Below are 260,808 nucleotides of genomic sequence, written 5' to 3' on the forward strand. Positions count from 1 at the left end.
GAGATGGCTGAGCCAATAAGTTCCTCTGGGGAACTTTTATAATGGTGGGTTGAGATGATTGACAAACACAGTCATTTTTTCTCATGTGAGATACAGGCTCAGTCCTTGTGGAGTATGCAGCCAACAAGGCCTCAAAGGAAAATGGCCACCGGAGAAATCTGAATAAATGTTCACTTTATAATTTGGGTATTTTGTTACGGTTCAAGTTCAAGTTTATTGTAATTAAACTATACACGTGTATACCGCCAAACATTCCTCTGTGCCAAGGTGCACAACACAGCCCATATAACTCACACACAACACATAAAGTAATATTATCACAAACACATTAACAAATAATATATTTCAGATGATTGGCATTTAGCATGAGGTACATTTACAACACAAGTTAAAAAGAAAACAGTATAAAGTTACAGGCACTCTATTAGTGATGAGACCTGGATGGTGGCAGTTGCCTCACAGTTTGGGGGAAGAAGCTGTTTCCCATCCTAACAGTCCTTGTCCTAATGCTAGGGTACCTCCTGCCTGATGGTAGAGGGTCAGAGAGATTGTGGGACAGATGGGAGATCCTTGACAATGCTAAGGGTCTTGCCCCGATAAACATCTTGGATGAGTGAAAGTGAGATCCTGATGACCCTCTCAGTAGTCCTCACAATCTTTTAGAGGGTCCTTGTGGTCAGATGCTTTGCAATTCACACACCGGACGGTGATGTATTTGGTCAGGACACTCTCAATGGTGCTCCTGTAAAAATTGGTTAGAATGGTGGTGAGGTGGAGAGGCCTGATCACCCCAATATCCTCAGGAAGAGGAGATCCTGCTGTGATTTCTTGACTAAGGAGGTGGTGTTGAGAGGCCAGCAGAGATTGTCCATTGTGTGCATTCCCAAAAACTTGGTGCTCCTAACTCTCTCCACGGAGGGGCCGTTTGCACCCACGTTGAGACTCAAGTTGCTGTGCTTGGACCATTCCTCCGGCCGCTCTGCCTCCCCTCTGTTTGCCATCTTGTCATCATTCATAAAGCCAACCACTGTTGTGTCATTATCAAACTTGATGATTCAGTTTGAGCTGCATCCAGAAGCATAGTTATGCTCCTGCAGCGTGAACAGCAGTGGGCCCAGCACGCAGTCCTGGCGGGGCACTAGTGCTCAGTGTGATGGAGATAGAGATGTTGCTGTCAACACAGACGGCCAAGAAGTTCACGATCCAGTTACAGGGAGAGGTGCTGAGACCCACGTGGTCAGCTCACCTACCAGCTTCTGAGGGATGATCATATTAAACACCAAGTTGAACAGCATCCAGGCATATGAAGCATCATTTTCCAGGTGGGACCAGATGGAGTGGAGAGAAGAGGCTAAGTCATCATCAATGGGCCGATTTGAGCAAAAAGCAAACTGGAAAGGGTCCAATGAAGCAGGAAGATGGGATTTAATGTGATCCGTAACCAGCCGCTCAAAGCACTTCATTATTGTTGAGGTCAGTGCCACTGGACGGTCGTCAGTGAGGCAGGTTACCATCGCCCTCTTGGGCACCGGGATGACAGTGACCGCCTTGAAGCCAGCGGGGTCAGCGGACCGTTCCAGAAAGTCGTTGAAGATGTTTGTTAGAACATCTGTTAACCGGGTAGCACAGTCTCGCAGCACCTTACCAGGTACGTATGTTATCAGGCCCCACAGCTTTACGTGGGTTGACTCTGGCTAGGGTCTTTTTGACATCAGCCGCGGCTAGACTGAAAGCCTGCTCCTTGTGGGGAGGGAGGCCTTCCTCGCTGGTACAGGTCATTGTTCCGTGTATCAAGCCCTGCATAAAACACATTCAGCCTCCTTGGAAGAGAGGCTTCACTGTCATTGACGCGCAAGGTGGACTTGTGGTCTGATAGCTCTGCCACACATGCTCGTGTCTCAAGTGTCACAGAAATGTCTGTAAATTTGCAATGAATAATCCCATTTTGTCTTCCTGATGGCAGGGGAAAATGCAGCTCTTGCTGACCTGAGAGTAGTGTCATCCCCCTATCCAAAGGCAGCATCCTGATCTCTTAGCAGTGTCAAAAACTCCTGCTGGCTTCTATTTGCTGTCAGAGTGTTTAGTAATGGTGACGTGCTCAATGCACTTCTCTATATAGCAAGTCACAGACCCTGCATTTTCATCAATTCTCCATAAATATTACACATATTTTGTAATACTGATACATCTGTACTTTAATTAACAGAGATTTTACGATTTTACATATATCTGAATGCATAAGTCTCTTCATATGGAAAACTGCTGAGTTACGGATTTAGGATTAGATCACACTCAAAGGTAAGTTTTCGCTATAACGTTAATACACAGTTTGTCTAAATTGTACTGGCATCAACATCAGTTAACAACACAGTGCACAATAACTTCCAACTTTTCACCAGTAAGATTTGGGAGAACTAAGATGGCTAGGTCTGGAGAAAGCCAGCTTATTAACATTGATATGTGGATCGGCTTTCTAACTTAAAGAGGGTTAACAAACAGAATCAGAGCAAATGTGGGCTGTAAAGGAGAAGTGAAAGAGGAAGAGATGAGTTATTAAAAGGAAGATAACAGTTGGAAAAACGGTTATGTCTGGTAAAGGCACATGGTTAACATTGGATTGCTAACATCATCAAATTAAGAAGTACCTTGCAGTCTGTTTGGGAGAGTGAAGTACAACAAATACTCTCACATTTATTTATTGAGATACAGCACAGAATAGGCCCTTCAAGTCCCGCTGCCTAGCAGCTCTCAATTTAACCCTAGGCTCATCATGAGACAATTTACAATGACCAATTGACCTACTAATTGGTCCATCTTTAGATTGTGGGAGGAAACCGGAGCACCCAGAGGAAACCCTCGCAGTCGCAGGTAGAACGTACAAACTCCTTACAGACAGCAGTGGGAATTGAACCTAGGTTGCTGGTACTGTAAAGCATTGTGCTAATCACTAAGCTACCGTGCCATGATAATATACCTCAACCTCAGCCCTGCATCACTTCTCCAGTGGACATAGGTTTAGCACAAATATAAATCGTTACATGGAACTACTCAAAGAAAACACTCATTTGCAACGTCTGCATAAATGTTTATCCCCAAATAACTTGAAAACTTTGCTGCATATATTTTTCATATCACATAAACTTTCAGTCTTCAAATAGAATGGATTCGACCAATTGTACTAAGACAAAAGACAGAAGACCACAAGACAAAGGAGCAGAATTAGGCCATTGAGCCCATTGAGCCTGCTCTGCCATTACATCACGGCTGATTCATTATCCCTCTCATCACATCCTCCCCAAGAATACAGATTAATATAGATTGCATGAGGATCAAAGTGTAGTTGACAAACCAAACACTGGACTGATGTGGAACAGTTCAACACACACTGCACCCCCCTCCACCACCCGGCATGGAATGAAGACCAGCATGACGACAAGGAACAGAAACCTTAGTGAGGAAGCTTGCACAGCAGGCGTGGCAAGAGTTGCACCTATTTTTTTTAACGCCAGAAGTTTGCTCACAGATGACCATTCTTCCATTAGTAAAGGTTGCCGACTTCAAACCAAACACCACTGGACAGACAGCGCTCAAGCTGCAAGTGGTTCTTTGACCCCAATCTTCTGCTATAAGGGGAAGATGGAGGAGCTTTGATTGTTTTCTCTGGAGGCTGAGGTGTGACCTGATAGTCTATAAAATGATGAAGGATATAGTTACGGTAGGTAGCCAAAGTCATTTTCCTCAGAATGGAAATGCAAAATACTTGAGGGCACAGCTTTAAGTTGAGGGGGCGGCGGAAGGTTAAAGATTTGGTAAGCAAGTGTTTACTTCAGTGAGTGGTAGACGCCTCAAACACACTGCTAGACGAAGTGATGGAAGCAGGGAGATAGAAAAGTTTAAGCAACACAAACAGATGCATGAACAGGCAAGAAATAATGGATATGGACAGTGTGCAGGCAGATGTGCATGATGGTTGGCATGGACATTATGGATCAAAGGAACTGGTCTTGTACTTTGCGGTTCTAAATTCTAGATCCATGACACATTATATTCATCACCTGGCCTTTATCCTCTCCCCATCCTTTCATCTTATGGTGTACTGTTCTACGCAACACGGCTCTGCAAAATGCCAGCATTTATTTATTTATTATTGAGATACAGTGTGGAAGGGCCGCACTGCCCAACAACCCCCAACTTAACCCTAGCCTAATAAGTTTACCGGAGCATCTTTGGACTGCGGGAGGAAACTAGACCACCTGGAGGAAACCCACACGGTCACAGGGAGAACGTTCAAACTCCTTACAGACAGCAACTGGTACTGTAAAGCGTTGTACTAACCACCACACTACTGTGCCGGCCAAAATATTTGTTTGAGAACATGAATTTTTATTAGATTGGATCCCATTTTTCACTCAAAGACAAGTCCAAATCTGACTCAAATTCTTTGAAAAACGTACGTGCATTCTTCTTGTGGGCATTAGAGGCCACTGAATTGGGCTCAGAACAAACATAACAGAAGCAATTAAAAAAAAAACAATGATTGGGATTATATGATTGGGAGTTTTACCATTTAAGTGTCAACTGGCTTTATAATTACTTATGCTAATTATAACAATATATTCCCAATAACTTTGTACCATTACCATGTTATGTTTATTTTTATGAAACTAATAAAAAGATTGAAAAAGAAAAAAAACAAAGTATAGAGCTTTTAGAAAGAGGCAGGAACCTGAGTTTTTTCCTGGTGGAGCAAACTTGTCTGCTCAGCTTCATCTTCCAATATGGAACACTCAAGCTTATTGTGTGACATTATACAAAGAATGTTAGCATTAATTTTCAACTGGGAAACTAATTTGGGGAGAGAGACTAAAACATCTCAAACTGCAAAAAGTCAAACAAAACAGAAAACTTCTTTCATGTTTACACAGCTGAGAAATTCATATCTGTGTTGCACCACTCATTCATGAAAGGAAAAAGGACTCTACGTTGATGGAATGAATTTCAGTGGTTGGTTCATCACCATTTCCTGACAAAGAGGAACTTGAGAAAGTGGGAAAATAAAACTTCAGCTGTTCACAGTGACAAGACAGGCACCTAATACCTCAGAACATAATGAAAATCTCCTCAAAGAAAGATCATCCCTTTGTGAGGTTGTTAGCCTTGCTAAGGATGGGAGCCAGGATATCAAACATGTATGTCGTGACAAGACACTGATACAGTGAACGTTGCTCACCTGTCAAATACATGCCTGTGTTTTACTGGGTGGCCTGATTGAATTCTGCAACATAGTTCTCAGTGATCTTAATTATTTATTGAGATATAGTGCAGAGTAGGCCCTTTCAGCCCTTCAAGCTGTGCTGCCCAGCAATCCCCCAATTTAATCCTAGCCTAATCATGGGACAATTTATAATAACCAATTAACCTACCAACCCGTAGGAAACCCATGCGGTCATGGGGAGGACGTACAAACTCCTTACAGGCAGCGGCGGGAATTGAACCCAAGTTGCCTGTAACGTAAAACTTTGTGCTAACCACTGTGCTACCGACTTTCACTTCCATGCCTTGCTCAGGTTATTGAGATGCAAGAAATCTGCTCTCAACTCAACAGGTACAACAAACGCTGCAAGCCAAACAGCTTGGAAGTTGGAAATGGGGTCACACAGCAGTACATATTAAAACCAACTAAGGGCAGCATGTAGTTAAAGCAGGGTATTTAACTTAATCGTTCTGATATTACCACATACCGAGTTTCCACATGGTAGGAGATACCTGTGGCCCCACAGCAGCTGGCAAATCCATGCTGCTAGCCTCCCAATGCTTGCTCGTACATAAAGAATGCTCACAACCTAGGGAAGACCTGTGCATCCCCAGTGATAGGGTTTGTGGAACTGAAGAGCTTAGGCCTCTACAGAACAGCTGCCTTCAGGATACGGCAGGAGAAAAGAACACCTTTGCATTAATAGTAATGAAATCAACTGAGCTGTTGCCAATCTCTGAGATCATTCTGCTGAAAAGCTGAATAGCCTTTTTCCCCGCTTGCACTGTAAATCTGCAAGACGGCTTTGACATTGGGCAGGTAATGAACAGACACAACTGTGCCTGGGCTCTTTCAGTGATTTGAATATGTACATTCCTGTACGACACGTTTCAGTCATTAGTCAGGCCAGCACACTACTATCAGTACAGAGATAAGAAAGTCAGTCTACTAATGTTGCATGCCTGTTGTTACTTAACACAAGTCTGGTCAAATTTGTGATCCAACAGCCAAATTAACCTCCACAAAGGCAAACAATAGAATTCAACGCCATAACCACTGTTGGGTCACAAATTTGACTAAAGACTCATGCTAAGTACAAGATGACGTGCAGATTTAAAAATATAATTCAGAGATATAAGATAGCCTAATTTAGAGGAAGGTTGCCCTATTCTCCTCCAAGTGCCACAATTTCAGGGGGAAATGTAAGCCTTGGATGGAACTAAGGAAGATAAAACGTGCCTGAGATTTGCCAGAACGTTGTTGAAATATGTTAGTTCTATTCCTGGAGTTTCTTTTATAGAGGATGAAACAATCGGGACTGCCAATTCTGTGACATCGCCAACAGAGTCTATTCTAGAGAATGGTGAGCGGGGGAGACACATCAATAACAACCTGCACATATGCAGCAACTCTACACAAAAAAAGCATTCCAGGACACTGTGCTAGAGTATTCCTGTAATGTGTGAATCTATTTCTTTTAGAGCAACGCTCGCCCACCCCACCAGGCACTGATCTGCTGTCTACACATGCAAATAGTTCTCTATCTCTCTCCAATGTCAATACAGCAGTTAAAGCCTTCTCCTGTGTGCATGTTTTTATTTAGTCGATACGTAGTTGTCTGCAGACACAACAATTCCAACAAAATTTGATACGGGTCTACAAAGAGATTTCTAAACAAGTGATGTATGCTTAGTCATAGGTGGTTTAAAAAGTGTGGGAAGAGAGGGAGGGAGAAATTGAGACACCTGAGGCAGAAACTCCATAACTTACAGCCTAGGCAACTGGAAGTACACCCAGCAAAGTCAAAGCAGCTAATCCAGAGGATGTATAGGAGCCAGAAGGTTTAGAGTCATAAAAAACTACAGCACAAAAAAAGGCCCTTCTGCTCACCTAGTCCATGCCGAACAATTTAAACTGACCTTGCACCGGAACCATAGCCCTCCATACCCCTCCCATCCATGTACCAATCTAAACTTCTCTTAAACGTTGAAATCGAAATCACAACCACCACTTGCGCTAGCAGTTTGTTCCATACTTTCGCCAATCTCTGAATATAGAAGTTTCCCCTCATGTTCCCCTTAAATTTTTCACCTTTCACCCTTAACCCATGACCTCTAGTTGTAGTTTCACCCAATCTCAGTGGGAAAAGCCTGCTTGCATTTACCCTATCTATACTCCTCATAATCTTGTATACCTCTATCAGACAGGCAGTCACAAAACAAGGAACCCGAAAGAACCCAATTACAAAAAATAAGACCAAACCTCCTTGCAGTGCCCACAGAGAAAGAGAAAAAAACACTAAACAAATCATATAAACAATAGAAGCGAGCAACAACAACAGGATTCCAAACCAATTTGAGTCCTTAGATGCAAATCCCCAGAGCAGCCTGGAGTAGGCCCAAACCCTCAGTATTCATCATATCAGCGGGGCAAGTCGCCGCAAAGTTCACAGACATGAAGCACTGCAGCCAGGGGCAGTCTCACGGACTCAGTGTCGCAGAGAGAGAAGCCCCCAGCCTATCTGGCCCAGCATGCAAGTTGTCCAAACCTTACACCTGCAGCCGGCAAATGGCTCTGGGCCTGGATTTCACTGCTGAAGGAACTGTACTCGACCTCTCCAAATCGGTTCTATAGCCAGCGTGATCCAACCACATCAGACTCTTGACAGCCAGCCTTTCCAGTCTATACAGGCCAGCATCTGGATTCTCCAAAACAGAGGATTGTAGCTCGCATTAGGACCAGGGCCTCACCATGGTGTGGTGAATCACTCGAGGCCTTGAACTCACTGCCCATCAATTTGCTCCGGGCCTGGAATTCGCTGCCGAAGAAGCCATTCTCGACCTCTCCAATTTGGCTCAGCACTTACAGCGATCCACCCTTGTACATGGGTTAGTTGGTCGGCATTGGAGCTCCTCAGTCCCATCTTCTCCCCTCCGAATCATTCACTCCAACCAGCGGTGCGTTGATTTTCTAGCACACCAGCAGGGTGCAACCCGCAAATCCGATTTGCCTTCGCTCGCTTCTTCATTGCTTGCAGTGATAGTTTATCACAATTTACTTCAAAAAATAGTTTTAATAATCAATTTAATTAAATTCCTTTGCTTTCAATCTACCAGTGACCTGTTGTATGTCTTCAGCAGGGCCATCTTAAAGTGGAAGTTTTAAACAAAAGGGATTGCTAATTACCATTAGAAGGGTTAACAAGATGTTGCATGTGGGGTCTGAATACAAAACAAGATGATTTCAGAGCCATTTAACTTAAAGAAATGCCACTGAATGGAAAGATCAGTGACAACAGTCTTTATGCAGCACTTGAGTTCAGTTAACTGCATCCATTATTCTTACTTTTAATAAAGGAAGAGAGTTTTGGACAAAAACTCAACATCTTTCATTCAGGCTGACATCACAACTGTGTCCGAAGATCAACATCTGCTGAATGTTATCTGAAGTGTTTCTCCTGAAGAAGTGAGGAGTATTGAAAATGGAACATTGAGAAATTGGGAAAGCTTCGTCAACGGATTCAAAGAGCTAACTCAACGACCACAGAAGAACTCACTGAAATGCACCTAATGGGCTCCTGGATCGGCTGCAGTGGACTCACTTTTGTGAACTTCGGTTCTGAATGTTATCCGCTTACTTTGTTTGCATGATTTGCTTTTTTTTGCACTTTGGGTGTTGGACGGACTTTTATTTAAAGGGCTCAATTGGCGTTCTTTGTTTTATTGCACCATATAAGGAGACAAAATTCAAGGTTTTAAAAGAGTACACGTAATTTGATACTAGATGTACTTTGAACTTTGAAAGCATCCTACCTGGATGCAAAACAACTTGGTCAGGCAACTGCTTAGGATGTGACTGCAAGAAGTTGCAGAGTTCTGGACACAAAGCTCGGCACATTACAGAAACCAGCCTCCCCTCCACTGACCCTGCCTGTACATCTCGCTTCCTCAGCACAGCAGCCAGCATAATCAAAGATCCCACACACCCTAGTCATTCTCTCTCTCTCTTCCATAGGGCAGAAGATGCTAAAGACTGAAAGCACCTGGCTTGAACAACAGATTCTATCCCATTGTTACAAGACTATCGAATGGATTTGCAGCAAAGTTTTTCACCATACCTCAGTAAATATGACAATAATAAATCAATTTAACAACCACTGAGCCTGGGATGTTCTGGTCAAAATGCCTCACAATGTCAGAGGGTTATGGTATTTGGTTTTGCATGAGTAGCTAGCCCAGATACAATGGACTGGGTGGTCTCCATTCTGAACAGCATGTGACCTGCGCACCACACACTGCACATCACGTGATGCAGCCGGGGGGGCAACGCGGAGGAGATGGCCGAGCCACTGCCTCACATCTCCTCCAAATCTGGGTTCAATCCTGACCTCCGGTTCTGCCTACGCAGAGCTTAAATATTATCAGCGCTCCAGTTCCCTTAACAACCCGAAGACCTTGAAGACTGTAAGTTCTGTCTCATTTGTAGGTAAATGGTAGAATTAGGGTGGAGTTGTTCAGAATTTGAGGATTAGAATCATTGGCGGCTTTATGGTCAGTATAAATCACGGGCTGAATGGCCTACTTCTGTGCTGAATGATAGTAAGCTCCAGCAGATATTTTAAAGCAACCCTACACTTAGATAAGTCCTTCAGGATTATTAACATTATGTGACACTTACAAGATCATTTAAACAGTATTTCAAATTCGACAATGACATAAATATGTCTTCAAGCTGATGCAAGGTTAAATTTGAGTTGTACCTGGAATTTATCCCCCACCCCCCCATACACACACACACACACATATACACACACACGCACGCAGTCAAATGCACTTTCAGATAAAGGGGCAGAATACCTGGAATCTTTCAAAGGCCAATGGATACTGTGGTTTTGGAGTTCGGCAGTTGGCAAGAAGACTCTGATCTGTGTAGATATTCTTATTTCTGTGTAGGTTTAATGTAGGGGTTCCCAACCTTTTCTATGCCACGGACCAATACCATTAAGCAAAGGGTCCATGGACCCTGGGTTAGGAACTCCTGCTTGAATACATTGCTGCTCATAATCTATCCAAGTGTAACGTAATTAGTTAGTAACTCTAATTTCTAACTATTAGAGGTCTAACACCATGTGAAAAAAAGCATCTGATAGACACTTTAAGGATCCTACCAATCACTTTAATGCCCCAAATATCCTCAGAACCACAAGGAAACGTACAAAAATAAAACCTTCAAAACAATCCCTGATTTATCATCAAGCCATGATTGAATCACCGAAGTGATTGCTCTCAGCTTAAATGACAACTGATTAAAAGCGCACATGTAATATATCACAGTATCATCTATTTTTTTGCATTAAAAAAATAGGAAAACATATTTGGTCTGGCAACACTTTACATCTGTCCGCTGACAAATATATTTAACACGAGTAACTTCCTGAGCAAAATGCAGGAGGTGCTCTGTGATGTCTGTGGGGGGCAAAGGGATAATCGGCATTCTGATGCAAAACAATGATTATCCTTTTGCCTCCACAGCTGTTGCTGAGTACCTCCAGCAGTTTGCTTTTTGCTTCAGATTCCAGCATCCACAGCTTCAGGTGTCTCTGAATGCATGAGCACTTCTTTATCCATCACAACATTACAACAGAGTCTCCAGACGAATCATCAGCAAATGGAATATCCCCAGAATGAGGCAATGTTGCTCTGTTGCTTTGACAGGCACTGTGCAACAAAGGCGTTGCTGCATCCCCTGCACTCTCCTCCTGATCAGGGACATCTGTGGTGATATACCTTTCTTCCAGGTTCAAGGTCCCATGGACTTCTACAGTAACAGTGGCCTCTGCACATTCCCGGCTGCATGAGGCAACTTCAGTGGGATCAGACAAGTCTATATCACAAAAAGCATCTTCAGTCAACTGTCCGTTCTCTGCTGAAATTCCTGTGTTAACATAGATGATGTCTTCCCTGTCCTGGATTTTGGGCAAACTGTCAAGAACTTTAGAGAGAACGGATTTCAAATCAGAAAATGTAGGCCTGTCTACAGGGTCCATCCGCCAACAGGAGTACATAATGTCATACCTATAAGTAAAAAGGTAAAAGTTAGTTAAAAGATTTTAACCAAATACTATCATCATCATTATCATCAAGTTATATGTCTTTTTGACCATGATTGCTCTTGGCAAATTTTTCAACAGAAGTGATTTGCCATTGCCTTCTTCCGGGCAATGTCTTTAGAAATCGGGTGACCCAGCCATTATCAATACTCTTCCGAGATTGCTGGCCTGGTGTCAGCAGTCGCGTAACCAGGATTGATGATATGCACCAGCTGCTCCCATGGCTTCACGTGACCCTGATCAGAGGTGGGGGGGGGGGAGGTGAGGGGCTAAGCAAGTGCTACACCTTACTCAAAGGTCACCTGCAGGCTAGCGGAGGGAAAGAGTACCTTACATCTCCTTTGGTAGAGACGTATCTCCACCCTGTCACCAAATACCAGCTATGGCAATTTCCAATTATCCAGTCTCACTGGAGGAAGATCCAGTCCAACAGGTGCAGACCTGTTCAGGATACCCTGGTTTTCACTGGGATTTTATCCAGAATGGACTGTAGATAAAGGAGCAATTGGTCAGGCTGGGCTTATCCTCCCTGGAGGCCGAGGAGGTGACTGTGGAGGGGCTTATAAAATTAAACGGGGGGCCATAGATATGATGGGTCGGCCAGTGGTGTAGTGGTATCAGCACTGGACTTCGAGGCGGATGGTCCTGAGTTCGAATCCGGCTGGGTCCCAACTTGGGTAGCGGCAGCATCTGCGTGAAAAAATGGCCTGGCAATCCTCTTCAGTATCTTGCCACAAAAACCCTCTGGATAACTACACCAGGGTCGCCATGAGTTGACGGCGACTCGACAGCACTCAGCAACAACACAGACAGGATATACAGAGAATAGATTCACAAGGACAGAGGCCCCTAGCACCAGAGGGCAGAGGATTAAGATTTAATGTGGAAAGGGAGAAATCCAAGAAAAGGTCTGAGAGGTGTTTTACACAGGGGGTGGTAAATATCTGGAACAAGCTGCCAGAGGTGGTGTTAGAGGCAGATACAATTACAACATTTAAAAGGCAATAGGACGGGTACTAGATAGAAAGGAGCAGGGCAATAAGGCCGAAGCATGCAAATAGAATTAGTGCTAGTAGTTATTACGGTCAGATGGACTAAACGGGCTGCAGGAGCTTCATTCTGTGCTGTATAATTCAATGATTCTACAACAGCCACAGTATTATTTTGTCCACATTAAAAAAATACCCATGCTTTATCAGAAAGGCGACTGGAATAATTGCATATGCCACCAGGTCCTCCAAGGGGATCAACATTCTGACACAACTCTCAAGTTAATTGGGAATTAGATTACTTAAAAAAAATTAATAAAAGGCAAAAAGATACTTGGGACACATTTGTGTGAGATCCTCACACTCACAGGAGCTGCCGTGGAGGTGCAGTTCAAATTTCTGCGATCGCTGTCAATGGTTCATTTGACTAATATGGTGCAGCTGATGGAAGATAATCTCGAAGGGAACGCTGGTGCTCAGTAAGGCAAGAGCACAGTGGTGATTGACAATATATCCACACTCTAGATATACTGGATGTCAAATACTCTTTATACTGTATTACCATATATAACATAGGAAAAGGCCCTTTGATCCACAATGCCTGTGCCCAAGCTGGTGTGGTCTTTCATTAATTCCATTTTGGCTGCTATTCTATTTTGTTGAGTATACCTACAAGAAAATGAATTTCAGGGTTGTATATGGTGACATATATGAACTTTGAATGTTGAAAGACCTAGACAGAGTGGATGTGGGGAGGATGTTTCCTTTGGTGGAGGAGTCCAGCACCAGAGGGCACAGCCTCAGAATAGAGGGAGATCCATTTTCAACGGAGGTGAGGAGGAATTTCTTTAACCAGAGGGAGGTGAATCTGTGGAATTTGTTGCCACAGGCGGCTGTGGAGGCCAGGTCGTTGGGTGTGTTTGAGACGGAAGTTGATAGGCTTTTGATGAGTCAGGGCGTGAAAGATTACAGGGAGAAGGCAGGAGAATGGGGAAAGGAGAAGGAAATAAATCAGCTATAATGAAATGGTGGAACAGTCTTGATGGGAGGAATGGCCTAGTTCTGCTCCTATGTCTTATGATGCCAAATTAAACTAAAACTTCCTGCTTACACATGATCTAGATTCCTCCATTCCAAGACACATAGTCATACATCTATCTACAAGTCACCTGAAGCTACTGTCACATCTGCTTTCACCAATATATTTGACAGCAGATTCTTGACAGCTACAACTCTGCAAAAAATAAACTTGCTTTGCACATCCCTGGGGTAAAAGATTCCGGCTGTCTACCCTAACTATCATTTTCTAAACTTTTATCTGATCTCTCCTCAGCCTCCAGTTCTCCACAGTAAACAATCCTAATTTGTCCAAACGCTCCTTACAGCAAACATATTCTAATCCGAAGAGCATCTTAGTACTTAGTAATCTTTTTCTCCACCCTCTCCATAGCCTCCACATCCTTCCTGTAATGGGGTGGCCAGTACTGCACGCAATACTCCATACACAACCTCATCAAAGTTTTGTACAAATGCATCATGACTTCTGATTCTTATACTGTATGGCCCTAGAAATTAAGGCAAGCCTGCCAAATGCCCTCTTACCTGTTGAGGGCCTTCATTGGTTGGGGTCAACCACGGAGGTTGTGTCTTGCTGTGTACGTAATACGCAAGCCAGGGTAGTATGAAATGGAGAATGAGTTGTCCATGTAGCAGGGTCTCCCTCTCCACGCAGCTGATGAATCCAAAGGAACGCCGCAGACCCATACAGTTGGCACCAGCGCTGCCGCAGAAGTTGTCAGTCAGTGCTGAACTCAACTTTACCAAGCAGCACACACAAAATGCTGGTGGAACGCAGCAGGCCAGGCAGCATCTATAGGAAGAGGTACAGTTGACTCGTGAGTCCTGACGATGGGTCTCGACCCAAAACGTCGACTGTACCTCTTCCTATAGATGTTGCCTGGCCTGCAGCGTTCCACCAGCATTTTGTGCGTTGCTTGAATTTTCAGCATCTGCAGATTTCCTTGTGTTCAACCTTACCACTTTATTTGCATTGCAATTTTCAGGGAGGTTAGGAATACCTTGGGTTAGGAGGTTACAGTATTCAAACAGAAATTGGGGACACGGTTGTGCAAGGTACTCACACTTCATCCAGACAGTCCGACGGCTGTTTTAGTCTGTGATTTGCTTGCAGGTACTCATAAATTTCGTGATTCTGAATGCCTGGGTAAGGAGTCATCCCCCGGGTAACTATCTCCCACATCGTAATGCCGAATGCCCACTAAAAGCATACAAAAAGTCATCATTAAAATTGTTTACCACGGTTCAGAAGATAAGGAAGATCTGCAGCTATGCTGAAAACCTAGAGGTACCCATAGTCAGAACAAGTTAACGCATGACGTGACACTTATAAAAGTAAGTGGAGACACAAGAGTCTAAAGATGATGGTACTAGAGCAATTATCTGATGGAAGAGCTCAGCAGGTCAAGTAGCAGTTGAGGAAAAGAACTGCTGACATCTTGAGTCAAAAACCCACATCAGGTCAAATGACAATATTAATGTTTCCAACAATGCTTGCACTTAGCAGTTTTCTTATTTCTTGTGTTTTAAATCTATTGGTATTTAAAATTCTTATCATTAGCTCTGAGATTTCCCTACAATTATGAAAATTTCATTTGGCACCATGGTGTCAGCAGAAAGCTGGAGGCACTCGGGTTCTTGCTGTAGAAATCAAGGCAACTGCAGTTGGAGGTAAAATTGGTGGAATTTTCTTTAAAAAGCACTGACATTGACTACAGCAGAAGGAATTTCCAACCAATCCACAGCAGCACTTCATAATAAAACAGTGACAATCCCACCTGCAAAATGTGGTGACAGCAGAATAGCTGTGTGATTCAAATTATGTGCATAATACAAGTTCCATCAGGAAATTTTGAGCAACACACGCAAAATGCTGGAGGAATGCAGCAGGTCAGTCAGCATCTATGGAGGGGAATGAGCAGTCGATGACTTGGGCTGAGACTCTTTATCAGAACTGAAAAGGAAGGGTGACTGGGGGACCACTCTGTCGAGCGCCTTTGCCTGACTGCCCTTAAGCATTAATTTGTACATGCTACATTAATCCCATTTTATTTTCCATGCGTTCCCATCAACTCCCTTCAGATTTTATTATGGACGTAAACACTGGAGACATTTTACAACGGCTAATTAACCAGGCAACCCATGCTTTTAGGGTGTGGAAGGAAACTCGAATATCCGGAGGAAATGCTTGCAGTCACAGAGGGAGCGTTCAAAAACCAAGCCAGAGATCAGGATTGAGCCACAGCGACTAGAGCTGTGAGAATGCAGCCGTTACTTCAAAATGGCTGGATGTTTCGTCCATAAAGAGAACAATGCCACCTGGTGACTCTTTTTTTGGTCCTTTGCTTGCAAATGTTTTGTCACCATATGAGAGGACATCTTCAGTACATGGTTAATTGTGGTGTCTTCTGAATGCTTGGCCTTTAAATACTTCTCAATCAGTTCATAGGTGGTCTTTACAAAAACTCGATTGTGATGTGGGAAGGAAGTCTCGTTGCTGATTGGTTGCGTGGCGAACTTTGTGTGCCGTGGTCTGGAATTTTGCCTCCATTGGCTCATAAATCGGATTGAGGTCTACAGGTCTGGTAACAGAACGTGCCTTCTCTTTGCTCAAGGAGAAAAACAGTGGCCAAAAAACTTCCCAGAAGCATGGGGAGAAATAAAAAGAAACAGAAATTGGATATCAAAGAAAATGCTGTGAGGGGGTAACTAAATACAAATCATACATGTAAGGGTTTCGTCTTTTATGTTACTGTGTAGGCTAATTAAAATGGCTTCTTTGTTATGTTAAACGCTGAGAAAGTCCTTCCCGCTAGCAGTTTGTTTTGTATTATCTATTGATATGAGGACGAATGAACCAATTGGGATAGTTGTTATGTTTTTGGTGTATTTGAAGATACTGTATGCGTTGGGTTTTGGGGTAGAAGGTGGGAGAGAAAGACAGAGGATGGACCAGGTGCTGTGAGTCCACTAACGGGGTCGGACCCCGAGAAGGGCGTTTGGTGAGGAGAGGAGACGGAGACGGACTCATGTGGAGCGTCTGGTCGACCACCATTGTTGGTCCCAAGTGACCGGTCGAGGTGGTCCGAAGGGTCGCAGGGTGAAGAAGAAGGGTCTTGAGCTCCAACTGTTTTGTGCACGAAGAGATTGAACTTTGATAAGTGTGGCGCCTTTTATTTTCCTTTTATATTTTATTCTTTGTTAATTATATAGTTCCAGTAATATCTATAAACTGTAAATCATTTAATTGTATCTGGTGTATTGTCTGTTATTTGGGCGGGGTGGGGTACATCACACAGCATCCACACAAACTAATTACCCAGTTTGGCAGGGCCGAGGGCTGTTTCTCTAGACAACAGTGAGCCGAGCGACCCTGAGGGTGGCTGGGGGGCTACATACAAATGGCAAGTAATGGATTTATGGAATTTCCTTTAGAAAGTTGATAGATTTGTTGGGGTACTTTTTGAGGAAGTAATTAGTATAAAAAGTAGGGGCAAAAGAGTCAGAGTATTTGGACCATAAGGTTTTCATCGTTGAACATAATTAGAGTACATGATTCGGGGCAATGTACTGACGTCCAATGGAAGAAAGGAGACAGAAGAAAGCAATTCCTATAGAATATAAGTCCTTAAATAAAAAAGTTAAAAGCTTATGTCAAAAAGCCAAAGAAGAGTGGTTAAATCAGGACTGTGAGCAAATAGAAAGAATCCCTATTACTGATTCGAAAAGGTTACATCAACAAATCAAGAATATCATTGGTAAAAAGCTCCTCTGTTCTTCAGGTGGATGTTTGAAAGCAAAGGATGGTACCATTATCATGGGAAAACATGAGATTATGAACAGATGGACTGAGTATATTCAGGAATTGTTTGAAGACAATCAAGGTGAAAAACCAGAAATTAAGAAAAACATTGAAGGTCCAAGTATTTTAAAATCTGAAGTTCGTAATGCAATAAATAAGATGGAGAAAGGAAAGGCAGCAGGTCCTGATGAATTAGTAATAGAACAAATTATTGCCCAGAACATCTTTAGGGAGCGGTATCTCAGAAGATGGGAGGCAATCAAGTGCAATATATCCTAAGTACAGCACGTTGATGATGCAGTTAGTCAGCAATGTTGAGGAAGGTATTTCGGGAGGATATAAGCAGGACCTTGAATGGACGAGGGAAGACAGATGAAGTAAAATATGGTAAAAATTGAGATAATCAAATTAGTATGAAAAGTAAAGGCATTAAAATAGTGAGAGATTAGTGGAAATGAAGGAACTTGGCCATTGTGTCAATTATATGGAGCTCTGCTATGATTACATCAGAATATTGTGTACAGGTCTGCTAAAACTTGTTACAGAGGGAACACAACAAAGGCTCAGCACACTAATTCCTGGAATGGCTACTTTGACATACAAGGGGAGGTTAGGCAGACCAGGCCTGTACTCGCAAATTTAGGAGAATGAGGGTGATCTCATTGACATATAGAAAATTGCTGGGGGGGTGGTGGGGGGTTTGTCAAGGTAGATGCAAGATTTGATGTTTCACTAGGATGGGGTTCTACTACCAGGTTTCACTGCTGCAAATGAAGGTTGGCTCTTCAGGACAGAAAATAAGCTTCTTCATGCAAACTCTCCAATACGTGGAATAGCTGCTCAGATCGTAGATCTAGAAATGGGCAACCTCCACTTATTGAAACAGAAACTGTCCTTGACAACCTGGGAGAATTACTGGTGCTGTCAGTGCTGGCTTTGCTCACACTCTCTGTGAGTGCGTGGGCTAAGGTGGGAATACTATAACTGGGTTCTTGGTGATTGGTAAGAGCCAGTGGGCAGAAGGTTCTTTTCTGTGCTGTATGGTGAAAGCTCACTGAATGCCAGAATAGGCTTGAATGGTCAAATGGCATTTCTCTCCCTACACTGTTGGCTGAACACTACCTCACTGTTCCTCTAGGTGAGGACAAGGAGAACCCTATTCCTAGTGGGGTGGTGGGAGGATGGAGTGAGAGCAGATGTGCATGAAATGGGGCAGATGCGTTTCAGAGCAGAGTTGATGGTGGAGGAAGAGAAGCCTCTTTCTTTAAAAAAGGAGGACATCTTCCTCGTCCTGGAATGAAAAGCCTCATCCTGAGAGCAGTTGCGGCAGACAGGAGGAATTACGAGAAGGGGATGGCATTTTTGCAAGAGACAGGGTGAGAAGAGGATTAGTCCAGATAGCTGTGAGAGTCAGTAGGCTTATAGTAGACATCAGTAGATAAGCTGTCTCCAGAGATAGAGACAGAAAGATCTAGAAAGGGGAGGGAGGTAACTTTATCCACTCAGGGGATCTCCCATCCACTGCTCCCAACCTTATAGCTCCCACACCCTGCACTTCCCGTTTCTACCTTCTACCCAAGATCCACAAACCTGCCTGTCCAGGTAGACCTATTGTCTCAGCTTGCTCCTGCCCCACCGAACTCATTTCTGCATACCTCAACACTGTTTTATCCCCGCTTGTTCAATCCCTTCCTACCGATGTTCCTGGCACTTCTCACGCTCTGAAACTTCTCGATGATTTTAAGTTCCCTGGCCCCCACCGCTTTATTTTCACCATGGACGTCCAGTCCCTATATACTTCCATCCCCCATCAGGAAGGTCTCAAAGCCCTCCGCTTCTTTTTGGATTCCAGACCTAACCAGTTCCCCTCTACCACCACTCTGCTCCGTCTAGCGGAATTAGTCCTTACTCTTAATAATTTCTCCTTTGGCTCCTCTCACTTCCTCCAAACTAAAGGTGTAGCCATGGGCACCCGTATGGGTCCCAGCTATGCCTGCCTTTTTAAGCAACACACATCAAAGTTGCTGGTGAACTCAGCAGGCCAGGCAGCATCTCTAGGAAGAGGTACAGTCGACATTTCAGGCCGAGACCCTTCGTCAGGACTAACTGAAGGAAGAGTTAGTAAGAGATTTGAAAGTGGGAGGGGGAGGGGGAGATCCAAAATGATAGGAGAAGACAGGAGGGAGAGGGATGGAGCCAAGAGCTGGACAGGTGATTGGCAAAGGGGATATGAGAGGATCATGGGACAGGAGGCCTGGGGAGAAAGACAAGTGGCGGGGGGGGGGAACGCAGAGGATGGGCAAGGGGTATAGTCAGACGGACAGAGGGAGAAAAAGAAGAGTGAGAGAAATAATGTGTGTATAAAAATAAATAACGGATGGGGTACGAGGGGGAGGTGGGGCATTAGCGGAAGTTAGAGAAGTCAATGTTCATGCCATCAGGTTGAAGGCTACCCAGACGGAATATAAGGTGTTGTTCCTCCTGAGTGTGGCTTCATCTTTACAGTAGAGGAGGCCGTGGATAGACATGTCAGAATGGGAATGGGATGTGGAATTAAAATGTGTGCCCACTGGGAGATCCTGCTTTCTCTGGCGGACAGAGCGTAGGTGTTCAGTAAAGCGGTCTCCCAGTCTGCGTGGGGTCTCGCCAATATATAGAAGGCCACATCGGGAGCACCGGACGTAGTATATCACCCCAGCCGACTCACAGGTGAAGTGTCGCCTCACCTGGAAAGACTGTCTGGGGCCGTGAATGGTGGTAAGGGAGGAAGTGTAAGGGCATGTATAGCACTTGTTCCACTTTCAAGGATAAGTGCCAGGAGGAAGATCAGTGGGGAGGGATGGGGGGGACGAATGGACAAAGGAGTCGCGTAGGGAGCAATCCCTGTGGAAAGCGGGGGGGGGAGGGAGGAAAGACCTATTGTCTCAGCTTGCTCCTGCCCCACCGAACTCGTTTCTACATACCTCGACACGGTTTTATCCCTCCTTGTTCAATCCTTTCCTACCTATGTTCGTGACACTTCTCACACTCTTAAACTTTTTGATGATTTTAAGTTCCCTGGCCCCCACCGCTTTATTTTCACCATGGATGTCCAGTCCCTGTATACTTCCATCCCCCATCAGGAAGGTCTCAAAGCTCTCCGCTTCTTTTTGGATTCCAGACCTAATCAGTTCCCCTCTACCACCACTCTGCTCCATCTAGCAGAATTAGTCCTTACTCTTAATAATTTCTCCTTTGGCTCCTCCCACTTCCTCCAAACTAAAGGTGTAGCTATGGGCACCCGTATGGGTCCTAGCTATGCCTGCCTTTTTGTTGGCTTTGTGGAACAATCTATGTTTCATGCCTATTCTGGTATCTGCCCCCCACTTTTCCTTCACTACATCGACCACTGCATTGGCGCTGCTTCCTGCACGCATGCTGAGCTCGTTGACTTTATTAACTTTGCCTCCACTTTCACCCTGCCCTCAAGTTTACCTGGTCCATTTCCGACACCTCCCTCCCCTTTCTAGATCTTTCTGTCTCTGTCTCTGGAGACAGCTTATCCACTGATGTCTACTATAAGCCTACTGACTGACTCTCACAGCTATCTGGACTATTTCTCTTCTCACCGTCTCTTGCAAAAATGCCATCCCCTTCTCGCAATTCCTCCGTCTCCGCCACATCTGCTCTCAGGATGAGGCTTTTCATTCCAGGACGAGGGAGATGTCCTCCTTTTTTAAAGAAAGGGGCTTCCCTTCCTCCACTATCAACTCTGCTCTCAAATGCATCTCCCCCATTTCACGCATATCTGCTCTCACTCCATCCTCCCACCACCCCACTAGGAATAGGGTTCCCCTCGTCTTCATCTACCACCCCACCAGCCTCCGGGTCCAACATATTATTCTCCGTAACTTCCGCCACCTCCAACGGGATCCCACCACTAAGCACATCTTTCCCTCCCACCTTCTCTCTGCTTTCCGCAGGGATTGCTCCCTACGCAACTCCCTTGTCCATTCGTCCCCCCCATCCCTCCCCACTGATCTCCCTCCTGGCACTTATCCTTGTAAGCGGAACAAGTGCTACACATGCCCTTACACTTCCTCCCTTACCACCATTCAGGGCCCCAGACAGTCCTTCCAGATGAGGCGACACTTCACCTGTGAGTCGGCTGGGGTGATATACTGCGTCTGGTGCTCCCGATGTGGCCTTCTATATATTGGCGAGACCCGACGCAGACTGGGAGACCGCTTTACTGAACACCTACGCTCTGTCCGCCAGAGAAAGCAGGATCTCCCAGTGGCCACGCGTTTTAATTCCACATCCCATTCCCATTCTGACATGTCTATCCACGGCCTCCTCTACTGTAAAGATGAAGCCACACTCAGGTTGGAGGAACAACATTTTGTATTCTGTCTGGGTAGCCTCCAACCTGATGGCATGTACATTGACTTCTCAAACTTCCGCTAATGCCCCACCTCCCCCTCATACCCCATCCATTATTTATTTATCTACACACATTCTTTTTCTCTCTCTCTCTCTCTTCTTTTTCTCCCTCTGTCCCTCTCACTATACCCCTTGCCCATCCTCTGGGCATCCCCCCCCCGTTTTCTTTCTCCCGAGGCCTCCTGTCCCATGATCCTCTCATATCCCTTCTGCCAATCAACTATCCAGCTCTTGGCTCCATCCCTCCCCCTCCCACTTTCAAATCTCTTACTAGCTCTTCCTCCAGTTAGTCCTGATGAAGGGTCTCGGCCCGAAACGTCGACTGTACCTCTTCCTAGAGATGCTGCCTGGCCCGCTGCGTTCACCAGCAACTTTTGTGTGTGAAACAAGAAGTGAATGTTGCCACTGATTACTAAGATCCAGCAAACCCTGAGACTTGCAGCAAATAATGCTTCTGTCTCATAGCTCCCGTTGCATTAGCTCAGTCTTGATCTGTGGTGCTGCCAGTGTTGGCTCTGCTCACTCTCTGTGAGTGCATGTATTTCCATTGGATGCTCTGACTTCCTCCAGAACCCAACAGCATGTGGGTTGGCAGGTTAAATGGATACTGTAAGTTACCCCCTTTGGAGGAAAGTTGATGGGCATGAGAAAGATAATAGTTACAAGGAAATAAATGGAGAAATGATGGGATTGCTCTGATGGACTTGCAAAGCCTCAATAGGCTGAATAGCTTCTTTCTAAAGTTGCAATAAAATAAAGTAAATATACAAACATACCACATCACTTTTAACTGTGAAAACTCGATCAGCAAGACTCTCTACAGCAATCCATTTCACTGGCATCTTAGCAATCCGACCTTGCCTGTAGTAGTCCCCACTGTAGATTTTCTTGGATAAGCCGAAGTCTGCCACACATACTGTCATATCCGTCTGTAACCTGGGGGATCAAAACAGATACTTTGCATTTGTCTCCTGTGAAATGCACGAGAGGAACAATAACTTGATTTTCTGCTGAGTCCTTGTGCAGGGTTCCTTAAAAGTTAACTAGCAAGGTGAATCAGTAAGACCATGAGCTCCCATCCTGCTTAGTAGCCTCCTGTGGGGAACCTTGTCAAAAGCCTTCTGGAAATCCAAGTAAACAAAAATCCACTGATTTTGCTTTGTCTATCTTTCCTGTTAATCCCTCAAAGAATTCCAACAGATTTGTCAGGGAAGGTTTCCCATTTTTGGAAACCTTGTTGACTTTGGCCTAACCTATCATGCATCTCCAAGTGCCTCAAAACCTCAACCTTAATAATGGACTCTAACGTCTTCCCAGCCACTAAAGTCATGTTAACAGGCCCTATAATTTCCTATTGTTTGCATCCCCGACCAGTCCCCTTTCTTGAAGGGTGAGGATACATTTGTAACTTTCTATTCCCCCAAAACTCTTCCAGAATTTAGAGACTCTTGAAAGATCACTACACATGCCTTCACCGTCTCATCAGCTACCTTTTTCAGAACCCTAGGCTGTAGTCCAACTGGTCCAGGTGACTTTACCCTCAGACCTATCAGCATTCCACAAACTAATTTCCACAGGATACAAAATTCACAGGGAGAACATACAAACATCTTACAAGAATTGAACCTGCTTTGCCTGTACTGCAACGCACTGTGTTAACCAATACACAACCGGGCTGCCTATTGTGGGCCTTAGGGCCTGTTCCTGTGATGTATTGGTTCATATTCTGTGAGTCCCTCAGGGAAGTGTCCGAGGCCCAACCATCTTCAGCTCTGTCATTAATGACCTTCCTACCAGCATAAGTTTAGAAGTGGGAATGTTAACTGATGACTTCGCCATTAATTCCATTCATAACTCCACTGCAAATTAAAACAAACACAAAACATTTTAAATGAATGGGTAATTCCTTCTAATATCATCAACAGTGATGCTGCCTAACCTGCTGATTGCTCAGTTTTGCTGTTTTCATTTCGGATTTCTAGAGCCTACACACAGCTCGCACCAGACGTCAGGACTGAATCTGAAACACTGCAGCTGCATGACTTGCGGCACCCACTGTGAGGTCACGCCTCCTCTGGGCACTGGGTCTCCCCCAACTTCTCCAGGCTGCTGCGAGGCTCTCAGAGCACACTCGTACGGATCCTTGTGAGCTACTCCAGCCCCTCAGGCCAACTCCTCGTTTCACTGAGCACATATGCTCAATCACTGGCAACATCCCCAAGCAGCTGGAAGTGTGTTCAAAGTTCAAAGTAAACTTATTATCAAAGTACATATATGTCACCATATACAACCTTGAGATTCATTTTCTTGTGGGCATACTCAATAAGTCCATAACAGAATCATAAGAATCAATGAAAGACCACACCGGCTCGGGCGTTCAACCAATATGCAAAAGACAACAAACTGTGCAAATACAAAAAGAAATAAATAACAATTACAAATAAATAAGCAATAAATATTGACAACATGAGATGAAGAGTCCTTGAAAGTGAGTCTTTAGGTTCTGGGAACATTTCAATGACGTGGAAATTTTGAAGTTGAATGAAATTATTCCCTTTGGTTCAAGAGCCTGATGTTTGAGGGACAATGACTATTCCTGAACTTGGCTGTGTGAGCTTGGATTACAGTTCAGCGATGCTTCAATGACCCAGCATCTCTTGAACTTGGGTGGGGTCGGACTAACAGATTTACTCAGACTGTTGGATGTTACTCCAAAAACACGTTTTTCTTTCAGTTTAAAAAAAACCTGTTACATTAAGGTGTAAAAAGCATCTCAGCAAACCTGTGGATTTAAAGGCAGTGAAAAATGTACAAGTAATCCAGACTATTCCTGCAACTGCAAACCCACCCTCTGGTGTTCGAGACCTGACCCCAGCCCCTGGCTACATTCTGGGCCCCCAACTCTGGCTGCACTCTGGTAGACCAGCTCACACTCTGGATTTTTGAGTGCACCACATGCAGAACCATCAAGATTTCCGAACAACAGAATTCCAGAATTTTACTGCACATCCTTTCGAGAAGTGCCTGGAATGATGCACCTGCTGCAAAATGCCAGAACAACTGGGAGAACCTGAAATGTTGGCTTTCTCTGTCATGTTACACAGGGAAACCCAGCAATGACTTCCTGCAAATCATGTACTTGAAATCCTCACCCTTCATTTGACTTTCCCAAAGAATGTTAGGAAGACTCAGCAACAAGGGAAATCAGTGTGCAGCCATTTCCATGCCAAAGAGTTTAGAAGCACGATTTGGAGAGAATTTAAAGGTTTTTATATGTCAGGCACCCAAAATAAGAAAGAGCAGCAGAGGTGTCTTCAGCACTGGCATTAAAAAAAGACTGAAAGAGTTAATGAATGAAAAAGAGTAAAGTTTGTTTTATAAGCTTAGCTCTTGGAACAATACTGGGAGAAGTCAGACAGCCAAAAACTTGAAGGGATTCCTGCACTAAACACAATACTCACATGCAGTTTCTGGCTGCCAGATCCCGGTGTAGAAAGTTCCGATTACTCAGGTACTCCATGCCACTGGCAATGTCGATCATGAACTTCAGCAGAGTCTGCAGTGGAATATACTGGAAAACAAAACAACATAGCAACCTGTTTTATTTACATAGAACGTAAAAAGGTACAGCACAAGACAGGCCCTTCAGCACACAATGCTTGGTTGTTCTCATAAAACCAATGACTCATAATTAATCACTATTCTGCGTAATTGACCACATTCCTCCCTTCCTTGTATATTGACGTCCCTATGTAAGATTTTCTAGAGCGCTCCTGTGCTATCTGCCTCTATCATCACCCCGGCAGCATGTTTCAAGCACCAACTACTCTCTGCAGAAGAAAAAATCTGTTTCACACTCCTCCTTTAAATCAGAATTAAAACCTTATGTCATGAAATCTCTTGTTTTCTGTTAACAATGCAGCATGATACACAAAAGCCACTATAAATTATAACCAGTTTATACAGTGGATTCTGGTTAATTGGGCCATTAACTTTTGTCACTCATACTGGGCAGGAAACAAACAGTGAGGCAATTCAGAAATGCTTTGTTGACGGCTGCACAAGCATTCTGGCTTGGAAATGACAGAAATGGCTGGGAGTGAAAATAAAAGGATTTCACTACTTCACCTAGTTAGGAACTATGAAGAATTTGGAAATTTTGACAATCACCTTGAAAATCACAATGAAAATGAAGATTTGGAGGATGCAATCGCCAAAAGCATTGTATGAAGGCAATTCATTATCTACACTATGTCTCTGTGCCAATTTTGTTTATTTACAGTCCATCAAAGGAACACATACACTGGACGAATTCTTCCATTGATAATTATTAGGAACTAATACACAGTTTTATAGTACTAAAGCAGTATCGGCAGTGATCTAATTTGTTCTGCATTTCATTTAAGTACACAACTGATTATTCAGTTAAACAGCAATTTGTCTTTTTTCAATAGCTTTTTAACTATTTCCATGAAACTTTGGCTAATTGGGGCAGCTGCTTAGTTGGGGCAAAGTGTACTGGCCCTAATTAACCAGAATTCACTATAGGAGAATCAGTTCCCTGGTCTTACTGATGCCGAGTGCAAGGTTATTGTTGCAACACCACTCAACCACACCGATCAACAGTACCTCAGTCCCCTACACCTCCTCGTCACCACTTGAGGTTCTACCAACAACAGTGGTGTCAGCGGCAAATTTATAGATGGTGCTTGAGCTGTGCGTCGACCTGGAGGTAGAGAGGGTAGAGTAGTGGGCTAAGCACACATCCTTGAAGTGCACCTATGTTGATCACTAGTGAGGAGGAGATGTTATACTAATTCACACCGACTGTGGCCTCCTGATGAGGAAGTCAAGGATCCAGATGCAGAGGGAGGTACAGAAGCCTAGGTTTTGGAGCTTGTTGATTAGAACTGAAGGTATGATTGTGTTGATCACTGAGCTGAAATCAAACAACAGCCTGACATAGGGTATTACTGTCGTTCAGATTGTTCAAGACCGAGTGGTGATTCAGGGAGATTGCATCCACTGTGAATCTGATGTGGTGATAGGCAGATTGCAGTGGGTCCAGGTCCTTAACTTAGGCAGGAGTTGATTCTGGCCATGACCAACCTCTCAAAGCACTTCATTGCAGTAGATGTGAATGCTACTGGACGACAGTCATTGACTGTCAGGTAGCATGGTCCTCTTGAGCCAGTATGATTGCTGCCCTTTTGAAGCTGGTGGGAACCTCAGAATTCAGCAATGAGAGGTTGAGGATCAGAATCAGATTTAATATCACCAGTATATGTTGTGAAATTTGTCAACTTTAAGACAGTTGTACGATGAAATACATAATATAGAGGAAATAAAAACTGAGTTACATTAAGAATATATATATATATATATATACACGTCTATTAAATAGTAAAGTTAAAATAACTAGTGCAAAAAAAAGGAATAAAAAGTAGTGAGGTAGTGTTCATGGGTTCAATGTCCATTTACAAATAAGATGGCAGAGAGGAAGAAGCTGTTCCTGAATTGCTGAGTGTGTGTCTTCAGGCTTCTGTATCTCTTTCCCTGTGGTAACAATGTGAAGATGGCATGTCCTGGGTGGTGGGGATCTATAAAGATGGACACCATCTTCCTAAGCTCCTTGAAGACCTTGGAGACTATGAAGGCTCCTTCCTATGATAGAGCTAACTAATTTTACAAGTTTCTGCAACTTACTTTGGTCTCGTGCAGTAGCACCCCCCCACCCCCATACAAGGTGGTGACGCAGCCAGTCAGAATGCTCTCCACAGTACTTCTGTAGAAGTTTTTGAGTGTTTTAGTTGATAAACCAAATCTCCTCAAACTCCTAATGAAATATAGCAACTGTCTTGCCTTCTTCATAGCTACGCCCTGGAACCTGAAATTGCTCACTCTCTCCATTTGTGATCCCTCTATGAGGATTGGTTCGTGTTCCCTCATCTTACCCTTCCTGAAGACCACAATCAGCTCTTTGGTCTTACTGACATTGAGTGCCAGGTTGTTGCCGCAACACCACTCAATTAACTGGTATATCTCACTCCAGTACGCCCTTTCATCACCAACTGAAATTCTGCCAACAACGGTGGTATCATCAGCAAATTTATAGATGGCATTTGAGCTATGCCTAGCCACACAGTCATGAGTGTAGAGAGAGTAAGATAGTGGGCTAAGCACACATCCCTGTGGTGCACTACTGTTGATTGTCAGCGAGGTGAAAATGTTATTTCTAATCTACACAGATTATGGTGTTCCAATTAGTTGTGGATCCAGTTGCTGAGGGGAGGTACAGGGGTCTCGGTTCTGTAGCTTTTTGATCAGGACTGTAGGAATGATGGTGTTAAATGCTGAGCTATAATCAATAAACAGCATCCTGAAATAGGTATTTGCATCGGCCAGGTGATCCAAGGCTGTGCGAGATTCATTGAGTTCATGTCTTCTGTAGCCCTATTGTGGCAAGGATCTAAGATGTCCTTGAACCCTCCAGACAGTTGGCTGGCACATTTTCAGTGCCCAGCCAGGTACACCATCAGGGTCTGATGCCTCATAAGGGTTCATCCACTTGAAAGATGTGACATCAGGCTCTGGGACAGTCTCATAGGGTTGTGTGATGCTGCGTGAATTCATACAGGTATAGTTATACTCCCCCTTTCAAAGTATGCATAGGGGAAAGAAGCATCATTGCCATTTATGATGTTTGGTTTTGCCTTGTAAGAAGTACTGGCCTGCAAACTGACAAAGCTGCCAGCCATCTGGTTTCATCCCCAACTTCACTCAAAATTGCTTTCTCGCTCTTAAGATTGCCTTCTTGTTGAGTTCTGGATCACCGATGTCGAATGCCACGAAGCTAGCACTCAGCAGACTGCAAATCTCTTAGCTTTCCCACAGTTCCTGGTTTGGGTATGTCCGAGAAGGCACACACTCATCCACACCAAGTGGGTGACAACTGCGGCGTATTCATTCAGATCTGAAGATGCATCCCCGAACTTACTCCGCCGATACAAAGCAATCCTGTAAGCACTCCTCCGCCTCCTGTGACCATACCTCCGCGTCTCACCGCTGGTACTGTGGCCCTCAGTCTCTGATCGTACACTGGAAGTAGAAGTACAGCCAGGTGATCGGACTTTCCAAAGTGAGGGCACAGTAAACGTTCTTAATAGTGGTGTAACAGTGGTCAGGTGTCTTGGCTCTTCTGGTTCCATAGGTGACGTTAGTGATCATTGGTCAGACACTTCTTCGAACTGGCCTGGTTGAAATCCCTTGCAGTGATCAGGAAGACATCAGTCAGCGTTGTCTCGTGACTGTTACGCTCCTCCAGTGCCAGCCTGATGTTGGCCAGTCGTAGAACGTATACCACGACCAGGAGAACTCCACCTGCAGATAGAATGGACAACAGCCAACCACCAGATCTTCCAGACAGCACCACCGTGATGAGTTAATCATGATGCAAATGCCGCTGCCTCTGCCTTTACCTGATGTCGCTGTCCAGTCCGTGCAGTGGAAGGTGAAGCTCTTGGGCTGGATTGCTGGGGGGCGGGGGTGGTGGGTGAGACACGTCTCTGTGAAGCAGAGTACACAGCACTCCCTGACGTCTCTCTGGTACTGCAATCTTGTTCTGAGGTCTTCAATTTTATTTTCCACAGACTGTACATTAGACGGGAGAATGCTAGGGAGTGGGGTGTCAGGGTCCCGAGTTTCAGTTCTACCTGCAGCCCAGTCTCGCAACCGCACTTTCTTAAATGGAATCTACACTTGCTACCTGGGCGGTCTGGAGTCTAAGCGATTTTGAATGTTAGACCTTTTAAGACATCTTGAAAAAATGTTGCCTATTGAAGTACCTGATTGTGACTGTAGATTTCAGCTGTAATATTCCTCAATGGGAATATATGATGATTCCATTCAGAGCTGCACCTAGAGTCACCAGTGTCTGGCGCCATCTTGAATTTTGAGAGATGATCTACCTCATTTTAAAAACATCCCCTCTATTGCTAGATATTCTCAATTCTGAGAAAAAAAATACTGGCTGTCTACCTATGCCTTGCATAATGTTATCAACTTCTAACAATTCTCTCCTCACCCTCTGTCACTTTAGAGAAAACAGTCCTAGCTTTTCTAAACTCTCCTCAGAGCATACATCTTGCAAACCAGGCAGTATCCTGGTAAATCTCTGCAACCTCTCCAAAGCCTTTACATTGTACCTATAACTGGGCACACAGAACTGAATGTAAGACTCTAAATTTCTAATCTGAATGAGAATCAGACACAGGTTTTGAATTACAAGTCCCGCTTCTCTTCCTCCAATTCCCCTGGTGCTTGGATGGTCAGTGCCCTCAACTACTCCGACTGCTTGCTTTCCCCAAACAATGGAGAGAAGCAATCCAAGAACAGGGTTTAAAAACAGCTTTTGTTCACACATGCCAAAACGATGTAATATCAACTTGAATTCTTGGGACTTTCCGAAAAGAAAAGAATTCTTGGAGCTTGTCCCATTGTTCCCATTCCACTGTCCTTTTCCAATAATCATGGCAGAGTAAGAATAACTCTTCAATATTTTCCTTCTCTACAAAGTTACCGTGCTGTACCTCTAAATAAAAGTAGAATTAAAAGGTATGACTTTCTGGCACCTCAAGAAAAAACCTACGTTACCAACTAAATCAGCAGACAACCAACCCCACTTCCCCATCGGATTGTGTCCCTCTTCTGCTAAGAGTGCACCCGTCATTGTTTGTTGCTCCACATTCCAGCATCTGCACTCTCCAGTCTCCATGTTCAGGACCTCATGACCTAGAACTCATCAAGTAATAACTGCCCAATTCAAGGAGTGATGCAAGGAGATTCAATGATTGCATTCTCAAGAAAATTGGCTGGGGGCGGAGAAGAAAAACTGCATGATTCCTGGAAAAGGGCAATGGAATGGGAATAATGGGAGTTGTTCTTTTCGGAAAGCTCCAAGAATTCAAGTTGATTTTACGCTAGTAATTTGAATAGACAGGGTGAAACCAAAAGGCTTCAAGGGTGCCATTTAGCCCATATGTTTGAATTGGGCAATATGAATGAAGGAGTGTTGTGGATGGCTTGTGGAAATAAAGAATGTATTGAAGACAGCAGCTAGTCAAGCCTGTTTCTTGCACTATCCATGCAAAATTATCCTTTCTCGCACGCCATTCATGTTATCTAGAAATCAGGCAGCAGCCTTAACAACCAGCACCAAACAACTTTTTACAGCCAGTATTTGAAGTTTATTGACTCTCGCGTTCACCTTCCCCAGTAACAATGTGGTCTACAGTAAGCAGATAACTGGCACTCTTTAAATAATCCAGGAGCTGACGGTGAATAATGTTAGAAATAACAGTACATTTTTCTACAGAGTTCCATAATTACCTCAGCATTTGGTTCAAGCCTGGAGCGCAGCAGGAAGCTGTGCAAGTCACCGTATTTCATGAAGGGAAGGATGACCATAGGCTTTGCAATCTGTTCTCTGGAGCCCAGTTCCAAACACACACCTGAAAAAAACACACAGCAAATGCACTTGCTACAGAGCTCATACATTCCCAACCATCTTAACTCAATTCTCCTTTTAAAAATAAGCTTTGCTCTATATTCGCCAAAATTGAACAATTATGTGTTTGTCCGTCCTCCATGTAACTTCAAGAGGCAGGTTATGATCGACAGTCTATCGTTCGAACACTAACATAGTTATGGCAATTAAGGTGCATTTTATTCAGGGGACAGCTGTGGAAGACATCAGAAAACTCTCAGCCATCAAGTTTTTCATCCAGTTCAGTGTCACAAAATATTCTCTTTACTGAGGCCTGACATGGTCATTCTGTCAGAAACCTTGATGCAGGTGGTCACAGCAGAACAAACAGTTCCTTGGGAAGACTGGATTGAGGAGGTGTTAGAGCATAAGAAAGCCAAATACAAGGAGCTGGTAGACCAGTGCCAGAGACAGGGTGAAGGACTCGATGTGGGGCTATAGAGGTTTTGCCGGCTGCTTGCTGTGCAGAACCTACTCTCTCCTTGGCATTACAGGAGCTGCAAATCAAAGAGCCATCAGGACTGTCACAGAGGCTGGTGAGCAAGCCTCCAGATATCTATGGATCAAGAAGTATGACCGGTGGACCAATGCTGCTGGGACACAAGCCTTGGCCTGATCAACCCTGGCTGGGTTGCCTGGGGAAGGGAGTCTGAAAGACCCGAAACACCCAATGAACCCGGGTTACATCACTGATGATGTTCTCCAGTATATCCTCGGATGTATCTGAACATCATTATACATTGCAATATCTGTAACTCCAGAACATCGCAAAGCAATTTGCAAGCTATTTCTGAAGTGTGGTCACTCTTGCAACACCCTTTGCTAACAAGGAAGCAAAATCTGAAAACAAAAATTATTGTTGTTGTGCTAGCTTGACATTTATTAGCAGAAATTTAACAGTCTGTTGGGACAGTCTAGCTAGTAGACCTTGCTATCTTACAGCTCCAGTGACTTCGCTTCAATCCTGACTCCTGGTGCTCCTTGGGTTTAGTCTGCATGAATTCCCTGTTATCACGTGTTTTCCCTAGTTTCCTCCCGCATACCAAGAATGTGAAGCTGCTAAGTTAATTGGTAAGCTGGAAATCACCTCCAGGTCTGTAGACGAGTGGCAGAATCTGGGAGGAATTGATGGGAATATGGGAAGAGTGAAAGGAGATCAGTATAGATCAATATATCTGGTGACCAGCACAGACTTTGTGGGCTGAAAACCTTGTTTCCAAACTGTAAGGCTCTGTGATTCCGGGAATAAATAATGGCCTTGCCAGAAACATTCTCCAAATAAATGATAGATTTAAAAAAAAAATCAACCTCAAGAGTTCAGCCACATAATATTGAGATATTATCTTATGCGTAATAATATGGCAGTACAGCAGCGTGGCGGTTAGCACAACGCTTTACAGTATCAGCGACTGGGTTCATTTCCCGTCGCTACCCCGGAGTTTGCTGCTTCTCCCCGTGAACGCGTGGGTTTCCTCCGGGTGCTCCAGTTTCCTCCCACAGTCCAACAGTGCTGCAGAGCATGAAACAAACTGCCAGCTTTGCGACACAAATTTACGATATATATGACATAATATTTAAGGGGTTCTGTTTGGCTCCTGCTGTTGCTGCATGACTGGCCAATACTCATTATTGAATATCCAACAGCAAGCAAGTTCAATCGGCAGGACCCAAGGACTGATCGCTTTCGTCTTGTCTGGGTTTAGGATCACGGGCCACCTGGAGCCGGGCTTAGGAGAGTTGGAGGTGGAGTTGAGGTAGAAGTTAAGGTTATGGATTAAATTGCTCAGGGCAAAGTCATATGAGGTGTGGGAGGGTATCTCCTTCTTGCTGCTAACATTGGGAAGGAGATACAAGGGCCTTTGGTCTCACACCAACATGTTCAGGAAATGATTACCCTGAGGCTCCTGAACCAGTGTGAATAACTATAATACCATCAATACAATTATTAAATATATAGTACAATACCCAAAAGTCTAATGACATTTGGATGATCAAAATCTTTCATGCAAGCTGCTTCGCTCAGGAATTCTTCGATTTCCCTCAGTGAGAAGTCATCCACTGGAACAAAAAAAAAGATAAATCTTATCCTCAGAACCAAGTATAATTGCTCTTCTAATAGAATCTCAATGCTACTGCAAAAACAATAAAATATTTGGTTGGGTTTAATAGTGAGAATAATAACATGTCTGAGTCTCAGTTGAATTAACATCTCTCAGTTAAAAGCTTAACATTTGGAATCATATAACAGGTTGAAACTTGAACTGCTTCTTTACTACAACACTGTGGACAGCTCCAATATTCCAGACGGCGTTCCACATGTTGAAACTTGAACTGCTTCTTTACTACAACACTGTGGACAGCTCCAATATTCCAGACGGCGTTCCACATGTGTCAGAACATTTTACCAGCTTACTGCATCCAGGAGCTCACTGTGCACAGAAACATTATGAGAAACTGTTCAGCCCCAATCGCTACATTACAAAATGGTGTCCTAACACTCAAAGCAAATATGACACGAAGCTGTAATTTTAAAGTTGGTTGCAAACATGCACAGGATTTATGCACAGCGATCCTTTTTACCGGCAAATCCGAAGTTTGTCAGCTTTCCTTTTCTATTACTAATGGCAGAACCTTCATCCTTCTCTAAATCATATCATCTGAAACCATCTTCCCAATCATATCATTTGACAGTCGCCTCACCATCTTAAAAAGGCTTGATTTTTCAACCTCTGAGTGACTTGGGATACTGCAATGTCACAGGCATTGGATACAAATGCAGGCAACTGATTTTCCCTAACTTAATAAACCAAGGAACTCTACCGTGGACAGTCCCAAGCCCGGCTGCAAGAGGAGGAGGGTTGGACATGAGGCTAGCAACGCCATCCCGTAAAAACACAATGCTACAGAATCGCCAACGGAAGCTCCAAAGACCTCATCCCTGGGAGAGGTAGGATTCACCAAGATGATGGTCTACACCTGGGGACAACTTAAAGACTGGCCCAGGACAGAGGACTCTCGTGTGCTACCGTTGGCGGCCTATGCCCGAGTAGGTGTGAAAAGTAATTAAATCAAGGGTAGCCTTACATTTCATGGTTTTAACAGCAACTTTCCGGCTACTGCCATCAGCCTGTTTAAGGTGTCCCTCCATTACAGACCCAAATTCCCCTGTAGAACAATGAGAATATAAAGATCAGTCAAGTTAACAGTTTACACATACAAAATGTAAAACAATGCAGTATACTGTCAACGAGAGCACAGAGAAAAATGAACTGAACAGTGTACTGTACAAAATGAACCTTTCTTGGCTCTGTTTATTGAAGCCATTTCTTGTCACTTTAAATCTCCCTTCAGATTTGTCCCTGTGTTACTATTTGTAGGTGTTAAGAGTTACAGGCTGTTTTGTGCATAAAACTGTCTGATTATCATTGTAACCTGGGTAATTTTGATATTAGCCAGGAGGAGCAGAATTAGGTCAGCTGCAATGACTGTCAGATGAATGACATTAGCCAATAAAACACGGATCGATTTGAAGATATCCACAGGAACGGGAAACTAAAAATGAGAAGCAGGTATTACTTAAATGGCATCAGATGGGGAAGTGCTGATTGACAGAGATTTGGATGTTCTTATACACCACTCAAAGCAGCATTCAGGTCCTGCAAACAATTGAAGTGAACGATATGTTGGCCTTCACTGAGACGTTTGAATACAGTGCCTTGGTGTGACCACTCAGGAATATTGTGTACAGTTTTGGTCTCTGTACCCAAGAGATGCTTGCCGTGAGGAACAAAGTTTCACTGGACTGATTCCCGGATGACAGGACTGCTGTATAGGGAGAGGTGATGACAATCAGGTTTGCAATGACATCGTAAACAAGAGCGGATCAAATACAAACATGTAATGTTCTAACTGGTCAAGATAAGAAAGGATTGGGTGATGTTATTTCCTTGCTGAGATGTCTCAATCCATGGGGTAAGAGGTTTAGTACTAAAAGGAGACATTCCTTCATTCAGAGAGTGGTGAACCTGTGGAGTTTGCTATCTCAAAAGTTTGTAGAGGCCGCGTCAGTATATGTGTTAAGGAGACAGATGAACTTCTAGGTACCAAAGGGTATGGGAAGAAAGCAGTCATATGGTAATGAGACCAAGGCTCAGTCATAATTCCACTGTGTGTAAGAGTAGATTTGAAGGGCCAGTTAGCCCTCTCCTGCTCCAAGTTTCCATGTAAAAGAATCTCTCCATTAAGTTAATTGTTAAATTTTGTCCTGGGAGTTTGGATCTGCAGAGTGTTTTAATATGATAAAATAATTATCTGGTGCATTCATAATTGAATACATGTTATAGAAGAGTTACGTCCTCTTTAATCTGGGCCGAAGTATGGCATACCCTGGTACAGAACACAACGAGCATTTCAGCCTGGTATAGTCTTGGAGTCCCCTAATATTTGGTAAGATGGTGGCGAACTTGGTCACAGCGGCCTCTCTGGGTCCAAATAAGGGTGCAATTGTTTGTCATTTATGTCTTTCTTATGATCGCAAGATGCAAACATCGAGTAAGGTAGGTCTACCTCACTAGAAAGTTGCTAGACAGATTCAGCAACAGGTTTAATATCACTGGTCTATGTCATGAAATCTGTTATGTTTGCGGGAGCAGTACAATGCAAAACATGGTAATACAGGGAAAAAATCTGTGAATTAAAGTATGTATGCGCATATATATCTCAAGTAGTTAAATTAAATAAGTTGTGCAAAACCTAAATAAAGAAAGCACTGAGAGTGGTCGTGGGTTCAATGTCCATTCAGAAATCGGATGGCAGAGGGGAAGAAGCTGTTCCTGAATTGCTGAGTGTGAGTCTTCAGGCTTCTGTACCTCCTTCCTGGTGGTAACAACAAGAAGAGGGCACGGTCTGGGTGGTGGGGGTTCTAAATGATGGATGCCGCCTTTTTGAAGCACTGCTCCTTGAAGATAGCTTGGATGCTATGGAGGATAGTACCCATGATGGAGCTGACTAATTTTACCATTCTCTGCTGCTTGCTTTGATCATTCGCAGCCCGCCCCCCCCCATACTAGATGGCAGTGCAGCCAGTCAGAATGCTCTCCATAGTACATCTGTAGAAATTTTCCAGTCTTTTAGGTGACTTTCAAATCTCCTCATATTCCTAATGAAATATAGCTGCTGTTTTGCCTTCTTTATAGCTACATCAATATGCTGGGACCAGGTTAGGTCCTCAGAGATATTAACACCAAGGAACTTGAAATTCCTCGCTCTCCACTTCTTTTCCCTCGATAAGGATTGCTGTGCATTCCCTCATCTTACCCTTTCTGAAGTCCACAATCAGCTCTTTGGTCTTACTGACATTGAGTGTAAGGTTGTTGCTGTGACACAATTCAACTAGCTGGTCTATCTCACTCCTGTATGCCCTCCCATCACCATCTGAGATTCTGCCAAAAATGGTTGTATCATCACCAAATTTATAGATGGCACGAGCTGTGCTGAGCTACACAGTCATGGGTGTAGAGACAGTAGAGCACTGGGCTCAGCACACATCCCTGAGGTGCACCAGTATTGATTGTCAGCGAGGAGGAGATGTTATTACCAATCCACAGAGAGTGTGGTCTTCTGGTTAGGAAGTTGAGGATCCAATTGCAGAGAGAGGTATAGAGGTCCAGGTTTTGTAGCTTGCAATCAGTACTGTAGGAATAATGGTGTTAAATGCTGACCTATAGTCAATGAACAGCATCCTGACATAGGCATTTGCATTGTCCAGGTGATCCAAGGTACCGTGGAGACCCAATGGGATTGTGCCTGTCATAGACCTATTGTGATGATAAGCCAATCGCAATGGGTCCAGGTCCTTGCTGAGGCAGAAGTTAATCCTAGCCATGGCCAACCTCTCAAATCATTTCATCACCATCCGACGTGAGTGCTTTTGGATGATAGCCATTAAGGCAGCTCATACTACTCTTCTTGTGGATAATTGTTGCCCTTTTGAAGTATGTGGGAACTTCCAACTGTAGCAGTAAGAGATTAAAAATGTCTTTGAACTTCCGCCAGTCAGTTGGCACAAGGTTTCAAAGCCTTACCAGGTACTCCATCAGGGCCTGCTGCCTTGCGAGGATTCACCCTCCTGAAAGACAGACTGGCATCAGTCTCTAAGATAGAGATCACAGAGTCACCGGGTGCAGCAGGGATCTTCACAGCTGTAGTTATATGCTCCCTTCCAAAGTGGGCATAAAAGCCGTTGAGCTCGTCTGGTAGTGAAGCATCGCTGCCAATCATGATGCTGGGTTTCGCTTTGTAGGTAGCAAACCCTATCAGAGATGTCGTGCATCTGATGTCGCCTCCAACCTCTCTCGGAATTGTCTCTTTACTCTTGAAATAGCCATCTGTAAGTCATTCCTAGTTTTCTTGTACAGACCAAATGCCACAGAGCTAGTCCTCAGCAGACGACAAACCTCCTGGTTCATCCACGGCTTTTGATTTGGGTATATACAGTATGCTGTCATCCACACAGGCTTCAATAAAGTCAGTGGCAGTTGTGGCGTATTCATCCAGACTCGAAAATGAATCCCCCTATACACAAAGCAGTCTTGTAAGTGCTGCTATACCTCCCTTGTCCATACCTTCTTGGTCCTCACTACTGGTGCTGGTATAGAAGTATAGCCAGGTGAGCAGATTTTCCGAAGTGTGTGCATGGGAGAGCACGGTAAGCACTCTTGATTGTGGTGTAACAGCGGTCCAGTGTGTTGTTTGCTCTGGTACTACAAGTGGCTTGTTGATAACAATTATTTAGAGACTTTTTCAAGCTGACCTAGTTAAAATCCCCCAGAATGATGGGGAAGGCATCAGGATGTGCTGTTTTATGCCACGTCGCTCAGATAGTCTAGAACTGTTTGACATTGGCCTGTAACGCACATCAAAGTTGCTGGTGAACGCAGCAGGCCAGGCAGCATCTCTAGGAAGAGGTACAGTCGACGCTTCAGGCCGAGACCCTTCGTCAGGACCAGCATCTGCAGAATTCCTGTTGTTGACATTGGCCTGTGGTGGGATGTGCTTCACTACCAAAATTATCGCTGAAATCTCCTGCGGCAGGTAAAATGGATGGCACTTGATCACGAGGTGTTCCAGGTCTGGTGAACAGGACAGCACCACCACGTCTACACACCACGAGGAACTGATCATGAAGCAAACCATCTCACCCCCGCCCTGTCTTTGGCTTTAAAAGACTCAACAGTGCTATCTTTGTGGTGTATTACGAACCTGTCAATCTGAATTACTATGCCCAGAATATGAGGGGTTAACCAAGATTCTGTGCAACAACAGATGCAAGTGTTCCAAATATGCCACTGATACAGAACCCTAGCTCTGAGATCTTCAATTTTATTTACCAGAGGCTGTGCATTTGCCAGCAAGATAGTTGGTATTGGGAGTTGAAAACCATGTGTTTTTTTTAAACGTACCATTAGCCCAGTGCAACATCTTCATTTCCGCCGACACCTGAAGGGGACAGTCCCCTGACCACAGTCCGATCTATTTCCATCGGTTTTGAGCAACAATAGATTGCTTAATTGCATTAAAATGTCATTACTGACTGAACACACCTTAGATGTAGCTGTGGTCCTCAGCTGCAGCAGGCTGAAATCGGAGTATTTGATCATTTCCATCAAAGCAGCCTTTAATTTGGCACCCCGGAAGTGAACAAACAGCGATGGAGCTGGACTTGTTGTGCACCGTGTTGAAGCCTCTATCTGCCACCCAGGCAGGGCATGATCCAATGAACGGTGGAAATGATTGGCTTGGACGTTTTTCTGGTGATCACAACACCCTGTTGGACATTGGTAATGTAGAACACTGCGAGTCTGATTCACCTGTTCATTGGAGAGACTGATAACGGGGGAGCTGCGTTGCCTCGGTTAATGGGTGGACAAGGCCTCATGCCTCCGGGTTGCCTGCTGCAGTCACAGGTGGAGGAGACACGGGAGCCAGTTGTGTGCCGCTGGTTTGGAGGCTGGCCCTCCCATTGGTACTGCTCTCCAGTGTTGGCCCAGTGGAAGACAAGCTGGATTCTATTCATCTCCAGCTGCACATGCTGAAATGAGGAAATGATTTGGCTTGCATGCACCATCAATCTACAGGCCATGACACCAAGGGACTTGGGCCTATATTATTATTTTTTATGCATATATTTTGAAACTGTTTTTCTGCTGTCATAATTTTATGTGCAATATGTGCTGTGAGTGACTATCTGTTCTGTGTTTTTCACTTTGGCTCTGGAGGATTACTATTTTCTTTGGATGTATTCTGAATGACAATTAAAATTGAAATATTCAAGACTGAAATAATATGCCACATCCTATGTCTTAATCTACACTGCATTACACAAAACATTCCCATTCCAGAATGGGATTTGTGGCCTTCCCATTTCTACAGTTTTAATACTGCTTGTAAATTACGTACAATAAAACTTTGATCATTATTACCCTTGGGCTTTCAGTGGTGCTGGTCTAGCAGAGAGGACCCTCAACACACATACTTTGTGCTTCTTTTCCTCTGCCATCAGATTTCTGAATGTCCATGAACCCACAAACAGCACCTTATTGTTTGTCTTCTGCACTACCTATTTTTGTAATCAATAATTTTATGTCTCGCACTGTACTGCTGCCGCAAAATAACAAATTCCACTACATATGCCAGTGAAAGTAAAATTGGTTCTGACTTTCCACAATTAGATGTTTCATTTATAATATCCCAAAACATCTTTTCTTTTCACTTTAATACATTTTTTTAAAAGTTACATGATAGTTTATTTTTGGGTGAATCTAAAGGGAATGGGAAACAGAACCCTGTGAACTTCCGCCCGTATGCTTCAGCTTGTCAAAGCGTGCCATGATATCAGACCCTATTTCCCACTGCAAATCTATGCTCATTCCTGACCCTCAAAATTCCAGATCCCAATCCTGGAATTGCATTGTGCAACAGCCCAGAGTCCAGTCCTCCAACTCCAGCCATACATCTTGCTTTTTCTCGGGAAAGCTGGCTCACACTAGAGAGTTAGACCCCAATACATCAGGATTTCTCAACGATTAGGTATTGGAGTCTTACTGTTCACCTTCATCCTGAATGGTGTGGATCAAATATTTAATTCTTCATCCTAATTAGTTACAATACAGATACACAAATCTATAAAAATGCATATACAGCTTAAAAAATGATTTTTAGTTCAAAAGACAACAGTATTGTATCTACTTCAGCTCATCTATTAAGCTGTGCATGATGTCATGTCTCCCACAGAACTTGTGCTCTGCCAATTTCATTATTCAAAGTACTTTGAAATAAACAGGTAAATAAATATTTGTAAGGAAGTAGCACAAGAATAGTATTAGATGTAGCATCACGATTGCCTGACCTATCACGTCAATACACAGTCCTATATGTTCTGAAGCCAACGAAACACTAAGTTGCTGGCACAAGTCAGATGTCAACTGTACAGATAATGTGTGTAACTGCTAAATTGAAGTTGGGGAAAAGGGGGAAAGGAATCCATATAGTAATACACTAACCTGCTCTCAGAGCCCTATTGTGTGGGGGCAGTGTGGGAGTTAGGGTACACAGGGAGGGATGGAGTTTCAAAGTTCAAAGCAATTTCAGAACCAGGTTTAATATCACCAGCATGAAATTTATTCACTTCAGGGAAACCATACAATGCAATACATAATAATAGAAAAGAAAACTGTGAATTGCAGTAATATATATAGTTAAATTAAATAAATAGTGCAAAATAGAAATAAAACAAAAAGCAGCAAGGTAGTGTTCATAGGTCAATGTCCATTCAGAAATTGGATGGTAGAGGGGAAGAAGCTGTTCCTGAATTGTTGAGTCTAAGTCTTTGGGCTCCTGTACCCCTTTCCTGATGGTAGCAATGAGAAAAGGGCATGACCTGGGTAATGGGGAGTCCTTAATGATGGACGCCACCTTTTTGAGGCATCGCTCCTTGAAGGTGTCCTGCATGCTGCGTCTAGTGCCCATGATGGAGCTGTCTAAGTTTACAACTCTCTGCAGCTTACTTCAATCCTGTGCAGTAGCCTCCCCCCAAGCCCCAAACCAGACACTAATGCAGCCAGTCAGAATACTCCCCATGGTACATCTCTTGACACTTGCAATTGTTTTAGGTGAAATACCAAATCTCCTCTAACTCTGAATGAAATATATGAATTAAGTTTATTATCAAAGTACCATATACAGCCCTGAGATTCACTGCCTTGCATGCATACTTGATAAATCCACAGAAGGATAACCATAACTGAATCAATGAAAGACCATGCCAACTTGGGTGTTCAACCAGCGCGCAACAGACAACAAACTGTGCAAATAGAGGCCTTGCGAGCTTCTTCTCGTTCCTTACCCTCTCCCAGAGCTTTGCCCAGAGTCAGAAGGCTCCTGTCTGTCATTACATCCTGTAGCTTCTCTTTCAACTCCTCCCGGACTCCCAGGTGATCCACTGTGGGAAGAATGTTAAAGAATTAAAATCCACTTAATTAAATCATATAATGCCGCAGCATTGAATTAGGTCTTTCTGACTGTTGAGTCTCTGGAGATTTTCTTCACATGAGCAACCTCCCCCATTTTATATTATGCGATTCATGCACCAGCAGACCAGCTCAATGGGTGCTCAAAGGGCCTTTAATGATTAGGTTGCTTCTGTGCTTTCAGCTGAGCAATCGGAGCCTTGCTGTATTTGGACGGAGCTTTGTTGAGACCACATTTGGAACCTTTTGTGTTGTTTCTGTGTATTTGTCTTCAGGGCTACTGCAGGGTACTTTGACAAACCGATTCTAAGATGAAAGGATATTCCCATGATATTATCAGGGTGAGCCAGCTCCTGAAGTTATTACAATAGACAAGGCCATTTCAGCCTCTTGGGTCTTCGTCAGCTGAATGCAACCCAAGGCCCGATTAATTGTCTCTGTTCTCTATTCTTCCCTCTTCCTAAGTTCAAGTTCATTGTCACAGTATAGAAAGCCAAGAAAATTTTTTTTTGCAGCAGCAGCAGCACAGTACAAGTATGAAAAAAGTGAACTACATAAACATAACATAAATTATGCAAAGCTTACGTGACAAAATAAATAAATATAAGCATTACATTAGTGCAAATTACTGGAACTATAGGAGGAGGTAGAATTTGGGTTTTCCAGGTCAATTCAAGGATCTGATAGCAGTGGGAAAGAAGCTGTTGTTGAACCTTGAGGTGCAGACCTTCAGGTTCCGGTGCCTCCTGTTTGATGCCAGCATCGAGAAGAGGGCTTACTCCAGATAGTGGATGATGGGTGATGGGTGATGGGCGATGGATGATGGATGCCACCTTCCTGAAACATCGGCACATCAAGGCCCTACAGATTCTATTGCTCACCTACACACGCGGCACAATTTGCTATGCCAATTATCTACCAACCTCCACATCTAGGAAATGTGGGAGGGGCAACGGAATACCCACTGGGGATTCCACATGATCACAGGGAGAACAGGGAAAACAGCACGAGAGGTCAGGATGAAACTCTGGCTCCTGGATCTGTGCTGCACCACTGTGCCACACAATATTTAACAGAGTTCAGGGGAACAAGCAGTACCCTCACTGAAACCAAATTCCAAGGGGATGTTTGCCAGACTGCAGAGTCTAGCTCTGTGGACCATGGTATCAGAATGCAGGACCAACTATTGAAATGAGGAGTAAAGCCTTTGTATAGAGAACTGTAAATTTTTGGAGTTCTCTCCCACAAATGCCAGTGGATTCAAGGCTGAAGATATTCAGGGCCAAGAGTAATGGATCTTAAGACAACAAGAAAATTCTAGTCAGCCTATTACAAGAAGATTGTGGAAGCTTTGGAAAGATGCATAAGTGATTTGCCAGGATGCTGCCTGTATTAGAGGGAGTGAGCTACATTGGACAAACTTGGGTTGGTTTCTCTGATGGGAGACTTGATAGAAGATTATGAGATTCCAACTTTTACCCCAGGGTGGAAACATCAGATATGAGAGAACGTGTATTTAAGCTGAAGGGGGAAAAGTTTAAAGGAGATGTGTGCGGAAAGTTTCTTTTTATTAAATATGAGCTCAGTAGGAACCTGGAATTTCCAGGGGCATTGGTGGAAGCAGACACAAATAGTGGCACTTCAGGGGCTGGTAGATATAGACACATGAATATGCAGGAAATGGAGGGATATAGATTACATACAGGAAGAAGAAAATTAGTTCAACATCATGTTCGGTGCAAATATTGTGGGACACGGGGCCCATTCCTTTACTGGTTCATGAAATCAGTGCAGTAGAGGTTTAGCCAAGATATCATGATTGAAAAGCTGAACAGCTCCTTCTATTTCTAATTCTTTGCTTTACAACCACAAAATGTCAGACAGGATGGGAAATACAAGTCTTACATGAAAGCTCAACTGTCCGTCGTAAGTAGGTTTTCTTCACTGTGTAATGAACAGTTGACTCAGTGTCTTCTCCATCGCTGAATGCATTCCTTAATAAGCAACAAAATACACAGAATACACTTAAGTAACGCCAGCAAATATGTTCTACGACATGGTTCACACATCCAGTCTGCTGACATAAAAAATGCTATTGTATATGTTAAGAAAATTGCAAAATTTAAACTCTTACTAAAACAAATTTTGTAATCTGTTTCTCAAGAAAACTAAGGTGAAAACACTTGATTTGCTATCTTTAACACACACACACACACACACACAATGATGAGGCTGAGACCAGAAGATGTCATATTGGGGAATTGCATGTTTCTGCAACATACAAGGCTGTTTGGCCATCAAGTCCAAACCAGTTGTTGAAGTACACCTATCTGTCTCAATTCACTGCACATCTCCTTGCATCCTATTCTCCTACACATTCTCCATAAATCCTCTCACAATTCTCCTGAGGTCACGCAAGCTAGGAGCAACCTACAGCGGCCAATTACACCCCTCCGCCTATCTTTGGAAATGGGAGAAAAACTAAATTAAACGGGGAAATCTCCAGATTGCATGCAGACAACACCAGAGATGTGGTTGCAGCCTGGTTGGTGGAGCTGTAAGGAAGCTACACCACAGCTACACCAATGTGCTGGTTAACTTTCTCAAGCACAAATCTTGCAGTGTTATTATCTGGGGTCTGATTGTAAGTCTGCTCCAAGTCAAGTGAAGTAAACCCTGACTTTGCATGGAAGCATGATCAGGGTTACAGCAAGGCAGTCACCAATATTTTATTTCCTTTGAATATATCCAAGAGAACAAATATCAAAATTATTTTCATGAATATTAGGTTCACAGTGTGGTATCCTTACTACAAAGAAGCTCTCTAGCCAGCTTCATCTGGTACGCCTGTTTTATCTCCACATAGCAAAAAAGGCCCAGCAGCGTCTCTACTTTCTGCGAAGGCAGAAATAAATTCCATCTCTCACCCTCCATCCTCACCACATTTTACAGAGATTGTATTGAGAGCATCCTGAGCAGCTGCATCACTGCCTGGTTCAGAAATTGCACCATCTCGGATCGCAAAACCCTGCACTGGATAGTGAGGTTATCGGGTCTCTCTTCCCACCATTAGAGACATTTACACCACACGCTGCATCCGTAAAGCAAACAGCATTATGAAGGACCCCACACACCCCTCGTATAAACTCTTCTCCCTCCTGCCATCTGGCAAAAGGCACCGAAGTATTTGGGCTCTCATGACCAGACTATGTAACAGTTTCTTCCCCCAAGTCATCAGACTCCTCAATACCCAGAGCCTGGTCTGACACCAACCTACTGCCCTCTACTGTGTCTATTGTCTTGTTTATTATTTATTGTAATACCTGCACTGTTTTGTGCACTTTATGCAGTTCTGGATCGGTCTGTAGTCTAGTGTAGTTTTGTGTTGTTTTACGTAGTTCAGTGTAGTTTCTGTATTGTTCATGTAGCACCATGGTCCTGAAAAACGTTGTCTTGTTTTTACTGTGTACTGTACCAGCAGTTATGGTCAAAATGACAATAAAAAGTGACTTGATTTGACTTGATTTGATCTTACCACAGCAGTGACAGTGGCATGAGAGGATATCTTCAAAGGGTGCATTCCTCAGAAAGGCAGCATTCATCATTAAGGATAGCCACCACCCAAATCAAGCCCTCTTCTACCATCAGGGACAAGATACAGGAGACTGAAGACACACATTCAACATTTTAGGAGTATTGTCTTCCTTCCCATGGTCCATCAGTTTTCATGTCCATGAGCCATGAACAATACCTCACTATATTGCTTTCTTTGTACGCTACTTCTTTAAATACTTCTCAATGGACCTCATAGTAATTATTTAAGTATTGCATTGTACTGGTGCCACAAAACAACAAACTTTACGACGTACACTACGTCAGTGATAATAAAGCCAAACCTAGACATGAAGCTGACCTCAATCAAGTACTGATACCCCCCATGACTCATATGCATTTACAGGAGCCCCCCTCAGGAAAAGGTTAAGATGGCAGCGCCTCTACTTCCTTAGGACTGTGCGAAGATTTGGCATGACATCTGAAACTTTGTGTATTGACCAGTTGCTTCACAGCCTGGTATGGAAATGCCAATGCCCTTGAACGGAAAACCCTACTAAAAGCAGTGGATACAGCCCGGTGCACCATGGGTGAAATCCTCCCCACCACCGAGGTTATCTGAATGGAGTGTTGTCACAGGAAAGCAGCATCCATCATCAGGGACCCCCACCACCCAGGTCATGATGTCTTTTTGCTGCTGCCGTCAGGAAGGAGCTACGGGATACTCAGGACCCATATCACCAGATTCAGGAACAGTTATTACCTCTCAACCATCAGACTCTTGAACCAAAGAGGAAACTTCTCTTGCCCCATCATTGAGATGTTCCCACAACCTATGGACTCTTCATCTCGTGTTCTTGGTATTTATTTATCATTATTATTTCTTTCTTTTTGTATTTGCACAGTTGGTTGTCCTTTACACACTGGTTGAATACTCAAGTTGGAGCGGTCTTTCATTGATTCTATTATGGCTATTATTCTATTATTGATTTATTGAGTATGCCTGCAAGAAAATGAATCTCACTATTGCATATGGTGACATATATGTACTTTCATAATAAATTTATTTGAACCTTGAGCTTTTACAATAGACAGTAGGTGCAGGAGTAGGCCATTCGGCCCTTTGAGCCAGCACCGCCATCCACTGTGATCATGGCTGATCATCCACAATCAGTATCCAGTTCCTGCCTTATCCCCATAACCCCTGATTCCGCTATCTTTAAGAGCTCTATCCATCTCTTTCTTAAAAGCATCCAGAGACTTGGCCTCCACAGCCTTCTGGGGCAGAGCATTCCATACATCCACCACTCTCTGGGTGAAAAAGATTTTCCTCAACTCCGTTCTAAATGGCCTACCCCTTATTCTTAAACTGTGGCCTCTGGTTCTGGACTCACCCATCAGCAGGAACATGCTTCCTGCCTCCAGCATGTCCAATCCCTTAATAATCTTATATGTTTCAATAAGATCCCCTCTCAGCCTTCTAAATTCCAGAGTATACAAGCCCAGTCGCTCCAATCTTTCGACGTATGACAGTCTCGCCATCCCGGGAATTAACCTTGTGAACCTACGCTGCACTCCCCCAATAGCAAGAATGTCCTTTTAAAGCTCTTAAAGCCTTATTGGAGACCACTCTTTGGTGCTCGGTTACAGTGGGTAATAATAGCAGAACTCCAAATAATTCTTTTAAAAATCTAAGTCAAAGACTTGGAAATGAATCTCAGGGTTGTATATGGTGACATGTATGTACATTAATAATAAAATTTATAGTGAACTTTGAACTTCCAATGACTGTTAGCTCAATATTAAGCTCATTGAATTGCTGCTGCAATTGTCTAAAAATAATTAAACGCTGGCAACAAAAATAAGATTTTGGGGAATTATCTTAACTGAAGAAAGCAAAGTTTGCTACATGCTACATCGAAGGCCATTGTACCTATGCCAGCTTTTTGCTTGCTCCATCGATTTAGTCCTGCTCCATAGTCCTACAATCACCGCCATTACAGTTTCATTTCTAAAGAAGAAAATAAATTGCAACACTCCGCCACAAAAAAATTGGTTTCCTTTGTACTCTCTCAGTTTCCTGATGTGAGGAAATGATCTGTCTGGTTGGCATGCAAAATAAAGTTTTCCCACTGCACCTCACCCCACGTGACAAAAAATGTTTGCACTGTTCACATATTTACAGTTGTCCAACACTCAGAAAACCAGCCAGCAAAGTGGAGAGGGGCAAACTCTGAGAGGAAAAACATCTGGGGCAATCACAGTACATACATGTTCTGTTTTCACAAACAAACTCTGAGCTGCTTGTTTAATTACTCCAGAAACAAACAGCTGTGTATTATCCAGACATGATTAGCTATAGTCCTTAGAAAGATAAACATTACCAATTCACCAGTAGTTCTGTTGGCCTTTCTTTGTACTTAGAACAACATTTGGAAGCCCATCAAATATTTAGTCGACTCACAAAATGCACAAAAATATCCTTCCTCTGTTTTCTTTCCAGCAAAAAGACTTTGCAGATAAGCTATTAAAATTAATTCACTCTTAGCCGTATGTTCAATTCACTTCAACGAGATGGGAAATTCAGTGCACACAGTGGCATTTGTTATAAAAAATAATTTGGTGTAAAAGTAAAAAATAACGAGGAATAAAATGAAACAGCAACATTGGTTAGAACAAGCCTAATGATTTCTTTTTGCCAGCAATCCTCTGAGATTTGTACAATAGAGGCCCATGCAAACTACAATTGAACAGATCAGCACACCCACTTGTCAGTCATGAACTTGGGTCTCAACTTGTTTCAAGTTGTCTCTCATCCAGAGCATACATCCCAAGAGTTGGTCCAGCATCAGCTTGAGATTTTCCTTATGTTCATATTATAAAGAAAACCTTGGCCAAACTCAAAATTAGGAAAGCGTCAATTCTAATCAACTAGGGGCAATAATAATAAATAATACAGGCAGAACGATATTGTAGCAGCTAGCGTAGTCACTTTACAGTGCGCTCACTGCTGTCAAGTAAGCAGTTTGTACGTTCTCCCCACAACCGCATTGGTTTACTCTGGGTGCTCTGGTTTCCTCCCACATTCCAAAGACGTAGTGCGGTGTGGACATGGGCGGTGGAAACGTGGTGACACTCGCGGCTGCCCAGTACATTTGATAACGAGCAAATGACACATTTCACGGTATACTTCGATGCACGTCTGACAAATAAAGCTAACCCTTATAGAAGTTGTTCAGGCAATCAGCATCTGTGTTTTGAAATTGAAAAACTTACCCAACTTCAACCTTTCAAATGTATTTTAAGTTCCAGGTGGTGGTGGGGGGGGGGGGGGGGTTGTGGGGAAGGACAGTGACAATGTCTATGATTGGATGGAGACCAAAGGTGTCAAAGTAAAGATTACGGTAAGATTAAAGTAAGGAGGCAGGAGGAGAAGATGGCAGCACGACGCAGCGTGCGCAGCTCTCTGGTGAAATGATATTGTATCTGTTAAATAGGGGCTGTGGACAATTCTGATTTGATGGAGACAGACGTGAAAGCACAGAGGAACATCTGGAGAAATTTCTGAAATGCCGGTTCGCTGCCGCTGTTATTGGGTGATCGAGAATCTTCCGGAGGGAAGGCCCCAAAATCCCCGGCTTTGCCTGCTGCTGGCGACTGAGGCTGAGGTCGAAGCGTTCAGATAAAGATGGTGCTCGGTACTCGGTGTCGGAGGGCTGATCGGAGGCTAAAGTTTTCAGATGACTCAGAGTCGGACTGCGGTCGGGCATGGCAGGGAGAGTTTTCTTCCTTCTCCCGTCTGCTTGAGATGTGGGACATTCGAGAGACTTTGAACTTTTTTTTTACTGTGCCATGGCCTGTTCTTCATCAAGTTATGGTATTGTTGCACTGTTGTAACTATATGTTATAATTATGTGGTTTTTGTTAGTTTTTCAGTCTTGGTCTGTCCTGTGTTTCTGTGATATCACACTGGAGGAATATTGTATCATTTCTTAATGCATGCATTACTAAATGACAATAAAAGAGGACTGCATGTCCTCATAATCTAATCTAATCTACTTTAAAAACTATCGGTTGGAACCGAATAGTTTGTAACATTACAAATTCACATAGAAAAGGAGGGAAGAAGTGGAAGAGTGGTTTAAGCACAAGTTAATAAGTTTCAAGGGTTATAATGTGCCTAGTCTGAAGATGAGGTAGTGTTCCTCAAGCTTATGCTGTGCATTGTTGAAGCAGGATAGGACTCAATATACACGGGGATTAGAATGGGATTAGGACAAAGAATTAAAGATACAAGGCAACTGGATGTCTAGGAACAAGAGAAAATCTGCAGATGCTGGAAATCCGAGCAACACACGCAAAGTGCTGGAGGAACTCAGCAGGCCAGGCAGAATCTATGGAAAAGAGTAAAGTCGACGTTTCAGGCTGAGACCCTTCGACAGGACTGGAGAAAAAAAGCTGAGGAGTAGATTTGAAAGATGGGGGGAGAAACACTGGGCGATAAATGAAACTGGGAGGGAGAGGGATGAAGCAAAGAGCTGGGAAGTTGATTGGTGAAAGAGACAGAAGGCCATGGAAGAAAGAAAGGAGGGGGAGGAGCCCCAGAGGGAGGCGATGGGCAGGCAAGGAGATAACATGAGAGAGGGAAGAGGGGATGGGAAATGGTGAAAGAGGGGTAGGGGAGGCAATCCTGGAAGTCTGAGAAATCGATGTTCATGCCATCAGGTTGAAGGTTAAGGTGTTGTTCCTCCAACCTACGTGTGGCCTTGTCACAACAGTGAGGAGGCCATGGATGGGAATGGGAAGTGGAATTAAAATGGGTAGCCACTCGGAGATCCCGCTTGTTCTGGTGGACGGAGCATGGATGCTCGGCGAAGCGGTCTCCCAATCAAATGCTTAGGAGTTCCCGTTACAGACTGAACAAATTTGTACATACATACATAAGTACATTGAAGGAATATAAAAAGAATAAGAAAACAGAATGCAGAATATAGAGTTACAATTACGGATCAAGTGCAGGGCAGGGAGACAAGAGCCAGAATGAGATACAGCAGATTAAAGGGTCTTTGACCTGAAATACTAACTTTCCCTTTCTCTCCATTTGGTGCTGCCTGGGCTGCTGAGTGCTTCCAATATTTTCTGTTCTTGTCTCAGATTTTCAGAACCTGCAGTTTTATGTTCTGAAGTTTCAAATGTTAGTAGGCTTCTCGAAAATGTGTACACTAAACACAGGGAGCGGGCAACAGTCAGAAGGTCCAGTGTCAACAGGATACAGCAATCTCTTACTCTGGCAAGAACCTTAAAAAGGAATAAACTCTGAGGCATACTGCTGCCTTAGATCTCCAGCGAGCCAGGTTCAATGCTGATCTCTGAACCTGTCAGTCTGGAGTTTGCACACTCTCCCTGTGACTGGGTTTCCTCTAGGTCCTCTGGTTCCCTCCCATATCCCAATGACGTTGAGGGTTAGTAGCTTAATTGGCCGAGGTAAATTACTCTTGGTGAAGGGAGGTGAGTGGTAGGATCTGTGGGAGAGTTAGTGAGAATGTGGGAGGAAAATGGGCTATGTTCACATTGGGTATTTGTTAAATTAAAACTGATAAATTGGTTCATTATTGCCACATCTACCGAGGTACAATGAAAAACATGGTCTTAGATCACAAGATTATTTTATCACATCAGTACATTGAAGTAGTCCAGGGAAAACAACAACAGAATGCAGAATATAATGTTACAATTACAGAGAAAATGCAGATCAGGTAGGCAGTAAGGTACAAGGCCAAAACAAATTAGAGAGTGGGGTCAGGAATCTATTTTGTGTGAGAGGATTGCTCAATAGTGGGATAGAGGCTGTCCTTGAGCCTGGCCATCTGAGCTTTCAGGCTTTTTTCTCTTCTGCCTGACTGGGGTGTGGAGAAGGAACAATGTCCAGAATGGATTGGGATCTTTGATTATATTAGCTGCTTGCAGAGCTAGCAAGCAGTGTGGACAGAGTCCATGGAGGGAAGGCTGGTTTCCAGGATGTGCTCAGCTGTGTCCACAACTCTCTGCAGTTTCTTGCGATCACAGGCAGGGCACTTGCCATATCAAATTGTGATGCATATGGATAGAATGCTTTCTATGGTGCATCAATAAAACTGTAAGTGTCAAAGTAGATATGCCAAACTTCTTTAGCCTCCTGAGGAAGCAGAGGCGTTGCGTGCTGTCTTGGCCACGGTGTCTATGTGGTCATCAGTTTGGTGTTTGGCGGGGAATTGGTGGGCACAAGTGACTTTTTCAGTGCTGTATCTCAATGTAATTCCATACACATCAGGGGTTATGGTAGGTAGCACTTCTTTATGCAATGGTCAGTGGAAAAATAACATTTTTCCCCTCAATAAAACCTTTAGAAACTCAATAGAAAACTTTCTTTTAAGAAAGAAAAAAGTTTCAAGGATTATGTAACCAAGTCGCATGCATGGAGGTTATATATAGTTCAGTCATAAGCTAAGTGGATAATTGCTATTCCGGTGCTTAATGTGCAGCTTATCAAGAATCAAGCAGCAGATTCAGTAACAATTTCAGCTACTGTAATATCCTGCTGTGCGATTATTACACAGAGAGATGGGATGTTCCCCGGAGTTATTAGCAGCTCAAGAGTTAACTGAAGCTTCAAAATAGGAGCTTGATTTCTTGTGAAGGATTTCCCAAAATCTTGGCAAGGAGAGAACCAAAAGGTGTAACAGAATGGAAAGAGATCCTGATCATAGTATCCTGCTGAAACTCAGATCAACAGCAGTAGTAAATAAAGGACCATGTTGTCTCTTGAAGCTTCTTGTGGTAACTTCTGCTGTTAGCTGGATTTAGACCTGCAACCTTCAGTGTGTTTTTGCTTAGAAAGTGCAAGTGGAAGGAAAAAGCCAAAATAATTAAAGACACCATCCACCCCATACATTCTCTCTTCTGTCCCCTCCTCCCCCGCACCATTCGGCAGAAGGTACAAATGCTTGAAAGCACGTACCTCCAGGCTAAAGGAGACCTTCTATCACACTGTTTGAAGATTATTGAATAAAATGGACTCTTGATCGCAAACATAGCCTTTCACCTTATGGTATGCTTGTATTGCCCTGTCTCTAACTGTAACAGTATATTCTGCATTCTGTTCTTGCTTTTCCCTTGTGCTACCTCAATCCACTTCTGTGATACGGTGTGTACGGGCGGTCAGCAACAAAAACTTTTCCACTGTATCTCTGTACATGTGATAATAACCAATTACCACACAATGGCTGTGTGAACAGTACTAGAAGGTGATATTTTTGTAAAATAGATTGACGGATTACCAGATAGATTAAAATACAGCAAGAATTGAGAAGAAGAATTAAACAAGAGACCAGGTCAGAAATTCAGTGCAAAGTGGAAGTGGCGATATATACACAGGCTCAGCTTGCCAGGGCTCTCTCTACACATCCACAATTCACAGGAGGAAATGCTTTTGATCTATGACTATATACTTCAACATTGTCTTGGACCTATGTTCACTGGCCTCAGTTTCTACAACTTCCTCAAAAACATTTAATCCAATCAGATAAACAACGAGTGTGACTAAACACAAGAAAATCTGCAGATGCTGGAAATCCAAAGCAACACACACAAAATGCTGGAGGAATTCAGCAGGTCAGGCAGCACCTACGGAAATGAATAAACAGTCGACGTTTCGGGCCGAGACCCTTCGTCAGCCCAACCAGTCCATTCTGACAAAAATGCCCATCTGAGTTAGTCTTATTTGCCTTTACTTGGCTCATTTACATCTAATCCCTTTCCTATCGCTGTACCTATCCAAGTGTCTTTTGGATACTACTAATGCACCTGCCTCAATTACTTCCACTGGTAATTCATTCCATACACTGACCACCCTCTGGGTGAAAACGTTCCCCCTCAGGTTTCTATTAAATCTCTTTCCTCTCATCTTAAACATGACCTGATCGCCCAACCTTGGGAAAAAGACTGTGCACACGCACCCTATCTTTTCCCCTCATGATTTTACAGTATGTACCTCCGTATAAGTGTTCCAATGTTAACTTCTCTTTTGGCACTGACAAGAGGGGAAGAATGGCCCAAGAGCAGGAAATTTTGAGTGAATGTTTCAGACATTTATTCAAAGAATTTTAGAACTTTACGGCAACAGACTAGTCCATTCTGCCCATCACAGTGATGTTGGCTCAAGAATAGAACTTCCATTAACTTCTACATCAAACATTTATCAAAGATTCCCAAACAAGGGTGATATTTTAAACCAATGGAAAATTTGCCAGGCATGGCTAAAAAAAAACTATCAGATACTTAAGTCTGGTCCATGATATCTTCTCCTGTTTTTAGCAAACCTGGATATCTAGCTAATAGATTTTTCTTGCACAAGCAATACTCAGAAATTAACTGAAGGGAAAAGTGGAACATTTAACTAAAAGATACCTACCCAAAGCTCGTCTCTTTCACTCGCTTCTTGACAGCTGTGAACATTATGGCTGCCATGACAATGATACCGCAGATACAAATAACTCCAATCGGGACCATCAGTAAGTGACCATCTTTACTACTGGCAGCTGGAGCAGTCGAGACTGGTGAAAAGACCTCATCTGTGAGAAGAATAGGTACAAGGAAATTAGCTCTGGATTCAATGGTAAACGAACAGCAGGTGTTAGAGCTATGCATTACTATAGAAGCTACTTCCAATTTATTCTAACTGTAAGACTACAAGACCAAAATTAGGATACTCGGCACATTGAGTTTACTCAAGCAGGGCTGATTTTCTTTCTCAACCTCATTCTCCCACCTTCTCCAAGTAACACTTAAACCCCTTACCGAACCAAAACCTATCAAACTTGTCTTAAATATACCCAATACGTTCACCTCCACAGCTATCTAAGGGAATGAATTCCACAAATGGAAACATTCTCCTATGTCCATTATATCCAGGTCTTTCAGGTGGTTTCAATGAGATTCCCTCCTCTCATCTTTCTGAACTCCATAAAGTATAGACCGAGAGACATTAAATACTCATATGTTAACGCTGGATTTTTTTCCTTAAGACTGCAATGCAGCGATAATTTTCTTTTTTTCTCCCCCACAGGTTTATTGCATCTTTCAACTAGTTTATCAAAGGGTAAAGACACTCCAAGACACTTCAAAGCAGGAGTAACTAAATCAGGGGTTCCTAACCTGGGGTCCATAGACCCCTTGGTTAATGGTAGGGTCCATGGCATTAGAAGGTTGGGAAGGACTGAACTAAAGAAATGTTGAAGAAATGAGTCAAAGTGTCTTTACGAAAATAAAGCAACAAGACAAATCATTACAGAATGCAAGTTCTCTTAATTGTGGCAATCAACACATTGCGTTCCAATTGCTGGACCAGTATATAAAGGCCAGCAATATTGATTGGATCGGTGCTTGAAAACAACCATGGCAGCTGAAATGTCTAAACAGAAGAAATTAAATAAATTTGGGAAAAGAAGAATATTTTAAAAATATGTATGGTTCCCTTGTGTCTTCAGAAGAGGAAGACTGACATCCTTATCAGATCTGGCCACATGTGATATCATACTTACCAATGAGGTTGTCTCATGACTTCAGTTATAAAGGCAAGTCACAACATTCATTTTTATGAATGAATTGAAAAAGGTACTGAAGCATTAGTATTAGATGCCAATGTCAAACAAGGAGGAACTGAAACAGACAAATCACCATCTCTCAACAATGAATAAAATGATAGTGCTTTGAGGCATAAATTCAAGATTGCCTATTGTTACGTACCCCGTAACTGGGTTGCCAAACCAGCAGAAATGGATCACTCAGTTCGAGTCTGGATTACTAGAACTAAGAAAGTTTTATTAAAGAAACAAGCAACACAGTACTCTAATCAAAAGGATAATGAATGCAACAGTTCAGCAATGATAAACACACATGTACACAGAATTACAATAACAGGATCAATCAAGCTTTATCGTTGTCTAGGGGTAAATGACCAGTTTCAAAGTGACACAAAGTTCAGTTCAATTTAGTTCAGTTCAGTTCGCAGTAATCGCTGCCGTGGCGATGGACAGTGGGGGGAAGGAGAGAGAGAGCAAAACGAATGAATATTCAAAACGACTTCCACACAGACCTTCGCAGTCAGCTTTCGGGCGAGTCCTTTGTGGTGTCATCTGAGGTCACCGACCGTGACCCCCTCCGTTTCCAGATACAATCATTTCTCTGCGGTGAACCCGGCACCCAGGCAAGGGTGGACACACACCAGGTTCCCACCGATCGTGCCTTTCCACCCTGAGCGTCTATGGCTTGATCCCGCGACCAGCCGTCCAAAAGCTTCCCACCAACTTGTGAGAAGAGCACCGCTTCCAGGGTCTCGTTACCTCGGGTGTCGTGTGTGTCCTGCCTTAGCGAATCTGTCCCTTTTTATCCCCCTGCTGGGGTATCGCCTGTCCATCACTTCAAACAGTTCGGGGTTCAAAGGGGGAGCCGATCTTGACAGCTCTCCTTCCCCTTCATTAACATCTCCAAATGCTGCTCCATTGTTTTCCTTATCTCTCTCTCTCCTGAAGACAGGTGGCAGACCAACTGCTGATCCCACTGGTGCCAGCACAGGACAGCTACATCTTAATCTATGTGTATTCTTGTCACACTATACATAGCTTATTTTCTGTTCAGGAAGTCATACCTGCTGCAACATTCATTTGCATTTTGAGATGTGAGTGTCACTGGCACGGCCCACCGTAAATTCCCCTCAAGAAGGTTGTGGTGAGTCACCTTCTTGCACTGCTCCAGCCCTTCTCGTGAAGATACTCATAGAGTGAGGATGGGCTGGAAATTCCAGGATTTAGTCCCAAAGGCTAGTGATATATCAGTATGGTGTGCAGCTTGGGAAAGGTCTCTGCTAGAGGTTAGTGTTTTCAAATGACTGCTGCTCTTGGTGGTAGATGTCAGGGATTTGGGAGGTGTTGTTAGTGTTATCCAAGTGAATATCTACAACCACATTGTACTGGTCAATGACACCTCCCATCACTGCTGGTGATGAGGGCAGACCAACCGGATGATTAATATCTGGATTAGGTACATCCTGATTCTTGTCAATGGGACATACCTGGACAGGCTTTCACTCTGTCTGCACCCTCTAACTGTACCGGAACAGCTTGGCTAGAGGAACAGACAGTTCTGGAGCATAGGTTTTTGATATTAAAGCTGGGAGAGTGTCTGGTCATCTTTATGGTATCTGATACTCTTCCAGTTCATTTCCTAATTTCACATGCAATAGACAATAGACAATAGGTGTAGGAGTAGGCCATTCGGCCCTTTGAGCCAGCACCACCATTCACTGTGATCATGGCTGATCATACACAATTAGTACCCTTTTCCTGCCTTCTCCCCATATCCCTTGACTCCGCTATCTTTAAGAGCTCTATCTAACTCTTTCTTGAAAGAATCCAGAGAATTGGTCTCCACTGCCTTCTGAGGCAGAGCATTCCACAGAACCACAACCCTCTGTGTGAAAAAGTTTTTTCTCAACTCAGTTCTAAATGGTCTACCCTTTATTCTTAAACTGTGGCCTCTGGTTCTGGACTCCTTCAACATCGGGAACATATTTCCTGCCTCTAGTGTGTCCAATCTCTTAATAATCTTATATGTTTCAATCAGATCCCCTCTCATCCTTCTAAGTTCCAGTGTATACAAGCCCAGTCACTCCAATCTTTCAACACATGACATTCCCGCCATCCCTGGAATTAAGCAAGTGAACCTACACTGCACTCCCTCCACAGCAAGAATGTCCTTCCTCAAATTTGGAGACGAAAACTGCACACAATACTCCTGCAGAAGGACCTCTTTGCTCCTATAATGAATCAAAAGACTGGCCTGACTTCAGGAGCAAACTGAGACAGACCATTTAGTCAGCACTTCTGAGAGAATATACTTGAGACTAGCGTGTCTTGAGCACGCATGTGATGAGCTTACTGCTGAATTCCCCCTCCCATTATCCGGTTAAATATCCACTCCCAATGGGGACCCGATGCGGTGGGGCTGCAGAGCTTTGATATTGTCCAGTGGTTGTGATTGTGAGGTTACTAAGCTTTATCATATTCTGTTTAGCATGCAGCCATTCCTGTGTTACAGCTTCACTAGGATGGCATCTCTTCATTTTTAGGCAGGCCTAGTATTGTTCCCTTCCACACAATTCATGGAACCAGGGCTGGTTCCTTGGGTTGGCAACAGAAGAGCAAGGGATATGGTGGACCAGGAGGTTGAAGTTTGTGCATCCATTACAGTGAGTCATGGATGCCCAGTTTACGGCTGCTAAATCTAGTCTGAGTCATGAGTCTACTTCTTCTAATGCCACACAACACAATGTAGAATGCCCTGGATGGGACAATGGGACTTTGCCTCCAGAAGACTCTTTGGTGGTCACCTTTACCAGTCCTGTGGCACTTACCTATAACAGAAGCTTCCATAGTCAAGTAGGTTTATCCCTTGTGTTGGCTACCACAGACCAAGTTTAGCAGCTTATGTTTAGGACTCAGGCAGCTCAATCAGTGATGGTGCCACCAAGACACTCCTGGTGATGGATAATCAAGTCCACCAGCACAGAGGACATTCGGTGCACTGTTACTTCCAAGTTTTGTTCAACATGGAGGAGCAATAATTCGTCAGCAGGTAGAGAAAGGTAGGTGATAAATCAGGAGGTGGTTTCTTTGCCTATGTTTAACTTGAGCTCCCTGGTCTAATTTCTAGGTTGAGGGCTGTTTCCTCCCAGATGGGATATCACCACACTGCCACCACCTCAGGTGGGTATGCCCTGCTGAGAGGCCAGTGATGGAGAAATATGATATTTTGTCCAATACATCAGGTTCTGTGAGTCTGACTTCGTCAGTCTGTGGGACAGTTCCCATAATGCTTTGGAAGAGGATGTTACTAGGTCAACTTAACTGGGAGCAACTTTCACATGTCCAAATTTAGTGCCTAGACTAGTGGCCTGTCCACTTTCACTCTTTGTCTGTTTGAATGTAGTGGTAATGGCACAAATAAGTGACTTGCTTAACCAATTTAGAAGGCACTTAAGAGCTAACTGCATGTTGAGGCCTTTGTATTTCAGGACAGTGATGTTTGATATCAGCAGGGTATAAAAACAAGGCCATGCACAAAATTACCAAAGATTATTTTAACAGCTGGCTAAGACTTGGCAAAGTTAAAAATGAATACTTCAAATGTATGAACTGTAAATGAGTAAGACAACATTTAAGAAACTGGATCTAATTCCAATTAATTAGAAGAACGTAAGGCACCCCACATTCAGTCCCTCACATACGTTCCTCTCCATGGAAATCTTTTCATCTAATTTGTCACACTGACGTTTTTTAATGAAACAAAGCAATAGTTACCAGTACTTGCAACAAACACATGCACAGGTTTGCTGTAAGGTCCAACTCCAACTTTAGTATATGCAGCCACTTGGATCTTGTACGTAACGTTTGTTGTCTCAACATCAATAGTGCTTCGATTAATGTTCTGACCAGCATCCAATGCAAGTGACTCTATAACCTAGAAATTAAACAAAACAAATAAAAATACTTTCACACGTGGTTACTATGCAATGAAATCCTATCATCAATATTTGCCCACAGGCATCCAAGTATCTCACCATCCACAAGAGAAACCGTCAAAACCATCTGCTAAAGTAAATCAAAAATTAGATGCTAGAAATGTGAAATAAGAAGAAAATTCTGGAATCACTTTGCAAGATTAGATTTTTTATATTAGATTATGAGGACGCTCAGTCCTTGTTTTATTGTCATTTAGAAATGCATGCATTAAAAAATCATACAATGTTCCTCTAGTATGATATCACAGAAACACAAGACAGATCAAGACTAAAACTGACAAAAACCACATAATTATAACATATAGTTACAACAGTGCAAAGCAATACCATAATTTGATAACAGCAGACCATGGGCACAGTAAAAAAAAGTCTTAAAGTCCCGATAGCCCCAACATCTCACGCAGATGGTGGAAGGGAGAAGCTCTCCCTGCCATGAGCTTCCAGCGTCGCAAACTTGCCGATGCAGCATCTTGGAAGCACCCGACCACAGTCCAACTCTGAGTCCATCCGAAAACTTTGAGCCTCCGACCAGCCCTCTGACACCAAGCACCATCTCTGTTGAGCGCTTTGACCTCGGCCCCAGCTGCCCAGCAACAGGCAAAGCCAAGGATTCGGGGCTTTCCCCTCCGGAGATTTTGGATCACACAGTAGCGGTGGCAGCGAAACAGGCATTTCAGAAGTTTCACCAGATGTTCCTCCGTGCTCTCACGTCTGCTTCCATCAAATCAGAATTGTGCACGGCACCCTACTTGACAGATTACAGATATCATTCACCAGAGAGGCCGCGCGTGCTGCATTGCGCTGCCATCTTCTCCTCCCACTGACAACATCCATGAAAAGAGGAACAGTTAATGTTTCAGGTCAAAGACTCTTCAAAAGTACTGAGAAAACCATTTTGGACATTCTCTCTTCTCCCTCCGTCTCTTATCAGGCAGGAGATACAAACACTGGAAAACCCTATCTTCTACCTGACTACTGAAGAAGACTACTGAATGGTAATTTTATATGATAAAATCTCGACCTGACAATCAATCTCATCATGGCTCTTACACTTTACTGTCTGCCTACACCACACTTTCTCTGCAACTGCAAAACTTCATCCAGTCCTGATGAAGGGTCTCAGCTTGAAACGTCAACTGTACATTTTTTCATAGATGCTGCCTGGCTTGCTGGGTTCTCTAGCATTTTGTGTGTGTTCCTGCATTCTGTTATTGTTTTTACCTTGTACTACCTCAATGTACTAGCATGATGAAATAATCTATATGGATAGCATGCAAAACAACAACTGTACCTCAGTACAAGTGACAATAATAAACCAATTTGGAATTGGAGTTGTACCAAGAAACATCTGCCTTGCAAACCATATCTTCTGATTAAGATGGGGCCAAGCTGCAGTCTCTGCTGAAGTTGTAGCACAGCCTTGTGTTTTTTTTGGGAGGGGGGGTGTATTTTTAGATTCATAAGGATGGTTTTGGGAACAGAGAAGGAAGTTAGAGGTCAGGTTAGGGTTTAGGGGCAGAGAGGTGGAGGAAATTAAAGGACATCCCAGAGTCTAGGCCTTCCCTCTGTGTTCAAAGGCCTACGACTTGGATGGTCGGATGCGGGCGGGCAGGCCACCACGGGTGAGGGCTGATGCCCCCCCCCCATTAGATCAGCGAGTCAAAGGTCTGTTCCGTGACCTGATTCCATGCAGGCAGAAGGCATTAAGAGCCAGTGACCCCCCAGACATGCGAATTGACAAGACCGGATTTTGAGGCCTAGTGTCTGGGTCCCATCCTCAGCGAGTCTGTTGTTCAGAGCCTTCTTCATCATTATCGAGTCCTGAGTTGACACCAAAGATCAAAGCCCCAAGGTCAATTGGAAGCCAGAAGCACGTGTCTGCAAGTCTCTGTGACCCTGCTGGGACATCGAAGGCACAATGTCTGTGAGTCCACAGTCCGCTGGAGGCTGGAAAAGACGGACTGCCTTGGGGTTAAAGGACTCTGTATGTGCAAAGGCGGCTGGGTGGTTGGGAGGGCGGAATGGGTCTTGTTTAGTTGTTGATGTTTTGGTGTTTGTCCATTGAGTTTTGTGCTGTTTTGCCGAGCATTGTGGGCATGCTACATTGGCACCAGAACATATGGTGTCACTTGTGGGTTGTCCCCAGCAAGTCCTTGGGTGTGTCAGCTGTTCACACAAACGTCACATTTCACTGTTTCGCTGTACATGTGATACATACATCTGAATCTATTCATACAGATCAAATCATTATACACAGTGCATTGAGGTATAACAAGAAGAAACAATGCAGAATAGAGTGTAACAGCTACAGGGAAAGTATAGTGCAGATGAACAATAAGGTGCAAGGTCACATTAATCATGTAAGACCAGAAACTTTGTTTTGCTGACACTGAGGGAAAGGTGGTTCTCATGGCATCATGTTATAAGCTCTCTATCTCCTTCCTGTAGCTCGACCTACTGTTTTTGAAATAATGTCCGCAACAGTGGTATTATCTGCAAACTTGCAGGTAGAGCAGAATTTGGCTGTGGAGTCATGAGTGTACAGGGAATAGAGTCAGGGCCTGAGGACACAACCTTGTGGAGCACCACGGTTTAGAATAATTGAGGCAGAGATGTTGCTGCCTACCCTTACTGACTGTGATCTGTTGGTCAAGGAGTCAGGGATCCAATTGCATAGCGAAGCATTGACTTCCAGCGTCCAGTGTGTCATGATGAGTTTGCCTGGAATTATATATTGGAGGCGGAGCTGTAGTCAATAAACAATAGTCTGATGTGGGAGTGTCGGGCCAGAGAGATGGTGTCCACCATAGACCCATTTCAGCAGAAGGCAAACTACAGTGGGTCAAGATTATCTAGAAAACTGGAGTTGATATGTGCCATTACCAGCTTCTCAAAGGACTTCATGATGGTGGCAGATTCTGCGATGACAGTGGTCATACTATTCTTGGACAGAAGGGAAAATCAAGGCATCATAAAGCTGTCTGGTCTCTTACTTTGAAATTATGATCTTGTTCCCATTAGCATTTTTATTTTTCCCCATTCAAGGCAGCACATTAACAAAAAGCTGGGTAACCCTCACCAGTCTTTAGAGGACAAGCCAAGGAAGGTATGGCCATCTGCTCAATCTGACTGTGTGGACAGTCTGATGTCGTGTGGACATCTCCCACACAATCTCTTGCTTGGAAAGATCAATGTCTGTTGATGTCATTGCCATTTACTGTCTCCTATAAAACCATTAAACAATAGGTATCCTCAATCTTCGGACTTCTGCTCTGAACTCTGCCATAGGTCTCCAAAGCAAACCTTTCTGCCACAGAGGCTGGCATTTGGGAGGCCACATTACTAATGCAACCAAGTTTAAAAGACAAGCTACCACAAAGAACTAGAAGCATCATTTAAAAATAAAAGGCACTGAACTCTCAATTTATAAATGTTCTTGACTTGATGTTGCCTGCATGTCAGATTAATCATGTGTCAGGTGCTCCAAATGAGATTTGACCTGATAACTTTCAATAAGTGTGTGCAAACAAACAAGACAGGAGTCAAGCACATTAAATTAAACAGGTATTCATATGTTGGACAGCAGGGATATTATAAAATAAGTAAACTAGCTTAGATTCCAATTCTATTTTCAGGATTCCTAATAAAAAGACACTTGTTGAAATATCTTGGCTCCAAGTTAGGTCGACATCTGAAGCAGGTCATATGCCAATGAGTACTGGAAATCACTGCAGAGAAATGTCGAGAAGAGTGGTTTGTAACCAAATGTGTGTTAGTCCAGTTGTTCTGAAGATTGCAAGTACAGTCATCGATTTAGCAGCTGCACTGACTCACCACATATTTCAATTACTCTGACATGCCACCAACTCAGTGATATTGTGTGGAATGCAGCTGGCAATACACAGGATATTAATGTCTGCTTTTGCCAGCAGATGTCTCATACCTTAGTGTGATAACTACTACAAATACTTTAAAACTTCTGAGTTTATAGAGTGTATGAAGATCAATTATAAACCATTATTGTCAACTGAACAATAATAAGGAAATCAGTCCATCTCGAGCTGTTTACCCTAAATGTCACTTGCTGATGAATCAACCTACACTATTCCATAAAGAGTGGTGGTGCGACACAATGCCATTAATCTAAGTCTTTACTGGAAACTAAACCTTCATAACAAGCAGCAAATCGCATTGAGTGCAGTATGACATTTAGTCACAAAGTTTAAGCCTGTGCAATGACATTTTGGCAAAATAAACACAACTTATTAAACTTACAAATTGCCATTCACAAGGCTTGCATTATGTCAGATTTTTATTCAATCTGAAACTTTGCAAGGTGACAGTGCCACTGGCTTTGAACTATTAAATTATCTGAAAGCCTAAATCTGAAGGAGTAAATCTGGGAGAAACTAATTTCCACAATCAAAACACAACAAAAAGAAGTTAGATACATTTCTGATCACTGTTTCTTCAGATCAGTTCTAAAAATAATTGTTACAAAATTATATATTAAAAAAGTTTTATGAACACAAGGAAGTCTGCAGATGCTAGAAATCCAAAGCAACATATAAAGACTTTTTCCCCCAGAGATATAGTTCTTGATGTTCTGTGTTTTTCACCAGATCTTTCTTGTTTTTTTTTGTGTGTGCAGGGGAGGGGAATTTGGGGACCGATGTGCCTATTCCATTTTTGCTCATTTTATTTGTGCAGGGTGGAGGGATTGGGGGTTGACGATTATGATACCATTCTCTCCCTTCTTTGTTTCGTGGCTATCCGGAGAAGAAGAATTTCAGAGTTGTATACTTTGATAATAAAATAACCTTTGAACAATATACTGGAGGAACTCAGGTCAGGTGACATCTATGGCAGAATTTCTCAACCCTTTTTTTTAATGCCATGGAGCCTTACCATTAACCAAGCAGTCTGAGGGCTCCAGGTTCGGAACCCCTGATCAATGGAGGGAACTAAACAGTCAAAGTTACAACTGTTTAAATGTTGACTGTTTATTCATTTCCATGGATGCTGCTTGACCTGCTGGTATCAAAGGTACATTTAATGTCAGAGAAATGTATATAACACACATCCTGAAATGCTTTTTCTTCCTCCAGCACTTTGTGTGTGTTGCTGAAGTTTTATGTAACTCCTTTGTTAAGCCACTTGGATTTAGATTTCATAACCTTCTTTAACTGTGGACTCCATCTCGTGGACTTTTACATAATGTAACTAAGCATCTTACAGTATTGCAGAATACAGAATATGAATCAGAAAATCACGAATGTAGCAGTCAATGCATACATTTTTTTCATTTTATTGAGATACAGCGTAGAATAGACCCTTCCAGCCCCTTGAGCCATCAATCCCCCAATTTAATCCTTGCCTAATCACAGGACAATTTACCAACCAACCAGTACATCTTTGAGCTGTGGGAGGAAACCCATGGGGTCAGAGAGAGAAAGAAAGCATACAAACTTCTTACGGGCAGCGACGGGTATCGAACCTAGGTGGCCTGTGCTGTACAGCCTCGTGCTAACCACTACACTACCATAGGTAACAGAATTCGGAAATGTGGTGTCTGACATTAATGAATAGTTAAGGATTAGTATGAAATGTCAAAGGGGAGCTAGTGAAAAAATTCTGACACCCCCTTGCAGAGACATTTACATCACTGATAGTCACAGGTAAGGTGCTGGATGACTGAAGGTGTTAATGTTATGCCGTTATTTAAGAAAGGCTGCAAGGAAAAGTCTGGAACTACTGACCTATGAGCTTAAATATCAGTGGTAAGCAATTTATTGGAGAGAATCAGAGAGGCAGGAAATACAATAACTGCATGTGGAAATGTGGAAATGAAAGGCTATGTGTGTGGGAAATTGTGCCTAAAATATTTGCTTGAGGTTTTCTGAAGAGGTGACCAAGAGGATAGATGAGAAAAGTGCAGTAGATATTGTCTGTATGTCCGACATGTCGATCCATGGCCTCCTCAACCACCACCATGAGGCCATTCTCAGGTTGGAAGAGCAAGACATATTCCGTCTGGGTAGCCTCCAACCTGATGGCATGAACATTGATTTCTCCTTCTGGTAACTTATTTTCCCCTCCATCTTGTGGCTTCTACCATTCCCCACTCTGGCTCCTTCTTATCCCTTCTCTTCTCTTCTCCTCACCTACCTATCACCTCCTCCTGATACCCCTCCTCCTCCTCTTTCTCCCATGGTCCACACTCCTCTTCAATTAGATTCCATCTCCTCTAGCCCTTTACTTTCTCCACCTATCACCTCCCAGCTTCTTTCTTCATTTCCCATCCCCCACACCAACCTGGCTTCACCTATCACCTTCAAGCTTGTACAACCTTCCCGTCCCCCAGCTTCTTATTCTGGTTTCTTCTCCTTTCCTTTCCAGCCCTGATGAAGGGTCTCAGCCTGAAATGTCAACTGTTTACTTATTTCCATAGATGCTGCCTGACCTGCTGAGTTCCTCCAGCATCTTGTACAAGTTATTGTAGATTTCCAGCATCTGCAGGAATCTCTTGTGCAGATACCGTCTACGTGGACTTCAGCTACACTTCTGACATGGTACCATATGTTAAGCTAATAAAGAAAATCAAATCAAAGTTCAAAGTAATTCAAAGTAATATATATATATATTACCTTATACAACCGTGAGATTCATTCATTTTCTTGTGGGGAATCACAGTAAATACAAGAAACACAATAGAAGCAATGAAAGACCACACCCAACTAGACAGACAAATGGCCACTTGGTCAGTCGGATGGATATATTGAGAATTTGAGATGAAGAGTGTTGAAAGTGAAAGCATTGGTTGTAAGAACAGTTCAATGATGGGGAAAGTGAAGTTGAGTGAAGTTCTCCCCTCTGGTTCAAGAGCCTGATGGTTGGAGGGTAATTACTGTTCCCGGTGTGAGTCCTGACAATGCTTCCTGTAGATGTGCTCGTTGCTGGGGAGGGCTTTGCTCATGATGGACTGGGCCTTATCCACTACTTTTCGTAGGATTTTCTGTTCAACGGAGTTGGTATTTCCATACCAGGCTCTGATGCAATAAGTCAATATACTCTCCATCACTCATCAAAGTTATGAATCGTCGCAATTCTAAGAAAGTAGAGGCGCTGCCGTGCTTTCTTTATAATTGCACTTGCGTGCTGAGCAAATCCTCTGAAAGGATAACACCGAGGAACTTAAAGTAGCTCACCCTCTCCATCACTGATCCCCTGATCAGGTCTGGCTCACGGACCTCCGGTTTCCTCCTCCTGAAGTCAACAATCAGCTCCTTGGTCTTGCTGATATTGAGTGAGAGGTTGTTGCTGTGGTACCCCTCAGCCAGATTTTCAATCTCCCTCCTACATGCTGAGTTGTCACCACCTTTGATTCGGCCAATCAACAAACTTAAATATGACATCGGAGCTGTGTCCGCAAATCTAAGATCCAGTTTTACGAAGAGGTATTGAGGCCTAGGTTTTGAAGTTTATTGACTGGTTTTTGAGGGGGGTGATGGTATTGAATGCTAAACTGTAGTCAATGAAATGTAGTCTGATGTATGCAGCTCTGCTGTCCACATTTTAGGGCTGAGTAAAGAGTCAATGAGATGGCATCTGGTGTGACGGTAGGCAAATTGGAATGGATCCGAGTCACTTCTCAGGCAGGGGTTGATATGTTTCATCAACAACTTCTCAAAACACTTCATCAGTGGGTGCAAGTGTTTCTGGACGACAGTCATCGAGGCAGGTTATCAAGTTCTGCTTAAGCACAGGTGTAATTGCAGCCTACTTGAAGCAGGTGGGTACCTCAGACTGCAGTAGCAGGAGGTTAAAGATATCAGTGAACACTCCAGCCAGTTGATCAACACAGTTCTTTAGGACACAGCCAGGCACCCCATCTGGGCTGGGTCATCCTCCTGAAGAACCTCTCTTGTTGATGGTTGATGGTCAAAGGCATTGACTGAACTCATCTGGGAGCAAGACCTTGTTGACGGTGATCAGGCCCTGCAATGCTTAAAGACCAGTATAATCTGACACATTAAGTGTGAGAATTAATCAATCAATCATTTAGGATATGGAGGGGCAGCCGTAACAGATAACTTGAGAAAAAATATTTTAGGACTCACTTGTACTTCAAAGCCACAAGCACTCAGGTTTGATCCTGACCTCTGTGTGGAGTTTGTATAATCTTCCCATAACTGTGTCAGTTTATCCTGGACGCTTCTGTTTCCTCCCACCTCCAAAGACGCACAAAAATTGGCCACTGTATGTTACCCTTTAGTATAGGTACATGTTGAAAAGAATCAGAGGGATCTTGATGGCCATGTGAAAAAGTTGGAGAGTTGCAGGGAAATGAGGGAGGAATGGGATCGAGGGGATTGCTCTGGCAGAAGCTGGTGAAGACCAGTGAGCCGAATGGCCTACATGGATGTCAGGACAAATACTTGCCACACTGTTCCCACCCCGCCTCAATAAAAGCCTCCATGGCTGGATCCCTTGTCCCGTCATAACCAGGCGCCTCAGGACCGTGGGTATCAAATCCAGCAGGGGGCCAGACTTTCAAAGTTCCAGCCCATCTCGAACCTGGCTTTATTCAAACAATGGAAAACTAGCTGCAGCCTTAATTTTGCAATGAACGAACGAATCAAATCCAATGAAATGAAACTAAAAGGATCAGAAATACATTCAGACTGGCTGAGAACACTACTGCTGAAGCAGCATTTCTGTTATCACTTGAGATAACATTAGCACAGATCGAAGTGAACTGAGAACTGAAAGAGATGACTCATAAATCAACTGGTTGAACAGATTAATCATTCCAATGTTAGAATCTTGTTGAAGCTGGCAGCTCAAAGACTTTGGAACTGTTAAGTCACTTCTAAATTTCACCCTGTTGTGTTCATCTCCCCCAGTTCTCACACACAAGTTCCGGCTTGAAAAGCCTAATCTCAGCTGTCAGCTCCACTCTACCCCTCTGCTAATAGATTTACAGAAACTGCATAACTGAGTTTGATGGGCAGAGTGAGGCAACTAATCTTTGGCACGTTGCAATTAACTCCCATTCCTGCCATCCCAGGGTTTGCCAAGTCAACTTGGATCAGGTTTCAGAAGTCTCAGGTAGTGAGGTGACTCGTTCAAGTATGGGTGATGGTAATGTGGATGCCTGAAACTGGTCTCTCAGCCCCCAAGGTAGAGAAATGCAAGGTGAACCAGTGTTTGCTGCCTGATCAGTACCCAGCAACAACTATCAATTCATAATAACAGGCGAGTGAGGGATAAGCCAAACTAATTAGGTAATCTTATTAACTTCATAAGTTACACACAACATCATGAACCAAAGAGGTTTTCTTTGTCCCTGTACTGTTCTAAACTGTACACTGAATTATATCCATTTTGCAAGACACTGGGACAGCAGAGAGGGTTCTGTCAAATCCCAATAAAATTCATACCTTCAGGTAAGCAAGATGTAAAACTGGTGTGAAAAATGAACTGCAAAACATTCACATCCTTTTGAAGTTTAGGATTTTGTTTTTCCCTGCTGGATGCTTCCAACCAATATTGGAATATAGGGCAGAGGAGGCATTCAGCCACTGTTTCATGCTGAGCAAAAATAAAAGACATCAGACAACAGGCAGACCAAGTAGAAATAGGTTCCACCCATCCGTTTTCCCAGAGATCCAATTTGTCATAGATTCACCCAGATTTCAAGCCCAGACATGATCAGGAACCACTCCTTCTAACGATCACCCATACACTCCCCCATTTGCCCTCTTCACCTTTCTTGCTCAATTCCACCTCCTGCTCCATTTCCCTCTGCTATTATGCTTCAACATTGTCAGTCCTTTAGAGATTGCGCACAGGCTGGAAATCTTGAGTAACACACACTAAATGCTAGAGGAACTCAGCAAGTCAGGCAGCATCTATGGAGGGAACAAACAGTCCAAGTTTCAGGTCTTGACCTGACGTTTTGAATGTTTATTCTCTTCCATAGGTGCTGCCTGACTTGATAAGTTCCATCCATACTGAGTGTGTGACCTTCAGTCCTTTGTCACCTCCATTTATCATCTCCCAACTTGTGTCACTATTTCTACTCTCCCCTCCTCCATCTACCCATCACTCATCTTCACCTGGAACCACCTATCACTTATTAGCTCTTACCCCAGTCCTGTCCTCCAACTTTTTCCGTGAAAGAACCCTCCACCATCCAGGCCATGCCATCTTCTCGCAGCTCCCATCGGGCAGGAGGTACATAAAAATGAGATCCCACACCACCAGGTTCAAGAACAGCTGCTTCCCTTCAACCATTCGGTTCTTGAACCATGCAGCAAAACTCTAATCACTACTGCAAGGCAACAGTGCAATTACATTGACTGCCTTGTACTAAAATGACATTAGTTATCTATGTTATAATTGTGTCTTCTTGTGAAAATTGTTAAAATTTAACTCATGTTTTCCTTCTGAACACTGCTGATGTCACACTACATTTACATTTTTCATTGCACCCATGCATATGACAATAAACTCAACCCTAACTTTATACTTGATCTTTCAGTTCAGCTGAAAGGTCTCACCTGACTATCCATTTCCCTCCATAGACACTGCCTGAGTGGCCGAGTTCCTCAAACATCTTGTGTGTTGCTACAGATGTTGGAGGAACTCAGCTGCAGTGTTTTCCACCTTGTGTTCATCTTCTGTTTAAAGATAATTTTCAAATAGGAAATTCACAACAGCCGATCCTTCAGACAAGTTAAGTACTTGAAGGAGCAATTGCACACATTCAATTGCACCTGCTAGGAGCATCACTTGTCATTGCTTCACTTTTATTAGAAGTTAGCAATGGCTTGTCAATGGCGGAAGCATCACAATAGATCTGCAAGGCTTTTTGCATCATCGACACACAAACAATCAAAGCACACAATGCTATAGTCTGAGAGCTCAATCTGTAATCTCATGTATTGGATCTTGGAATAGTGTCAGGGCTCAGCTCCTCTCATATCCCTTTTGCCAATCAACTGTCCAGCTCTTGGCTCCATCCCTCCCCCTCCTGTCTTCTCCTATCATTTTGGATCTCCCCCTCCCCTCCCACTTTCAAATCTCTTACTAGCTCTTCCTTCAGTTAGTCCTGACGAAGGGTCTCGGCCTGAAATGTGGACTGTACCTCTTCCTAAAGATGCTGCCTCGCCTGCTGCGTTCACCAGCAACTTTGATGTGTGTTGCATTATTTCTCTTTTTGTGTTTGCTCTGTTCATGACATCCTCGTTAGATATTCGTTTTGTCCATGATATTCTTTGCATCCTCCTCAAAAACCACATCTCTGCTGCTTCAATTCGTTTCCTCATGTTACTAGGTATTGTCCAACATTCTGAGCCATAACAGATGACATTACTGGATAAACGTAACATTTCGGTACTCTGAGGCGGGTTGTCATGCCTAGTTTAGTATTGGTCAGCATACTCTTCATTCTCGTAAAAGTGTCTTTTGCCATCCCTATTCTTTCGATGTCCAAGTCGCACCTGCCATCTGATGTCACCCAGCTTCCTGAGCAGCATAAGTTCTATACTTGTTTTATGTCTTCCCCGTGGATTCTCCTTCTTTCTGGATATCACCATACATTCTGCCTTTTTGCAATTGATAGATACACCCATTTTCTGAGATACCGCTCCCTAAAGATGTCCTGGGTACTTTGTAGGCTAGTGCCCAAGATGGAGCTGACTAGATTTACAACTTTCCGCAGCTTCTTTCAGTCCTGTGCAGTCGCCCCTCCATACCAGACAGTGATACAGCCTGTCAGTGTTCTCTCGGTACAACTATAGAAGTTCCAGTCCTGAAGAAGGATCTCAACCCGAAACGTTGACTGTTTATTCATTTCTACTGATGATGCCTGACCTGCTGAGTTCCTCCAGCATCTTGTGTGTGTGTGTGTGTGTGTGTGTGTGTGTTGCTTTGGAGTTCCAGCATCTGCAGACTTTCTTATGCTCGTAATATGCAGTTGCCAACAAACCGATAAGTCAGAAGGAAACCCAGGCCATCTCTGGGGAGACATGCAGACTACAGACAGTAGCTAAGGTCAGGACTAAAATTCTGACACACTACCATCCATCAGTCGTTTTCATTTCCTCAATTGCAACAATCCAATGGCACTTAACTAAATCCATGTTATGCTTTACTCTCAAATAAAGGGAAGTTTCCAATTGTGAAACTCAAACTGAAGGGAAAAAATAATTATTTCTACATGATTTCAATATGAGCTTACCAAATTCAAAGTGTATCATTTGAAAGTTGGTAAGCTCATTCTTGTAGTGAGGGAGTATGGGACCATAAGGCAGAGCACAAGAATAGAGGGATATACATTTAGAATGGAGATGAGGCGGGATTTCTTTAGCCTGAGGGTGGTGAGTCCATGAATTTCGTTGCCACAGGCAGCCGTGGAGGCCAAGCATTTGGTGTATTTAAGGGCAGAGGTTGATAGATCCTTGATCAGTCAGGGCATGAAAGGTTACAGGGTTGCTAGAGATCATACTCAGTAATGATGAAATAGTGAAGGAGACATGATGGGCCAAATGGCCTAATTCTGCTTCTATCTCTTATGGCATGGACAATGAAGGCAATTAGTAAAATGGATTCTTATTGCAAGGAGATCAAACAGTGCCTATAAAAGCATTCCCCCCCCCCCCGAAGTTTTCCTGTTTTATTGTTTTACAACATTGAATCACAGTGGATTTAATTTGGCTTTTTTTGAAACTGCAGAAAAGGACTCTTCCGTGTCAAACTGAATTCAGATCTCTACAAAGTGATCTAAATTAATTACAAATACAAAACACAAAATAATTGATTGCGTAAGTATTCACCCCCCCCCCCTTAATATGACACACCAAATCATCACTGGTGCAGCCAATTGGTTTTAGAAGTTACACACTTAGTTAAATGGAGATCTGCTTTTGTAAATTTGTGTACAGTCAAGTGTTTCAATTGACTATAGTGAAAATACACCTGTATCTGGAAGGTCCAGCTGCTGGTGAGTCAGTATCATGGCAAAAACTCCACCATGCAGACAAAAGAACATTCCCAGCAACTCCCTGAAAAGGTTATTGAAAAGCAGAAGTCAGGAGATGGATACAAGAAAATTTCCAAGTCACTGAATATCCCTTGGAGTACACTAAAGTCAATGATCAAGAAATGTAAAGAATATAGCACAGCTGCAACTCTGCCTAGAGGAGACCATCCTTGAAAACTGAGTGACTGTGCAAGAAGGGGGCGAGTGGGGCCACCACGAGACCAATGACAACTCTGGAGGAGTTACAAGCTTCAGTGGCTGAGATGGGAGAGACTGCACATACAACAACTGCTGCCCGGGTGCTTTACCAGTCGCAGCTTTATGGGAGAATGGCAAAGAGCCACTGTTGAAAAGAACTCACGTGAAATCTCCGCCAGTTTGCCAGAAGGCATGTGGGAGACTCTGAAGTCAACATGAGAAAGTTTTAAGGTCTGGTGAACCTAAAATTGAGCTCCTTACCAGACTAAACACTATGTTTGGCGTAAGCCAAACACCACACATCATCGAAAGTACACCCTCCCTACCGTGAAGTGTGGTGGTGGCTGCATCATGCTGTGGGGATGCTTCACTGCAGAAGGTCCTGGCAAGCTTGTGAGGGTAGAGGGTGAAATGAATGCAGCAAAATACAGGGAGATCCTGGAGGAAAACCTGATGCAGTCTGCAAGAGAACTGCTACTTGCAAAAAGATTTGTTTTCCAGCAAGACAGTGACCCCAAGCATAAAGCCAAAGCTACAAAGGAATGTCTTAAAAACAACAAAGTTAATATCCTGGAGTGGCCACATCAGAGTCCAGACCTCAATCCAATTGAAAATTTGTGGCTGGACTTAAAAAGAGCTGTTCACTCACAACCCCTTGCAATCTGACAGAGCTTGAGCAGTTTTGTGAAAAAGAATGGCGAGAAGTTGCAGTGTCTAGATGTGCAAAGCTGATAGAGATGTGTCTACACAGGCTCAAAGCTGTAATTGCTGCCAAAGCTGCATCTATTAAATGCTGACTTGAAGGGGGTGAATACTTACTCAATCAATTTTTTTGTGTGTTTCATATTTGTAATTAATTTCTGATTTCACTTCAACATGAAAGAGTATTTTTCTGTTGATCAGTGGCAACTTAAATCCATTGTGATTCAATGTTGTAAAACAATAAAACATGAAAACTTCCAAGGTGGGGTGAATACTTTTTATAGGGACCCTGTATACATAGGAACTAGCAACACTAATTATTACAGTCCTAGTACTGTGATTCATTTTTCCTCCCAACATGATCAGTTACAGCTGAAACACAGGTCACATTATTTCCACTGCAAAACATCAGCTGGCACAACAAATGAGTTCACTTTTTATTGACTTGAAATGACTTTAAATATACTTACAGGGGACCTACTACCTTTCCAGTCATAGCTCAACTTGTAGCCCAACAGGATGCCATTAACTTCCTCCTCCGGAGGTCCGATCCATTCAACAGTCAATGAAGCATCACTCACAAGGACGCTAATATTACGAGGAGGTGCCGTTGGGACTGCAATAGAGAGAGATGCATGAGTAATCTCCCCTTCCTACTCATGTGTTCCACCACTTAATATTTTAACCTGACACATTTTTCAAAGAAAAACAACTTTGCGAAGAAATACATCCTTCTTACCTCGGTACAGTCTGTCCCCGATTACAAATGCATGACTTACAGACACAGATACACACAAACTCCCATATTAAATTTAAAAGTGTGACACAAAATTCATTCCTATAAAAGACAAGTATAGTTTCCCCTCATTCCCCACTTTTAATAATGGTTTGTTTAATTGTCAGTCTTACATAATTTTGAAGCCATTCACTCCAGATGTTGCTTAGCCTGATGAGCACTTCACACAATCTCGTTATTTCAGATTTCCAGAGCTGTTTAATTTCTGCTTATGGACGGGGAATTAAATTAGCTTCATGGAGACTTCTGAAGATGGGAAAGATGCCACTGAATTATCTAACATCATAAACTGACCAGCTAAATTGACAACACACAGAGGTCAAACTTATTCTACAGTTAACAAAGGCAGGGGAAACATTTGATGAGATAATTGTAAAATATTTTATTTCAGGAAGCAACCAACTCTTTTTCTCGTTTGTTTTGACTTTACAGCAAATTGGGCGCACCAACTGGTGAAATCTGTTGGTGATATTCAAATGAAAACTGCAGTATATTTGGGAAGAGATGAAATTTCATTTTTGAAGAGACATACTTTCTATTTGCATGTTGTATTACAAAACAATTAGACAATTTAGAATACTGTTGTGAAATTCACTGAAAGTCACTTTATTATTTTCTGTTTCAGAATGTTATAGTGACTTCCGAGAACTGTTAGAACATGTTCCCACATGGAACCGCTGGAGGCAGCCCTCACGGCGCTAAATACTAGAACCTTAGACTAATGCTTTGGAAGAAAACTGTCTTTTGACAAATAATCTAGCAGTTGGATGTGTAATGAATGAAAGCAGGCTAAATAAATGTTCCTGAAAAAGAATAGATTACAGTCGAAAAGAGAAAAAAAAAGTTGCTGAAAATGCACAAGTACTCTATTTGCAGGTTGGCGGGATGAGATACTGTACGGCTCTACCAAAGGAGGTGAAAGGCACTCCTTCCCTCCGCTAGCCTGCAGGTCACCCTTGGGCAAGGTGTAGCACCTGCTTCACCGCCCTCCCATGATAAGTGTCACGTGAAGACACAGGAGCAGGTGGTGGATGCATATAACAAGTCCTGGTTATGCAACTATTGACACCAGGCAGATAATCTCTGAATAGTATTGATAATTGCTGGGGTCGTCCATCTGCCCAGACGGTGACAATGGCAAACCACTTCTGCAGAAAAAGTTGCCAAGAACAATCATGGTCTTTCCATGACCATGACTGCTTACATCATATGACAAATGAACAAACTCTATTTGCATCTGAAAGGTGAGCAAACAAGTTAGCATTACAAGATGCAGCTGGAACTGAAGTGTTTCCAACACCTTGTGGTTTGAGTGTATGGTTATGCACTTTGGCAGAAGAAACAAATGGGCAGACTATTATTTAAATGGGGGGAGAATTCAAAGTTCTAAGATGCAACAGGACTTGGGAGTCTTCGTGCAAGATACCCTTAAGGTTAACCTCCGGGTTGAGTCGGTGGTGAAGAAAACGAATGCATTGTTGGCATTCATTTCTAGAGGAATAGAGTGTAGGAGCAAGGATGTGATGTTGAGGCTCTGTAAGGCACTGGTGAGACCTCACTTGGAGTCCTGTGGGCAGTTTTGGGCTCCTTATTTAAGAGAGGATGTGCTGACATTGGAGAGGATTCAGAGAAGATTCACTGGAATGATTCCGGGAATGAGAGGGTTAACATATAAGGAACGTTTGTCTGCTCTTGGACTGTATTCCTTGGAGTTTAGAAGAACGATGGGGGACCTCATAGAAACATTTCGAATGTTGAAAGGCATGGACAGAGTGGATGTGGCAAAATTGTTTCCCATGGTGGTGGAGTCTAGTACGAGAGGGCATGACTTAAGAATTGAAGGGCGCCCATTCAGAATAGAGATGCAAAGAAATTTTTTTTAGCCAGAGGGTGGTGAATCTATGGAATTTGTTGCCACGGGCGGCAGTGGAGGCCAAGTCATTGGGTGTACTTAAGGCAGAGATTGATAGGTATCTGAGTAGCCAGGGCATCAAAGGTTGTGGTGAGAAGGCGGGGGAGTGGGACTAAATGGGAGAATGGATCAGCTCATGATAAAATGGCCGACTTCTGCTTCTGCTCCTTTGTCTTATGGTCTTAATATCTGTGTGACAGCCTAATTTTGAACACTAAAAAGAGAATTCTCCCAATCATTTCCCAGCAGATGTGTTTTGTGATCTTATTTATCCAAGGAAGAGGCATCAGCAGTTCTCATATTTTAAGTGGCAACAGCAAAGGAAGACAATCAATACTGAAGTCAGCATGGTATGTGATTCACTAGGAAATGTTTATTAAAAATACAAAACGGTGGAAATACAGGAGGTCTGGATTTTCACATGTGAATGCAGGCGTTGTGAATTTATTTTCCTCTTATATACTAGAACCTAGTTGTTTCCAGGAATATTTATCAAAATCGCGACTGGGAAATTATTCATCTGCAGACAACTGCAGCATAAGACGTCTAAGATGTGCTCCCACATGCCTGCTGCCCTTGTCCTACACAGCAGAGCTCTTGTGTTGCTATTGAAGAAGCCACTGTTGCTAATGCTGCACTTCAGACTGAACAGACTGCAGCCAAATTCAGCGTGCAGGGAGAGCCAATCAAGTGACTGTCATTCACCTTGCTGTCATCTGGGCAAGGTGAAGAGTATTTCAAACTTCTGATTTGTGACTTGTAGATGGTCAGTTGCTGGACTGCTCCTGTAGCCATGCTATTTACACTGAAGGTGAATGCGGACATTCAGGTTGTTGCTGAAGTGGAACTCAGTGATGGTTATGCCATTGAATATCATGGGCAGGAGCTCACATTCGCTTCTGAAGTCAAAGTAAATTTATTATCAGAGTATGTACAGTACTGTATAAAAGTCTTGGCACATATACATACATAGCTAGGGTGCCTAAGACCTTTGCACAGTACCAGAGTAATTTGACTGTACTGTAGCTGCAGAAAAAAAATTAAATCCCATGATATATGTCTGATGATACACTGTATTTTAAGATAGCTCTCTGTTGTGGACTGAGAGTGGGACGGGGGCAGGGATATTGGAACCATAATTGGGAAAAGGAGAGAGAGTGGGAAGCACCAGGGAGGCAGTCTGTAATGATCAATAAACCAATTGTTTGGATTCAAATAACTTTGCCTAGTGTCTCAGGACTGGGTGTGTCCACCCCCTGCCCCAGCACTCCTTCTCTGCCACCTGTCTGAAATCCCTCCCGCCTGTCTGAAATCCCTGCCACCTGTCTGAAATCCCTGCCACCTGTCTGAAATCTCTGCCACCTGTCTGAAATCCCTCCCACCTGTCTGAAATCTCTGCCACCTGTCTGAAATCCCTCCCACCTGTCTGAAATCCCTCCCATGCAGCTTCACCCTCACCATTCCCAATATCTTTTGCTCCCACCAGATTTGCAAACTTGCTCTTGGCTCCACATTGACAAATACAGTACTGTGCAAAAGTTTTAGGCACCCTAGCTATATATGTGTGCCTAAGTCTTTTGCACAGTACTGTATTTGTAGAAGTTGCAGGAAGGCAAGCATTAAGATAACATCCAGGCAAGGTCGTTTACAGATAGTGTGCAGTCAACACAGAGAGGTCTTTGAAAAGTATAGCGTCCCTTTGCACAGCAGGCGACCACGGCTGTTTGGCACAACAGGGCAAGATGCAAACAATGGATTCTCCAGTGACACTTACTGCTGGTCCATTACTTCACTAATTCTGAAGTATTATTGGCTTCTAATGTGAAGACTCTAATGCCTATTAATACCTGAATTATCATAGTGTAATTGGTGATTGATTATGCAAATAAGGAACATGAATATCCACTAGATCAGGGGTCCCCAACCTTTTGTGCACCGCGGACCGGTTTAATATTGACAATATTCTTGCGGTCGGGCTGATGGGGGTGGGGGGGGGGGGGTGGTGTTCAAGTTCAACAGGTTGGTAACAGGGAATGAGGAAAGGTGCAGCTGACTCATATCGTTTCATATCGATTCCGCGCAGCCCGGTGGTTGGGAACCACGGCGCTAGGTCACCAATTGGTCAACATCTGTATCCAACTGGTCAGTTTCTGTATAAAAATGTCACTTCTTTCTTCATAGTTTAGAACAGTTTGGTGACAGGGGCCCAAGCTGTTTTCCTTGTGCACTGGTAAAGAATGATTGACGAATCCGTGAAATGTTCTGAGTCCATTTAATCAGCGAGGACATATGTTACCTTGTACAAAATACTTATACAAAAGTACGCCCATGTTACCACGAGATTCATCTACTTGCAGGCACTTGGAGGGGAGAAAAAAGCAATACAACAGAATCTGCAAAAAGCATACATGAAGACTGAGAAACAAATGTGCAAAAGACCAACAGCAAATAAAGGAAATAATAATAATCATGGGAATGTAGGTTGTAAAAGAGTCCGAGAAAGTGAGTTTGTAAGTCATAGAATCAATTCGAAATTATCATCAGTGAAGTTATCCTCGTTGGTTTGGGAGTCTGATGGTCTTACAGCTGTTTATGAACCTGGTAGTGTGGGTCCTCCAGCTCTGTACCTCCTGCCTGACGGTAAGTACAAGAAGAGAGTATGGCCTGGACAGTGGTGGACTTTGACAATGGATGCTGCTATCTTGAAGCAGTGTTCCATGAAAATAAGGGGTTCCCAACTTCTTTTTTTGCCATGGACCAAAACCGTTAAGCAACAGGTCCATGGACCCCAGGTTAGGAATCCCTGATGTAAATGTACTCAGTGGTGGGGAGGGCTTTGTCTGCAATGGCTTGGGCTGTATCAGCCACTCTCTGTAGTCCTTTTCCATTCCTGGGCATTGGCATTTGCATACCCAGCCGTGATGCCACCAGTTAGAATACGCTCCACTGGGCATCTACGGAAGTTTGTCAAAGTTTTTGCTTACGTGCCAAATCTATGCATTCTTCTAAGAAAGTAGAGGCATTGCCATGTCTTCTCTATGATGATATTTGTATGCTAGTCCTAGGACAGATCTTTAGATACAGTCATTGCTTTGCATTGGTATGAATTGCTTCATTGCCAGAGAATTTGCAAATGGAATTGGACACCGTACAATCATCACTGAATGGGCCCATTTCTGACCTTTGATGGAGGGAAAGTCAAGGAGGCAGATCGCTGTGCCAGTACTGATTGGGCAGCCTGAGTTGAATCCCAAAAACAATGAAGATATTGTACAGATGAAGGAAGACAATGTGCCCGTCTTTCTAGAAGAATCTGTCATTTTCCATTTGTAGGCTTTAACTGTAGCCAAAGCAGCTCCAGAAATGCCACTTCTATGACCTCACTCGTATGACCAAACCCCGCCTCAGTCATTCTGGAGAAAACAACAACCCTAAACGTCTTTCCTAATTATTTAATATCCACATCACAGTACTCTGGAGGACTGTTTGTGATTCCACATTGTGCATTGTATCCGTCAACTAACAGAGTACAGAGTAATACTGAATGGAAACGAGTTTCTCAGCCCAACTCTTCCATGCCAACCTTGCTGCTAGTCCCAAATGTCAACATTTGGCACATACCCTTCTGAACCTTTCCTATCCATGGGCTTATCCAAGTGTTTTGTTTATAATTCAGTTACTTCCAGTTTAAAATGCTGCTGCTGAAAGCAAGCGAGAACTTTCTAGCGGTTACCAAAAACAAGGAATACAACTAAATACTTTATTAATAACACTTCTTCTGTTAAAAAAAAACTATGGTAAACGATCACTGCGATCAATGGAAAGGCGATGCTGGGTCGGGGGTCCAGGCGAGTTTGAGAAGTGCTCAAAGTGAAGATGGGGCGAGGTCAGGCACATTCGGGCCGAGGTCGGGGCAAGCAGAGCAAAGCTGGAGCGGAGAAGAGGCAGATTCGAGACCGGTCCAATTTGGAAAGGTCGGGTACAGGCTGAGATGTGGTGGCAGGGACCAGGCCCAGAGCGTATCGACATGACAGCTTCTGGGTCCCAGAGCAAGGAACGATCTGATGTTTGGAAGGTTTGAACGCCAGGCCAAATGGATTGAGAAGGCAGCGTGTCTGGACCAGAGGCAAGGGTCGTGGTGGTTCTGCTGGCTGCTCTGTATGACGTTTACTCCGCTATGCGCTGAACTGAGGCTGAGGCTGTTGCCTGCTCCGGGATCCACCACGTTTACTCCGCTAGGCGTTGAACTGAAGACGAGGCTGCGGCCGAGGCTGTGGCTTGCTTCAGCTGCTCCAAGCTTTGTGTCGAAGGACACATTTTCATTAAAAATGCTGTTTGCTTACTTTTATTGTTTGCACAATTTGTTTTTCTTTCTGTACATTGGGTGTTTCATCAAACTTTTTAAAAGGGGTTCTTTTGGGTTTCTTTGTTTTGTAGCTGACTGTAAGGAGACAAATCTTAAAGTTGTATAATGTATACGTTTTTTGATAATAAACCTAGTTTGAACTTACCTCAATCACTTCCTCTGGAAACTTGTTCCATATATACATTGTGCTCTATATGAGCAAGTTGTTTCCCCAGATCCCTCTTAAATCTTTCACTTCTCACCTTAAAGCTATGCCTTCTAAATTTTAGTTCCTCTTCCCTGAAAAAACTGTGTATTCACCCGACCTACATCCCTCAGGCTTTTACACACCTCTACACCCCTTAATCTCCTATATTCCAAGGACTGAAGGTAGATAAACCACCTGCACCAGATGGACTACACCCCACGGCCCTGAAAGAGGCAGCTGAAAAGACTGTGAAGGCATTACTAGTGATCTGTCAAAAATCACTAGATTCCGGAATAGTTCCAGAGGACAGAAAAATTTCACTCCACTCTAAGAAAAGAGGGAATCAAAAGAAAGCCAGTTAGCCTGACTTCAGTGGCTGGGAGATGTTGGAGTCCATTAATAAGGATGAGGTTTCGGGGCACTTGGAAAACACATGGTAAAATAGGACAAAGTCAGCATGGTCTCCTTAAGGAGAAATCTTCCCTGACAAGTCTGTAGGAGTTTTTTGAGGAAATAACAGGTAGGATAGACAAAGGAGGATCTGTGGATGATGTTCACTTGAATGTTCAGAAGGCCTTTAACAAGGTGCTGCACATTCGCTGTTGAGCAAGAGAAGAGTCCATGGTATAACAGTCAGGTACTAGCATGGATACAGCATTGGCTGACTGCCAGTAGTCTTAGAGTGAGAATAAAGGGGGCTTTTCTGGTTGGCTGCCAGTGATTAGTCATGTTCCAGAGAAGTCAGTGTTAAGACTGCAACTCAACCTAAATACACCGCCTTTCATCCTTGAAAATCTTTCCGCCACTGCTCCCTGGCTCAGACATTGCAACACATTGTTTCAACTCCACTACCAATGACATAATGGGTGCAAGATCCCTGGAAGGACACCTCAACAGGATTTCAATGAAAATTGCATCGTGGCTGAGAGGGGAATAGTGAGGGACAAAATTCATTCTTGTACACTTCATTCCCAATCCCACAGTCAATGAAGGTATGTAGGTTGGTATTGGAACAGATTTTCATGGAGGAAGGGCAGACACACAGCGATGAGGAAAAATGACTAGATCATTCGATTTGGCGAATGCTCTGCTACAATAAACCAATGTTAACTGTAAGAGGCATCCAAAAAGCAAATGCAGGAAATGTGAAACCTCAACAGGCCTGGGTCCATCTGTGGAGAGAGAAGCTTAATAAACCTCCATCAGAAAAGGAAAGCATTAGAGACAAAATTTTTAGACTGTGGTAGGAGACTGGGAGACACTGAATGACCTGTCGAAGTGTCACTCTTTCTTTCTTAATAGATGCTGCCTGACCTGCTAAGTACATCCAGTTTGTTTCATTTCATGAGGTAGAAATGTTTACATTGAACATTACAGCACAAAAACAGGCCCTTTGCCCTGCAATATCTGTACCAACCATTCACTGACTGTGAAGTGTACAGGGATGAATTTTGTCTCTCACTATTTCCCTCTCAGCCTTGATGTAATTTTCACTGAGATCTTGTTGAGGTGCCCTTCCAGGGACCTTGCATCCATGACGTCAAAAATTTCTGAAATAAAAGCAGGAAACGCCGGCAAAATTCATCAGATCAAGCAACGTCTGAGGAGTGAGAATAATAGTTAACCTTTCAGTTTTCCAGTATTTGTTTTGATTTATTTTCATCAACCTAGTTCTGGTCATGTCTAAGCATCAAATATTGCTGAAACCAGGGGCTCCCAATCTGGGCTCCACAGATCCCCTCGGTTACTGGTAGGGGTCTAAGGCATAAAAATGGTTGGGAACTCCTGGCTGAAACTTGCAGTCCTATGAAATCCATACTCCTCATATTAATTTGCACCATTAAAGAGCAGTAGGCTCTAGCTAGTTTAAAAACAGACTGAGGAACATCTGAAGGGGAGGGTTCTTGCTTATTAGATAGATACTTCATTAATCCCAAAGGAAATTACGTTGTCACAGTAGCATTACAAGTGCACAGGTACATAAATATCAGATGGAAATGTTTGTTTGATGATGAAATTCAATAGAAAATAAATTACCAAAAAAAAGAAGAGAAGCAAGAAAATAAATAAATAAAAATAAAATTATGTCATTAAACCACCATAAGAATGTATTTGCATGCAATGATAGAAACATCAAAGTGAAGGATTGATAGTTGGGCAATAATGCCATTAATTATGCTTCAATTATTTGAATTCATTACACAGCAAAATAAAAATCCTACCCCCTTCTGTTGTCTTGGCCTGGATCTTGGAAGAGTAGCTTGACCATCCTATTTCATTCCTACACGAAACTCTAATGATGTAGGAAGTCATTGCTTGTAGTTTAAGGATGCTGTAGTTGTATGGTGGAACTGCCGTGGTCACCAAACTTGTCACATTGTCTTCACCCTCTGCAACCTTCTTGACCTGATCATACAAGACAACAACAAACAGCCTTATACAACAAAAAAGCACCTCGGCTACATTGGTCCAAGTAACTGCATGAATTTCAGATATGCAGTAAAAATCCAAGTTGGCTTGGAGTTCACTTTCTTTGTCCCCCACTTCAAGATTTGGAATCCATGTTCTGAAAAGATTTGTGCAAACAGATATAATCGCAGTAACTTTCAAAAGGGAAACAGATATCTGACGAGAAAAAAATTGCTCTGCCATGTTGAAAGAATGAGCAAGTGGGACAAATTGAATAGCTTTTTACCAAGAAACGGTTCATCCTCACAACGTGCTAAATGGCTTGAATGATTCTATTGGATACAAGGAGGAGAACACACACAACACCAGTAACAAGCCACTTTGCCCCTGATGCCTGCACTGCCAATCAGTACAGTCAGTGTTTGATGACTTCCTCTACCAGTTCCTGATTACTCTTAATTTCCTGTCCATTCAAGGATTTACCTATCTCTCTTTATTTCCAAAAGTATAGCTTCTACAAACCCTCTGACGAATTCCAGAGAGTTAAGACTGCGGGAACAAATTTCTGCACACTTAACTTTTAAATAACCACCCCTCATCCAGAAACTAAGTTCCCTCATTTAACAGGGGCGACACGGTAGCATACAGCAGTGGTCCCCAACCTTTTTTGCATTGTGGACCGGTTTAATATTGACAATATTCTTGTGGACTGGCCGACCGGTGGTGGGGAGGAGGGGGGGGAGGTGTTCAAGTAGGGTTAAACTCATCTCAACATGTCTTTTACAGTTAGGGTTGCCAACTTCCTCACTCCCAAATAAGGGACAAAAGTAGCAGTCAAATATGGGACACTTGTGTTTACCCCAAGAAAGACTACCATGACCATGAACCCTTGTGCGGGCACCTGTGTGCGCATGCGTGTACGTGCTGATTTTTTTCCACAAATTGGTTTTGATTTAATCTTCCCGACTACATTGTACATACATTATTTCTACTTTATATAGGTTGTGTGTTTATCATATCATTTCTGCTTTTACTATATGTTAGTGTTATTTTAGGTTTTATGTGTTATTTGATATGAATTGGTAGGTTATTTCTTGGGTCTGGGAATGCTCAAAAAATTTTCTCATATAAATTAATGGTAATTGCTTCTTCGCTTTACGCCATTTCGGCATGAAAGGTTTCATAGGAACGCTCTACCTTAGCGAGGAAAATACAGGACAAGGGCAGCCCCGTATGGGACAAACCAATTTAGCCCAATATACGGGATGTCCCGGCAAATATGGGACAGTTGGCAACCCTATGTTCAAGTTCAACAGTGCGTGACAGGGAATGAGGAAAGGTGCAGCTGACTCGTATCGTTTCCTCACGGCCCAGTAGCACATGCTTTGCGGCCCGGTGGCTGGGGACTGCTGGCATAGAGGTTAGCACAGTACCAACAACCCGGGTTCAATTCCCACTGCTGCTTGTAAGGAGTCTGTACGTTCTTCCTGTGACCATGTGGGTATCCTCCAGGTGCCCAGTTTCCTCGCACAGTCCAAGGATGTACCAGTTCTTAGGTTAACTGGTCATTATAAATTATCCCGTGATTAGGCTCGGATTAAATCAGGGGATTGCTGAGTGGCATAGCTTGAAGGGCCAGAACAGCCTATTCTGAACTGTATCTCCATAAATAAAACTTTTAAAATTCATGAAAACATCTCAACATCTATCTCGTCATTCTTGCCAAGAACCTTATGCACTTCAATAAGTTTTCCCCTCATTCTTCTGAACTCGAAAGAATACAGCTTTAACTTTTTGTCTGTTCTTGATCAGAGAACACACTTATCCCAGGAATTAGCCCAGATAAAATTTCTTCTGGACTGCCTGAAATGCCAATGTATCCTTTGTTAAATAAACAGACTAGCATTGCTGCAGAAGTTTTCAGATGATGTAAACTTAACAAGGAGGCCTTTCATCATCAAGTTTTCAGAAGTTTTTCTTACAATTTGTCCCACTCTGCCTCTTTGCCTAGAGACTCATTTATTTTCTTTCCTGGAAAGTATTGATCCAATTCTGTTCAATAAAGTTAGCATAAAAAAAATATTGAACCACCTTTTCCGAGAATGCATTCCAAATCATAACTCAACACAATAAAAATAAATCGTCATCTCCCAGCAGGCTTTTGAAGCAATTTGATAAATTTACGTCCTCTGATTAGGGAATCTAATGCCAAAGGGAATAATTTTTTTCCCTAAGTACTTCAAGACTTTGAACTTGGCTGATCAAATCTCTGCTTACTTTTTTCCTGCTTTATGTAGAACAGCACAGTTTCTTCAGAAGAGACTTACTTAAAAGTTTAGATGGTAACGTTAGGACAACGCACATTGATCAATGCCAACAAGCTCAAAACACTACCACAATCATTATCATTGCCTTGTGTAAACTGAAGGAAATGGTGAGTAAACTCCAGAGTCCCCCTGCATCCCACTTCTACAGGGAAAATATTGGTCTTCCAGCCGTTCTGGGCAGCTTCAGTTGCCAGTTCAGAGTTCTTGGTCTTTTTCCTCTCATAAGCTTCTTTGACACCATCTTCCCATGGTATTGTCAATTCCAACACTAACAGCGACCGTAATACTGAACCTTCTACTGTATTTTGTCATTGATAAAAACAGGCAGCGGGAAGTAGAAGATCAGGAAGTGGCTGGGCAGAAAGTAATCCATCACAATGCCCGTTAGCAAGATAAAATAGTTCATTGCTGCCTGACACGAGAACTGAGATTATTTTTTGTAACCTTAATTGCTGCTACAGCAGACAAGGGGGAGGAAAGTAACTGAAGTGAATTCTGAATTTTTCAGCATATGGGTAACTCATGTAGCAGAGAAATGAGGGGGAAGGGATCTGAGGAAACAGTTTTGATTGTTTGGAAGGGATTAAGATTCGGGCATCTGAAATGCGTTCACACCTTCAGGATAGGAAAGCTTCAGAGGGATATGAACCAAATACAGGGAAATGGGATTAGCTCAAACAGACACCTTGACTAGCATGGATGAGTTGGGCTGAAGGGCCTGTTTCTTTGTTGTATTACTCCGACTCGATAATGCACAATTTACACAGATCACTGAGAGATCACCGATGAGAGGGGATAGCTGGAAGGCTGTACCAATGGTTTTCACATATTAGAAATGTGAGAATGATAGGACACCCAGCTCTCTCCCCTTGAGCGGTCATCATTTTTGAGCAAGTCTAGGAGAAATCCAACTTACGCAAATCAAGCACGGTAAATGTAGCCAAGGTTTCTTATCCATTCAGTTGTCAAATGCACCCTGTTCTATGAGGCACACCGGCTGCATGTTGTGGAAGCTCAGGATTGGTCTCAAATAAAAACAGCACACCAGCGGTGACAAAAGAGAATGGCCTTCTCCTTCCCACCCTCCCTCCACTTTTTTTATAGGGCCTCTGCCCCTTCCCTCCTACAGTCCTGACAAAGGGTTCCAGACCGAAACGTTGACTGATCGTTTCCACGGATGCTGCCTGACCTGCTGAGCTCCTCCAGTGTGTTATGAGTGTTGCTTTGACCCCAGCATCTGCAGATTATTTTGTGTTTATGGTCAAAAGGTTGACAGACCCTTTCAGGGGAGGGATGAGGAAACAAAGAAACTAGAAAAACTAAGCCAGCTCTACATTGCGGAAAATAATTGGGAACTCAGACAGGCGATTAAACATGATTCTGCCAGAACATTAGTGACTGAGTAATTATCTGCCAAAACTGTCAAATCTCATCACTATCAAATAAGCAGCATTGCTGCATGAAATGTCGTTCGCTCAGACTCATCCGGTGCCAACACCATGAGATGCCAACACATACTTCAAATCATTTCAATGACAGACAATAGATCAGCAACCTGATTAAAAATCTATTATTGATTGATTTACTTATACATAAATTCTGTAACATAACAGCCAGCAAACTGCAGCTCTTGGGAACCAGGTAGGAAGTGTTCCAAATTCCAGGAACACTGGAATGAACTGGCTTGAGACAGAACATTACTAAATCTGCATTAGCTCAACCTGCACCAAAATTGTATTTTGAAACAAGGGTGAATTTACCTGGATTTGGCAAGTGCTTAGAGGGGCATATCCATCAAAGCCAGGCTCCCATGAAACTCCGATAACGTGCGCCGTCTGGTTACGAATCCATAGGCCAACTGGTGGATCTGGGGCCTCTAACAAGGACAAAAAGCGAAAAGAAATCAAGCCCAAGGCATGTGTGGAACAACTTTCGGTTATAAAGGGACTATTAGCTAAGTAGGTTGCAAAACCCAAAACTGCTCCTCAATCACCGCTAACCCAGTGGGGAGTTTTACTTGCCAGTTACTTCAATTATCAGCACATTCATCACATTAGCAGGTCACAACGGCGTCTTTCTTTGGCCATGCAGATCTGATCACCTCATTCCCTGCCCTCTGTTCCTTCTTAAGCAACAATATTGTTGTAACGGTGGTGGGAGAGGGGGTATTATCAGAACTTTAGACAAATATTCCAATAACATGGCCGTGATAAACAGTAGATGATGTTGCAAAGCTACCCCATGTCCCCCCCCCACCCCGCGAGCAGTGGGATTTCCAACTAAGCAATCATACATTCTTCAAACATTCAGGTTACACCATGTAGCAGTAATCCTTGTGTTTGATCAGTTGCTGACACATCATCGAGACTCAAACACTGATCCGAGTTAGAACCCACATTTTCAGCAGTCCTCACTTTAGTAGTAGCTGCTACATTGTACTTATAACTAACTACCCACAACTTTAGCTTTTCTCAGTTTTCCCAATGCTCCTCTCATGGGACAGCTCACCACCGCCCTCCGTCAGCAAATTCATCCACATCTGTCCTCCACACCACCATCACCATTCCCTATCACGCTCCATCCAATGTCTAAACAGCCTTGCTCCACTTTACCTGGGAGATCTTCCCTCAGTCCATTGTCTAGCAACAAGCAATCTGCTGGAGGAACTAGGCAGGCCAAGCTGCATCAGTGGAGGGGTGTGGATAAAGGAATTATCAATGGATTGGGTTGTCGATCTACCAAGCCCTTCCAGCAGATTGTCTGTCCCTCCTGTGCCTCCATCTGAACCGGTACCCTTTTGGCTCCAGTCATTCTTATTTCATTTGAAAACTGAATCTTTCAAAGAGCACACCACTTCTCCCCAAATCAGGGGTTCCCAGCCTGGGTTCTGTGGACCCCTTGCTTAATGGTATTAGTCCATGGTATAAAAATGGTTGGGAGCCCCTGGTACTAAATCCTTCCAGCATTGAGTATGCTCCTTGAAACCTCCCTCAGTTTTTCAGAACCCTTTTAAATATTAATTATTTTAAACTCTTCGTAAGTGCCTCAACTTTAGCTCCAAGCTACCCTTTATGCCAGAGATTTTTGAGAACTTACATTTCAGCCATTGCCAAGATACCACAGAGCAATATTTATGAAACTGAACCCATACGGGTGCTCACTGCTTTTAGGGACTTGTGGGGAGGGGATCGTCATCATTATGTGCTGTGCTGTATGACATAGGTGATCATGGACCCAAGACTATCATTGTTCCTGGCAAATTAACTGGCTTGCCATTGCCTTCTTCTGGGAAGTGTCTTTACAAGACGGGTGACCCCAGCCATTATCGATACTCCTTAGAGATTGTCTGCCTGGCATCAGTGGTCGCATGACCAGGACTTGTGACATGCACCAGTCACTCATATGACCATCCACCACCTGCTCCCACGGCTTCAACTGACCACAATTGGGAGAGCTAAGCAGGGCGACCTGCAGGTTAGTCGGGGGGAGGGGGAGGATGAGAGGAAGGCCTTATATGTCCTTTGGTAGAGACATATCTCCACCCTGCCAGCCAACGAAGGAAAGGGCAATAAAACTATAGAGGAGTATTGGAGGTGTGCATCAGTGTGAAATTTTTAGGGAATCAATCCTGCTCTATTGGCATAGTTTTCTCAGTAAAAAGTTAGAACATTAGTGTCGAACCCAAGGTGGATTTACGTTACTGGAATCCAAGGTTAAGGCACCCTTAGGTGCTGAATTTAAATGGTGCACCTATCACAATGCGGCCGTCAGTAGCACATACCTTTGATGTTAACCTGGGCTTTCCTTGAAACTGTAACTCCTTTCTTATTGTGAGCTTCGCAACTATATCTTGTCTGTTTATCGACACCTGAACAGGTAAACAAGTTTTAAAAGTTAGAAAATGATTTGACATTGCATGCTATTATAATGTGAGCAGCCGAGACTTTCTAAGGGTTAGAATGCACGATAACTTGCAACAAAAACAGATTTTGGTAATTATGAATCAAGTAAATCTTTCAAACGCTCAGGCCTTGCGTTCTAGGAAACATACAAAACCGTCTGAAGAGGAAAATGGATAAAACATTCTCGACACAGTGGAAATTGTTTTTTTTAAATGACTATGGTGCTGAGAGACATCCACGGATGCGCTGGGACACATCATCAGTGATGTAACCTGGGGCCATCGCATGTTTCGGGTCTTTCCACACCAGACATTCGCACCCAGCCGAGTTGACCAGGCTCTAACTTGTCCCCCAGCACAGGTCACACCTCTTGATTCATAGCCCCTAAAGATCTGGGGGTAAAACACTTCCTTTCCATCCAACTCAGAATGGTTTGTGAACTCCAAACAATACCGGAAACCAAGTACAGTATTCTATTGTTCTTCCACTGATAAATGTGCACCGTTATTCACGGTTGTGAACTTAATGGATAACACCGAGTTATACAAGCCTTTGTCTGCAAACCTCATGGAAGATGATGGTTGATAGGCAAGATATGTTGTGCTGGAACTATTTGTAATCAGCGGTCAATCTTGTCAATGAAGAAATGAATGAGCAAAATAATGAATTGGTATAAAGGGTTTCATTTAATTTTCCCAATATGTTGTCCATTGTACAGAATCAGTTAAGTTTATAGAGTTGGATTCATAGAACGAAACAGACCCTTCAGCCCATCTGATCTGTGCTGAACTATTAATCTGCCTAGTCCCCAAACAGCACCCAAACCATAACCCTTTCTACCCCTCCCATCCACATACCTATCCAAATTTCTCTTAAGCATTGAAATCTGCTGGCAGCATGTTCCACACTCTCACCATCCTCTGAGTTAATTTCCCCCTCATGTTCCCCTTAAACAGCTCACCTTTCACCCTTAACCCAAGACTTCTAGTTCTATTCTCACCCAAGCTCCATGGAAAATGCCTGCTTGCATTTATCCTATCTATACCTCTCATCATATTGTAAACCTCTATCGAGTCTCCCCTCATTCTGCTATGCTCCAGGGAATAAAGTCTTAACCTATTCAATCTTTTCATATAACTTGGGTCCTCAAGTCCTTTCAACATCCCAATTAACTTTCTCTGCACTCTTTCAATCTTATTTACATTTTTTATGCACATAATACTCCAAATTAGGCCTCACTCACGTCTTATACAATTTCAATATAACATCCCAACTCCTGCGCTCAGTACATTGATTTACGACTCTATTTACCTCAGACACCACGTTCAAGGAGTTGGGTCTATATTCCCAGATCCTTCTGTTCTACTGCACTCCTCACTGCCCAACCACTCACCGTGTAAGCTCTACCCTGGATTTTCCTACCAAAGTGTAACACCTCACACTTGTCTGCATTAAATTCCGTCTGCCATTTTCTCAGTTCATTTTTCTGTAAATCGGACAAGGGGAAATCAAGAGATACAGGGAGAAAGTTGGAACAAGGTACTGAATTTAGACGACAGCACAGCTACAGTGGGTCAAATGGTCTACACCACTTCTCCACGTTTCTGCGCTAATCCACGAATCAAATGGTTACTGGCCGGACATTTAACAATGTTTACGTAGAGAGGAATCTTGGGACCCAAGTCCATAGCTCCTTGAAAGTGGCTCCACAATTTGATAGGGCAGTGAAAATTGCATATAGCATGTTTGCCTTCGTTAACCAAGGGACTGTGTTTAAGAGTCAGGTTAGTTAGTCACTTCATTACTAGTTTGATTAGTCTGGTACATCATGGGTTAAAGGGCCAGTTCCTGTTAAGTACTGTTCTAGGTTCTAAGTAAATCTGCTGAACCATCAGTGAAGCCACAGAAAACACTTCAATTGTAAAACATCAGCTTTAAAATCTATCGGTGACACTACATCAACCAACAGTGACCGGAAGTATTTCACAACAGTCCGCATGAATTCCCCATCTCAGAGAGAATTGTCTTTTTCGAGTAAAACAAAAGCACATCTTTTGAGTAAAGATTACACAGCAATTCCCAGAAACAACAAGGAGTTACAATGTAATGAGGACATCAGAAGTAGCAAGCTTAGACTAGGGAATCGCTCAAGTCTATCTCTTTGCTCCATAAGACATTGGGTCTAACTTAGCTGATTGCTTGACCTTTTGAAGATAGATCTCTGTCTGGGTGTCCCTGGAGAGAAGGTACAATGTCCACTGATGGGTTTCTGGTTGATGCGCAGCACAGAGGACAAGAGCGCACTCGAGACCCAGAAAGCATTTTAGTTCTTGTTGCCGCCGTTTTAATGAAAAAGAAGGAGCAGGCTATCCTGTCAACTTCCGAAGAGTACTGTTCACAATCCATTACTATGAGGACGCATGCTGCCAGTACTTCAGTCAATTCAGATAGTAGCTGCATCTATGACTAAAATGCTAGTGAAACTGAACTGTGATCTAACTCAATGAGAAAGAACTTCAAGGTATGTAAGACGCATGGGAGAGTATTTTGTAATGCTCCAGATTGTAAAATCAAAACTACTTTGGCATTTCAAAAAGAAACAGCTGATCTGGCCTTTGGCCTCAAATCCTTTCCAGTGCAAACTCCAGCACTCTCAGCTCCCCAAGACTGAAAATGTACATCTCAGCTTAGAATAAAAACAGTGACGTAATAGTTCTCAGCTTTTTGGGAAGTAGAGAACTGCAAGGACAGAAGATATTCTAGCAAAGTTCAACAGATGTACTAAGGAGAGCATTCTAACTGGCTACACCATCATCTGTACAGGATCAGGAAAAAGCTGCAGAGAATTGCAAACTCAGCCAGCTCCATCACGGGCACGAGCTCCCCAGCATGGAGAACATCTTCAAATCATGATCCCTCAGAAAGAAAACATCCATTATGAAGGACCCCGTCACTCAGGACGTGCTCTCGTTACCACCTGAGAGGTGGTACAGGAGCCCGAAGACTCACATTCTAACAATTTAGGAACAGCTTCTTCCCCTCCCTTATCAGATTTCTAGACAATTAACTAAGTGATGAACACATTCCCATTCCAACATGTCAGACCATGGCTCTTCTACTGTCATGATGAGACCACACTCAAGTCTGAGGAGTAACACCTTACTTTCCATCTTGGTAGCCTCCAAGCTGATAGTATGAACATCGATTTCTCAAATTTCTGGTAGTTGGCCCCACCCCAAGTTCACCATTCCCCATTTGTTTCCTCTCTCACCTTATCGCCGTACCTGCCCACCACCTCCCTCTGGTGCCTCTCCTTCTTCCCCTCCTTCCATGATCTTCTGTCCTCTCCTATCAAATTTCCCCTTCTCCAACCCTTTATCTCTTTCACCAAACTTACCAGCTCTTTACTTCACCCCTCCCCTTCTCCTGGTTTCTCCTATCACCTACCATCTTGTACTTCCTCCCCTCCCCCCACCACACACACACACACACACACACACACACACACACACACACACACACACACACCATTCTAGCAAAGGAAGTATCATCAAGTACTCTCGGAACCTTGCAGGTTTCAAGGAGATCACCTTTCACTTTTCTCAGCTTCAGAGTTTTTATTTGTAACTCCGCTATTTAAGAAGGGTGGGAGGCAGCAGAAAAGAAACTATACACCTGTTAGCCTGACATCAGTGGTTGGGAGGTTGTTGGAATCGATTATTAGGGATGAGATTATGGAATACCTGGAGGCACATGACAAGATAGGCCAAAGCCAGCATGGTTTCCTGAAAGGAAAATCCTGCCTGACTCACCTACTGCAATATTGTGAGGAAATTACAAGCAGGGTAGACAAAGGAGATGTAGTAGATGTGGTGTACTTAGATTTTCAGAAGGCCTTTGACAAGGTGCCGCACATGAGGCTGCTTAGCAAGGTAAGAGCCCATGGAATTACAGGGAAGTTACTAGCATGGGTGGAGCATTGGCTGATTGGCAGAAACCAGAGAGTGGGGAAAAAAAGGATCCTATTCTGGCTGGCTGTCAGTTACCGGTGGAGTTCCACAGGGGGTTGGTGTTGGGACCACTGCTTTTTACAATGTATGTCAATGATTTGGACTATGGGATTAATGGATTTGTGGCTAAATTTGTCAATTAAACAAAGATAGGTGGAGGATCGGGTAGCGTTGAGGAAACAGAGAGCCTGCAGAGAGACCGAGGTAGTTTAGGGGAATGGGCAAAGAAGTGGCAAATGAAATACAATGTTGGAAAATGTATGGTCATGCACTTTGGTGGAAGAAATAAACAAGCAGACTATTATTTAGATGAGGAGAGAATTCAAAATGCAGAGATACAAAGGGACTTGGGAGCCCTTGTGCAGGATACCCTAAAGGTAACCTCCAGGTTGAGTCAGTGGTGAAGAAGGTGAATACAATGTTGGCATTCATTTCTAGAGGTATAAAATATAAGAGCAGGGATGTGATGTTGAAGCTCTATAAGGCACTTGTGAGAGCACACTTGGAGTATCATGTGCAGTTTTGGGCTCCTTATTTCAGAAAGGATATACTGATCTTAGAGAGGGTTCAGAGAAGATTCACGAGAATGATTCCAGGAATGAAAGGGTTACTGTTTGAGGAATACTGGCAGCTCTTGGGCTGTATTCCCTGGAGTTCAGGAGAATGAGGGGGGATCTCAGAAACATTCCAAATGTTAAAAGGCCTGAACAGATTAGATATGGCAAAGTTATTTCCCATGGTAGGGGAGTCTAGGACAAGAGGGCACAACTTCAGGATTGAAGGACATCCATCTAGTACAGAGATGCGGAGAAATTACTTTAGTCAGAGGGTGGTAAATCTGTGGAATTTGTTACCACGAGCGGCTGTGGAAGCCAAGTCATTGGGTGTATTTAAGGCAGAGATAGATAGGTTCTTGATTAGCTAGGGCACCAAAGGGTATGGGGAGAAGGCAGGGGAGTGGGGTTGACTGGAAGAATTGGATCAAGCTCGTGACTGAATAGTGGAGCAGACCTGATGGGCTGAATGGCCTACTTCTGCTCCTATATCTTAATGTCTTATATGATTCAAAACTTAAAGCTTCAAAACTGCACTTCTATGAAAACAGTAATTTGGAATCTGTCAGTATGTATTTACTTTGAAAGATGGCAATGTTGGGGGGTGCCATTGTCCTCAGTCATTGCTACACAAAGTAAGTCAGATGATGAAGTTTTTTGTGGATCCTTCCTTTGGGTAGTATACCATTAGTTTACTTGTGCCAGGTTAACAAAATGAACTTATTTAAAAATCAAGCATGTACAAAACATCCTAGCAATTCTAAGAAAAGTGCAGAATCTTTTCAGAGCTGAAGGATGTTTTCCATCCCAAAAATTTATAAACAACACACACGTCACAAGCCCATTGGTCCATCCACTCTTTCTGGTCATAATCTCCAAATGCTCCATTTGCTGTGACTGCTGACCTGGGCTGCTTGAAGACCGAAGCAGATAGATAAAAAAGGTCCTAATTTGCAGCAAGCTTTCTCTTCAGGACCCTCTCAATAGAATCTTCCTGAACTCAAATTACATCAACTCCTATAATTACTATAGTTACTTCACTATTTTGAGTGAGACAAACATTCCTGTTGAATTACATGTTTGCAAAGGAGCACACTGTAACTGACAAGATAACTTTGAATATTAAAACATTTTTGCTACGACAAGGTTATTCATATGACTCAGAAGTCTGAAAGTTTCTACCTGATTCAAAATACTGCAGCGGCTGCTTTAGATTCTCAAGAGGGAGGGTGAAAATCCAGAAGTCGTGGTGCACATTGGCATCAATGACATAGGTAGAAAGGGGGAAAGAGTACATGGAGTTAGGAAAGAGGCTGAAGAGCAGGACCCCCAAGTTAGTTATCTCTGTGCTAGTCAGGGCAGGAATAGGATGAGAGTATAGATGAATGAATGGCTGAGTAAGTGGTGCAAGGGGCAGGGTTTCAGATTTCTGAATCATTGGGATCTCTTCTGGGAAAGAAATGGCACAGGACAGATACATCCCAAAGATGAAGACATATTCTAAAAGGGGAATGAAGCAACTCTGGCTGACAAGGGAAATCAAAAACAGCTTAAATGGAAAAGAGAAGGCATATAATATAGCGAAAATGAGTAGTAGTTAGAAGATTGGGAGGCATTTAAAAACCAACAGAAGGCAACTGAAAAAAGCCATAAGGAAAGAAAAGATGAAATATAAAGGTAAGTTAGCCATTAATATTAAAGAGGATACCAGAAGTTTTTTCAGCTATATAAAGAATATTAGGGAGACAAGACAAGAGCCCATAGTATTATGGGAAAGTTACTTGCATACATAGACGATTGACTGACTGGCAGGAGGCAAAGAGTGAGAATAAAGGGGGCCTCTTCTGATTGGCTGCTGATGACTAGGGGTGTTCCACAAGGGTCACAATTGAGACGGCTTCTTTTGACGTTACGTCAATGATTTGGATAATGGAACTGATGGCTTTGTGGCCATGTTTGCAGACGATACAAAGATAGGTGGAGAAGCATTTGTGTTAGAAAGCAGGGTATCTGCAGAAGGACTTTGACAGATTGGAAGAATGGACAAACAAGTAGTAGATGGAATATAGTGTAGAAAAGTATATGGTCATGAACTTTGGAGGCAAAGCATAAAGAAGTAGGCTATTTTCTAAATGGGGAGAAAATTCAAAAATCAGAGATGCAAATAAACTTTAGGGCATCTATGTGCAGGATTCTCTGAGGATTAGCTTGCAGGTTGAGTAGGTGGTAAGGAAGGTAAATACAATGGTAATGCCCTGATTAAGATTTTTATTGCTATGCTATAGGTATTTCATTTTAGCAATTCTGTAATAGCAGTCTGTCCTGCTTTTAGCATGTCTGGGTTTGAGCTAAAGATAAGTGGCCACGTTGTTCAACTTAGGAATATTGTGTCAGCCAATCAGGATGGTAGAATTGGGAGAAGGTTCTAAAGAACACTGGGTGTTGGCAAAAAGGTTTTTTTTTGTCTGGGTGTGGGCGCAGGTCTTTTTGGCGGGAGCTGGGAGAAGACAGGAGGGAAGGTGGCTGAGGATGCCATCCCTGTTGCACAAGGTGCTTTGTGCAGATGAATGGTTTCAAGGATGTCGGACCAATACTCCCATGGGGGAGCCCATTTGTTCAAAGTGGATTTTGAGTGACACTCAGAAAGTGGTATGTGCTTTCATGCAGACCGTGGGTCCAGCGTGTGAGTTAAAGACAACTACAAGATGATCTCCAACTTATGTGCACATTTGGACTGGGTTACCTGTAATGAGCCTTTTTGGTTTTTTCCTTTTCTTTCTAACTGTTCGATAAAGCTGACATTTGTAAATTTACTTTCTTTATATCTGTATGCAGTGTACGATCTATTATTTTTTGCCAATGGCCAATTACATGGGGGCAATATTTACACAGTATTCACACAGATCAGGGTTCGGTTGGTCAAGACATCCCAACTTCCTGGTTTTGGTTGGACCCAAATCAAATCGACCCTAGACATACCGAGACTGAGAAAGGTGGTTTTTTCATTGCTGAGTCCAGTGTCTGTTGGCGAAGGGCTAACAAGCTGCATCTCTAGAAACACCCGATATAAAAAGGGGTTTCACAATGTTATCATCCATTTTGAGAGGACTAGAATATAACAGCAATGATATAATACTGAGTCTTTAAGACACTAATGAGGCCTCACTTGGGAGTACTTTGAGCAGTTTTGGGCCCCTTATTTCGAAAAAGGATGCTCTGGTGTTGGGGAGGGTCCAGAGAAGGTACACAAGAATGATTCTGGGAATGAAAGGGTTAACATGAGGAGCATTTGATGGCTCTGGGCCGCACTCACTGGAGTTTAGAAGAATGAGAGGGGATCTTATTGAAAGGTGTAGAAAGAATGGACAAGGGGAAAATGTTTCATATGGTGGGGAAGTGCAGGATCGAGGGCACAGCTTCTGAATAGAGCGAAGTCCATTTAGAACAGAGATGAGAAGGAACTTCTTTAGCCGGAGGGTGTTGAATCTGTGGAATTTATTGCCCTGGAAGGTTGTGAAGGCCAAATCATTGAGTATATTTAAAGCAGAGGTTGACGGGTTCTTGGTTGGTCAGAGCATCAAAAGTTATGGGAAGATGGCAGGAGAATGGGGTTGAAATTGATAATAAATCAGTCAAGATGGAATGCTGGCACAGACTCGACGGGCTGAGTGGCCTATTTCTGCTATAGTGTCTTATGAACAGAGAACCCGGACACCCAAAATTAGTATTGTGAGAGTCTCTGAGTACACAAAAATCTCAACTATCGATGGGGAGCAAGTACACCTATAACAATGATCATATTTGATGCGTAACGTCACAAAATAGCTTAACTGACACGGAAGCTTCTTTGAACTCCGTCACAACGATGCAAAGTAATTTAGGATGAATATGTCAATTAACAGAATCCCATTATCTTGTGTTTGGCTGATGTGTGTACATTTCATAGTTATATCAGTTCTCTGACCATATCTCTTGAGTAGCCTGTACGCTGTAGACAGCACTGTTTGTTACACAGCTGGTTCTTTTCACTTCAGACTGGTAACGGCCCATGATTTGCATTAGGAACAGTTTCTGAAGACTGGTTGTCATTTGAATTGCCTGCTATAGTCACAAAATTCCACTGCCACTGACTGCCTCACGCCATCCACCCAAGTCACTCAGCAGCTAATCTAAACAAAATCTGTATCACTGATGAAGAGCAACAGTACTGCTGGAAGAACTATGTGAGTCAGGCAACATCTGTGGGAGGAGAGGTACCGTCAAAGTTTTGGATTAAAACACTGCATCAATCTTGGTATGACCCACTGAGTTCCTCCAGCAGATTGGGTGTTGGTCCAGATCCCAGTGTCTACAATCTCTTGTGTTATCATTTATGAAGACGTGAATATTATCTGGCAGTTAAAGTCCAGGTAGCTTCTGAAGGCAGAGGTATTGGGTCTTCTTTTTCCAGTTTAGTTTGTTAGGTTTGGTATGAAGAGCCAATAGTGTGAACTCTGCTTAAAGGAAAATAAATGAACTTTGACAAAGTATACATGACAAATGGGTTTTGTAATCGTTCTTTTTCTTGGCACAGCAAAGACAACAAGCTCACAACAACCCAGGATAAGAGTCCTTGGCAACAGAATGGCTACTTTTTAAAAAATAAACAAAAGCTTCATTTCCAAATTATCATTTTTACATGAAGACAGATTTCATCAAAATGAGTGCATAGGAAGTAGACTTTCTATCGGCCTGGGTCATACGGCACAGAAGTAGGAATTCAGCCCAGCAAATCTGAGCCAGCAGCAAGTATCTAATTACACCGTTTATTATTCGCCCCACATTACCCCTCAGCTCCACAATAGGGCCACTTTACAGTGGATAATTAACCTGCAATCCCTCATCTTTTGTCATGGTCCGGACCGTGAAGTCTGCTTTCTGGTTCACGGTCTGGTCCATGGACTCAGGACTCCAGGTCTTCCAGCTGTCCCTTGTTTCAGTTGGGTTAATCATAGGCACCTGATTCCCATTTTGGGGCTTGGAATGTAAGTAGCCTTGGGGTTGTGTGTGGGCTGCTGTTTTGTCTGGTCAAGATTCCCTGGGAGCAACCTGCCCGTGGAAGGCTAGAGCGGCCACTTGCCATCTTTAGGCCGCGTTGATGAACCATCGCTTCATGGAGCCTTGCTGTCGGTAGTCAGAGCTGTCTTTGCGGTATGGATTTGGCCGGTTCCCAGGCCAGCTGAGTGGCCGTCAGCCACTCAGAGCTAGGTAGGGATCCAGCTGCTTCCGTAGCCAACCGAGGTTGCTGCCCATAACTGCAACTCGGAGCTACCCCGATGCAGAGATGGAACTGTCTGTCATTCTTCGGTGTTTGTCTCTTCTTGTCCTTGCCTCCGTGGAGTAAGTCAGGCCGTTCTGCCCTTGCCCTATGGGGGGGGGGGGGGGAATCTGTCTTGTCTTGTCCTCACCTTTGTAGGGTAAGTCAGGCCATTCTGCCATTACCCTATGGTTGGATTTGTCCCCTCTTGTCTTCACCTCTGTTTGGGTAAGTCTGGCCATTCTGCCGTCACCCGACGGATGGACCTGTCCCACCTTGGTGTGGAGATAAAGTTGAGTCCTGGCTTGTCTAAGGATAAGTCCCAGTTCTATGTCTATGTATTGTCCAGTCTCATGTTAGTGTTGTGTTAAAGATGAGTCCTGGCTTTTCGAAGGATATGTCCCGGCTCCATGGTGATGTACAGTTTCCAGTCTGTCTTCCAGCTCCAGCCTCCGAGTTATCAGCCTGAAGCCTCAAGACCCCAGCTTCCTTGTCACGTGTAGTCCTGTTCCTAGAACTTCAGTGTCTGTGTCTCACATATGGGTCCACCTCCCAGCGTCCCCATTGTGACATCTTTAGAATAGGATGGGAAAGCAGTGGACCTAGGACAGGGGTTCCCAACTTTTTTTATGCCATGTATCCCTACTGTTAACTGAGGGGTCCGTGGACCCCAGGTTGGGAACTCCTAATCATGGAGAAACCAGCGAGTTTGACATTAGGACTGATCTTGGCTTTCTGGAGCTATGACACAGCTCACAGCCATTTGCAATTTGGTGATCAGCTGAGTCGGTCTATTGTTTGGTGTTGTCCATACCCTTGTGTTGGCAGAGAGCTGCTAAGAGGATTGAGAACAGAATACAAACATGGTGGCTTCTGCACTGACAGGATCATGGTTGATCTTCTCCCTCCGTACTTCACTGCACTATCCCACATCCCTCAAACTTTTGGTGCAACTTCAGCCTCAGTCTTGAACATACCAAGTGTCAGAACAATTTCTGACCTTCAGGGTGGAAAATAGCTAAGATTTGGGTAAGGAATTCTCATTTCTAGCCTCAACATTTGGCCTCTTACTTTGAGGCTGAAACACTTCAGTTCTAGACACCCAACTAATGGAAAAATCAAGTCCAAACCTACCTGATCAAGCACAGTGAGATTTTTCTCTCTGCGGGATCACTTATTTTTCTAAATGCAGGAGAATGTAAAGCAATGCATGAACTGCTGGAAGAACTCAGCAGGTCAGGCAATGTCTACAGATGAAAATGGACAGTGAACAAGATATTTCAGTCATTAAGATCGGAGGGAATAGCAAGTCTAAAAAAGTGGAGGGAAGGGGTAGAGCAAGACCCGTCAGGTGGATCCAGGTTCAGCGGAGTGATTTGCAGAATGGGGGAGGGGAGAGCAAGAATGATGTCAGAAGTTAGCGAGGTGGAAGTGCTAAAGGGCTGAAGATGACTCTATCGCCTAATGGAGAAAGGTGGTGCATGTGATAAAGGGAGGGAAGTGGGGAGAGAAACTGGTAGGAGAAGTGTGTGGGTGATGGGCAGATGAACTGGGGGCGAGGTAGGAAAAGAAAGGACAGAGGGGAGTAGTTAGTGGAAATCAAAAAATTCAAAGTTCACATTGTCGGGTGGGAGGCTACCCAGGCAGAATATGAGGTGCTGTCCCTCTAATCTGCAAACAGGAGGAAGCCTGCAGATGCTGGAAATTCAAGTAACACACACAAAATGCTGGTGGAATGCAGCAGGCCAGGCAGCATCTATTGGAAAAGATACAGTCAACGTTTCAGACCTGACGAAGGATCTCAGCCCAAAACGTCGACTGTACCTCTTCCAATAGATGCTGCCTGGCCTGCTACATTCCACCATCATTTTGTGTGTGTCCCTCTAATTTGTGATTAGTTCCTCAGTTGGGCAGTGCACGAGGCAGAGGACGGACATGTTGGTGTGGGATTGGGAAGAAGAATGAAAATGACTGACAATTAAGGAAACTGGAGGCCTTGAGTGCTTAATCTCTCAGGCCAGTGAATATTGTAACCATTTCCATTTAGAGTGGGGCACCAGATAAGGCATGGCTGCCTGGTGGTGTAGTGGCATCTGCACAGCACGCAGAGGCTAATGGTCCTGGGTTCAAATCTAGATGGCTCCTTGCACGCTTTCCATCTATGCCAGGTTGAGCACTGAGCTAGCAACTCGGCTCGTAAAAAAAAGACAAGTGCTAAAGAAATGGCAAGGTTACTGCCCGATCTACGTGGAGAGGAACAACAACCAGGTAAGGAAATAGTGAGCAAGTCTGAGTTTATAGTCATCTCAACAAATTTGATGGAACCCTTCAAGGTAAAGCCTTGCTGGAATTGGAGATCCTGTTAAGGTGTGCTACATTTGGGCAAACTTTTTATTACTATTCACTTAAACCAAGAAGCAGACCATCTCAGAAAAAGTCCAGAAAACTTGGGCTGCATTGATAACTTTATAAATCCATTGAAAACAAAGCAGATATATACATAACAAAAGACCACAAATAGGGCGACTTCGGGACGAATCTTGTTTATTGTAGGAGCCATGTATCTGTGCTCTATTTGCTTTGGATTCTGTGTTGCGTGTTCATTATGGAAACTAGTCTCATGAATGGGCCAGTGGTAAAAGTAAAGAGACTATATTGCGTATTCTTGCATATTTCATGGCAGTTTGTAGCTTGGGAGCGGTGGAGGTCAGACCTTTTGCTGACCGCTGATATATTGCTAAATATCGCTGAATAATGTCTAGCTTTTATTTGGGTACACTTAAGTTTCATTGCATCAAGATTGTATGTTTTGTTAATTGCGAAAAATGAACTGAATAAAGGATTTGACTTTTGGAGCAATCATTGGAGATGGGGGCATGTCATGCAAGTATAACAACTCAATAGTGGTCGCAGGCTAGTGGCAATTGCTTTGTTCTGGTTTTGGTCTAGTATTACCACTGCATTCTGTCAGCAAAAGTTTTTGGCAGTTATGAAAAACAAACATTAAGCATTTGAACATATCTATGCAATTAGGACCCTTACTGCCTGGAGCAGCTTGTGGCAAGTAGCAACCTTCTGTTAATTCATGCTGTGTGCTTGGGTTTGAAAAACAATTTTGAATGGTCAGCACTGCCATGTCCAACTGCCTTGGACTGCAAAGCAGTATAGTGGTATGTGTTTGAAGAACTTCAACCACTTGGATCTACTAAGAAGCTGAAGAATTGAATTACTTCCATTGTTGAAAGCTGAATTGAATGTGCCACTGTTCTGTCTGGTTTACACGGTCAGAAAACAACATGAGTTCAGCTAGAAGCAGTGACTTTGAAGTCAGGACCAAGAGAGAAGTTAATCAACCATATGATGTTGATAGTCAGTATTTTTTTTAAAAGAGGAAACGAAAATATTTACAAAGCCAAAGAACAGTCTGTGACTATGTATAAAGGCAATGAGTTTCAGGGTGATGTACACGCTGAAGACAGCACATTCTATTGCTAACAGCATGACTTGTGCATCTGGTACCTCACTGGCACGCATTAGAAAGGAAAGTGATTTAGCTGAGCTATATTGAGGAACAAATGTTAGGAAGGAAAAAATGGAAGAGCCTCCTAAGAGACCAGGAAGAACAGGCAGAACAACTTTGTAGAAACCAGGAAGGACAGGTGGAACATCTTCAGAAAAAGCAGGAACATCAGAGAAACCAGGAACAGATGGAAAAGCTACTTCAAAGGAGAATAGAGCAGCTTAAGTTGCAAGAAGAAATTGCTGCCAAGATGCTCAGAGTTAAAATGCTAAGGGCTTTAAGTGTTGTGAGTGCTAAACATACTGCAGCAGAGCAGTTCCATGGTGAAACATCCTACTTTGACATGGAACAAAGAAAATGCAGCATACTCGATGTCAATGTGGATACATTTGAGAACTGTCCGTGAGCCACAAGTCTGAACCCCAGGGGGCAGTTCAGGGTGTTCACTCTCAGCCTGCACCAAAGAGGCACTCTGGTTTCAGATGATAAAGGTCTAAATGCTGCGCTGGAGACCATAAGAATGTGAAAGGAACCAACAACATAAGACCATAAGAATGTGAAAGGATACAACAACAACACATAACGTCTCTGCCAAAAAAAAGGAAGATTCAAATCGTCGATGGTGGTCCATGCAGTATCATTCGTTTATGGGGGCTTTCAAGAACAGCACTGATAGCAAGACTGATAATTATGGTGACCGTCTTCATTTTCGTGAACAGTTCACTGAAGGATATCCCGGAGAGCTTGTCAAAAGTTGCCAGCCAGACAGCCCAGAGTAAGGATATCCAAAGGCCCAAGCTTTACTACAAGAACACTTTAGTCACGAGCAGAAATTTGCTGCAGCCTACATGGAAAAGGCTCTTTCCTGGCCACATATCAAAGCAGAAGACAAGAAAGCTCTTCAGGAGTAGTCTTTTGTTGCAATGCCATGGAAGACGTGCAGGACATGTGTGAGTTGGACATGCCTGCTAATATGAGGATTGTCGTAAATAAGTTACCCGATAATGAGGATTGTCGTAAATAAGTTACCCGATAAACTTAGAAGAAAACAGAGGTCGGCAGTCTATAAACTGCAAGAAAGGCACAGCCTTAAGGTTACTTCCACTGATGTTATTGATTGTATTGAAAGGCAAGTGAAGATTGCTGCACACCCAGCGTTTGGAAAAAAAAAGTCCAAGGTTACCTTGCTGACAGTGAGTAAACGTGTGAACAGTACAGGATCACAAACTTGTTCTCAAACTAAAGGAAGCAGCGTTACCACCACCGTGGAAAGAGAAGCTGAAACTGAGCCCTGAGCCGGTGAAAAGGATGCAGATTTGAAACAAGCCACAAGTGACGCAAATACAGCAGCTTGTACCACCCTGGGATCTACTGGTCTTGTGGTGATTGTAAACTTCCTATAGTTCCAGTTCAGGTGAAGGCTAAGAAGAGTAACAAGACAGTGGTTACTCATGCTTTCCTAGATAAAGAAAGTACCACAGGGTTCTGCACAGACAGCCTCAGGAACAAACTCAACCTGACAGGAAAAGAAATATGCATTCTCTTATGCACAACAGTTCAAGGCAAGATTCTGAGTAACTATGTCATTTTAGGATTGGAAGTGGCTGGCTTAGATAGTGAAAACTGTTGTGAACTGTCTAACATCTATACGCAGGAATGTACACCTGTCTACAAAGGGAATATTCCTCATCAGAGAGATCTTCAGGAATGGTCTCACCAGAAGCATTGGAAAAGGTGACAAAATCAAAAAGGGTGAATGCAGGACTAAGGGTGTTATATCTGAATGTGCAGTGTACAGAATAAGGTTGATGAATTTGTAGCAGTTACAGATTGGCATGTATGATGTTGTAGGCCTCGCTAAATCATGGCTGAAAGAAGATTATAGCTGGGAGCTTTATGCCCAAGGATAGGCAGGAAGGCAGAGGGGGTGGCTTGGCTCTTTTGGCAAAAAAGTGAAATTAAATCATTAGAAAGAGTTGACATAGAGTCAGAAGGTGTTGAATTGTTGTGGATAGATTCTACAAGGAACTGCAAGGTAAAAAAGATCCTGATGGGAATTATACACAGACCCCAAACAGTAGTAAAGAAGTGGTCTACAAATTACAACGGGAGAAAGAAAATGTATGCCAAAAGAGCAATGTTACAATAGTCATGGAGGATTTCAACATACAGGTAGATTGAGACAATCAGATTGGTGCAGAGTTCCAAGAGGCAGAGTTTCTTGAATGCCTGCGAGATGGCTTTTTAAGAGTAGCTCATGGTTGAGCTCACTAGGGGGCCAGCTATTCTGGATTGGGTATGTACAATAAACCAGAATTGATTAGAGAGCTTAAGGTAAAAATACCCGGGGGGGGGGGGGGGAGAGAACAAGTGATCATGATCAAATTCACCACAAAATTTGATAGGGAGAAGCAAAGTCAGATGTATCAGTATTACAGTAAAGGGAATTACAGAGGCATGAGAGAGTAGTTGACCAGAATTGATTGCAAAACACTGGCAAGGATGATGGCAGAGCAGCAATGGCTGGAATTTTAAGAAGCAATTTGGAAGGCACAGAATGTATACATTTCAAAGAGGAGGAAGTATTCTAAAGCAAAGGTGACACAACCATGGCGAGCAAGTCAAAGCCAACATAAAAGCCAGAGAGAGGGCATATAATAAAAGAAAAATTAGTAGAAAGATAGAGGATTAGGAAGCTTTCAAATACCAACAGAAGGCAACTAAACAGTCATTAAGAAGGTAAAGATGGAACACAAAAGTAAGCTAGTCAATAACATTAAAGAGGATACCAAAAGTTTCTTCAGATACAAAGTGTAAAAGAAAGGCAAGAGTGGATATCAGACTGCTGCAAAGCAATGCTGGAGAGGTAGGATTGGGGACAAGGAAATGGCAGATGAACTGAATAAGCATTTTGTATCAGTCTTCACTGTGGAACACTAGCAGTATGGTGGAAGTTCGAGGTGTCAGCGGTCATGAAGTGTGAGAAGCAGCCATTACTAGGGAGAAGGCTCTTGGGAAACTGAAAGGTCTGAAGGTAGATAAGTCACCTGGACCAGATGGTGTATATCCCAGGGTACTGAAAGACGTGGCTGAGGAGATTGTGGAGGCATTAGTAATTATCTTTCAAGAATCACTAGATTCTGGAATGGTTCCAGAAGATTGGAAAATTGCAAATGTCACTCCACTCTTCAAGAAGGATGTGAGGCAGAAGAAACTATAGGCCAGTTAGCCTGACCTCAGTGGTTGGGAAGATGTTGGATTATTAAGGATGAGGTCTCAGGGTACTTGGAGGCACATGATAAAATAGGCCATAGTCAGCATGGTTTCCTCAAGGGAAAATCTTGCCTGACAAATCTGGTGGAATTCTTTGAAGAAATAACAAGCAGTACAGACAAAGGAGAATCAGTTGATGTTATGTACTTGGATTTTCAGCAGGCCTTTGACAAGGTGCCACACATGAGGCTGCTTAACAAGCTATGAGCCATGGTATTACAGAAAAGATTTTAGCATGGATAAGGCAGTGGCTGATTGGCAGGAGACAAAGAGTGGGAATAAGGGAGCCTTTTCTGGTTTGCTGCTGGTGTTCCACAAGGATCTGTCTTGGGACCAATTCTATTTACATTGTATGTCACTGGTTTGGATGATATAATTAATGACTTAATTGCAAAGTCTGGAGCTGATATGAAGGTAAGTGGAGAGACAGGTAGTTTTGAAGAAATAGAGAGGCTACAGAGGACTTGGACAGATTAGGAGAATGGGCAAATAAGTGGCAGATGGAATACAGTGTCAGGAAGTGTTTGGCTATGCACTTTGGTAGAAGAAATGAAAGGGTTGACTATTTTCTAAATGAAGAGAAAATACAAAAATCTGAGATGCAAAAGGATTTGAGAGTCCTTGTGCAGGATTCCCTAAAGGTTAATTTACAGGTCAAGTCAGTGGTGAGGAAGGCAAATAATGTTTGCATTCATTTCAAGAGGACTAGAATATAAATGCAAGGATATAATGTTGAGTCTTTATAAAGCACAGGTGAGGCCTCACTTGGAGTATTGTGAACAGTTTTGGACCTCTTATCTTAGAAAGGATCTGCTGATACTGGAGAAGGTTCAAAGGAGGTTCAGGAAAATGATTCCAGGACTGAATGGCTTGTCTTATGAAAAGTGTTTGATGACTCTAGGCCTTTATTCACTGGAATTCAGAAGAATGAGGGGTGACCTAATTGAAGCCTCTCAAATGTTGAAAGGTCATGAGAGACTGGATGTTTCCTATGGTGGAAGAGTCTAAACTCAGAGGACGCAGGCTCAAAATAGAGGGGCATCCTTTTAGAATAGAGATGAGGAGGAATTTCTTTAGCCAAAGAGTGGTGAATCTGTGGAATTCATTGCCTCAGGCAGCTGTGGAGGCCAAGTCATTATGTACAGTATATTTAAGGCAGAGGTGGGGAAGGCACGAGTTCGGGGCTGAGAGGAAAAATGGATCAGCCATGATGAAATGCCAAGCAGACTCAATGGGCCAAATGGCCTAATTCTGCTCCTATATCTTCTGGTCTTTGGTATCTTTTGCTGACGGCTGAGAAGCACTAAATATCACTGAATAATGCTTAGGTTACACTTGGGTGTGCTTAAGTTTCATTGCTTCAAGATTGTATGTTTGCTAATTGCTAATAACAGTTCGAATAAAGGATCCGACTTGTGGAGCAATCATTAGTGCCGGGAGTGTGTCATGCAAGCATAACAAATCCGTCGGGTCGCAGGCTAGTGGCAATTGTTCTGTTGTGGTTTTGATTTGGTATTGCTGCTATATTTGCCATTACTGATTGCTTGTGCTTCACATGATTATCACGGGCCAATTAGCACTGTTGGACTTTGAACAAGTTCATTGTAATGGTAAAGATGCAACAGCCAATGAAACCAACCAAAGTTAACGGGATTGTAATAGTCTCAAAGGTTTCTGCTCTCCTTCAGAAGTTCCCTCAAAATTTCCACACATAAATGAGGTTCCATGCAGGAATTAGGACAACAGATCCAAGAAATGCAAGGTTGATGCTCTCAAAAATGTGCTGAGTGGTGGCAAATACAATCTGGCAGGTATCAGCTGGGTGCAGGACAAAGATGTTGCAGCTCAGATAGCCTCTGCTATTGAAACCAGCCCCAGGGCCTGACATGCAAAAGCAGTAAATGTCGTGTTTATTGTTGATATGATATAGATCTACTTCCCTCGAAAGCAAGGTCAGAGCAGGAACCTGAATGCATGAAAATAAAACGCGAAGTGAAGGAAATGTTTATTTTTCCAGTGGTTCACATTTTTCCCCACAAGTAATCAGAAACAGTGTCATGTGCTGCTGACAAATCTGTAGTAAAATTTGGTGCCAAGAACAAGGTTCAGCTCATAAATGTTAAGTTTAGTGCCACACTTCACTTAGGTTTTAGGTACAACACATACCAAGTCCCTGAAGAGTTTTTAAAAATATAGTTATGGCAAAATTTCAAAGCAATGATCAAGTCTTGTAAGTTACCCACATATTTGACGAAGTGTTCCATGCTCAGCTTTTGAGAAGAGATTTGGTGAAATATGGAAGAGTGAAATGGTTTAAATAAGATTTAGGCTCATAACAAAGTTTTAAAATGTTCAAGTTCAAAGTAAATTTATTATCAAAGTAAATATACATCACCATATACAACCCTTTTCTAGCAGACATACTTAGCAAATACAAGAAACATAACAGAATCAATGAAAGACCTCACCTAACAGGACAAACAACCAACATGCAAAAAACATTGTGCAAATGCAAAAGAAAAAAGAAAAAAAGAGATAAATAAGCAACAAATATTGTAAACGTGAGATGAAGACTCCTTGAATGTGAGTCCATGGGTTGTGGGAACAGTTCAATGATGGGGCAAGAGAAGTTATCCCCTTTGCCTGATGGCTGTGAGTTAGTAATTGTTCCTGAACCTCGTGGTGTGGGTCCTGAGGCTCCTGTACCTTCTTACTGATGCCAACAACAAGAAGAGGGCATGACCTAGGTGATGGACGTCCTTGATAATGGATGTTGTTTCCCTGCAACAACGCTCAGTGTAGATGTTCTCAATGGTAGGGAAGGCTTTACCCATGACCAACTGTGTATACCTACTACTTTTTGTAAGATTTTCATTTGGGCATTTCCACCCCAGGCCGTGATGCAATCTGTCAATACACTCTCCACCACACATCTATAAAAGTTTGTCAAAGTTCTAGATGTCACGCCAAATCTCTTTCAAACTTCCAACAAAGTAGAGGCACTGCTATGCTTTTGTCATAATTGCACTTGCATGCTGGGTCCAGGACAGATCTTCTGATACTATAACACTGAGGAATTTAAAGATGCTGACTTCTCCACCTCTGACCACCTCCCCACCCCCCCCCCACCCGATGTAGACTGGCTCACGGACCTTCGATTTATTCTCCTCCTGCAGTCAATACCACTCAGCCATATTTTCAATCTCCCTCCTATATGCTGATTCATCATCACCTTTGATTCCGCAAATGACAGGGGAATCTTTCAGTACGATGTTGAGGATGATGAGTTCAACATTAGATGCAGAGGGTCAGGCAATCTAGGCTGAATGGACTGTGAGAAACCAATCAAGAACAGAACAGCATGGATATCCTGCAGTGAAATCACAAGAATCAGTTTTACCTACCAATGCTGAGTACACCGTGGTGTTCGTCACATGGGTCAATTAATTGTTGGGATTTAAACAAATGCAGTGCAATGGGAAAAAACAAGACCCATCAATACAAAGCCATACATATAGTAATGAACTCAAAAGTGTTGGCTTTCTCTTAATATTTAAATGCCACGTGATAGTTCTGATGATGGCAGCGAAGAACCTTGAAGTCACAGCAAGCTTTTACCATACAAGTCTCGAAGAGCACACGGGCAATGCTCTTGTATCCATAGTAAATTTCTGCACAGGCGCCACGGACAGCATTCTAACTGGTTGCATCATTGCCTGGTACTGAGGGGCCACTGCACAGAATCGCAAAAAGCTTGAAACCCAGCCAGCTCCATCACAGACACTAATCTCCCCACCAGAGCACATCTTCAAAAGGTGATGCCTCAAGAAAAGACGACATCCATCATTAAAAGGACCTCCACGACTCAGGATGTGTCTGCTTCCCATTACTACCATCAGGGAGGTTGTACAGGAGACCGAGACACACGCAACACTTTAGGAACTGCTGCTTCCCCTCCACCATCAGATTTCTGATTGGTCAATGAAACGATGAAGACTGCATGGTTCCAATCCTGCTGAAGGGTTTCCACCCGAAGCGTCGACTGTACTTTTTTCCATAGATGCTGCCTGGCCTGCTGAGTTCCTCCAGCATTTTGTTTATGTTGCTTAGATTTCCAGCATCTGCAGATTTTCTCTTGTTCACGAGGACTGCATCACCATTTTTGCTCTCTTTTTGAACTACTTACATAATTGTTATATATATAGTATGCTTCTTATTTCACAACACATACCAGTGATAATAAACCTGATTCTGATTATTGTTATCTATCGCATACTTTGTGCATTCTATCGAATCCCATTCAGCTTCACTGCAGTCATTGAGTAGTACAGTGTATAAGCAAACCCTTTGGCCCAACTCAACTATATTGACCAGGATGCCCATTTAAGCTTGTCCAATTTGCTCAAATCACTCAATCATAAGACCATAAGACAAAGGAGCAGAAGTCAGCCATTCAGCCCATCGAGTCTGCTCCGCCATTTTATCATGAGCTGATCCATTCTCCCATTTAGTCCTACTCCCCCGCCTTCTCACCATAACCTTTGATGCCCTGGCTACTCAGATACCTATCAATCTCTGCCTTAAATACACCCAATGACCTGGCCTCCACTGCCGCCCATGGCAACAAATTCCTTAGATCCACCACCCTCTGGCTAAAAAAATTTCTTTGCATTTCTGTTCTGAATGGGCGCCCTTCAATCCTTAAGTCATGCCCTCTCGTACTAGACTCCCCCATCATGGGAAACAACTTTGCCACATCCACTCTGTCCATGCCTTTCAACATTCGAAATGTTTCTATGAGGTCACCCTTCATTCTTCTAAACTCCAAGGAATACAGTCCAAGAGTGGACAAACGTTCCTCATATGTTAACCCTCTCATTCCTGGAATCATTCTAGTGAATCTTCTCTGAACTCTCTCCAACGTCAGCACATCCTTATTAAATAAGGAGACCAAAACTGCCCACAGTACTCCCAGTGAGGTCTCATCAGCGCCTTATAGAGCCTCAACATCACATCCCTGCTCCTATACTCTATTCCTCTAGAAATGAATGCCAACAATGCATTTGCCTTCTTCACCACCGACTCAATCTGGAGGTTAACCTTAAGGGTATCCTGTACGAGGACTCCCAAGTCCCGTTGCACCTCAGAACTTTGAATTCTCTCCCTATTTAAATAATAGTCTGCCCATTTATTTCTTCTGCCAAAGTGCATTACCATACACTTTCCAACATTGTATCTCATTTGCCACTTCTATGCCCATTCTTCCAATCTATCCAAGTCTCTATGCAGACTCTCCGTTTCCTCAGCACTACCGGCCCCTCCACCTATCTTCGTATCGTCAGCAAACTTAGCCACAAAGCCATCTATTCCATAATCCAAATCGTTGATGTACAATGTAAAAAGAAGCGGCCCCAACACAGACCCTTGTGGAACACTACTGGTAACCGGCAGCCAACCAGAATAGGATCCCTTTATTCCCACTCTCTGTTTCCTGCCAATCAGCCAATGCTCTATCCACGTATATAACTTTCCCGTAATTCCATGGGCTCTTATCTTGTTAAGTAGCCTCATGTGTGGCACCTTGTCAAAGGCCTTCTGAAAATCCAAATATACAACATCCACTGCATCTCCCTTGTCTAGCCTACTTCTAATTTCCTCAAAAAATTGTAATAGGTTTGTCAGGCAGGATTTTCCTTTAAGGAATCCATGCTGAGTTCTGCCTATCTTGTCATATGCCTCCAGGTACTCTGTAACCTCATCCTTGACAATCGACTCCAACAACTTCCCAACCACCCATGTCAAGCTAACAGGTCTATAATTTCCTTTTTGCTTCCTCGCCCCCTTCTTAAATAGCGGAGTGACATTTACAATCTTCCAGTCCTCCGGAACCATGACAGAATCTATTGACTTTTGAAAGATAATCGCTAATGCCTCCGCAATCTCCACAGCTACTTCCTTCAGAACACGAGGGTGCATTCCACCTGGTCCGGGAGATTTATCTACCTTTAGACTATTGAGCTTCCTGAGTACTTTCTCTGTTGTAACCGTGACTGTGCACACTTCTCTTCCCTGCCACCCTTGAGTGTCCGGTATACTGCTGATGTCTTACTCAGTGAAGACTGATGCAAAATACTCGTTCAGTTCCTCTGCCATCTCCTTATCTCCCATTACAATTTCTCCAGCATCATTTTCTATCGGTCCTATATCTACTCTCACCTGTCTTTTACTCTTTCCTGTCTGTATACTTATTCAAAATATTGTTTAAACATCTTTATTGTACCCATTTCAAATACTTTCTCCGGCAGCCTGTTCCACATACATACCACCCTCTGCATGAATAAGTTATCTCTCAAGTTTGTTTTAAAGCTTTTCCCTCTCACCTTAAAATAATGCAACTCCAAATTTTGGTTCCCTTTGCCTTGTCAAAACAACATCCCCTCAATTTCCCTTCCTGAATTCATAATCTAAATTTTTATTTTCATTTCAACTTTGACCCGATTGAATCAAATTAATTTTCCCACACGTAAAGTATCGACCAATGGAAATTTCTTGCACTGTATACTGCTGTGAAAGCCTCTCACTTGGGGACAAATTTGTTTCAAATTGTACCTCAGTGCTGCGGATTTAAACAAGACTAAAAACAACACTAAGTACGTCTAAATAGGTACGCCATGTGCAAAGCGTGAATAGTGTTCATTGTCGCAGTTACTGCCAGTAATCAGCAGCTCACCACTCTCATTACAAAGTAAAAATATGACCTTTGCTATGGTGGAGTGAGGAACTAGAAAACAGATTTACAACAAAGGCACCAATGTTTTAAGTGTAGAGTTATACAGAGCTGGAAATCAAACAAGATGTCAGAGATTTCTGTGGGTTGAAAGAATTATGCTGAGCACAGATTTTTTTTAAAAAAACTCATCATGCTCTGTAAGTGGAGTACAAATTGCCTGGCAACTCAGTGTAAAAATTGGTAATGAGGAGAGGTCTGAACTCGAGCCTGGTACAAGAGATTTTTTTCTGGAAAAAATGCCTGTAAATAGTACTGGAGGCAATAGAATTGGCCAAATATGTCTTGGGATTCCCAAACTTGACTTTCTGTAACAAGAAAGCACCTGTCTCTACTTCCTTCTTTCGGTTTGGTTATTCAGTTTTATAGCTGAAGAGAAGTTAATGTTTATTGTCAGGTCCCATCACAAAACTACAAGATGAAACACAAAGAGAATGCAGACGCTGGAATCTGAAGCAACACTCAAAAAAACTGGAGGAATTCCACAGGACAGGCTGATTTTGAGGGATATAGACAGTTGATGCTTCAGGTTGAGACCTTTCGTCAATGAGTCTCAACACAAAATACTGACCATATTTCGCTCCACAGATGCTGCCTGATCTGCTGAATCATGGAACTAGTTTATACCCCTGCACTCAGTACATCACATGACAAATTCAAATTGCAAATTACAGCTCTTACAACTTCCATTTATTCTATTCAGGCTGATTTGACTTTTGAGTTTGACTCAACTCTAAAAGATCGCTGGAAATAACTTGCTGCGAGAGCTGCATTGCTTTAGTCTCTTTTCACATCCTTGTAATGGTCAGCTGGTCCCTCCCACTTTAGGAGATAGAGAGAAAACTCAGGAGAAAACAGGTGAGGTGGAGTTTGGGGAAGACAGATGATTCACTAAAGGAAACTCTTAATTTTGCGCACCTCTTTCACTGACAGGATTTTGCACAGTTCTAAAAACGTAATCCCTCTGTGCTCCAGTCTCCTGGATACAAAAGCTCACATTCCATTAGCCCCTTGATGCCGATGACTTTTAAACAACCAAGGCACCTGACCTTCGGACCAATCCCCACCATGTCTCTTCTCACTTTCCACCATTCAGAAAGGATAAAACAGATATATCCCAGGAACAGAGAAGATGACTTCACATTTGAATACTCATCACACTGACTGCTAAAATTTAATACCTGCATTTGGACTATTCACAGCATCACCTCATCTTCATGTTGATGGAAAAACTGAATACATGGCCTCCCTGTCTACCAATCAGATCTCAATTTCAACATTTTGTCTTACACAACTTCAGTTGTGCATGACCAACTGATTATAGAGTTTGGAAAGTTATGCAACACAGAAACAGCCGAACTGGGCCATGGTGCCCCATCCAGCAGCATTTGGCCATACCTTCTAAACTTTTCCAATCCATGTACATGTGCAACTGTCTTTTGAAAGTTATTACTGTTACTGCCTCAACACATCCTCCAGCAGCTTATTCCACATAAATGCCATCTTTTGAGTAAAAACATTGCCCCCCCAGTTCCTCATAAATCTTCCTCCTCTCATAGAGTCATAGAACACTCCAGCACAGAAACAGATCAAATTATTAGTCTGCTTAGTCCCACTGACCTGCCCTCCATATCCCTCCCATCCTATCCAAACTTCTCTTAAACATTGAAATCAAGCTTGTACGTGCTACTTACACTGGCAGCTCATTTCACTCTCACCACCCTCTGAGTAAAGAGGTTCCCCCTCATGCTCCCCATTTCACCTTTCACCCTTAACTCGACCTTAGTTGTAGCCTCAGCCAACCTTGGTAGAAAAAGCCTGCATTTACTCTATCTATACGCCTCATAATTTTGTATACCTCGATCAAATCTCTCCATCTTCTATGTTCCAAAGAATAAAGTTATAACCTATTCACTCTTTCCTTATGACTCAGGTCCTCCAGTCCCAGCAACATCCTTGGAAAGTTCCACTGTACTCTTTGAAATCTTATTAACATCCTCCCTGTAGGTAGGTGACGAAAACATCATGCAATACTCGAAATTAGATCTCACTAAAAAGTCTTATACAACTTCAACATAACATCCCAACTCCTGTACGCAATACTTGGATCTATGAAGCTTAAGTGCCAAAAGCTTTTATTACAACCCGATCTCCCTGTGCTGTCACTTTCAATGAATTATGGGTCTATATTCCCAGATCCCTACCCTGCCTGGTTGGTCCTCCCAAAGTGCAACACCTCATACCTGTCTGCAGGAAATTCCATCTGCCATTTTTCAGCCCATTTTTCCAGCTGATCCAGATCCCGCTGCAAGCTTTGATAGTTTTTCTCGCTGTCCACTACACCAGCAATCTTGCTGATATAGTTCAGCACACAGTCATCCAGATCACTGATATAGATGACAAACAATGGACCCAGCACTGATCCCCGCAGCACACCACTCGCCACAGGCCTAGAGAGGCAACCATCAACTACCACCCTCAAGCTTCTCTCACAAAGGTAATGTCTAATCCAATTAAGGACTCAGAGTTATATATGGATACAAGCTTTGATAATAAATGAACCTTTGCACTTTCTCAAAAAAATTTAGGATTGGTTTGACAAAACTTAGCACGCATAAAGCCAAGATGACTATCCCTAATCAGACCTTGCCTGTCCAAGTACTGGTTGAGTACCCCTCCTCCAAAAATCCAAACCTCCAAAAACAAATTGTGGTTGTTCTTTTTTTAAAAAAAGCGCTGACATGACATCACAAATGGAAAATTTCACAAAACACTGGGAAGGTTCGCAGGCGACGCACAGGTCTCAGCACACCACGGACAGTTCTGAGAAGCGACCTCACATATGCAATGAACAGAAGTTAATGAAAAATTTAAAAACACTTCATAAAGCAAAAAATTACTATCTCAATCACATATTGAATGAGTGGATTCATCATTGTCAGAGTGAACATGCACTGCTCAACAGTAGGCTGACCATAAAGCAAGTGTAATGCCCTCTTTAAGATTTTTATTGCTCTGCTGTAGGTTTGTCATTTTAGCAGTTCTGTAAAAGCAGTGTGTTCTGCTTTTAGGGTGTTTTGGTTTCAGCTAAAAGATAAGAGGCTACAATATTCAAGGTAGGAATGTTGTGTCAGCCAATTGGGATGGTGGAATTGGAGGTTCTAGGGAGCAGGGTGGAGTGAGATTTGTGACAGACAGTGTGGTTGGCGGGTCTTCTTGGCAGGAGCTGTGGAGAGGACAGGAGGGAGGATGGCTGAGGATGCCATGTGAAGGAGAGTCCCTGTTTGCTTTGAGCAGATGGATGGCTCTAAAGAGGAAGGATAAATACCCGAGAGAGCGTCTGTTTGTTCGAGATGGATTTCGAGCGACGTTTGGAATGTGGTGTGTGCCTTCATGAAGACCCTGGGTCCAGCGCACATGTAAAAAGACAACTTCAAGATGAGCTCCAACTTCACGTGCACGTCTGGATTGGGTTAACTTTAATGGACCCTTTTATTTCTTTTTCTTACTATCTGTCCGATAAAGCTGAAATTTGCAAATATATTTTCCTTATAATTTTACGTGGTGCAAGATCTGTTATTCCTTGTCGACTGACAATTGTGTATGAGCAGTATTTACACAGCATTCGCTCAAATCGAGGTTTCTGTCATTGGAACATCATGACATTCCTGTTTGGTTGAACCCCAAATCATACCAACCCTAGATGCCTATTGTTTATAAAAGGTGGTCTTCTCATCACTGAGTCCCGTGGCCGCTACCAGGGCTGGCTAACAAGCCAATGGCATGCAAGCCCACTGAGGGGGCTACACAAGCAAAGATCTATCACAACAAACTGAAAACTGAATCCCACGCATTTCAGATTAGGAGTACTCATATCGTATCTGATCCCTTAGAATACCTTAAACAATAATTTTCCCACTACTGATGTCAGGATCACCAGCCTATAACTTTCTGGCTTATTCTTAGAGTCCTTCTTACAATGGAGCGACATTCGCTATCCTCCAGTTTTCGGGCACCTCATCTGTGGCTAAAGACATTTTAAGTATAGAACATAGAATAGTACAGCACAGTACAGGCCCTTCGGCCCACATTGTTGTGCCGACCCTCAAACCCTGCCTCCCATATTACCCCCCACCTTAAATTCCTCCATATACATGTCTAGTGGTCTTTTAAATTTCACTAGTGTATCTGCCTCCACCACTGACTCAGGCAGTGTATTCCACGCACCAACCACTCTCTGAGTAAAAAACTTTCCTCTAATACCCCCCTTGAACTTCCCACCCCTTACCTTAAAGCCATGTCCTCTTGTATTGAGCAGTGGTGCCCTGGGGAAGAGGCAATGGCTATCCACTCTATCTATTCCTCGTAATATCTTATATACCTCTATCATATCTCTGCTATAGCCCTGGCAATTTCTGCACTTGCCTCCCACAGGGTCTGGGGAATCACCTTCTCAGGCCCTGGTGATTTATCCACCTTAATTTGCCTCAAGACAGCAAGCACGTCCTCCTCTGTAATCTGTACAGGGTCCATGACCTCACTGCTGTTTTGCCTCACTTCTGTTGACTTTGTGTCAGTCTCCCAAGCAAATGCAGATGAAAAAAAAAATCTATTTAAAAGCTTCCCCATCTCTCTTGTCTCCGCACATAGATTACCACTGATCTTCCAGAGGACCAATTTTGTCCCTTGCTATGCTTTTGCTCTGCAGAAATCCTTAGGATTCTCCTTCACCTCGTCTGCTAGAGCCACCTACTGTCTTCATTTATCCCTCCTGATTTCCGTCTCCAGTGTTTTCTTGCATTTCTTATACTCAAGAACCTCAATTTCCTTCTTTTCTGCATACACCTGGTATGCACCTCCTCCTTTTTCTCAACCAGGGCCTCAATATTTCCTAAAAACAAAGGTTCCCTAAACTTGTTGTCCTTTATTCTGAAAAGAACATACACGCTTTGGGCTCTCAAAATTTCACTTTTAAAGGCCTCCCACTTATAAAGTATACCTTTGCCAGAAAACATCTATGTGCATACGGATTTCAGCAAGGCATTTGATAAGGTACCCCATGCAAGGTTTATTGAGAAAGTAAGGGGACCTTGCTTTGTGGATCCAGAACTGGCTTGCCCACAGAAGGCAAAGAGTGGTTGTAGACAGGTCATATTCCGCATGGAGGTTGGTAACCTGTGGTGTGCCTCAGGGATCTGTTCTAGGACCCCTTCTCTTTGTGATTTTTGTAAATGACCTAGATGAGGAAGTGGAGAGATGGATTAGTAAATTTGCTGATGACACAAATGTTAGGGGTGTTGTGGATAGTGTGGAGGGCTGTCAGAGGTTACAGTGGGACATCGATAGGTTGCAAAATTGGGCTGAGAAGTGGCAGATGGAGTTCAACCCAGATAAGTGTGAGGTGGTTCATTTTGGTAGGTCAAATATGATGGCAGAATATAGTATTAATGGTAAGACTCCTGGCAGTGTGGAGGATCAGAAGGTTCTTGGGGTCCAAGTCCATGACTGTGTGGTTAAGAAGGCATACGGTGTATTGGCCTTCATCAACCATGGGATTGAGTTCAAGAGCCAAGAGGTAATGTTACAGCTGGTCAGATTCCACTTGGAGTACTGTGCTCAGTTCTGGTCGCCTCACTACAGGAAGGATATGGAAACCATAGAAAGGGTGCAGAGGAGATTTACCATGATGTTACCTGGATTGGGGAGCATGCCTCATGAAAACAGATTGAGGGAACTTGGCCTTTTCTCCTTGAGGCGATGGAGGATGAGAGGTGACCTGACAGAGGAGTATAAGATGATGAGAGGCATTGATCGTGTAGATATTCAGAGGCTTTCTCCCCAGGGCTGAGATGGCTAACACGAGAGGGCATGGTTTTAAGGATGCACAGTGCTTGGAAGTAGGTACAGAGGAGATGTCAGGGGTAAGCTTTTTTTTTTAAAAACGCAGAGTGGTGAGTGCGTGGAGTGGGCTGCCGGCGACAGTTGTGGAGGTGGATACAATAAGGTCATTTAAGAGACTCTTGATTAGGTACATGGAGCTTAGAGAAATAGAGGGCTATGGGTAACGCTAAGTAATTTCTAAAGTAAGCACATGTTCGGTACAGCATTGTGGGCCAAAGGGCCTATATTGTGCTGCAGGGTTTTTATGTTTCTGTGTTTGTAACTTATCCCAATCCACACTTGTCATATTCTTTCTGATACCATCAAAGTTGACCTTTTGCTTAATTAGAATCTCAACCCAAGAACCTGATCTATCCTTCTCCATAATTACCTCAAAACTAATGGCTTTATGATCACGAGATACAAAGTATTCCCCTTCACAAAGTTCTGTCACCTACCCTGTCTCATCCCCTAACAGGAGATCTAGTATCACACTCCCTCTAGTTGGAACCTCCATGTACTGATCAAGGAACTTTTCCTGAATATACTTGGCAAACTTTTTCCAATCCAGCCCTTTTATAGTATGTGGATCCCAGTGGATATGTGGAAAGTTAAAAATCACCTATGTAATGCCCTGGTTCACATGGTTCAAGTCTCACTAATGTCTACTATGTCATAATTCGCATGTGCTGATCCATGCCTTTCCTACAATACTCCTTGCATTAAAATGTGCATAGCTCAGAACATTAGTTCCACTATACTCAACCTTTTGATTCCTGACTTTGTACATAGGATTAAAAACATCTTTCTCCATAACCACTCCACTACCTGTTCTGGCACTCTGGTTCCCATATCCCTCCAACTTGAGTTTAAACCCCACCCACGCAGCACCAGCAAACCTTCCCGCAAGGATATTAGTCACCCTCCAGTTCAGGTGCAAACTGCCCCTTCTGTACACTTCCCATCTTCCCTGGAAGGGAGCCCAGTAATCCAAAAATCCGAAGCCCTCTCCCTGCACCTTCTCCTTAGCCATGTGTTAAACTGTACAACCTTCCTATTTCTGGCTTTACTAGCACGTGGCATGGGTAGCAATCCTGAGAGCGCAACCCTGGAGGCCCTGTCCTTTAACTTAGCACGTAACTTGCCAAACTCACTTTGTAGGAGCTCGTCACCCTTCCTACTCATGTCATTGGTACCAACGTAGACCATGATCTCTGGCAGCTCACCCTCCCACTTAAGAATGCCGTAGACTCGATCTGAGATATCCCTGATCTTGGTGCCAGGATGCAACATACTATCTGGGAACCTCTTTCGTATCCACAGACCCTCCCTTCTATTCCCCTAAGCATTATCACCACTGCTCACTTCTTCTCCCCCCTTCCCTTCTGAGCCACACAGCCAGACGCAGTTCCAGAAATCCAGCTACTGTGGCTTTCTGGCTTTCTTCTGCAAGGTCACTCCTCCCCCCACCCCAACAGTATCCAAAATGATATACCTGTTGTTGAAGGGAAGGACCAACAACTGGCCACCTACCCCCTTTCCCCCTCCTGACAGTCACCCAGTTGTGTGTGTCCTGCGTCTTGAGTGTAACCATCTCCCTGTATGTCTTGTCCATCAAGCCCTCAGCATCCTGAATGATCTGTAGTTCATCCTGTTCCAGCTCCAGCTCCTTAGCATGGCCTGTTGGAAGCTGCAGCTGTATGCACTTCTTACAGGTGTAGTTGTCAGTGACACTGGATGTCTCCCTGCCTTCTTCATACTGCATGAGGAGTTTTCCACTCTCCTGCCTGGCATACCCATTGCTCTAACTGTGCAATAAGAAAAAAAGAAAGAATAAATAACAAAATAAAATCTATGTATGGCCTATGCCTCTCCTTACTGAAGCCTTAATGAGCCAAAACCTCAACTCCCCACTCTAACATTGGCCCACTCACACAAAGGCCATTCTGCTTAAACCCAATTTCTCTTTATTGGACCTTGCCAAGTGTCTAATTTTGCGCAATCCAATGTTTCCTCGGGAACTGTGACGCACAAAATGTTCTGACTGCCCTTGCTCACTTCTTTTAAACTCTCTCCTCCTCTACGCAATCCAGTGTCTCCTCGGCAATAGTGACTTGTAAAATGCCAGTGTGGGAAGTGATTGAGGAGAGTCTGTGCTTCTCTGTTCAGAATGAGGAAGTGAGAATAACGGCGGGTGGGAAAAGTTTTAGTTTGAATCAGTGCTGAACACCAAATTCACAAAAAAATAATGCATTGTAACTAAAACCAAGAAGAGTTCACCTTTATATGGCAAAATTACAGCACAGCACAATGTTGTTCAGTCCCAACGAACATTCACATGTAATTCTAACAGCCTGATAACTGTAACTGAAGGATATTTGGCATGTCCTCAATGACACTTATCCATTTATTTTGGTGTAGGAGGAACCATGCGATGCATCAGAACTTGGTAAAGGCAACTGCTCTAACCAAGGCCATCATGCAAACCAGCCTCTCCTCCGCTGACTCCACCTACACTTCCTAACATAATCAAAGACCCCCACCCACACCACTCATTTTCTCTTCACCCTTGTCCACTGGGCAGAAGATAGAAAAGCCGGAAATCTCATACTGATAGGCTCAAGGACAGCTTCTATCCCACTGCTAAGACTATTGAATGGACCTCTCCTACACAAAACATGAATTCAGACAATAAATCTGCCTTGGCGCAAGCCTTGCACCTTATTTGTCTATCTGCACTGCACTTTCTCTGAAGATGACACAGGTATGATACCAATTCAACCAATGGCCAAATTCTGCCTCGTACTAGCTAGAAAAACAGTATTGGAAATAAATTGATTCAAAGGTTCATGTCATATCAAAGTATGCATCCAGTATACAGCCTGAAATTTGTACTCTTCACAGACATCCATGAAACAAGTAGCCCCAGAGAATAAATAATAAAAACACTGAAGCCCTCCCTTCCCACCTGCACCAGCAAAAGCACTGACCCCACCCACCCCCAACCATGCAAGCTACAGCAGAAGCCCCAGAGTCCATCAAAACTGCAGTCCACAGACCAGCACTTCAGTATCTCAGACAGGCTCTCTCCCCCAGCAATGGGGAGTTTCAGTACCCATTCAAAAACCCAGACAGCATCAAACCAGAGAGAGTCTCTGTAATGATACACACTCCCTCAGTACTGATGTGACAGGAAGTTAAATCAACTTCCATCTGTTTTTTAGGACTACAGGTTAAAAGCTCCTTGAACAAGCAGGGGAAAAAGAACTGTTGGAGTACAGAGGTTTGTTTATCGCCCTTGTGGTACGGTATCTTCTTTTGGGGGACAGGGAGTGCAGCAAATGTGTCACCAGAGTTACTAACTCATTTTTTTTTTTTAAAAAAGGGAACCACAGACATGCACAAATAATTGTCAACTCCTTGACTGAAGACAATGAAACTGTACAATATCCAAGGAAACTAAAATGAGAATTTTTTTTTTTTTTTTAAGGTCATTTGAAGTAAACCCTGACAAGGGGATGTGCATCAAAGTAAAAAATAGCTCCATTCTCCAAGTTGCAATTTTTTTAAATATTTTGGTAATTGGTTTATTAAGTTCTTTGAAGTAGCACAAAAATGGAGAAAAACAATATGCAGAAGACTGCTACTAATTCTTAAAGACATAAATTTGAGAATTTAAAAAGAAAGATAATAATTAATTTACAGGTGTGTGCTGCTTAACGTCCAATCGGACAACGTCCGTTCGCATACGTGTCAGTAGTCCCAATCGGAGAACATGATGTAGCGGACATAACCAATCTCGTATATCGCACGTCTCTTGAGTGTAGTAGCGTCATCTCTGTTTAATTTTCTTTCAAAAATATTACCATAAAGTGCATCATGGCTTCCAAATGCAGCAAAACCACTCCGAGTGATAGCAGCAGCAAGAAGCAAAGGAAAAGTATTGATTTGGAAGTGAAACAAAAGGTTATTAAACAATGTGAAGGTGGAAAACCAGTGAATGCGATTGCTCGGGATTTAGGCAGAAGAGATGGACCCAAACGCTGAACGCTTTTCACTGATAGGGAGGAATGCTCATACAGTGTTTGCTGCATATAGAGAAACTTACGGAAAGAAAAAGCAAACTAGGCAAACAACACTGGACATATTCCTGAAGACGCCAACACCTCCTGAAGAAGAGACTCAGCCAGGTCCTTCAGGCATTACAGGAGATGATACTATCATTGTTGGTGATAGTTCATCAATGCAGGGTATTCGACCTGAAACTCTTTCAGTGGAACACTGTGAGGATGTTGAGAACAGTGATGTGGATGATCCTGATCCTCTTTGATAAATTGTGTGTGATATAGACTAAGAAAGTGTTTACATAAAAGTTCAAACAGTGAAAAAAATTAAAAAGTTTAAAATGAAAAAAATTATAGTGTATGCATGTATTATAGTGTACACTGTACAGTTTTAGTGTAAGTTCTAGGCTATTTAGTCAATACCGGTACACTATAGTACTCCTTATAGGTTTGCCAAGTAAATAATATGGTGTTCGCACAACGTCCAAATCACATAACGTCCGATTTCACAGAATGTATTGTGGACATTAAGCAACACATACCTGTAATGTCTAGTTCTTCAGAGAACAGATTACAAAGAGTCAGCACACTGGCAATTAATGACAAGTTCTTCAAAACTAAACTTGTTATGAAGTTCTGAGACCAGCAATAGTCTACATTTTGCACACAATGCTTTTGGCTAGTGATTTCAATACAAGTTATGAAATGATTAGAGATTAAGGCAACTTTGTATGGAAACAATGACCCATTGATTGTGAACAATTCCAATGTTAATTGTAGCACCAGCTGAAGACTTTGTTGCCTGATGAAGACATGTTAAAGCTACCCACTAAATTGATATACAAAATGAGTCAGCAAGTACTGGTAAGGTTACATTCAAGGTTCATGACAGAAATGCTACTTCCTAAAATATATCCATTATTACAGCAGTGAAATAAGCCTATCAAAAAGACATTAGGAAATAAAAGACCATGGTTTACATAACATTCACAACTTGCAGCACATTGTGCATGGTCCAGTCTAATACTCCCCATTCTGTTCTCCACAAATTCACCTTGCAATATGTACCCATTTGCACTAGACTCTCATCAGGAGGCATTTCCACTACATCTCTGTTAACTGTATCGCACATCCCTCCCACCAGCCTCACCTCCACAGCGGCACAAACATTTGCAAGCAAAGAACAGTCAATGACTTCACCTGTAGGCATATACTAACGAGAACAGGAGAATGACCCAGAAGAATGCACGGCTGCAGATATAGTGCATGAGGGACACCTTCAGATTTCTGGATGACTGAGACAGCTTCTGGGGAAAGTGGGAACTCTACAAACCAGAAAGACGGCACCTGGACCAGAATAAGTCCGACATCTTTACTGGGGGAGGGAGAATGTAGGAGGTTAGTTATTCTCACAGAGTTACCCAGAATGGAATTAGGCCGTAAAAATCCATCTCAGCCATGCTACCTGAACAAGCCCCATCTCCCTGCACTTGACCCATATCCCTCGGCACCTTTCAAATCCACCACTAGGTTGCAGATGCCACTGGAAAAATTTAAAGCCAAATATGATTATATACTGTTGTTGGGAGGGTTTCATTCAGTATGGAAAAGGAATGGAACACAGAATGCCGATGGGACTGAACAGCAGCCCAATGCAGAAGGAAAACGAAGTCACCCCAGAGAGCAGAGCAATACATGATAAGAACTGAAACTACGAGTGGCCACAGGATGTAGGGTTAGGGGGTGGGGGGGGGGGGTTTACTTAAAACCTCAGAGGACCAAACAGGCATAGGCAAGATTACGAAAAATCCAAAGCATTTTAAGGGCACAAGGGTAATTAATCAGGGAAAGAATAATTAATGACCAAACAACCACTTTATTCGTGGATCAAAGGTTTTAAATAAATACCAGCTGGTGGCATTCATTATGGAGGTGATTGTAGCTGAAGATTTCAGGGAGTGAGAAAATGCAATTTTGGAACAATTTACTTCAAAAAGAAGAAAGGATCAGACTTCTCATGATTTTAAATGGATAAATCCCCAAGCCATGATAAAATGCATCGCCAGGAGGCAAAGATATCCAGGGATCGGAATGGGTTTTAATTTTTATTAGCCACAGCAAATGTGAGAGGATGACAGCAAATGTTTTGCCTCTATTCAAGGAGATGTGCAGAAATAAACCTGGATATTACAAGCCAACTAATCTAATGTCACTGGTAAGGAAGATATTGCAAAACGTTGAGGGAATCAAAATTAACTTGGACATGAGCCACAAAGATGGTGAACACAAAAAGTATCCAAATGAGCACTTTAAGTGCAGTGACACAGAAAGGGATTAGTTTGGATAACTACTTTATGGCTGCCACAATGTAGCAGTGGGTCAAATAGCAGCTCCCACAGGGATTATTACAGAGTATGACTATTTCCCTTGAGTTGTTGGTTCAAATCAAACACAATGAATCAGGTTTAAAATTACACAAAAAGAGCTATCTATTATCAAGTAAAACAATTTTCCCATTGGTTCACATTGTTTCAGAGAACGTTAACTACCAAGTATCTAATTTAATACATTAGAAAAGACTCCCATCATCAACTTACCGGCTATATTCAGAACAGAAAGAGTGGTGTTTGAAATTTTCTTTATCAGATTGCCATCGTGTAACCAGTGGATATCCACAGGATAAGGAGGGCCAACGGCTTCACAGGTGAGATTAAAGCTGGCATTTCTTGACACATTCTTTGACTCTGGCTGTTGAATAAAACTTGGCAAACCTGGAAGTATAACAGGATCATTTTGTTTTTTTTTAAAAAGTGGTACTCAGGTGCACATACTCTGCTTCATGTAGTCAAAAGTCTAAAGACATCCCAAGTACACACACCGGACTGACCATTCTACAACCATTTTCCTTGAGATACTCGTGCCAATTACCACTGGCTGTCTGATACAGAGAGCCTGGTATTTCAATAACATACCATGTACTCCTATGAATTCACTATTTTGTTTTCTCAGATTTTGAGAACATCCTTGACTTTTTTTCCCTTTCTCTTCCTGGCACTCTTTTTCTATGAAAGAAAGAGTGGCTATTTTGAGAGTCTGGGCTCAGGTGTGTGTATCATGTGGCAAGGAGTGACAGGAGCCTCAGTGCAGGGGATGTTGGCTGGGAGTAAACACCAACAGATCAGAGGTTCTGTGCTAAATCTAAGGTATTGACCTTCAAATAAACTATTCCTCAAATGGACAAGAGACATGCTGCAGTGTCCCGCCACGATCCGACAGGTTCTCCTGTAACCACGTGGGTTTCCTCCAGGTGCTCTGGTTTCCTCCCACATTCCAAAGACACACCTGTTAGTAGGTTAATTTGTCACTGGAAATTATCCTGTGCTTCAGCTAAGATTAGATCAGGGGATCGCTGGGCAGCACAGCTCGAAGGGCGGGAGGCCGCTAACCCGCGTTTTCGCTCAATAAATAAATAAATATAAATGTACTGAAGGTGGGGATGAATTTCATCATCAACCCAACTGCTCCACGTTTTGCCAGATGATAGTGCTGTGCGGTGTGGTTAAAGAACAGGGAAGGGAGGGCATTTCCTCTCATGCTTCAGGAAAAGGATCAGCACTGGCTTGAAGTTCAGTTTCCAAGCATGCACAACAACCATCATAGGCGTAAATGTAGTTAAGTTAGGAAGTCTGATGACTTTGGTTCTTAAGTTGAAGTTTGAACTATTTGCCGTTAAATTGGTCCATTATTCTCACAGGTACAGTGAAACGCTGTTTTGAATGAACTCCATAAAGGTAATTCCATCCCATCTGTACAGTGAGGACGTACAAGGGGAAAGCAACAACAGAATGCAGAGTAAAGTGCAACACTCACAGAGGAAATGCAGTCAGCCCAGACAATATGGTGCAAGGCCATTACCAGATAGATTGTGACACAAACAGCCCATTTTAGTTTCTCGGCACTCGCACAGGAAGCTTGAAGAGAGGTGCAGTACTGCAGTGAGAAAGACTGAACAAATGATCACGATGTACTTTCGGCTACGCCTCCCCCCCACTACCATTCAGGGCCCCAACCAGTCCTTCCAGGTGAGGTGACACTTCACCCGCGAGCCTGTTGGGGTCATCTACTGTATTCGGTGCTCCTGGTGTGGCCTCATGTATAATCGATGAGACCTGACACAGATTGGAAGACCACTTCGCCAAGCACCTACGCTCGACGGCCAGAAAACTGGGATCTCCCAGTGGCCACCCATTTTAATTCCACTTCCTATTCCCATTCCAACATGTCCATCCATAACCTCCTCTACTGTCACAATGAGGCCACACTCGGGAGCAACACCTGATACTCTGGGCAGCCTCCAACCTGATGGCATGAACATCGATTTCTTGACCTCCCGGTAATGGCACCCCGCCACCCCCGGCCTGCTCCTTCACCATTCCCCATCCATTTTCCCCTCTCCCACCTATCTCCTTGCCTGCCCATCACCTCCCCCCGGTGCTCCTCCCCCATTTTTTCTTTCATCCATGGCCTTCTGTCCTCTGCTATTAGATTCACTCTTCTCCGGCCCCGTATCTCTTTTGCCAATCAACTTCCCAGCTCTTTACTTCACCCATCACCTTGTGTTTCTTACTCCTCTCCTCTAACATTCTAGCTCTGGCTCCTCATCTTTTTAACTCTCCAGTCCTGCTGAAGGGTTTCAGCCTGAAATGTCATCGGCCCTTTCTACAGAGGCACAACTGAGAGCATCCTGACTGGCTGCATCACTGCCTGGTATGGAAACTGTACTTCCCTTAATCACAGGACTCTGCAGAGAGTGGTGCGGACAGCCCAGCACATCTGCAGATGTGAAATTCCCACTATTCAGGACATTTACTGCAACAGGTGTGTAAAAAAGGGCCCAAAGGATCATTGAGGATCCAAATCATCCCAACCACAAACCGTTCCAGCTGCTACCATCCGGGAAACGGTACCGCAGCATAAAAGCCAGGACTGACAGGCTCCGGATAGCTTCTTCCTCTAGGCCATCAGACTGATTAATTCACGTTGATACAATTATCTTTCTATGTTATATTGTGCATACTATTTATTACAAATAGTATGTATACATACTATTTGTTATAAATTACTATAAGTTGCACATTGCACATTTACACAGAGACGTAACATGAAGAGTTTTGCTCCTCATGTATGTGAAGGATGTAAGTAATAAAGTCGATTCAATTTCCATAGATGCTACCTAGCCTGCTGAGTTCCTCCACCATTTTATGTGCATTGCTTGGATTTCCAGCGTCTACAGATTTTCTGGTGTTTGCAGTTTTGTCTGACGCTGGTCTTCATGACGTAGTCACTGATGTAAATCCTTTGGTTAAATTCCTAGTGTGCAAACTGTTGAAGAGTCACCATAGGATGATGACTAATTTCTGCAGAGGTTTCCCACAGCCCCTCCTGACTGCAGCAGGTGGGACTGAAAAAGACCTGCAGTTTTCTTGAAGCTTGTCACGTGGTGGGAATAATCTGCACTGTGCCTCTTGGTGGGCAGAAACCACGGTGATTTAGGAAGTAGCTCTTCAGCAATGGGGAGGCAGCAGCTGAGAAGAACCTCGTTAACCATTGCCACATACAGTCCAGGAGCAGGAGCATGCACATCAATGCCTTTCCTTTAAGCCAGGGGTGGCCAACCTTTTACATCCCATGCATCAATTTTTTCACGCACGAGATCAAATATGCCATACAACTCTTGAACCCCAATTCGATTCTAGTAAAATTATGTTAATATAGAACTCGTGCATGAAAAAAAGTCACATCTGAACTCGTGCATCAAAAAATTGATGCATGGAATGTAAAAGGTTAAGCTGAACCATGGTGAGAATGAAAACGATAAATCAATTTACCCTCAGTCTAATTCTCAACCAATTGTACCAAAGCTCTTTAATGCCAGGTTATCAATGGCTACGATTCTCACTTCCAGAGCTTTGGCCTGTTTGGATCCAGAGCATAACGAGGACTGGGAAGAAGGGTCCGAGTTTCACATAAATGAAATGGTCTGGAGCAGAAATGTCAATTATCCATTACCACCTCCCCCCACCCCCCATGAATGCTGCCTGATACATCTCGTTCCTCCAGCAGAATGTTTATAGCTGTGAACTCAAATTGATCACTGGTATATAGCCTTTAGCAGCCCACATACCCCAGCCCCACCCTGATGTGGGTTATGACACAAGCAGGAGGATCCTGGGTTCAGGCATTGGCGATAAAGACAGAGGAAACATTCAGGGCTGAAACCCTTGGGTGTTCAAAACATCTTCTTCAGACCTTAACGTCTAAACTGGCTCATATCAGGCAAGATTCAACAAATAACAGACCTTCACATACAAAGCCTTTGGAAGAGGGGAAGGACAGACATATAGAACATGAGTGTAGGGTCCTTAAAAATGAGACCATATTGTGTCAAATCACTTTAATGTTGGAGTGAGTGAAGTACCTCCTCTGGCTCTCAAACCTGATGGTTTATTGGTAATAATTGTCCCCGACTCTGGCGGTGTGGGACCTGAGGCTCCTGTACCTCCTTCGTGATGGCAGCAGCGAGGAGACAGTACCACCTGGATGCATTCCTTTCAGATGTGCTCAATGGTGGGGAGGGCTTTACCATGATGGACTGGGCTGTATCCACTACTTTTGTAGGCTTTTCTGTTTCTGTACAAGGGCATTACTGTTTCCATACCAGGTCATGAAGCAACTGGTCAGTACACTCTCTGCTGTGCATCTACAGAAGTTTGTCAGACGACATACCGAATCTTCGCAAACTTCTAAGAGTGTCGAGGTGCTGCCTGCTTTTTTTGTCATGGCACTTATATGCTGGGCCCAGGACAGATACTAAGAAATGATGATGCCGAGGAATTTATATTTGCTGACCCTCCCCAATTCTGATCCCCTGATGAGGACTGGCTCATAACCTCTGGTTTCCTCTTCCTGCAGTCAATAACCAGCTCTTTGATTTTGCTGACGTTGAGTTAGAGGTTGTTGCTGGGGCACTATTCAGACAGATTTTCAATCTCCCTCCTGTACAATTCATCCAACAACAGTGGTGCCTCCAACCCACCTTCCATGAGAAACCGTACCAATTTAACAGGTGTGTATTTGCTGAAAAACTTCCAGCCGCCAATCTTTTATTTTTTAAACACTGCCAGTTACAGGATACTTTGCATCCTGTTACCAAAGGTGGCCCAAGCTGTGGTGGTGCAGCTAAACACATACCTTCTACTTCGAGGATTATCTTCTCCGACTCAAACAGCTCATCACCTACTTGTACCGAACAGTAATAAGCACCAGCATCAGAGCGGACTACATTTTCAATTCTGTGAAAACAAAAAGAGGTGACTCCCAACATGCAAAATCAATTAAAATAAAACAAAAGATTCCTAGTGCAACCTCACCCACTAAAAGAAACATTTTGCATTGGAGGCTATCAAGGAAAATCTTTTTACAAATATACAAACCCCAATTCACTCAAAACATTCAAGAGGTTATGCTAAGCCACTTCTATGCTTGAGCCAATTGATGAATATCTGTTTTGGGTAGTGCTTTTCAAAATCTATATTTCACTGCTGCAATGTTTGATGGTTCCATTTACTAGCAGAGAATGCATACAATATACAACCTGAAATTCTTACTCTTCACAGACAAACATGAAACAAAAGAAAAATCCCAAAGAATAGATGAGAAAACAAAAACGTAAGAACCCCAAAGCCCATTGCACCCTCCCACACACAATCAGCAGCAAGCAGTATTAACCATTTCCCTCTCTCCTTCCCCCCACTTATTCTAGCAGAAAGAATCAGCACTCCCACCACCCACCATGCAAGCAACAGCAAACAAGGCTGCCACACCTCGCTATCAGGTGTGGGTAAGCATGCCCAACAAGGGTCACCAGTTGGTAAAAAAAAATTATTGAAAGCCGCAGCAGCACATTAGTGCAAACGGGTCTTATTTAGTTCCAGGAAGAAGAAGTGCAAAAGCTGCCCAAAAGTTACAAAGAAAAAAAATATATATATTTACCAAGTAGACAAATGAAAAATAAACATACACGTACAAAAATTTACAAATATAGAGAAGCTTTCTCCACAACACACTTTGTCTTTAACTTTCCAGTATAACTATTCACCAATCATCAAATCCAACCTCCACACCTTTCCTGCAAAGCAATATTGAGGGTTTAAATCTGCCTCCATCTGGACTCGAAGGATCAAGAAATTCTACTGTTGGCTTGGGGGGGGTGGGGGGGAATCACGTGACAAGACAATAAATTTTTCAGATGCAAAATTGAAACATTTCATTGAATTGAATTGACTTTATATCTTATATCCTTCACATACATGAGGAGTAAAAATCTCTTTACATTACGACTCCATCTAAAGGTGCCATGTGCAATCATAATAATTTATAATAAATATAAAGTACACTCAAATCAGGGTGAGTTCATCATTCTGATGGCCTGGTGGAAGAAGCTGTCCCGGAGCCTGTCAGTCCTGGCTTTTATGCTGCGGTACCGCTTCCCGAATGGTAGCGGCTGGAATAGATTGTGGTTGGGATGACCTGAGTCCCCAGTGATCCTACGGGTCCTTTTTACACACCTATCTTTGTAATTGTCCTGAATCATGGGAAGTTCACAACTACAGATTCACTGGGCTGTCCGCACCACTCTCTGCAGAATCCTGCGATTAAGGCAGGTACAGTTCCCATACCAGGCAGTGATGCAGCCAGTCAGGATGCTCTCAATTGTGCTCCTGCAGAAAGTTCTTAGGATTTGGGGGCCCATACCAAACTTCCTCAACTGTCTGAGGTGAAAGAGGCACTGTTGTGCCTTTCTCACCACACAGCTGGTGTGTACAGATCACGTGAGGTCGTCTGTGATGTGGATGCCGAGGAACTTAAAGCTGTTCACCCTCTCAACTCCAGATCCATTGATGTCAGTAGGGGTTAACCTGTCTCGATTCCTCCTGTAGTCCACGACCAGCTCCTTTGTTTTTGTGACATTGAGGGAGAGGCTGTTTTCTTGACACCACTGTGTCAGAGAGATGACTTCTTCCCTGTAAGCCACCTCGTTATTATTTGAGATAAGGCCAGTCAACGTAGTGTCGTGGGTAAACTTAATTAGCAGATTGGAGCGGTGGGTGGCGATACAGTTATGGGTATACAGGGTGTAAAGGAGGGGACTCAGTACACAGCCCTGAGGGGCTCCTGTATTGAGAGTCAGAGGATTGGAGGTGAGGGAGCCCACTCTTACAACCTGCTGGCGATCTGACAGGAAGTCCAGGATCCAGCTGCACCAGGCAGGGTCAAGGCTGAGGTCTCTGAGCTTCTTGTCGAGCCTGGATGGAACCATGTTGTTGAATGCCAAACTGTAGACCAAGAACAGCATTCTCACATCAGCATCCTTCTTCTCCAGATGTGTAAGGGATTCTAACATCCTTCAGTTTTATTGCACAACAAATGCCTTAGTTAAACCTACAGATCAGTGTCCATATGCTCAGATAAATACAAGTTTGCCTCTCTACCCGTGGTGTCGCCTGGGCAGGGTGTAGTCCACCTGCTCCCACAAACACAGGCATTATTTTAGGACGCTCGAAACTGCCCTTCTTTTGGGCCATTCTGCTGTCTGCAAACTGAAGTAAAGGTGTGAGTGAAGATAAATGAAACTGTTTGGAATGTCTGTGTCTAGAATCTTTATTCTTATGAGTTATAAACCAGTAGAGCACGTTAAGGTTATTGTTTTGATTAGCCAAGCACGAGATAGTTTTACTGTTGGGGTGCATACATGACGAACTCCCAAGAACTGCAGAACGGGAGGGCAAAGTGAGTGAACTACTGGAGAAACTGGACCAGGGACAGAATGAGGAGGAGTGACTAACCGGGTAAGGGGGGCAAGGTTAGTGGGAGAATTAGCATTGCCAACCTGCTCTGTCACAGAGACCATGATCTACAGCCCTACAAAAAAAAAACTGTTCATCCTACAGTTTACCATTTCTATCTTTGTCTAGAGAGATGTAACATCTTCCACTTTTCCTTTTGCATAAATGATATCTATAATATTTATTATGAATAATAATTTTCCCCAATGTTCACTGTTATTTGGAGCAATTCATCGTCAGTACCAAATTTCTTTTCACAACAACACTGCCACTGTTTCCACATAACAAGATCTTTAAACTGCTTAACTTAAAACACCAAATGAATGCAGGAAACCTCTGGTGATGGAGAGCTCGTGACCAGCTACCAGAACATGAAACGTCTGCACAGCCAGCTCATTCAATAGATTCATCCAATCTTCAGTCAGCTCGCTTGCCAGCAGATGTCCAATGGCAAGTCTGTGAACAGAAGGCAGCAGGAAGAGGGCCAGATCGTGGCCAGAAGCTTCTCTGCTCCACATCCAAAACAATTTGTTTAAATAAGAAACTTTAGCCACTATAGCCACCAAGTAGGCTAAATCGCTGTTCCCAATGTCAAAATGAAATAGGCCCAAGCCAGCCTAATTTCTCACAATATCCCTCAAATAAGCTCCACACAAATATAAATAATGTGGCCAACCACATTTACCATGGCTACAATGCACTCACTGTGATAAAATGGCTTGCCAAATTGTAGGTTGTACCTTCAAGTGAACTTGGGCAACTCAAAATAGGTCTAACTTTTATTGTAAACAAAAACCTGAAATATGTCCCAACACAAACGGAGTGCAGTGGATATGGAGACACAGAGGTCTGAAGATGGTGAAATCTGGACCAGCAGAAAGTGCACCAGAGCAGGGGTTTCCAACCGAGAGTCTATGGACCCCTCGGTTAATGGTATATGTCCACGGCATAAAAAACAGCTGGGAACTTCTGCACTGGAGGAATGCAGTTCTGGCAGAATCTATGGAAGGAAATGGGCAGCTGCTGTTTTGGGTCAAACCCTTTCATCTGGAATGTCCATTTCCCTCCATAGATGCTGCCTGACACTGCTGAGCTCCTCCAGTGGTTCTTGGTGTTGCAGCAGGTATGCCTTCTCTAGCCAGAAGATTATTACTTTTATGCATTTTAATTGAATGAATTCATTGATCAGCTACATGGCCTTTTACGCTCCCATCAATCACTAGCAATGGTGACATGTCCGACAACAGCAATGCTACCAGAAGGCTTAATTACAACCACCTCTTGATCCATTTTGCAAATTAGGGTTAATCCTTAAACAGCCTGCAAGAGTTACTCATCACTACCTGAAACCTTCTGCTCTCCTCCTTAATCCCATTTGTCTTCATCTTAATATGACTGCAGCAGCAGGAACTTGTTTGTGAAGAAACTAAGGGGCAAAAGATGTCCCACACACTTGAACTACATTAACCAAGAACTTTTCTGGGGTGGGGGGGCAAGGGGGAGGAGAAAGAAAAAAAAAAGAGGACACATTCAGAGCAAATGTAAAACAACAATGGGGAGAATCCCAATGTAAACATTTGGGAATATCATTTTCTAAATCTTAAAACTGTAAGAATGAACACGCAGAACACAATGCTGTACCTGCAGGAGCTCATGATCGTGGTTCTGCCTTTACTGTCGCTAAAGGAGATACCTTTGAACGAACAGCGGTCACCATCAATTAGATGTTTGCCGTTCTTTAGCCATTTAATGTGCAGATCCTGTTGATATCCGGGTAGAACAATGGAACAATTGAAACTTGCAGGATTGCCTGGAGACACTGTAATCGTTGCGGCTGCAGGCTTGAATTGGATCTTTTCTCCAAATTCTGCTCCTCCTGAAGCCTCCCTTCTGCTTTTAGCAGTCTCTTGTGATCCTCCACCTGATACTGGCACATAGGCAAGGCCTGATGGGAAAACAAATTACATTCTTTAATTATTGTCCAAAGGGGGAAAAAAAACATGTGCCAGTCAAAGTCACTACATGGACATCACCATCTGAAGGATATTCAATCCAACTTGCTGTCAAATACAGAGTTCATTTAATAATGCAAAGTAACACACTCCATCTGTAGGGAAATCACTTATCTAAATCAAGGAGTTACAAGTTGGCAATATACATAGGCCACCAATGCTCTGGTTTCTTCCTACAGTATAAAGACATCCCGGTCAGCAGGTTAATGTGTCATTGTAAATTATCCTGTGATTAGGCTAGGATTAAATCAGGGGATTGCTGGGTGGTCCAAGGCCATTACCAGATAGATTGTGAAGTCAACAGCCCACTCGCACAGGAGGCTTGAAGTGAGGTGCAATACTGCACTGAGAAAGACTGAACAAAGGATCATGATGTTCTTTTCCCTGACACTGGTCTTCATGAGATAGTCCTTGATTTAAATCCTTTGGCTAAATTCTTAGCGTGCAAGCTGTTGCAGAGTCACCATAGGATGATGACTAATTTCTACAGAGATTTCCCACAGCCCCTCCTCACTGGAGCAGGCGGGACTGAAAAAGACCTGCAGTTTTCTTGAAGCTTGTCACATGGTGGGAATAATCTGCACTGTGCCTCTTGGTGGGTAGAAACCACGGTGATTTAGGAAGTAGCTCTTCAGCAATGGGGAGGCAGCAGCTGAGAAGAACCTTGATAACCATTGTCACATACAGTCCAGGAGCAGGTCCATCTGCCCACAATGAGACCATGATGCCACATTAAACTTAATCTAAACACAGAGATTCTGCAGGTTCTAGCTTCTCTCCCCATTCTTTTCCAACCCTGTTCAAGGGTCTCGGCCCGAAGTGCTGACTGTTTATGCCTCTCTATGGATGACCTGCTGGGTTCGTTCAGCAGTCTCCCTGTGTGAACTAAACCTACCTGCCTGCACGTGGTACATATCTCTCTATGTTCATGTGCCTGTCTGCATGCCTCTTAAAACACTAGAGGTTGTGGTGGTGGAGGAGCACAAATATTGGGTGTTCACCTTAACAACAGACTTGCTTGGAAAACCAACACCATGGCTGTGTTGCAGGATGTTGGAGATCTTTTTTCTGTCTAGTTCCCAGACATCGGACTTCAAATACATGATAGGAGCAAGTAATTTGGAGAAATTAGTCGCAATCTGGAATGGTGTCAAATGCCTCAGCAAGTTGCAAAAGGCAACTGGTGGTAGGAGAAGAAGGCAACGTACCTGCGCGTGTGCAGCCCTCCAGTGAAAAATGATATCATATCTGTTAAATAGGGGCCGTGGACAATTCTGATTTGATGGAGAATGGACATGAAAGCACAGAGGAACATCTGGAGAGATTTCGGAAACGCCCGTCCACTGCTGTCATTACTGTGTGGTCGGGAATCTTTCGGAGGGTAGGCCTCAAAATCCCCGGCCTTGCCTGCTTTTGGCGACCGAGAAGGAGGTTGAATCGTTTGGACAGAGATGGCGTTCAGTACTCGGTGCCGGAGAGCTGAGCAGAGCTCGAAGTTTTCGGATGACTCAAGAGTCGGATTGTGGTTGGCATGGCAGGGAGAGTTTTTCTCCCTTCTCCCATCTGTGTGAGATGTGGGACATTTGAGAGACTTTGAACTTTTACTGTGCTCACGGACTTCTTCATCAAGTTATGGTATTGTTACACTGTTTGTGACTATATGTTATAATTATGTGGTTTTGTCAGTTTTTTTTTCAGTCTCAGTTTGTCCTGTGTTTTGTGATATCACACCGGAGGAAATAATGTATCATTTCTTAATGCATGCATTACTAAATGACAATAAAAGAGGACTGCGCGTCCTCATAATCATAATTCCTAATTTCTTTGAGGGTGTTTTCTGCAGTTAAAAACCGGAAGATTTGCCTAATATCCTTTTGCTTCTAAGAGCTAATGTGAGCACAAAGAACAGAATGCTCTCATTAAGAACAGGCATGGCTATCTTTTGGATATTTTCATCATGGCTTTGCATTGAAAATTAAATGAGTAAATTAAATGTGGCTACTAGCTCTCGTTTGAAATTTGCCCTCAAGTCTTGCAGTTTAAGTGGGCTCAGTTACTATTGACTTGGACTCGTCACAAAGTACAAATCCACAGTGCACTAAGAATATGCACTGCACCTTATATGAAGTCATGGAGGCAAAGAGAATGCCAAGACATTCACACAGCTCTACCCCGAGGAAGACAATGAATATTTTTTGCTCATTGCCTTTTAAATATCACCTCATCCAATCTAAAGGCAAAGACTCAGACATGTGTAAGGGTTCATGGTTGTCATCTACTTCAAAGGCTACACCAAGTTCTGGTCTTTGCTGGAAGGAGAACAAGTGCAGCCTTGAGTGCTGGTGAGGGAGAAGGTGAATGGGCAGGTACAGTCCTTGTCCCAGTTGTAGGGAGAAGTGCCAGAGGGGAGTTCAGTGGAGAAGGTCATAGACCCTTGGCCTGAAACAGTGACTGTTTCTTTCCTCTCCAGAGACGCTGCCTGACCTGTGAGTTCCTCCAGCATTTTGTGTCTTATTCCAGGTTTCCAGCACCTGCAGAATCTCATGTTTAATATTGTTTATAATTTTAATATAGCTATCCAAAAGAAATTTAAAAATGAATAAAGTAAACTTAATGGAAAGGGGTGGAACAAGTTAGACCATTCTTTCAAAGAGTCAGTACTGACCTGATAGGCTCACTCTCAGCTCCAGGAACCTTTGATTGTGAATGGCCCCCTAATCTCTGCTAGCCTCACTGTTTTACTATTCTGCCTTTGCCAATTCAGGACGTTGAACTCTGCTTGAATAACAAAACTCATGACAGTTAGAAGTGAAACCAATATAATGCCTATAAGAAGTATTCACCGTTCTCCCCCCCCCCCCCCCGCGGAAGTTTTCATGTTTTATTGTTTTACAACATTGAGTCACAGTGGATTTAATATGGCTTTTTTTTGACACTGATCAACAGAAAAAGACTCTTTCATGTCAAAGTGAAAACAGATCTCAGTAAAGTTATCTAAATTAATTACAAATATAAAAGACACAAAATAATTGATTGCATAAGTATTAACCCCCTTTAATGTAACACACAAAATCATCACTGGTGCAGCCAATTGGTTTTATAAGTCACATAATTAGTTAAATTGAGGTCACTGGATGCAATCAAGGTGTTTCAAAAGATTGTAGTAAAATTACACCTGTATCTGGAAGGTCCAACTGCTGGTGAGTCAGTATCCTGGCAAAAACTGCACCATGAAGACAAAGGAACACTCCAATTAACTCCATGAAAAGGTTATTAAAAAGCGTAAGTTAGGAGATGAATGCAAGAAAATTTCCAAGTCACTGAATATCCCTTGGAGTACAGTTAAGTCAATCATCAAGGAATGGAAAGAATATGGCACAGTTGTGAATCTGCACAGAGCAGGCCATCCTCAAAAAGTGAGTGGCCGTGTAAGAAGGGACTAATAAGGGAGGTCGTCAAGAGACTCTAGAGGAGTTCGAATCTTCAGTGGCTGACATGGGAAAGACTGTGCATACAACAATTGTTACACGGGTGCTTCACCAGATGCAGCTTTATGGGAGAATGGCAAAGAGAAAGCCACTGCTGAAAAATACTCACGCAAAACTGGCTAGAGTTTTCCAGAAGGCACATGGGATAACCTGAAGTCAGCTGGAAGAAGGTTCTATGGTCTGATGAAACCAACATTGAGCTTTTTGGCCATCAGACAAAACACTATGTTTGGCATAAGCCAAACACTGCACATCATCAAAAACACACCATCCCTACCATGAAGCATGGTGGTGGCTGCATCATGTTGTGGGGATACTTCGCTGCAGCAGGCCCTGGAACGATTGTGAAGGTAGAAGGTAAAATGAATGCAGCAAAGTACAGGGAGATCCAGGTGCAGTCTGCAAGAGAACTGCAACTTGGCAGATTTTTTTTTTCCAGCAAGACAATGGTCCTAAGCATAAAGCCAAAGCTACACAGGAATGGCTGAAAAACAACAAAGTTAATGTCATGGAGTGGCCATGTCAGAGTCCAGACCTCAATGCAATTGAGAATTTGTGGCTGGATTGGAAGGGCTGTTCACTCACGATCCACATGCAATCTGACAGAACTTGAGCAGTTTTGTAAATAAGAATAGGGAAAAATTGCAGTTTCCAGGTGTGCAAAGCTGATAGAGACCTATCCACACAGACTCAAAGCTGTAATTGATGCAACGGTGCAACTGCTTGAAGAGAGTGAATACTTGTGCAATCAATTATTTTGTGTTTTATATACGTAATTAATTTTGATAACTTCGTAGAGATTTGTTTTCACATAAAGGAGTCTTTTTCTGCTGATCAGTGTCAAAAAAGCCAAATTAAATCCATTGTGATTCAATGTTGCAAAAACAATAAAACATGAAAACTTCCAAAGGCGGGGGGTGAATACTTTCTATATGCACTGTGTTTCAATGGCAGTGACTCAATGTTTCAACAAGATAGTTCCTCCAGTTTTCCCCTTCCTCCTTCTCCACAGAGAACATCTCTGTTAGAAGACTATTAACTAGACTTCTTACTCAATAAGATGGACGTTTGATCTCATAATCTAGCTTGTTATGACCTTGCACCTTACAGTCCACCTACACGGCACCTACTCTGTAACACTTTACTCTGCCTTCTGTTGTTGCTTTTCCATTGCACTAACTGAAACCGCACACGCGATGAAGCGAGCTGTGTGGATGGCACGCACTTCAATGCCTTTCTTTTAAGCCAGGGGTGGCCAACCTTTTACATTCCATGCGTCAATTTTTTCACGCACGAGTTCAGATGTGCTATACAACCCTTGTACCCCCATTCAATTCTAGTAAAATTATGTTAATATAGAACTCGTGCATGAAAAAAAGGCACATCTGAACTCATGCGTGAAAAAATTGACGCATGGAATGTAAAAGGTTAAGCTGAACCATGGTGAGAATGAAAACGATAAATCAATTTACCCTCAGTCTAATTCTCAACCAATTGTACCAAAGCTCTTTAATGCCAGGTTATCAATGGCTACGATTCTCACTTCCAGTGCTTTGGCCTGTTTGGATCCAGAGCATAACAAGGACTGGGAAGAAGGGTCCGAGTTTCACATAAATGAAATGGTCTGGAGCAGAAATGTCAATTATCCCTTACCCCTCCCATGAATGCTGCCTGATACATCTCGTTCCTCCAGCAGAATGTTTATAGCTGTGAACTCAAATTGATCACTGGTATATAGCCTTTAGGAGCCCACATACCCCAACCCCACCCTGATGTGGGTTATGACACAAGCAGGAGGATCCTGGGTTCAGGCATTGGCAATAAAGACAAAGCAAATATTCAGGGCTGAAACCCTTGGGTGTTCAAAACATCTTCTTCAGACCTTAAAGTCTAAATCGGCTCATATCAGGCAAGATTCAACAAATAACAGACCTTCACATACAAAGCCTTTGGAAGAGGGGAAGGACAGACATCAAGAACGTTTGTTGTAGGGTCCTTAAAAATGAGACCATATTGTGTCAAATCACTTTAATGTTGGGGTGAGTGAAGTATCCCCTCTGGCTCTCAAACCTGATGGTTTAGTGGTAATAATCGTCCCCGAATCTGGCGGTGTGGGACCTGAGGCTCCTGTACCCTCCTTCGTGATGGCAGCAGCGAGGAGACAGTACCACCTGGATGCATTCCTTTCAGATGTGCTCAATGGTGGGGAGGGCTTTACCATGATGGACTGGGCTGTATCCACTACTTTTGTAGGCTTTTCTGTTTCTGTCAAGGGCATTGCTGTTTCCATACCAGGTCATGAAGCAACTGGTCAGTACGCTCTCTGCTGTGCATCTACAGAAGTTTGTCAGACGACATACCGAATCTTCGCAAACTTCTCAGAGTGTAGAGGTGCTGCCTGGTTTCTTTGTCATGGCACTTATATGCTGGGCCCAGGACAGATACTAAGAAATGATGATGCCGAGGAATTTATATTTGCTGACCCTCCCCAACGTGCCAGTCAAAGTCACTACATGGACGTCACCATCTGAAGGATATTCAATCCAACTTGCTGTCAAATACAGAGTTCATTTAATAATGCAAAGTAACACACTCCATCTGTAGGGAAATCACTTATCTAAATCAAGGAGTTACAAGTTGGCAATATACATAGGCCACCAATGCTCTGGTTTCTTCCTACAGTATAAAGACATCCCTGTCAGCAGGTTAATTTGTCATTGTAAATTATCCCGTCATTAGGCTAGGATTAAATCAGGGGATTGCTGGGTAGGCCAAGGCCATGACCAGATAGATTGTGAAGTCAACAGCCCACTCGCACAGGAGGCTTGAAGTGAGGTGCAATACTGCACTGAGAAAGACTGAACAAAGGATCATGATGTTCTTTTCCCTGACACTGGTCTTCATGAGATAGTCCCTGATTTAAATCCTTTGGTTAAATTCTTAGCGTGCAAACTTGCAGAGTCACCATAGGATGATGACTAATTTCTGCAGAGATTTCCCACAGCCCCTCCTCACTGGAGCAGGCGGGACTGAAAAAGACCTGCAGTTTTCTTGAAGTTTGTCACGTGGTGGGAATAATCTGCACTGTGTCTCTTGGTGGGCAGAAACCACGGTGATTTCAGGAGTAGCTCTTCAGCAATGGGGAGGTAGCGGCTGAGAAGACCCTTGATGACCATTGCCACGTACAGTCCAGGAGCAGGTCCATCTGCCCACAATGAGACCATGGTGCCACATTAAATTTAATCTAAACACAGAGATTCTGCAAGTTCTAGCTTCTAGCTTCTCTCCCCATTCCTTTCCAATCCTGATCAAGGGTCTCGGCCCGAAGTGCTGACTGTTTATGCCTCTCTGTGGATGACCTGCTGGGTTCCTTCAGCAGTCTCCCTGTGTGAACTAAACCTACCTGCCTGCACGTGGTACATATCTCTCTATGTTCATGTGCCTGTCTGCATGCCTCTTAAAACTAGCATTATGTTTGCTTCCACCTCCAACCCATAGCAGTAACTCTCAGGCACCTACCACTCTGTTACTTACCCTGCTCATCTCCTTACAAACTACCCGCCCCCCCCCCCCCACCTTAACAGTACGTCTTCGAGTATCTGCACATAAACAGCAGCCACATTTCAACAGTACTTATAGGCTTTGAAGTTCTTGGGACGTACAAAATTGCCTACGCCCAGAAAATGTTCTAAATGTATTGATAACCCAGGACTAAATATACACACTATCCAAGATGTTCACAAATATTCGTAGGCAACAAGGTAGTTAATATGATAATTAAAGTACATGAAGCATAGAATTTTGTATTAAGAAATAAACAAGTCATTCACACTATGCCTTTACACACTAATAGTACAGCCTATATTTTAGAGTGGCAGTCTTTAAAAATGCTTCAATGCTTCAAAGATGATGCGTGTACTTCCACAGGCTATTCGGGGAAGCCAGTTACATTGAAAAATGCACCACTTGTTCTAAAATTAATGCAGTGGGGAATTCAAGGTAGTATTTTTCAAAATGAGAAACAGTTCCTTCTGGCATACAGGCTGGTTCCCTGACATCGGACTTCAAATAAACGACAGGAGCAGGAGATCTGGAGAAATTAGCTGCAATCTGGATTGGAGTCAGGTGCCTTGGCAGTTTGCAAAAGGCAACTGTGACAGAGTTTGATAGCAGCCAACTTCTTTAAGGGTGTTTTCTGGAGTTAAAAACTGAAAGACTTACCTAATAAAGTTGTGCTTCTAAGAGCTAATGTGAGCACAAAGAACAGAATGCTCTCATTAAGAACAGGCACAGCTATCTTTTGGTACTTTTCACCATGGCTTTGCATTGAAAATTAAATCGGTAGATTTAATGTTTCTGCTCTCTCTCTTTTGTAATTTGACCTCAAGTCTTGCAACTTAAGTGGGCTCAGTTGCTATTGACTTGGACTTGTCACAAAGTACAAATCCACAGTGCACTAAGAATCTACCACTGCACCTTACATGAAGTCAAGCTCTACCCTGAGGAAAACAATAAATATTTTTTGCTCATCATCGCTTTTAAATATCACCTCATCCAATCTAAAGGCAAAAGCTCAAAGGAAGGGTTTGATTGTAAGTGTATAAGGGTTTGTGGTTGTGGTCTGCTTCAAAGGTTATACCAAGTTCTGGTCTTTGCTGGAAGGAGAAGAAGCGCAGGTAAACGTTTTGATAACTTAGGTGAAGAATATTCTAATTAAAATCAGACATTGCTGGAGGAACTCAACAGGTCAGACAGCATCAATGGAGAGGAATAACTGGTCGATGTTTTGGGCCAATACCCTTCATCAGGACTAGAAAAGAAGGGGAAAGAAACCAGCATAAACTGGGCGGGTGGGGGAGCGAAGGGGAGGAGGACAAGCTAGAAGGTTATAGGTGAAGCCAGGTGAGGGGGAAGGTAGGAGAGAGGATGAAGTGAGAAGCTGGAAGGTAACAGATGGAAAAGGTAAAGGACTGAACAAGAAAGAACTTGATAGGAGAGTGGACCACCGGAGAAAGAGGAGGAGGACGGGCACCTCAGGGACGAAATGGACAGGTGGAGAAGAGAAGGAGTATGAGGGGAGCCAGAATGGGGAATGGAAAAGGAGAGAAGGGGAAGGTGGGGGGGGGGGGGGGAGAAATTATCAGAAGCTGCATTAATCAATATCCATGCTGTCAGGTTAGAGGCTACACAAAAGGAACATGAGGCGTTGTTCCTCCAACCTGAGAGTGGCCACACCATAGCAGGAAAGGAGGCCACGGACAAACACGACGGAATGGGAATGAGTGGAACTGATATGGTTAGCCGCAGGGAAATCCTCCCTGTTTGTGGACAGAGCGAAGGTGCTCAACGAAGAGGTGTCGCCCAACCTCTGTCAGGTCTCATTGATGTAGAGGGGGCTGCACCAGGAACACCACCATATAAACGTAATTGTAAAGAAAGCACAACAGCACCTCTACTTCCTTAGGAGACTGCAGAGATTCGGCCTGTCATAAAAAAAACCCTCAACAAATTTCTATAGATGTGTGGTGAAGAGTGTGCTGACTGGCTACATTGCGGCCTGGTATGGGAACACCAATGCCCTTGAGCAGAAAATCCTACATTAGGTAGTGGATTTTGCCCAGTACATCACAGGCAAAGCCCTGCCAACCGTTGAGCACATCTACATGAAATATTGTAGGAAAGGTCCTCACGGCCCAGGCCACGCTCTTTTCTCACTCCTGCTTTCAGCTAGTAGGTACGGGAGCCTCAGGACTCACACCACTAGGTTCAGAGACAGTTACTACCCCTCAACCATCAGGCTCTTGAACAAAAGGTGATAACTACAGTCATTCCATTTCTGGTGTTCCTAAAACTGATGGTCTAACTTTAAGGGCCCTATCTTATTATTTTATGCCGTTTGTTATTTATTGATATTTATTTACATTTGCATAACTTCTTCTTTAATCCTGTTTAGTTACTGTTCTATGGACTTGCTGAGTATGCCCGCAGGAAAAAGGTTGTATGTGGTGACGTTCATGTACTCTGATGATAAATTTTACTTTGAACTTTGAACCAGATACAGTAGATGATCCTGCCAGACTTGCAGGTGATGTTGCCTCACAGAGAACGACTGTTTGAAGCCCTGAGTGGTGGTGAGGGTTGACGTGAATGGGCAAATACAGTCCTTGTCCCATTTGCAGGGATAAGTGCCAAAAGGGTCAATCAGTGGGGAAGGATGTAGATAGACCCTTGGCCTGAAATGTCGATTTTTTTTTTCCCCCCTCTCCATTGATGCTGCCTGACCTGCTGAGTTCCTCCAGCACTTTGTGTGTGTGTTATTCTGGAGGGTTCCAGCATCTGCAGAAGCTCAGCTTTTATATAGTTTTATCATTTTAAAATGGAAATCCATAAGCATTTAGAAAATGAATAAAGTAAACTCAATGGAAAGGGGTGGAACAAGTTAGACCATTCTTTCAAAGAATCAGTACCAACCTGATAGGCTCACTCTAGGCTCCAGGATCCTTTGATTATGAATGGCCCCCTAACCTCTGCTAGCCTCACTGTTTTACTATTCTGCCTTTGCCAATTCAGGATGCTGAACTCTGCTTGAATAACAAAACTCATGACAGGAAGAAGTGAAACAAATATATGACTCAATGTTTCAACAAGCTATTTCCTTAGTTTCTTTCCCCTTCCTCCTCCTCCACAGAGAACATCTCCTTCACCTGCTCAGTCAAATATTCTCTTCCAGCTGGCTTCATCATTTGACCAGACAGGAAGTGCAGATGATTGCTTGGTTGTGTAACTGACTGCTCTTCTCTCCCCTCCCCCTAACCTTACACCCACCCCCAACCAAACCGGGCAGAAGTAGAAAAGCATTAAAGCACATACCATCGGGCTCAAGTTCAGCCTCTATTTCTATTTCACATTAACTGAAAGGTTGTGACCAGAAATGTCCATTGCCCGTTTCCCCCATGAATGCTGCCTGATCCATCTAGTTCCTCCAGCAGAATGTGAACTCAAATATAGCTGGTAAGTCTCCATCGTGATGTTGGTTATGACATAAGCAGGTATGGCGGAGGAGGATCCTGGGTTGAGGCGTTGGCAACAAAGCCAGAACAAACATTCAATGCTGCAATCTTAAGATGTTCAAAGCCTCTTGTTAATAGAGTTAAAAGTCTAAACCTGTTCATGTCAGGTACTCCCCGACAAATAACTCACCTTCATGTATGAAGCCTTTGGAAGGGGGGGGAAGAGTTCTTGAATGGAGTCTGGGGACTACTCTGAGAGCTGAGCACTCAAGAAATAAAATTCTTGTGGCTGGTTTCAGAGCTGTGTTCTCCTGAGGGGTGTAAGCAAACCACGCTCACACTGTAGGCTGGACAGGCTCGGCCTGCATCCATGGAGTTTAGAAAAGCAAGAGGTAATTTGATGAACATATAATATCCAGAGAAATCCTGACAGGGTGCACACGGAGAGCACGTTTCCTTGTGTGGGATTATCTAGGGTCCATGATTTAAAAATAAGTGATAAGCATTTAAGTCAGATGAGGGGAAATCTCTTCTCTCAGGATGGTCACAAACATCTCCAATTCCCTGGTTCTGCTGCTTTTCAGACGGGGGTAAACAGATGCCAGATAAGATGGTGAAAGGTTACTGCAGAAAAACAGGAATGCTGAGCTGATGTACCAATCAAATTAACCATGATTTTGTTAAACAGTGGAGCAGGCTTGAGGGACAGAACAAAGATTTAAAAAGATTAGCTTTATTTGTCACATCTAACCATACAGAGAAAGACGCTGTTTGCGGCAATATCAAACGCAGTCCAAGGATGTGCTGGGGACAGCCCACAAGTGTCAACATGTTTCTAGCACCAGCACAGTGTTGGCCATGGCAGATTTGAAATACATAAGAAAACATGGAACTCAAATGGGTCAAGGACAGTGGAAGCAGACAGATCAATTCTCTTTGTTCCTGCTACCTGCTTGGAGATGGAGGCTGCCATTTTGCGGAACTGTTTTTCATCCTCCATTTTGTGTTAGTTGCCTGGCTTGATCAGTGTTTTAAAGAAGACATATTGATGCTTCAGGTAATTTGCTGGACTAGATAGAGATCATTTCCGAATAAGAAGTCAACTGTGAGATGTTCTTTGGCTGGATATAACACGCAGGTTATTGACTGTTGGAGACATTATCTGTTTTGCATGAATCAAGCTCATTGCTAATTGAGAATCAAGAGCCATGAATTGCCAATTGTCACTTGCTGGGAAGAGGTCAATGAATGGATGCTGGCCTGGAGCAGAGCCAATAGAAAGGTGTTAAAAGTCAGTCACATGACCTACAGCCAACGACACTAGAAAGCTATATTTGAATTGATAAAGAAACAAATATAAAAGTGGTCACTTCAATTGCGCTATCAGCCATAACTCCAGAGAATCACCATTACAAAGAACCACCCCACCCCTCATGCCAGGAGCTGGAAGATGTGACGAAAAACCAAGTTATCAGAAGATTGATGCTAATGAGAGAGATAAGAGAGACAAAGGGAGAAGTGTTCAAAATGTTAATGAGAGATGAGAGAGATTAACGAAAAGAGACACAGTTCCGAGTATTGACAGACCGGTTGCTTTGAGCCTGAACTGTTTGAAGTTTGATGGATAGGCGATACCCCAGCAGGGGGATAAAAGGAACAGGTTCGCTAAGGCAAGACACACACCACGAGATAACGAGACCCTGGGAGTGCGGTGTGCCCCCACAAGTTGGTGGGAGTTTGGAGGTCTGGTCGCAGGACCGACCATAGACGCACAGGGTGAAAAGGTACGATCGGCGGGAACCTGGTATGTGTGTCCGCCCTTGTCTGGGTGCCGGGTTCACCGTGGAAGAACGATCGTATCCGGAACGGAGGGGTCACAGTCGGTGACCTCAGAAGACATTAAAAGGGCTCGCCCGAAAGTTAACTGCGGAGAACATCAAGGTCTGTCTGAATTCGATTTGCATATCATCCTTCTCTCTCTCTCTCTCCAACGGCACAACAGCGATTACTGCGAACTGTACTCAGCTGAACTGAACTCTGCGTCACTTGAGACTGATCATTTTACCCCTAGACTGTGATAGAGCTTGATTGATTCCTATTATCCTAGTTCTGTGTACATGTGTGTTTTATCATTGCTAACCTGTTGCATTTATATCCTTACGATTAGAGTACTGCGTTACTTATTTCTTAAATAAAACTTTCTTAGTTCCAGTAATCCAGACTCCAACTAAGTGGTCCATTTCTGCTGGTTTGGCAACCCAGTTACAGGGTACGTAACAAAGAAAATCCCCTAGTTCGGTGTTATAAATTGGACAAGTTGTCTGAGTGAGTATTGGTACAGAGGGAACAGTAGAATTCATGGTTTAAGTTGTTGGCCCAGGGTCAATGTATTTACGTTGTTGTTTGTGCAGAGACAATAAAGTGTGAGCTTTGATTAATTACGAGTTGTGCAGTGAATTTCCTAACCTGGTTCCGCTGATCAATGGTCAACGTATTTTGATGTCCCTGGGTGGGCTGGGAAAAAAAGAGGTCTGGGACCCTAGTTTCAAGCTGAACCACCCATGAGGTTAGGATATTAAAATGGGAAAAGGAATGGACAAGACAAACCCAGGGGGTTCGGAAGATTGGAGAGATTGCTTACATAGTTATATTTTTAAAAAGTGGCCCAACTATTAGGCGTGGATAGGGAAGACTGGGAGTGCAGGGTGAGGGATCCAGGGGGATCACATTGTGGAAAGCAGTTAGTGAAAAGAAATCAGATAAATTACAAGAGATTAAAAAAGCCAGTATAATGGGATGTATGCAGGAAGATCTAATTGAAGAGAGGAAAAACTGAAACTGACAGATGATTGTCTAAGTGTAGAGAAGAGCAAGAGAGGGAGAAAACAGAAAATGAAATTCCTGGGGTGCAGGGTCAGGCGAATTTGATCCACGCGACTTAGTTTCTGACTCAGTGTGATTGCTTAATGAGATAAAAGGAGAAACAGGAAGAGGAATGTAAAAAAAGAGCACAGAAGAGAAATGGAAAAGTCAGTGTCAGGATTTAAGGGCTGCTATGTATATCGTGCAGAAGCTGGCAGCTGAGAATAAAGACAACACCAATCACACCAAGTGTTAAGACAAATTGAAAAGCTGCAAAGTCAGCTCTCGGCTCAGACCGGAGTAATACGTGCATTTGGCACGAGGACTGATGCTGAGGGTGATATAGATTGGGGTAATTTAGCTTGAGGTGACACACTTCAATAGTGAGGATGATTGAGGAAGAGGCTCTCTCCCGATGTATTTTTCCAGGAGGGAGAGAAACTTCAACACCCGCTGCCCAAATGGCACCCATTGTAATGGAGACAATGCAGGAAACACCACAGCCAGGGATACCAGTTGTGACACAGCTTTCTAACCCTTTCCATGTGGCCCAATTGACTGCTGTCACTGCAGAGATACCAAAGTGTGGGCTGGGAGCCAATCCACAGGAACTTTTCCAGAGCATTCAGCAGCACAGGATAATTCATGGTTTAGATGAAGCAGAGGAACAGAAGTTAACCCTCCTGTGTTTGAATTCACTGTTACGGTCAGTCCTGCCAGAGGAGCAGGTCCAATGCCAGGGATCACTGGGCAGTTTACAGGAGGCTACATTAAAAGCAGCAGGAGCTAATTGAGATGGAGGCTTTGCACAAGTACAGGCAGCAGAAAAGGAAGCACCCCCTCTGCATTTATGCAGAGGTTATGGTCTGTTTTCTAAGTGTTTATGGTCCTACTTTGGACAGGAGAAATTTGACCCAATGACAGAGCTGAGGACCTTGGAGATCAAAAGGGTGTTGGAACTGTTTGATCCCGGAGACCCTACACACACTGAGGCATGGGTACTCAGGAAAAAGATTAGAACTTGGGAGAAGGGAGTGCACGGGCTAGATTTTAAATTCAGGCATACTGAGACAGTGTTTTCCCTTAGAGAAAATGCACAGGATATCGTGTGCAGGGAATGTGGGTCGGGCCAGATGCCAGCAGACAGGTTGTGGAAGGGAAGTAACACAGCACTGGAATGTGCCTTCGCCCAGTCAGGGAAGCTGATGGCAGGCCAGGGGCAGTACAGCACTCAAATCTGCTGTTTTAGATCTGGTAATGTGGGTCATTATGCCCAGAACTGTACAGCAAACAGTTCAAACTAATCCCAACACAGATCAGAGATAGGAGTTATAGAAAGGTCCAAATATGTCGGAATTTTGATAGATGTGGGGGTGTCATGCTTTAGGCTTGTTGAATGTGGTTTACTTGTGCACGATGAATAACTTGCAGAATCTCTTTATTTTAAGAGTAAGACATCACAAGACAAGGGAGCAGAAGTAAGCCACTCAGCCCATCGAGTCTGCTCCGCCACTCCACCATGAGCTGAACTATTCTCCCATCTAGTTCCAATTTCCGGCTTTTTCCCCATATCCCTTGATACCCTGATGAATTAGATACCTATCAATCTCCTCCTTAAACACCCTCAATGACTGGGCCATCACAGCTATATGTGGCAATGAATTCCATGCATCCACGACCCTGTGGCTAAAAAAAATTCTCCTAATCTCTGTTTTAAATGGGTACCCTCTAATTCTAAGACTGTGGCCTCTTGTCCTGGACTCACCCACCAAGGGAAACAGCCTTTCCACATCTACTCTGTCCAACCCTTTCAAAATTCAATATGAGATCCTATGACTGTATGAATACAGTCCAAGAGCCGACAAACGCTCTTCATATGTTAGCCCCTGCATTCCAGGAGTCATCCTCGTAAATCTTCTCTGAACTCTCCCCAACATCAGTACATCCCTTCTAAGATAGGGTGCCCAAAACAGCACACTTATTCCAAATGAGGTCTCACCAGTGCCCCATAGAGCCTCATCAACACCTCTTTACTCTTATATTTCCTCAGTTTTGTCAGATCGTAACTGGGTGTTTTGGCAACAGTTTCCCCTTAGGAATAAGAGATTTGATGTGATGGTTTAAAGTATGAATGGTTTGTATGTTTTAAGTGCGTAAAATGTGGCCACTTGAGTTCACTTGAGGGAGTGTGTAGCTGAGACAGTGCAATGGCTGTTTTAAGAGGCTGCATTAATCTGCTAAAGTGTTGGGGCCCTCACCAAGTGGTTTCCCCCCCCCCCTTTTCCTTGGAAAATGTGTAAGGTTTTCATGGTGTAAATTAACTGTCTGTTCTAAGTTTTGCAGTTACTTGTGGAAAGTTCTGTAAGGAAGAACAGTCAAAGAATGGAGTTTTGTGTTTTGGATTTGTGTTTCTTTACCCATGGAAATGATTTCAGGGCAGCCTGGATTACACACTGGCCATACGTAATCCAGTCACAAACAAGAGAAAATCTGCAGATGCTGGAAACCTGAGCAACACACACAAAATGCTGGAGGAACTCAGCAGGCCAGGCAGCACCTAGGGAAAAGAGTACAGTCGACGTTTCGGGCCAAAACGGCAGGACTGGAGAAAAAAAGCTGAGTAGTAGATCTAAAAGGTGGGGGGGGGGGGTCTACTCCTCAGCATTTTTCTCCAGTCCCGCCAAAGGATTTCAGTCTGAAACATCAACTGTACTCTTTTCCTAGTTGCTGCCTGGCCTGCGGAGTTCCCCTGGCCATGTGTAATCTAGGTTCAGATGGAAATTTCTGCATCTCTATTCCAGATAAGAGGTGCTCACATTTCAAAGGGAAATGGGCTTTCAGGGAAATTGTTCATTGGTAGACAGTTAGACTGGGAATTTGAAATTAACAACTTTGGGGAAAACTGGAGTAATCGGGGAGTAATCCTAAAAGTTGTTTTACTAACGAGACTGCCTTGTTTTACAGAACATAAAAGATATTGTTCAAGACTTTTGACATATTGATTTTGACTTTCAGATTCTTTGGAAAATACTTATAAAGCAATCAGTATTTTTTCCATGTAAATTGCAAGTGGAGGTTCAAACAGCTTTCCAGCATTCATTCGCTCACCACCTTTGAGCACACATTTACCTAGCTACTGCTAGATATTCCAACTTAAACGTCTTGTTCAGTCATCCTTGGCATTGCAGGATTAATACGTAGTTGGAAAAGGTATTAAAAATTTCTACCTTCCTCGCAGATAACCTTCTTTGTACTGGAGCATTATGGTTGGATCGTAAATGATCCCAAGAGACCATTTGTATCAGAATAGTAACAGGCGAGGTAGAAGGAGAATCAATACACAGAAGAACAATTTTTTTTGTTGTTGTAGTTGGTTCCTCATCTGTACAGGATGGAGAAAGGAGTTCTGTGGATCATACGCATGTGAATGTGAGTGGGGCAGCGATTCACTCAAGTTATACCTATTGAGGTGGTTACTGAATTTTCCAAAGGATCCTTTGAACATTTTTAACGTTACCCACGAGAACACTGTAAAGGGGGCAAGCAGAGTGAAAAGGTTCACAACCTGGGTAAGTGTCATGAAATGAAACTTACAAATTGTGTTATCAGTATTTGTCATTGTCTACTTTGCCTGTGAATACAGGTGTCCCCCGCTTTTCGAACGTTTGCTTTACGAAACCTCGCTGTTACGAAAGACCTACATTAGTTACTTGTTTTCGCTAACAGAAGGTGTTTTTACTGTTACGAAAAAAGGCAGCGCGCACCCCGAGCAACCAAGCTCCTCTCCCGGAACTGCATTCTAGCCGGCATTACTTAAACACGTGCCTGTGAGCATCCGTTAGCAAGATGAGTTCTAAGGTATCGGAAAAGCCTGAAAGAGCTCGTAAGGGTGTTACACTTAGCGTAAAACTAGACATAATTAAGTGTTTCGAGATAGAAGAAGATGACCTGCCTGCCCTGATGGAAACAGACAATGATGAGATGACACCCCAGTGTCCCACCACCCCAGAGGTTCCAACCTCCAGGCCGCGGACCAATACATTGCCGCGGAGAATGCAGCAGTAGCCGGGACGCACCCAGCACATCTTTAAGAAAGAGTGTTTCTACTGAGAGCACTTGCGTGAGATTTTCGCTACAGAGAACAGTGCGGCAATGATTGTGGAAAAGTATTTCTACTTTATATAGGCTGTGTATTTATCATATCATTCTTGCTTTTACTATAAGTTACTGTTATTTTAGATTTTATGTGTTATTTGGCGTGATTTGGTAGGTTATTTTTGAGTCTGTGAATGCTCACAAATTTTTCCCATATAAATAAATGGTAATTGCCACTTTGCTTTACGACATTCCGGCTTACGAACCGTTTCATAGGAACGGGGGAAGCCTGTACTAGGATAATAGCGGGACAGCATGTTTTATTGTGAATGTAATGGTATTGTTAATGTGGATGCAAGTCAGAAATAAGATTATGGATTATCATATACCGCATATAAATCAATCCCAGTGGTTCTACATATATACCTAAATATTTTGCCCTATGGTATGAATGATGACAACTGATGTCTCAAACATTACAATGCCAACTGTTGTTAGTCCTTTTTTGTGTGATGAGGTTTGGATCTACAGAGGGAATGAATTTGGTTCTTGTCATCAAAAGGGAGAATATTAGATTTGTCTGGAGGATTCAATTAAGAACATGCTAACAGATTGTTAATGTACGCCCTTGGATGTGTATTGTCTCACGTTATTATTGCTTTGCTCTTGATTCTCATGCTTATCAAATGCATTTTCCACCCAGTAGTTTTTTTTATATATATGGCAACTTTAATAACTTAAATGTTTGTATGTCACATGCCATTTTAAATTGCTTTTTGGTGATTTGTTTGATTTCATGTTTTCATGTTGCGTTCAAGTATTAATTACTGTTAAATGCTTTGATATGGTATGAAATTGAGTACATGTTTCTTCATGCTTTTGTACTTATATTTTTAAATCTTTATCAGTATTATCCAATGTAGTCATGGATGCTGGTGTTCCCTTCATGCTATATTAACTCAGACATGTAAACAGTAATGATCCCCAAGGTTTTCTGTGGATCAAAAGGGGGGTGTTGGCCATGGCGGATTTGAAATATGTAAGAAAACATCAAACTCAAATGGGTCAAGGACAGTGGAAGCAGACAGATCAATTGTCTTTGTTCCTGCTACACGCTTGGAGATGGAGGCTGCCGTTTTGGGAACTGTTTTACGTTCTCCATTTTGTGTGTTAGTTGCTTGGCTTGATCAGTGCCTTAAAGATGACACGATGCTTCAGGTAATCTGCTGGACTACAGATTGTTTACGAAAAAGTCATTTGTGAGATGTTCTTTGGTTGGATATAATACGCAGGTTTTTGACTGTTGGAGTCAGTATCTGTTTTGCATGAATCAAGCTCATTGCTAATTGAGAACAAAGAGCCATGAATTGCCAATTGTCACTTGCTGGGAAGAGGGCAATGAATGGATGCTGGCTTGGAGTAGAGCCAATAAAAAGGTGTTAAAAGTCAGAACACGTGACCTACAGCCAATGACACTGGAATGCCACTTTTATATTTGTTTCTTATCAATTCAAAAGTGGTCTCTTTGATTGCCCTATAAGTGGTAACTCTGGAGATTCAACAATGCAAAGAACCACCCCCCCCCCCACCCCTCATGCCAGGAGCTGGAAGAAGAAAGAACTGATTGTCTGGCCAATAGAAATCCCCTAGTTTGGTGTTATAAATTGGACAAGTTGTCTGAGTATTGGTACAGAGGGAACAGTAAAATTCATGGTTTAAGTTGTTGGCCCAGGGTCAACGTTGTTATGTTGTTGTTTGTAGAGAGACAATAAAGTGTGAGCTTTGATTAATTACGAATTGTGTTGTGAATTTCCTAACCTAGTTCCATTGACCAATGGTCAACAATAACATGGCCACAACATATTAACCCCCACCTGCACACCTTTGGAAGGTGGAGGAAACTAGCAAGTCATGGGGAGAACCTATAAACTCCTTACAGGCAGAGGTGGGAATTGAACCTCATCCTCCAGTCACTGGTGCTGCATAGCGCTACAGTGACCACTGTGCCACCTCCTCTCCTTCAGCCCTTTTTATGCCCTCAGAGCAGCAAATTGTACCCGTTCTTGCTCTTAACCAGAGCTCAACCCCACAGGCATTTTCTCCTTCAAAATTAAGAGTACATTTGTAAAACTTGAATCAACTCTTGTTAATGGATATACCAACTTCTACCTCAAATGTGAATACAACAATGCTGTGCAGAAAAGCACCCCTTAGTCACCAGTTACAACTGGTAAACACCATCCAAACTGTGATATCACTACTCTTCACTTCTCAAAATATACTCACAAGACAGAACCATTGAAACTATCTCACAACTACTGTTTTAATTAATTACCAACTTGCCAGAACAAAGGAGTGCTTTTACCCAGTGCTGTAGAATCACAGTTGTACAATACAGAAGCAGGTCCTTTGGACCACCACAGCCATGCCCATTTATACTAATCCCACCTGCCCACATTAAACTGTGCCCAGCAACACACATCAAAGTTGCTGGTGAACGCAGCAGGCCAGGCAGCATCTCTAGGAAGAGGTGCAGTCGACGTTTCAGGCCGAGACCCTTCGTCAGGACTAACTGAAGGAAGAGTGAGTAAGGGATTTGAAAGTTGGAGGGGGAGGGGGAGATCCAAAATGATAGGAGAAGACAGGAGGGGGAGGGATGGAGCCAAGAGCTGGACAGGTGATAGGCAAAAGGGATACGAGAGGATCATGGGACAGGAGGTCCGGGAAGAAGACGGGGGGGGGGGGACCCAGAGGATGGGCAAGGGGTATATTCAGAGGGACAGAGGGAGAAAAAGGAGAGTGAGAGAAAGAATGTGTGTATAAAAATAAGTAACAGATGGGGTACGAGGGGGAGGTGGGGCATTAGCAGAAGTTAGAGAAGTCGATGTTCATGCCATCAGGTTGGAGGCTACCCAGACTGTGCCCTCTGGTTTTGGACAACTTTTCCATGGGACGGACACACACGTGTTGATGTGAAACAGACTGCTCCAGGAAATGGTTAAAGCAGGCATAATAATGCTTTAAGAAACATCTGGACATGGTTTGGAAAAGCTTAGAATGATATTGGTCTAACACGGGCAAATGCAACTAGCTTTGTTGGACACCTTGTTCAGCATTGACCGGTTGAGCTGAAGAGCCAGTTTCCATGCTGTACAACTTGGTACATTTCTAATAAAATGTAACATATATTTTATGTACTACATCACTGAACTACAAGCTAAAAATCTTATCACTAGACTGGATTAAGAGTCTACAACGTGCTGTTTGGTCCTCCTTGTATATCATAGCATAGAGGCTACAAGGCAAGTAAAGTGTTATCAATTGACATCTAATGCAAGACTGACATTATCAACTCTGATATTCCAGTGAGTCAGCGCTTCTGCTCCGGTAATGCTGTTCCGATGGTTTTAAAAACTGTTCGCTCTGAGCACAGTGTCGTGTTTAACGGCCACACAAGTACACGAGACTGATGGTAGTTAAGACACTGCTAGGCAAGTCTCCTGTCCCAATTAAGCAGTATAATGTCCCAAATAAACAAACAGAATCTCAAACACGAGGAATTCTGCAGATGCTGGAAATTCAAGCAACACACAAAGTTGCTGGTGAACGCAGGTCAGGCAGCATCTCTAGGAAGAGATACAGTCCACGTTTCGGGCTGAGACCCTTCGTCAGGACTAACTGAAAGAAGTGCTAGTAAGAGATTTGAAAGTGGGAGGAGGAGGGGGAGATCCAAAATGATAGGAGAAGACAGGAGGGGAGGGATGGAGCCAAGAGCTGGACAGGTGATTGGCAAAAGGGATACGAGAGGATCATGGGACAGGAGGCCCATGGAGAAGGAAAAGGGGGAGGGGGGGAAACCCAGAGGATGGGCAAGGGGTATAGTCAGGGGGCAGAGGGAGAAAAAGGAGAGAGAGAAAATGAATGTGTGTATATAAATAAATAACGGATGGGGTATGAGGGGGAGGTGGGGCATTAACGGAAGTTTGAGAAGTCAATGTTCATGCCATCAGGTTGGAGGCTACCCAGACAGAATACAAGGTGTTGTTCCTCCAAATCTCAGCTATTTTCACATTTTTAGATTTTGTTCTTGAAGAACTGTCCTAATTGAGCAACTGCTCCAATTAAATGGTCCAATTAACCGTAATCCAATGTTTACAAAATTATGAGGGGTAGCGATAAAGTCAGTCCATTGCCCAGAAAGAACTTGGAATTCAAGAGGGCAAAAATGACTGGTGCCTGGAGTATGCTTTTCATTCGTTTAATCTGTTCCATGTGGTGAACACTACCCTGACTTCTCCTCATGCTCGCTGCTGTATTTGTCATGCTAGTGAAGTCTTGTACCTGCAATCATGCAATCCTCAAGGCTGCTCCCAATACACCCATCTTTGATTTTCTTGTTAAATACAAATAATGATGCTTGCACCAAGCCCTCAAGATTATACTGCCTTACTCTCTGCTGTCAGATGTCCATCACTAACTTCTGCTTTCCATCACAAAGCCAATTCCTCATACTTTATCGTTGTTTTCATTTACACAACTTGGCCAGCTGAGGGAATCTTTACGAGATGGCTTAGGAACAAACACATCAGCAGGAACAGCTCCTACCATCTCTTCTGCCTCACAGAAGTGAGTTAGGTTACTCAGATCCAATCCATCTTCAACACAGCCATGATAGCTGCCTCATGTTAATCAATATTTTCTCCAAGGAAGAGTACACTCAGTCCTTGTTGGTGACCAGTAACAGTTTTGACTACTGGTTAAACAATTTGCCTGTGGTTACCAAGTGTTTCCATCTTGTTTTTTTAAAATGAAGACTTTCGAATCCATTATTTTCACATTTAAGTGAACTGCCTGACCAGGTGCAAGACTGGCTGGCACATTCAGTTCCAACATGGCTCCCCACAGCAATGTCGGATGTACTGCATATTGAAAAGCCATTAACAACTTCTCACAGTTAGTTGAAACCAAAATCTGATTCACATCACTTATTTTCCTCTTGTGTGAACACATATAATACATCTTAAAAGAATGGACATACCGATCTCTTTACACCTCCCTATGTCTTCGTATCGTGAACTCATTAGCTAGAAGAGTCAATAGTCAGTCCAGAGTTTTCAATTTAGAACACTAATTTTGACAACTTAAAGTCTCAGTACTTGTCAGCGTGCTGACCAACAAATAATACATTATTTCTCTGAACAAATGTTTGGTTCCAATTAATTTGAGAGGACCTGACAAAAATACAATGTGCTCATTCAGTATATTACATCCTCTACCTCCATAGGACATCTGTTTTTTTTTTGTGAGTAATAGTCCTGATGATCCTTTAAATTATCCCTTTCTTTCTCTCCCATCCCATTGAATAAAAATTAACTTCCAAAATCCTTTGTTAACTACTACACAGTTATCCTATCAAGCACTCTATAGGCGATCCCTGAGTTAGAAACACCCCTACCTAGAAAAGAGCTCAAATGACATTATTAAATCTCAAGTTCCATCATATACACACTTCAGTACTGTGAATAATCTCCCTCTCCCCATTCATTATAACAGTGTAGAGGTACGTTTACCATATCATATAATTTTTTGTATATTTTCTTTCTTAAGGATACCCAAAATAGCCTGACTCTAATTTACAGTCTGAAATAATTCTTTTTTCTGCTTCAATTTTGAGCAGGTAGTGAAACATCTTGAGCAGCTTCTTGCACACTTCTGAAGGCCAGTTGTTTGGTTTATGACTTAAAAAGTCACAGTCTTGAATTCTGATACATTTACCTCATGTACATCGAAACATACAGGAAATTGCTCCATTCGCATTCACAAAACCAACATAGCCGAGATGTGCAAGGGCAGCCCACAAGTGTCACCACGCATTCAGGCACCAACATAACACGCCCCTCATGTTCAGCAGAGACACACAAACAACACAATGACAACAAAGCAAAACAAAACCTTTGTGACTAAAACTGAGCCACACAGAATTCGTAACTGGGAAATATGAACATCTTTCTTCACAGCAAACCCTCAAAAGAGGGAGAAGCCCAGGAGGATTCATGACACAATCACTTTCCTGACACAATTAACACAATAAAGAACTGCAGTTTCGATTGCTATAATCACCAACCTAACTTTAACATTTGGAACATGGTCAGAATTTACAGAATTACATCTTTACAATCGCAACATTTACGCGAACCAAACCCCTTTGAATATTCAAATGTGGTGTTCTGTTCCAAAAGCCCAAAATATACCCCATCATTACAGTGTTGAGGGATGGCTCCATCAAAATAGGACTAATCATACAGTAACTGACGAAGCAGATCTGTCCTGAGCTGTGCCTTTAAGTGTCAGGGATTCATCTTTAGTTACGCACTACTAGCAGGAACACTCACTTACTGTCTTTCCCTGTGTAGTTTCAATAGGACAGAGAATGCCCCACACCCAGTGATTGTTTTCACTGGCACTGGAGTTAAATTGCGTGCAGATTTTATTTCCTGAGAACTAGCTCGCATTTTAGTTAATCTACAATTATGCTATCCATGTTATAACTCCAGAATGATCCCCAACAATGGCAAAACAAACCCCTTTTCCCATCCTCCCACTCACTCACATACACACACAGGCCTCCAACCTCAGGACAGGCCACGTCCAGGCCTCTGGTCCTAGGCTCCGGACTCTCCAGTGCAGAATCGATCCCTCTGGGCCTTCGAGCTGCACTCCCTAACCACGGGAGAATTTACAATGGCCAAATAACCCAGCAACTGGTATGTCTTTGGAACGTGGGAGGAAGCCAGAGCACCTGGAGGAAACACACACAGTCACAGGGAGAATGTACAAACTCCTTTCAGGCAGTGGCAGGAGTTGAACCCGGATCATTGGAATTGTAAAGCATTGTGCTAACCACTATACTACCATGCCCCCACCCCACCGAGCCTCCAACATTGAACTTCAGCCCAGACCTCGCCGATTATAGGTTTGATCTTCAGGCATCAATTTCCGGACCTGGGCCCTCATGGCTCCTTCAGGCCTGTACCTTCAAACCTCCACCTTCAGACACACCTTGCCCTTCAGACTTCACTGATGTCTGGATGCAACGATCATGGTTTTGACTTTCGGGTCTCAACTTCTGAAGGACTCTAATCATCTTTTTCCTCCCATCCAATCCAATTTTGTTTCCAATCAATGTGCTCAAAGTCGCTCTCATCCATTGGGTTAAAAGGAGGAAGGAAGCCCCCTGGTTCACACAATAACAACTCTGCTTCCACCTTGCGATTCACTCCTATCCATTCCCCAATTCAAACAAGGGCAATTAAGTTGCCTGCAGGTTCTGTATCTCTAAAATAAAACAAAATCTCTTACTATTCTTCTGAATTTCAGTGGATAGAATCTTAGGTTATTGAGCCCTTCTTCATAAGAGAAACTCCACAATTCGTGGAATAAACCTACTCAGAGCTGCTTCCAACACCTTTCCTTAGACAAGGAAAAAAATACAATACACATTACTCTAGGCAAGGTCTCAATATCCATATTTCACAAAGTAAAACTTCCTTAATTTTCTTCGCCTTGAACATACTGTCTCCTTTCATAATTACTCGTCTAGATCGAACATACTTGCCTTTTTTAAAATTATGGACCTCCAAGTTCTCTGTATTTCATGACCCTGAAGTATAAAAACATTGAGGCAATATTTTTTTTATTTTTCTCCCCCTGTCAAAATGAACATTTTCCTATAATTGCCTGATATTCCCCCACTCTACCTTCAATCCTCTTTACACCTTACCTACTCATCAGCAAAGTTAGCAATTGCATGTCCCAAAATGCACCTTGGCTCATACTGGGCAGGGAATAGTAAAAAAAACTATTGATATTTCCTGTGTTAAGCCTCAACTCCAAAGGCAACTTCTGGCTTGGTTGTACTGGAATTAGTTAATTATTGTTACAGTGGAAAAACAAACCAAACAAAAAACAGGTATTTCAAAGCACAAGTACATCAGAGTAGAGCAAAGGAAAGGCAATAACAATGTAGAATATAATATAGAATAGAAATTGCAGCATCTGTAGTTTCATGTCTCCATAGTGCTACCATTACAGAGGGGTGCAATGCACGTATAGAAGGAAGCTGCAAGGATGTTGACAAGATTACTAGTGAAGTCAAGAGTTCATCTTTATCGTACAACAGACTTAAACAGCAAGACAGAAGCTGAACCTGGTTCAATCTTTTGCATCTTCTGTACAGCGGGAGTGGCGGGGTGGGGAATAGGGCTTTGGCTATGCTCGCTGTTTAGCCAATGTTAGAGTGAGAATACTAGCTGATATGTTGCACTGCATTCACCTCCTGATCATCCTTGTCCCTTGTCAATGCTACTCCCCTTTCAGGGCAAAATGACACCAAAATACTCTCACACACAGGTTTTTCCGAGCAGGAAGGGAAAACAAAACACTGAGGAACTCTGGCTCTGGCAGCATCTGTGGAGCAAAATGGACAGATATTTTGGGTTGAGACCTTACATCTTGACTGAAGGGAGATAGCCAATAATAAAGAGATTGGGCGGTGGGGAGCAGAGAGAGGATGAGCAAGAGCTGGCAACAGAGGTAGATCCAAGCCGGTGGGGGGTAAACAGATGGATGACAAAGAGAAGAGTGGAAATAGCAGCAAGAGCCCATGAGGTGATAGTTGGAGGCCATAAAGCAGAGGTCCCCAATCTTTTTTGCACTGTGGACCGGCTTAATATTGACAATATTCTTACGGACCAGCCGACCCGGGGTGGGGGTAGGGTTGCCAACGGACAAGAGTAGCAGTCAAATACGTTGGGTTTACCCCAAGAAAGACTACAATGACCATGAAGCCTTGCGCGGGCACCAGTGCGCATGCGTGTACGTGCCGATTTTTTTCTACAAATGGTTTTTGGCGATTCTGTTCCGAGGGGAGGGGGGGGGGGTGTTAATCACAACCGGAATATAGGTGATAAGTGGCTAATATACTCAATTTCGTTTCTAAAAGGGTTTCTCTAATGAATTTAATATTAAACACACAGCGCATATTTTCCTCGCATGAATATAGTGATAAGTCAATTATCAGGGGAGGACAGGGGAGCTTGAAGTAAGTGTTGAACCAACTTCCAGTAGACGTGGTAGAGGCAGGTTTGATATTATCATTTAAGCAAAAAATGGAATGGAGGGTTGTGGGCTGAGTGCTGGTCAATGGGACTAGGTGGGAGTAAGCATTCGGCACGGACTAGAAGGGCAGAGATGGCCTGTTTCTGTGCCGTAATTGTTAAGTCACTTATATGTTAATAGCATCATAACATCTTAAGTAACATTTGGATATTAAACACACAGCACATATTTTCCCCGTATGAACATATAAAATCATTGCAACACACCAATATCACTGAATCAGTGGGAGCCCTGGGCTTGTTTCCCTGCAACAAGACGGTCCTATCAAGGGGTGATGGGAGACAGCGATACTCGAAGGGGGTTCCTTATGTCCAGTCTATTCCGCAATTTAGTTTTCGTTGCATTCATTGCAGAGATATGTTGGAAATGGAAGCAACGTTTTCAGTGTTTTCGTGGCTACCTCAGGATATTTAGCCTTGACTTTAATCCAGAATGCTGGCAGAGATGTTATGTCAAACATACTTTTCAGCCGGCTGTCATTTGCAAGCTCGAGGAGTTGATCTCCTTCCCGTGCTGACATGGATGACGCGCCAGTAATGACCTCGCGTGCGTTCAAGCTCAACAGTGGGTGTGACAGGGAATGAGGGAAGGTGCAGCTGACTCATATCGCCAAATCGTATCGTTTCCTCATGGCCCAGTAGCACATGCTTTGCGGCCCGGTACCAGTCCACTGCCCGGTGGTTGGGGACCCCTGCCATAAAGGGCTGCAACTTCATGGAATCTGATAAAAAGGTGGGGCATGGAACCAAATAAGGGAGGTGGGGTGAGCAGATGGAAACAACAGAGGTAGGAGACCCAAAGGGAGGAATGTGACTGATGGGCAGATGGAGCAGGTGGGGGGGGGGGGGGAAGAGATAGAGATAGAGATAAAAATCAGGCAGAAGTGCAAGAATGCAACTGATCTCCAAACAGAACAGTATAACTAGTCATACAGAGAGAGTTGAATTGGTAATTATACACAGAGGCCACATATTATCGACAAGATATATCCACTTCGCTATTAATATTTCCAGAAAGTGGAGTATCCTGGAAGTAGACATCAGGCAGAACAGAACAATGAACAGACTATATAGCGCAGATGTTCAGTGTCTATGTCATGTTTTACAGGATACCTGCAGAACTAAAAATTATCTCATTTCTGTTCTCTGACTGATAACTCGGACAAATAGTTAGCCATTAGGAGGGCACTTTTTACCCAATTTATCAAACGCCCAAGCACAAAAGTTAATGTGACAGGCACATAATGATCTGGCACCCTCAGATTGAGGAACAAGTTGGAAATATCTGACTTGGCACGATGTACTTTCAGCTGTCCGACACTGAACAACTGCACATAACTGAGCAGGCAAGAATCTCACTGGCCCAGTGTCAATACAGAATAAACGTTCAATGAATGAGATTTATGCGTCCGTTGACAGAAGAGCTCTGCTTTGGCTCAACTTATGGAAAGTTCTCACTCCCTAGTACAGGATGAAAGGCTGATTTTAGGATTAAGTGCATCTCTGTCACATCAATTTCTGAGGTCACTCGTGTTACTTTGGAGGTCACTGGTGGTGGTGGGGAGGGAAGAAGGAATAGGGCAGAAACAAAAGCCAATACCTGGCGTCTTCCCACGTGGAAAAAAATTCCTTCAGATGAAAGCTCCCTCCTTAGCCTCACTTGTTATCATCCTCAGAATCCTCAGCAAAGTAACAATTCGGCCTAATCCATCCATATATATGACAATCAGTTTAGAGAAACCCAACTAAAAGTTGCTCCATAAAGAAATTCATAAGGAGAGGCCACTGCAAACAAGTAATTTTATGTCAACAAACAGGTAATAATCCTCCCATGCTCTCGTTTACTCGGGCCATGCAAACATTAAGTCCTGAGTGATGTGGACATCGTTGTGACCCTTCACTTTGACAATGATGTAGTGTTACTGATGTCAATGCCTGGACCAAGTGTGTTGACAAGAGATCTTCTACTTTTCTCCCTGTTAAAAGAGAGTGTTGTTCCAAGGATATGTTTTGTCAGGGAGATGATCAGACCAAAACTCAGACTGTGTATTTTTTTCCAGAGATGCTGCCCGGCCTGCTGAGTTTCTTCTGCATTTTGTGCGTGTTGCTCTGGATTTCCAGCATCTGCAGTCTGCCTCGTGTTTATGAATTATTCACCCCCCCCCCACTTTTCTCCTGCTATTCATTCCATTTCCAGGATGTTTGTCTCTTTTCCAGCTCTCACACTGAAATTCTCAAAGGAGATCAGCTCGCCTCCTGTTGAAAAACTAGGTCAGGGATTATTCAAGGCTGGCAGTAAATGCACCACAGTAGACGCTCCAACACGTATTTGTTGTCACCCACCAGCTGTCAGGTAGTTTTGGTAGAGCAATGACCAACCCAGCAGCCAAAGTGTCCGACGTCTAGATGCTGCAGACACACATTCTTGTTTACATCCTCTCCCTCAGACCCCTCCCTCTACTCAATGTCTCTTCTGCACCAAGTCATAGTAACCTCTGACATTAATTTTCACTGACAGCAGCTCAAAATCTTACTTCATCCATCTTGATGTCTAAACATCTCACTCCATCTTCTACAAACAAATCAGTCAATCTCTTAAACTCTCTACTCCTACATTCTGGCCTTTTACATATCCCTCATATTTTTTTTTAAACCACCCCACTGGAAATCACACAGCCAGGAAACCTTCCCCTTATGGGCGCCACGGTATCGTAGCGATTAGCACGATGCTGTTACAGCTATGGCCAGGGTTCAGAGTTCAACTCCAGCTTCATCTGGAATGAGGCTGTACATCCTCCCCACGGAATGCGTGGGTTTCCCCAGGGTGCTCTGGTTTCCTCCCACAGTCCAAAGATGTACCAGGTGGGTTAACTGATTGTTGTACATTGTCCAGCAATTAGGCTGGGGTTAACCGGGATTGTCGATGATTTCTTGAGCAGTGCAACTCAAAGGGCCAGAAGAGCCTATTCCACGCTGTATGACTAAATAAATATCTTCAGGTTTTTTTTTTAATTGTGTTCTCCCAAAATCCACAAAAAGGAATGATAGTAAGCACACCTCAGGTCTCTTGTAAGAAATAACAGCAAATTGCTGAAGTTTGCTCGATGGCACACATGAACTCCAACCTTCCAGACAAGCTGATGCACTGCAAATTGCCTACCACCAAAACAAGTCTATGGCAGACGCCATCCTCTGGCCTCACATTTACATTGGGAGTATGTGGATAACAAAGATACCCTTGTCAGACTCCTATTTATTCACCATACCTCTGCCTTCAGTGCCATGAATCCAGATAAACTCATGTCCCAAACTCAGACCTGGGACTGAACACACCACTCTTCATCTGGATCCTTCACTTCCTGACCAACAGACAGTGACACCTCCGCCATGATTATCCTCAATGCTAGTGCCCCACAAGGTTCAGCCACAGCTCTGTCCTCTACAGACTCATGACTGTGTGCCAAATACTGCTCTAACTCTATTCACAAGTTTGCAAGTGACACATCAAAAAGCATCCGATCCAACGAATCACACTTGGTGTGGTAACTGCTCTGTCCAAGACTACAAGAAATTGCAAAAGAGTCGAGATTGCAACCCGACTACACAAACAAGCCTCTCCTCCACTGGCTCTGTCTATGATGATGCCACCTTCTCGAGGCATCACTTTCGAAGATATCATGAATGGTGGGGACGCTGGTGCCCATGATGGAGATGGTTGTGTTTACAAACCCGAGTTTATGATCCTGTGCAGAGGCCCTTCCCTATGAGGCAGTGATGCTCTCCACAGTACATCTGTAGAAATTTGCCATTCTTTGATGACATACCAAATCTCCTCAAACTCTTAATGAACCATAGCCTCTGGCATGTCCAGGATAAATTTCCAGAGATTTTGACATCAAGGAACTTACAGCTGCTCACCCTTTCCACTGCAGACCCCCTCAATGAGAAATGCTGTCTGCTCTTTCGATTCCCCTTCCTGAAGTTCACAATCAATTCCTTGGTTTTACTGACATTGAATGCAAAATTTTTGTTGCACCACCACTCAGCCAGATCTAACTCACTCCAATACACCACCTCGTCACCATCTGAGATACTGCCAACAGGTGAATTACAGACGCCATCTGAGCTGTGCTCAGTCATGTTGTCATGGCTTTTACACTGTCGACTTGCACTTTCTCTGTAACTGCAACACTACATACTGTACTCTGTTTTCCCTCCCTTTGAACTACCTTGATGCATTTATGCTTGATGTGATCTGTCTAAATGGCATGCAAACAAAGTTCATCACCGTAGCTCAGTACAGAAACATTAGCCACTTTACATCAGAGCCATGCACACGTTGCAGGCTGTGAACCACCACACCAGTGGTCGAGAAATTTAAGTACACTTTTCAAACGTGCACAGTTCAGAGAGTCACATAAGTGTTACTGCACTGGAGAAAGTGAATTTGACTCTAAAAATGGGATGGAACAAAGAGTCAGAAAGGGCAGGGAATGGAAAGAGTCAAAAGGAGGATTGAGATCGCATGGCAAAAGTACATTCAGAAAGGCATGGCACACAATGGAAAAAAAAACGATGTTCAGAAAATGAGGTTGAGGAACTAGTAGGCGGAAAATAATCTCTCAGGGATGCCTATTTGCAAGACAATGAACTTCAGTCATACAAGGTAACATATTGAAGCAGGCCACAATATTTCTGATCTTATGAGAACAGGGGCAGAACTTCAAATTTCATTCTCTTTAAACATGTCCCATTGAAATTGTGCTAACATTGACTTTGGTATAAGAGCAAACAGTGCTAAGTTTAGTAACGATGGAGGCTGCTGTCCAAGCCAATGCTTTCTGGAATGAACAGGAGAAAGCTGCAATGAATGAACAGCCCAGTTCAAAGGCAGCTTCATTAATTTAGGTCTTTGTAGCAGATTAAGCTTCGTGCCCTTTCAGAGTCTGCCAACAGATTTCATGACCTTGCTTGCCATACAGTGTTGCCAGTCTCCAACCACCTCCCCCCACCCCCGCCGCCCCGAGCACAACTTGGTAAAATCAAACACAACAATGTTCTGCCTCTATCTCAGCCCAACATTTCAGCTATTTAATAAAAGGAAAGAACAAACAAGTTCTGTGTGACGTGGAGAAGGGAGAAGATAGATACAAACTAAATGTGGAAGCTGAAATATTGAATCTGATTGACGAAACACAATAACGTGAGTTCTAACAAAATACTTGATTGTTTTGAATAAAACACCCAATTTAAAATTCTGATCATCTTTTCATGGTTTTATCATTCTCCATCTCTCCAGCTTCCAACTCAACACGCTTTCACAACCACTCCTTGGGCACTGCAGATTTTATTTGGTCTCAATTCCTAAGCTTCAGAATTCCTTCGCTATACTTAGCTGGCCCTCTTAAAGCCTCAGAACACTGACCAAAAGACACAGGAGCAGAATTAGGCTATTCAGCCCATCAAGTCTGCTCCACCATTCCATCATGGCTGAATTATTATCCCACTCAACCACCAAGGGCTTCCGGTCACCTACTCCAATGGCTTGAAAATTTCTACATCTGGATAATATCCAGGATACCCGAGCAAGCCAGTCTGAGAGGGGACATGCCAAACTTCCATACAATTGTCTGCCACAGGCAACTTCAATGCACTCTGATGTAGCAGTGAGAAGAGAGCATGATTTGGGTGGAGGGGTAACTGATGATGGACTTGGCATTTATAATAAAACACAAGATAATGGATCAAGAGGGGGTCATTCAGCCCCTGAATCCTGTCGGACCATTCAGCAAAACGTACCCAGCTACCAATTTCCCTGCTCCATCCATAAATTCCTCTTAAGAGAAGAAACCTGCTGCTCTCCAGTTTGAGTATAGTCGATGCGAGTCTTTGCAACCCTCCTATGTCAAGATTCACCAGAACCTTAATTTCTCATTCTGTCTTAATTGGCCACACATACTGTGACGACTGGCTCTAGACTCCTCAGCCAGGGCCGACACTGATAAAGTTGGCCAATTCCAGAAGGACATGTTTGCTAACTAAAATCACGACAGGTAGTGGGCGCACCAGAGGGATACACCTGCCTGATCTTCCAGTCCAGTTGTATCAGAGGGATAGGGAGGTGGGACCACAGCAGAATTCTCATGGAAAAGAAGTCTCATCTTCACACAGACATGGTGCTGTGTGGAACAACAGACATCTTAACTGAAACCGGCTCAGAACAGACCTGGCAACTCAAAGCCAGGCATTTGCAAGTATTGTGAGCAATCATCAGCAACAAAAATTTATTCCACCACATTGTGGGATATGTTTGACAATTATCAGGCATATCCTTCACATTACCGTTAAAGGCAGTTGCAGAGTAATAGAACTTGGAAACAAGCCCTTTGGCCCAACTCATCCATACTGACCAAGATGCCCATTCAATTTAGAGTCAGAGCAATATACCATAGCTACAAGCCCTTCAGCCCAATGTGCTTATGTCAACTATGGTGCCTACTTTGCTAGTCCCAATCTCCTGCACTTGGCTCATATCCCTCTAAACCCTGCCCCACCTCCGAATGTACCCATTCAAGTGTTTCTAAGATACTACTGTAGCTCCCTCAACCACTTCCACTGGCAACTCATCCCCCACATGAAAAAGTAGTCCCTCGGGTCCCTTTTAGATCTTTCCCCTTTCACCTTAAATCTCTGCCCCCTCATTTGGGACTCCTGCACTGGGGAAAGGGCAATTACCATCCACTTTAACTAAACCCTTCATGGCATATACATCATCGGTCATTCTTATATATTCCAAGGAATAAAGACCTGGCTTGATCAACTTCTCTCTACAACTCAAGACCCATCAGTCCTGGCAACATCTTCGTAAAACTGTTCTGCACTCTTTCTAGTTTTACCAAATCCTTCCTGTAACAGGTTGACTGGAACTGTATGCAGTACTCCAAGTACCGACTCACCAACAACTTACACATAACGTTTATACTCATCATGGTCCCTCAGCTAATTAGCCTACAACAGGGGTTGCCAACCTGTGGTCCACGGACACCTTGCTTAATGGTATTGGCCCACGGCACAAAAAAAAACGGGAACCCCTGGCCTACAAGCACCTTCTCTGAAACTGTAATATTCTGTTTGTGCTTTACTTTTTTGTATAACTGATGAACTTGTGTTTGGAATGTTCTGTCTGAGCGGCATGCAAGACAAAGCTTTTCACTGGCACATGTGACAACATTAAACTGATGACCAGGTAAACAAATGAAGGAACAAAATGACTGGACAAAGAAACTACAGTAAAGTGTGAATAATCTGGCACATTAAGGACTTGTATGGTGCCAGATAGACAGATTTTCTGGACGAAAAGCTGTTGTTCCAATTTATCCCCCAACCTAAACTTGATTTTCTTTCTTTTGGAGGTTATAAAAGACTATAACATTTCCAATGTACCCAATAAGATTAAAGAGAGTTTGGGAACCCATGGGCCTAAAGGGAGTGCTTTTCTTTTTGCAATATTTTTATTAATTTCTTACATAAAAAGGTACAGAGTACAATAGGATATTATATATATATATATCAACTACAATATATTGAAATCACAGATGAAGTGTAATTACCCCATATCCATACAAATTGAATTTAAACATTGTATTGAAAAGAGATAATTTTATTATACAAAAAATCTAAACTCACTACAAGAAAAAAAACCTCTGGTTAAAAAAAAGGAAAAAATCCTTAACATATAGTAAAACATATTATTAGCCAACATCTGTGCTTAATAGTAAATCAAAGATTTTGAAAATAATTCAAAAAAGGTCCCCACAATGTTAAAAAAAATCTTGTCTAAGTTCAGAAATTGAAAAGCGAATCTTCTCTAAATTTAAGCATGACATAATATCATTTAACCAATGAGTATGAGTAGGTGAAGTGGCATCCTTCTGCTTAAGCAACAATGCCCTCCTGGCTATAAGGGAAATAAAGGCCAAAATTTGCAGATCATGTGTCTCCAAAATAATATAATTTCCTCCAACAATACTAAATAAGGTAGTCAAAAGGATTAAGTTTAAAATTTACTTTAAAAAGCACCAAAAAAGTTTGAAGTACTTCCTTCCAGCATTTTTCAAGACTCGGACAAGTCCAAAACATCTGGATTCATGAAGCTTCTTAATTATTACATCTATCACAATAGGGAGTCTAAAGGAAGTGCTGAATGACCTACATACTAAACCACTGGGATTACATCAAGGCTCCAATATCCAATGATTTGGAAATCCCAGTGCTTCAGCAGTAAATACAGGTAATGTTCACCACTCTCTGAAATATAAACTGAACTGAAATATGCCTTTTGATTTTGTGTTTTTACTTGTTTTTTTTTTGCTGTTTGCACAATTTTTTTTTGCACGTGGGAGTAGGGGGCTTGATGTTTGATACTTTTCTCTGAATGGGTTGGTTCCATGGTTCTTCTTTGCTTAGTGATGTGTCTGTGGGGAAGACAAAGTTCCGGGTTGTATATTGCATACATACTTTCATAATAAATGTACTTTGCATCTCTCTTCCCGGTCACCAGGTCCAACTCTCATGCTCCATCTGCAATCCCTAGTGGCCCCAGTTCCAACTCAGTTGGGACTAAACACATCACTGGCACATCCTCCCCACCATTACTAGTATCTGCATGAGGTGCTGTTTTAAAAAAGGCACATTTATCTTTTAAGACCCCCAATAACCAGGCCATGCCTTCTTCTCATAGTCACCATCAGGCAGGAGGTACAGAAGACTGAAGTCCCACATCACTAGGTTCAAGAACAGCTATTTCCCTTCAACCATTCAGTTCTTCAATCAACCTGCACATCCCTCATCACTACCTCAGTAGAACAACACTATGACAACTTTGCATCACAATGCTTTATTTTGTTCTAACTATACACTTCCTTGTAAAATGCATGTATAATTTATGCTTACTTTATGTAGTTTTCTTGTGAATCCTACTTGTATGGTGCAACAGGGAAGCTCTTCATTGCACCTGTGCAGGTGATAATAAATTAAAACTTTGAAATTGGCCTTCAGGGTATCTAGTTCACCCTGAGATGAGTCATCTTAAAAATAGTCAATTCAAAGTATACCAGGGGTAATAGTAGAAGTAACATCTAATAGACTGGAAACTCAGCTAATCCACCAGCAAAGTCCCAAACCTGCTCCATAATTGGAGTTTTCCCGTAGTCAGATAGTGAATTAACTGGAATTTTACAGTACTTTAGTCGAGCACTTTTGAGAGCAACTTTTAAACTTTTAATTTCTTCCTCACTAGCTTAAGTGCTTTTAAACCAAAATTGAGTTTCCAGAATTTTATTTCAACATTTTACTGTGACTTTTTCCTTTTAAAAAAAATACTCATCTCTCTTTGTTGAGGGTTCCAAGACAGTGGACAAATCCTGTCCCACCCTGTAACTCCAACTTGAATAACACCAACAAACAGATTAATTAGTTTTTACATGGCTGCAGTTTGTGGATGAGTGCTATATGCACACATGCCTGCACAGCAGCCACAATCACAGCAGAAATGTTATTGCTTGTGTTAACCAACCTGAGACAACTGCTGATTTTTATTTTTGCATTCCGAGATAAAAAAGTGCACCGAACAGAATGAAAGGCATCCCCAATCTTTATATAAGTTAATAATAACTGCTATGAGATTACGTTTGATGTTTCATTTCGTCTTATTTCCTTTGTCTGTAAAAAAAATTGATTAACTTTTACGTATCTGAAGTGTGTTACAGGTCATGTCATTCATTGTGAAGGAGTGCATTCCCACATTTACTAAGCTTCTAAAAATCCAAAAACTTCCTGTCCATTGGTGGAAACACAAAACCCTACAAAAGTAGTGCCCAGTCCATCATGGGTAAAGCCCTCCCACCACTGAGAACATCTACATGTGATGTGGACACAGGAAAGCAGCTTCCATTATCAGGGACCCCCACCACCCAGGACATGTTTTTTCCCCTCGCTGCTGCCATCAGGAAGGTGGTACAGGAGCCTCAGGACCCACACCACCAGGATCAGGAACAATTATTACCCCTCAGCCATCAGGCTACCATAATACAGAGGGGCAGAATTAGGCCATTCAGCCCATTAAGTATGGTCCACATTTCATCATGGCTGATCCATTTCCCTCTCAGCCCCATTCTCCTGCCTTCTCCCTATAACCTTTCATGCTCGACTAATCAAGAAAGTATCAACCCCAGTCATAAATACACCCAAAGACCTGGCCTCCACAGCCGCCTGTGGTAACAAATTCCACAGATTCACCACCCTTCTCCATTCTAAATGGACATTCCCCTATTCTGAGGCTATGCCCTCTGGTCCTAGACTCCCCCACCATAGGAAACATCCTCTCCATCTAGGCCTTTCAACGTTCCATAGGTTTCAATGCGATCCTCCACTCCCCCACCCCCCCGCCACCAACCTTTCTTCTAAATTCCAGCAAGTGAAGTCCCAGAGCCATCAATCGCTCCTCATACAATAAGCCTTTCATTCCTGGAATCGTTGTCGCAAACCTCCTTTGAACCCTCACCAATGTCAGCACATTCTTTCCTAATAAGGGGTCCAAAACTGCTTAGTGTACTCCAAGTGAGGCCCCACCTCAGCATTACATCCTTGCTTTTATATTGCAGTCCTCTCTAAATGAACACTAACGTTGCATTTGCCTTCCTCACCACCGACTCAACCTTCAAACTAACCTTTACAGAATCCTACACAAAGACTTTCGTTCCCTTGCACCTCGGATTTTTGTATTTTCTCCCTGTTAGAAAATCATCGAAGCTTTTATTCTTTCTACCAAAGTGCATGACTATACACTTTCCAACAGTGTATTTCATTTGCCATTTTTGTCCAATATCCTCATCTGTCTTTCTGCAGTCTCCCTGCTTCCTCAACACCACTTACCCCTTCACTATCTTTGTATCATCCGCACACTTGACCACAAAGCCACCAATCCTGTCATCCAAACACAAGGAATTCTGCAGATGCTGGAAATTCAAGCAACACACATCAAAGTTGCTGGTGAACACAGCAGGCCAGGCAGCATCTCTAGGAAGAGGTACAGTCCACGTTTCGGGCCGAGACTCTTCGTCAGGACTAACTAAAGAAAGAGCTAGTAAGAGATTTGAAAGTGGGAGGGGGAAGGGGAGATCCAAAATGATAGGAGAAGACAGGAGGGGGAGGGATGGAGCCAAGAGCTGGACAAGTGATTGGCAAAAGGGATATGAGAGGATCATGGGACAGGAGGCCCAGGGAGAAGTAAAAGGGGGAGGGGGGGAAAAAACCCAGAGGATGGGCAAGGGGTATAGTCAGAGGGCCAGAGGGAGAAAAAGGAGAGAGGGAGAAAGAATGTGTGTATATAAATAAGTAACGGATGGGGTACGAGGGGGAGGTGGGGCATTAGCGGAAGTTAGAGAAGTCAATGTTCATGCCATCAGGTTGGAGGCTACCCAGACGGAATACAAGGTGTTGTTCCTCCAACTTGAGTGTGGCTTCATCTTTACAGTAGAGGAGGCCGTGGATAGACACATTTTAATTCCACATCCCATTCCCATTCTGATATGTCTGATATGTGGTTAAGGAGTTGTTGTAGGAGGGAGGGTGTCAAGGCTTTTGGATCATGGGGCTCTCTTCCAGGGAAAATGGGACCTGTACTGGAGGGATACTAATATCGTAGTGGGAAGGTTTGCTAATACTGCACAGCGGTATAGTGGGGAGGGGGCAGGGAATTTAAATTTGAGCTGCAGAGGGTTGGGAACCAGAGTGCCAGAACAGATAGCGGAGAGATTTTGGAGACAGGTGTTGTTAAGACCCCAGACAAAGTTAAGAATCAAAAGGTTGCGACTAATGTTCTGAGCTTCTTTCAATGCAAGAAATATTGTAGGAAAGGTAGATGAGCTCAAGGCATGAATCAACACATGGAATTATAATATTATAGCCATTAGTGAGACTTGGTTGCAGAAGGGGCAGGACTAGCAGCTCACTATTTCGGAGTTCCATTGTTTTAGATGCAACAGAGCGGGAGGAATTAAAGGGTGAGGAGGCATTACTAAGTCAGGGAAATTGTCACAGCAGTGTCAGACAGGACAGGCTGGAGAGCTTGTCTGTTGAAGCTATACAGGTGGAACTGAGGAATAAGAAAGATATAACTACATTAATGGAGACCCAACAGTCCACGGAATCTAGAGGAACAAATTTGTAGAGAGATTGCAGACTGTTGCAAGAAACACAAGGTTGTGATAGTAGGTGATTTTAATTTTCCACATTAACTGGCACTCCCATACTGTAAAAGGGCTGGATGGGATAGAGTTTGTCGAATCTGTTCAGGAACGTTTCCTGAATCAGTACATATAAGTCCCAATGAGAGAGTGGCTGATACTTGATCTCCTATTATTATTATTACACATTGGTACACTATTTTTATATTATCACTATTTTTACACTGTTATTATTCTCTATTCATTATTAGTTAAGCACACTGCCAAGTGTGTTTTTAAATGTTGGTGCTGTAACAAAAGAATTTCCCACGGGATCAATAAAGTAATATTATTATTATTATTATTAGGGATTGATACAGGATAGGGGACAGAAGTTTGTGTAGGGTACACTGTAAATTTAGTGATCATAATACCATTAGTTTCAAACTAAATATGGAGAAGGCCAGGTGTTGTCCACCGGTTGAGATTCTAAATTGGAGAAATGCTAATTCTATTGGTATCAGAAAAGATCTGGCAAGTGTGGATTAGGACAGGTTGTTTTCTGGCAAAGGTGTACTTTGTAAGTGGGAGGCCTTCAAAAATGAAATTTTGAGGGTCCAAAGCTTGTATGTCCCTGTTAGGGTAAAAAGTAAGCATAACATATATTTAGGGAATGTTGGTTTTCAAGAGATATTGAGTCCCTAGTTAAGAAAATGAAAAGGGAAGTGCATTCAGGTATGGGCAGGTGCTTATGCAGTATAAGAAATGCAAGAAAGACATCAGGAAGGCTAAAAGAAGCTATGAGGTTACCCTAATAGGCAAGGTGAAGGAGAATCCCAAGGGATTCTAGATTTGTTATGGGCAAAACTGATAGTCTGTGAGACCAGAATGATGTGGAGCCAAAGGAGATGAGGGAGATTTTAAATGCATTTTTTTGTATCTGCATTTCCTCGGGAGATGGACACAGAGTCTACAGAAGTGAGGCAATGCAGCAGCGAGTTCATGGGCACCATACAAACTACAGAGGAGAAGGTGTTTGCTGTCTTGAGGCAAATTTGGGTGGATAAATCCCCAGGTCTAACAAGGTCTTCCCTCGGACCCTGTGACAGGCCAGTGCAGCAATTGCAGGAGCTCCGGCAGAGACACTTAAATCATCCTTAGCAACATGCAAGGTACTGGAGGATTGGAGGATAGCCAATGTTGTTCTGCTATTTAAGAAAGGCTCTAAAAATAAATCAGGAAATTATAGGCCAGCGAGTCTGACATCAGTAGTGGGAAAGTTACTGGAAGGTATTCTAAGGGACCAGATATACGAGTATTTGGATAGACATGGACTGATCAGAGATAGTCAGCATTGTGCATGGAATTTACCAGGAGAGTGGATGAAGGCAAGGCACTGGATGTTGTCGACATGGATTTTAGCAAGACAGTCGACAAGGTCTCACATGGGAGGGTGATCCAGAAGTTCAGTCATTTGACATCAGCTTTGTAGGAGGTGCCAGAGAGCAGTAGTATTTGGTTGCCTCTCTGACTGAAGGCCTGTGACTAGTGGTGTGCAGCAGGGATCAACGCTAGGTCCTTTGTTGTTTGTCATCTATACCAATGATCTGGAAGATATTGTGGTTAACAGGATCAGCGAATTTGCAGCTGACATCAAGACTGTGGGTGTAATGGACGGCGAGGAACAGTATCAGAGCTTGCAGAAGGATTTGTAGTAGAACAAAGGGATTTGGGAATACAAGTTCATAATTCACTGAAAGTGGCACCACAGGTAGATAGGGTAGGAAAGAAAGCTTTTAACACCTTGGCCCTCATAAATCAAAGTACTGAGTACAGGAGATGGGATGTTATGCTGAAGTTGTACAAGAGATTGGTGAGGTCTAATTTGGAGTATTATGTACAGTTTTGGTCACCTACCCACAGGAAAGATGTAAATAAGGTTGGAAGATACAGAAAAAAAGTTACAAGGATGTTGCTGGGACTGGAGTTACAAGGAAAGATTGAATCGGTTAGTACTTTATTCCTTGGAAAATAGAAGATTGGGAAGAAATTTGATAGAGGTATACAAAATTATGAGGGGTATAGATAGGGTAAATGTAAGCAGTCTTTTTCTACTGAGTGGTGGGACTACAACCAGAGGTCATGCGTTAAGGGTGAAAGGTAAAAAGTTGAACAGGAGCATGATGGGAAACTTCTTCACTCAGAGGGTCGCAAGACTGTGGAACAAGCTGCCAGCGCAAATGGTGCATGCAAGCTCAAGCTCAATTTCAATGTTTAAAAGAAGTTTGGATAGGTACATGGATGGCAGGGTTATGGAAGGCTATGGTCATGCTGCAGGTTGATGGGACAAGGCAGCTTAAATGGTTTGGCACGAACTAGCTGGGCCAAAGGGCCTGTTTCTATGCTATACTTTTCAATGACTCCATAGGTACTTTGAACTTTTGCTGCTGTTGTAAGTCAGGGCTCAAGGTGCTAAAGAGCTAAAGTAGCCTTTACCAGCATATTGTAAATAATAGTTCCGCACTCAACTCTCCAGGTGTGCTCTATCACTTCAGTTGTTCACTGAAACTACTTCAGGGAGCAATCATTATAACAGTCAACGTGGAAAGCACAAACACGGCATTTACAAACAATGAGCAAAGGTGAATCTGTGGAAGATATTTCTTTCACCTACAGTATAACAAACGCGTGGAACAGTTATCAGTTCAAGCATGCAATTTGGCATAAATTGTCACATTTACCCGATGCCTCCAACATGAAATAGCTGGAGAGATAATGACAAAAAGCACACATTTTTCAGTGCTATCAGACCATCTACAGCTCTACAAATGCCCAAGGACTCACTTAACAGCTAATAACGGAGAAGAGTTTAGCAACAATAGATGGAGTCAGCATGGAAAAGGCATTTCAAAAAAATTCCTAGACAAGATTGCCCTGTCTCCTGGACAGTGAGAAATGGATTGTCCTTGACAAAGTGTTTTCCACAAAAACACAGTTTTCCTCTCTAATCCTCAAAGAGTTGACACAAGTATTGCAAAGCAAAACAAGTCCTAACATTCAGAAATATTTTCTAATATTATTTTATTGAAAGCAGCAGCAACACATAGCACAATTTTGCTTCTACTATATATACACCATATAATCAAATACAGAACTTAATGCAAATTATTAAACCACAGATTAATGTAAAAAGAGCACTGAACTAAATCTGCCATCATTAAAGGTGTCAAATTTAATATGCAGATGGAATCAACACTCAACTTGTCTGTTATTCATATCAATGGATTAAAAGCGCTATACATATTATAATTAAAGTTCAGGTTAGTCAACAGTTTACGTGCATTAAATAGATCTATGGCAAGCAAGCATCATAGTCATAATACAGGAGCCTGAGTCAACTTTTAATTCTTTCTAGTTATGCTGTTATTCCATGGACTACTTATAGATAAAATAGGTGCACTCTAACATCTGTAAAGAAAAAAAAATTGATAATATCTGCTGGCTTCCTCCCAACCTGCCTGGAAGAAACAGTTTAATCACACAATTAAGGATTCCACACTGCACCATTAAAATGCTCTCAAAAATCAAGTCAGTACCCTTACCACTTGATCTAGTTTCTCATTCCAGAGTTGGAAGTAGTCAGCTAAAGCACGTGCCGGGATATTGCGGATGTAACCTTGGCTACTGCTTCAGTGCCATATTGCAAGTGTCACAGGAGTCCCTTGTTTTTTGAGACACAAATTCAAAGGCCTTCACGGGTACAGACAAAACATTTTACCTCAATTTGAGGAACAGCAGACCATATACCGGTCTGTATTTATTATTTATGCAAGAAATGAAAGAGGTGATTTGATTCAAACGACTTTCTACAGGAGCACCCTCAAGAGTGTCCTACCCTGCTGCATCTTTGTGTGGTACAGATGCTGCAAGGCACCAGACTGCCAGACGTGACAGAGGATAGTAAAACCCACCAAGAGGATCACTGGGGTCTCCATATCATAGTTGTGACATTTATCAGGAGCATTTTATACGAAGGGCCCAGAGCATTATTGAGGATCCCTACCAGGCATCCCACAATCACACTGATCCACTACCATCAGAACTGGGACTGACAGACTGGGAAATAGCTTCTTCCCTCAAGCTATGAGACTAATAAATATCCCGAGCACCAACAAAGTTTCAGTACTGGGACAGTGATCCATCGACTGTTCTGTTATCTGTGCTGAGCACTACACGCATTTTGAATTATATTTTATCAACTTATTTATACCAATATTTTGTCTTAATGCTGTCTGTGATAGATGTTTTGTGGGTACATCATTACCTTTGTATACATGTTCAGTCAGATGACAGAAAGCTTGAACCTGAGTTTTAATTTCCACCACAGTTGACAATGCTAAAACTGGCTTCAGTGTTTCCCCATATCATAACACTAGCTCTGAGGGACTCCCGCCTATGAAGAGGACCATATAAATGTTTTCCCCCCTTCTTGTAACAGAAGGCAGTAATAAAAAGACAAAAGTTAATTACCCTTTCCCTTTGCAGCAAAGAACTGTTCATAATCACATTCCGTAAAATGCAACAAACAACTACTATTTCTTTTTATTCAGATTAATCCTACTAAGCATTGCAGAGAATTTTAAATGGTTTAAAAGCTGAATGGAAAGGGCATAGTCTAAGTAGACATACAAAGTATGTCAAGTTTAAAGTTTATTTTACCTACAGAATAGCTTAAGATATTAAACTTTTAAAAAAAAGGTCTCTCACCATAAACTGAACCATTCACATCTGGATGAACTTTATAAACCATATGATTATAAATCTGAATAAGATTACAAAATACTTTATAAACCAGAGAACCGCTCAAGAAACATGTGCCTCGAGGCAGAGGAGGTAGGGTAGGCTCTTATAGAATAACTTGCTTTAGTGTTCACCACAGAGAGGGATCTTGATGAACACGAGGTCATCCGTAGAACAGGCTAATAATGTGTTAGTGCAAGTCAAGGTTAAGGAAGAAGTGGTGTTGGAGCTTCTGAAAAACATTTGGATAAGCAAGTCACTGGAGCCAGATGAGATATAGCACAGCTTATTAAGGAAAGAAAGGGAAGAGATTGGTGGGGCATTGATGAAGATATTTGCATCCTCTCTGGTCTGGAGTGGTATCAGAGGACTGGAGGATGGCAAGTGTTATTCTGCTGTTCAAGAAAAGTAATAGGGATAATCCTGGAAATGATAAATCAGGGAGTTTTACGTCAGTGATGAGCAAATTATTGGAGAGATTTCTTAGGGACAGGATTTACAAGGATTTGGAACAGCATAGTCTGATTATGCATAGTCAAAATGCTTTGAGAAGGGCAGGTCGCACCTCGTTTTTGTTGGAGGTGATGAAACAAACTAACAAAATTAGGGCCATGGATATGACGTATATGATCTCGGTGAGGCTTTTAACAAGGTTCCCATGGCAGGCTCATCCAGGAAATCAGGAGGCATGGGATTGATTCAGAATCAGCTTGCCCACAGAAGCCAGAAGGTGGTAGTAGAATTCTACTCGGACACGGTGACCAGCGATGTTCTGCAGGGATCTGTTCTGTGGCCTTTGCTCTTTGTGAATTTCATAAGTGTGGGGTACTAATTTTGCAGATGATGGGAATTGGATAGTGTGGACAGTGTAGAAGGTTATTATAGGTTATAAACAGAACTAAACACAATATAGAGTAGGGCAGATTAAGTTCAATCAGGAAAAGTATGAAATTATACACGTTTTGGAAGATTGAACTTGCAGAATGCAAGGTCAAAGCAGGATTCTTGGCAGTGCGGAGGAATGGGGGATCTTGGGGTCCAAGTCCATTGATCCCTCAAAGATGCCATGAAATTAATAGGGTTGTTAAGGTGTGCCAGCCTTTGAAAGGAGGTAACTGAGTTCAAAAGCCACAAGGTAATGTTGCAGTTCTATAAAACCCCAGTTAGACCTCACTTAAGAGAAGTGCTCAGTTCTGATCACCTCATTACAGGAAGATTGTGAAAGCTTTAGAAAGGGTACAGAGATTTACCAGGATGCTGCCTGGATTGGAGAGCATGTCTTATGAGTATAGGTTTTCTCTTTGGAGCAAAGGAGGATGAGAGTGACTTAATGGAGGTGTATTAGATTATGAGAGGCATAGAGAGGACAGCCAGCATCTTCCTTCCTTCCTTCCCTCCCTCCTCCCACCAGGGCAGCAATAGCCAATACCAGAGGACATCCATAGGAGGTAAATTTAGGTGAGATGTCAGAAATAGTTGATTTTTTTTTAAAAACAGAAAGGGGAAGGTAAGAGATTTCTGAGGCACTGACTTAGATATTTGCATCCTCTTTGGCCACAGGAGTGACAGCAGAGGATTGGAGGATGAGACATATTGTCGCAGGAAGTGGAGGTGAGAAGCTTATCAACCAGGAAACATTTCTAGAACTGTTACATAGCCGTACGGACGTAATTTTTCAAGAATGGAGGCTTACGGTTTGTGTAAGAGGGGTCAGACTGATCGAAGAGTACTTTTATATTGGTCGACACAACATCGTGGGCCTTACTGTGCTGCACTGTTCCAGGTTGGGGGGGGGGGGGGGGCTCCGTAACGTAAAACTTAAAACTTCGCCCAAATTTAATTAAAGGAAGCAAGTTTCTTTGCGATTAGTTGCAATACATTATTTAAACGCATTATAAAAGGTGCATTTTAAGCACCAACGAAAGTTAGTCAATTTTTAACCGTGGGGGCGGTATCTGTCCTCAGGTAAGAACGACCTTGATAACTTCCTTGAAAATTGAAAAAAAAGAGATGCAGGCACTCAACCCCCCCCCCCAAAAAAAGACTCACCAAATCCGCAAGGGAACTGAAGGAACGAAATGAACATCCAGAATAAGATAGAACGAATCATTCCGTAGAAGAAGGGAACAGAGCTCGCTTAACTCTGCAACACCGTAACCGACCCCTTCAGCTCCGCTCTCAGTTCAAACAAAACTATTGTCTGTTTTGATCAGAACGACCAAGCGATCAACAAACTGTTTTGGAGTCAATGTAAATTAAACTACGACAGCCCGCTCTCTTTTACTCGATGGCCGAGGAGAGAAAAGTTCAGTATAACTACCACTTGCTGACCGCAGTACTGAGTGTGTGCCTCACTCCCCGGATAAGAAGCTGCGCTACCGAAGCACGTGACTTTTCTCCACAAACATGAGTAAATCTGCAGATTGCTGGAAATCTGAGCAATGCACTCAAATTGCTGGAGGAGCTCAGCAGGCCAGGCGGCATCTGCGGAGAAGAGTACGGTTGACGTTTCGAGCCGAAACCCTTCAACAGGACTGGAAAAGAAAATGGGGAGTCAGGGTAAGAAAGTGGGGGGAGGGGAAGGAGAACCACAAGGTGAGAGGTGAAATGGGGAGCGGGGGAATAAAGAGCTGGGAAGTTGATCAGTGAAAGAGGCTGGAGAAGGGGGAATCTGAAGGGAAGAGGACAGGAGACCATGGAAGAAAGAAAAGGAAGAGGAGCTCTAGAAGGAGATGAAGGTCAAAGATGGAAATGGGAATGGTGGTGGGGTGAGGCTTTACCAGAAGTTCGAGAAATCCATGTTCATGACATCAGGTTGGAGGTTACCCAGACGGAGTATAAAATGTTGATGCTCCAAACTGAGTGTGGCCTCATCGTGACAGTAGAGGAGGCCATAGACTGACATGTAGGAATGGGCATGAGAATTAAAATGGGTGGCCACTTGGAGATCCCGCTTTTTCTGGTGGACGGAGCACCTATGCGAACAACGAACTTCACCTATGCTCTAAGCGGTCTCCCAATCTATATCGGGCAAGGGAGTCGTGTAGGGAGGAATCCCTGTGGAAAACAGAAAGATGTGCTTGGTGGTGGGATGCATCTTTGTCTCCGCAGTATCTGCTCTCAGAATGAGGATTCTTATTCCAGAACTAAGCAGATGCCCCCCTTCTTCAAAGAAAGGGGCATCCCTTCCTCCACCATCAATGCTTCCCTAAGCCCTATTTCTTCCATTTCATTTACGTCTGCTGTCACCCCATCCTCCCGCCACCCTACCAGGGATAGAGTTCATCTTGCTCTCACCTACCACTCCACCAGCCTCCGCGTCCAGCACATAATTCACCGAAACTTCTGCCACCTCCAACGGGATCCTACCACCAAACACACCTTCCCCTCCCCCCTACTTTCTGTTTTCCACAGGGATCATTGCCTACGTGACTCTCTTGTCCATTCATCCCTCCCCACTGATCTCCCTCCGGGCACTATCCTTGCAAGTGGAACAAGTGCTACATCTGCCCCTACACCTCCTCCCTTACTACCATTCAAGTCCCCAAACAGTCCTTCCAGGTGAGGCAACACTTCACCTGTGAGTCTGTTGGGGTCATCTACTGTGTCCGGTGCTCCTGTATATCGGTGAGACCCAATGTAGACTGGGATACTACTTCGCCGAGCACCTACGCTCTGCCTGCCAGAAAAAGTAGGATCTCCCGGTGGACACCCATTTTAATTCCATTTCCCATTCCCATTTTGACATGTCAATCCATGGCCTTCTCTACTGTCGCAATGAGGCCACACTCAGGTCGGAGGAGCAATGCTTTATATTCCGCCTGATTAACCTCCAAACAGATGACATGAACATCAATATCTCAAACATCTGGTCAGAACCCCCCCCCACCACCACCATTTTCCCTCTCTCACCTTATCTCCTTACCTGCCCATCTACTCCCTCTGGTGCTCCTCCCTGTTTTCTTTCTTCCATCGCCTTCTGTCCTCTCCAATGATTTCCCCCTTCTCCAGGCCTAAATCTCGTTCACCAATCAACTTCCCAGCTCTTTACTTCACCTCCCTCTCCCTCCCCCCCCCCCGGTTTCACCTATCACCTTGTCGTTCTTCCTCCCCTTTTACCCCACTTTTACCCTGACTCCTCATCTGTTTTCCAGTCCTGATGAAGAACCTCGGCCAGAAATGTCAACTATACTCTTTTTCCTCCGGCTACCTCAAAAACAAAATCCTCCAGCTCTGAGGATTTAAAGGTTTCTCAGTAAGTGCCGACGGTTTTGCATTGACCAATGCAAAGAGAGACACGGTGGTCCCCAGTGTTTTATTGATGAATTGCATTGCCGCTGCTTGTTAAACTGGTTCCCCTTGTTTAGCAGCTCCCCCGGCCCCTCCGTCCTCGCTCTTTTACTATAAAAATCTCCAAGAATAACACCTATCTTTATGCAAGCAGCAGTGGGCGATTTTAACCCTGTTAAAATCACCTTGGGCGATTTTAACCCTGTTATTTTGGAACATCATACACTTTTTTTTTCAGCCAAAGGTATGAGGCTCACTCTTTCACCAGTTTCTGTGTTGGCAATGAGGAGCTTTTGAATTTTTTTTAAGTGCATCAAAAAAGGGGAAGGAGAGAAATCAAATGAGAAAAAGAAAAGCTGAGAATGCCAGAGAGAAAGAAGCCCTGGAAGTCTTTGTAATGTTAAGAACTTCTACTGAAGGGTCATTGCCCCTTGAAATATTAGTGTTTTATCACTCTCCATAAATGCTGCTGCTCCTTTCTAAGTTTTTTCTTTTGGTACTAGAGAGATGGAGTTATTATCCAGTAGCACCAGCAGCTCCAACAGACAAGTACCAGCCGAAGTGTTTTTATTTGTTGATTAAATATTAACGTAGTGGGCTGGAGATGTGTCTCTACCAAAGGAGGTGTAAGGCGCTCCTTCCCTCCACTACCCTGCAGGTCACCCTTGGCCAAGCTGTAGATGGTCATATGAGCAGCTGGTGCACATCACAAGTTCTGGTTGTGCGACCATTGATGCCGGACAATCTCTGAAGAGTATTGATATTAGCTGGGGTCACCTATCTTGTGAAGATACTGTGCAGAAGAAGGCAATGGCAAGTCACTACTGTAGAAAAATTTGCCAAGAACAACAATCATGGTCCTGCAAAAGACAATGATCACCTCCATCATATGACATGGCACAAAACAAACAAACAAAATATTAGAGAAGATGCAAGGCCTCCTCTGCTGTACTGCAATCTTCGATGTCCAATGTCTCAATCGGGGGGTGGGGGGGAGGTCATTGTCAGAACATAGTAATCCTTACTTGCTGAAAGCATATTTCTTTTTGTTGCCTGAACTGGCCTCATTCAAGAAAGAAACAGTTAATTTCTCATCCAAAAGATGGCCCAAGAGGGCACAACATTGTCAGTTCTTTTCTGTAGAACAGTACTGCACAGAAACAGGCCTTTCTGCCTACAATGTTGTTCTGAGCCAATTAAATAGCAAACTAAACTAACCCCTTCAGCCTACACAAAGTCCACATCCCATCATTCTCCCACATTCCTGGGCCCATTTAAGAGCTTCTTAAATGCCTCTATCATTTTTGCCTCCACCACCGCCCTTGACAGAACATTCCAGGCACCTACCATTCTCTGAGTTAAAAAAATACTAGTCCTGTACACCTCCTTTGAACTTGCTCAATGTTATCAGACTGAATTTGTTTCATAGAAACCACTGGAAAGGTCCTTGAACTTGGAGTTGACTGTTGCAACAGTTGGTATTTCTGAAGTAAAGAATGAGAGCTGAACAGAACACTGCAATGACCTTGTATCTGATTGTGGGTTTGTTCGACAATTGGCTTGTCTAGTTCTGCACAAGCTCTTCTCTTCACTGCACTGTAAAATTTATATCTGGTATGCTTTCTGAACCTGGTTTTTATTGTAGCTGTACACACACTTGTTTTTCTTCCTTTTCACGCCTTGTGGTGCATTGGGAGGCAACCTTGCCACTTCTTAAGCTTTTTTTTAAATCTTATTTTGTGAGGCCAAGTTGCTAGCTTGATGCTGAACGCAGCACGGATGAAAAGCATGCAAAGAGTGAGCTGGAACTGAACTGGGGACCACTCACCTCGAATGCCACCACACCACCAGCTGGCTATATGTACTTGTGCCGTGACAGTAAACTTGACTTAACTTGTTCATTGTGGAGTGATTCATCTCACCAGTTTCTGTGTTAAAATGCTTGAGAATTAGCATCCAATTAAGCAATGTACAGTACACTAAATAAGTGAGAAAATATTTTCCATATACATTGAGTGGACACTTTATTAGCTACAACCTGTACATAATGACGTAGCCACTGAGTGTATGCTCATGGTCTTCTACTGCTGTAATCCATCCACTTCAAGGTTTGATGTGATGTGTCTTCAGAGATGCTCTTCTGCACACCACTGTTGTAACGCGAGGTTATTTGAGTTACTGTCACCTCCCCGTCAGCTTGAACCGGCCTGCCCATTCTCCTCTGACCTCTCTCCTTAACATTGTATTATTGCCCACCGAACTGCCACTCGCTGGATTTTTTTTTGCTGTTCATACCATTCTCTATACGCTGAAATTTGTTATGCATGAAAATCCCAGGCGATTAGCAGTTTCTGAGATACTCAAACCACCCTGTCTGGCACCAACAATTATTTCATGGTCAAAGTCATTTAGATCATATTTCTTCCCCATTCTGATGATTTGTCGGAAAAACAATTAAACCTCTTGACCATGTCTGCATGTTTTTATGCATTGAGTTGCTGCCACATGATTGGCTGATTAGATATTTTCATTAGTGAGCAGGTATACCTAATCGACTAGCCGCTGGGTGTATGCTACACAGGTATGTGACACTTGAAAGATTCTGAAAAAAATTGTTAGATGTTGTAAGTTCTCCCTGTGACCACGTGGATTTCCTCAGGGTGCTCTGCTTTCCTCCCACATTCCAAAGATTACAGGTTAGTAGGTTAATTGGTCACAGAGGGCAATGCAGCCTCTTTGGTCTGGTAGGACCTGTTACCATGCTGTATTTATAAATATAACTTAAAAACTATATATTTATGAAGACTGAACTGGGATACCAGCAGATTTTAAATTCCAGAGTTGAACATGTTCCCAGAAGCCTTAAAAGGCAAAAAAGAGTGCAGATGCTGAAATCTGGAACAAAAAGGCTGTAGACTGGACAAACTCAGCTGATCAATCAGCTTCTGTGGAGGCAAAAGGTAGAAGTTGATATTTTGGATCAAGACTCTGAGAGGGCAGAAGAAAGATTTCCAATATAAATCAGTGGTGCTCATCATGCAGTAAGACCAATGGGGCAAACAGGCACAACATTCCAGCATTGAATCAGTTATCACCGTTCAAAAGTGTATCACTATAGCATCATCATCATCATCATGTGCCCTGCTGTATGATGTAGGCGATCATGGTCTTTTACCATGATTATTCTTGGCAAATTTTTCTACAGAGGTGGTTTGCCATCGCTTTCATCTGGGCAGTGTCTTTACAAGACGGGTGACCCCAGGCATTATCAATACTCTGCACCACCTACTCCCATGGCTTCATGTGACCCTGATCAGGGGGCTAAGCAGGTGCTACACCTTGCCAAAGGGTGATCTGCAGGCTAGTGGAGGGAAGGAGCACCTTGAACCTCCTTGGATAGAGACGTATCTCCAAACCACCTTATATCACACGCACTATCTCTCTACAGCGTGCGTGCGCGCACACACACACATATACACGATGCTGGAGGAACTCAGTAGGTCTGGCAGCATCTATTGAAGGAAATAACAAACAACAGGAATTCTGCAGATGCTAGAAATTCAAGCAACACACAGGTCTCAGCCTGAAACGTCGACTGTACCTCTTCCTAGAGATGCTGCCTGGCCTTCTGTCTTCACCAGCAACTTTGATGTGGGTTATTGAAGCAAATGATGTTTCAGGCCAGGATCCTTCAGCCAGAAGGAATCAGTCAGAATGTTCTCCACAATACATCTGAAGGTATTTGTAGGAGCCTTTGGTGACATACAAAATCTTCTCAAACTCCCAATGTTCGAGTCATTAGCATGCCTAATGCATCAGCATCAATGCGTCAATGTGCTGAGCCTAGGATAGAAACTCTGAGATGTTGGCACCCAGAAAGTTGAAGGTGCTCACCCTTTCCACTGCTAACTCCTCACCAAGGACTGGTGAGTATTTTCCCAACTTCCCCTTCCTGAAGTCCACAATCAATTCCTTGATCTTGCTTCATGCCTTATCTTTACATATCCTCCAGTGCTTTGATATCTTCCTTATTTCTCGGTCACTAGAATGGAACATGATGCTTGCAATCTAATTAACTCAGAATATTGTACAATTTTATTCAGACTTGTATCTACAGGAGTAACTGCAGATATTCAAATACACCTCCTCTAAACTCATCTGTTGCACTCGGTGCTCCCAATGTAGCCTCCTCTATATTGGTGAGACCAGGCATAGACTAGAGTACTGTTTTCTACTCTCAGCCCCCATACAGGATTCTGACCCAAAATGTTAACCATTTCTCTGCCTCCACAGTTGATGCTTGACCTGCTGAGTTCCTCAAGCCCTTTGATTTTTGATCTAGTATCTTCAACATTTATTGACTACAAAATGTTATTCAAACAGGGTCACTGAACCCCTTACACTGATCTGGTGGAGGAAGAAGTCAAAGTAAATTTATTATCAAAATACATTCAAGTCACCATGTACAACCCTAAGAATCATTTTTTTTTTACGGGTATACTCAATAAATCCAAGAAACATAATAGAATCAAAGAAGATACTTTATTGAAGATTCTGCAGTAGGTGAATAGGTTGTGGGAAAAGTTCAGTGATAGGGCGAGTGAAGATCAGTAAAGTTATCCCCTCTAGTTCAAGAGATTTATAGTTGAAGAGTTTCTGAACCTGATAGTATGGGTCTTGAGGGCCTTATAGCAGCAGTGAGAAGAGACCATGGCCTGGGTGATGAGGGTCCTTGATGATGGATGCTGCTTTCCTGCAACAGTGCTCCTTGTAGATGTGCTCAATGGTGGGGAGGGCTTTACCTGTGATAGACGGGGCCGCATGATCCATTACTTTTTGTAGGATTTTCTGTTCAAGAGTATTGCTGCTTCCAAATCTGGCCATGACGCAACCAATCATTATACTCTCCACCACACATCTATAGAAGTTTGTCAAAGTTTCAGATGTCATCCTGAATCTTTACAAACTTCTAAGAAAGTAGAGGCACTGCCATGCTTCCTTCATAATTGCACTTGCGTGCCGGTCCAGGACAAATCCTCTGAGATTATAGCACCCAGGAATTTAAAGTTGCTGACCCTCTCCATCGCTGATTTCCCCCAATGAGTACTTGCTCATGGACCTCCAGTTTCCTCCTCCTGAAGTCAATAATCAGCTCCTTGGTTATGCTGACATTGAGTAAGAGGTTCTTGTGGCACCACTCAGCCAAATTTTCAATCTCCTTCCTCCCTGCTAATTCATCACCATCACAGACTCGGCCAATGACAGTGGTGTAGTCAGATGTACTTTTGTCAGAAATAAAGGAAGTAAATAGAAAATGCTGGTAACACTCAGCAGGTCAGTCAGTGTCTATGGAGGGAGAAATGAAGGGAACATTTCATATTGAAGACTCTTCATCAGAACAGTTCTATTTTGAGATCTCCATCCTGAAACATTACCCCTACTTCTCTCTCCACTGGTGCTGACTAACCTGCTGAGTATTTCCAGCTTTGACTTTATTTTAAATTTCCAGTATATGCAATCTTTAGATTTTGCACTAATATTAGGAAAGTATGGTGTGCATTTGCCAGCACTATGAAAAGAGGTAAGATTATTTTACCTTATTTTCATGCTTTTTAATAATAAGTTAGTTTTCAAATGTGTTTAAATGAATGTATTCTTTAAGTAATCCTATCAAGTAGATTTAAAAACAGTTCAGACGTGTTCTGTTCAAGTTGAAGCTCACAGTCCATGAACTTGCAAACACTGCCTTACAATACCTCTTTTTTGCACTATTTATTTTGTAAATAATAATAATTTATGCCTTAACATATGGTACTGCTGCCAGAACACAACAAATTTCATGGCCACTTTTATTGAGTACCACTGTACTTTAATGCAAGTATCTAATCAGCCAATCACGTGGTAGCAACTCAAAAGATTCAGTTGTTTTACACACCAAAGTTCAAAGTAAATGTATTATCAAAGTACCTACTGTATATATCACCATTTGTGACTGTGAGATACATTTTCTTGCAGCCTTTCGCAGTAAACACAAGAAACACAATAGATTTTATGAAAGACTGTACGCAGCAGGGCAGACAAACAAACAATGTGCAAAAGGTAACAAACTGTGCAAATATAAAAGGGACCAATAACAAATAAAGAAGCAATAAATATTGAGAAATGAGATGAAGAGTCCTTGAAAATTAGTCCACAGGTTGTGGGAACAGTTCTGTGCTGGGGTGAATGAAGTTGAGCAAAAATCAGAATGGGGAGGAAATGTGATCTAAGTGACTTTGACTGTGGAATGATTGTTGGTGCCAGATGGGGTAGTTTTGAGTATCGCAAAAAACTGTTGATCTCCTGGAGTTATCACGCCCAACAGCCTCCAGAGTTTACTGAGGATACTGTGAAAAACATAAACCATCCGGTGAGCAGTATTTCTGCGGGCGAAAATGCCGTGTTAATGAGAGGGGTCAGAGGAGAATGGCCAGACTAGTTTAGGCTGACAGGAAGGTGACTGTAACGCAGATAACAACAGTGGTGTGCAGAAGAGCATCTCTGAATACACAACACATTGATTCTTGAAGTGCTTGGGGTACGGCAACAGAAGACCAAAAACATCCACTCAATGACTACTTTATTTGGTGCAGGAGGCACCTAGTAAAGTGGCAACTGAGAGTATAAGACAGTGCTAATAAACATGATTCTGATTCTGTTTCTGGTCTCAGGGTACACTGCCTGAGGTTTTCTCATTACTTGAATCTCATTCTGCCTCTGGAACGTAAGGGGACGGTCGTCCAGCCACTTGTGACCCTGCAGGTGGGTGTCCAGGACTTTACATACCAAACGAATACTCGGCCATACTCTGCATCGTCAATCGTCTGATTGTACAAACTAAGGAGCAGGAGCAGGCCACTCAGCTTCTCAACCCTGCTCTATTACTTAGTGAGATAGTGGCTAATCTGACTGTAACCTCAACTCTATATTTCTGTCTGCTCCAGTAGCTTTTCATACCATTGATTCTCAAGAAGCTATCTGCCTCTGCCACAAAAGTTTTCAAAACCTGCTTTCACCTTTTGAGGAAAAGAGTTAAGAAGACACATGACTCTCTGAGAGAGATAACTTCACCTCACCTTTGTCTTAAGTGGGTGACTCCTCTTCACAGCTGTCCTTCGAGACCCGTATGTTCGTGAAAGTTGCCTCCCCCAACACCACTTTTCTAAACAGCAGATAACAGCCTAGCCTGCCCAAGTTTTCCTCCTAAAGTAACCCGCCCATTCCAAGTAAGTCATCTCTGCTTCCAACTCATTAACATTGTCCTATAGGTGACGGGAAACAGTGTGCCAACAAAATTGCATCAGAACCCAGCGTGTCAAATTTACATTTTTGGAAAAAAGGAAGAAATTATTCTCAGCGGCCAGTCTTTTTGATGGTAGTGATGGAAGCATTAAAGAAGACAAGATTATTTAACATCTTTGACAAGTATGTATTTCGAAGTGAATATCAACATGGTTTAATTAAATGCAAATTATGTTTGACTAAAGAAACTGAGAATGCTAATAAGGGTTGTGTGGTTGCTATGTCTCTCTGTAACTCTCTGGATATCCATTCCATAGGATGATGATGGTTCCTTTCAGTCAGTTAGTGGGGTGGTACCCCACTCCTCAGAAAGGAACAGTATGTGCGTGAGTGGATTTTAGGTGAGTAGGGGGTTGCACAGGACCAGACCCACCCTCTCAACATCCCCTCCCGGATCCAGTGGCTTGGTGGGGTCCAAGACGACTGGGAGAAGTTCTGTTGCAGTGAATGGCCAGACCAAGCTTCAATGCAAGGGATGCCCTTTCCGCACTTCACGGCACATGTTTGCTAGATGGCTGCTGACCCTATGAGAGGGTTCATCCACCCTTTGACAGGTCTTTTTTTTCGTCCTGCAGGGTGTCTAGCCACCCTCCTCACCAGGCAAGCCTGGTGGGGGAGCCGGTTTAGTCGGCGACCACCCGACCATGCGACAGGCGGTACTGAGTTACATGGTACCAGTAGCACTCAGACGAGTGACCTGACCAGAGGTTGATATGTACACCATTTCCAGAAGCGGTTTATGTAAATACCACAGTACTGTATAAACATTAGTAAATTGAAGCTCGTGTTTTATATGAAGATAAAATTAGAGAAGAAGCAGAAAAAGTTTAGCTGAAGGGAAGATTCTGTTCTTTAGAACAGAGATGAAGAGGAATGAGGACTGGCTTCTTCCTCCTGTAGTCAATAATCAACTCTTTGGTTTTGCTGACATTGAGTGAAAAGTTATTGTCATGACACCACTCAACCAGATTTTAATTTCCGTCCTACGTGCTGATTAGTCATCATCTTTGATTTGACCAACAACAGTGAGTCCCCAGCAAACTTAAATGTGGCTTTCAAGCTGTACTTAAGCCACACAGTCATAGGTATAAACCCAGTAGAGCAGGGGGCTAAGCACACAGTCTTGTGGTGCGCCTGTGCTGGTGGAGATGTTACTGCCAATACAAACTGACTGGTGTCTGCAAGTGAGGATATTGAGGATCCAGTTGCACAAGGAGGTATCAAGGCCCTGGTCGTGGAGCTTAGAGTCACCATGCTTCCAGCACCAATATAGCATGCCCACAACTGACTAATCCTAACCGTAGGTCTTTGAAATGTGGGAGGAAACAATAGCATACGGAGGAAATGTACATGGTCCAAGGAGAACATACAAACCCCTGACAGGTAGTGGGGGGATTGAACCCCAACTGGTGATCGCTTTTGCTGTAATAGCATTACACTAATCGCTACATTAGAAACAGCAACAAATAATAAAGATTAAAAAGGATTGAGAAGGAGTGCAAGATAAAGGTGGCAAAAATATTAGAACAGCGACCAAGGATTTATATGGCTATTAAAAAGAACATGAGCATTTGTACAACGTAGTGAGTCTGGGCAATCCATGACAGAAGACAGGACAATTAAGTTGGGGACCTGATCAGTTTTCACTGCATAGGAAACAAGTAACATCTCAGAAATCGCTGAAAATCAAGACATGGATGGGGAGGGAGGAACTTGGGAAAATTACAGTCACCAAGAAAACAGTTGAAACTACAGGCTGATATGTCTCCATATCTTGATCGACATGGGGTCTGAAAAGAAGTGGATTGTGACACAGACAATACATTAATTTTAGTTTAATTTTAAAGCTCATCAGATTGGAAAATTAAGTATTCAAAAGGGAAGGAGACAGGAAGCAAGAAACAAGTTGGTTTAACACTGGGAAACATTAGTAAATATGTTACAGCAGGGTATATAAAAGTTCAAGGTAATGTGACAAAGTCAGCGTGGTTTCGAGAAAAGGCCAAGCATTTCTTTAAAAATGTAACATGCTATGGAGAGGGTGAGCCAGTGGATAAGCTATGCCAAGATTTCTACTATGATAAGGTGCTGCATCAAAGACTATTATAAAAAGAATGCTGCAGGAAGAAACATATTGTGGTCAATAGAAGATTGAAGGTATAACAGGATGTCTGAATGGATATTCTTTCTGTCAGTATGATGTAATGAGTAGAGTACCACAGAAGATGGTGCTAGAACAACAGCTTTGTTCAGTTTATGTAAATGACGGGTGGTGCCAATGGTAAGGTTTCTAAATTTACTGATGACTCAAAACATCATTTGTGAAGTGGAACAGGAAGGATTCAAAGTGACATGGATAGGTTACATGAGTGGACAAAGATCTAAAAAATAGAATATATTGTGAGAAAATGTGAAATTGACCATTTTGGAAGGAAACATGTAAAAACACACCACGTTCACACTTCTCTTTGAACTGCTGGGAGTGCACATTTCACAAATCTTTCATGGTCCCAGAACTTATACTCCACAGTCAAAAGAGCTGAGCAGCACCCCCCACATTTCTGAGGAGGCTGGAGAGAGCTGGATTCGGCACATCGATACCTTCGATCTTCTAAAGGTGCACAGATGAGAGTATCCTAACAAGCTGTATCACTGTGTGATGTGGTATGGAAACTACCTAGTTAAAGCTGCCCAACACATCACTGGCACCAGCCTACCTGTCTTCAAGGACATATATTCATAATGGTTCAATGGTTCCATTTAACATCACAGAATGTGTACAGTATAGAACCTGAAATTCTTACTCGTCACAGACATCAACAAAGAACGAATGACAGAAAAATGTTAGAACCCCAAAGCACACCTCCCCCCCCCATATACATGGTGACGGAAATAGGCCCGCAATACCATGGAGAATCCCCCCACCCTGCTTATGGATTGTTTATCCAACTCCTATCGGGGAAGAGGCTAGCAGTATCCATGCCACTGTCCTGCTGTGTTTTCATGTGCCCTGCTGCCACCCAGAAGAGTTTCTCTTGCCAAGTTTGTCACTTTATCATTTCCTGTCAGAGTCAACTTATGTCCAGATAATGTATATTGTGTTTTTTAAGCTTATTGTGTACTTCTGCTGCATCAGTTCTGGAGTAATAATCATTTTGTTCTTCTTTACACTTGTGTATTGAAGAGGGTTAATAAACAGCCCTGGATTTTGAATCTTGAATATATCTGAGATACAAGGGGATCTTGGAGTTTGACAGCATGCTTCACAAAATGCCTTCTGCACAAGTACAACAAGCAGATAGGAAATCGAACAAAATGTCATAAAAAGTGACATGAATACAACAGTTATTTAAGGATGGATGGTAATTTGTTGGAAGCAGCTCGCAGAAAGCTTGTTTTACTCATAGCTAAATGTGCAGGCTAGGCTTGTATTCACTGGATATTGGAAGATGGAGAGAGATGGTTGAAACGCACACAGGGTGGATGTGGAGACGATCCCTCTTGTGAGAAAATCTAGAATGGGGGGTGGGGTCATTGCTTAAAATTAAGGTGTTGCTCATCGAACAAAGATAAGATACTGCAGTTGCTGAAATCTGGAGCAACAGACAATCTGTTGGACATACTCAGTAGGTTAGACAGCATTTGTGGGGGTGGTGGGGAGGAATTTTTAGTGTTTTGGGTTGAAACCCTACTTCAGGACACAGTAAATTTTGTCTCAACATGTCTACAATTCCTTTCCCCCTGAAGATGCTGCTGGACCCACTAAGTTTCTTCAGGAATTTGTTAGTTACCAAATAAAGATTTATACACAAAAATAAATACAACAATGTTTATGAAAAACTGTAGATAAACAAAGACTGACAAACAACCAATGTGCAAAAGAAGAAAATTTGTACAACAAACAAACAAATAAATAGTGCTGAGAACGAGTCCTTGATAGTCGATAGGTTGTGGAGTCAGTTCAGCGTTGAGGTGAGTGAAGTTGTACACACTGGTTCAGGAGCCTGATGGTTGTAGGGTAATAACTGTTTCTGAGCCTGGTGGTGTGGAATGTAAGGCTCTTGTACCTGCTGTCTGATGGTAGTAGTGAGAAGAGAGCTTGGCCTGGGTGGTGGTGGTCCTTGGTACCTTTTTTTGGAAATGATGCTTTTTCTCTTTTTGAGAATTGTGAGTCTCTGGAACTTGGTGCAAGCCAAATCAATGAATATTTTAAAAACAGAAATATATGCTTGATAAGCAGGAAGATGGAAGGTTACCACTGGTAGACAGCTATGATTTTATTAAATATCAGGCTTCATGGGCTGAGTGGCCTTCTCCTGTTCCTAGTTGGTAGACCACACACTCCTCCACAAAGCCTCAGGTATATTTAGAAGTCCATTGATAGTATGCTGAAAAAAAACAAGGTGTTGCCTCTAGCATCCCGGCCAACATTGACTAAATTAACAACATAGACTTGATGGGTTAAGATAGCCTTCTTCTCTGTCTTGGAAACAAAGTAAATGATATTAAATGTTTGGAATGGCCCAGGACAATGCATCTTTTTTTCCTTTCAATAATGTCAGCAATTACTATTTTGATTCCACTTTATATTTTGGTTTTGATTAGACCTTGCTAATTTTCCATTTTGGAAGGAATGGGGCAAGTTTCAGCCAAATTTGGCCCCTGGTGGACAGAATTGCGGCCGGAGATCCACGAAGAACAGGCTTAGGCTTGGCTCCTGATGCCCCCTTCTGTTCAAGGAATATATCAAGCCAAAATTCACTTGCAAATATAGGTCTCCTCAGCAGAGAATTGTCATCACCCACGGAACCACAACACAATTGAAATCAACATTGACGGAAGAGAGATGAGAATAAAAAAAGAAATTGTTAAACATTTCTCAACATGATATGTAATAAAATAGGTAATTTCAAATTTTATTGCTCTATTTCAGCGTAAGATATTGGTGATATGACCAGTTGACCCCTGTTGGATATGCTCAGATTCTATTAACCACTATAACATTCTTACTCAGAGAAGTCAAGAACACATTTGTTGATTGCCAATGTCGAAAGGTTGTAAGTATAGGCCATAACTCTCAGACTAGAATTTGTACTCCCTTTTCATGTGCTTCAATACATCCATTATCCATCACAGTGTCAATTCACACTCAGCCTTATTCTCAGTAGCAATCTTCCATTTAACTTCTTATGGAACATCTTTTGAAAATCCTCTTCACGGCCTCAGTTCAGACAAGGACCAAAGAACTGAGTTGCATAGGTGAGGTGAGAGAGACTTCCCTTGATATCAAACAGCCCTGGTGGAAATGACATCAAGAGGAAAACACTCCAATGGTTGGAGTTATACCTTGCACAAAGAAATTTAGTTGTGGTTGTTGAAGGTCAGTCTTCCCAACCCCAAGAATGTCATAGCAGAAATTCCACATGAACGTCTTCTAAGCCTAGCCATTTTCAGCTGCTTCATCACTGGGATAGGAAAATGTTCAATTACATATGCAACTACACAGAAAGTGAAGTAGTCCATACTTGTATTCAAGCCCAGGGCAATATTCAGGTATGGACTGATATTTGGTTAGTACCATTCACTTTGCAAAAGTACCAGCCAACAACCATCTTCAACAAGAGACAGTCCAATCATATATGGTTAATATTCAATTACATTACTCAACCAGCCATATAAATGCTGTAATTACAAAAGTGGGTTGGAGACTGGGTATTCGGCAGCAAACAATTCATCTCCCTGATATTGAAAGCAATTATAACATCAAAAAAGCACAAGTCGGGAGCTTGATGGAGAACTTGGTGTGTGACACAGGTAGGCAAAGTGGTGAAGAAGTCACATGGCTTGCCTACCTTCATAGGTTGGGGTATTCAGTACAAGAGTTGTGATGTCATGTTACAGGTGTATAGGATGTTTGTGAAACTACACTTGGAATATTGTCTGCAGTTCTTGACACCATACTATAAGGAGGATGTTATTAAGCTAGAGAGGGTGCCAAGAACATTCAAAATGTTGTTGCTTGTGAATCATTCCAATATTTGTCAAAGCTGAGTTATAAAGAGAAACCTGATAGTATGGTGTTGTTTACCCAACAGTATGAGTTCCCAACCTTTTTTACACCATGAACCCCTGCCGTTAACCAAGGGGTCCATGGACCCCAGATTAGGAGTCCCTGCCCTCGAGGGAAGGAGGCTGAGGGGCAACCTTATAGAGGTATACAAAATCTTCAGAGGGATAGACAAGGTAGATTTTCCATTCTTTTCCGAAGGTAGAGAAGTTTAAAGGTGGGAAGGGAAAGATTTAAGGTGGATCAGAGTGTGTTTGCATGCTTTCTTGCCCATGTCCTTCTAGCTAATAGAGGTTGTGGTCACTCCACACCCATGAGGAGACAGCAAATGTTTCTAGTCAATGAAATTGCTGGCATCCCAACACTGAATTTCATGGAGCTGTCAACCTACTATTTCTGTTCATTAACCATCCCTTTATTCCTTCTACCTTCAAGTTCATAAGATTTTACTTGCTTTTTGTTTAGCAGGTTATTTGTGAAAACACAAGTTTCCTTGTCTTTTTTGACCCTATAAGTAAGACTCAGGGGACTCAATAGTGTGGAGAAAATGATAGGGTACCTTTCAAAGATGTTAAAAATTATGAAGGTGTGGACGGGGTGGATCGTGATCAAATATGCTAAGAAGGTATCTGCAACCAGAACGCAAAGGTAAGGCAGAGGAGATCAGGAGAGGAATTGAGCAATAACTTTTTTTCATCATGCAGAGAGTGGTCAAAACAAGGCTAGTGTAAGGGGTTTCTTCTTTTATGTTACTGCATAGGCTAATTAAAATGGCTTCTTTGTTACGTTATAATTGAAATGGCTTCTTTGTTATGTTAACTGCTGAGAAAGTCCTCCGGCTAGCAGTTTGTTTGGATTATGTTACTGATAAGGAGATGAACGAACCAATTGGATAGATGTTATGCTTTCTGTGTGTCTGTAAGTTATTGTGATGTGCAGGTTTTTGGGCAGAAGGCGTGAGAGAGAGAGTGAGGAGGTGCTGTGAGTCGGCTAACGGGGTCGGACCCTGATCAGGAGTCCGAGGTCCAGGGCGTTCAGCGAGGAGAGGAGACGGAGACGGACTCGTGTGGAGCATCTGGTTGACCACCGTTGTTGGTCCCAGGCGGCAGGTCAAGGTGGTACGAGGGGATCGCAGGGTGAAGAAGGAGGGTCCCGAGCTCTAACTGTTTGTGCACGAAAAGATTGAACTTTGATAAGTGTGGCGCCTTTTATTTTCCTTTTATATTTTATTCTCTATTAATTATATAGTTCCAGTAATATCTATAAACTGTAGTTCATTTAATCGTATCTGGTGTATTGTCTGTTATTTGAGTGGGGTGGGGTACATCACACAGCATCCACACAAACTCATTACCCAGTTTGGCAGGGCCGAGGGCTGTTTTCCTAGACGACAGTGAGCTGAGCGACCCTGAGGCTTGCCAGGGTCTGTTGAAGTACTGTTTGAAGGGGTAGTTGAAGCAAGCACTCTCACAACAGGTAAGAAGTATTTACATAAACACTTGAAGCAACCAGGAGACTGTGGTCTAATCTAGTAAGACATTTAGAAAATAGGACAAAGAAGAGCACAGCACAGGAACAGGCCATCAGCCCACAATATTGTGCTGAACTAATTAAACTAGTAATTAAAAGCATAACTCAATGAATCCTTCTGCCTATACCATGCCATTTCCCTCCATTCTCTGCACATTTTGTTGTTATCTTGAACACTTCCATTGTATTTGGAATAGATCTCAACAGGTCGGAAATGGATCTCAAGAGAGTGAGTTTGTTGAATGCCTATGGGATGGCATTTTTGAGCAGTTTGTTATAGAGCCAACTAGGGGATCAGCTATACTGGATTGGGTGTTATGTAATGAACAGGAGGCAAATAGGGAGCTCAAGGTAAAAGAGCCTTTAGGAGTCAGTGATCACAAAATAATTGAGTTCAATTTGAAATTTGATGGGAAGAAAGTAAAGTCATTTCAGTGGAGGAAGGGATATTATAATGGTATGAGAGAGGAGTTGGCCAAAGTAAATTGGAAGGAAATGCTTGCAGGGATGACAGCTGAGCAGCAAGGGTGTGAGTTTCTGGGAAAAATGAGGATGCAGGACAGATGTATTCCAAAAATGAAGAAATACTGAAATAGCAAAATAGTACAACTGTGGCTGACAAGGGAAGTCAAAGCTAATGTAAAAACAAAAGAGAAGGCATACAACAAAGCAAAAATTAGCGGGAAGATAGAGGATTGGGAAGCTTTTAAAAACCTACAGAGAGCAACTAGAAGAATCATTAGATGAGAAAAGATGAAATATGAAAGCAAGGCAGTAAACAATATCAAAATGGATAATAAAAGCTTTTTCTAATGCTGTATGTGAAAAATAAAAGCGAGATGAGAGTGGACATCGGACTGCTAGAAAATGAGGCCAGAGAAGTAATAACAGGGGACAAGGGGATGGCAGGTGAACTAAATGAGTATTTTGCATCAGTCTTCACCGTGGAAGGCACTAGCAGTGTGCCAGATGTTGTAGTGTGTGCAGGAAGGGAAGTGAGTGCAGTTACTATTACAAGGGAGAAGGCGCTCAAAAAGCTGAAAGACCTGAAGGTACATAAGTCACCCAGACCAGATGAACTGCGCCCTAGAGTTCTGAAAGAGGTAGTGGTAGAGATTGTAAAGGCATTAGCAATGAACTTTCAAAAATCATTGGACTCAGGCATGGTGCCAGAGGACTGGAAAATTGCAAATGTCTCTCCAAATTTTCAAGAAAGGTGGAAGGCAGCAGGAAGGAAATTATAGACTAGTTAACCTGACCTCAGTTGTTGGGAAGATGTTGGAGTCAATTATTAAGGATGAGGTTATGAAATACTTGCTGACACAAGACAAGACAGGGCAAGTCAGCATGGTTTCCTTCAGGGAAAATTTTGCCTGATGAACCTGTTGGAATTCTTTGAGCAGATTGCAAGTAGATAGATAAAGGGAATACAGTGGATGTTGTACATTAGGACTTGCAGAAGGCCTTTGACAAGGTGCCACACATGAGGCTGTTTACCAAGTTAAGGACCCATTGTATTATGGGAAAGTTACTAACATGGTTAGAGCATTGGCTGATTGGTAGGAGGCAGTGAGTGGGAATAAAAGGATCCTTTTCTGTTTGGCTGCCAGTGACTATTGGTGTTCCGCCAGGGTCAGTGTTGGGACCGCTTTTCTTTATGCTGTATATCAATGATTTAGATGATGGAATAGATGGCTTTGTTGCTAAGTTTGCAGATGATACAAAGATTGATGGAAGGACAGGTAGTGTTGAGGAAACAGGTGGGCTGCAGAAGGACTTAGACAGATTAGGAGAAAGGGCAAAAAAAGAGCAAATGAAATACAATGGTGGAAAATGCATGGTCATGCTCTTTGGTAGTAGATATAAATGGGGAGAAAATCCAAATATTTGAGATGCAGAGGGACTTGGGAGTCCATTAGCAGAACACCTGAAGATTAACTTGCAGGTTGAGTCAGTGGTGAAGAAGGCAAATGCAATATTAGCATTAATTTCAAGAGGTCTTGAATATAAGAGCAGGGATGTGATGCTGAGACTTTATAAGGCACAGGTGAGGCCTCACCTTGAGTGTTGTGAACAGTTTTGGGCTCCTCGTCCAAGAAAAGAAGTGCTGGCATTGGAGAGGGTCCAGAGGAGGTTCAGAAGGATGATTTCGGGAATGAAAGGTTTATCATACGAGGAACGTTTGATGGCTCTGGGTCTGTACTTGCAGGAATTTGGATGGATGAGCAGGGATGACAATGAAATCTTTCGAGTGTTGAGAGGCCTGTAGATATGGAAAGTAGATATGGAAAAGATGTTTCCCATGGTGGGGGAGTCTGGGACAAGAGGGCACACCCTCAGGATAGAGGGACGTCCATTTAAAACAGAGATGCAGAGAAATTTCTTTAGCCAGAGGATGGTGAATTTGTGGAATTTTTTACCACAGGCAGCTGTGGAGGTCAGGTTACTGGGTGAATTTAAGGTAGTGATTGATAGGTTCTTGATTGGACACTGCATCAAAGGAGAAGGCTTGGGAGTGGGGAAAATCAGCTATGATTGAATGACGGAGCAGACTTGATGGGCCAAATGGCCCAATTCTGCTCCTATGTCTTATGGTCTTATTTGCTTCTTATCAGAACTCACCACAGCTTCTGCCGTTCCAGAGAAAACAAACAACTCAAAATAAAATTGGCTGAGTATAGATTGGCACTTGCACATGCCAAAGGGCCAGTTTCCATGCCATCAGACTCTGGTTTCCAACTGGAGAGTCATTGATATATTAAAATGATCTATTTAATTTAGCTAATCCTAACCCAGTCCTGCTGAAGGGTCTCAGCCCGAAACGTCGACTGTACACTTTTCCATTGATGCTGCCTGGCTTGCTGAGTTCCTCCAGCACTTTGTGTACGTTGCTTTGGATTTCCAACATCTGCAGATTTTCTCTTGTCTGTGATGCAGAATAAAGTGTTGCATTTACAGAGAAAGTGAAGACTGATAATAAAGTGCAAGATCATAACAAGACAAATTGTGAGATCAAGAATCTATCTTGTCATACAAGGAACCCATTCAATAGTCTTATAACAGTGGTACAGAAGCTGCTCTTTAGCCTGGTGTTAAATGTGTTCAGACTTTTGTCTCTTCCGCGCAATGGGAGAAGGGAGAAAGTCCAGGGTGGGTGGGATTTTTCATTGTGTTGGCTGTTTTATTGAGGCAGCAAGAATTGTAGACAGAGTCCATGGAGGGACGGCTAGTTTCCATGATGTGCTAGCCGGTGTTCATAACTCTCTGCAGATTGTTGCAGAGCCAGGCAGAGCAGTTGCCATAGCAAGCCGTGATGTATCTGGACAGGACTTACATATAAAATCAAATTAAGCTAAATAAGGAGCTCTCCCAACAGCTGTTTCTTCCAAATCAGTACAGTGGGATCATTGTATCTGCAGCTGGTCTAACCTGGCACAGATTCAGTGGGCTCATTTCCCAACCTCAGAACTTCGATGTCCTGAACCTCTGCGCAGTGCATAGTTTAAAGCCAACAGACCTGATGTAACCACTGACTATTAAGTATTTGATTAACACAAATAATATTTAGATTCATGCTTCTTCCTTACATCATCTTAGCTCTTATTCTACCATTGTGTTTAAATAATCTTACTGTTCACCAGCTTACATCTATAAGACCTTTTCTGACCACACGTCTGAAATGTTGTTTCTGTAGCAGTTTCTGAGAAGGAGAAGATGGCGGCACAACGCAGCGTGCAGTGGCCACTCCAGTGAATGATATCTGTAATCTGTCAAGTACGGTGCCGTGCACAATCCTGATTTGATGGAGGCAGACGTGAGAGCACGGAGGAACATCTGGTGAAACTTCTGAAATGCCTTCTTCGCTGCTGCTGCTACTGTGTGATCCAGAATCTCCGGAGGAGCAGGCTCCAAGTCCTCAGCTTTGCTTGTTGCTCGGCGGCTGGGGCGGGGTCGAAGCGTTTGGCAGAGGATGGTTCTCAGGAGGCTGTGTCGGAGGCACAAAGTTTTTGGACGGACTTAGAGTCGGCTGTGGTCGGGTGCTTCTAATGCATCGGCAGTTCTCGGTGCCTGGAGGTTTATGGCAGGGAGAGTTTCTCCCTTTTGCCGCCTGCTATCGGGACTATCAGGAGTCGATCGGAACTTTGAGACTTCTTTTTACCATGCCCATGGTCTGCTCTTTATCAAATTATAGTATTGCTTTGCACTGCTGTACCTATATGTTATAATTATGTGGTCTTGTCAGTATTATTCTTTGGTTTGTCCCTTTTTTTGTGATATCACTCTGGAGGAACATTGTATCATTTCTTAATGCATGCATTTCTAAATGACAATAAACGAGGACTGAGTGTCCTCATAATCTAATAATTTAATCTAATACTCCGTGAATCTCTGACTCTACGTCAAGTTATCCCCAAATGTACTCATCACAGAAAAGCATGTTTCAGGCAGGACTTATAACTGTAATTTGCCTGGACTGGAGAGTTTCAGCTGTGAGTAAAAATAATGGAAACATTAGTGTTGTTTCCCCAAGGTTAGGCTGAAGAGAGTTTTAATGGAAGTTTTCTTCTTAGCTAGTCCGTCCAGGTAGACAATATCCTCTTCCACTCCAGTGTCATAAATTCCCCCGAGATACTCATGATGTTTTTCAACTTTACGAATAAGGAATCTTTTTGGAAATCCCTGAATCATCTCACTGGCCCTCTTCTGAATCTCTTATCACAACAAGGCTTTAAATAGTTACCTGTTAGCAAGCTGATGTTAGTTATGCCAAGCATACCATACCATAGAAAGTCTCCTATATCGATGCATCACAATTTGTTATGGCAAATGCTCTACTCAAGAGCACAAGTAGTTGCAGAATCTGAATATAGCCCAACATGAAAACCAGCCTCCCCTCCTTTGACTCAATTTGCACTCTCTGATGCCTCTGGAAACCATCAAATACATACAAAGGGTCCCTTCACCCTGGCCATTCCCTTTTCTCCCTTTTCCTGTGGAGCAGGAGATATGGAAGCCTTAGAGAACAAACCATCAGACTCAAAAACAGCTTCCATCCCACAACAAGATTTTGAACGGACCTCCATACGCTAAAAAATTTAACTCTTGATCTCTCAATCTACCTCATGCTGGCTATTGCACTTCCTGTGTCTACCTACACTGCCCTTGTTCTGTAACATGATATTCTGCATTGTTTTCTTTTACTCCCTTGATACAAAACAAATCCTTTTCACTGTATGTCTTGAGATATGACAATCGTAAACCAATTCCAATAGCAATGCAACTGGCAAACTAGTTGACAATAGAACCATAGAACCATAGAAACATTTCACAATAGAACCATCAAATCCCGTTTTATTCCACTAAGTAACGATACTGTATTCCCAAAGATCTTGGTTCTGGTCTGTTGAGGTACAAGGAGCCAGATCCGTTTGAATCTCATTGCCACAGAAACAGTTCTAACACTTCAGAAATCTAAAGCTGTTACCATTCACTGGTTTGCCATCAATGTATTCATCTGTTCCATCCTTCCCTTGCACATCAGCACATGGCAATAAGTGTAATCCCGAGATTATTACCTGTGAGACCCTCCTTTTCTAACCACTTCCCTGGTTCTCCAAATAGTCCTGCTGCACCTCATTTTACTTTTCTCTGCCCACTTCCCACCTGGCCAGGTTGGCCTCACCCCTTCCTCAGCAGGTTGTCATGGCAGCCCTCCACGCCCACGAGCTTCGGTAGGTGGGGCCAGTGAGGTCACTTGCCGCCAGGTGAGCTGGGGCCTCCTGCCCCGGCCGCGCGTCGCGGGGCGGAGTCTTGTGAGACGGGGAATATGGCTGCGGGCGGTTGGTTGGATGTGGAGGAAGGCCGGTGGAGTCCACGGTGGTTGTGGTTGTTCGCGGGTCTGTACTTCCAGGCTGCTTTCTTCTGCGGTTGCGTACAGGCCGTGCCGGAGCCCGGGTTGTGGAAGGGGACGGTGGGGCCGGTGAGTTGCTGGGAGGCGACGGGGGCTGTTGATGCGGTGCGGGTCGGGTCGGGTCGGTGCCGAGCGCTGACGGTGGAAGCGGGCCGTGGGCCGCGCTCAGCCCTCGGAGCTACCGGGTAAAGTAGACAGCTAGACGCAGCCCTCTCGCTCACAGTTTAACCCCAGGCTCCAGAGGCTTTGCTACTTCGATCTGCATTTAATCACCTAAATCAAGCTCGTTAGGAGGGCTACAACACAGTTTGTTCAACTGGCTCTCTATTAGAACCACGCACTATTTCTACTCCCTCATAGCCTTTCCCCGCCAAATATTTATTTCCCTAAAAACAGCGTTGCAGGGAGAAAAGCGTAGTGAGGTAGGCATTCGGCAAGAAGTTGGCCATCCGTCAGTGCAGAGTACTTGAGTTGGGAGGCGATGTTGCGGCTGTGCAAGATATTGCTGAGACTGCACTTGGAGCACTTTATTCATTTTTGACCACCTTACTGAAGGAAAGGTGCCATTAAACTAGAAGAGAACGGTAGAGCTTTGACAATGTTGCTAGGACTTGAGGCACTGAGTTAGTTATAAGAAGAAGCTGAGCCGGTTATTGAAGCCTCGGCAAATGGGGTGTAATCTGATAGTGATATAAAAGATATGAGGGACATTGGTCGGCTGAGTGCACTAGAATCATGACTAGAGGGCATAAATTTAAGGTGAGAGGAGAAAGATTTCATAGGAACTTGAGGTCCAACATTTTCCACACAGGGTTGTGCATGAATATAATATGAGCTGCCAGAGGAAATGATTGAGGTGGGTATAATAGCAGCATTTTTATTTATTTGGCCAGGCAGCATCTATGGAAAAGAGTACAGTCAACATTTTGGGCTGAGACTCTTAAGCAGGACCTGTAAAAATTACTTCCCTGTTCTGCTGTGCAATGGGATCAACTTCCTCCTCACTATCTATCTTCCCTCTTGAATAATTTTTACATGTTCATTTTTCAGAATCTATTTTATCTGGCAAGGTCATCCTTTATTGCCCACCTGCACTCAAAGGCCACTTTATGAGGTACATCTGTACACTGCTCATTAATGCAAATACCTAATCAATCATGTGGCAGCAACTGGATGCATAAAAGCATGCAGACACTGTCAGGAGGTTCAGTTGTTCAGAGCAGCCATCAGAATGGCAAAGAGATGTGATATAAGTGACTGACAGGATGGTTTGAGTTTCTCAGAATTTGCTGATCTGGTATATTAATGCATAACAGTCTCCAGAGTTTCAGAGAGTGGTGTGGGGGAGGGGGGGGTGTAGTCCAGTGAGTGGCAGTTCTGTGGGCAAAAATGCCTTCTTAATGAGAGAGGTCAGAGGAAAATGGCCAGACTGGTTTAAGTTGACAAGGCGTCAGTGACTAAAATAATTGCCCATTACAACAGCAGAATAGCATCTAACCTTGAAGATGATAAGCTGCAGCAGCAGAAGACTGAACGTATTCAGTGGCCACTGAGTGTGTAATTGTCCATGAAGTTGCTGAGCCACCTTGAACTGTTGTAGTTGCTTTGGTAAAGGAACTCTCACAGTTGTAGGATTTGGATCCAGGAGTAATAACAGAATAGTGATATTTTTCAAAGTGAGGATGGTATGAACATGGAGGGGAGTGCATAATTGCTGGTATACTTGTGTGCCTTCTGCCTATTTGTTAGGTAGAGTTTGAGGGTTTGGGAGTTTAAAGTAACCTAAGTAACTTCAGTGCATTTTGTATTTGATGCTGTGTTCTAATGATAATGGAACAGTGAACAGAGTGCCCATCAAATGACCTACTTTATCCTAGATGGTGCTGAGGTTTTTGCACGGTATTGGAGCTGCACTCTTCCGGGAATGCAGAGTATTGCATCGTGCTTCCAGTGTGACTTTAGGATGATGGAACTGTTCTAGGACTTTAGCAGGTGATTCAAATACTACAAGGTGCATATAGTCTGACCTGCTCTTGTATCTATGTAACTGGTTGAGTTGGTTTCTGGACATTAGAGGTTCTCAGAGTATTAGTGTTGGAAACTGAGCAATAGTATTTATTGTTACTGAATTCGAAGATTAGGTTTTTAGATACTGCCTTGTGGAAGCTGGTCAGTGCCTGGCACATTAGGGAAATCGGTGTTACATGCCTGAATTTTATTTAGGTCATGTTGCATGCAGATATATGCTATTTCATTTGATGAGAGGCTACAAGTGGTATTAAGCATTTTGCAGTCATCACTGAAATAGATAGATATACTTTATTGATCCCGAGGGAAATTGGGTTTCATTACAGCCGCACTACCCAAGAAGAGAGCATAAATATTGCAATACAAAAACCACAAACAATCAAACAACAATATGCAAACTATGCCAGATGGAAATAAGTCCAGGACCAGCCTATTGGCTCAGGGTGTCTGACCCTCCATGGGAGGAGCTGCAAGGTTCGATAGCAACCTCCCATGACGCCCAGTGTTGTATCTCGGTGGAATATGGCCAGAGTCCAACAGCAAAAAGTTCAGTATCCGGTCTACAAACACGTTCCTCGATCGTAATATGACCAGCATTGCACTATCCGTTGTTAACCAGAACAGCAAGCCAACTCCTTTACGCTTACCGCTCTCAGTGCACTTCTGGTCAGCCCAAACGGTCTGGAAGCCATCCTTGGAAAAGTTTTGATCAGGTATGGACATTCCATTTCTGGCTTAAAGGAAAGAAGAATATTGATTCAGCAATTGAAGGTGATTTTGCAAGGACACTGTCCCCTGATTGACTACTGCAGAGCAGTCCTGGGAGTGGAATGCTTGATTACCAGCATCAACAACAACCTGACTGTTTTGTATTTTAGACCAGTAAACATTTCTGAAGTGCCTTCAATAAATTAGCATTGGTATGGTGTTGTGTACACCCTCTTTCCTCCATAAATTTTTTGGACTGGCTTTTTTGGCCATCAGTAGTGATTAAGTGTCATTGGAGACAAGGAAACCATTCAATCCATCATGCCTGCTTCTGCCACTCTGAAAGAGTTATTCAATTATTCTTACTCCTGCTCTTACCCTGGAATTTTTATCTAATTTCCTTTTTGAAGTTGTAGTTAGATTTTTGTGAAAGTGGGGTAATGTTGGCTGTGGTTTGTTCACCTGACTGATATAAGTAAAATTGAAATGTTTTTCCATCTAGTTGCCTTGTGCACACATTTTTGTGCTGATTTTTGTATTCGTCCATTATCATAGAATTGGTACTACACAGGAGGAGTCTATTCAAACCAGCAAGTAGATATCTGTTGGAGGTTTACATTTTTTTTTAAATACCATGAACCCCACCATTAGCCCAGGAGTCCATGGACCCAAGGTTGGGAACCCCTCCCTGAAATCAAATTGCTGGAAATGTAAAGTAGAAACTGAAAATGTTTGAGTAGCTCAGCAGGTTAGACGGCATATGTGGAAATTTGAAGAATCAATGCTTCGTGCTAATGCTGACCTTTATGCAGAACTTGGAAAAGGAAAAAGCAAGTTAATTTTGAACAGCTGAGATTGTGGAGTTAATGTTAGTGAAAGAAATCTTGATGATAGTGAGAACAAATACCTTGATGCAGCAGTTACGAGCTCTTTGTATTTTGTAATTTGTCATTTCTAACAAGACTGGGGCATGCTGAGCAGGTTAGACTAAACTTGTAGATACAGAAGTCAAAATGATAACACAACTGGCTACTACTGTGTGATACATGCAGATTTCAATATTGAGGTCAGACAGTGGTTCTCTGATAAATATCTGTGACTTGGAAAATAGAAGTACACTGGCTTGTTCACATTATTAAAGTAAAACTAATGTTTATTGCACCAAGTTTTAAAAAGAAAGTATTGTTACTCTCAATTATATTTCTGTTCTTGTCCTTGGTAATTTCAAAACATGATTACCTGATCAGCAAGCTTGATTGCATTTCGGCTGATGTTTACCAGGGATCTGTGCTAGTTTCTGAATGAAATGCTGTGGTAGGTTAGCAACACTATTACAGATTGGGGTATTGGAGTGGGAGTGCAGTTCCGGCGTCATCCGTAATGAATGTGTATGTTCTCCCCATGAGTGCATGGATTTCCTCTGGGTTCTCTAGTTTGCAACCAGAGTCCAAAGAGCTGCTGGTTAATTGGTCATTGTAAATTGTCCTGTGTCTAGACTAGAGTTAAATAGGTGGATTTTTGTGCAGCACAATTTGTTGGGCTGGAAGGGCCGAGTCTGTCTTGTATCTTTAAATTTTAAAAAAAATGTGTAAAGAAGCAATGTCCACCATGAAAGAGCAGAATTATTTAGGGAATTTTCTTTTGGGGCAATGTCAAGTGTCATCACTTCACTAATGACAGCATACAGTTGCAAAAAAAAAGTTTGAGAACCCTTTGCAATTAGGTGATTTTCTGCATTCATTAGGTGTGGTCTGATCTTCATCCAAGTCACATTAATAGAACAAAACAATATTTCTAAACTAATAATACACAAACAATTTTGCTTCTCAACAATACTGAGTACACCACTTAAACAATCGCAGTCTAGGTTCAAAAAATGTATGTGAACCTCCGGGGTAATGCCTTCTACAAAAGCTATTTGGAGTCAGGTGTTCCAATCAATGAGATGTGATCGGCGGTGTGAGTTGTAGAGGAGCTCTGCCATCCCTTTGTGTGTGTGTGTGTGTGTGTGTGTGTATGTATATATATTTTAAAAAAAATATATGACACAAAGTCAGATTACTGATAAAGCCTGTTGTTCTCAGGAAAGATCTGTTTATGTGCACCATACCTCAATCAAAACAACTTTCAGAGGATCTTGGAAGTATTGTAGAGATGCATGAGGCTGGAAAAGGCTACAAAAGCATTTCTAAAGATCTGAACGCTCATCAGTCCAAAGTAAGAGAAATTTCCTACAGATAAAGGAAACAGTATTGTTGCTGCTCTCCCAAGGGGTGGGTATTCTGCAAAGATCACACCAAGAGCACAATGTGCAATGCTGAATGAAGTGAAAAAGAACCCAAAGGTAACAGCAAAAGACCTGCAGAAATCTCTAGAACGTGCTAAAGGCTCTGTTCATGTGTCCAATATAAGAAAAGCACTGAATAAGAATGGTGTTCATGGAAGGAAACCACTGCTCTCCAAAAAAGAGCATTGTTGCAAGTTTGCCAAAGACCACTTGGATGTTCTGTAGCACTTCTGGGACAATGTTCTGTGGACAGATGAGAGAAAAGTTGAACTTTTTGGCAGAAATGTACCTTGCTGTGTTCAGAGGAAAAGGTTGCATGGCACAACACCAAAACCTCATCCCAACTGTGAAGCATGGTGGAAGGAGTGTCAGTGGTGCTGTTTTGCTCTCCCAGGGCCTTGACAGCTTACAATCATTGAGGGAACAATGAATAAAAATTGTATCAAGACATTTTACAGGAGAATGTCAGGATAGCGGTTCGTTACCTGAAGTTTAAAGGATGATGCAACAAGACAATAATCCGAAACAAGTAAATCAACAAGTGAATTGTTTAAAAATAATTGTGTTTTGGAATAGTTAAGTCAGAGTCCAGACTTTAACCCAATTGAGATGCTGTTGCATGACCTGAAGAGAGCTGTTCATGCAAGGTATCACAGAAATATTGAACTGAAACAGTTTTGTGTGGAGGAGTAGTCTCAGATTTCTCCTTGCCATTGTGGAAGTCTGATCAGCAGCTACAGGAATGTTTGGTGAAGGTTAAAGGAGGTTTTACCAGTTATTAAATACAGGCGTTCCAGCCTGGACTGTGAATGACTATACAGTTTATTCAATAAAGACATGAAAAGTACAATTGTTAGCGTGTTATTAGTTTGGGCAGATTCTGTTTGTCTATTATTGTGACTTGGATGAAGATCAGACCATATTTTGAGTAATTAATGCAGAAAATTGGGTAATTGCAAGGAGTTCACACTTCTTGCAACTATATGTCTCTATACCCATTGGATGAAATGCATTTACCAAGTTTGCCTTGATTAGCCTCGTCTCTCATTCCAGAGTCTGGAACTTGGTTGCAAGTTTTTGTCATAGTTCTGCCAAGATGTAGGACAGCAGTTACTCCTGCATCTTCTTTTGAGTGTTTGCACAATTAAAAATGCTTGGTGAATATCCACAACTAAGGATATCCGTCCACATTGAAATACATCTGAAGGTAATACATTAACATCAGAAATGTATCCTAATTCTGCTCCTATGTCTCATGGTCTGGGACAGGTTTTAAATTATTTACAAGGGTAAATAATTGTGGTGGGATGGAGATGCATCTCCACCAAAGGAGGTGTAAGGCACTCCTGTCTACCAACCTGTGGATCACCATTGGGTAGGACGTAGCACCTGCTTAGCTCCCCGATCAGAATTACATGAAGCCATGGGAGCAGGTGGTGTGCTCTTTTGAGTTGGTGTATATCAAGCAAAATCTCTAAAGGGTGTTGATGATGGCTGGAGTCACTCGGCTTGTAAAGGTGCTGCTTAGAAGATGGCAATAGCAAACCAGTTCTGTAGGAAAAAATTTGCCAAGAACAATCACGGTCATGAAAAGGACATGGTCACCCACGGCATATAGCGATGACAAGATAATGCTGTAAATTTAACATTTTAAAATATTGGTAGTAACTTTGATTTCATGTTGCTGAGATTTTGAGATCCACTGTTGCTAGTTTGAAAAAAGCAGGATTATGTGCTGAATGAGATTAGCTGACTGCTGTTTTACTGAGTGTGTGAATTCTGCAGTTGATATTCTACCTTTTTAATGGTGGAATCAATACCTAAAGGGAGGAGTAAAAGTTTGACTAGTTTCATAGTATTGACAGTGCCTTAAGATTGAATGAGCAGTGGACTAGAGGGATATCTGATTCCTAATGAAAAAGTACACAAATATTTGAATTTAAGTCATCACTATAACAAGTTAAGGTTCATGAGAAAAAGCTGAAATATTATTTAAAGTTCTAAAATGTCTTGGATCCTTGCAGTTGTTGAATAATTGTGTACATCAAAAATATCTTGTGATCAACATGGGTTTGCAATTGTTGGTTTTGTTTTTCAATTTTGTACAAGCTCCAGGCTGAAATGATATGTCTTCAAAGTTATATTATTTTTATAAAGTATTAATGAAGAAAGGAGCAATCAAAACAATCTCCTTGTGTCAAACAGTATCTTAGCCAACAACAGATGGCACCTTTTCCTCTGAGTCAGTAAATTATGGGTTTAAGTGTCAAGGTGGTGCATTTTGGAGAGTGTAGGTATATAGAACAAGCTGCCAGAAGAATTGGTAGAGGTGGGATAGAATTACAAAGATTGAAAGAAATTTGGACAGGTACATGGATAGAAAAGATTTAGAAGGACACGAGTTAAATGCAGGCAAATTGAACCAGCTCAGGGAAGCAATTTGCTTGGCTTGGATAGGTTGAGCTGAAGGGCGTTTTTTTGTACTTAATGGCTTTGAGGCATTGAGCATTTAATCTTGGGCTGATTGAGAAGTGCAGCACTATTGCAAGTGTGGTCTTTTGGATGAAATATATGTCATTCTCAGGTGCTTATTAAAATATCCAATGAAATTATAAAAGCAAAGAGGTTATTTCTTGTTTTGGCCGATAGTTATCCCTCAATTGCCATTGCTAAAGTAAATTATCTCAGTGTAGTTTTGTGGGAGCTGCTGTGCAAATTAACAATTGTTTGGAAATTCTTCATTGGCTGCAGAATGCTTTACATATTCTAAGATCATGAAAGATGGTCTGTAATCCATAATTTTATAAATGCTTAAGGTTCTGAATTTTTAAAACTCTCATTGAAGTTATAGTTCATAATTTCAGATGGAAGACATAGTTCAATGTAAATTTATTAATGTACATATGTCACAATATACAATCCTGAGATTCATTTTCTTGTGGGTATTTATAGTAAGTACAAAAACAAGCAAAAAATTAGTAAATAAATATTGAAAATGTGCGATGAAGAGTTGTTGAAAGTGAATCCTTAAGTTGTGGGAACAAATCAGTGTTGTGGTGTGAAGTTATCCCCTCTGGTTCCTCAGCCTGATACTTGAGGGATAATAACTGTTCCAGAAGTTTTGGAGTGGGTCCTGAGGTTCTTGTACCTCCTTCCCTGCTGGCAACAGCAAGAGGGCATGACCTAGATGGTGGAGATCTCCTATCACAGCGCTGCATGTAGTAAGTGTGCTCAATGGTAGGGAGGGGTTTACCTATGTTGGACTCTGCTATATCCACTACTTTTTGTATGCTTTTCCTTTCAAGGGCATTGGTATTTCTATACTGAGCTGTGATGCAACTAGTCAACGGCAGTTGTGTGTTGGACCCAGGACAGATCCCCTGAACTGATGAAACTCAGGAATTTAAAGTTAATCACCCTCTCCACCTCTGATCCCCTGATGAGGACTGGCTCACAGACTTGTGGTTTCCTCCTTCTGTTGTTAATAATCAGCTCTTTGATTTTACTGACATAAAGTGAGAAGTTATTGTTCCACTCAGCCAAATTTTCAACCTCCCTCCTCTATGCTGATTCATTTGATTTGGCCTATGACAATGGTGTTGCCAGCAGCATTAAATTTGGCATTGGAACTGTGCTTAGCTTCATTGTCATAAGTATAAAGAGAGTAGAGCAGGGGGCTAAGCATAGCAATGGTGCTGATGGTGATTGTGGTAGAGATATTGCTGATATGAACTGACTAGGGTCTGCAAGTGAGGAAATGAAGTTTTCAGTTGCATAAGGAGGTATTGAGGCCAAGGTCTCGGAGCTTATTGATTAGATTTGAGGGGGTAATAGTATTGAATGCTGAGCTGTGTTCAATGAAAAGCATCCTGATATCTGCATCTTCACTATCCAGATGTCCAGCTTTGAGAAAAGAGCCAATGAAATGGCATCTGCTGTTGATCTGTTGTGATGGTAGGCAGATGTAAGTCAATTCTTAAGCACGAGTTGATACGTTTCATCACCAACCTCCTCAAAGATCTTATCACAGTGAATATAAGTGTTACTGGAAGATGGTGAGAGTGTTGAGTCTGGCAATGGGCCACAGTCTCAAATACGGAGGCTATTTGTGTCTGAAATAAGAGAAATATCTTTAGGCAAAAGGAATTAATCAAACAGGGCTATGAGATTTATCCTTTGTTTACGTCAAAGCCAGCAGTGATAAATTTCGTAAGGAATTGAGAGGTACGGATATTGACCTCAGCACCATTTTTGTTCTCTAAGATCAGGAATGATCTTGCTGAATGACAGTATTTTTGAGGAGCTGAATAGCTTCCTATTTGTCATGCCATGCATATTCTTCAGGTAAGTGAACACCAATTTATTACTTCATCTGAACTTAGAACAATTTTTTTGGCAAGTACTTGTTTGTCATGGAACAATGAACAAATGTTGGCACTACAAAAAAAACAGCTCTATATATTAAGTTTGTATCTGGACATGGAGGAAAGAAAGTTTTAATGTTTCGTTGTTTTCATTTAGGAAGAACTCACCAAGTTATAAGTAGGTTGACATGTACAAATGGATCTGTCATATTTTCTTTATCAACACCCAATGTTACACTGCTGCTTGCTTCAACTGGTTATTGAATTGTGGGTAACTGTGAGATAACACTTGTTAAATAATTTTCCTTGAAGATAAATGATAGCAAAATGTTCTTCTATTTATGTGGTTGTTCAGTTGAGTCCGACTCTTCCTGACCTCATGGATCATAGGGTCCATGGGGTTTTCATGGCAAGATGCGGAAGTAGTTTGTCAGGCCTTCCTTCCGCGCAGATACTGCTGCTACCCAGGTTGGGACCCGGCTGGGCTTGTACTCGGGATCACCTGCCTTGAAGTTGAATGCTGATGCCACCACACCACCAGTTGGCCTCCTATTTGTACAACTCCTTAAATGCATTTTTGAATCTCTTTTAGAATTGGTAAAATTACCACCCTATTTGTATGTTTTATTGATTTAATAAGAAACAAGAGCAGAAGTAGGCCATTTGGTTTTTCAAGCCTGCTCCATTGTTCAATAAGATCATGGCTGACCTGGCCATGGACTCGGCCCCATTACCCTTAATTCCTCTAATATGCAAAAATTCATCTAACTGTTTTAAACATGTTAAATAATGTGGCTTCTACTGCTTCCTTGGAAAGGGAATTCTACGGATTCACTACTCTCTTGGAGGGGGGAGAGAGCGAGAAGTTCCTCGTGCGTCCCAAATCTGCTCCACTAATGTTGAAGCTTTATCCTCTAGTTCTAGTCTCACCCACCAGTGGAAACAACTTCTGGGTCTCTGTTTTCTGTATCCCTTTTGTAATTTTATGTTTCTATAAGATTTCTTCATTATTCTCAGTTCCAGTGAGTATAATCCCAGGAACTTGATCTCCTGATCTCTCTTCATAGGTTAGCCCCCCCGCCCCCCCCCCCATTTCTTGAATAAACCTGGTAAACCTGCTTTGCAACACCTCTAATCCCAGAATATCTTTTCTCAAGTAAGAAACCAGAACTACACACAGTACTGCAGATATTGTCTCACCAGTACCCTATACGGTTGCAGCATAACCTCACTGCTCTTAAATTTAATCCTCTAGCAATGAAGGCCAACATTCCATTTACTACTTGACAGATCATTCCGCTTGCAAACCAATCTTTTGCGATTCATGCATCAGCATTCCCAAATCTCTTTGCACAATAACAAGCTGCATCCTTTCACTATTTAGACAATCTGATTTTCTCTTTTTCCTTCCAAAGTGAATGGCCTTGTTTATGAATATTATACTCCACCTGACAGGTCTTTGTCCACTCACCTAACCTCTGTTTCTGTCTGAAGACTCTCTGAATACTCTGCACAATTTGCTATTCCAATGAAATTTAGTGTCATCACAAACTTGAATATGTTACACATGGTCCTCTCTTTCCAATTGTTAATGTATGCTGTGTATATTTGTGGGTTGAGCAGCACTGGCATTAATCATCAATATTAATATTCAAGCAACTCTTGGATTACAAATCAAAATAGTTTGCAACATCAGTGATCCAAGTAATTGACTGTTATTTGATTTTTTTTTAAAAAAACAGACGTTAAATCTGGCTACAATGCATTTAGTGATGGAGTCCAAAAAAGTTTGGTTTGGAATGTTAGAACTTGAGTGATTTTAATAAGAAGAGTAATGTCTGCAGGTTTAAGTGCTTGTATGCTTTGGCGTGTTGATAACTACTTGGTTCTTGAATGGGCATACAAATTGTATTTTCTCACCAGTGCTTCATTTCCTTTACAGAACCATAAACCTCTAGTGTTTACAAAAACAATGTTTAACAAAACAGATATAGCACTTCAAGGTAAGTTTGTTTTAAAATACATAGTTAGAAGTTGACCACAGTTAATTATGTCTGATGTTGCAATACTTGCTTTTTCTATTTTAAAAATGAATACCTTGAATTCTGTACAACAGTACAAAACCCACTCTCCAACCCCTTTTAGTTTTCTTCAGTATTTTCTAGAATAGCTCTTATAAACAAATCTTTATAAATTAAATCTTTTATGGAATTAATGTTGCATTGCAAAATAATTTTCAATTAGTTTTAATTATCACTTCATTTATCAAAGAAAACAATTGCTTTTTTTGATCTAGTGAGTACCCAAAACAAGTCCACACTGAGAAATTTTGGCTCTTTTTAACATAACTTGAAGCTCTTTAACCACTCAGAAGAGTGGTTTCTTTTTTCAAAGTGTTGAGAGATCAGAATGAATATTTATAAGAAATTGTACAGTTCCAAGGCTAATATGGTAGAACAGATATGATGGGCTAAATGACCTAGACATAGCTACTCTATATAATGCGGGAGCAGTATAAATTCTTAGGTTTTCCATCCTGAACAATGTATTTTGTAATAAATTTTCTATTTTTCCCATCTGGATCTTTATTGAAACAAGCTAGATAGCACAAAAGCAAAATACTTCCGTTGTGAGAAACCTGAAGCAAAAAAAAAGGGAATTTTGCCTGATGCTCCATATTCTCGTTGGTAAAGCATTCCAAGTATTAACCACCTTGTCAAAAATATTTTTCTCATCTCAGTTCTGAATGCACAATCCCTTATTTTGAGATTGTGATCCTTTATTACAGAAAGATGAGTGAGGGTCATATATTATATCAACAACAACCACCTTATTCTACTTAATTCAACCAGCCCAATTTCTCTTTGGAGGTCAGTTGATTGCCAACCTGCCATCCCAGGAATCAGCCTGATGAGCCTTCATTGCACTACTCTCCATTGCAAGAGAGGGGAAACAGAGCTCCAAAAACTGTGGCTATCTTTGCGAGGGTTTTTTTTTTTGCCTCATCTGTCTTAAATGGATGACTCTGATTTGTAAACTGTGTTACTCAGTTGTTTCCATACTGGTTGTAAATGTCATTGATATTAAGAAGCCAAAAAGTAAGTACTTGGAGACAAAATACAGAGCAGATTACTGTAACCAATTGGTTACCTCTTTCAAAAACTCTTGAGGGATAAATAATCTTTACCATGCTCCAGAAGTCTATAATTGAGCTGTAAATGCTTCTGTCATTGCAGTTTTCTGTTATCTATTCAACTTGGTAAAGCTTGGACTGGCAGTGAAGTCAGTTCTCATCACCAGACAGCAATGGCAGCAAAGCCTTATAGAATTGATTGTCCTTTCCAACTCGCAACTGGGCTTCAAAATCACCCTAGACCACATCTCCAATTTTCACCTACTATGATGTCAACTTACTAGACTCTTTAATTACTCCGATTTGATTACTCTCTGGCAGTTTTCAGACTGGTCTTTGACCTCTCTTTTCCACCTTTTTTTCTTATTGTTACCAAACCTCAGGTTTGTTTTTGTGAGATTATAAGATAACTCTTTATATGAATGGCTAGAAAACTGTTTTGTTTTATTCCTGTATTAGTCCTGCTGAAGAAATACAAAATGAGAGAACTTCAGTTGCTGGAAAACTGAAATAAAATGTAAAATGCTGGATATATTCGGCAGGTCAAGCACCATCTGTAGAAAGAAACAGTTGAAGAGCTTCAGAGCTGGGAAGGTGTGCATGTTTCACTTTGCAAGAAGAGGGAGGGGAGGACAGAATTAAGGAAATACAGTGATATGGAAAGCAAAAGAGGATGAATATTACAGATTTGTGTTGATGTGGAGAAGCTGAAACACTCTGGCTGATCTGAGGGAATTCTATGTGGCTGAATGAGTTCTAAATTATTTTGACAGGACAGTATCATTTGACCTAGGTGCATATCTCAGTTAGATAATCAGCTAATTCTAACTGAATGCCGATTCATTTTTACACTTATTTCAATTTGGGAATTGATATTAATGTCAGTGTAATTTTCTTGTTTCCTTGTTACTTAATTTCCTGAATATTTGTTTTACTTTGCATATACCTGTAACATTTTAGTTAATCTTTCAGTATTCTCAAATGTCTTTTTTTTCCAATTTTTTAAAATTATAGTTGTCTCATTCAAGTGTGAAGAAGTATCACTAATTGTTGAATGGTACCTCAGATATTACCCCTGCCACAATGAATTTAATATTAAAGTGAGTATTCTTATAAAATACTTTTGTATGGACCTGGAGTGTAGTAAACTTTAGGAACTATTGGATAATCTATTACATGCAGCGATGTTAAATTCCAAAGTACAAAATTATACTTTTAATTTAGATATTAAATTTAGAAAAAGAATGTCTGATCTGTGTGAATTACTAATACATTCATCTGGATCAATATTGCATGAAATATTTTTGATAATTTTTAGAAATTGAAATTAAAACAGGCAGTCTGGCTAAAGGGACGTGGCCTTTTGTACTTGGCCATCTTCACTGGCCTCAGGAATAGTACCAGACAATTGGAGGCTGGCAAAAGTTGTTCAAGAAAGTTAACGGGGATAATCCTGGGAATTGTATTGCAATCAATTTTCCATCAGTGGTGGGAAAACTCAGGGAGAGGATTCTTGGGAACAGGATTTACTAGAATTTGGAGAAGCATAGTCTGATTAGAGATGGTTAGCATAGCTTTGTCAAGGGTAGGTTGTGCCTCATGAATCTGATTGACTTTTAAAGGAAGTGACAAAGAAAGTTCATTGGATGTGGTGTATATGGATTTTGTAAGGTGTTTGACATGGTTTCCCATGTAGGGTCATGAAGCATTGCATGGAAACTTGGCTGTGTGGATTTAGAATTGGCTTGACGAGAAAAGGCAGAGGGTGGTGGTTAATGGAGGATATTTTGCCTGGAGGTCAGTGACTAGTAGCGTTCTGTTCTGGGACCCCTACTCTGATTTTCTTAAATAATGATTTGAATGATTATGTTTACAGATGACACGAATGTTGGTAGTGTTGTTGATAGTATAGAAGGTTGTCATAGGTTACAAAAGGGTTTGGGTTGAATGCATAGCTGGGCAGACAAATGGGAGATTGAGTTCAATCTGGAAAAGTGTGAAGCGATAGACCTTGGAAGATCAAACTTGAAGGTAGAGTACATGGTTTATGGAAGGATTCCTAGCAGTATGGAGAACAGATTAATCTTGTGGTTTGAGTCCTCAGTTCCCTTGAAGTTGGTAGGATGGTTCACAAGGCAAATGGTGTGTTGGTCTTCATTACTCAGGATATTGAGTTCAAGACCCACAATGTAATGTTGCAGATCTATTGAGTCCTAGTCAGACCACATTTGGAGTATTGTGCTTAGTTCTGGTGGCTTCATGATAGGAAGCAAGGAGGTTGAAGAATTGGAGGAGGTGCAGAGGAGATTAACTAAGATGCTGCCTGGATTAGAGAGAATGCCTTGTCATGAGAAGTTGAGCAAGATTGGGCTTTTCTCTTTGGATTGAGGGAGGATGAGAGGCATAGTGCACAGCTAGCATCTCTATCCCATTGCTGCAATGTCCAATACCAGAGGATAGAAACATGGCTCAACCACCCGAACCCCCCCCCACCACCACAAACACACATTCCAAACGCTGTGCTCCAGCCCAAGGGCTTCTAAATCCATTAGGTGGTGGCATCAGGGAAAAACTGGTGAGCAAAAGTGGCATCATCTGCTTCATGATAAACTCATCAGGGTGTTTCGACATAGGAGTCTTGTCTAACTCGTGTTCTGTCAACCTGGAAACGTCTAATGATAAAGTGCTGACTGTTCTTACTGAGAGTTATCCACTGTGATAGTAACTGCCGTTTATATACCACCAAAGGCAGATGTCAAGCAAGCACTTGATTTATTGAGTGCCATGGTTTTTTTAAAAAAAAACTACCGACCCTGGCACCTGTCGCATCCTTACAGGGGTCAGGCTAGCTTGAAAAAATCTGTCCAACTACCAACAGCACATCACCTGTAGCACCAGAAGGCCCAATACCCTTAACCACTGTTGTGATGGATGCTACCATCAAAGATGCCTACCACTTCATACCTGGATGCACTTTGGGAAATAGCACCATCTGGCTGTCTTCCTCCTTCCTGCATCTAGGCAGAGACTGAAGAGCAAAGAACCAAAGGTGAGGTGGTCACGGGAGGCAGAGGAACAGCTGTGGGACGGCTTCAAGTTGGACTCGATCACGTTCAAGCATTCATCAGTGGACCTGAATGGATATGTAATGGCTCTTGCATACTTTATAAAGATACTTGTGAACAAGTGTATCCCCTTAAAATCATTGGCTTCCCCTGGATTGGTGGTGTTCAGGACTGGTAATTCAGAAAAGTATAAGAGGTCAGATATGATCTCTGGAAAGCTATCTCACATTAAAACTATCAATTCTGGATTAAACTTGAATCCCTTATGGATGCTCAACAGCTCCTACAAAGCAAAGCCAAGCGATATAAGTAACAAGGTTTCGATCCCAGATGAACTGGATGCCTTTTGTGGTCACTGTACAATAGAATGTGGAGGTATCTTTACAAACCCCCACAGCCCCTGACAACCCTGTGCTTTCAGTCTCTGAGGCTGACATACTAGCATCCTTCAGGAGGTTGAATCTACAGAAAACATCTGACCCAGCTGATATACCTGTGTTAATCAACTGGCTGGAATATTTATGGACATTTTCAACCTTTTGCTTTGACGGTGGGGTACCACCTGCTTCAATCATACTGTTGCATAAGAAGGACATGCTAACCTGCCTCGATGACTATCGTTCAGTAACTTACATCCTCTGTGATGAAGTACTTCCAGAGGTTGGTCATGAAACAGATCATAAGACCATAAGACGTGGAGCAGAAGTAGGCCGTTCAGCCCATCGAGTCTGCTCCGCCATTCCATCATGGCTGATCCCAGATCCTACTCAACCCCATGCACCTGCCTTAACTCCTGCCTGAGTGATCTACTTCAGTCTGCCTACTGTCACAACAGGTGCCATTTCATTGGCCATTCAGTCAGCTTTGGAACACATGGACAGTGAAGATGTATGCATTTGGATGCTCATCATAGTGTTCAACTATCATTCCTTCAATTCATTACTCAGCTTCAAGACCTCTGCCTCAATACCCCCTTGTGCATCTAGATTCCCAATTTCCTCACTTGCAAACCCCAGTTCATACAGATTGGTAAAATCTTCACATCACTGTCAGCACAGGTGCACCACAAACGTTGTGCACTTGCCCCCTGCTTTCATCACTTTATACCTGTGTGCATAAATTGGGTAAAATCATATGAATACCTATGCATGTATAAGTATAGCTCCAATGCCATATTCAAGTTTGTTGAGACCATTACTGTTGGGCGAAGCAAAGGTGGTGATGAATCGACGCATAGGAGAGAGATTGAAAATCTGGTTGAGTGGTGCCATAACAAAACTTATCACCCAACATCAGCAAAACCAAGGAGCTGATTATTGACTACAGGAGGAAGATTCCAACAGTCCATGAGCCAATCCTCATTAGGGCATCAGAGGTGGACAAGGGTCAGCAGCTTTAAATTCCTGTTGTTATCACGTGTTCTGGGACCAGCATCTAAATGCTATCACAAAAAAGGTACAACTGCACCTTTGCTTTCTTAGAAATTTGTATAGATTTGGCATATCACCAAAAATTTTGAACTTCTGTGGATCTACAGTGGAGAGTGTCCTAAACTGGTTACATATCACCCTATATGGAAACACTAATGTACAGGAATGGAGAAGTCTACAGAAAGTGGTGGATACACCCCAGTAGAACTTGGGCAAAGCCCTTCCCACCATTGAGCACATTTACATAGTGCTGCCACAAGAAAGCAGAATCCATCATAAAGTATCCGCACCATGCAGGCAGTCCTCACTTCTCACTGCTGCCATCAGACAGGAGAAGCCTTGGGTCCCACACCATGAGGTTCAGGAATAGTTATTGCCCTACACCATCGGGCTCCTGAACTAGCATGACCTTCAATCACCACAACTCTAATCTGATTCTACAACCTGCAGACTTGCTTTCATGTACTTGACAACTCGTATTCTCTGTTTTTTTTTGCACAATTTGTCTTGTTTTGCACAATGGTTGTTTGTCAGTCTTTGTAAGCAATATTATATTTCTTTCTGTAAATGCCTGCAATAAAGTGAATCTCAAGGTAGCATATGGTAATACGTGTAATTTGCTGATAAATGTTGCTTGACTTTTGAGGTCTTGAGATGAGTGTAGGAAAGTTTAGAGGAGATGTCAGAAGTAGGCTTTTTTAAAAGTGAAATGTGCCTGGAATGCACTGCTGGGAGTGGTGAAGGAGGCTGATACAATAGGAACATCTAAAAGACTCTTGGATATGCAAACAGATTTAAGAAAAATGGAGAATTAGGATGGAAGGGTTAGATTGATCACGGCATAGGTTTGTGTGGTTTGGCACAACATCATAGGTTAAATGGCCAGTGCTGTACTGTTCTGTGTTCAGCTATACAACTGCTTCTGGTCTTCATATTATTTGTTAAACCACTTCAGATCAGTGAAATCTGTGTGTAATATAAAGTGCTCATATTATAACCAGATTGATAGCTTAACTGTACTTTCTTTTTATCAGGATATATATGACAAAAGATTTTCCGATAATGGTGGTGATACCCATAGCCTTGAGCCTCACCCATTCAGCAGTGGACAATATATTGAATACAAATCTGATAGCATTGTTTGCAATGAAAAAATTCAAGTCTTCCCTAAGTTTAATGTGAGTATATTGAAGAAATATTAAACTTTATTAATGTACATTGTGTTATGTCCTTCAGTCAGCATTTTACCCTTCTCTTTTAGATGAGCAAAAATCTTCCAAAACCTGTTGTGGTACAGACACCAAATGTAATTAAGGTAACAAACAGAACAACTTTTGTTAACCAATTATTTTCTATTGTTTTCAACTAACTCAGGTACTAAAAAGATGTCATAGTTTGGATTTTTGAATAATTTTGAGTTAACAGACTATTGTCTGTCACTGTTACATCAGTATATTGTCTTCAATTACTGACATTGGCATCTTTTCAGTTAAGTGCAAAAATCCAGAAGATATTTACCAGAAATTTTTTTCTTCCACCTCAGCATCTAATTTTTGTTCAATCTATATTTACATTTACAGTATTTGCATAACTTGAATCTCATAGTTTATATTGAACTGTGTCTTCAGTCTAATTAAGTCTCATTTATTTTGTCTGTTCCAGTATTCCTTGCAAATGTCACTTTATGACAAAAAATCTGTCCGGTGGGGGGGGGGGGGGGGGGCATGGGGAGATAAATAGTGAGCACTGTACCCATGGTGCCTGAGGCAAGCAGTGTTTTAAACCTTATCTCCCCACTTATCCTTGGTATTCTCAGTTTATTATCCAGCTTCTATAAAACAGTCAAACTATCTAAAACTCATAAAATGAATTTATATCAAAAGAGGCTGCTGTCCTATAAATAGTACTCAGATTTGGTTTGCTCTCTGGAGACTCTTGGGACCATAGATGGTAGAATCTGGAACAGGAACAAGCCAGGGACTTGCAGGCTAGTTTACCTTGTGTCAGTAGTGGGGAAGTTATTGGAGTGGAGTTCTGAGGGATAGGATCTATCAGCATTGCATTAGACACAGTCTGATTAGGAGGAGTCAGCATGGCGTTGTCCATGGGAAGTCATGCTTGATGACCCTTTAAGGTTTTGAAGAAGTAACGAAAAAGGGCAGTGAATGTTGTCTATGTGGACTTCAGCTAGGCCTTTGATAAGGTCCTGCATGGTAGGCTCACCTGGAAGGTGAGATGCCATGGAATCCAGAAGGAGCCAGATAGGTGGGTTTAAAATTGGCTTGGAGGTAGGAAGCAGAGGGTGGTGGTGAAGGTTTTTTTTTGCTGAATGAAGGCCAAAAACTAGCAGTATTCCACAAGGGTCAGTGTTTTGACCCTTTTTGACACTTATTATTCTTATTTATCTGAAAGACTTGGATGCGAAGCACAAGATTTGATCACTATGGATGACACAAACAAGGAAGTTTTGTTGATTATGAAGAATGTTATTCTTGATTAGTTGGGTATATGTTGAGTGGCAAATGGAGTTCAATGAAGATAGGTTTGAAGTGATATTTTTTACAAAGTCAAACCAGTATAGGAATGAATAGTAAGGCATGTGGTAGTGTATTGGAACAGGAGTACCTGGGAGTAAAGTTCATAGTTCATTTAAAGCAGCATCACGGGTAGATGATGAAAAAGGTGTTTAGTATACTGACCTCTATCAATCAGGCTGTTAGGACATTATGTCACAGTTGCATCAGTCATTGGTGATGTTGTGTTTGGAATACTGTGTATACTGTACCCTGTTTATAGGGGAGATGTGCTTAAACAGGTAAGAGTACAGGAAGTGGTTATGACAATATTGCCAGGACTAGAGGGCCTGAGTTATAGGGAGAAATTATCCAGGCTCGGGCTTTATTCCTTGGAAATTAGGAGGATGAGAAGTGACCTTATAGAAATGTTTAAAATGATGAGGCATAAATAAGATGAATGTTTTTTTTTCTTCCATAGTAGGGGAGCCCAAAACTCTCTGTGATAGATTTAAGAAGAGAGGGGTAAAATTTTAAAGGAGCATGTGGGACAACACTTTCATGCAGCAGGTGACGAGTAGCAGGAGGAACAAGCTGCCAGAAGTGGCTGAGGCAGATAAAACAATACGGAGGGGCAGGGCTTAGAGATGGGCCAAATGCAGGAAATTGTGACCAGCTAGATAGGCATCATGTTTGGCATGTACTCCTTGAGCTGAAGGGCCTGTAACACTGGTGTATTGCTCTAACTCTTTTATTCTAACACAGAGCACTGGAAGAATCTGGCAAGTCAGGTACATCTACGTAAGGAAGTGGGCAGTCAAAGTTTTGGGTCAAGACCCTTCATTTGGACTGCTCTCTTTTTTACAAGAGGACACTTTTTTTTAGGAAACTAAAAATTGATACTGAAACACTTTTTCTTGCAGGGCTTAACATGTAAATGCAGGGTTTATCTTTCTGCTGGCTAAGGTACCTAGACCAGGGAGTACAGGATAAAAGTAAGGAATCAGTTATTCAGGGGAAGAAATGACCAAGATGGTAGGTAATCTTTGGAATGCTGTACCTGAGGGCTGTGAGGCTCGCTTGCTGAGTATATTCAAGAGAAGTTGTTTTTTGGATTTTAAGGTAATAAAATTGTATGAGGCAGAAAGGTGACACTGAGCCAAAATATGAGCCTTGATCTTACAACATGGCAAATGTAAGCCCAGTGAGCTGAATTTCCTACTGCTTACTCTCCTTTAGTTATTGGATTATGTTTTATTAGTCTCTGCTATGCTACTTCACTGAAGCCCTGCTGAAAATTCAAATGGATCACATCAATTGGTTTGACTCATACCTATTCTGCCAGTTGTAACCACAATAACTAATAAAAACAGAATTGTCAGCCAAGGTTCCCCTTTCACAAATCCACGGCAAGTCAACCCATACTATTATTTTCTAACTCATCTAACCACTAAATCCTGAATTCTGAATTCCCTTTGACTGCAGTTAGATTACCTGATCTATGGTTTTCCTTACCCCCCCCCACCCCCCAAACAGTGGAATAATCTGTTGCCTTCCAGTCCTTAGGAGTAGTTCTTGCAAATGAGCTATTGTTTATTGTCAGAACTTTAACAGCGGTTTGCAGATCTCTGACGGCCACTTCACTCGTGCACTCGGTGTCTCTAAAGAAATGTAGTCATAATGAAAAGAAACATAAGGTTTAGTTCAACATGAAATGGTCTTAAATCTGAATAAAAGCAATGAGTGAGGTGGTCATCAAAGACTGGCAAACGAAAATAACAATTAGTGCTTTCTCATCATACATTACCAGATCTAAAATAACTTGTTTCCCTCAAATGTTTATTTTGATTAAGTTTCTCATCTTCTATGAATTTATCCTCTTGATGTTTGCATAATTCTAAAAGGAAGTACCACTATAACAGATTTACACTTGTATTACCCAAGATATTCCGAGGTAGTTTCTTTGTTCCATATACCAATTGACAAAATAAGTCAATTATAGTTATAGTTTTTGATTTTGTTCTGCTGCTCTAGTCTTGAAAAATAAATACATTAAGCACCTTTCATGCAACATCTAGTTGTATCAATTGATCATGAGCTGTATTTCAAGCTAACCAGATAACATTGATATCTTATTTCAAGAATGCGGAGGTAAATACCAACACTGATGTCAAGGGCACTGCGAGTCTTCATTTATCTGAAGGCAAAAAGGTATTGTATCTTTTCTAATTGTTGTACTGTTATAGGATATTGTCTCCTGATTGTAATGTGTCAACAATTTGTTCAATGATTATAGTTACTGATCTACTATGTGCACAATTCTATCTTAACTGATCAGTTCAAATTAGTTTATTTCAATTTAAACAAAAATATATTTTTCTCTAGGCTATTCGTTCCTTATGGAAAAGAGACATTACAACAAAAAAGGTACAGAACTATTGCTGTTAGTCTTTTCAAATCCTAATGGATGATGACCAAATTCGCACCTACAGTAACAACATATTGCATAAGCTAGGAATATGTAGTAACAGCAGAAACAACCAGAAGTAATGGATGTCTTGAAACAACCTAGATTGAACTGAAACTTTTTCTCTTGATTTTTGGCTTCAAACAAATTGTGCATTTTTTTTTTATTGTACTTCATGATGAAATTGTCAAACCCTGTAGTTACTAGATAGTATTTACCCTTAAGGTTTTCACTGGGGCATCTGCATGTAAGGAATTCTTGGTGAAATTTGATTGTCATTTATTCGGAGTCTTGAAGCTGAGTCTCATATTCTTTCTCAACATCTACTTGCACTTTGTCACAAGATAATTTTGGATAAAAATTCAACAGAACCTGTGGATTTTCTGACAGCTAGCCAATGATCATTGGTATGGCAAAGATTAGTAAACTGATCTCAATGTATTTCAAGTTGTATTTGGAAATGTTTACTAAAAAGCTAACTAACTACTAACAGATAACTAAACTTTTCTTTTTTTTTTGTTCCGTAGTGTGATATTGTGGCACAGACCTGGAGGGATGGTCCTTATCTATTTATTCTTTCCATCAAACCTCTCAATGAAAGAATTAAAAGTAACTGGAATTTAACAGGTGAATTCCAAACATGTTTTATTTACTAAAAGAATTGGATTTTATAACTTATCAGAATCAGTTTTAATATCACTAGCATATGTCACAAAATGTGTTGTTTTGTAGCAGCGGTACATTGTAGTACATAATAAAAATATGATTTACAATACTATGTATAAAAATGAAATTAAATAAGTAATGCAATAAGAGGAGAAAAACTGAGGTAGTGTTTCATGGGTTCATTGTCCATTCAGAAATCTGATGGCAGAGGGAAAGAAGCTGTGCCAGAAATACTGCAGTGATTTCAGGCTCCTGTGCCAACTCCTTGCTGGTAGCAATGAGAAGAGGGCACATCCTGGGTGATGGGGGTCCTTAATGATGCCTGCTGCCTTACTGAGGCATCTCCTTTTAAAGGTGCCCTGGATGCTGGAAAGGCTATTGTTCAGGATGGAGTTGGCAGACTTTTCAACTTTCTGCAGCATTTTCCCAATCCTGTGCAGTGGCCCCTCCGTACCAAGTGGTAATGTAACCAGTTAGAATATTCTCCACATTATATCTGTATAAATTTGCAAGTGTCTTTGATAACATACCAATTCTCAAACTCCCAATGAATATAGCCACTGCCATGTTGCCCTTGTAATTACATCAATATGTTGGGCCCAAATAGATTCTCCGATGTTGACACCAGGAACTAGAAACTGCTCACCTTTTCCACTTCTGATTCCTGAGGATTGATGTGTGTTCTCTCTACCTCCCCTTCCTGAAGTCCACAATTAATTCCTTGATTTTACTGATGTTGAGTGCAAGACTGTTGCTGCGACACCACTCAACCAGCTGATCTGTCTCTGTCGTGTACACCCCCTTGTTCCCATCTGAAATTGCCAACAATAGCTGTGTCATTGGCGAATTTATAGATTGCATTTGAGCTGTGCCTAGCGACGCATTTGTGGGCATAGAGAGAGAGGAGAGTAGTGGACTAAGCGTGCATCTTGAGGTGTGCCTGTGTTGATTGTCAGGGAGGAGGAGATGTTATTTCTAATGTGTACACTTTGATCTACTGGTGGGGAAGTCAAGGACCCAATTGTTGAGTGGTGTACAGAGGCCAGGTTTTGTAGCTTGTTGATTAGAACTGAATGCTGAGCTGTAATCAATAAACAGCAGCCTGGTGTAGTTAGTACTATTATCCAGGTTATCAAAGGCAAAGTGGAGAGCCAGTGAGATTGCATCGGCTATAGACCCATTGTGGCAACAGGCAAATCGCAGCAGGTCCAGGTCCTTGGACAGGTGTTGACCAACCCCTCAAAGAATTTGATCACAGGAGATGAGTGCCACTGTGTGATAGTAGTTGAGCAGGTCTCCCTGCTCTTCATAGGCACTGGTATGATTGTCAGCTTTTTTGAAGCAGGTGGGAACCTCTGACTGTAGCAGTGAGAGATTGAAGGTGTCCGCTAGTTGGCTGGCACAGGTTTTCAGGGCCCCACCAGTAACCCCTTCAGGGCCTGGTGCTTTGTGATGATTCACTGTCTTGAAAGAAATTCTGACGTCGGCCTTCAAGACAGATCACAGGGTCACCATATGCTGCACGGATTTGCACTGTAGTTTTATTCTCCCTTTCAGTGTGCCTAAAAGGCATTGAGTTCATCTGAGAATGAAGTATCACAGCCATTTATGTTAGGTTTCGCTTTATAGGAGGTACTGGCCTGCCAACCCTACCAGGGATGCTGTGCATCCAATTTGTCTCTAACCTCTATCAGAATTATTTTCTATCACCTTTAAAATGGCCTTCTGTAAGTCATACCTGCACTTATGTGTTTCTGGATCACGGACTGGAGTGCCACAAATCTAGCCCTCAGCAGACCATAAACCTGGTTCGTATATAATATACAATTGCAAGAAAAAGTTTGTGAGCCCTTTGCAAATATCTGATTTTCTGCATTAGTTACTCAAAATGTGGTCTGATCTTCATTAAGTCACAATAATAGACAAACATAATCTGTCTAAACTGATATCACAAGAATTGTACTATTTCTTGTCAATACTGAGTACACCATTTAAACAATAATAGTCTAGGTCCAAAAAAAATGTGAACCTCTGGGGTAATGCCTTCTACAAAAACCTTTTGGAGTCGGGTGTTCCAATCAATGAGATCAAATTGGAGGTGTGGGTTCCAGAGGTGCCCTGCCCTGTATATTTAATACTATAAGACACACTAAGTCGGGTTATTGACAGAACTTGTTCTTCTCAAAAAAAAAAATTGTGTCCACTATAAGAAAAACACTGAACAGGAATGGTCTTCATAGAAGGACACTATGGAGGAAACCACTGCTCTCCAAAAAGAAAACATTTCTTTACATCTCAAGTTTGCAAAAGACTACCTGGATGTTCCACAATGCTTCTGGGGCAATGAGCTGTGGACAAACGAGACCAAGGTGAACCTTTTTGGCAGAAATGTACACCATTATGTTTGGAGGGAAAAGGGCACTGCACACCAACACCAAAACCTCCTCCCAACTGAAGCATTGGGGAAGGAGCATCATGGTTTAGCGCTGCTTTGCTGCCTCATGGCCTGGTGAACAGCTTGCAATTGTTGAGGGAGCAATGAATTCAAAATTGTATCAAGACATTTTACAGGAGAACGTCAGGGTAGTGATCATCACCTGCTTAATGGAAGTTGGATGATGCAACAAGACAATGATCCAAAATATGAGTAAATCAACAACAAAATGGTCTGAAAAGAAAAGTCAAGTCAGATTCAGACCTTAACTCAATCGAGATGCTGTGGTATGAACTGAAGAAGGCTGTTTATGCAAGTTATCCCAGAAATGTGGATGAACTGAAACAGTTTTGTTTGGAGGAATAGTCTAAAATTCCTCCTCACTAAGTCTGATCAGCAACTACAGGAAACATTCAGAGAAGGTTATTGCTGCTAATGGAGGTTCTACCAGTAATTAAATACAAGGGTTCACCTTTTTTCTAGCCTGTCCTGTGAATGATTAAAAAATGTATTCAATAAAGACATGAAAAGTACAATTGTCTGTGTTATTAGTTAAAGCAGATTGTGTTTATTATTGTGACTCAGAATGAAGATCAGACCACATTTTGAGTACTTAATGCAGAAAACAGCAAACTGCAAAGGGTTAACAAACTTTTTCTTATAACTATTATAATCTATATATTGTATATGTGCTTGTCATTAACTCCTGCCTCCAGAAGTACCTTTTCTCCTCTTAAAGTGTTTTTTTTACCTCTTCAAGCCATTCTCAGTCTTTCTGGGCAACTATCAAGAATTAAGTCATGCTTTTTTAACAGTTTGCCAAACAAAATTAATTTTAAAAAATCACATGTCATGGATTCTCTTTATTGAATAGCAAAAGCCACTTACATTTGCACATTTCCAGTACATTAAACTATGAACCAAATTTTGTACCTTGTGCCAAACTACCTAATAATATTGGCTGTTTATTACGCTTAATGTGTGTTTGTAACTTTATAACCAATCTGGCTGAAGGATTAAAAGTTATTGTCAAAGAAATAAAAAGAAATCACCTGCTAAAGACTGGGTGAATTAAGTATGAAGTCAAAGAAAGAAGAGTAGATATGTATCATGAAACTAGGCAATGGCATTTCATCAAAGTTAAGTACCAGAGATACTGCATGTCTGCTGTTGCATTGGAAGGTGTTATGTGAAGCAGTGTCACGGTTTGTGGAGATAAATCAGAACATTCTGGAGATGATTGTCCCTTCAAAATGATCTTTCTTGGTGATGCTATTGACTTGTCATGCTAGAGCTTGTGGATGATAATGTCAAGATGAATACAGTCCTTCTGGTCTGTAGGAGGTTGGGTGAATGCTGAAATGTGAAAAGTCAAACAGCTGTGGTTGAGGATTCTGATAACTATAGTGGAGTGAAAGCCATGGTTGATTGATAAAAGCCAAAAATCAAAGCAATTAGAATATTGCATTGTAAGAGCAGATGGAATAGAAACTGACAAAATTGAATGGAATTCTTGCAGGAAGCAGGATGTGAGAAGGTCAAAGAAGCTGTGGGAATCTAAGGCTAGGAATGGAAACCAATACTGGAATTCACCATTGCGCTCCTACTTTGACCTTTGTTTTCTCACTGGTGTTACATAGAGAACCTACAGCACAATATAGGCCCTTTGGCCCACAATGCTGCGCCGAACATGTATGTACTTTAGAAATTACCTAGGGTTACCCATAGCCCTCTGTTTTTCTAAGCTGCATGTACCTATCCAGGAGCCTGTTAAGAGACCCTCTCATATCCGCCTCCACCACCATCAGCAGCAGCCCATTCCATGCACTCACCATCCTGTTTTGTTTTGTTTTGTTTTTTTTTAAAAAACATTTACCCCTGATATCTCCTCTGTATCTACTTCTAAGCACCTTAAAATTGTTCCCTCTCGTGTTGGCTATTTCAGCCCTGGGGAGTAAGCCTCTGACTATCCACACAATCAATGCCTCTCATCTTACATACCTCTATCAGGTCACCTCTCATCCTCCGTTGCTCCAAGGAGAGAAGGTCAAGTTCACTCAACATATTCTTGTAAGGCATACTCCCCAATCCAGGCAACATCCTTGTAAATCTCTGCATCCTGATATTGTATTAAGAAATCAGCCATTCCAGTCTGATATTTCCAACCTTGTGTTGCTTTTTTTTGCTTCTCTCCTAATAACATCGTATCTTATTCATTTCCTCCTATATACACCTCATCTATAAACATTATTTGTTATTCACTTGCCTTTGCCACTCTCCTTCAACTAACTTCATGATCACGTTTCATTACATCATTCCCATCCCACCACAGACCTTGTTTGTCCTCTCCCCTACCTTTCCCTTTTGTTGCAATTTGAAGCTTGAGTTTGGCTAATTTTCCTGGTTTGTTTGGGTTTTTTTTTGGGAATGAAATATTAACCCAAAGCACTGTTTGGTAGCTGAGGGACATGTATGAGATACAAAGGTTTGAACTGGATTATCAGCGAGAGCTCAACCCATTACCCTACCCAGTATTTATTAATCATCATTTTAAAAAAATCAGATCTTATTCTCATTTATTTTGAGCTTCTACTAATCATTTCCAATAGTCATAGTCATACTTTATTGATCCGGGGGGAAATTGGTTTTCGTTACAGTTGCTCCATAAATAATAGTAATAGAACCATAAATAGTTAAATAATAATATGTAAATTATGCCAGGAAATAAGTCCAGGACCAACCTATCGGCTCAGGGTGTCTAACCCTCCAAGGGAGGAGTTGTAAAGTTTGATGGCCACAGGCAGGAATGACTTCCTATGACGCTCTGTGCTGCATCTCAGAGGAATGAGTCTCTGGCTGAATGTACTCCTGTGCCCACCCAGTACATTATGTAGTGGATGGGAGACATTGACCAAGATGGCATGCAATGACTGAAATGTTAACAAATTTTGATGAAAAATTTACTCAAGATTCCGGGTGATGAGTTAAATGATCACCTTCTGTATTTTCCCTATCAACGTATCTGATCTCAAAATGATCCTATTTAGTTAGTTATTTTGACTTAAATTTTGTAGTTTGAGGTTCAAATCATCTTGCATATTCAGTGTTCAATAATTGAATTATCCTTTGCAGTAATGGTATTGATGCAAGGCTCTCATGGATTCATCTCAGCGACTGAATTTCCACTGATGATTGTAAGTATGAAGTACCTGTTGTGCTGGTAATTATTGCATGTGCAGGCATTCCATGCTTCCAGTTCTTTTGTGCATTAAGTAATCAGCATACATTTCTTGCATAAAATGCCATTTTGTAATATTATTTTGTAAATGTGGATTTTGGCTTGTTCTGCTGAGTGTAATTTTGGACATTGTGATATTCTTGAACAAAATAACATACTTCTGCCTGTTATTTTAGACAAACATAATTATGATGCCTGAAACATTAAGAAATCTCAACCTCCAAGCTTTCCACATATGCATTGAATTCTCAATGTTTACAGGCCATTATCTCAATGAAATTGTGATATTACCTATCTATTTCCTTGTGTCTTTTACCTCACTATGTGCCACTTGATCCCAAGCAAACCCAACTCTTGCTGATGCAATAGATTTATTGTTACAGGAGTCAGAAATGCAATCTCCTCCTTCACTATTTTTTTCCGAATAATAAAAGCATGGTATTTGCTTTCACATAAGCCCCTTCCTTTGGTTGCTAAGTTCTTCCCTATATTATGTTTAGTGTTTGTGTTAAATTTTTGCCTTGTGTTCTTAGTTAATTATTCTGATTTTAATTTCCCCCCACAGTTTTATATGGTAATGTGCATCATATACATAATTTACGGAATCTTTTGGCTTTTCTGGTCTGCGTGTTATTGGAAAGATTTGTTGAGGATCCAGTTCTGGATAGCTGCAGTGATTTTTCTTGGAATGTTGGAAAAAGCTGTATTCTATGCAGAATATCAAAACACAAATATTCGTGGAACATCTGGTACGTTTAGTTCATGATCTGCTTAATGAAAGTGAAGTTTGATGTCATGTTAGGTGTTAAACAGGAGATGTTAACAACTTGAAAGCATAAACAAATAATCATCCAGTTTGAATCTATTTTTGAAATGTGATGCATTCAAACTGAACAGTCTCAAATGCATCTTTGTTAATCTTGATATTCAACAGAATTATATTGGCGTAAGCCATGGCGCTTTTTTTTTCATAAATGGGAGAGGTTTATCTAAGTTTCACTTTCAATAATCTGAGTTTTTGTAGGTGGATAAAAGAAGCTAATCTTTACAAAGATTTCTGATTTTTCTGGAGCTCCTTGATTCTCAGTTTCTTCAATAGTGAATATGTCTATGTAAAATTTTGGAATGTAATTAAATATGCTTGATGGCATTTCCATTTTGCAAGAAAAATTGCAAGTATTTTCTATGTCTAAACTCCAGTTTAATTCACATCTTACATTAATGAAATTCTATGCCATTCATGTTTTGTTAAAATGAGATGTGTATTACTCTCAGAACATGAGCGCTGAGCACGTCATTCAATAGGTAAGGTTCATTAAGATTACCATATGCATTCATTCCTTGCTGCTTTCATTGAAACAGAAATTGTATTCCATGACATCTTTTAATTGTTAAAACATTTCATAAGAACACAACAAGACTTTATAAAGCTTGTGACTCACTGCAGAAATTGTGTTCATTTTTTAAATTACATTTGAGTTGGAAGTCAGTCTGATCTAGTAGAACAAATATCATAAAATTAATTTGTTGCAGGATTTACTTGCTAATAATTTTTATTCACATATAATGGAAGAATCAGGGTTCCTTTTTGAAAAATTTGTGTCATGAAGTAGCAAGTTAACTACATCTTGAGGCTTGCTGGTCTATGTATCAGTAGGTGGTTTTGAAAGTATCTCTCTTCCTTCTGTTTATTTCCTCTTGTTTGTTGTGCTGAACCTGACGTCCAGTTACTGTATCCCTACTTCATGGTGCTATGGTATGTTTATGGCATAAAGCCTCTATTTTTGAGTAAACTATTTTTAAATGTCCATAGTAATTTGGTAAGGAAAGTTTAAGATGCCTGATTTTTTTTTTCTTACAGTGCAAGGTCTTCTAGTCTTTGCAGAACTTATTTCTGCTTTGAAAAGAACATTAGCTCGGCTCCTTGTGATCATTGTAAGCTTGGGATATGGAATAGTTAAGTGAGTATTTACTCAAAACCTTTTATTTGGGGCATGTTATTCTTAGAAAGATCTATCAGACAGTTTTAGATATTTCAACTGGCATAGATTTCACTTCATTTTTGTATATGGTGTTCTAGATTGCCATTATCACAGTGAGGAAAAATGCCCTTATTTTTCAGTCCTAAAAGACCCAGCTCTAATTTTAAGATTATACTCTTGTGTTCCCCACCCAAGGGAATATTTTCTCTCTGTTTTAATAATTGAGTCATGGAGTTGTACAACTTAGAAACAGGCCCTTTGGCCCATACTGAAAAAGTTGTCGTCTTGAGCTATTGCAATTTAATAAATATCTTTCCTGAGTCCCTTGGGATTTTTCTTTTTTGTTGATCCTTAAGCTGCATGAGTCATACATTCATGAAAACTGTATCAAATGCTTTACCTTATCAGTCCTTCGTTTTTCCTCCTCAAAATTTCTAAGTTAAACTTTGCTGTATGCCCTTGAGTAACTTGTTTGGTTCTAAGTGAAAATTTCTACCATTTTCTTGAGAATTTTCTTTCTCTAGTGATTGGAACCATTGCTGGTATATGCATTGTTACTGGTTTGTAGCTGGGTTGTATCTAGAACTTCCAGCCTGAATCCTGTTTGTACAGTTATGTTTTTTTCTACTACTTTAGCTTTAGGTTGATTTATATAAGCCACAGATATATTAGGTTCAGATCACACGGTTTCCTCCTAGCTGGTATTGCTTTATTATTGCCATATGTACTGTGATAGTGAAGGTTTGTCTTGCATTCTGTTGGTACAGATTAAATCATTACACAATGCATTAAGGTTTTTTAAAAAGATAAAACAATAACGCACTGTAAAGTGTAATAGCTATAGATTGCACTGCAGGTAAGCAATAAAATGCAAGATCATAGATTGCAAGGTCAAGAGTCTAATTTTTTTTTGTACTAGGAAACTATTTAATAGTCTTATTACAGCGGGGTAGAAGCTGATCTTGAGTCTGGTGCTATGTGCTTTCAGACTTTTGTATCTTCTCTCTGATGGGAGAGTGGAAAAGATGGTGTGACAGGGTGGATGCTGGCTGCTTTACTGAGGCAGTAAAGTATAGACAGTGTCCATGAAGGGGAAGCAGGTTCCAGTGATGTCCACAACTCTCAGCTTCTTGTGGTCACAGGCAGAGTAGTTGGCAGATAGGATGGCTTTCTTTGGTACATTGATTTAAAGACTGGTAAGGATCATCAGGAATATGCCTAATTTCTTTAGCCTTCTGAGGAAGTAGAGATGTGGTGAGCTTTCTTGACTGTGGCTTCTATGTGGTTGGACCAGTACAGGCTGTAGATGATGTAAGAAATGGAACCCATCAAGCTCTTCACCATTAGTGTAAACAGGAGCACGTGCACCAGCAGCCTTCCTGAAGTCAATGATCAGCTCTTTGTTTTGCTGTCAATGATGGAAAGGTTATAATGTTACCAAGCTCTCCATCTCCTTCTGATACACTGTCGTTTTTCAAGATGCAGCCCACTATAGTAGTATCATCTACAAACTTGTCAACGAAGTTGGAGCACAATCTGGCTATGCAATTGTGTGTGTACAGTAGAGCAGGGGGATGATCGGTGTTTAGAAAAATTGTGATAGAGTTGTAGATGTCTAAATTTGCTATTTGTGGGCTCTTGATCAGGAACCCAGGAATCCATCTGTAGAAGGACATGCTGACATGCAGGTCTCCGAGTTTGAGTTTGCTAGGAATTATAGTTTTAAATCAAAGCTGTTTATAAACGTTTTCTAACTTGGGTGTCTTCACTGTTCAGATGCGCCAGAGGTGACTGTAGAGTCAGGGAAATGGTGTTCACTGTAAACCTATTTCAACGGTAGATGAGTTGCAGTGGGTGGAGATTTTGGATTAGTGCAGTTTTGCACCTGAGATTTCAAGAAAAAAATCAGCATGATCTTGAGCAGTGTAGAAATGAAGTGGCTTATTGTTCAATTTCATATATTCACCTTACCTAAAAATAAAGTAAATGTTTTCAAGCACACCTCCTCTATCTGTTTGCAGGCCTCGATTAGGCACAGTAATGCACAGAGTGATTGGCTTGGGAGGCCTCTACCTGGCTTTTGCAGCTGTTGAAGGAGTTTTGAGAATTACCGGGGTAAAGTAAAATAATTAAATCTAATTTCAGAACCTTTCATTTAAAGGGTTTGCAGAATTTTTGTTTATGCGCGTTCTCAAAAGTGACTTTTCTTGTTTACGTGGGTCTGTGGTATTTAGTGCATCAAGAAACTAAAGAGAATGCTAAACTGCCTAATTAGGTCAGCAGGCCTTCTATCAGAGGAAGCACATGCCACATTTTTTGTCCATTTTTAGTCTTGATGACAACAATAAAAAAAAGTTAAAAGCCTCCAAGAACCAAACTGATTCATAGCAAGAATATGAATAACAAATTATTAGAATTTGCATCTTCAGCTTTGGAATTGGCCTCAGGGAACTACTAAATGATGTTAAGCAGAATAGAAATGTTGAATGAATTGGTTTGAGAGCGTAAAGGTTGAAAATAGTAAAATCTAAATTTAGGATTGATGTAAGTTCAAGTCATGATTTGCATAGAATGGGCTTGCTTTTGTGAAAACACAATTTTAACAATTGGATACTATTATAGGAATCTAAGTCAGACTTAAGACCATAAGCAGGCCACTTGGCCCATCGAGTCTGCTCCGCCTTTCAATCATGGACTTATCCAATTCTTCCAGTCATCCCCACTCACCTGCCTTCTCCCCATACCCTTTGATGCCCTGGCTAATCAAGAACCTATCTATCTCTGCCTTAAATGCACCCAATGACTTGGCCTCCACAGCTGGTCGTGACAATAAATTCCACAGATTTACCACCCTCTGACTAAAGTAATTTCTCCACATCTCTGTTCTAAATGGACGTCCTTCGATCCTGAAGTCATGCCCACTTACCCTAGACTCCGCTACCATAGGAAATAATCTGTTTGGGCCTTTTAACATTTGGAATTATGAGATTCTCCCTCATTCTCATGAACTCCAGGGAATACAACCCAAGAGCTGCCAGAAGTTCCTTGTTCGGTATCATTGTGAATTTTCTCTGAACCCTCTCCAATGTCAGTATATCCTTTTAAAATAAGGAGCCCAAAACTGCACACAAAACTCCCAAGTGTGGTCTCACGAGTACCTTTACAGAACCTCAATATCACATCTCTGCTCTTATATTCTATACCTCTAGAAATGAATACCAACATTGCATTCACCACCTTCACCAACTCAACCTGAAGGTTAACCTTTAGGATATCCTGTACAAGGACTCCCAAATCCCTTTGCATCTCTGCATTTTGAATTCTCTCCTCATCTGAATAATAGTCTGACCATTTATTTCTTCCACCAAAGTGCATGACCATACACTTTCCAACATCGTATTTCATTTACCACTTCTTTGCCCATTCCCCTAAACTATCTGTCTCTCTGCAGGCTCTCTGTTTCCTTACACTACCTACTCCTCTACCTATCTTTGTATTATCAGCAAATTTAGCCACAAATCCATTAATCCCATAGTCCAAATCATTGACATACATCGTAAAAAGCAGCAGTCCCAACACTGACCCCTGTGGAACTCCACTGGTAACCAGCAGCCAGCCAGAATAGGATCCCTTTATTCCCACTCTCTGTTTTCTGCCGATCAGCCAATGCTCCACCCATGCTAGTAACTCCCCTGTAATTCCATGGGCCCTTATCTTGCGAAGCAACTTCATGTGCGGCACCTTGTCAAAGGCCTTCTGAAAATCCAAGTACACCACATCTGCATCTCCTTTGTCTACCCTGCTTGTAATTTCCTCAAAATATTGCAGAAAGTTAGTCAGGCAGAATTTTCCTTTCAGGAAACCATTCTGGCTTTGGCCTATCTTGTCATGTGCCTCCAGGTACTCAGTAGTCTCATCCCTAACAACCGATTCCAACAACTTCCCAACCACTGATGTCAGGTTAACGGATCTAGTTTTCTTTCTGCTGCCTCCCACCCTTCTTAAATAGTGGAGTAATGTTTGCAATTTTCCAGTCATCCAGTACAATGCCAGAATCTATTGACACTGTGCAGATTGATGCAAAATATACATTCAGTTCCTCTGCCACCTTTGCGTGTCTCATTACAATTTCTCCAGTGCCATCTTCTATTGGTCCTATATCTACCCTCAACTCTTCTACCCTTATATACGTAAAGCTTTTAGTATCTTTAATATTAGTTGCTAGCTTCCTTTCATAATTCATCTTTTCCTTCCTAATGACTTTCTTAGTTTCCTTCAAGTTTTTAATAGCTTCCCAATCCTCTATCTTCCCTCCTGCTTTGGCTTCCTTGTATGCCCTCTCTTTTGCTTTTACTTTGGCTCTGACTTCACTTGTCAGCCACGGTAGTGTCCTCCTTCCATTCGAAAAATTCTTTTTATTTAAAATATATCTGTCTTGCACTTCCCTCATTTTTCACAAAAACTCCAGCCATTGCTGCTTTGCTGTCCTTCCTGTTAGTGTCCCTTTCCAGTCAACTTTGGCCAGTTCCCCTCTCATGCTATTGTACAAACGTTTGTAATTTCCTTTATTCCACTGAAATACCAATACGATTGTTTTGTAAGATGATTCTTGGTGGGATAGTTGGGACCAAGATGTCACTTAGCAGGGTGGTATGTTACATGCCACTGCTATTGTATATGTTTCTAGTCCTGAAGGGAAAGGAGACGGGGGAAAGAGCTGTTACTGGAAGTTTTTATGGAAGTTGTGCGGCTGCCTGTCTGCTGATTCCTTATTTGGATACTATGGATTAATTTCCATGCAGTATATGCAGAAATTTAATTCCATATTCTGTTTTTTAATATAAAATCTTAATTTGGTCTGCAAGGATTAGTAAGTAATCCAACATTTAAACTGATACTAATTGTTACTTTTTCATACCAGTGTAACTAGTTTTCAGAAAAAGTAATATTTCTTTTCTCCAACACTGCAGGATCGAAGAAGTGTTCCAGTCTTGGTCGCTGATATATTTTTAGCATTAATCGATTCCTGTTTTGTCTGGTTCATATCCTTCTCAAGTTCCCTATGTTTTCTCAAAAGATCAAGATATTCAGCTGAAAAATTCTGTATAAGAGAATATAGGCTGAAAATCCATGTTCAGTAACTGTATAGTCAACGTTTTCAGACCTTGTGACCTTTATGGTTGCTGGACAGCAACATTATTTGTGCAAATATATATATTTTTAGATTATGAGGACACTCAGTCCTCGTTTATTGTCATGTAGAAATGCATGCATTAAAAAATGATAGTGTTTCTCCAGAATGGAAACACAAGACAAACCAGGACTAAAACTGACAAAACCACATAATTATAACATATAGTTACAACAGTGCAAAGCAATACCGTATTTTGATAAAGAGCAGACCATGGGCACGGTAAAAAAAAAAGTCTCAAAGTCCCGATACCTCATATCACGCAGATGGTAGAAGGGAGAAACTCTCCGTGCCATGATCCTCCAAGCGCTGCAAACTTGCCGATGCCGCACCATTGGAAGCACCTGACCACAGCGGACTCTGAGTCCATCCGAAAACTTGGAGCCTCCGACCAGCCCTCGGACACCAAGCACTGAGCACCATCCTCTGCCGAGCGCTTTGACCCCGACCCGGCCACCGAGCAACGAGCAAAGCCGAGGACTCGGGGCCTTCCCCTCCGGAGATTCTGGATCACACAGTAACAGCAGCAGTGAAACAGGCATTTCAGAAGTTTCACCAGATGTTCCTCTGTGCTCTCACATCTATCTTCATCAAATCAGGATTGTGCACGGCACCCTACTTGACAGATAACAGACATCACCACCGGAGTGGCCGCTGCAAGCTGCATCGCGCCGCCATCTTCTCCTCCTGCCATTGTATTTAATCTTCAGTTTAAGCTGCTGTTTTTCTATTCTGTTCTCTTTGCTGCTGTTCATTTGATTTTTCCCTTAGTAAGATCTGCTCTGCTGATTTGCCATATCGATCAGTTTGCATGTAATTTGCTGCTTTTATCTTGTTTGCTGTCTTCCTCTAACTGGACTTCTTAAACATTTAACAGGAAAGGAAATCTGATTTCAACTCTTGATCAATATCCCCCTTGGCTTTGCTTGATATAGGCTTGTGTTGGTGAATATCCTTCATAAATAGCAGCTTCAGTACAATGTCAGATTCACAAGTCCTACCTATACCACACCGACATCTGACTGCTCACTACTAATTAAATTGATTGCAAAGCATAAGTTATTTAAATTATATTGTAAAATTTTTATTTTTAGCAACCAAAAGTAGAATATAATGCAACTTAATGAGATGCAACATTAGCAAACACAAGGCAGAGTTTTTCCACAAAGTTTGCCTGTGGTTTCATACACGGATATACATAATTCTTTTGAATACAAATACTTGATTCTGTTGAATGTAGTATGGTCCAAGTATTTAAACAAACCTAAAATTATCCACGTTCAAAAATGAACAGAATTAGATTAGTAAACTTACACAACGTTGTCACATTATAAAAAGCAGAGCCATTTTAGAGTACTGATGGTTATTTGGTTTATAATGGCAGCATGAAATATTTTACTGCAGAATTGAATTAACTTGCTATTGGACACAAGCCATATTCAGTTAAGTTCTAATCTCTCAATCCAGAGAGGACAGATTTCTGTGCTGTAGCTTCAGGGATGTTTATAAATTAATTCCTTGCATGAATTCATGTACGGTGATATCAGACACAAGCTGCTCAGTTATTGCCTAACTTTCCTACTGCATTTTCCTTTATTTATCTTTATAGCAATAAATGTCATGCATTTTAATATTAAAAAGTTGTGCAAAATATTTTCCTCCTTGTATGGTCCTTCAGAATTGAGAATGACTTCCACTCTGATACTGAGGTAACTGATAAGACCAATGTGGGAATTACAAATGGGGCAGGAGGTGAACACAAAATATCAGCAAATGTACGTGTAAGCAGTACGAGTGCTGATCCACAACTGATGTCTGGCAGCCTCTGCTAGTGCTACCACGTCACACCTGAGTGACATCAGCTGTTGGCAAAAAAAAACCTTCGGTTTTCCGAGCTTTTTGGATTTCAGAATTTCGGATAAGGGATTGTGAACCTGTAGTGATTATATTCCTTTTTTTTTAAAAACCTCTAATTTGATGTTCTCCTTAACTTTTGCTACATATTTGTCAGCCTGGCTCAAACAATTAAAACATTAAAATTAAGGAAAAATACAGTGAAACTTTCACTATACAGACATTTTACCAATACATTAATTTTGGCAATAATAGGTAAGTCATTTCCAGTACATCCAAGTTATTGAAATGAATAGACTAATTTTCCTTTGTTAATGCGTGTCTTTAATTTACAGCATCAGTTGGGTTTATGATATGGACAACAAAGAAATTCAGGTTGACGCCATGTCAGTCAGTAAGTTGCTAAAATGTTTCATTTATACTTTTTGCTGTGGACTGGCTGTTAGCCTTTTAGAAATGCTGCGTTAGATGAAAGTTTTTATCAAGTACAGTTTCAAAATGTTACAGGGTTTACAATACATAAACTGATCTTGATTCCCAGTGTAGATGGTGGTCTTAACTGAGTGATTGTTAATAATCCTGAAACAATGCTGTACTGCTTAGTCCCACTGTGTTAAAGAGCACTAATATTTGATCATAATTCCTTTGGTCTTCAAAATTGTAACACTTTTTCCGCGATTGGCACTACTCCCAAAATATACATAAGCATCTCTCAAGAACTGGCAGTGTGAAAATACAACTGGTGCCCCTAATTTGTCATGGATTCCATAGTAAAGCTGTAGTTTTAAAATGATCTAATTAGCCAATTTTTCAACTTACAGGATCTTGGAAAAAATAATATATTGTGACGCTCTGGGCGGTGGGGGGGGATGGTGGGGGGGGGCGCGTCGTTGACTGTCTGTCCCCGCATTTCTAATGATCTATACTGCTTGTGTTCTGGTGTTAAAATGCTTTTGTGAGATTATGGTGGGAAGTTCCAGTTCACTTACTGTTACATTTACCTTGGGTTATACAGTTATTGGCTTGTGTATTTGTGGGTCACCCTGACTGTAACCGGGGTGTGAGACAGGTTGGGTTCTTTCTCCAGGTCATGGTGCCCAGTCTGATTTCAAAGGGGGCTTTACAGTGCAAAGGTACTTTAGAAGTTTAAAGTCTGCATTAGGTGCTGAACATTTCGCAAAATTAAAGTTGCAGTGGCAGCATTAAAATCACTTCGGTAATGATCTACTTTACTTACTAAAATTTGTTGGTTAGCAGACGTCCACAGACGTTCAAACCTCCTTTCGGTCCTGGAATGCAGCAAATTTTAACTGCATTATAACATTAACAGGATTGGATGGAACTATGGGTTGACGATGCTTTCTGGAGATTGCTCTTCTCTGCCATTCTGTTAGTTATAATGTTCCTCTGGAGACCATCGGCAAATAATCAGAGGTAAGCATTTTTAATAATTTTCATAAATAAATGAAATATTTATTTCTCCTCTGACTTCCCTTAGCTCTGTCGCCTGTGTCTAGTTGCAGGCAGCCAGTTTGTTCTAAGAACATAGGAAATAGGAGTAGGAGTAGAAGTAGGTCTTTTGCCAGTTGAGTCTTCTGTCATTAACAAAAAAATTATCTGATCCAATCTACCTCGACACTATTTTGTGGCTCTGTCTTCATATCTCTGATTCCTCCAATATTAATCTCTGTCAGTGACTGAGACTCTATAGCCCTCGGGAATAGAGAATTCCAATAATTTGCCACCTTCTGAGTGAAGAAATTCTCACTTTAATCTTAAATAGCCGCCTTAGTTGTTGACTCCAGCCAGGGATATCATTCTTCTCTGCCTACCAATATCAAAGAGGTCACTTTTCTTTGTTCACCACACTTTACCTCTGTTATATCAGAACCATCGTCCCACCAGTCCAGTGAATCTTTGTACACCATCTGTAGCAAGTATGTTTTTAAAATCTTAACAGCACTCCCTGCATAGGAAATAAATCTTTTTTCATGTTTAAATGGCAGCTGGGAAAGATGTGAGGGAATCTGGTCTTCCTCTTCGTTCTTTTGTTGTTAGCTCGGGCACAGAGGAAAGTCAAGCATTTAAATGAAGTTATACAGGTTCCTCGGTCCGATCAGTCTGTACCGAACACAGTACCTACCCTGCTAGTCCCAATTACCTGCATTCAGCCCACACCCTTCCAACATATTTATGCAACTGCCTGTGCCTGTCTCAACCACTTCCTCTGGCAGCTCGTTCCATATACTCATCATCCTCTGCTTGAAAAATTTGCTCCATGGGTCACTTTTAAATCTTACTGCTTTCACCCTAAATCTTTGTCCCCTAGTTTTGGATTCCTACCTTGGGTAAATACTTAACACCACTTTATGTATGCTTCTCGTGATTTTTAAACACTTACATAAGATCACCCCATCATTCTCTTGCATTCCAAGGAATAAAGACCTAGACTGGCCATCCTCTTCCTATAACTGAACTCCTCCATCCTGATCAAAAAGGTGCCTTTATTTCCTGCGGAGCATCAAGAAAGTTCACCTCTGTCCCAGGATACTGACGGACTTTTACTGCTCTACCATTGAGAGCATACTCACCGACTGCATCTCAGTGTGGTTTGGCAATTGTCCCGTATCAGACCGCAAAGCACTCCAGCGTGTGGTGAAAACTGCCCAGCGGATTATCAGCACCCAATTGCCCACCATTGAGAGCATCTACCATAAACGCTGCCTGGGCAGGATGAAGAGCATTATCAAGGATGCATCTCACCCTAACCGTGGACTTCTTACTCTCCTCCCATCCGGTAGGCGCTACAGGTAGAGCCTCTGCTCCCGCACCGGCAGGCACAGGAATAGTTTCTTCCCTGAGGCTGTGACCCTGCTGAACCTCACATCACAGCACTAAGCAGTATTGCACCCATATTGTACTGTCTCAGTACTTTTATATTTGTGTGCTGTAGCATTTTTATACACAGTTATTTTGTAAATAACACTATTCTTTGCATTTCTGCTTAGATGCTAACTGCATTTCATTGGCATTGTATCTGTACTTGGCACAATGACAATAAACTTGAATCTAATCTAACTCAGGTCCTCTAGTCCTGGCAACATCTTCATAATCTTTTGTAAACACTGTTTATAGTCGTGACCGAAATTGTACTGGTACTCTTAAGTACAACATCACTAACAACATGTACAATTGCAGCATTAACGGGTATATCTCTGGCATACGTTGTAAAATTTGTTGTTTTGCAGCATCAGTACATTGCAATACATAAACAATAAATCATAAGTATATAAAAATATCTAGTGCAAAAAGGGGGGGGGGGGGAGTAGAGATCATGCTCATAGGCTCATTATCCATTCAGAAATCTGATAGCAGAGGGGAAGAAGCTGCTCCTGAAACATTTACTGTGTCTTCAACTCTTGTACCTTGCTGGTAGCAGTGAGAAGAGGGGCATCCTGGAATATGGAGGTCCTTAACATTGAATGACACCTTTTCGAGGCACCATCTTTTGAAGGTCTCCTCGATGCTGAGGAAGCTAGTGTTCATGATGGAGCTGGCTGAGTTTATACCTTTCTGCAGCTGTATCCGATCCTGTGCACTGCCTCCTCCATACCCAACAGTGATGCACCTGGTGCAAATGCTCTCCATGGTACATCTATAGAAATTTGCAAGTGTCCCATCTCCTACACTGATTGCCCTGACTGAAGGCCAATGTGCAAAACAACATCTTTTTCACTATTGTCTACCTGTAGCACTGCTTTCTACAAACTATGCATTTGTGCTCCAAAGTCTCCCTATTCCAAAGCACTCTTAGTGCCGTACCATTCATAGGCACTCCTACGCCTGGTTTCAACAGAAATGATCTAAACTATATTTCTTTAATAACTTGGCTGCCAAAATTAATAACTCTGGCAATTGGCTTTAATTAATATATTGATTTTTATCACAGCACAGTGTTAGTTTTGGTAATTGAATTCATGTATGAACTACCTTAGGAGTTCTGTGTTAGTTAATGCTATTCATGGGTGTTATAAACCCTCAGTGCATAATTCATTAGTTTTTTTATTTGAAAATGAGTTATACTATTTATACATGTTTGAGTGGGGAAAAAGCTTGACAAGAATATTACTTCGAAAGTCATGTCTAACGGAAACCTGCTTTTTAGATTATTAGATTAGATTATGAGGACACTCAGTCCTTGTTTATTGTCATTTAGAAATGCATGTATTAAGAAATGATACAATGTTCCTCCAGAGTGATATCACCAAATAAAAACAGGACAAACCAAAGATTGACACTGACAAGACCACATAATTATAACATAGTTGCAGCAGTGCAAAGCAATACCATAATTTGATAAAGAGCAGACCATAGGCATGGTAAAAAAAAAAAAGTCTCAAAGTTCCGATCGAGTCCCATAGCAAGTGGCAAAAGGGAGAAACTCCCTGCCATAAACCTCCAGGCGCCGACAACTGCTGATGCATTGGAAGCACCCGACCACAGCCAACTGAGTCCATCCGAAAACTTCGAGCCTCTGACCAGCCCTCTGACACCGAACACCATCCTCTGCGGAGTGCTTCGACCCTGCCCCAGCTGCCGAGCAACAAGCAAAGCTGAGGTCTCGGGGCCTTCTCCGGAGATTCTGGATCACACAGTAGCAGCGGCAGTGAAGAAGACACTTCAGAAGTTTCTCCAGATGTTCCTCCATGCTCTCACGTCTGTCTCCATCAAATCAGGATTGTGCACGGCACCCTACTTGACAGATTACAGATATCATTCACCGGAGTGGCCGCTGCACGCTGTGTCGCGTCACCATCTTCTCCTCCTCCAGATTTAAATTACCTTCTGTAATACTCATTTAAAAATAAGATATTAATTTGGGCTTTGGAGAATGAGACACGAAGTTCCTATTTTTTTTGATGCAATAACCACAGTAACATGGTGTAAAGGTTGCAAACTTGCATTTCTATCTTGCTAGTTTCAGTTGTCACTCCTTATAAAAGTGAATGCCTGTGCTCACCCCAATACTGTAACTTTGTAGTGTTGAAGCTGCTGGTAGCCATGTGAACATACTATTTTTTTGGAGTTTCAGATAACTTTATTTACATCTAACTTTTCTACTTATATTTCCTGACTTTGGCTTTTCCTTTTGTTTAACTTCAGATATGCGTTTACCCCTCTTATTGATGACCCAGATGATGAAGCGAATGAACTGATTGCAGAAAACTTAGGTAAGTATGTACCTATACTTTGAGGATCTTGTCTTTTATTCCATGTGCTCAGTGACCAGAAACTGTTTTAATTGTTGCCAATTACGGCCTCCATTCTTTACATGACACAATTCCGCAAACTGTCTCTAAAATTTTAGTCAAGATTGCTCTCAAATTGGTTTGTTGCCAAAATTATTATATAGAAGTTAACTATCTCAGTGGATTTTGAAGATGTGCAAGTTGACTACATTCTGACAGTATTAAAATATAAACTGGCTTGTTTATATTTTGTCCTATTTTAAACACTGACACCAGTGATTACTTTGTTTATTGATAATCAGTATTTTTTGTGTCCTGTATGGTTTAGCTGATGGAATAAAGATGCGAGCAACCAAAACGGGGGCTAATGGATTAGCGATACAGTCTTCAAATTTGGTAAGTATTTTTCATTAAGGACACAACACTTGTCTGCATCTTATTATCTAACCTCCTCCAGCTCTACACATCCTTTCATGTGTACTAATTCCTGTAGCTCCAGTCTTTTGTGCCCCACTTCACTTATCCACTGATGGTCATCCATTTAGCCATGCAGGATCAAAGCTCTGGAATTCTGTTCCATATCTTCCCAGTCTGTAACTCTGCTCAATTAAGTGCACCTTAAGATCTTGAAATCTGGCTCTGTTAATTTTAGTCTGATCTATGTACAGTCCTCTGAGGCATCTTCAGAATTTTAATTGTATTTGTGCTAAAGGAAGGATTTTTCTTTCAACTTCCCCACTGATTTTTCTTCTAAGTGCCCTATAACAAAGGTCAAAACAATCTTCAGGACTTAAAATTCAAATTTTTCAGAGCATAGCATTCAGTTTGCTTTAAAACTGTTGGTGATGAATAGTTTGGGCATGATGAGAGATTAGATTATGTCATAATGATGGTTGAACGGGAGATCTGCATCTTGCAAGCGAAGATTTGAGAGGGAAGTAAGTGAAGCATCCCTACAGAAATAGTCTTTAAAATAGAGGGGGAAGGCAGGGGTTCCCAACCTGGGGCCCATGACCTAAAGATTAGGAAACCAAATTGAGATTAGCTGAGAGGAGATAGTCTTGTTACTTGGTGTTGATTTATCTGGAGGAGCTATAAATAGGAGATAAGTGAGAAAAGAATTGATGCTGGAACTGAGATATACAACACTATTCTTGTTGGAAATCTTCAGTAAAAGAATGCTGGGAATAACCAGAAAGCCAAGCAGTTTCAGTAGCGAAAGAAACATCTGAATTGATGTAGGTTTAATATGGAAGTGTGTTTCTGTTTGAATGAATCCCAGTGTAAGCTTGAGAAACATCATCTCATCTTCAGTGGAGGCAGGCTATAGCAGTGGTCCCCAACCTCCGGGCCGCGAAGCATACAGGGGTGCAGCGGTAGCCGGCATGCATCCAGCACATCTTTAAGAAAGCCAAAATAAACAAGCTAATTAATTAGGTGCCGCCCGCCACGTAATTAGTTTGTTTATTTCGGCTATTTTCTTAAAGATGTGCTGGATGCATGCCGGCTACCGCTGCACCCCTGTATGCTTCGCGGCCCGGAGGTTGGGGACCACTGGGTTATAGGACTTGATATTGAATTAAATTATGCTGGGGTTCTCAACTTGAGGTCCATGGCATTTTAAAAAGAAGACTGGGAGCCCCTGATTTAAGATGACTTGTGGTTACAGTTTGTGTTAGAACAGTTCAGTCCTGATAAGGCCAGCAATCTGTAACATTTAATCAGCTTTTCTTTCCATGGTTCTTGTTTGACTTGCTGGATATTTCCAGCACTTTGTCGGATTTCCAGCAACTGTATCTTGCAGTTTCAGTAATTTATTTTTTTTATTCTCCTCTCTACTTAGACCTCCAAATAGCTCAGCAACATTTAATCAAGTCACCACTGCCTCTGACTTTCTTTGTCTCCCCTCTTATCTCAGATGATCCTTTTATTCTCTCCACTCCTTCCCCTGCTCTGCAATTTAAAACATGCTTGTTTTGTACTTTTGAAAGGTCAGCTAGCTGAATTGGTAACTGTTTCCCTCTCCACAAATGGTCTTTAATGCGCTGTTTATTTCCAGCATTGTCTGAGTTTAATTTCAGATTTCTAGCATCTTTTCTTCTATTGACTTCACAATTTATTTTTTAATACATAATAAGGATGAAGATTTAAAGTGGGTAGAAGACAACATCCCTTCTATAACAGATGTGTAAGTATCAGCATTTTATTATCTCTGCAGTTTGTTATCTGTAATAATATAATCTTTTGAATGTTTCTATTCTATTAAACATTTTGTACTTTGCCTCAGCGTACCATGCACTGTGCAATTTCCTCGTGACAGCCATAAAAATTTCCTGTGCCTCACCTGCTAGTTCTCAATGCGTTAACTAAACAAAAGTGCAATTGCGACCAAAGATAGCATGTTTTATTGAACTGAATTATTTATTGTAATTCTACAGCATATTGAATGAACGGTTTAATTGTTAATTTGATTCTCCATGACTGCTCCCTCGGTTCAGTTTGATCTTTGTATTTTCTGTTGTTTATCAGAAGACCAACTTGGGTACTGGTTGTCTTCTCCCCACCCTATACAAGCAAAAAAAGGACCAGTTTCTTCTTACAGTTTATTTCAATGCACAAATACACTTGTATATATTTATGCATTTTTCTTTGTACTAAATTTAACTAAGCATTAAAGGCTAAATTCTTCCAATTAGTGCTTGCTGATTAGTTGCAATCCATTTGAGATGTACTGCTAATCCAGTACCCCACCCTCCCAACATAGTTAAATTCTTTTTATTGTTTTAAATGCTATGTATTATTATCTTATGAGTTTAAAGGCAATGCAGAAACTGGGCCAGGGTAAGTATCAGGGAGCAAAAGGAATTTGCACCTGTGAATCAGCTGTGGAACTATCAGGATTTCTGAAGACACTTGGCAGATTATCAGAATTTTACTGTTTTCTCATTTTCGTTGAGTGCGTTTGTAACAGGGTTATTGGCGATGGCTAATAGAACTTTTTGTGTTTCAGTGCACTTCCTATGTTACTGGATTCAGATGAAGTAAGTATGCACCTCCTTGAGGATTCACTAAATCTGATTCACAACTCAACCAGTTTCAGAGTCTGTTCACTCTCACCTGCTTTGTCATTAAATTGGTTATATTGTCATGTGTGTTTGTTTATCTGCACAGTGCAACAGATGGCAAATGCTCAGCTGCAGCTGTCTTGGTAATTACTGTATGTCAATACACAAATCATTTGAACTTGCTGCTGGAATACATCAGATTGAACCATATTTGGCAATCTTTTCTGTAAACCATTCACTGCACTGAGTGTGTATAGTGTAGGACAAATATTTTCCTGTGCTTGTAGAATTATGTGGAGACTTTATAAAGCACTGGTGAGGCTTCACTTATGAGCATTGTTGGGCCCCTTAGAAAGAATGTGCTGAAACTGGAGGGGGTTCAAAGGAGCTTTATGAAATTGATTCCAGGATTGAACAGTTTGTCTCATAGAGCGTTTGATGGCTCTGGGCCTGTATTCACTAGAATTCAGAAGAATGAGAAATGACCTCATGGAAACCTATCGAATGGTGAAGGGCCTTGATAGAGTGGATGTGGAGAAGATGTTTCCTCTGGTGGGAGAGTCTAAGACCAGAGGGGACAGCCTCAGAATACAGGGGTGTCTTTTAGAATGGAGATGAGAAATTTCTTTAGCCAGAGAGTGGTAAGTCCATGGAATTCTTTGCCACAGGCAGTTGTGGAGGCCAGGTCTTTATATTTAAGGCAGAGGTTGATAGATTCTTGATTAGTCAAGGCATGAAGGGATACGGGAAGAAGGGAGGAGATTGGGGCTGAGAGGAAATTGGATCAGCCATGATAAAATGGCGGAGCAGACTCGATGGGCCAAATGGTCTAATTCTGCTCCGATATCTTTTGGTTATGAGGAAATGTTATGCATAGAATCAAGAGCCTGGGTGAATTTTTTTTGGCTGACTGATGTGCGTCAGGGATCCAGAGTTATTCTCAAATGAGAGAATCTGCAGATGCTGGAAATCCAAGCAACACACAAAATGCTAGAGGAACTCAGCAGGCCAGGCAACATCTATTGCCAATGTTTCAGGCCAAGACCCTTCAGCAGAACTAGAGGGGGAAAAAGATGAGTCAGAGTTAGGTGCGGGGAAGGAGAAACACATGATGATAGGTGAAATGGGGAAGGATGAAGTAAAGAGCTGGGAAGTAGATTGGTGACAGTGATACAGGGCTGGAGAAGAGAGAATCTAATAGAGAACAGGCCATGGAAGAAGAAGAAGGGAGAGGAGCACCAGAGGGAGGCAATGGGCAGGCAAGGAAATAAGGTGAGAGAGGAAAAACAGGATGGGGAATGGTGGGGGGGGGAGGGTATTACCGGAAGTTCAAGAAATCGATGTTCATGCCATCAGGTTGGAGGCTACCCAGACTGAATATAAGGGGTTGCTCCTCCAGCCTGAGTGTGGCCTCATCGTGACAGTAGAGGAGGCCAAGGATTGACATGTCGGAATAAGAAGTGGAATTAAAATGAGTGGCCATCTGGAGATCCAGCTTTTCATGGTGGACGGAGCATAGGTGCTCGATGAAGCGGTCTCCCAATCTATGTTGGGTCTCACCAATATACAGAAGGCCGCACAAGGTGCACCAGATTCAGTAGATAACCCCAACAGGCTCACAGGGAGAACAGTTTGGGGCCCTGTATGGTAGTGAGGGAGGAAGTTACTGTCTTGCTGTTATGTACTAGGCTGGTTGTGATTATAGATTAAAAAGCAAATTGTAGTGATGACATAAGTACATTAATTGTTCTCTCTTTTCAAATTAGGAAATAATGACAATCAAATATGAAATGTCCAAGATGGAGTGAAGATTGTGTGGAATTTGAATGTATGTTACTGACAAACTCGCTTTGCAGTGCTGTGACTAAACTTCTGTGCAGCGTGTGCACAAAGGACAATGAAGGAAGAAGTGACACAGATCGCTGGAGCACTGGGCACCACACGGGCACTAGGTGCTTGTTTACTTCATGTGCAATTCTCACAGCTGACTTATAAACTTGCTTTGAAATAAAGGTGGAAGATCATGCAACAGAAAATTCAGGATATGGGACTGCAAATGAGCTTTGCTTCAATTTTCTATCATAGTAGTAGAAGAGTTTAGTTTTCCATAATTCATCCTTCCCCTTTCTCCCATCCTGTAATAGAAAATAGTGTGATTTAATGAAGATTTAGAATTTTGTCCTAGAATGTGTTCCATTTAAACCAGCATATGTCTAGTGTTGGAAGTTTCCCTCTACAGTTCTATGAGAGTTTTAATTTCATAGACCGACTTTTGGCATTGTCTATTCCTAAGAATGTTTGCACACAGCATACTGTATGAGTCAATTCTAAATACAGTTGCCTTTTTATTTTAATTGTAGAGGTGATATTATGAATATAATATATTGCTGTAGGAGCACTAGTCTTTTATTTTGGTAAAAAAATGATATTGTTACACAGTTGACCAAATCTAGACTACAGAGTGCACTTGAAAAGCGAGTCTCTTTATTATATTGACTGTGTACTCCATTTAATACAGTGATCATATATTGAAATATTTGTATCATAAATATCCAAGTTGGTAAATCTAAACGTTTGATGTGAATTAGAGGGAGCGCTAGGACCCTTAAATAATTGACAAAACTATTTTGTGAATTATGATTTATAACACTGTACCTTTGATATGTTTTTATTTATTAAATTCCTTGTGAACTTTTTAAAGTCATTTTTTAAAAATCTATTAGAATTGCACACTTGTATCAATGTGGTTAAAGAGCACAAAATAAGTGATCATTTGAACTGAAGGCATGCAAATACCTTGTTACCTTTGTTGAAATAAAAGCAATAGCACTTGTCACAGTTTTCTTTTTGACACCTTTTAAACAAGGATGTTAGAAATATATTTAAGTTCCATCTAGTGTACAAATATTGTGAGCTTCTGTCAACAGGATCTGGGAATACAGATCCATAATTCCTTGAGTAGCATCATAGGGTTGATAGGGTCATAAAGAGAGCTTTTGGCACATTGGCCTTCATAAATCAGGGCATTGAGTATAAGATTTGGTATGTTATGAAGTTTTATAAGATGGTGAAGCTGAATTTGGAGTATTGTGTGTAGTTCTGGTCATATATCCACTGGAAAGATTTTAATAAACTTGGAAGGCAGAAAAAAAATTAAGGTTGTTGCTGGGACTTGATGTGAGTTAGAGGAAAAGTTCAATATGTGAGTATTCCCTGGCACATAAGAGAATCGGAAATCTTCTAACGAGCTCTACAGAATTGAGGGGTATAGATAGGGTAAATACATAGGCTTTTTCTAAGGTTGGGTGAGACTAATAGTTATAGGTTTAGGATGAAAGATGAAATATTTAAGGGGAAGCAGGGGGGTATCTTCACTCAGAGGGAGTGTGGAATGAGCTGACAGCAAAACTGGAGGATTCAGGTTTAACTGCAAATTTTGAGAAACTTTGTTATGTACATGAGAGGGATATAGAGGGCTTTAGTCTGGGTGTAAGATGAGATGGGCTGAAAGGCCTGTTGGCTTTCATGCTTTATGACTCTACACTTCAATTTGGCCAGGATATCATGACATCACATGGGAAATTGATGCCTTGACTTTAAACGTAATTGCTCTATTCTTGCATTGAATTCATTCCATTATCCATGTTTGGAATAAGGCATATAACGTGAACCTTGCAGAACCTAAGCTGATTGGTCAACATGTTCTTGGTGAGTAATTGCCCTTGTTAGCAACTTTGTTAATACAAGAGGACATAATTTTAAAGAATTGCCCCTATACTTTCCAACAATGTTGAAAGTAGTATTTTTTACAGTGATGGGTGTGTGGAACATGCTGCCAGAGATGGTGGTAAAGAAAGATACATTAGGAACATTTAAGAGACTGTTAAGCACATGGTTGAAAGAAAATTGAAGGGCTGTGCAGAGGAAGGTGTTAGATTGATCTTGGGGGAGGTTAAAAGGTCAGCACACATCTGGGCGGTAGGGTTTGTACTGTTTGGTGAATAGCCTGAATTTATTTTTTGTCTTGTTGGGATGAGCAATTTTCCATATTGTTGGGGAGAAGTTGGTGTGACTGTATGAGGATGATATGGCAAGAAGTGTGGCTAGTATTTCCTTTACATCTTTACCACGGTCTCTGATACTGTGTCCAACAACATGCTGTGGTAAACATGTATAGCATTATCTGGTGCGTCTAGCAATTTCTTGATATGACTTGGCTTGAAGCTGTTTTCTGCAGTGGTGGGATTTTATGTCAAGGCCAAGATTTATCATCTCTTTGATTCAACATGGTTGAAAATGCCTTGATCCTCTTTTTGTATTTGCATACTGCTCTTCACATGGCTGAGGAGAGGAGTGTCCTCAAGATGCCATCAAAAACTATTCACTCTGCAGAAAGGGGATGCAATCTGGTTCTTCTGGGATTATCTAACTCAGCATTTGTACATCTGCCTAGCTTGCATCTAGTCTTTTTTTTAAGCTTCAGTCTGGTATCCTTCCCCCATCCCCACTACTTCCCTTTTTTCTTGTTTTAAACTGATCTTTGCAGCATGGTCTTACCCAAAGCATTTCAATTCAGTGAACGGAATATAATTTCCTCTACACTCATTTAACTCTAGTTTGAGGTCTGATTTTTTTTTTCTCCCTGTGGTTGTTAACTGGGGAACTGATCTGTGAAAGTGCATCACAGTGCTGTGCACATCGATCATCTGTGTCCTTGCTGTGAAACCTGCACTTTGTCTCCTGAAGCACTACATATTAGGACTGATATGGACATGAGCATTTGTTTATGGGGTCAAACAGATTTCTCTCTGCCTTAAACCTTATTTAAATAATTGTACCGTTTGATGAATAATGATGCAACCAGGCAACTCTTAGTGACGGACATTCAAGTTTACCACTTCAAGGTGAAGGAGAAACAGGAAACATAAGAGACTGCAAGATGCTTGAATCTGCACCAACAAAACATCTGCCTGAAGAACTCAGTGGGTTGACCAGCATCTGAGGGTTCAGGGAGGAAAGGATTGTTGACAACTCGGGTTGAAATTTTTTTTTATATCAGATTTGATGCTCAACATTGCAGACTTCCTCCAGCAGATAGTTTGCTGATGGGGAGGAAGTTTTAACTGATGACCAAAGACTCAGAGACAAAGTCATTGGCTGTATTTAAAGTGGGTTGATAGCGCTTGATTAGTAAGGACACCAAAGGTTATGGGGAGAATGAGGTTGAGAGGGGAAAATAAATCGGCCATGATTTTAAAAATTGGAGCAGACTCGATGGCTGAAGAGCTCCTATGTTTAGTCATCTGATTCATTCCATTATATCCTGATGTATAACTAGTCTGTGAGATATGTAATTCTAACACATCCAAAGCAGTTAATAAGGAGGACTTTGCATGATGAATTGGACTGAATGTGGCATTTTTTTTGCTTTCATTAATTTGATTCCATCCATTTTTATCTTGTAGCAATGTGATACAGCTGAGTAGTTTGCTAGTGCTAGACTATTTCACAAAACCATCAGATACCCACTGTAATTGAATAGCTTTGAGGGTTGTATGGATGGGACTTGTACATTATATTAAACAACTTGCTGTTTTATGTAAAATTAAATATTCTGGTAACTATATCAACAACCATATGCTTTAACTGATCATAAGCAAGGATTTTTTTTTGTTTGAGATGTACATTTTCAGAACTTTCCCTTCAAGAAGCATTGTTAAAGATCAAAGTACACATGCAGAATGTCTCTTGTATTTGCTGTACTGGAATCAAATAATATAATTTTCATTCCTACCTCTACAGTTAAATATAATGGCTCAGTTTCAAACATGTAAGAAGAAATGTTTAATTCCATTAAATAAAAAAAGCAATTCTGTTTTTTCCCCCCTCCTAACTTGGGAAATGTAGCCTACATGTTTAGGTTTTAAGCACTAAAGCACATTCAATGGTTCTATTTAATATCGGAGAATGTATACAATATACTTGAATTTCACACTCCACAGACGTCCTAGAAACAAAAAAAAACCAAAGAATGACAGAAAAATACAAGAACCCCAAAGCCCCCTGTCCCCCCCACACAAACAGCATCAACACTTTCCCCTCCCCCTTCCAGCATAAAGCATCAGCTCCACACCCACCATGCAAGCAAAAGCAAAGCCCCGCCTCCCAACAGAGTCCGTGGTCTACAGTACATCAAAAACTAACTGTTCATTCCAATGTTTTGACATCCCCAGGCTTTCTCTAACAAGAGAGATATCATCACCCTTCCACAGCAAGAGGGGAGACTAATAGTAACTGTTTCGATGTTGTAGTCACAGTCTGAAGTGTTGCTTTTATTTCAAGCTATCCGACTGGGGAATTGGCAGCAAACTCTCACCAGCAAGATCGATCAGAGTGCTTTCAGGCCTTGTGTGATGACCACCAGATGTCACTAGATGTTCAAGCAATTTGTGTGTGTTTAATCCAATCACGGGCATGTGCGTGAACACTGGAAACAATTTGCCACAAGAGGACTGTGGCTTCGAGGAAAAGTGCAGAACCGGGAAGAAATCTTGACTTCCTTCCATTTCCAATATTGAAAAGTGCAATGCACCAGATTAAAATACAAGAAAGCACAGAACTGAAGGTCACTGTCCAGAAATTCACCCCACTACTACAAAGGAGAGCTTGTACCCAAAATAGAAAATTTCAATTTGAATGTCACATTCTATAGCTTAGTAGCTATTTTAAAGATCTAAAATGATTATAAAACTTTCCAAAGCCAGGGTTTAATTTTAAACACTAAATGTATATTTTATTGATAAACTTGTCCATTGAAAAGCTTTACCTTTTCACAGGCTCACTCAAAAGCATAGCTTTGGCCTAAAGAACTGCTCAATAAATAGGGCTAACAGTATGAACATGCAGTTGGGTATAATATTCCAGAGCAGCTCAATTGAGTTAAAGTGGGCAAAACAATTTAATGCTTTCCTTTCTCTCTGTTACCTACTAAATCTGTTTGGCCTTTTTTCAAATTATAGCAAGAAATAATGGGAGATTTTGGAAATGTGAGGTAAGATTTGTATTCAACTTTTTTTTAAAGTGGAGCTATGTGTTTGTATTTCTTTTTGCACGTGGTGTTGGAAATGATCACTGGCTGCTGCTTTTGTGTCACAAACCTTCCTTGCCACTAATCAGCTCACTGAATTTTGTGCAACACACATAAAAGTTGCCGGTGAATGCAGCAGGCCAGGCAGCATCTCTAGGAAGAGGTACAGTCGATGTTTTGGGCCGAGACCCTTTGTCAGGACTAACTGAAGGAAGAGCTAGTAAGAGATTGGGGAGGGGGAGATCCAAAATGATAGGAGAAGACAGGAGGGGGAGGGATGGAGCTAAGAGCTGGACAGTTGATAGCTGGACTGAATTTTGTCTAGGTTTTGTGGCATGCAGGCATTTATTTGAGTAATTTGCTAAGATGTAAATAGAATTGACCATTATGCAATCATTAGAGATCATTCTTGTGTTGATGTTTTAGGAAAGGATGACGTCATTGAAGATTGTTGGATTGAATGCAGCCCTGAGGGACTGTTGTGTGATATCCTGAGGGTGGGATGATTAGCAGTAAACCAGTAGCACAGGTATTAACAGCCCTGGTGATCACAGTTCGGTCTCAACTTCCACGCTATGTGGAGCTTGTGCATTCTCCTTCTGATCACATGGGGTTTTTGCAGCTGCTCTGAAACATCTGTTCATTCGAAAACATGATTTGGAACACCTCTGCTCAAAGGAAAACCAACCCAGACTTTTCAACTTTAATTATCCCTGGGTATGTCATCACATTTTTTGACCTTGCTGAGGGCTTGACTTTCTTGTTTAAAATCAATTTCCTGGTATTGGTTTATCATTGTCACATATACCAAGAAACAATGAAAAGTATTATGTGTGCTATCCAGTCACATTCATAAATACAACAAAATGGTAAAAAGAAAACAAAGCATAGGATATAGTGTAGCTACATCGGAAGTGTAAGGACCACGACTTGGGTTTCTGGCTGGCATATCAAGAATTCAACTTTGGCTTGTGAGAACTGTTCAAGAGTCTGATTACAATGGAATAGAAGCTGTACTTATGACAGATGGTGATCGTTTTCAAGCCTTGTACTTTCTATCTAATGATGTGGGGGAGGGAAAGAGACATGACCATGGTGGAAAGAGTCCGTTAATATGAAGGTAGGATCTGAGAGGTGATACCTTCTGTTCATGGCAAAGCTCATTAATTTATACTCTATTCTTGGTTGGGCAACTGTAACAAAACCCAATTTCCCTCAGGATCAATAATGTCTATCTATCTATCTATCTAATTGCCAAGGATATTATGTGTAGTTAGCTTGGAAACAGCCCCCTGTGTATTAACAAGCAGGATCAGCAGCCGATGGGCAAGTCTGTCTGCAGAACTAACTGCCTATGTCGGCATTATGAGGTTGCAGTGCTGGAACAAATGTCAGATTTGTTTACGTGTCCTTCTGGATAGGCATCCAAGAAGGTGGTTGTAATCAATGATTGATGGAACTATCTGGAGCCAGAAAGAAAGAGAAATAAACTGAAGAGACAAGAAATTGAAAAATGGGCCCTTTGCCCTAGCAAGTCTGTGCCAGCCATCAGCTACCCACTTACCCATATCAATGCCATGAGTTATTCTCCATGTTCTCATTGGGTTCCCCTCAAGATTCGACCACATCTACAAACCAAGAGCAATTCACTGGCCAATTAACCAACCCAACCCAAACTTTTTTTTGTTTTTAGGAGGAAACCTCTGTACATGGTTACGGGGAAAATATATAAACTCCACAAGGACAGTGCCAGAGTTCAGGATTGAACATGGGGCTCTGGTACTGTGAAGCAGTGGCTCTACTAGTTACTTTGCCACTCTGAAGCAAACCAGTTGTTTCATTCTTGAGACATAATGTGGAAGGAGCACAGAGAATGCCTGTTCAGCCTTCATAGAAGTATGTGTGACTTGTAGTTCATGCAGCCAATGTGATTTTTCTAGTTTTGTAGGTTTACCTTGAGTTCACCAACAGTGAAATGGAACAGATGATTGAACCCATACCTTGATGAATTAAGAATAGTAGCCTACCCTTTTCATTTGGCCAAGGATCCAATGTGCTTTTTTCAAGAGTATATTTGTACACATTTCACAACTTCTGTTACATTCTTTGCAAAGATTTACGAGAATTCTGCTAAAACACTGAAGGTCTGCATGTAAGGAAATAATGAATACACTGTTTCTTTTCCCTTGAGAAAGGAAAGTGATGAAAATTGGTTTGGTAGGTAAACACAATGCTTGGGAAGCGGGGTTGTGAGAGAAGATAGAATGCTTCTACCTATGAGAAGAACACAACTAGGAGTCACCCAATAAAAAGTATTCAACAAACAGTATGCAGGAGGGTCCAGATGACAACTACCTTACTCAAAGGGTGGTGAAAATGTGGACTTGCTGCCAGATAGAGTAGCTGAGATAAATGGTACAGAGGCATTTCAGAGGCAGCTGGGCAAGGATCGAAGGGGAAGGGAGTAGACAGATGAAGGTGAGGAAAGATGTGGGAGGAAGTTCAAATGGACCATAGATGCTGGCATGGATAACTTCGGCTGAAAGGCTTGTTTCAATGCTGTATTTTCTACATAATCCCATTTAAAATTGTACTACACTGTCTACTCTCTTTAAATGGAGCACCACTGCAGATGAATTTCTTGCAGTTACTGATCCTGGACCATTTCCCTTGTAACTTGTGATCAAGTACGACTCATGAAGCTACAGTGAACATCTTTGAAATGTGTTGCTGATTTCACACCAGACTCGTCAAACCTGCCCCTCCATTCAACATAAACATGGCTGATCAGAACAAAGTGCATATGCCGGTGGTATTAAAGTGAAATTTATTGTTTTGCAGCGGCAGTACATAACAATATACGATAAGTGTATATATAAAGTAGTGCAAAAAGTTAGAATGTTCTCCTCAGTAGATCTTTAGAAATTTGTGCAGGTCTTTGGTGACACATCAATTCTTCTTAAACTCCTAATGAAATATAGCCATTGTCATGCCTTCTTTGTAATTGCTTCAATATGTTGGGCCCAGAATATGATGACTGCTGTGTGGCCCTTTGACTTCCTCTCCTGAAGTCCACAATCAGTTCCTTGGTCTTACTGACTTTGAGTGCAAGGTTATTGTTGTGACATCATTCAATCAGCTGATCTATCTTGCTCCTGTATGCCTTCTCATCACCATCTGAAATTCTGCCAACAATTATTGTTATTGGTAAATTTATAGATGGCATTTGAGTTGTGCCTAGCCACAGTTGTGGGTGTAGAGAGAGTAGAGCAGTGGGCTAAGCGCCTATGTTCTAAGTGTGCCAATTGTTGATTGTCAGTGAGGAGAAGATGCTATTTCCAATCCACACAGAGTGGAATTGACTCCTCTGTTTGTTTCCCATAGCCCTTACTTTCTCAGTCTTTCAGATATTTGTCAGTCTCTACTTAAATCCATCTAATGATATGGCCTTCACCAGCCTTGGGGCTGGGGTTAGAGAATTCCAGAGATTCACTACTGACTGAAAGTAAAAATTTCTATGCATCTTCAGTTTTAAATGACCAATCCCTTATTTTGTAGCTATGTTCCCTTGTCCATGACATCCCTGTTAATGAGGTGCTCCGGAGGTCAGGCAGCATCTATAGAGGGAAATGAACAGATGACATTTCTGGTCCAGACTCTCCTTCTGGACTAAAAAGAGGGGAGCTAGCTAGCATAAAAGATGGGGAGAAAGGATGAAGCTGGCAGATGATTGGTCGATCCATATGAGGAAGGACAGAGTGGGAATGATTCAGAATCTGGGAAGCAGGGGGGTGGCAGTATTCTGCCACTTATCATTTCTATTGTCTCTAACCACTAGTGGGCTGTCACTTGCTGTGTTTCCAAAGTTGATTAGTCAGGGTAGAGATCTTCCAGAAGAGAGTCAGTGGGGAAGGGGGGCACTGCTGTTTGATCGCATATGGTCAATGTAAAGACTGGTCTTCAAACTGACCTCTTTGTCCTGCATTATCCATCTTCTCTCAAGCAAAAGATGAATGGTTGTGATGTCATTCCACCCACTATGAATCATAATGGTAACCTAATGTATCAGTCTGGTCTTCACACATAAAATGCTAGAGGACCTTAGGTCAGGCAGCAGCTATGGAAATGAATAAACAGTCAACATTTTGGGCTGAGACCCTTCTACAGGTTTCATATGGTTTCTGCTGCATACGGATAGGCCAATACCTCATACATCTCTGTTCCTCTGCCCAACATCACCACCTTAATTATTACTTTTTTGAAATATATTGAGTGTATCTTTTGGCAAACAAAATTGTGGAAGTGATATGCCCTCGAATGATCTTAGAAAAATTCATTGAAATTGATGTCTAATATGTTTTGGTGGACTCTGATAACTCTGGAATGGCCAGAGATCCTCTGGTTTCTCTCTCCCTCTGAGCTAGTACAGAGAATGAACCAATTTTCTCCTGAAGCCATTTGCATAGACTTAATGGGCTGAACGACCTTTTCCATATTTATGGAATAGAAATTCATCCTCAGTCGTTTGCAATAAGTGCATTTTGCAGATGTGGCTTAGGCCTGTGAAGTGTAGTTGTTGCCCCACTGCATTCTTAGCTTGCTAATGGAAGGTTAAGCTAGCACCAATAGCTTGTTATGGTACGGCCAAGAAAGCACACCAACCCCTCTGTTTCCTCAGAACTCAAAGAAAATCCTCGCCAATTTTTACAGATACACTATAGTAAACATTCTATCTAGATGCATCACGACTTGATGTGGCAGCTACTCTGCACAAGGTCGCAGAGTTGTGAATACAGTCCAGTCCATCATAAAAGCAGTCAATATAATCAAGGTCCTACCTATCAGGGTTATTCCCTCTTCTTCCTCCTTCCATCGACACAGTGTAACAAAAATTTGAAACAATCACCTTCAGGAGAGATTACGTTAAGGGAATGAACAAACTTCTATTCATCGGAGGTGATTATTAAGACACGGATTTTGACAATGTCAGTCAGGACGCCAGGCAGAATTGTTCAAGGCAAATTTTAGAGGAAATATGACCTCACATGTCTCAAGTACCTTTGGACACATGCACGAATCATGTCTAACAACGAGAGGTTGTAAACGGACTAAACTCCCCAAACCCGCCCCCTTCCCAACCCCATCCCGAGTGACATGGGTCGGAAGTTCTTTGATAAACATATTATTACCTCGACCAAAATCACACTCAGGAAAA

The 260,808-nt window shown here is 42.2% G+C and overlaps 2 protein-coding genes across 3 annotated transcripts; one reads left to right on the forward strand and one right to left on the reverse strand.

The window, feature by feature from the left end:
• Positions 1–238: 238 nt before the first annotated feature.
• On the reverse strand, positions 239–180,193 carry mertka (c-mer proto-oncogene tyrosine kinase a). The gene is made up of 19 exons (XM_072246976.1): positions 179,743–180,193; positions 133,668–133,971; positions 129,373–129,473; positions 124,719–124,892; positions 88,617–88,703; positions 86,596–86,711; positions 82,322–82,505; positions 73,309–73,454; positions 58,670–58,829; positions 53,725–53,884; positions 43,629–43,717; positions 41,600–41,695; positions 34,282–34,362; positions 33,163–33,255; positions 31,041–31,162; positions 25,115–25,224; positions 22,430–22,589; positions 14,494–14,630; positions 239–11,328 (listed from the first exon to the last, which is right to left on the reverse strand). The coding sequence occupies exons 1-19, from the start codon at positions 179,801–179,803 to the stop codon at positions 10,881–10,883; spliced, it is 2,829 nt and encodes a 942-aa protein (XP_072103077.1). The 5' UTR covers positions 179,804–180,193; the 3' UTR covers positions 239–10,880.
• A 22,499-nt stretch (positions 180,194–202,692) lies between these two features.
• On the forward strand, positions 202,693–251,333 carry tmem87b (transmembrane protein 87B). 2 transcript variants are annotated; one of them, XM_072246989.1, is made up of 21 exons: positions 202,694–202,901; positions 214,162–214,222; positions 216,367–216,452; positions 220,882–221,025; positions 221,109–221,162; positions 224,503–224,571; positions 224,746–224,787; positions 225,355–225,454; positions 231,060–231,121; positions 231,731–231,914; positions 233,027–233,126; positions 235,169–235,262; positions 238,118–238,188; positions 240,338–240,447; positions 240,528–240,586; positions 241,523–241,626; positions 245,356–245,423; positions 245,770–245,837; positions 247,580–247,629; positions 248,452–248,482; positions 250,273–251,333. In XM_072246989.1, the coding sequence occupies exons 1-21, from the start codon at positions 202,749–202,751 to the stop codon at positions 250,312–250,314; spliced, it is 1,752 nt and encodes a 583-aa protein (XP_072103090.1). In that variant the 5' UTR covers positions 202,694–202,748; the 3' UTR covers positions 250,315–251,333. The 2 variants fall into 2 exon arrangements, with proteins under 2 accessions (XP_072103098.1, XP_072103090.1); XM_072246997.1 differs by lacking the exon at positions 221,109–221,162 and having other exon boundaries at positions 202,693–202,901.
• Positions 251,334–260,808: the final 9,475 nt, after the last annotated feature.

Source organism: Mobula birostris, chromosome 2 (genome assembly GCF_030028105.1).
Source record: "Mobula birostris isolate sMobBir1 chromosome 2, sMobBir1.hap1, whole genome shotgun sequence".
Lineage (NCBI taxonomy): Eukaryota > Metazoa > Chordata > Chondrichthyes > Myliobatiformes > Myliobatidae > Mobula > Mobula birostris.

Excerpts from the sequence above, each read along its gene's own strand:
- mertka (XM_072246976.1), bottom strand. The coding sequence starts at position 179,803 with ATGATTCGTTCTATCTTATTCTGGATGTTCATTTCGTTCCTTCAGTTC. Across the intron at positions 34,363-41,599 it reads GGGCAAAGCTCTGGGAGAGG|GGGAATTTGGGTCTGTAATG; the intron begins GTAAGGAACGAG and ends ATTGTTCTACAG. Across the intron at positions 25,225-31,040 it reads GGCTTGAACCAAATGCTGAG|TATATTCCACTGCAGACTCT; the intron begins GTAATTATGGAA and ends TTTGTTTTCCAG.
- tmem87b (XM_072246989.1), top strand. The coding sequence starts at position 202,749 with ATGGCTGCGGGCGGTTGGTTGGATGTGGAGGAAGGCCGGTGGAGTCCA. Across the intron at positions 238,189-240,337 it reads GATTCCTGTTTTGTCTGGTT|CATATTTGTCAGCCTGGCTC; the intron begins CATATCCTTCTC and ends TAACTTTTGCTA. Across the intron at positions 241,627-245,355 it reads CCATCGGCAAATAATCAGAG|ATATGCGTTTACCCCTCTTA; the intron begins GTAAGCATTTTT and ends GTTTAACTTCAG.